The sequence below is a fragment of the Macrosteles quadrilineatus genome, unplaced genomic scaffold (assembly GCF_028750875.1).
Source record: "Macrosteles quadrilineatus isolate MER2022 unplaced genomic scaffold, UCM_ALF_1.0 Scaffold_61__1_contigs__length_717006, whole genome shotgun sequence".
In the NCBI taxonomy this organism is placed as follows: Eukaryota; Metazoa; Arthropoda; class Insecta; order Hemiptera; family Cicadellidae; genus Macrosteles; species Macrosteles quadrilineatus.
In genome coordinates, this window is record NW_026542654.1 from 37,888 (window position 1) to 326,245 (window position 288,358).

Sequence of the window (288,358 nt, forward strand, 5' to 3'; positions counted from 1 at the left end):
CAAGTGTGTACAAGCTTGTACAAGTGTGTACAAGGTTGTACAAGTGTGTACATGGTTGTTCAAGTGTGTACATGTTTGTACAAGTGTGTTTAAGTTTGTACAAGGTTGTACAAATGTGTACAAGGGTGTACAAAAGTGTACAAGGGTGCACAAGTTTGTACAAGGGTGTACAAGTGTGTACAAGCTTGTACAAGTGTGTACAATGGTGTACAGGTTTGTACTAGAGTGTACAAATGTGTACAAGGATGTACAAGTATGTACAAGAATGTACAATTTTGTACAAGTGTGTACAAGTTTGTAAAAGGTTGTACAAGTGTGTACAAGGGTGAACAAGTGTGAAAAGGTTGTACAAGTGTGTACAAGCTTGTACAAGTGTGTACAAGCTTGTACAAGTGTGTACAAGGGTGTACAAGTGTGTACAAGGTTGTACAAGTTTTTACAAGGTTGTACAAGTGTGTACAAGGTTGTACAAGTGTGTACAAGGTTGTACAAGTGTGTACAAGGTTGTACAAGGTTGTACAAGTGTGTACAAGGGTGTACAAGTTTGTACAAGTGTGTACAAGTTTGTACAATTGTGTACAAGTTTGTACAAGGTTGTACAAATGTATACAAGGGTGCACAAGTGTGTACAAGGGTGTACAATCGTGTACAAGCTTGTACAAGTGTGTACAAGGGTGTACAGGTTTGTACAAGGTTGTACAAGTGTGTACAAGGGTGTACAAATGTGTACAAGGATGTAAAAGTTTGTACAAGTGTGTACAAGTTTGTACAAGGTTGTACAAGTAAGTACAAGTTTGTACAAGAATGTACAAGTGTGTACAAGGTTTTACAATTGTGTAAAAGGTTGTACAAATGTGTACAAGGGTGTACAAAAGTGTACAAGGGTGCACAAGTTTGTACAAGGGTGTACAAGTGTGTACAAGCTTGTACAAGTGTGTACAAGCTTGTACAAGTGTGTACAAGCTTGTACAAGGGTTTACAGGTTTGTACAAGGTTGTACAAGTGTGTACAAGGGTGTACAAGTATGTACAAGAATGTACAAGTTTGTACAAGTGTGTACAAGGGTGTACAAGTATGTACAAGAATGTACAAGTTTGTACAAGTGTGTACAAGGATGTACAAATGTGTACAAGGATGTAAAAGTTTGTACAAGTGTGTACAAGTTTGTACAAGGTTGTACAAGGTTGTACAAGTGTTTACAAGGTTGTACAAGTGTGTACAAGGTTGTACAAGTGTGTACAAGGTTGTACAAGTGTGTACAAGGTTGTACAAGTGTGTACAAGGGTGCACAAGTGTGTACAAGGGTGTACAATCGTGTACAAGCTTGTACAATCGTGTACATGCTTGTTTCAAGTTTGTACAAGGGTTTACAGGTTTGTACAAGGTTGTACAAGTGTGTACAAGGGTGTACAAGTATGTACAAGAATGTACAAGTTTGTACAAGTGTGTACAAGGGTGTACAAATGTGTACAAGGATGTAAAAGTTTGTACAAGTGTGTACAAGTTTGTACAAGGTTGTACAAGGTTGTACAAGTGTGTACAAGGTTGTACAAGTGTGTACAAGGTTGTACAAGTGTGTACAAGTTTGTACAAGTGTGTACAAGTTTGTACAAGGTTGTAAAAATGTGTACAAGGGTGTACAAAAGTGTACAAGGGTGCACAAGTTCGTACAAGGGTGTACAAGTGTGTACAAGGGTGTACAGGTCTGTACAAGGTTGTACAAGTGTTTACAAGGTTGTACAAGTGTGTACAAGGTTGCACAAGTGTGTACAAGAGTGTACAATCGTGTACAAGCTTGTACAAGTGTGTACAAGGGTGTACAGGTTTGTACAAGGTTGTACAAGTGTGTACAAGGTTTTACAATTGTGTACAAGGTTGTACAAGTGTGTACAAGGTTGTACAAGTGTGTACAAGGTTGTACAAGTGTGTACAAGTTTGTACAAGTGTGTACAAGCTTGTACAAGTGTGTACAAGGTTGTACAAGTGTGTACATGGTTGTTCAAGTGTGTACATGTTTGTACAAGTGTGTTTAAGTTTGTACAAGGTTGTACAAATGTGTACAAGGGTGTACAAAAGTGTACAAGGGTGCACAAGTTTGTACAAGGGTGTACAAGTGTGTACAAGCTTGTACAAGTGTGTACAAGGGTGTACAGGTTTGTACAAGGTTGAACAAATGTGTACAAGGATGTACAAGTATGTACAAGAATGTACATACTTGTACAAGTGTGTACAAGTTTGTAAAAGGTTGTACAAGTGTGTACAAGGGTGAACAAGTGTGTACAAGGTTGTACAAGTGTGTACAAGCTTGTACAAGTGTGTACAAGCTTGTACAAGTGTGTACAAGGGTGTACAAGTGTGTACAAGGTTGTACAAGTTTTTACAAGGTTGTACAAGTGTGTACAAGGTTGTACAAGTGTGTACAAGGTTGTAAAAGTGTGTACAAGGTTGTACAAGTGTGTACAAGGTTGTATAAGTGTGTACAAGGTTGAAAAAGTGTGTACAAGGTTGTACAAGTGTGTACAAGGTTGTACAAGTGTGTACACACTTGTACAAACTTTTACATCCTTGTACACATTTGTACACCCTTGTACACACTTGTACAAACTTGTACATTCTTGTACATACTTGTACACCCTTGTACACACTTGTACAACCTTGTACAAACCTGTAAACCCTTGTACAAACTTGAAACAAGCATGTACACGATTGTACAAGCTTGTACACGATTGTACACCCTTGTACACACTTGTGCACCCTTGTACACACTTGTACAACCTTGTACACACTTGTACAACCTTGTACACACTTGTACAACCTTGTACACACTTGTACAACCTTGTACACACTTGTACAACCTTGTACAACCTTGTACAAACTTGTACACACTTGTACAAACTTTTACATCCTTGTACACATTTGTACATCCTTGTACACACTTGTACAAACTTGTACATTCTTGTACATACTTGTACACCCTTGTACACACTTGTACAAACTTGTACATTCTTGTACATACTTGTACACCCTTGTACACACTTGTACACCCTTGTACAAACTTGTGCACCCTTGTACACTTTTGTACACCCTTGTACACATTTGTACAACCTTGTACAAACTTGTACACACTTGAACAAACTTGTACACACTTGTACAACCTTGTACACACTTGTACAACCTTGTACACACTTGTACAACCTTGTACACGCTTGTACAACCTTGTACACACTTGTACAACCTTTTACACAATTGTAAAACCTTGTACACACTTGTACATTCTTGTACAAACTTGTACTTACTTGTACAACCTTGTACAAACTTGTACACACTTGTACAAACTTTTACATCCTTGTACACATTTGTACACCCTTGTACACACTTGTACAACCTTGTACAAACCTGTACACCCTTGTACACACTTGTACAAGCTTGTACACGATTGTACACCCTTGTACACACTTGTGCACCCTTGTATACATTTGTACAACCTTGTACAAACTTGTACACAATTGTACAAACTTGTACACACTTGTACAAACTTGTACACCCTTGTACACACTTGTACAACCTTGTACACACTTGTACAAACTTGTACACCCTTGTACACACTTGTACAACCTTGTACACACTTGTACAACCTTGTACACACTTGTACAACCTTGTACACAATTGTACAACCTTGTACAACCTTGTACACACTTGTAAAACCTTGTACACACTTGTACAACCTTGTACACACTTGTACAACCTTGTAAAAACTTGTACAACCTTGTACACACTTGTACACCCTTGTACACACTTGTACAAGCTTGTACACACTTGTACAAGCTTGTACACACTTGTACAACCTTGTACACACTTGTTCACCCTTGTACACACTTGTACAACCTTTTACAAACTTGTACACACTTGTACAAAATTGTACATTCTTGTACATACTTGTACATCCTTGTACACATTTGTACAACCTAGTACAAACCTGTACACCATTGTACACACTTGTACAAGCTTGTACACACTTGTACACCCTTGTACAAACTTGTGCACCCTTGTACACTTTTGTACACCCTTGTACACATTTGTACAACCTTGTACAAACTTAAACACACTTGTACAAACATGTACACACTTGAACAACCATGTACACACTTGTACAACCTTGTACACACTTGTACAACCTTGTACACACTTGTACAACCTTGTACACAATTGTAAAACCTTGTACACACTTGTACAACCTTGTACAAACCTGTACACCCTTGTACACACTTGTACAAGCTTGTAAACGATTGTACACTCTTGTACACACTTGTGCAACCTTGTACAAACTTGTGCAACCTTGTACACACTTGTACAACCTTGTAAACACTTGTACAACCTTGTACACACTTGTTCAAGCTTGTACACACTTGTACAACCTTGTACAAACCTGTACACCCTTGTACACACTTGTACACCCTTGTACAAACTTGTGCACCCTTGTACACTTTTGTACACCCTTGTACACATTTGTACAACCTTGTACAAACTTGTACACACTTGTACAAACTTGTACACACTTGTACAACCTTGTACACACTTGTACATCCTTGTACACACTTGTACAACCTTGTACACACTTGTACAACCTTGTACACAATTGTAAAACATTGTACACACTTAAACAACCTTGTACAAACTTGTACACACTTGTATAAACTTTTACATCCTTGTACACATTTGTACACCCTTGTACACACTTGTACAACCTTGTACAAACCTGTAAACCCTTGTACACACTTGTACAAGCTTGTACACGATTGTACAAGCTTGTACACGATTGTACACCCTTGTACACACTTGTGAACCCTTGTACACACTTGTACAACCTCGTACACACTTGAACAACCTTGTACACACTTGTACAACCTTGTACACACTTGTACAACCTTGTACACACTTGTACAACCTTGTACACACTTGTTTAACCTTGTACAACCTACTACAAACTTGTACACACTTGTACAAACTTTTACATCCTTGTACACATTTGTACACCCTTGTACACACTTGTACAAACTTGTACATTATTGTACATACTTGTACACCCTTGTACACACTTGTACAAACTTGTACATTCTTGTACATACTTGTACACCCTTGTACACACTTGTACAACCTTGTACAAACCTGTAAACCCTTGTACAAGCTTGTACACACTTGTACAAACTTGTACACACTTGTACACCCTTGTACAAACTTGTGCACCCTTGTACACTTTTGTACACCCTTGTACACATTTGTACAACCTTGTACAAACTTGTACACACTTGAACAAACTTGTACACACTTGTACAACCTTGTACACACTTGTACAACCTTGTACACACTTGTACAACCTTGTACACACTTGTACAAGCTTGTACACACTTGTACAACCTTGTACACACTTGTACAACCTTGTACACACTTGTACAACCTTTTACACAATTGTAAAACCTTGTACACACTTGTACATTCTTGTACAAACTTGTACTTACTTGTACAACCTTGTACAAACTTGTACACACTTGTACAAACTTTTACATCCTTGTACACATTTGTACACCCTTTTACACACTTGTACAACCTTGTACAAACCTGTACGACCTTGTACACACTTGTACAAGCTTGTACACGATTGTACACCCTTGTACACACTTGTGCACCCTTGTACACACTTGTACACCCTTGTACACACTTGTACAACCTTTTAAAAACTTGTACACACTTGTACAAACTTGAACATTCTTGTACATACTTGTACACCCTTGTAAACACTTGTACAACCTTGTACAAACTTGTACACACTTGTACACACTTGTACAAGCTTGTACACACTTGTACACCCTTGTACAAACTTGTGCACCCTTGTACACACTTGTACAACCTTGTACACAATTGTACAACCTTGTACAACCATGTACACACTTGTACAACTTTGTACACACTTGTACAACCTTGTACACACTTGTACACCTTTGTACACACTTGTACAACCTTGTACACTATGATACAACCTTGTACACACTTGTACAACCTTGTACATACTTGTACAACCTTTTACAAACTTGTACACACTTGTACAAACTTGTACATTCTTTTGTACACCCTTGTAAACACTTGTACAACCTTGTACAAACCTGTACACCCTTGTACACACTTGTACAAGCTTGTACACACTTGTACAAGCTTGTACACACTTGTACACCCTTGTACAAACTTGTGCACCCTTGTACACTTTTGTACACCCTTGTATACATTGGTACAACCTTGTACAAACTTGTACACACTTGTACAAACTTGTACACACTTGTACACCCTTGTACAAACTTGTGCACCCTTGTACACTTTTGTACACCCTTGTACACATTTGTACAACCTTGTACAAACTTGTACACACTTGAACAAACTTGTACACACTTGTACAACCTTGTACACACTTGTACAACCTTGTACACACTTGTACAACCTTGTACACACTTGTACAAGCTTGTACACACTTGTACAACCTTGTACACACTTGTACAACCTTGTACACACTTGTACAACCTTTTACACAATTGTAAAACCTTGTACACACTTGTACATTCTTGTACAAACTTGTACTTACTTGTACAACCTTGTACAAACTTGTACACACTTGTACAAACTTTTACATCCTTGTACACATTTGTACACCCTTGTACACACTTGTACAACCTTGTACAAACCTGTACGACCTTGTACACACTTGTACAAGCTTGTACACGATTGTACACCCTTGTACACACTTGTGCACCCTTGTACACACTTGTACACCCTTGTACACACTTGTACAACCTTTTAAAAACTTGTACACACTTGTACAAACTTGAACATTCTTGTACATACTTGTACACCCTTGTAAACACTTGTACAACCTTGTACAAACTTGTACACACTTGTACACACTTGTACAAACCTGAACACCCTTGTACACACTTGTACAACCTTGTACACACTTGTACAACCTTGTACACACTTGTACAACCTTGTACACAATTGTACAACCTTGTACAACCTTGTACACACTTGTAAAACCTTGTACACACTTGTAAAACCTTGTACACACTTGTACAACCTTGTACACACTTGTACAACTTTGTAAAAACTTGTACAACCTTGTACACACTTGTACACCCTTGTACACACTTGTACAAGCTTGTACACACTTGTACAAGCTTGTACACACTTGTACAAGCTTGTACACACTTGTACAACCTTGTACACACTTGTTCACCCTTGTACACACTTGTACAACCTTTTACAAACTTGTACACACTTGTACAAAATTGTACATTCTTGTACATACTTGTACATCCTTGTACACATTTGTACAACCTAGTACAAACCTGTACACCATTGTACACACTTGTACAAGCTTGTACACACTTGTACACCCTTGTACAAACTTGTGCACCCTTGTACACTTTTGTACACCCTTGTACACATTTGTACAACCTTGTACAAATTTAAACACACTTGTACAAACATGTACACACTTGAACAACCATGTACACACTTGTACAACCTTGTACACACTTGTACAAGCTTGTACACACTTGTACAACCTTGTACACACTTGTACAACCTTGTACACACTTGTACAACCTTGTACACACTTGTACAACCTTGTACACAATTGTAAAACCTTGTACACACTTGTACAACCTTGTACAAACCTGTACACCCTTGTACACACTTGTACAAGCTTGTAAACGATTGTACACTCTTGTACACACTTGTGCAACCTTGTACAAACTTGTGCAACCTTGTACACACTTGTACAACCTTGTAAACACTTGTACAACCTTGTACACACTTGTTCAAGCTTGTACACACTTGTACAACCTTGTACAAACCTGTACACCCTTGTACACACTTGTACACCCTTGTACAAACTTGTGCACCCTTGTACACTTTTGTACACCCTTGTACACATTTGTACAACCTTGTACAAACTTGTACACACTTGTACAAACTTGTACACACTTGTACAACCTTGTACACACTTGTACATCCTTGTACACACTTGTACAACCTTGTACACACTTGTACAACCTTGTACACAATTGTAAAACATTGTACACACTTAAACAACCTTGTACAAACTTGTACACACTTGTATAAACTTTTACATCCTTGTACACATTTGTACACCCTTGTACACACTTGTACAACCTTGTACAAACCTGTAAACCCTTGTACACACTTGTACAAGCTTGTACACGATTGTACAAGCTTGTACACGATTGTACACCCTTGTACACACTTGTGAACCCTTGTACACACTTGTACAACCTCGTACACACTTGAACAACCTTGTACACACTTGTACAACCTTGTACACACTTGTACAACCTTGTACACACTTGTACAACCTTGTACACACTTGTACAACCTTGTACACACTTGTACAACCTTGTACAACCTACTACAAACTTGTACACACTTGTACAAACTTTTACATCCTTGTACACATTTGTACACCCTTGTACACACTTGTACAAACTTGTACATTATTGTACATACTTGTACACCCTTGTACACACTTGTACAAACTTGTACATTCTTGTACATACTTGTACACCCTTGTACACACTTGTACAACCTTGTACAAACCTGTAAACCCTTGTACAAGCTTGTACACACTTGTACAAACTTGTACACACTTGTACACCCTTGTACAAACTTGTGCACCCTTGTACACTTTTGTACACACTTGTACACATTTGTACAACCTTGTACAAACTTGTACACACTTGAACAAACTTGTACACACTTGTACAACCTTGTACACACTTGTACAACCTTGTACACACTTGTACAACCTTGTACACACTTGTACAAGCTTGTACACACTTGTACAACCTTGTACACACTTGTACAACCTTGTACACACTTGTACAACCTTTTACACAATTGTAAAACCTTGTACACACTTGTACATTCTTGTACAAACTTGTACTTACTTGTACAACCTTGTACAAACTTGTACACACTTGTACAAACTTTTACATCCTTGTACACATTTGTACACCCTTGTACACACTTGTACAACCTTGTACAAACCTGTACGACCTTGTACACACTTGTACAAGCTTGTACACGATTGTACACCCTTGTACACACTTGTGCACCGTTGTACACACTTGTACACCCTTGTACACACTTGTACAACCTTTTAAAAACTTGTACACACTTGTACAAACTTGAACATTCTTGTACATACTTGTACACCCTTGTAAACACTTGTACAACCTTGTACAAACTTGTACACACTTGTACACACTTGTACAAGCTTGTACACACTTGTACACCCTTGTACAAACTTGTGCACCCTTGTACACACTTGTACAACCTTGTACACAATTGTACAACCTTGTACAACCATGTACACACTTGTACAACTTTGTACACACTTGTACAACCTTGTACACACTTGTACACCTTTGTACACACTTGTACAACCTTGTACACTATGATACAACCTTGTACACACTTGTACAACCTTGTACATACTTGTACAACCTTTTACAAACTTGTACACACTTGTACAAACTTGTACATTCTTTTGTACACCCTTGTAAACACTTGTACAACCTTGTACAAACCTGTACACCCTTGTACACACTTGTACAAGCTTGTACACACTTGTACAAGCTTGTACACACTTGTACACCCTTGTACAAACTTGTGCACCCTTGTACACTTTTGTACACCCTTGTATACATTGGTACAACCTTGTACAAACTTGTACACACTTGTACAAACTTGTACACACTTGTACACCCTTGTACAAACTTGTGCACCCTTGTACACTTTTGTACACCCTTTTACACATTTGTACAACCTTGTACAAACTTGTACACACTTGAACAAACTTGTACACACTTGTACAACCTTGTACACACTTGTACAACCTTGTACACACTTGTACAACCTTGTACACACTTGTACAAGCTTGTACACACTTGTACAACCTTGTACACACTTGTACAACCTTGTACACACTTGTACAACCTTTTACACAATTGTAAAACCTTGTACACACTTGTACATTCTTGTACAAACTTGTACTTACTTGTACAACCTTGTACAAACTTGTACACACTTGTACAAACTTTTACATCCTTGTACACATTTGTACACCCTTGTACACACTTGTACAACCTTGTACAAACCTGTACGACCTTGTACACACTTGTACAAGCTTGTACACGATTGTACACCCTTGTACACACTTGTGCACCCTTGTACACACTTGTACACCCTTGTACACACTTGTACAACCTTTTAAAAACTTGTACACACTTGTACAAACTTGAACATTCTTGTACATACTTGTACACCCTTGTAAACACTTGTACAACCTTGTACAAACTTGTACACACTTGTACACACTTGTACAAGCTTGTACACACTTGTACACCCTTGTACAAACTTGTGCACCCTTGTACACACTTGTACAACCTTGTACACAATTGTACAACCTTGTACAACCATGTACACACTTGTACAACTTTGTACACACTTGTACAACCTTGTACACACTTGTACACCTTTGTACACACTTGTACAATCTTGTACACTATGATACAACCTTGTACACACTTGTACAACCTTGTACACACTTGTACAACCTTTTACAAACTTGTACACACTTGTACAAACTTGTACATTCTTTTGTACACCCTTGTAAACACTTGTACAACCTTGTACAAACCTGTACACCCTTGTACACACTTGTACAAGCTTGTACACACTTGTACAAGCTTGTACACACTTGTACACCCTTGTACAAACTTGTGCACCCTTGTACACTTTTGTACACCCTTGTATACATTGGTACAACCTTGTACAAACTTGTACACACTTGTACAAACTTGTACACACTTGTACAAACTTGTACACCCTTGTACACACTTGTACAACCTTGTACACACTTGTACAACCTTGTACACAATTGTACAACCTTGTACAACCATGTACACACTTGTACAACCTTGTACACACTTGTACAACCTTGTACACACTTGTACACCTTTGTACACACTTATACAACCTTGTACACACTTGTACAACCTTGTACACACTTGTACAACCTTGTACACGCTTGTACAACCTTGTACACACTTGTACAACCTTGTACACACTTGTACAACCTTGTAAAAACTTGTACAAGCATGTACACGATTGTACACCCTTGTACACACTTGTGCACCCTTATACACACTTGTACAACCTTGTACACACTTGTACAACCTTGTACACACTTGTACAACCTTGTACACACTTGTACAACCTTGTACACACTTGTACAAACTTGTACACACTTGTACAACCTTGTACACACTTGTACAACCTTGTACACACTTGTACAACCTTGTACACACTTGTACAACCTTTTACACAATTGTAAAACCTTGTACACACTTGTACATTCTTGTACAAACTTGTACTTACTTGTACAACCTTGTACAAACTTGTACACACTTGTACAAACTTTTACATCCTTGTACACATTTGTACACCCTTGTACACACTTGTACAACCTTGTACAAACCTGTACACCCTTGTACACACTTGTACAAGCTTGTACAAGATTGTACACCCTTGTACACACTTGTGCACCCTTGTACACACTTGTACACCCTTGTATACACTTGTACAACCTTTTACAAACTTGTACACACTTGTACAAACTTGTACATTCTTGTGCATACTTGTACACCCTTGTAAACACTTGTACAACCTTGTACAAACCTGTACACCCTTGTACACACTTGTACAAGCTTGTACACACTTGTACACCCTTGTACAAACTTGTGCACCCTTGTACACTTTTGTACACCCTTGTATACATTTGTACAACCTTGTACAAACTTGTACACAATTGTACAAACTTGTACACACTTGTACAAACTTGTACACCCTTGTACACACTTGTACAACCTTGTACACACTTGTACAACCTTGTACACACTTGTACAACCTTGTACAAACCTGTACACCCTTGTACACACTTGTACAAGCTTGTCCACGATTGTACACCCTTGTACACACTTGCGCACCCTTGTACACACTTGTACACCCTTGTACACACTTGTACAACCTTTTACAAACTTGTACACACTTGTACAAACTTGTACATTCTTGTACATACTTGTACACCCTTGTAAACACTTGTACAACCTTGTACACAATTGTACAACCTTGTACAACCTTGTACACACTTGTACAACCTTGTACACACTTGTACAACCTTGTACACACTTGTACAACCTTGTACACACTTGTACACCTTTGTACACACTTGTTCAACCTTGTACACACTTGTACAACCTTGTACACACTTGTACAACCTTGTACACACTTGTACACACTTGTACAAACTTGTACATTCTTGTACATACTTGTACTCCCTTGTAAACACTTGTACAACCTTGTACAAACCTGTACACCCTTGTACACACTTGTACAAGCTTGTACACACTTCTACAAGCTTGTACACACTTGTACACCCTTGTACAAACTTGTGCACCCTTGTACACTTTTGTACACCCTTGTATACATTTGTACAACCTTGTACAAACTTGTACACACTTGTACAAACTTGTACACACTTGTACAAACTTGTACACCCTTGTACACACTTGTACAACCTTGTACACACTTGTACAACCTTGTACACACTTGTGTCTAAGATGTCTTTTTATTTAGAGGGATGTCTTGTTTTTTAGAGGGTTGTCTTGTTTTTTAGAGGGTTTTCTTGTAATTTAGATGGGATGTCTTGTTATTTAGAGGGATGTCTTAATATTTAGCGGAATGTCTTGTTTATTAGAGGGATGTCTTGTTATTTAGTGGGATGTCTTGTTATTTAGAGGGATGTCTTGTTATTTAGAGAGATGTCTTGTTATTTAAAGGGATGTCTTAATATTTAGAGGGATGTCTTGTTATTTAGAGGGATGTCTTAATATTTAGAGGGATGTCTTGTTATTTGAAGGGATGTCTTAATATTTAGAGGGATGTCTTGTTATTTAGAGGGATGTCTTGTTATTTAGAGGGATGTCTTGTTTTTTAAAGGGTTGTCTTGTTATTTGGAGGGATGTCTTAATATTTAGAGTGATGTCTTGTTATTTAGAGGGATGTCTTGTTATTTAGAGGGATGTCTTGTTTTTTAGAGGGTTGTCTTGTTATTTGGAGGGATGTCTTGTTTTTTAGAGGGTTGTCTTGTAATTTAGATGGGATGTCTTGTTATTTAGAGGGATGTCTTGTTATTTACAGGTATGTCTTGTTATTTAGAGGGATGTCTTAATATTTAGAGGAATGTCTTGTTATATAGATGGATGTCTTGTTATTTAGAGGGATGTCTTAATATTTAGAGGGATGTCTTGTTTTTTAGAGAGATGTCTTGTTATTTAAAGGGTCTTTTTGTTTTTTAGAGGGTTGTCTTGTTATTTGGAGGGATGTCTTGTTATTTAGATTGATGTCTTAATATTTAGAGGGATGTCTTGTTTTTTAGAGGGATGTCTTGTTATTTAGAGGGATGTCTTGTTATTTAGAGGGATGTCTTGTTATTTAAAAGGAATGTCTTGTTATTTAGAGGGATGTCTTGTTATTTGAAGGGATGTCTTAATATTTAGAGAGATGTCTTGTTATTTAGAGGGATGTCTTGTTATTTAGAGGGATGTCTTGTTATTTAGAGGGATGTCTTCATATTTGGAGGGATGTCTTGTTATTTAGAGGGATGTCTTGTTATTTGGAGGGATGCTTGTTATTAAGAGGGATGTCTTATAATTTAGAGGGATGTTTCGTTATTTGGAGGTATGTCTTGTTATTTAGAGGGATGTCTTGTTATTTAGAGGGATGTCTTGGTATTTGGAGGGATGTCTAGTTATTTAGAGGGATGTCTTTTTATTTAGAGGGATGTCTTGTTATTTAGAGGGATGTCTTGTTATTTAGAGGGATGTCTTGTTATTTGAAGGGATGTCTTAATATTTAGAGGGATGTCTTGCTTTTTTGAGGGATTTCTTGTTATTTGGAGGGATGTCTTGTTATTTAGAGGGATGTCTTGTTATTTAGAGGAATGTCTTGTTATTTAAAAGGGATGTCTTGTTATTTAGAGGGATGTCTTGTTTTTTAGTGAGATGTCTTGTTATTTAGAGGGATTTCTTGTTATTTAGAGAGATGTCTTGTTATTTAAAGGGATGTCTTAATATTTAGAGGGATGTCTTGTTATTTAGAGGGATGTCTTAATATTTAGAGGGATGTCTTGTTATTTGGAGGGATGTCTTAATATTTAGAGGGATGTCTTGTTATTTAGAGGGATGTCTTATTATTTAGAGAGATGTCTTGTTATTTAAAGGGATGTCTTAATATTTGGAGGGATGTCTTGTTATTTAGAGGGATGTCTTAATATTTAGAGGGATGTCTTGTTATTTGAAGGGATGTCTTAATATTTAGAGGGATGTCTTGTTATTTAGAGGGATGTCTTGTTATTTAGAGGGATGTCTTGTTTTTTAAAGGGTTGTCTTGTTATTTGGAGGGATGTCTTAATATTTAGAGGGATGTCTTGGTATTTAGAGGGATGTCTTGTTATTTAGAGGGATGTCTTGTTATTTAGAGGGATGTCTTCTTATTTGGAGGGAAGTCTTGTTATTTGGAGGAATGTCTTGTTATTTAGAGGGATATCTTGTTATTTGGAGGGATGTCTTGTTATTTAGAGGGATGTCTTGCTATTTAGAGGGATGTCTTTTTATTTGGAGGGATGTCTTGTTATTTAGAGGGATGTCTTGTTATTTAGAGGAATGTCTTGTTATTTAAAAGGGATGTCTTGTTATTTAGAGGGACGTCTTGTTATTTAGTGGGATGTCTTGTTATTTAGAGGGATGTCTTGTTATTTAGAGAGATGTCTTGTTATTTAAAGGGATGTCTTAATATTTAGAGGGATGTCTTGTTATTTAGAGGGATGTCTTAATATTTAGACGGATGTCTTGTTATTTGGAGGGATGTCTTAATATTTAGAGGGATGTCTTGTTATTTAGAGGGATGTCTTGTTATTTAGAGGGATGTCTTGTTTTTTAGAGGGTTGTCTTGTAATTTAGATGGGATGTCTTGTTATTTAGAGGGATGTCTTGTTATTTGGAGGGATGTCTTTTTATTTAGAGGGATGTCTTGTTTTTTAGAGGGTTGTCTTGTTATTTGGAGGGATGTCTTGTTTTTTAGAGGGTTGTCTTGTAATTTAGATGGGATGTCTTGTTATTTAGAGGGATGTCTTAATATTTAGCGGAATGTCTTGTTTATTAGAGGGATGTCTTGCTATTTAGAGGGATGTCTTTTAATTTGGAGGGATGTCTTGTTATTTAGAGGGATGTCTTGTTATTTAGAGGAATGTCTTGTTATTTAAAAGGGATGTCTTTTGTATTTAGAGGGATGTCTTGTTATTTAGTGGGATGTCTTGTTATTTAGAGGGATGTCTTGTTATTTAGAGAGATGTCTTGTTATTTAAAGGGATGTCTTAATATTTAGAGGGATGTCTTAATATTTAGCGGAATGTCTTGTTTATTAGAGGGATGTCTTGCTATTTAGAGGGATGTCTTTTTATTTGGAGGGATGTCTTGTTATTTAGAGGGATGTCTTGTTATTTAGAGGAATGTCTTGTTATTTAAAAGGGATGTCTTGTTATTTAGAGGGATGTCTTGTTATTTAGTGGGATGTCTTGTTATTTAGAGGGATGTCTTGTTATTTAGAGAGATGTCTTGTTATTTAAAGGGATGTCTTAATATTTAGAGGGTTGTCTTGTTATTTAGAGGGATGTCTTAATATTTAGAGGGATGTCTTGTTATTTGAAGGGATGTCTTAATATTTAGAGGGATGTCTTGTTATTTAGAGGGATGTCTTGTTATTTAGAGGGATGTCTTGTTATTTAGAGGGATGTCTTGTTTTTTAAAGGGTTGTCTTGTTATTTGGAGGGATGTCTTAATATTTAGAGGGATGTCTTGGTATTTAGAGGGATGTCTTGTTATTTAGAGGGATGTCTTAATATTTAGCGGAATGTCTTAAGGGATGTCTTGTTTTTTAGAGGGTTGTCTTGTAATTTAGATGGGATGTCTTGTTATTTAGAGGGATGTCTTGTTATTTACAGGTATGTCTTGTTATTTAGAGGGATGTCTTAATATTTAGAGGAATGTCTTGTTATATAGATGGATGTCTTGTTATTTAGAGGGATGTCTTGATATTTAGAGGGATGTCTTGTTTTTTAGAGAGATGTCTTGTTATTTAGAGGGTTTTTTTGTTTTTTAGAGGGTTGTCTTGTTATTTGGAGGGATGTCTTGTTATTTAGATTGATGTCTTAATATTTAGAGGGATGTCTTTTTATTTGGAGGGATGTCTTGTTATTTAGAGGGATGTCTTGTTATTTAGAGGAATGTCTTGTTATTTAAAAGGGATGTCTTGTTATTTAGAGGGATGTCTTGTTATTTAGAGGGATGTCTTGTTATTTAGAGGGATGTCTTGTTATTTAGAGGGATGTCTTGTTATTTAGAGGGATGTCTTGTTATTTGAAGGGATGTCTTAATATTTAGAGAGATGTCTTGTTATTTAGAGGGATGTCTTGTTATTTAGAGGGATGTCTTGTTATTTAGAGGGATGTCTTCATATTTGGAGGGATGTCTTCATATTTGGAGGGATGTCTTGTTATTTAGAGGGATGTCTTGTTATTTGGAGGGATGCTTGTTATTAAGAGGGATGTCTTATAATTTAGAGGGATGTCTTGTTATTTGGAGGTATGTCTTGTTATTTAGAGGGATGTCTTGTTATTTAGAGGGATGTCTTGGTATTTGGAGGGATGTCTAGTTATTTAGAGGGATGTCTTTTTATTTAGAGGGATGTCTTGTTATTTAGAGGGATGTCTTGGTATTTGGAGGGATGTCTAGTTATTTAGAGGGATGTCTTTTTATTTAGAGGGATGTCTTGTTATTTAGAGGGATGTCTTGTTATTTAGAGGGATGTCTTGTTATTTGAAGGGATGTCTTAATATTTAGAGGGATGTCTTGCTATTTTGAGGGATTTCTTGTTATTTGGAGGGATGTCTTGTTATTTAGAGGGATGTCTTGTTATTTAGAGGAATGTCTTGTTATTTAAAAGGGATGTCTTGTTATTTAGAGGGATGTCTTGTTATTTAGTGGGATGTCTTGTTATTTAGAGGGATGTCTTGTTATTAAGAGAGATGTCTTGTTATTTAAAGGGATGTCTTAATATTTAGAGGGATGTCTTGTTATTTAGAGGGATGTCTTAATATTTAGAGGGATGTCTTGTTATTTGGAGGGATGTCTTAATATTTAGAGGGATGTCTTGTTATTTAGAGGGATGTCTTGTTATTTAGAGAGATGTCTTGTTATTTAAAGGGATGTCTTAATATTTAGAGGGATGTCTTGTTATTTAGAGGGATGTCTTAATATTTAGAGGGATGTCTTGTTATTTGAAGGGATGTCTTAATATTTAGAGGGATGTCTTGTTATTTAGAGGGATGTCTTGTTATTTAGAGGGATGTCTTGTTTTTTAAAGGGTTGTCTTGTTATTTGGAGGGATGTCTTAATATTTAGAGGGATGTCTTGGTATTTAGAGGGATGTCTTGTTATTTAGAAGGATGTCTTGTTATTTAGAGGGATGTCTTATTATTTGGAGGGAAGTCTTGTTATTTGGAGGAATGTCTTGTTATTTAGAGGGATATCTTGTTATTTGGAGGGATGTCTTGTTATTTAGAGGGATGTCTTGCTATTTAGAGGGATGTCTTTTTATTTGGAGGGATGTCTTGTTATTTAGAGGGATGTCTTGTTATTTAGAGGAATGTCTTGTTATTTAAAAGGGATGTCTTGTTATTTAGAGGGACGTCTTGTTATTTAGTGGGATGTCTTGTTATTTAGAGGGATGTCTTGTTATTTAGAGAGATGTCTTGTTATTTAAAGGGATATCTTAATATTTAGAGGGATGTCTTGTTATTTAGAGGGATGTCTTAATATTTAAAGGGATGTCTTGTTATTTGGAGGGATGTCTTAATATTTAGAGGGATGTCTTGTTATTTAGAGGGATGTCTTGTTATTTAGAGGGATGTCTTGTTTTTTAAAGGGTTTTCTTGTTATTTGGAGGGATGTCTTAATATTTAGAGGGATGTCTTGGTATTTGGAGGGATGTCTTGTTATTTAGAGGGATGTCTTAATATTTAGCGGAATGTCTAGTTTATTAGAGGGATGTCTTGTTATTTAGAGGGATGTCTTGTTATTTAGAGGGATGTCTTAATATTTGGAGGGATGTCTTGTTATTTAGAGGGATGTCTTAATATTTAGAGGGATGTCTTGTTTTTTAGTGGGATGTCTTGTTATTTAGAGGGATGTCTTGTTATTTAGAGGGTTTTTTTGTTTTTTAGAGGGTTGTCTTGTTATTTGGAGGGATGTCTTGTTATTTAGATTGATGTCTTAATATTTAGAGGGATGTCTTGTTTTAGAGGGATGTCTTGTTATTTAGAGGGATGTCTTGTTATTTAGAGGGATGTCTTGTTATTTAGAGGGATGTCTTGTTATTTAGAGGGATGTCTTGTTATTTGAAGGGATGTCTTAATATTTAGAGAGATGTCTTGTTATTTAGAGGGATGTCTTGTTATTTAGAGGGATGTCTTCATATTTGGAGGGATGTCTTCATATTTGGAGGGATGTCTTGTTATTTAGAGGGATGTCTTGTTATTTGGAGGGATGCTTGTTATTAAGAGGAATGTCTTGTTATTTAGAGGGATGTCTTGTTATTTAGAGGGATGTCTTGTTATTTAGAGGGATGTCTTGTTATTTGAAGGGATGTCTTAATATTTAGAGAGATGTCTTGTTATTTAGAGGGATGTCTTGTTATTTAGAGGGATGTCTTGTTATTTAGAGGGATGTCTTCATATTTGGAGGGATGTCTTCATATTTGGAGGGATGTCTTGTTATTTAGAGGGATGTCTTGTTATTTGGAGGGATGCTTGTTATTAAGAGGGATGTCTTATAATTTAGAGGGATGTCTTGTTATTTGGAGGTATGTCTTGTTATTTAGAGGGATGTCTTGTTATTTAGAGGGATGTCTTGGTATTTGGAGGGATGTCTAGTTATTTAGAGGGATGTCTTTTTATTTAGAGGGATGTCTTGTTATTTAGAGGGATGTCTTGGTATTTGGAGGGATGTCTAGTTATTTAGAGGGATGTCTTTTTATTTAGAGGGATGTCTTGTTATTTAGAGGGATGTCTTGTTATTTAGAGGGATGTCTTGTTATTTGAAGGGATGTCTTAATATTTAGAGGGATGTCTTGCTATTTTGAGGGATTTCTTGTTATTTGGAGGGATGTCTTGTTATTTAGAGGGATGTCTTGTTATTTAGAGGAATGTCTTGTTATTTAAAAGGGATGTCTTGTTATTTAGAGGGATGTCTTGTTATTTAGTGGGATGTCTTGTTATTTAGAGGGATGTCTTGTTATTAAGAGAGATGTCTTGTTATTTAAAGGGATGTCTTAATATTTAGAGGGATGTCTTGTTATTTAGAGGGATGTCTTAATATTTAGAGGGATGTCTTGTTATTTGGAGGGATGTCTTAATATTTAGAGGGATGTCTTGTTATTTAGAGGGATGTCTTGTTATTTAGAGAGATGTCTTGTTATTTAAAGGGATGTCTTAATATTTAGAGGGATGTCTTGTTATTTAGAGGGATGTCTTAATATTTAGAGGGATGTCTTGTTATTTGAAGGGATGTCTTAATATTTAGAGGGATGTCTTGTTATTTAGAGGGATGTCTTGTTATTTAGAGGGATGTCTTGTTTTTTAAAGGGTTGTCTTGTTATTTGGAGGGATGTCTTAATATTTAGAGGGATGTCTTGGTATTTAGAGGGATGTCTTGTTATTTAGAAGGATGTCTTGTTATTTAGAGGGATGTCTTATTATTTGGAGGGAAGTCTTGTTATTTGGAGGAATGTCTTGTTATTTAGAGGGATATCTTGTTATTTGGAGGGATGTCTTGTTATTTAGAGGGATGTCTTGCTATTTAGAGGGATGTCTTTTTATTTGGAGGGATGTCTTGTTATTTAGAGGGATGTCTTGTTATTTAGAGGAATGTCTTGTTATTTAAAAGGGATGTCTTGTTATTTAGAGGGACGTCTTGTTATTTAGTGGGATGTCTTGTTATTTAGAGGGATGTCTTGTTATTTAGAGAGATGTCTTGTTATTTAAAGGGATATCTTAATATTTAGAGGGATGTCTTGTTATTTAGAGGGATGTCTTAATATTTAAAGGGATGTCTTGTTATTTGGAGGGATGTCTTAATATTTAGAGGGATGTCTTGTTATTTAGAGGGATGTCTTGTTATTTAGAGGGATGTCTTGTTTTTTAAAGGGTTTTCTTGTTATTTGGAGGGATGTCTTAATATTTAGAGGGATGTCTTGGTATTTGGAGGGATGTCTTGTTATTTAGAGGGATGTCTTAATATTTAGCGGAATGTCTAGTTTATTAGAGGGATGTCTTGTTATTTAGAGGGATGTCTTGTTATTTAGAGGGATGTCTTAATATTTGGAGGGATGTCTTGTTATTTAGAGGGATGTCTTAATATTTAGAGGGATGTCTTGTTTTTTAGTGGGATGTCTTGTTATTTAGAGGGATGTCTTGTTATTTAGAGGGTTTTTTTGTTTTTTAGAGGGTTGTCTTGTTATTTGGAGGGATGTCTTGTTATTTAGATTGATGTCTTAATATTTAGAGGGATGTCTTGTTTTAGAGGGATGTCTTGTTATTTAGAGGGATGTCTTGTTATTTAGAGGGATGTCTTGTTATTTAGAGGGATGTCTTGTTATTTAGAGGGATGTCTTGTTATTTGAAGGGATGTCTTAATATTTAGAGAGATGTCTTGTTATTTAGAGGGATGTCTTGTTATTTAGAGGGATGTCTTCATATTTGGAGGGATGTCTTCATATTTGGAGGGATGTCTTGTTATTTAGAGGGATGTCTTGTTATTTGGAGGGATGCTTGTTATTAAGAGGAATGTCTTATAATTTAGAGGGATGTCTTGTTATTTGGAGGTATGTCTTGTTATTTAGAGGGATGTCTTGTTATTTAGAGGGATGTCTTGGTATTTGGAGGGATGTCTAGTTATTTAGAGGGATGTCTTTTTATTTAGAGGGATGTCTTGTTATTTAGAGGGATGTCTTGGTATTTGGAGGGATGTCTAGTTATTTAGAGGGATGTCTTTTTATTTAGTGGGATGTCTTGTTATTTAGAGGGATGTCTTGTTATTTAGAGGGATGTCTTGTTATTTGAAGGGATGTCTTAATATTTAGAGGGATGTCTTGCTATTTTGAGGGATTTCTTGTTATTTGGAGGGATGTCTTGTTATTTAGAGGGATATCTTGTTATTTAGAGGAATGTCTTGTTATTTAAAAGGGATGTCTTGTTATTTAGAGGGATGTCTTGTTATTTAGTGGGATGTCTTGTTATTTAGAGGGATGTCTTGTTATTAAGAGAGATGTCTTGTTATTTAAAGGGATGTCTTAATATTTAGAGGGATGTCTTGTTATTTAGAGGGATGTCTTAATATTTAGAGGGATGTCTTGTTATTTGGAGGGATGTCTTAATATTTAGAGGGATGTCTTGTTATTTAGAGGGATGTCTTGTTATTTAGAGAGATGTCTTGTTATTTAAAGGGATGTCTTAATATTTAGAGGGATGTCTTGTTATTTAGAGGGATGTCTTAATATTTAGAGGGATGTCTTTTTATTTGAAGGGATGTCTTAATATTTAGAGGGATGTCTTGTTAATTAGAGGGATGTCTTGTTATTTAGAGGGATGTCTTGTTTTTTAAAGGGTTGTCTTGTTATTTGGAGGGATGTCTTAATATTTAGAGGGATGTCTTGGTATTTAGAGGGATGTCTTGTTATTTAGAGGGATGTCTTGTTATTTAGAGGGATGTCTTCTTATTTGGAGGGAAGTCTTGTTATTTGGAGGAATGTCTTGTTATTTAGAGGGATATCTTGTTATTTGGAGGGATGTCTTGTTATTTAGAGGGATGTCTTGCTATTTAGAGGGATGTCTTTTTATTTAGAGGGATGTCTTGTTATTTAGAGGGATGTCTTGTTATTTAGAGGAATGTCTTGTTATTTAAAAGGGATGTCTTGTTATTTAGAGGGACGTCTTGTTATTTAGTGGGATGTCTTGTTATTTAGAGGGATGTCTTGTTATTTAGAGAGATGTCTTGTTATTTAAAGGGATGTCTTAATATTTAGAGGGATGTCTTGTTATTTAGAGGGATGTCTTGTTATTTAGAGGGATGTCTTGTTATTTAGAGGGAAGTCTTGTTTTTTAAAGGGTTTTCTTGTTATTTGGAGGGATGTCTTAATATTTAGAGGGATGTCTTGGTATTTGGAGGGATGTCTTGTTATTTAGAGGGATGTCTTAATATTTAGCGGAATGTCTAGTTTATTAGAGGGATGTCTTGTTATTTAGAGGGATGTCTTGTTATTTAGAGGGATGTCTTAATATTTGGAGGGATGTCTTGTTATTTAGAGGGATGTCTTAATATTTAGAGGGATGTCTTGTATTTTAGTGGGATGTCTTGTTATTTAGAGGGATGTCTTGTTATTTAGAGGGTTTTTTTGTTTTTTAGAGGGTTGTCTTGTTATTTGGAGGGATGTCTTGTTATTTAGATTGATGTCTTAATATTTAGAGGAATGTCTTGTTTTAGAGGGATGTCTTGTTATTTAGAGGGATGTCTTGTTATTTAGAGGGATGTCTTGTTATTTAGAGGGATGTCTTGTTATTTAGAGGGATGTCTTGTTATTTGAAGGGATGTCTTAATATTTAGAGAGATGTCTTGTTATTTAGAGGGATGTCTTGTTATTTAGAGGGATGTCTTCATATTTGGAGGGATGTCTTCATATTTGGAGGGATGTCTTGTTATTAAGAGGGATGTCTTATAATTTAGAGGGATGTCTTGTTATTTGGAGGTATGTCTTGTTATTTAGAGGGATGTCTTGTTATTTAGAGGGATGTCTTGGTATTTGGAGGGATGTCTAGTTATTTAGAGGGATGTCTTTTTATTTAGAGGGATGTCTTGTTATTTAGAGGGATGTCTTGCTATTTGGAGGGATGTCTAGTTATTTAGAGGGATGTCTTTTTATTTAGTGGGATGTCTTGTTATTTAGAGGGATGTCTTGTTATTTAGAGGGATGTCTTGTTATTTGAAGGGATGTCTTAATATTTAGAGGGATGTCTTGCTATTTTGAGGGATGTCTTGTTATTTAGAGGAATGTCTTGTTATTTAAAAGGGATGTCTTGTTATTTAGAGGGACGTCTTGTTATTTAGTGGGATGTCTTGTTATTTAGAGGGATGTCTTGTTATTTAGAGGGATGTCTTGTTATTTAAAGGGATGTCTTAATATTTAGAGGGATGTCTTGTTATTTAGAGGGATGTCTTAATATTTAGAGGGATGTCTTGTTATTTAGAGGGATGTCTTGTTATTTAGAGGGATGTCTTGTTTTTTAAAGGGTTTTCTTGTTATTTGGAGGGATGTCTTAATATTTAGAGGGATGTCTTGGTATTTGGAGGGATGTCTTGTTATTTAGAGGGATGTCTTAATATTTAGCGGAATGTCTAGTTTATTAGAGGGATGTCTTGTTATTTAGAGGGATGTCTTGTTATTTAGAGGGATGTCTTAATATTTGGAGGGATGTCTTGTTATTTAGAGGGATGTCTTAATATTTAGAGGGATGTCTTGTTTTTTAGAGGGTTGTCTTGTTATTTGGAGGGATGTCTTGTTTTTTCGAGGGTTGTCTTGTAATTTAGATGGGATGTCTTGTTATTTAGAGGGATGTCTTAATATTTAGCGGAATGTCTTGTTTATTAGAGGGATGTCTTGCTATTTAGAGGGATGTCTTTTTATTTGGAGGGATGTCTTGTTATTTAGAGGGATGTCTTGTTATTTAGAGGAATGTCTTGTTATTTAAAAGGGATGTCTTGTTATTTAGAGGGATGTCTTGTTATTTAGTGGGATGTCTTGTTATTTAGAGGGATGTCTTGTTATTTAGAGAGATGTCTTGTTATTTAAAGGGATGTCTTAATATTTAGAGGGATGTCTTGTTATTTAGAGGGATGTCTTGTTATTAAGAGAGATGTCTTGTTATTTAAAGGGATGTCTTAATATTTAGAGGGATGTCTTGTTATTTAGAGGGATGTCTTAATATTTAGAGGGATGTCTTGTTATTTGGAGGGATGTCTTAATATTTAGAGGGATGTCTTGTTATTTAGAGGGATGTCTTGTTATTTAGAGAGATGTCTTGTTATTTAAAGGGATGTCTTAATATTTAGAGGGATGTCTTGTTATTTAGAGGGATGTCTTAATATTTAGAGGGATGTCTTTTTATTTGAAGGGATGTCTTAATATTTAGAGGGATGTCTTGTTAATTAGAGGGATGTCTTGTTATTTAGAGGGATGTCTTGTTTTTTAAAGGGTTGTCTTGTTATTTGGAGGGATGTCTTAATATTTAGAGGGATGTCTTGGTATTTAGAGGGATGTCTTGTTATTTAGAGGGATGTCTTGTTATTTAGAGGGATGTCTTCTTATTTGGAGGGAAGTCTTGTTATTTGGAGGAATGTCTTGTTATTTAGAGGGATATCTTGTTATTTGGAGGGATGTCTTGTTATTTAGAGGGATGTCTTGCTATTTAGAGGGATGTCTTTTTATTTAGAGGGATGTCTTGTTATTTAGAGGGATGTCTTGTTATTTAGAGGAATGTCTTGTTATTTAAAAGGGATGTCTTGTTATTTAGAGGGACGTCTTGTTATTTAGTGGGATGTCTTGTTATTTAGAGGGATGTCTTGTTATTTAGAGAGATGTCTTGTTATTTAAAGGGATGTCTTAATATTTAGAGGGATGTCTTGTTATTTAGAGGGATGTCTTGTTATTTAGAGGGATGTCTTGTTATTTAGAGGGAAGTCTTGTTTTTTAAAGGGTTTTCTTGTTATTTGGAGGGATGTCTTAATATTTAGAGGGATGTCTTGGTATTTGGAGGGATGTCTTGTTATTTAGAGGGATGTCTTAATATTTAGCGGAATGTCTAGTTTATTAGAGGGATGTCTTGTTATTTAGAGGGATGTCTTGTTATTTAGAGGGATGTCTTAATATTTGGAGGGATGTCTTGTTATTTAGAGGGATGTCTTAATATTTAGAGGGATGTCTTGTATTTTAGTGGGATGTCTTGTTATTTAGAGGGATGTCTTGTTATTTAGAGGGTTTTTTTGTTTTTTAGAGGGTTGTCTTGTTATTTGGAGGGATGTCTTGTTATTTAGATTGATGTCTTAATATTTAGAGGAATGTCTTGTTTTAGAGGGATGTCTTGTTATTTAGAGGGATGTCTTGTTATTTAGAGGGATGTCTTGTTATTTAGAGGGATGTCTTGTTATTTAGAGGGATGTCTTGTTATTTGAAGGGATGTCTTAATATTTAGAGAGATGTCTTGTTATTTAGAGGGATGTCTTGTTATTTAGAGGGATGTCTTCATATTTGGAGGGATGTCTTCATATTTGGAGGGATGTCTTGTTATTAAGAGGGATGTCTTATAATTTAGAGGGATGTCTTGTTATTTGGAGGTATGTCTTGTTATTTAGAGGGATGTCTTGTTATTTAGAGGGATGTCTTGGTATTTGGAGGGATGTCTAGTTATTTAGAGGGATGTCTTTTTATTTAGAGGGATGTCTTGTTATTTAGAGGGATGTCTTGCTATTTGGAGGGATGTCTAGTTATTTAGAGGGATGTCTTTTTATTTAGTGGGATGTCTTGTTATTTAGAGGGATGTCTTGTTATTTAGAGGGATGTCTTGTTATTTGAAGGGATGTCTTAATATTTAGAGGGATGTCTTGCTATTTTGAGGGATTTCTTGTTATTTGGAGGGATGTCTTGTTATTTAGAGGGATGTCTTGTTATTTAGAGGAATGTCTTGTTATTTAAAAGGGATGTCTTGTTATTTAGAGGGATGTCTTGTTATTTAGTGGGATGTCTTGTTATTTAGAGGGATGTCTTGTTATTTAGAGAGATGTCTTGTTATTTAAAGGGATGTCTTAATATTTAGAGGGATGTCTTGCTATTTAGAGGGATGTCTTAATATTTAGAGGGATGTCTTGTTATTTGGAGGGATGTCTTGATATTTAGAGGGATGTCTTGTTATTTAGAGGGATGTCTTGTTATATAGAGAGATGTCTTGTTATTTAAAGGGATGTCTTAATATTTAGAGGGATGTCTTGTTATTTAGAGGGATGTCTTAATATTTAGAGGGATGTCTTGTTATTTGAAGGGATGTCTTAATATTTAGAGGGATGTCTTGTTATTTAGAGGGATGTCTTGTTATTTAGAGGGATGTCTTGTTATTTAGAGGGATGTCTTGTTTTTTAAAGGGTTGTCTTGTTATTTGGAGGGATGTCTTGGTATTTAAAGGGATGTCTTGTTATTTAGAGGGATGTCTTGTTATTTAGAAGGATGTCTTCTTATTTGGAGGGAAGTCTTGTTATTTGGAGGAATGTCTTGTTATTTAGAGGAATATCTTGTTATTTGGAGGGATGTCTTGTTATTTAGAGGGATGTCTTGCTATTTAGAGGGATGTCTTTTTATTTGGAGGGATGTCTTGTTATTTAGAGGGATGTCTTGTTATTTAGAGGAATGTCTTGTTATTTAAAAGGGATGTCTTGTTATTTAGAGGGACGTCTTGTTATTTAGTGGGATGTCTTGTTATTTAGAGGGATGTCTTGTTATTTAGAGGGATGTCTTGTTATTTAAAGGGATGTCTTAATATTTAGAGGGATGTCTTGTTATTTAGAGGGATGTCTTAATATTTAGAGGGATGTCTTGTTATTTAGAGGGATGTCTTGTTATTTAGAGGGATGTCTTGTTTTTTAAAGGGTTTTCTTGTTATTTGGAGGGATGTCTTAATATTTAGAGGGATGTCTTGGTATTTGGAGGGATGTCTTGTTATTTAGAGGGATGTCTTAATATTTAGCGGAATGTCTAGTTTATTAGAGGGATGTCTTGTTATTTAGAGGGATGTCTTGTTATTTAGAGGGATGTCTTAATATTTGGAGGGATGTCTTGTTATTTAGAGGGATGTCTTAATATTTAGAGGGATGTCTTGTTTTTTAGAGGGTTGTCTTGTTATTTGGAGGGATGTCTTGTTTTTTCGAGGGTTGTCTTGTAATTTAGATGGGATGTCTTGTTATTTAGAGGGATGTCTTAATATTTAGCGGAATGTCTTGTTTATTAGAGGGATGTCTTGCTATTTAGAGGGATGTCTTTTTATTTGGAGGGATGTCTTGTTATTTAGAGGGATGTCTTGTTATTTAGAGGAATGTCTTGTTATTTAAAAGGGATGTCTTGTTATTTAGAGGGATGTCTTGTTATTTAGTAGGATGTCTTGTTATTTAGAGGGATGTCTTGTTATTTAGAGAGATGTCTTGTTATTTAAAGGGATGTCTTAATATTTAGAGGGATGTCTTGTTATTTAGAGGGATGTCTTAATATTTAGCGGAATGTCTTGTTTATTAGAGGGATGTCTTGCTATTTAGAGGGATGTCTTTTTATTTGGAGGGATGTCTTGTTATTTAGAGGGATGTCTTGTTATTTAGAGGAATGTCTTGTTATTTAAAAGGGATGTCTTGTTATTTAGAGGGATGTCTTGTTATTTAGTGGGATGTCTTGTTATTTAGAGGGATGTCTTGTTATTTAGAGAGATGTCTTGTTATTTAAAGGGATGTCTTAATATTTAGAGGGATGTCTTGTTATTTAGAGGGATGTCTTAATATTTAGAGGGATGTCTTGTTATTTGAAGGGATGTCTTAATATTTAGAGGGATGTCTTGTTATTTAGAGGGATGTCTTGTTATTTAGAGGGATGTCTTGTTTTTTAAAGGGTTGTCTTGTTATTTGGAGGGATGTCTTAATATTTAGAGGGATGTCTTGGTATTAAGAGGGATGTCTTGTTATTTAGAGGGATGTCTTAATATTTAGCGGAATGTCTAGTTTATTAGAGGGATGTCTTGTTATTTAGAGGGATGTCTTGTTATTTAGAGGGATGTCTTGTTTTTTAGAGGGTTGTCTTGTTATTTGGAGGGATGTCTTGTTTTTTAGAGGGTTGTGTTGTAATTTAGATGGGATGTCTTGTTATTTAGAGGGATGTCTTGTTATTTACAGGTATGTCTTGTTATTTAGAGGGATGTCTTAATATTTAGAGGAATGTCTTGTTATATAGATGGATGTCTTGTTATTTAGAGGGATGTCTTGATATTTAGAGGGATGTCTTGTTTTTTAGAGAGATGTCTTGTTATTTAGAGGGTTTTTTTGTTTTTTAGAGGGTGGTCTTGTTATTTGGAGGGATGTCTTGTTATTTAGATTGATGTCTTAATATTTAGAGGGATGTCTTGTTTTTTAGAGGGATGTCTTGTTATTTAGAGGGATGTCTTGTTATTTAGAGGGATGTCTTGTTATTTAGAGGGATGTCTTGTTATTTAGAGGGATGTCTTGTTATTTGAAGGGATGTCTTAATATTTAGAGAGATGTCTTGTTATTTAGAGGGATGTCTTGTTATTTAGAGGGATGTCTTGTTATTTAGAGGGATGTCTTCATATTTGGAGGGATGTCTTGTTATTTAGAGGGATGTCTTGTTATTTAGAGGGATGTCTTAATATTTAGCGGAATGTCTAGTTTATTAGAGGGATGTCTTGTTATTTAGAGGGATGTCTTGTTATTTTGAGGGATGTCTTAATATTTGGAGGGATGTCTTGTTATTTAGAGGGATGTCTTAATATTTAGAGGGATGTCTTGTTTTTTAGTGGGATGTCTTGTTATTTAGAGGGATGTCTTGTTATTTAGAGGGATGTCTTGTTATTTGGAGAGATGTCTTTTTATTTAGAGGGATGTCTTGTTTTTTAGAGGGTTGTCTTGTTATTTGGAGGGATGTCTTGTTTTTTAGAGGGTTGTCTTGGTATTTAGAGGGATGTCTTGTTATTTAGAGGGATGTCTTGTTATTTAGAGGGATGTCTTCTTATTTGGAGGGGAGTCTTGTTATTTGGAGGAATGTCTTGTTATTTAGAGGGATATCTTGTTATTTGGAGGGATGTCTTGTTATTTAGAGGGATGTCTTGCTATTTAGAGAAATGTCTTTTTATTTGGAGGGATGTCTTGTTATTTAGAGGGATGTCTTGTTATTTAGAGGAATGTCTTGTTATTTAAAAGAGATGTCTTGTTATTTAGAGGGACGTCTTGTTATTTAGTGGGATGTCTTGTTATTTAGAGGGATGTCTTGTTATTTAGAGAGATGTCTTGTTATTTAAAGGGATGTCTTAATATTTAGAGGGATGTCTTGTTATTTAGAGGGATGTCTTAATATTTAGAGGGATGTCTTGTTATTTGGAGGGATGTCTTAATATTTAGAGGGATGTCTTGTTATTTAGAGGGATGTCTTGTTATTTAGAGGGATGTCTTGTTTTTTAAAGGGTTGTCTTGTTATTTGGAGGGATGTCTTAATATTTAGAGGGATGTCTTGGTATTTGGAGGGATGTCTTGTTATTTAGAGGGATGTCTTAATATTTAGCGGAATGTCTAGTTTATTAGAGGGATGTCTTGTTATTTAGAGGGATGTTTTGTTATTTAGAGGGATGTCTTAATATTTGGAGGGATGTCTTGTTATTTAGAGGGATGTCTTATTTGTACAACCTTGTACAAACTTGTACACACTTGTACAAACTTGTACACACTTGTACAACCTTGTACACACTTGTACAACCTTGTACACAATTGTAAAACCTTGTACACACTTGTACAACCTTGTACACACTTGTACACCCTTGTACACACTTGTACAAAATTTTACATTCTTGTACATACTTGTACAACCTTGTACACACTTGTACAACCTTGTACAAACCTGTACACCCTTGTACACACTTGTACAAGCTTGTACACACTTGTACAAGCTTGTACACACTTGTACAAGCTTGTAGACACTTGTACAAGCTTGTACACACTTGTACACCCTTGTACACCCTTGTACACATTTGTACAACCTTGTACAAACTTAAACACACTTGTACAAACATGTACACACTTGAACAACCTTGTACACACTTGTACAACCTTGTACACACTTGTACAAGCTTGTATACACTTGTACAACCTTGTACACACTTGTACAACCTTGTACACACTTGTACAAGCTTGTACACACTTGTACAACCTTGTACACACTTGTACAACCTTTTACACAATTGTAAAACCTTGTACACACTTGTACATTCTTGTACAAACTTGTACTTACTTGTACAACCTTGTACAAACTTGTACACACTTGTACAAACTTTTACATCCTTGTATACATTTGTACACCCTTGTACACACTTGTACAACCTTGTACAAACCTGTACACCCTTGTACACACTTGTACAAGCTTGTACACGATTGTACACCCTTGTACACACTTGTGCACCCTTGTACACACTTGTACACCCTTGTACACACATGTACAACCTTTTACAAACTTGTACACACTTGTACAAACTTGTACATTCTTGTACATACTTGTACACCCTTGTAAACACTTGTACAAAATTGTACAAACCTGTACACCCTTGTACACACTTGTACAAGCTTGTACACACTTGTACAAGCTTGTACACACTTGTACAAACTTGTACACCCTTGTACACACTTGTACAACCTTGTACACACTTGTACAACCTTGTACAAACCTGTACACCCTTGTACACACTTGTACAAGCTTGTACACGATTGTACACTCTTGTACACACTTGTGCAACCTTGTACACACTTGTACAACCTTGTACACACTTGTACAAACTTGTACACACTTGTACAAACTTGTACACCCTTGTACACACTTGTACAACCTTGTACACACTTGTACAACCTTGTACAAACCTGTACACCCTTGTACACACTTGTACAAGCTTTTACACGATTGTACACTCTTGTACACACTTGTGCAACCTTGTACACACTTGTACAACCTTGTACACACTTGTACAACCTTGTACACACTTGTTCAAGCTTGTACACACTTGTACAACCTTGTACACACTTGTACACCCTTGTACACACTTGTACAACCTTTTACAAACTTGTACACACTTGTACAAAATTGTACATTCTTGTACATACTTGTACACCCTTGTACACACTTGTACAACCTTGTACAAACCTGTACACCCTTGTACACACTTGTACAAGCTTGTACACACTTGTACAAGCTTGTACACACTTGTACACCCTTGTACAAACTTGTGCACCCTTGTACACTTTTGTACACCCTTGTACACATTTGTACAACCTTGTACAAACTTGTACACACTTGTACAAACTTGTACACACTTGTACAAACTTGTGTACACTTGTAAAACCTTGTACACACTTGTACAACCTTGTACACACTTGTACAACCTTGTACACACTTGTACAACCTCGTACACACTTGTACAACCTTGTACACACTTGTACAACCTTGTACACAATTGTAAAACCTTGTACACACTTGTACAACCTTGTACACACTTGTACACCCTTGTACACACTTGTACAAAATTTTACATTCTTGTACATACTTGTACACCCTTGTACACACTTGTACAACCTTGTACAAACCTGTACACCCTTGTACACACTTGTACAAGCTTGTACACACTTGTACAAGCTTGTACACACTTGTACAAGCTTGTACACACTTGTGCACCCTTGTACAAACTTGTGCACCCTTGAACACTTTTGTACACCCTTGTACACATTTGTACAACCTTGTACAAACTTAAACACACTTGTACAAACATGTACACACTTGAACAACCTTGTACACACTTGTACAACCTTGTACACACTTGTACAAGCTTGTACACACTTGTACAACCTTGTACACACTTGTACACCCTTGTACACATTTGTACAACCTTGTACAAACTTGTACACACTTGTACAAACTTGTACACACTTGTACAAACTTGTGTACACTTGTACAACCTTGTACACACTTGTACAACCTTGTACACACTTGTACAACCTTGTACACACTTGTACAACCTCGTACACACTTGTACAACCTTGTACACACTTGTACAACCTTGTACACAATTGTAAAACCTTGTACACACTTGTACAACCTTGTACACACTTGTACACCCTTATACTTGTACAAAATTTTACATTCTTGTACATACTTGTACACCCTTGTACACACTTGTACAACCTTGTACAAACCTGTACACCCTTGTACACACTTGTACAAGCTTGTACACACTTGTACACCCTTGTACAAACTTGTGCACCCTTGAACACTTTTGTACACCCTTGTACACATTTGTACAACCTTGTACAAACTTAAACACACTTGTACAAACATGTACACACTTGAACAACCTTGTACACACTTGTACAACCTTGTACACACTTGTACAAGCTTGTACACACTTGTACAACCTTGTACACACTTGTACAACCTTGTACACACTTGTACAAGCTTGTACACACTTGTACAACCTTGTACACACTTGTACAACCTTTTACACAATTGTAAAACCTTGTACACACTTGTACATTCTTGTACAAACTTGTACTTACTTGTACAACCTTGTACAAACTTGTACACACTTGTACAAACTTTTACATCCTTGTATACATTTGTACACCCTTGTACACACTTGTACAACCTTGTACAAACCTGTACACCCTTGTACACACTTGTACAAGCTTGTACACGATTGTACACCCTTGTACACACTTGTGCACCCTTGTACACACTTGTACACCCTTGTACACACATGTACAACCTTTTACAAACTTGTACACACTTGTACAAACTTGTACATTGTTGTACATACTTGTACACCCTTGTAAACACTTGTACAAAATTGTACAAACCTGTACACCCTTGTACACACTTGTACAAGCTTGTACACACTTGTACAAGCTTGTACACACTTGTACACCCTTGTACAAACTTGTGCACCCTTGTACACTTTTGTACACCCTTGTATACATTTGTACAAACTTGTACAAACTTGTACACACTTGTACAAACTTGTACACACTTGTACAAACTTGTACACCCTTGTACACACTTGTACAACCTTGTACACACTTGTACAACCTTGTACAAACCTGTACACCCTTGTACACACTTGTACAAGCTTGTACACGATTGTACACTCTTGTACACACTTGTGCAACCTTGTACACACTTGTACAACATTGTACACACTTGTACAACCTTGTACACACTTGTTCAAGCTTGTACACACTTGTACAACCTTGTACACACTTGTACACCCTTGTACACACTTGTACAACCTTTTACAAACTTGTACACACTTGTACAAAATTGTACATTCTTGTACATACTTGTACACCCTTGTACACACTTGTACAACCTTGTACAAACCTGTACACCCTTGTACACACTTGTACAAGCTTGTACACACTTGTACAAGCTTGTACACACTTGTACAAGCTTGTACACACTTGTACAAGCTTGTACACACTTGTACACCCTTGTACAAACTTGTGCACCCTTGTACACTTTTGTACACCCTTGTACACATTTGTACAACCTTGTACAAACTTGTACACACTTGTACAAACTTGTACACACTTGTACAAACTTGTGTACACTTGTACAACCTTGTACACACTTGTACAACCTTGTACACACTTGTACAACCTTGTACACACTTGTACAACCTCGTACACACTTGTACAACCTTGTACACACTTGTACAACCTTGTACACAATTGTAAAACCTTGTACACACTTGTACAACCTTGTACACACTTGTACACCCTTGTACACACTTGTACAAAATTTTACATTCTTGTACATACTTGTACACCCTTGTACACACTTGTACAACCTTGTACAAACCTGTACACCCTTGTACACACTTGTACAAGCTTGTACACACTTGTACAAGCTTGTACACACTTGTACAAGCTTGTACACACTTGTACACCCTTGTACAAACTTGTGCACCCTTGAACACTTTTGTACACCCTTGTACACATTTGTACAACCTTGTACAAACTTAAACACACTTGTACAAACATGTACACACTTGAACAACCTTGTACACACTTGTACAACCTTGTACACACTTGTACAAGCTTGTACACACTTGTACAACCTTGTACACACTTGTACAACCTTGTACACACTTGTACAAGCTTGTACACACTTGTACAACCTTGTACACACTTGTACAACCTTTTACACAATTGTAAAACCTTGTACACACTTGTACACCCTTGTACACACTTGTACAAAATTTTACATTCTTGTACATACTTGTACACCCTTGTACACACTTGTACAACCTTGTACAAACCTGTACACCCTTGTACACACTTGTACAAGCTTGTACACACTTGTACAAGCTTGTAGACACTTGTACAAGCTTGTACACACTTGTACACCCTTGTACAAACTTGTGCACCCTTGAACACTTTTGTACACCCTTGTACACATTTGTACAACCTTGTACAAACTTAAACACACTTGTACAAACATGTACACACTTGAACAACCTTGTACACACTTGTACAACCTTGTACACACTTGTACAAGCTTGTATACACTTGTACAAGCTTGTATACACTTGTACAACCTTGTACACACTTGTACAACCTTGTACACACTTGTACAAGCTTGTACACACTTGTACAACCTTGTACACACTTGTACAACCTTTTACACAATTGTAAAACCTTGTACACACTTGTACATTCTTGTACAAACTTGTACTTACTTGTACAACCTTGTACAAACTTGTACACACTTGTACAAACTTTTACATCCTTGTATACATTTGTACACCCTTGTACACACTTGTACAACCTTGTACAAACCTGTACACCCTTGTACACACTTGTACAAGCTTGTACACGATTGTACACCCTTGTACACACTTGTGCACCCTTGTACACACTTGTACACCCTTGTACACACATGTACAACCTTTTACAAACTTGTACACACTTGTACAAACTTGTACATTCTTGTACATACTTGTACACCCTTGTAAACACTTGTACAAAATTGTACAAACCTGTACACCCTTGTACACACTTGTACAAGCTTGTACACACTTGTACAAGCTTGTACACACTTGTACAAACTTGTACACCCTTGTACACACTTGTACAACCTTGTACACACTTGTACAACCTTGTACAAACCTGTACACCCTTGTACACACTTGTACAAGCTTGTACACGATTGTACACTCTTGTACACACTTGTGCAACCTTGTACACACTTGTACAAGCTTGTACACACTTGTACACCCTTGTACAAACTTGTGCACCCTTGTACACTTTTGTACACCCTTGTACACATTTGTACAACCTTGTACAAACTTGTACACACTTGTACAAACTTGTACACACTTGTACAAACTTGTGTACACTTGTAAAACCTTGTACACACTTGTACAACCTTGTACACACTTGTACAACCTTGTACACACTTGTACAACCTCGTACACACTTGTACAACCTTGTACACACTTGTACAACCTTGTACACAATTGTAAAACCTTGTACACACTTGTACAACCTTGTACACACTTGTACACCCTTGTACACACTTGTACAAAATTTTACATTCTTGTACATACTTGTACACCCTTGTACACACTTGTACAACCTTGTACAAACCTGTACACCCTTGTACACACTTGTACAAGCTTGTACACACTTGTACAAGCTTGCACACACTTGTACAAGCTTGTACACACTTGTGCACCCTTGTACAAACTTGTGCACCCTTGAACACTTTTGTACACCCTTGTACACATTTGTACAACCTTGTACAAACTTAAACACACTTGTACAAACATGTACACACTTGAACAACCTTGTACACACTTGTACAACCTTGTACACACTTGTACAAGCTTGTACACACTTGTACAACCTTGTACACACTTGTACACCCTTGTACACATTTGTACAACCTTGTACAAACTTGTACACACTTGTACAAACTTGTACACACTTGTACAAACTTGTGTACACTTGTACAACCTTGTACACACTTGTACAACCTTGTACACACTTGTACAACCTTGTACACACTTGTACAACCTCGTACACACTTGTACAACCTTGTACACACTTGTACAACCTTGTACACAATTGTAAAACCTTGTACACACTTGTACAACCTTGTACACACTTGTACACCCTTATACTTGTACAAAATTTTACATTTTTGTACATACTTGTACACCCTTGTACACACTTGTACAACCTTGTACAAACCTGTACACCCTTGTACACACTTGTACAAGCTTGTACGCACTTGTACACCCTTGTACAAACTTGTGCACCCTTGAACACTTTTGTACACCCTTGTACACATTTGTACAACCTTGTACAAACTTAAACACACTTGTACAAACATGTACACACTTGAACAACCTTGTACACACTTGTACAACCTTGTACACACTTGTACAAGCTTGTACACACTTGTACAACCTTGTACACACTTGTACAACCTTGTACACACTTGTACAAGCTTGTACACACTTGTACAACCTTGTACACACTTGTACAACCTTTTACACAATTGTAAAATCTTGTACACACTTGTACATTCTTGTACAAACTTGTACTTACTTGTACAACCTTGTACAAACTTGTACACACTTGTACAAACTTTTACATCCTTGTATACATTTGTACACCCTTGTACACACTTGTACAACCTTGTACAAACCTGTACACCCTTGTACACACTTGTACAAGCTTGTACACGATTGTACACCCTTGTACACACTTGTGCACCCTTGTACACACTTGTACACCCTTGTACACACATGTACAACCTTTTACAACCTTGTACACACTTGTACAAGCTTGTACACACTTGTACAACCTTGTACACACTTGTACACCCTTGTACACATTTGTACAACCTTGTACAAACTTGTACACACTTGTACAAACTTGTACACACTTGTACAAACTTGTGTACACTTGTACAAGCTTGTAGACACTTGTACAAGCTTGTACACACTTGTACACCCTTGTACAAACTTGTGCACCCTTGAACACTTTTGTACACCCTTGTACACATTTGTACAACCTTGTACAAACTTAAACACACTTGTACAAACATGTACACACTTGAACAACCTTGTACACACTTGTACAACCTTGTACACACTTGTACAAGCTTGTATACACTTGAACAACCTTGTACACACTTGTACAACCTTGTACACACTTGTACAAGCTTGTACACACTTGTACAACCTTGTACACACTTGTACAACCTTTTACACAATTGTAAAACCTTGTACACACTTGTACATTCTTGTACAAACTTGTACTTACTTGTACAACCTTGTACAAACTTGTACACACTTGTACAAACTTTTACATCCTTGTATACATTTGTACACCCTTGTACACACTTGTACAACCTTGTACAAACCTGTACACCCTTGTACACACTTGTACAAGCTTGTACACGATTGTACACCCTTGTACACACTTGTGCACCCTTGTACACACTTGTACACCCTTGTACACACATGTACAACCTTTTACAAACTTGTACACACTTGTACAAACTTGTACATTATTGTACATACTTGTACACCCTTGTAAACACTTGTACAAAATTGTACAAACCTGTACACCCTTGTACACACTTGTACAAGCTTGTACACACTTGTACAAGCTTGTACACACTTGTACAAACTTGTACACCCTTGTACACACTTGTACAACCTTGTACACACTTGTACAATCTTGTACAAACCTGTACACCCTTGTACACACTTGTACAAGCTTGTACACGATTGTACACTCTTGTACACACTTGTGCAACCTTGTACACACTTGTACAACCTTGTACACACTTGTACAAACTTGTACACACTTGTACAAACTTGTACACCCTTGTACACACTTGTACAACCTTGTACACACTTGTACAACCTTGTACAAACCTGTACACCCTTGTACACACTTGTACAAGCTTTTACACGATTGTACACTCTTGTACACACTTGTGCAACCTTGTACACACTTGTACAACCTTGTACACACTTGTACAACCTTGTACACACTTGTTCAAGCTTGTACACACTTGTACAACCTTGTACACACTTGTACACCCTTGTACACACTTGTACAACCTTTTACAAATTTGTACACACTTGTACAAAATTGTACATTCTTGTACATACTTGTACACCCTTGTACACACTTGTACAACCTTGTACAAACCTGTACACCCTTGTACACACTTGTACAAGCTTGTACACACTTGTACACCCTTGTACAAACTTGTGCACCCTTGTACACTTTTGTACACCCTTGTACACATTTGTACAACCTTGTACAAACTTGTACACACTTGTACAAACTTGTACACACTTGTACAAACTTGTGTACACTTGTAAAACCTTGTACACACTTGTACAACCTTGTACACACTCGTACAACCTTGTACACACTTGTACAACCTCGTACACACTTGTACAACCTTGTACACACTTGTACAACCTTGTACACAATTGTAAAACCTTGTACACACTTGTACAACCTTGTACACACTTGTACACCCTTGTACACACTTGTACAAAATTTTACATTCTCGTACATACTTGTACACCCTTGTACACACTTGTACAACCTTGTACAAACCTGTACACCCTTGTACACACTTGTACAAGCTTGTACACACTTGTACAAGCTTGCACACACTTGTACAAGCTTGTACACACTTGTGCACCCTTGTACAAACTTGTGCACCCTTGAACACTTTTGTACACCCTTGTACACATTTGTACAAACTTGTACAAACTTAAACACACTTGTACAAACATGTACACACTTGAACAACCTTGTACACACTTGTACAACCTTGTACACACTTGTACAAGCTTGTACACACTTGTACAACCTTGTACACACTTGTACACCCTTGTACACATTTGTACAACCTTGTACAAACTTGTACACACTTGTACAAACTTGTACAGACTTGTACAAACTTGTGTACACTTGTACAACCTTGTACACACTTGTACAACCTTGTACACACTTGTACAACCTTGTACACACTTGTACAACCTTGTACACACTTGTACAACCTCGTACACACTTGTACAACCTTGTACACACTTGTAAAACCTTGTACACACTTGTACAACCTTGTACACACTTGTACACCCTTATACTTGTACAAAATTTTACATTCTTGTACATACTTGTACACCCTTGTACACACTTGTACAACCTTGTACAAACCTGTACACCCTTGTACACACTTGTACAAGCTTGTACGCACTTGTACACCCTTGTACAAACTTGTGCACCCTTGAACACTTTTGTACACCCTTGTACACATTTGTACAACCTTGTACAAACTTAAACACACTTGTACAAACATGTACACACTTGAACAACCTTGTACACACTTGTACAACCTTGTACACACTTGTACAAGCTTGTACACACTTGTACAACCTTGTACACACTTGTACAACCTTGTACACACTTGTACAAGCTTGTACACACTTGTACAACCTTGTACACACTTGTACAACCTTGTACACACTTGTACAAGCTTGTACACACTTGTACAACCTTGTACACACTTGTACAACCTTTTACACAATTGTAAAACCTTGTACACACTTGTACATTCTTGTACAAACTTGTACTTACTTGTACAACCTTGTACAAACTTGTACACACTTGTACAAACTTTTACATCCTTGTATACATTTGTACACCCTTGTACACACTTGTACAACCTTGTACAAACCTGTACACCCTTGTACACACTTGTACAAGCTTGTACACGATTGTACACCCTTGTACACACTTGTGCACCCTTGTACACACTTGTACACCCTTGTACACACATGTACAACCTTTTACAAACTTGTACACACTTGTACTAACTTGTACATTCTTGTACATACTTGTACACCCTTGTAAACACTTGTACAAAATTGTACAAACCTGTACACCCTTGTACACACTTGTACAAGCTTGTACACACTTGTACAAGCTTGTACACACTTGTACACCCTTGTACAAACTTGTGCACCCTTGTACACTTTTGTACACCCTTGTATACATTTGTACAAACTTGTACAAACTTGTACACACTTGTACAAACTTGTACACACTTGTACAAACTTGTACACCCTTGTACACACTTGTACAACCTTGTACACACTTGTACAACCTTGTACAAACCTGTACACCCTTGTACACACTTGTACAAGCTTGTACACGATTGTACACTCTTGTACACACTTGTGCAACCTTGTACACACTTGTACAACATTGTACACACTTGTACAACCTTGTACACACTTGTTCAAGCTTGTACACACTTGTACAACCTTGTACACACTTGTACACCCTTGTACACACTTGTACAACCTTTTACAAACTTGTACACACTTGTACAAAATTGTACATTCTTGTACATACTTGTACACCCTTGTACACACTTGTACAACCTTGTACAAACCTGTACACCCTTGTACACACTTGTACAAGCTTGTACACACTTGTACAAGCTTGTACACACTTGTACAAGCTTGTACACACTTGTACACCCTTGTACAAACTTGTGCACCCTTGTACACTTTTGTACACCCTTGTACACATTTGTACAACCTTGTACAAACTTGTACACACTTGTACAAACTTGTACACACTTGTACAAACTTGTGTACACTTGTACAACCTTGTACACACTTGTACAACCTTGTACACACTTGTACAACCTCGTACACACTTGTACAACCTCGTACACACTTGTACAACCTTGTACACACTTGTACAACCTTGTACACAATTGTAAAACCTTGTACACACTTGTACAACCTTGTACACACTTGTACACCCTTGTACACACTTGTACAAAATTTTACATTCTTGTACATACTTGTACACCCTTGTACACACTTGTACAACCTTGTACAAACCTGTACACCCTTGTACACACTTGTACAAGCTTGTACACACTTGTACAAGCTTGTACACACTTGTACAAGCTTGTACACACTTGTACACCCTTGTACAAACTTGTGCACCCTTGAACACTTTTGTACGCCCTTGTACACATTTGTACAACCTTGTACAAACTTAAACACACTTGTACAAACATGTACACACTTGAACAACCTTGTACACACTTGAACAACCTTGTACACACTTGTACAACCTTGTACACACTTGTACAAGCTTGTACACACTTGTACAACCTTGTACACACTTGTACAACCTTGTACACACTTGTACAAGCTTGTACACACTTGTACAACCTTGTACACACTTGTACAACCTTTTACACAATTGTAAAACCTTGTACACACTTGTACATTCTTGTACAAACTTGTACTTACTTGTACAACCTTGTACAAACTTGTACACACTTGTACAAACTTTTACATCCTTGTATACATTTGTACACCCTTGTACACACTTGTACAACCTTGTACAAACCTGTACACCCTTGTACACACTTGTACAAGCTTGTACACGATTGTAAACCCTTGTACACACTTGTGCACCCTTGTACACACTTGTACACCCTTGTACACACATGTACAACCTTTTACAAACTTGTACACACTTGTACAAACTTGTACATTCTTGTACATACTTGTACACCCTTGTAAACACTTGTACAAAATTGTACAAACCTGTACACCCTTGTACACACTTGTACAAACTTGTACACACTTGTACACACTTGTACACCCTTGTACAAACTTGTGCACCCTTGTACACTTTTGTACACCCTTGTACACATTTGTACAACCTTGTACAAACTTGTACACACTTGTACAAACTTGTACACACTTGTACAAACTTGTGTACACTTGTAAAACCTTGTACACACTTGTACAACCTTGTACACACTTGTACAACCTTGTACACACTTGTACAACCTCGTACACACTTGTACAACCTTGTACACACTTGTACAACCTTGTACACAATTGTAAAACCTTGTACACACTTGTACAACCTTGTACACACTTGTACACCCTTGTACACACTTGTACAAAATTTTACATTCTTGTACATACTTGTACACCCTTGTACACACTTGTACAACCTTGTACAAACCTGTACACCCTTGTACACACTTGTACAAGCTTGTACACACTTGTACAAGCTTGTACACACTTGTACAAGCTTGTACACACTTGTGCACCCTTGTACAAACTTGTGCACCCTTGAACACTTTTGTACACCCTTGTACACATTTGTACAACCTTGTACAAACTTAAACACACTTGTACAAACATGTACACACTTGAACAACCTTGTACACACTTGTACAACCTTGTACACACTTGTACAAGCTTGTACACACTTGTACAACCTTGTACACACTTGTACACCCTTGTACACATTTGTACAACCTTGTACAAACTTGTACACACTTGTACAAACTTGTACACACTTGTACAAACTTGTGTACACTTGTACAACCTTGTACACACTTGTACAACCTTGTACACACTTGTACAACCTTGTACACACTTGTACAACCTTGTACACACTTGTACAACCTCGTACACACTTGTACAACCTTGTACACACTTGTACAACCTCGTACACACTTGTACAACCTTGTACACACTTGTACAACCTTGTACACAATTGTAAAACCTTGTACACACTTGTACAACCTTGTACACACTTGTACACCCTTATACTTGTACAAAATTTTACATTCTTGTACATACTTGTACACCCTTGTACACACTTGTACAACCTTGTACAAACCTGTACACCCTTGTACACACTTGTACAAGCTTGTACACACTTGTACAAGCTTGTACACACTTGTACAAGCTTGTACACACTTGTACACCCTTGTACAAACTTTTGCACCCTTGAACACTTTTGTACACCCTTGTACACATTTGTACAACCTTGTACAAACTTAAACACACTTGTACAAACATGTACACACTTGAACAACCTTGTACACACTTGTACAACCTTGTACACACTTGTACAAGCTTGTACACACTTGTACAACCTTGTACACACTTGTACAACCTTGTACACACTTGTACAACCTTTTACACAATTGTAAAACCTTGTACACACTTGTACATTCCTGTACAAACTTGTACTTACTTGTACAACCTTGTACAAACTTGTACACACTTGTACAAACTTTTACATCCTTGTATACATTTGTACACCCTTGTACACACTTGTACAACCTTGTACAAACCTGTACACCCTTGTACACACTTGTACAAGCTTGTACACGATTGTACACACTTGTACACACTTGTGCACCCTTGTACACACTTGTGCACCCTTGTACACACTTGTACACCCTTGTACACACATGTACAACCTTTTACAAACTTGTACACACTTGTACAAACTTGTACATTCTTGTACATACTTGTACACCCTTGTAAACACTTGTACAAAATTGTACAAACCTGTACACCCTTGTACACACTTGTACAAGCTTGTACACACTTGTACAAGCTTGTACACACTTGTACACCCTTGTACAAACTTGTGCACCCTTGTACACTTTTGTACACCCTTGTATACATTTGTACAAACTTGTACAAACTTGTACACACTTGTACAAACTTGTACACACTTGTACAAACTTGTACACCCTTGTACACACTTGTACAACCTTGTACACACTTGTACAACCTTGTACAAACCTGTACACCCTTGTACACACTTGTACAAGCTTGTACACGATTGTACACTCTTGTACACACTTGTGCAACCTTGTACACACTTGTACAACCTTGTACACACTTGTACAACCTTGTACACACTTGTTCAAGCTTGTACACACTTGTACAACCTTGTACACACTTGTACACCCTTGTACACACTTGTACAACCTTTTACAAACTTGTACACACTTGTACAAAATTGTACATTCTTGTACATACTTGTACACCCTTGTACATACTTGTACAACCTTGTACAAACCTGTACACCCTTGTACACACTTGTACAAGCTTGTACACACTTGTACAAGCTTGTACACACTTGTACAAGCTTGTACACACTTGTACACCCTTGTACAAACTTGTGCACCCTTGTACACTTTTGTACACCCTTGTACACATTTGTACAACCTTGTACAAATTTGTACACACTTGTACAAACTTGTACACACTTGTACAAACTTGTGTACACTTGTACAACCTTGTACACACTTGTACAACCTTGTACACACTTGTACAACCTTGTACACACTTGTACAACCTCGTACACACTTGTACAACCTCGTACACACTTGTACAACCTTGTACACACTTGTACAACCTCGTACACACTTGTACAACCTTGTACACACTTGTACAACCTTGTACACAATTGTAAAACCTTGTACACACTTGTACAACCTTGTACACACTTGTACAACCTTGTACACACTTGTACAACCTTGTACACACTTGTACAACCTTGTACACACTTGTACAAAATTTTACATTCTTGTACATACTTGTACACCCTTGTACACACTTGTACAACCTTGTACAAACCTGTACACCCTTGTACACACTTGTACAAGCTTGTACACACTTGTACAAGCTTGTACACACTTGTACAACCTTGTACACACTTGTACAACCTTTTACACTATTGTAAAACCTTGTACACACTTGTACATTCTTGTACAAACTTGTACTTACTTGTACAACCTTGTACAAACTTGTACACACTTGTACAAACTTTTACATCCTTGTATACATTTGTACACCCTTGTACACACTTGTACAACCTTGTACAAACCTGTACACCCTTGTACACACTTGTACAAACTTGTACACGATTGTACACCCTTGTACACACTTGTGCACCCTTGTACACACTTGTACACCCTTGTACACACATGTACAACCTTTTACAAACTTGTACACACTTGTACAAACTTGTACATTCTTGTACATACTTGTACACCCTTGTAAACACTTGTACAAAATTGTACAAACCTGTACACCCTTGTACACACTTGTACAAGCTTGTACACACTTGTACAAGCTTGTACACACTTGTACACCCTTGTACAAACTTGTGCACCCTTGTACACTTTTGTACACCCTTGTATACATTTGTACAAACTTGTACAAACTTGTACACACTTGTACAAACTTGTACACACTTGTACAAACTTGTACACCCTTGTACACACTTGTACAACCTTGTACACACTTGTACAACCTTGTACAAACCTGTACACCCTTGTACACACTTGTACAAGCTTGTACACGATTGTACACTCTTGTACACACTTGTGCAACCTTGTACACACTTGTACAACATTGTACACACTTGTACAACCTTGTACACACTTGTTCAAGCTTGTACACACTTGTACAACCTTGTACACACTTGTACACCCTTGTACACACTTGTACAACCTTTTACAAACTTGTACACACTTGTACAAAATTGTACATTCTTGTACATACTTGTACACCCTTGTACACACTTGTACAACCTTGTACAAACCTGTACACCCTTGTACACACTTGTACAAGCTTGTACACACTTGTACAAGCTTGTACACACTTGTACAAGCTTGTACACACTTGTACACCCTTGTACAAACTTGTGCACCCTTGTACACTTTTGTACACCCTTGTACACATTTGTACAACCTTGTACAAACTTGTACACACTTGTACAAACTTGTACACACTTGTACAAACTTGTGTACACTTGTACAACCTTGTACACACTTGTACAACCTTGTACACACTTGTACAACCTTGTACACACTTGTACAACCTCGTACACACTTGTACAACCTTGTACACACTTGTACAACCTTGTACACAATTGTAAAACCTTGTACACACTTGTACAACCTTGTACACACTTGTACACCCTTGTACACACTTGTACAAAATTTTACATTCTTGTACATACTTGTACACCCTTGTACACACTTGTACAACCTTGTACAAACCTGTACACCCTTGTACACACTTGTACAAGCTTGTACACACTTGTACAAGCTTGTACACACTTGTACAAGCTTGTACACACTTGTACACCCTTGTACAAACTTGTGCACCCTTGAACACTTTTGTACACCCTTGTACACATTTGTACAACCTTGTACAAACTTAAACACACTTGTACAAACATGTACACACTTGAACAACCTTGTACACACTTGTACAACCTTGTACACACTTGTACAAGCTTGTACACACTTGTACAACCTTGTACACACTTGTAAACCTTGTACACACTTGTACAAGCTTGTACACACTTGTACAACCTTGTACACACTTGTACAACCTTTTACACAATTGTAAAACCTTGTACACACTTGTACATTCTTGTACAAACTTGTACTTACTTGTACAACCTTGTACAAACTTGTACACACTTGTACAAACTTTTACATCCTTGTATACATTTGTACACCCTTGTACACACTTGTACAACCTTGTACAAACCTGTACACCCTTGTACACACTTGTACAAGCTTGTACACGATTGTAAACCCTTGTACACACTTGTGCACCCTTGTACACACTTGTACACCCTTGTACACACATGTACAACCTTTTACAAACTTGTACACACTTGTACAAACTTGTACATTCTTGTACATACTTGTACACCCTTGTAAACACTTGTACAAAATTGTACAAACCTGTACACCCTTGTACACACTTGTACAAACTTGTACACACTTGTACACACTTGTACACACTTGTACACACTTGTACACCCTTGTACAAACTTGTGCACCCTTGTACACTTTTGTACACCCTTGTACACATTTGTACAACCTTGTACAAACTTGTACACACTTGTACAAACTTGTACACACTTGTACAAACTTGTGTACACTTGTAAAACCTTGTACACACTTGTACAACCTTGTACACACTTGTACAACCTTGTACACACTTGTACAACCTCGTACACACTTGTACAACCTTGTACACACTTGTACAACCTTGTACACAATTGTAAAACCTTGTACACACTTGTACAACCTTGTACACACTTGTACACCCTTGTACACACTTGTACAAAATTTTACATTCTTGTACATACTTGTACACCCTTGTACACACTTGTACACACTTGTACAACCTTGTACAAACCTGTACACCCTTGTACACACTTGTACAAGCTTGTACACACTTGTACAAGCTTGTACACACTTGTACAAGCTTGTACACACTTGTGCACCCTTGTACAAACTTGTGCACCCTTGAACACTTTTGTACACCCTTGTACACATTTGTACAACCTTGTACAAACTTAAACACACTTGTACAAACATGTACACACTTGAACAACCTTGTACACACTTGTACAAACTTGTACACACTTGTACAAACTTGTGTACACTTGTACAACCTTGTACACACTTGTACAACCTTGTACACACTTGTACAACCTTGTACACACTTGTACAACCTCGTACACACTTGTACAACCTTGTACACACTTGTACAACCTTGTACACAATTGTAAAACCTTGTACACACTTGTACAACCTTGTACACACTTGTACACCCTTATACTTGTACAAAATTTTACATTCTTGTACATACTTGTACACCCTTGTACACACTTGTACAACCTTGTACAAACCTGTACACCCTTGTACACACTTGTACAAGCTTGTACACACTTGTACAAGCTTGTACACACTTGTACAAGCTTGTACACACTTGTACACCCTTGTACAAACTTTTGCACCCTTGAACACTTTTGTACACCCTTGTACACATTTGTACAACCTTGTACAAACTTAAACACACTTGTACAAACATGTACACACTTGAACAACCTTGTACATACTTGTACAACCTTGTACACACTTGTACAACCTTGTACACACTTGTACAAGCTTGTACACACTTGTACAAGCTTGTACACACTTGTACAACCTTGTACAAACTTGTACACACTTGTACAAACTTGTACACACTTGTACAAACTTGTGTACACTTGTACAACCTTGTACACACTTGTACAACCTTGTACACACTTGTACAACCTTGTACACACTTGTACAACCTTGTACACACTTGTACAACCTCGTACACACTTGTACAACCTTGTACACACTTGTACAACCTTGTACACAATTGTAAAACCTTGTACACACTTGTACAACCTTGTACACACTTGTACACCCTTATACTTGTACAAAATTTTACATTCTTGTACATACTTGTACACCCTTGTACACACTTGTACAACCTTGTACAAACCTGTACACCCTTGTACACACTTGTACAAGCTTGTACACACTTGTACAAGCTTGTACACACTTGTACAAGCTTGTACACACTTGTACACCCTTGTACAAACTTTTGCACCCTTGAACACTTTTGTACACCCTTGTACACATTTGTACAACCTTGTACAAACTTAAACACACTTGTACAAACATGTACACACTTGAACAACCTTGTACACACTTGTACAACCTTGTACACACTTGTACAAGCTTGTACACACTTGTACAACCTTGTACACACTTGTACAACCTTGTACACACTTGTACAAGCTTGTACACACTTGTACAACCTTGTACAAACCTGTACACCCTTGTACACACTTGTACAAGCTTGTACACGATTGTACACTCTTGTACACACTTGTGCAACCTTGTACACACTTGTACAACCTTGTACACACTTGTACAAACTTGTACACACTTGTACAAACTTGTACACCCTTGTACACACTTGTACAACCTTGTACACACTTGTACAACCTTGTACAAACCTGTACACCCTTGTACACACTTGTACAAGCTTTTACACGATTGTACACTCTTGTACACACTTGTGCAACCTTGTACACACTTGTACAACCTTGTACACACTTGTACAACCTTGTACACACTTGTTCAAGCTTGTACACACTTGTACAACCTTGTACACACTTGTACACCCTTGTACACACTTGTACAACCTTTTACAAATTTGTACACACTTGTACAAAATTGTACATTCTTGTACATACTTGTACACCCTTGTACACACTTGTACAACCTTGTACAAACCTGTACACCCTTGTACACACTTGTACAAGCTTGTACACACTTGTACACCCTTGTACAAACTTGTGCACCCTTGTACACTTTTGTACACCCTTGTACACATTTGTACAACCTTGTACAAACTTGTACACACTTGTACAAACTTGTACACACTTGTACAAACTTGTGTACACTTGTAAAACCTTGTACACACTTGTACAACCTTGTACACACTCGTACAACCTTGTACACACTTGTACAACCTCGTACACACTTGTACAACCTTGTACACACTTGTACAACCTTGTACACAATTGTAAAACCTTGTACACACTTGTACAACCTTGTACACACTTGTACACCCTTGTACACACTTGTACAAAATTTTACATTCTCGTACATACTTGTACACCCTTGTACACACTTGTACAACCTTGTACAAACCTGTACACCCTTGTACACACTTGTACAAGCTTGTACACACTTGTACAAGCTTGCACACACTTGTACAAGCTTGTACACACTTGTGCACCCTTGTACAAACTTGTGCACCCTTGAACACTTTTGTACACCCTTGTACACATTTGTACAAACTTGTACAAACTTAAACACACTTGTACAAACATGTACACACTTGAACAACCTTGTACAAACTTGTACACACTTGTACAAACTTTTACATCCTTGTATACATTTGTACACCCTTGTACACACTTGTACAACCTTGTACAAACCTGTACACCCTTGTACACACTTGTACAAGCTTGTACACGATTGTAAACCCTTGTACACACTTGTGCACCCTTGTACACACTTGTACACCCTTGTACACACATGTACAACCTTTTACAAACTTGTACACACTTGTACAAACTTGTACATTCTTGTACATACTTGTACACCCTTGTAAACACTTGTACAAAATTGTACAAACCTGTACACCCTTGTACACACTTGTACAAACTTGTACACACTTGTACACACTTGTACACACTTGTACACACTTGTACACCCTTGTACAAACTTGTGCACCCTTGTACACTTTTGTACACCCTTGTACACATTTGTACAACCTTGTACAAACTTGTACACACTTGTACAAACTTGTACACACTTGTACAAACTTGTGTACACTTGTAAAACCTTGTACACACTTGTACAACCTTGTACACACTTGTACAACCTTGTACACACTTGTACAACCTCGTACACACTTGTACAACCTTGTACACACTTGTACAACCTTGTACACAATTGTAAAACCTTGTACACACTTGTACAACCTTGTACACACTTGTACACCCTTGTACACACTTGTACAAAATTTTACATTCTTGTACATACTTGTACACCCTTGTACACACTTGTACACACTTGTACAACCTTGTACAAACCTGTACACCCTTGTACACACTTGTACAAGCTTGTACACACTTGTACAAGCTTGTACACACTTGTACAAGCTTGTACACACTTGTGCACCCTTGTACAAACTTGTGCACCCTTGAACACTTTTGTACACCCTTGTACACATTTGTACAACCTTGTACAAACTTAAACACACTTGTACAAACATGTACACACTTGAACAACCTTGTACACACTTGTACAAACTTGTACACACTTGTACAAACTTGTGTACACTTGTACAACCTTGTACACACTTGTACAACCTTGTACACACTTGTACAACCTTGTACACACTTGTACAACCTCGTACACACTTGTACAACCTTGTACACACTTGTACAACCTTGTACACAATTGTAAAACCTTGTACACACTTGTACAACCTTGTACACACTTGTACACCCTTATACTTGTACAAAATTTTACATTCTTGTACATACTTGTACACCCTTGTACACACTTGTACAACCTTGTACAAACCTGTACACCCTTGTACACACTTGTACAAGCTTGTACACACTTGTACAAGCTTGTACACACTTGTACAAGCTTGTACACACTTGTACACCCTTGTACAAACTTTTGCACCCTTGAACACTTTTGTACACCCTTGTACACATTTGTACAACCTTGTACAAACTTAAACACACTTGTACAAACATGTACACACTTGAACAACCTTGTACATACTTGTACAACCTTGTACACACTTGTACAACCTTGTACACACTTGTACAAGCTTGTACACACTTGTACAAGCTTGTACACACTTGTACAACCTTGTACAAACTTGTACACACTTGTACAAACTTGTACACACTTGTACAAACTTGTGTACACTTGTACAACCTTGTACACACTTGTACAACCTTGTACACACTTGTACAACCTTGTACACACTTGTACAACCTTGTACACACTTGTACAACCTCGTACACACTTGTACAACCTTGTACACACTTGTACAACCTTGTACACAATTGTAAAACCTTGTACACACTTGTACAACCTTGTACACACTTGTACACCCTTATACTTGTACAAAATTTTACATTCTTGTACATACTTGTACACCCTTGTACACACTTGTACAACCTTGTACAAACCTGTACACCCTTGTACACACTTGTACAAGCTTGTACACACTTGTACAAGCTTGTACACACTTGTACAAGCTTGTACACACTTGTACACCCTTGTACAAACTTTTGCACCCTTGAACACTTTTGTACACCCTTGTACACATTTGTACAACCTTGTACAAACTTAAACACACTTGTACAAACATGTACACACTTGAACAACCTTGTACACACTTGTACAACCTTGTACACACTTGTACAAGCTTGTACACACTTGTACAACCTTGTACACACTTGTACAACCTTGTACACACTTGTACAAGCTTGTACACACTTGTACAACCTTGTACAAACCTGTACACCCTTGTACACACTTGTACAAGCTTGTACACGATTGTACACTCTTGTACACACTTGTGCAACCTTGTACACACTTGTACAACCTTGTACACACTTGTACAAACTTGTACACACTTGTACAAACTTGTACACCCTTGTACACACTTGTACAACCTTGTACACACTTGTACAACCTTGTACAAACCTGTACACCCTTGTACACACTTGTACAAGCTTTTACACGATTGTACACTCTTGTACACACTTGTGCAACCTTGTACACACTTGTACAACCTTGTACACACTTGTACAACCTTGTACACACTTGTTCAAGCTTGTACACACTTGTACAACCTTGTACACACTTGTACACCCTTGTACACACTTGTACAACCTTTTACAAATTTGTACACACTTGTACAAAATTGTACATTCTTGTACATACTTGTACACCCTTGTACACACTTGTACAACCTTGTACAAACCTGTACACCCTTGTACACACTTGTACAAGCTTGTACACACTTGTACACCCTTGTACAAACTTGTGCACCCTTGTACACTTTTGTACACCCTTGTACACATTTGTACAACCTTGTACAAACTTGTACACACTTGTACAAACTTGTACACACTTGTACAAACTTGTGTACACTTGTAAAACCTTGTACACACTTGTACAACCTTGTACACACTCGTACAACCTTGTACACACTTGTACAACCTCGTACACACTTGTACAACCTTGTACACACTTGTACAACCTTGTACACAATTGTAAAACCTTGTACACACTTGTACAACCTTGTACACACTTGTACACCCTTGTACACACTTGTACAAAATTTTACATTCTCGTACATACTTGTACACCCTTGTACACACTTGTACAACCTTGTACAAACCTGTACACCCTTGTACACACTTGTACAAGCTTGTACACACTTGTACAAGCTTGCACACACTTGTACAAGCTTGTACACACTTGTGCACCCTTGTACAAACTTGTGCACCCTTGAACACTTTTGTACACCCTTGTACACATTTGTACAAACTTGTACAAACTTAAACACACTTGTACAAACATGTACACACTTGAACAACCTTGTACACACTTGTACAACCTTGTACACACTTGTACAAGCTTGTACACACTTGTACAACCTTGTACACACTTGTACACCCTTGTACACATTTGTACAACCTTGTACAAACTTGTACACACTTGTACAAACTTGTACAGACTTGTACAAACTTGTGTACACTTGTACAACCTTGTACACACTTGTACAACCTTGTACACACTTGTACAACCTTGTACACACTTGTACAACCTTGTACACACTTGTACAACCTCGTACACACTTGTACAACCTTGTACACACTTGTAAAACCTTGTACACACTTGTACAACCTTGTACACACTTGTACACCCTTATACTTGTACAAAATTTTACATTCTTGTACATACTTGTACACCCTTGTACACACTTGTACAACCTTGTACAAACCTGTACACCCTTGTACACACTTGTACAAGCTTGTACGCACTTGTACACCCTTGTACAAACTTGTGCACCCTTGAACACTTTTGTACACCCTTGTACACATTTGTACAACCTTGTACAAACTTAAACACACTTGTACAAACATGTACACACTTGAACAACCTTGTACACACTTGTACAACCTTGTACACACTTGTACAAGCTTGTACACACTTGTACAACCTTGTACACACTTGTACAACCTTGTACACACTTGTACAAGCTTGTACACACTTGTACAACCTTGTACACACTTGTACAACCTTGTACACACTTGTACAAGCTTGTACACACTTGTACAACCTTGTACACACTTGTACAACCTTTTACACAATTGTAAAACCTTGTACACACTTGTACATTCTTGTACAAACTTGTACTTACTTGTACAACCTTGTACAAACTTGTACACACTTGTACAAACTTTTACATCCTTGTATACATTTGTACACCCTTGTACACACTTGTACAACCTTGTACAAACCTGTACACCCTTGTACACACTTGTACAAGCTTGTACACGATTGTACACCCTTGTACACACTTGTGCACCCTTGTACACACTTGTACACCCTTGTACACACATGTACAACCTTTTACAAACTTGTACACACTTGTACTAACTTGTACATTCTTGTACATACTTGTACACCCTTGTAAACACTTGTACAAAATTGTACAAACCTGTACACCCTTGTACACACTTGTACAAGCTTGTACACACTTGTACAAGCTTGTACACACTTGTACACCCTTGTACAAACTTGTGCACCCTTGTACACTTTTGTACACCCTTGTATACATTTGTACAAACTTGTACAAACTTGTACACACTTGTACAAACTTGTACACACTTGTACAAACTTGTACACCCTTGTACACACTTGTACAACCTTGTACACACTTGTACAACCTTGTACAAACCTGTACACCCTTGTACACACTTGTACAAGCTTGTACACGATTGTACACTCTTGTACACACTTGTGCAACCTTGTACACACTTGTACAACATTGTACACACTTGTACAACCTTGTACACACTTGTTCAAGCTTGTACACACTTGTACAACCTTGTACACACTTGTACACCCTTGTACACACTTGTACAACCTTTTACAAACTTGTACACACTTGTACAAAATTGTACATTCTTGTACATACTTGTACACCCTTGTACACACTTGTACAACCTTGTACAAACCTGTACACCCTTGTACACACTTGTACAAGCTTGTACACACTTGTACAAGCTTGTACACACTTGTACAAGCTTGTACACACTTGTACACCCTTGTACAAACTTGTGCACCCTTGTACACTTTTGTACACCCTTGTACACATTTGTACAACCTTGTACAAACTTGTACACACTTGTACAAACTTGTACACACTTGTACAAACTTGTGTACACTTGTACAACCTTGTACACACTTGTACAACCTTGTACACACTTGTACAACCTCGTACACACTTGTACAACCTCGTACACACTTGTACAACCTTGTACACACTTGTACAACCTTGTACACAATTGTAAAACCTTGTACACACTTGTACAACCTTGTACACACTTGTACACCCTTGTACACACTTGTACAAAATTTTACATTCTTGTACATACTTGTACACCCTTGTACACACTTGTACAACCTTGTACAAACCTGTACACCCTTGTACACACTTGTACAAGCTTGTACACACTTGTACAAGCTTGTACACACTTGTACAAGCTTGTACACACTTGTACACCCTTGTACAAACTTGTGCACCCTTGAACACTTTTGTACGCCCTTGTACACATTTGTACAACCTTGTACAAACTTAAACACACTTGTACAAACATGTACACACTTGAACAACCTTGTACACACTTGAACAACCTTGTACACACTTGTACAACCTTGTACACACTTGTACAAGCTTGTACACACTTGTACAACCTTGTACACACTTGTACAACCTTGTACACACTTGTACAAGCTTGTACACACTTGTACAACCTTGTACACACTTGTACAACCTTTTACACAATTGTAAAACCTTGTACACACTTGTACATTCTTGTACAAACTTGTACTTACTTGTACAACCTTGTACAAACTTGTACACACTTGTACAAACTTTTACATCCTTGTATACATTTGTACACCCTTGTACACACTTGTACAACCTTGTACAAACCTGTACACCCTTGTACACACTTGTACAAGCTTGTACACGATTGTAAACCCTTGTACACACTTGTGCACCCTTGTACACACTTGTACACCCTTGTACACACATGTACAACCTTTTACAAACTTGTACACACTTGTACAAACTTGTACATTCTTGTACATACTTGTACACCCTTGTAAACACTTGTACAAAATTGTACAAACCTGTACACCCTTGTACACACTTGTACAAACTTGTACACACTTGTACACACTTGTACACCCTTGTACAAACTTGTGCACCCTTGTACACTTTTGTACACCCTTGTACACATTTGTACAACCTTGTACAAACTTGTACACACTTGTACAAACTTGTACACACTTGTACAAACTTGTGTACACTTGTAAAACCTTGTACACACTTGTACAACCTTGTACACACTTGTACAACCTTGTACACACTTGTACAACCTCGTACACACTTGTACAACCTTGTACACACTTGTACAACCTTGTACACAATTGTAAAACCTTGTACACACTTGTACAACCTTGTACACACTTGTACACCCTTGTACACACTTGTACAAAATTTTACATTCTTGTACATACTTGTACACCCTTGTACACACTTGTACAACCTTGTACAAACCTGTACACCCTTGTACACACTTGTACAAGCTTGTACACACTTGTACAAGCTTGTACACACTTGTACAAGCTTGTACACACTTGTGCACCCTTGTACAAACTTGTGCACCCTTGAACACTTTTGTACACCCTTGTACACATTTGTACAACCTTGTACAAACTTAAACACACTTGTACAAACATGTACACACTTGAACAACCTTGTACACACTTGTACAACCTTGTACACACTTGTACAAGCTTGTACACACTTGTACAACCTTGTACACACTTGTACACCCTTGTACACATTTGTACAACCTTGTAAAAACTTGTACACACTTGTACAAACTTGTACACACTTGTACAAACTTGTGTACACTTGTACAACCTTGTACACACTTGTACAACCTTGTACACACTTGTACAACCTTGTACACACTTGTACAACCTTGTACACACTTGTACAACCTTGTACACACTTGTACAACCTCGTACACACTTGTACAACCTTGTACACACTTGTACAACCTCGTACACACTTGTACAACCTTGTACACACTTGTACAACCTTGTACACAATTGTAAAACCTTGTACACACTTGTACAACCTTGTACACACTTGTACACCCTTATACTTGTACAAAATTTTACATTCTTGTACATACTTGTACACCCTTGTACACACTTGTACAACCTTGTACAAACCTGTACACCCTTGTACACACTTGTACAAGCTTGTACACACTTGTACAAGCTTGTACACACTTGTACAAGCTTGTACACACTTGTACACCCTTGTACAAACTTTTGCACCCTTGAACACTTTTGTACACCCTTGTACACATTTGTACAACCTTGTACAAACTTAAACACACTTGTACAAACATGTACACACTTGAACAACCTTGTACACACTTGTACAACCTTGTACACACTTGTACAAGCTTGTACACACTTGTACAACCTTGTACACACTTGTACAACCTTGTACACACTTGTACAACCTTTTACACAATTGTAAAACCTTGTACACACTTGTACATTCCTGTACAAACTTGTACTTACTTGTACAACCTTGTACAAACTTGTACACACTTGTACAAACTTTTACATCCTTGTATACATTTGTACACCCTTGTACACACTTGTACAACCTTGTACAAACCTGTACACCCTTGTACACACTTGTACAAGCTTGTACACGATTGTACACACTTGTACACACTTGTGCACCCTTGTACACACTTGTGCACCCTTGTACACACTTGTACACCCTTGTACACACATGTACAACCTTTTACAAACTTGTACACACTTGTACAAACTTGTACATTCTTGTACATACTTGTACACCCTTGTAAACACTTGTACAAAATTGTACAAACCTGTACACCCTTGTACACACTTGTACAAGCTTGTACACACTTGTACAAGCTTGTACACACTTGTACACCCTTGTACAAACTTGTGCACCCTTGTACACTTTTGTACACCCTTGTATACATTTGTACAAACTTGTACAAACTTGTACACACTTGTACAAACTTGTACACACTTGTACAAACTTGTACACCCTTGTACACACTTGTACAACCTTGTACACACTTGTACAACCTTGTACAAACCTGTACACCCTTGTACACACTTGTACAAGCTTGTACACGATTGTACACTCTTGTACACACTTGTGCAACCTTGTACACACTTGTACAACCTTGTACACACTTGTACAACCTTGTACACACTTGTTCAAGCTTGTACACACTTGTACAACCTTGTACACACTTGTACACCCTTGTACACACTTGTACAACCTTTTACAAACTTGTACACACTTGTACAAAATTGTACATTCTTGTACATACTTGTACACCCTTGTACATACTTGTACAACCTTGTACAAACCTGTACACCCTTGTACACACTTGTACAAGCTTGTACACACTTGTACAAGCTTGTACACACTTGTACAAGCTTGTACACACTTGTACACCCTTGTACAAACTTGTGCACCCTTGTACACTTTTGTACACCCTTGTACACATTTGTACAACCTTGTACAAATTTGTACACACTTGTACAAACTTGTACACACTTGTACAAACTTGTGTACACTTGTACAACCTTGTACACACTTGTACAACCTTGTACACACTTGTACAACCTTGTACACACTTGTACAACCTCGTACACACTTGTACAACCTCGTACACACTTGTACAACCTTGTACACACTTGTACAACCTCGTACACACTTGTACAACCTTGTACACACTTGTACAACCTTGTACACAATTGTAAAACCTTGTACACACTTGTACAACCTTGTACACACTTGTACAACCTTGTACACACTTGTACAACCTTGTACACACTTGTACAACCTTGTACACACTTGTACAAAATTTTACATTCTTGTACATACTTGTACACCCTTGTACACACTTGTACAACCTTGTACAAACCTGTACACCCTTGTACACACTTGTACAAGCTTGTACACACTTGTACAAGCTTGTACACACTTGTACAACCTTGTACACACTTGTACGACCTTTTACACTATTGTAAAACCTTGTACACACTTGTACATTCTTGTACAAACTTGTACTTACTTGTACAACCTTGTACAAACTTGTACACACTTGTACAAACTTTTACATCCTTGTATACATTTGTACACCCTTGTACACACTTGTACAACCTTGTACAAACCTGTACACCCTTGTACACACTTGTACAAACTTGTACACGATTGTACACCCTTGTACACACTTGTGCACCCTTGTACACACTTGTACACCCTTGTACACACATGTACAACCTTTTACAAACTTGTACACACTTGTACAAACTTGTACATTCTTGTACATACTTGTACACCCTTGTAAACACTTGTACAAAATTGTACAAACCTGTACACCCTTGTACACACTTGTACAAGCTTGTACACACTTGTACAAGCTTGTACACACTTGTACACCCTTGTACAAACTTGTGCACCCTTGTACACTTTTGTACACCCTTGTATACATTTGTACAAACTTGTACAAACTTGTACACACTTGTACAAACTTGTACACACTTGTACAAACTTGTACACCCTTGTACACACTTGTACAACCTTGTACACACTTGTACAACCTTGTACAAACCTGTACACCCTTGTACACACTTGTACAAGCTTGTACACGATTGTACACTCTTGTACACACTTGTGCAACCTTGTACACACTTGTACAACATTGTACACACTTGTACAACCTTGTACACACTTGTTCAAGCTTGTACACACTTGTACAACCTTGTACACACTTGTACACCCTTGTACACACTTGTACAACCTTTTACAAACTTGTACACACTTGTACAAAATTGTACATTCTTGTACATACTTGTACACCCTTGTACACACTTGTACAACCTTGTACAAACCTGTACACCCTTGTACACACTTGTACAAGCTTGTACACACTTGTACAAGCTTGTACACACTTGTACAAGCTTGTACACACTTGTACAAGCTTGTACACACTTGTACACCCTTGTACAAACTTGTGCACCCTTGTACACTTTTGTACACCCTTGTACACATTTGTACAACCTTGTACAAACTTGTACACACTTGTACAAACTTGTACACACTTGTACAAACTTGTGTACACTTGTACAACCTTGTACACACTTGTACAACCTTGTACACACTTGTACAACCTTGTACACACTTGTACAACCTCGTACACACTTGTACAACCTTGTACACACTTGTACAACCTTGTACACAATTGTAAAACCTTGTACACACTTGTACAACCTTGTACACACTTGTACACCCTTGTACACACTTGTACAAAATTTTACATTCTTGTACATACTTGTACACCCTTGTACACACTTGTACAACCTTGTACAAACCTGTACACCCTTGTACACACTTGTACAAGCTTGTACACACTTGTACAAGCTTGTACACACTTGTACAAGCTTGTACACACTTGTACACCCTTGTACAAACTTGTGCACCCTTGAACACTTTTGTACACCCTTGTACACATTTGTACAACCTTGTACAAACTTAAACACACTTGTACAAACATGTACACACTTGAACAACCTTGTACACACTTGTACAACCTTGTACACACTTGTACAAGCTTGTACACACTTGTACAACCTTGTACACACTTGTAAACCTTGTACACACTTGTACAAGCTTGTACACACTTGTACAACCTTGTACACACTTGTACAACCTTTTACACAATTGTAAAACCTTGTACACACTTGTACATTCTTGTACAAACTTGTACTTACTTGTACAACCTTGTACAAACTTGTACACACTTGTACAAACTTTTACATCCTTGTATACATTTGTACACCCTTGTACACACTTGTACAACCTTGTACAAACCTGTACACCCTTGTACACACTTGTACAAGCTTGTACACGATTGTAAACCCTTGTACACACTTGTGCACCCTTGTACACACTTGTACACCCTTGTACACACATGTACAACCTTTTACAAACTTGTACACACTTGTACAAACTTGTACATTCTTGTACATACTTGTACACCCTTGTAAACACTTGTACAAAATTGTACAAACCTGTACACCCTTGTACACACTTGTACAAACTTGTACACACTTGTACACACTTGTACACACTTGTACACACTTGTACACCCTTGTACAAACTTGTGCACCCTTGTACACTTTTGTACACCCTTGTACACATTTGTACAACCTTGTACAAACTTGTACACACTTGTACAAACTTGTACACACTTGTACAAACTTGTGTACACTTGTAAAACCTTGTACACACTTGTACAACCTTGTACACACTTGTACAACCTTGTACACACTTGTACAACCTCGTACACACTTGTACAACCTTGTACACACTTGTACAACCTTGTACACAATTGTAAAACCTTGTACACACTTGTACAACCTTGTACACACTTGTACACCCTTGTACACACTTGTACAAAATTTTACATTCTTGTACATACTTGTACACCCTTGTACACACTTGTACACACTTGTACAACCTTGTACAAACCTGTACACCCTTGTACACACTTGTACAAGCTTGTACACACTTGTACAAGCTTGTACACACTTGTACAAGCTTGTACACACTTGTGCACCCTTGTACAAACTTGTGCACCCTTGAACACTTTTGTACACCCTTGTACACATTTGTACAACCTTGTACAAACTTAAACACACTTGTACAAACATGTACACACTTGAACAACCTTGTACACACTTGTACAAACTTGTACACACTTGTACAAACTTGTGTACACTTGTACAACCTTGTACACACTTGTACAACCTTGTACACACTTGTACAACCTTGTACACACTTGTACAACCTCGTACACACTTGTACAACCTTGTACACACTTGTACAACCTTGTACACAATTGTAAAACCTTGTACACACTTGTACAACCTTGTACACACTTGTACACCCTTATACTTGTACAAAATTTTACATTCTTGTACATACTTGTACACCCTTGTACACACTTGTACAACCTTGTACAAACCTGTACACCCTTGTACACACTTGTACAAGTTTGTACACACTTGTACAAGCTTGTACACACTTGTACAAGCTTGTACACACTTGTACACCCTTGTACAAACTTTTGCGCCCTTGAACACTTTTGTACACCCTTGTACACATTTGTACAACCTTGTACAAACTTAAACACACTTGTACAAACATGTACACACTTGAACAACCTTGTACATACTTGTACAACCTTGTACACACTTGTACAACCTTGTACACACTTGTACAAGCTTGTACACACTTGTACAAGCTTGTACACACTTGTACAACCTTGTACAAACTTGTACACACTTGTACAAACTTGTACACACTTGTACAAACTTGTGTACACTTGTACAACCTTGTACACACTTGTACAACCTTGTACACACTTGTACAACCTTGTACACACTTGTACAACCTTGTACACACTTGTACAACCTCGTACACACTTGTACAACCTTGTACACACTTGTACAACCTTGTACACAATTGTAAAACCTTGTACACACTTGTACAACCTTGTACACACTTGTACACCCTTATACTTGTACAAAATTTTACATTCTTGTACATACTTGTACACCCTTGTACACACTTGTACAACCTTGTACAAACCTGTACACCCTTGTACACACTTGTACAAGCTTGTACACACTTGTACAAGCTTGTACACACTTGTACAAGCTTGTACACACTTGTACACCCTTGTACAAACTTTTGCACCCTTGAACACTTTTGTACACCCTTGTACACATTTGTACAACCTTGTACAAACTTAAACACACTTGTACAAACATGTACACACTTGAACAACCTTGTACACACTTGTACAACCTTGTACACACTTGTACAAGCTTGTACACACTTGTACAACCTTGTACACACTTGTACAACCTTGTACACACTTGTACAAGCTTGTACACACTTGTACAACCTTGTACACACTTGTACAACCTTTTACACAATTGTAAAACCTTGTACACACTTGTACATTCCTGTACAAACTTGTACTTACTTGTACAACCTTGTACAAACTTGTACACACTTGTACAAACTTTTACATCCTTGTATACATTTGTACACCCTTGTACACACTTGTACAACCTTGTACAAACCTGTACACCCTTGTACACACTTGTACAAGCTTGTACACGATTGTACACACTTGTACACACTTGTGCACCCTTGTACACACTTGTACACCCTTGTACACACATGTACAACCTTTTACAAACTTGTACACACTTGTACAAACTTGTACATTCTTGTACATACTTGTACACCCTTGTAAACACTTGTACAAAATTGTACAAACCTGTACACCCTTGTACACACTTGTACAAGCTTGTACACACTTGTACAAGCTTGTACACACTTGTACACCCTTGTACAAACTTGTGCACCCTTGTACACTTTTGTACACCCTTGTATACATTTGTACAAACTTGTACAAACTTGTACACACTTGTACAAACTTGTACACACTTGTACAAACTTGTACACCCTTGTACACACTTGTACAACCTTGTACACACTTGTACAACCTTGTACAAACCTGTACACCCTTGTACACACTTGTACAAGCTTGTACACGATTGTACACTCTTGTACACACTTGTGCAACCTTGTACACACTTGTACAACCTTGTACACACTTGTACAACCTTGTACACACTTGTTCAAGCTTGTACACACTTGTACAACCTTGTACACACTTGTACACCCTTGTACACACTTGTACAACCTTTTACAAACTTGTACACACTTGTACAAAATTGTACATTCTTGTACATACTTGTACACCCTTGTACATACTTGTACAACCTTGTACAAACCTGTACACCCTTGTACACACTTGTACAAGCTTGTACACACTTGTACAAGCTTGTACACACTTGTACAAGCTTGTACACACTTGTACACCCTTGTACAAACTTGTGCACCCTTGTACACTTTTGTACACCCTTGTACACATTTGTACAACCTTGTACAAATTTGTACACACTTGTACAAACTTGTACACACTTGTACAAACTTGTGTACACTTGTACAACCTTGTACACACTTGTACAACCTTGTACACACTTGTACAACCTTGTACACACTTGTACAACCTCGTACACACTTGTACAACCTCGTACACACTTGTACAACCTTGTACACACTTGTACAACCTCGTACACACTTGTACAACCTTGTACACACTTGTACAACCTTGTACACAATTGTAAAACCTTGTACACACTTGTACAACCTTGTACACACTTGTACAACCTTGTACACACTTGTACAACCTTGTACACACTTGTACAACCTTGTACACACTTGTACAAAATTTTACATTCTTGTACATACTTGTACACCCTTGTACACACTTGTACAACCTTGTACAAACCTGTACACCCTTGTACACACTTGTACAAGCTTGTACACACTTGTACAAGCTTGTACACACTTGTACAACCTTGTACACACTTGTACAACCTTTTACACAATTGTAAAACCTTGTACACACTTGTACATTCTTGTACAAACTTGTACTTACTTGTACAACCTTGTACAAACTTGTACACACTTGTACAAACTTTTACATCCTTGTATACATTTGTACACCCTTGTACACACTTGTACAACCTTGTACAAACCTGTACACCCTTGTACACACTTGTACAAACTTGTACACGATTGTACACCCTTGTACACACTTGTGCACCCTTGTACACACTTGTACACCCTTGTACACACATGTACAACCTTTTACAAACATGTACACACTTGTACAAACTTGTACATTCTTGTACATACTTGTACACCCTTGTAAACACTTGTACAAAATTGTACAAACCTGTACACCCTTGTACACACTTGTACAAGCTTGTACACACTTGTACAAGCTTGTACACACTTGTACACCCTTGTACAAACTTGTGCACCCTTGTACACTTTTGTACACCCTTGTATACATTTGTACAAACTTGTACAAACTTGTACACACTTGTACAAACTTGTACACACTTGTACAAACTTGTACACCCTTGTACACACTTGTACAACCTTGTACACACTTGTACAACCTTGTACAAACCTGTACACCCTTGTACACACTTGTACAAGCTTGTACACGATTGTACACTCTTGTACACACTTGTGCAACCTTGTACACACTTGTACAACATTGTACACACTTGTACAACCTTGTACACACTTGTTCAAGCTTGTACACACTTGTACAACCTTGTACACACTTGTACACCCTTGTACACACTTGTACAACCTTTTACAAACTTGTACACACTTGTACAAAATTGTACATTCTTGTACATACTTGTACACCCTTGTACACACTTGTACAACCTTGTACAAACCTGTACACCCTTGTACACACTTGTACAAGCTTGTACACACTTGTACAAGCTTGTACACACTTGTACAAGCTTGTACACACTTGTACACCCTTGTACAAACTTGTGCACCCTTGTACACTTTTGTACACCCTTGTACACATTTGTACAACCTTGTACAAACTTGTACACACTTGTACAAACTTGTACACACTTGTACAAACTTGTGTACACTTGTACAACCTTGTACACACTTGTACAACCTTGTACACACTTGTACAACCTTGTACACACTTGTACAACCTCGTACACACTTGTACAACCTTGTACACACTTGTACAACCTTGTACACAATTGTAAAACCTTGTACACACTTGTACAACCTTGTACACACTTGTACACCCTTGTACACACTTGTACAAAATTTTACATTCTTGTACATACTTGTACACCCTTGTACACACTTGTACAACCTTGTACAAACCTGTACACCCTTGTACACACTTGTACAAGCTTGTACACACTTGTACAAGCTTGTACACACTTGTACAAGCTTGTACACACTTGTACACCCTTGTACAAACTTGTGCACCCTTGAACACTTTTGTACACCCTTGTACACATTTGTACAACCTTGTACAAACTTAAACACACTTGTACAAACATGTACACACTTGAACAACCTTGTACACACTTGTACAACCTTGTACACACTTGTACAAGCTTGTACACACTTGTACAACCTTGTACACACTTGTAAACCTTGTACACACTTGTACAAGCTTGTACACACTTGTACAACCTTGTACACACTTGTACAACCTTTTACACAATTGTAAAACCTTGTACACACTTGTACATTCTTGTACAAACTTGTACTTACTTGTACAACCTTGTACAAACTTGTACACACTTGTACAAACTTTTACATCCTTGTATACATTTGTACACCCTTGTACACACTTGTACAACCTTGTACAAACCTGTACACCCTTGTACACACTTGTACAAGCTTGTACACGATTGTAAACCCTTGTACACACTTGTGCACCCTTGTACACACTTGTACACCCTTGTACACACATGTACAACCTTTTACAAACTTGTACACACTTGTACAAACTTGTACATTCTTGTACATACTTGTACACCCTTGTAAACACTTGTACAAAATTGTACAAACCTGTACACCCTTGTACACACTTGTACAAACTTGTACACACTTGTACACACTTGTACACACTTGTACACACTTGTACACCCTTGTACAAACTTGTGCACCCTTGTACACTTTTGTACACCCTTGTACACATTTGTACAACCTTGTACAAACTTGTACACACTTTTACAAACTTGTACACACTTGTACAAACTTGTGTACACTTGTAAAACCTTGTACACACTTGTACAACCTTGTACACACTTGTACAACCTTGTACACACTTGTACAACCTCGTACACACTTGTACAACCTTGTACACACTTGTACAACCTTGTACACAATTGTAAAACCTTGTACACACTTGTACAACCTTGTACACACTTGTACACCCTTGTACACACTTGTACAAAATTTTACATTCTTGTACATACTTGTACACCCTTGTACACACTTGTACACACTTGTACAACCTTGTACAAACCTGTACACCCTTGTACACACTTGTACAAGCTTGTACACACTTGTACAAGCTTGTACACACTTGTACAAGCTTGTACACACTTGTGCACCCTTGTACAAACTTGTGCACCCTTGAACACTTTTGTACACCCTTGTACACATTTGTACAACCTTGTACAAACTTAAACACACTTGTACAAACATGTACACACTTGAACAACCTTGTACACACTTGTACAAACTTGTACACACTTGTACAAACTTGTGTACACTTGTACAACCTTGTACACACTTGTACAACCTTGTACACACTTGTACAACCTTGTACACACTTGTACAACCTCGTACACACTTGTACAACCTTGTACACACTTGTACAACCTTGTACACAATTGTAAAACCTTGTACACACTTGTACAACCTTGTACACACTTGTACACCCTTATACTTGTACAAAATTTTACATTCTTGTACATACTTGTACACCCTTGTACACACTTGTACAACCTTGTACAAACCTGTACACCCTTGTACACACTTGTACAAGCTTGTACACACTTGTACAAGCTTGTACACACTTGTACAAGCTTGTACACACTTGTACACTCTTGTACAAACTTTTGCACCCTTGAACACTTTTGTACACCCTTGTACACATTTGTACAACCTTGTACAAACTTAAACACACTTGTACAAACATGTACACACTTGAACAACCTTGTACACACTTGTACAACCTTGTACACACTTGTACAACCTTGTACACACTTGTACAAGCTTGTACACACTTGTACAAGCTTGTACACACTTGTACAACCTTGTACACACTTGTACAACCTTGTACACACTTGTACAAGCTTGTACACACTTGTACAACCTTGTACACACTTGTACAACCTTTTACACAATTGTAAAACCTTGTACACACTTGTACATTCCTGTACAAACTTGTACTTACTTGTACAACCTTGTACAAACTTGTACACACTTGTACAAACTTTTACATCCTTGTATACATTTGTACACCCTTGTACACACTTGTACAACCTTGTACAAACCTGTACACCCTTGTACACACTTGTACAAGCTTGTACACGATTGTACACACTTGTACACACTTGTGCACCCTTGTACACACTTGTACACCCTTGTACACACATGTACAACCTTTTACAAACTTGTACACACTTGTACAAACTTGTACATTCTTGTACATACTTGTACACCCTTGTAAACACTTGTACAAAATTGTACAAACCTGTACACCCTTGTACACACTTGTACAAGCTTGTACACACTTGTACAAGCTTGTACACACTTGTACACCCTTGTACAAACTTGTGCACCCTTGTACACTTTTGTACACCCTTGTATACATTTGTACAAACTTGTACAAACTTGTACACACTTGTACAAACTTGTACACACTTGTACAAACTTGTACACCCTTGTACACACTTGTACAACCTTGTACACACTTGTACAACCTTGTACAAACCTGTAAACCCTTGTACACACTTGTACAAGCTTGTACACGATTGTACACTCTTGTACACACTTGTGCAACCTTGTACACACTTGTACAACCTTGTACACACTTGTACAACCTTGTACACACTTGTTCAAGCTTGTACACACTTGTACAACCTTGTACACACTTGTACACCCTTGTACACACTTGTACAACCTTTTACAAACTTGTACACACTTGTACAAAATTGTACATTCTTGTACATACTTGTACACCCTTGTACACACTTGTACAACCTTGTACAAACCTGTACACCCTTGTACACACTTGTACAAGCTTGTACACACTTGTACAAGCTTGTACACACTTGTACAAGCTTGTACACACTTGTACACCCTTGTACAAACTTGTGCACCCTTGTACACTTTTGTACACCCTTGTACACATTTGTACAACCTTGTACAAATTTGTACACACTTGTACAAACTTGTACACACTTGTACAAACTTGTGTACACTTGTACAACCTTGTACACACTTGTACAACCTTGTACACACTTGTACAACCTTGTACACACTTGTACAACCTTGTACACACTTGTACAACCTTGTACACACTTGTACAACCTCGTACACACTTGTACAACCTTGTACACACTTGTACAACCTTGTACACAATTGTAAAACCTTGTACACACTTGTACAACCTTGTACACACTTGTACAACCTTGTACACACTTGTACAAAATTTTACATTCTTGTACATACTTGTACACCCTTGTACACACTTGTACAACCTTGTACAAACCTGTACACCCTTGTACACACTTGTACAAGCTTGTACACACTTGTACAAGCTTGTACACACTTGTACACCCTTGTACAAACTTGTGCACCCTTGAACACTTTTTTACACCCTTGTACACATTTGTACAACCTTGTACAAACTTAAACACACTTGTACAAACATGTACACACTTGAACAACCTTGTACACACTTGTACAACCTTGTACACACTTGTACAAGCTTGTACACACTTGTACAACCTTGTACACACTTGTACAACCTTGTACACACTTGTACAAGCTTGTACACACTTGTACAACCTTGAACACACTTGTACAACCTTTTACACAATTGTAAAACCTTGTACACACTTGTACATTCTTGTACAAACTTGTACTTACTTGTACAACCTTGTACAAACTTGTACACACTTGTACAAACTTTTACATCCTTGTATACATTTGTACACCCTTGTACACACTTGTACAACCTTGTACAAACCTGTACACCCTTGTACACACTTGTACAAGCTTGTACACGATTGTAAACCCTTGTACACACTTGTGCACCCTTGTACACACTTGTACACCCTTGTACACACATGTACAACCTTTTACAAACTTGTACACACTTGTACAAACTTGTACATTCTTGTACATACTTGTACACCCTTGTAAACACTTGTACAAAATTGTACAAACCTGTACACCCTTGTACACACTTGTACAAGCTTGTACACACTTGTACAAGCTTGTACACACTTGTACACCCTTGTACAAACTTGTGCACCCTTGTACACTTTTGTACACCCTTGTATACATTTGTACAAACTTGTACAAACTTGTACACACTTGTACAAACTTGTACACACTTGTACAAACTTGTACACCCTTGTACACACTTGTACAACCTTGTACACACTTGTACAACCTTGTACAAACCTGTACACCCTTGTACACACTTGTACAAGCTTGTACACGATTGTACACTCTTGTACACACTTCTGCAACCTTGTACACACTTGTACAACCTTGTACACACTTGTACAACCTTGTACACACTTGTTCAAGCTTGTACACACTTGTACAACCTTGTACACACTTGTACACCCTTGTACACACTTGTACAACCTTTTACAAACTTGTACACACTTGTACAAAATTGTACATTCTTGTACATACTTGTACACCCTTGTACACACTTGTACAACCTTGTACAAACCTGTACACCCTTGTACACACTTGTACAAACTTGTACACCCTTGTACAAACTTGTGCACCCTTGTACACTTTTGTACACCCTTGTACACATTTGTACAACCTTGTACAAACTTGTACACACTTGTACAAACTTGTACACACTTGTACAAACTTGTGTACACTTGTACAACCTTGTACACACTTGTACAACCTTGTACACACTTGTACAACCTTGTACACACTTGTACAACCTCGTACACACTTGTACAACCTTGTACACACTTGTACAACCTTGTACACAATTGTAAAACCTTGTACCCACTTTTACAATCTTGTACACACTTGTACACCCTTGTACACACTTGTACAAAATTTTACATTCTTGTACATACTTGTACACCCTTGTACACACTTGTACAACCTTGTACAAACCTGTACACCCTTGTACACACTTGTACAAGCTTGTACACACTTGTACAAGCTTGTACACACTTGTACAAGCTTGTACACACTTGTACACCCTTGTACAAACTTGTGCACCCTTGAACACTTTTGTACACCCTTGTACACATTTGTACAACCTTGTACAAACTTAAACACACTTGTACAAACATGTACACACTTGAACAACCTTGTACACACTTGTACAAACTTGTACACACTTGTACAAACTTGTGTACACTTGTACAACCTTGTACACACTTGTACAACCTTGTACACACTTGTACAACCTTGTACACACTTGTACAACCTCGTACACACTTGTACAACCTTGTACACACTTGTACAACCTTGTACACAATTGTAAAACCTTGTACACACTTGTACAACCTTGTACACACTTGTACACCCTTATACTTGTACAAAATTTTACATTCTTGTACATACTTGTACACCCTTGTACACACTTGTACAACCTTGTACAAACCTGTACACCCTTGTACACACTTGTACAAGCTTGTACACACTTGTACAAGCTTGTACACACTTGTACAAGCTTGTACACACTTGTACACCCTTGTACAAACTTTTGCACCCTTGAACACTTTTGTACACCCTTGTACACATTTGTACAACCTTGTACAAACTTAAACACACTTGTACAAACATGTACACACTTGAACAACCTTGTACACACTTGTACAACCTTGTACACACTTGTACAACCTTGTACACACTTGTACAAGCTTGTACACACTTGTACAAGCTTGTACACACTTGTACAACCTTGTACACACTTGTACAACCTTGTACACACTTGTACAAGCTTGTACACACTTGTACAACCTTGTACACACTTGTACAACCTTTTACACAATTGTAAAACCTTGTACACACTTGTACATTCCTGTACAAACTTGTACTTACTTGCACAACCTTGTACAAACTTGTACACACTTGTACAAACTTTTACATCCTTGTATACATTTGTACACCCTTGTACACACTTGTACAACCTTGTACAAACCTGTACACCCTTGTACACACTTGTACAAGCTTGTACACGATTGTACACACTTGTACACACTTGTGCACCCTTGTACACACTTGTACACCCTTGTACACACATGTACAACCTTTTACAAACTTGTACACACTTGTACAAACTTGTACATTCTTGTACATACTTGTACACCCTTGTAAACACTTGTACAAAATTGTACAAACCTGTACACCCTTGTACACACTTGTACAAGCTTGTACACACTTGTACAAGCTTGTACACACTTGTACACCCTTGTACAAACTTGTGCACCCTTGTACACTTTTGTACACCCTTGTATACATTTGTACAAACTTGTACAAACTTGTACACACTTGTACAAACTTGTACACACTTGTACAAACTTGTACACCCTTGTACACACTTGTACAACCTTGTACACACTTGTACAACCTTGTACAAACCTGTAAACCCTTGTACACACTTGTACAAGCTTGTACACGATTGTACACTCTTGTACACACTTGTGCAACCTTGTACACACTTGTACAACCTTGTACACACTTGTACAACCTTGTACACACTTGTTCAAGCTTGTACACACTTGTACAACCTTGTACACACTTGTACACCCTTGTACACACTTGTACAACCTTTTACAAACTTGTACACACTTGTACAAAATTGTACATTCTTGTACATACTTGTACACCCTTGTACACACTTGTACAACCTTGTACAAACCTGTACAAACTTGTACACACTTGTACAAGCTTGTACACACTTGTACAAGCTTGTACACACTTGTACAAGCTTGTACACACTTGTACACCCTTGTACAAACTTGTGCACCCTTGTACACTTTTGTACACCCTTGTACACATTTGTACAACCTTGTACAAATTTGTACACACTTGTACAAACTTGTACACACTTGTACAAACTTGTGTACACTTGTACAACCTTGTACACACTTGTACAACCTTGTACACACTTGTACAACCTTGTACACACTTGTACAACCTAGTACACACTTGTACAACCTTGTACACACTTGTACAACCTCGTACACACTTGTACAACCTTGTACACACTTGTACAACCTTGTACACAATTGTAAAACCTTGTACACACTTGTACAACCTTGTACACACTTGTACAACCTTGTACACACTTGTACAAAATTTTACATTCTTGTACATACTTGTACACCCTTGTACACACTTGTACAACCTTGTACAAACCTGTACACCCTTGTACACACTTGTACAAGCCTGTACACACTTGTACAAGCTTGTACACACTTGTACACCCTTGTACAAACTTGTGCACCCTTGAACACTTTTTTACACCCTTGTACACATTTGTACAACCTTGTACAAACTTAAACACACTTGTACAAACATGTACACACTTGTACAAACATGTACACACTTGAACAACCTTGTACACACTTGTACAACCTTGTACACACTTGTACAAGCTTGTACACACTTGTACAACCTTGTACACACTTGTACAACCTTGTACACACTTGTACAAGCTTGTACACACTTGTACAACCTTGAACACACTTGTACAACCTTTTACACAATTGTAAAACCTTGTACACACTTGTACATTCTTGTACAAACTTGTACTTACTTGTACAACCTTGTACAAACTTGTACACACTTGTACAAACTTTTACATCCTTGTATACATTTGTACACCCTTGTACACACTTGTACAACCTTGTACAAACCTGTACACCCTTGTACACACTTGTACAAGCTTGTACACGATTGTAAACCCTTGTACACACTTGTGCACCCTTGTACACACTTGTACACCCTTGTACACACATGTACAACCTTTTACAAACTTGTACACACTTGTACAAACTTGTACATTCTTGTACATACTTGTACACCCTTGTAAACACTTGTACAAAATTGTACAAACCTGTACACCCTTGTACACACTTGTACAAGCTTGTACACACTTGTACAAGCTTGTACACACTTGTACACCCTTGTACAACCTTGTACACACTTGTACAACCTTGTACACAATTGTAAAACCTTGTACCCACTTTTACAATCTTGTACACACTTGTACACCCTTGTACACACTTGTACAAAATTTTACATTCTTGTACATACTTGTACACCCTTGTACACACTTGTACAACCTTGTACAAACCTGTACACCCTTGTACACACTTGTACAAGCTTGTACACACTTGTACAAGCTTGTACACACTTGTACAAGCTTGTACACACTTGTACACCCTTGTACAAACTTGTGCACCCTTGAACACTTTTGTACACCCTTGTACACATTTGTACAACCTTGTACAAACTTAAACACACTTGTACAAACATGTACACACTTGAACAACCTTGTACACACTTGTACAAACTTGTACACACTTGTACAAACTTGTGTACACTTGTACAACCTTGTACACACTTGTACAACCTTGTACACACTTGTACAACCTTGTACACACTTGTACAACCTCGTACACACTTGTACAACCTTGTACACACTTGTACAACCTTGTACACAATTGTAAAACCTTGTACACACTTGTACAACCTTGTACACACTTGTACACCCTTATACTTGTACAAAATTTTACATTCTTGTACATACTTGTACACCCTTGTACACACTTGTACAACCTTGTACAAACCTGTACACCCTTGTACACACTTGTACAAGCTTGTACACACTTGTACAAGCTTGTACACACTTGTACAAGCTTGTACACACTTGTACACCCTTGTACAAACTTTTGCACCCTTGAACACTTTTGTACACCCTTGTACACATTTGTACAACCTTGTACAAACTTAAACACACTTGTACAAACATGTACACACTTGAACAACCTTGTACACACTTGTACAACCTTGTACACACTTGTACAACCTTGTACACACTTGTACAAGCTTGTACACACTTGTACAAGCTTGTACACACTTGTACAACCTTGTACACACTTGTACAACCTTGTACACACTTGTACAAGCTTGTACACACTTGTACAACCTTGTACACACTTGTACAACCTTTTACACAATTGTAAAACCTTGTACACACTTGTACATTCCTGTACAAACTTGTACTTACTTGCACAACCTTGTACAAACTTGTACACACTTGTACAAACTTTTACATCCTTGTATACATTTGTACACCCTTGTACACACTTGTACAACCTTGTACAAACCTGTACACCCTTGTACACACTTGTACAAGCTTGTACACGATTGTACACACTTGTACACACTTGTGCACCCTTGTACACACTTGTACACCCTTGTACACACATGTACAACCTTTTACAAACTTGTACACACTTGTACAAACTTGTACATTCTTGTACATACTTGTACACCCTTGTAAACACTTGTACAAAATTGTACAAACCTGTACACCCTTGTACACACTTGTACAAGCTTGTACACACTTGTACAAGCTTGTACACACTTGTACACCCTTGTACAAACTTGTGCACCCTTGTACACTTTTGTACACCCTTGTATACATTTGTACAAACTTGTACAAACTTGTACACACTTGTACAAACTTGTACACACTTGTACAAACTTGTACACCCTTGTACACACTTGTACAACCTTGTACACACTTGTACAACCTTGTACAAACCTGTAAACCCTTGTACACACTTGTACAAGCTTGTACACGATTGTACACTCTTGTACACACTTGTGCAACCTTGTACACACTTGTACAACCTTGTACACACTTGTACAACCTTGTACACACTTGTTCAAGCTTGTACACACTTGTACAACCTTGTACACACTTGTACACCCTTGTACACACTTGTACAACCTTTTACAAACTTGTACACACTTGTACAAAATTGTACATTCTTGTACATACTTGTACACCCTTGTACACACTTGTACAACCTTGTACAAACCTGTACAAACTTGTACACACTTGTACAAGCTTGTACACACTTGTACAAGCTTGTACACACTTGTACAAGCTTGTACACACTTGTACACCCTTGTACAAACTTGTGCACCCTTGTACACTTTTGTACACCCTTGTACACATTTGTACAACCTTGTACAAATTTGTACACACTTGTACAAACTTGTACACACTTGTACAAACTTGTGTACACTTGTACAACCTTGTACACACTTGTACAACCTTGTACACACTTGTACAACCTTGTACACACTTGTACAACCTTGTACACACTTGTACAACCTTGTACACACTTGTACAACCTCGTACACACTTGTACAACCTTGTACACACTTGTACAACCTTGTACACAATTGTAAAACCTTGTACACACTTGTACAACCTTGTACACACTTGTACAACCTTGTACACACTTGTACAAAATTTTACATTCTTGTACATACTTGTACACCCTTGTACACACTTGTACAACCTTGTACAAACCTGTACACCCTTGTACACACTTGTACAAGCCTGTACACACTTGTACAAGCTTGTACACACTTGTACACCCTTGTACAAACTTGTGCACCCTTGAACACTTTTTTACACCCTTGTACACATTTGTACAACCTTGTACAAACTTAAACACACTTGTACAAACATGTACACACTTGTACAAACATGTACACACTTGAACAACCTTGTACACACTTGTACAACCTTGTACACACTTGTACAAGCTTGTACACACTTGTACAACCTTGTACACACTTGTACAACCTTGTACACACTTGTACAAGCTTGTACACACTTGTACAACCTTGAACACACTTGTACAACCTTTTACACAATTGTAAAACCTTGTACACACTTGTACATTCTTGTACAAACTTGTACTTACTTGTACAACCTTGTACAAACTTGTACACACTTGTACAAACTTTTACATCCTTGTATACATTTGTACACCCTTGTACACACTTGTACAACCTTGTACAAACCTGTACACCCTTGTACACACTTGTACAAGCTTGTACACGATTGTAAACCCTTGTACACACTTGTGCACCCTTGTACACACTTGTACACCCTTGTACACACATGTACAACCTTTTACAAACTTGTACACACTTGTACAAACTTGTACATTCTTGTACATACTTGTACACCCTTGTAAACACTTGTACAAAATTGTACAAACCTGTACACCCTTGTACACACTTGTACAAGCTTGTACACACTTGTACAAGCTTGTACACACTTGTACACCCTTGTACAAACTTGTGCACCCTTGTACACTTTTGTACACCCTTGTATACATTTGTACAAACTTGTACAAACTTGTACACACTTGTACAAACTTGTACACACTTGTACAAACTTGTACACCCTTGTACACACTTGTACAACCTTGTACACACTTGTACAACCTTGTACAAACCTGTACACCCTTGTACACACTTGTACAAGCTTGTACACGATTGTACACTCTTGTACACACTTCTGCAACCTTGTACACACTTGTACAACCTTGTACACACTTGTACAACCTTGTACACACTTGTTCAAGCTTGTACACACTTGTACAACCTTGTACACACTTGTACACCCTTGTACACACTTGTACAACCTTTTACAAACTTGTACACACTTGTACAAAATTGTACATTCTTGTACATACTTGTACACCCTTGTACACACTTGTACAACCTTGTACAAACCTGTACACCCTTGTACACACTTGTACAAACTTGTACACCCTTGTACAAACTTGTGCACCCTTGTACACTTTTGTACACCCTTGTACACATTTGTACAACCTTGTACAAACTTGTACACACTTGTACAAACTTGTACACACTTGTACAAACTTGTGTACACTTGTACAACCTTGTACACACTTGTACAACCTTGTACACACTTGTACAACCTTGTACACACTTGTACAACCTCGTACACACTTGTACAACCTTGTACACACTTGTACAACCTTGTACACAATTGTAAAACCTTGTACCCACTTTTACAATCTTGTACACACTTGTACACCCTTGTACACACTTGTACAAAATTTTACATTCTTGTACATACTTGTACACCCTTGTACACACTTGTACAACCTTGTACAAACCTGTACACCCTTGTACACACTTGTACAAGCTTGTACACACTTGTACACCCTTGTACAAACTTGTGCACCCTTGAACACTTTTGTACACCCTTGTACACATTTGTACAACCTTGTACAAACTTAAACACACTTGTACAAACATGTACACACTTGAACAACCTTGTACACACTTGTACAACCTTGTACACACTTGTACAAGCTTGTACACACTTGTACAACCTTGTACACACTTGTACAACCTTGTACACACTTGTACAAGCTTGTACACACTTGTACAACCTTGTACACTCTTGTACAACCTTTTACACAATTGTAAAACCTTGTACACACTTGTACATTCTTGTACAAACTTGTACTTACTTGTACAACCTTGTACAAACTTGTACACACTTGTACAAACTTTTACATCCTTGTATACATTTGTACACCCTTGTACACACTTGTACAACCTTGTACAAACCTGTACACCCTTGTACACACTTGTACAAGCTTGTACACGATTGTACAAGCTTGTACACGATTGTACACCCTTGTACACACTTGTGCACCCTTGTACACACTTGTACACCCTTGTACACACATGTACAACCTTTTACAAACTTGTACACACTTGTACAAACTTGTACATTCTTGTACATACTTGTACACCCTTGTAAACACTTGTACAAAATTGTACAAACCTGTACACCCTTGTACACACTTGTACAAGCTTGTACACACTTGTACAAGCTTGTACACACTTGTACACCCTTGTACAAACTTGTGCACCCTTGTACACTTTTGTACACCCTTGTATACATTTGTACAAACTTGTACAAACTTGTACACACTTGTACAAACTTGTACACACTTGTACAAACTTGTACACCCTTGTACACACTTGTACAACCTTGTACACACTTGTACAACCTTGTACAAACCTGTACACCCTTGTACACACTTGTACAAGCTTGTACACGATTGTACACTCTTGTACACACTTGTGCAACCTTGTACACACTTGTACAACCTTGTACACACTTGTACAACCTTGTACACACTTGTTCAAGCTTGTACACACTTGTACAACCTTGTACACACTTGTACACCCTTGTACACACTTGTACAACCTTTTACAAACTTGTACACACTTGTACAAAATTGTACATTCTTGTACATACTTGTACACCCTTGTACACACTTGTACAACCTTGTACAAACCTGTACACCCTTGTACACACTTGTACAAGCTTGTACACACTTGTACAAGCTTGTACACACTTGTACACCCTTGTACAAACTTGTGCACCCTTGTACACTTTTGTACACCCTTGTACACATTTGTACAACCTTGTACAAACTTGTACACACTTGTACAAACTTGTACACACTGGTACAAACTTGTGTACACTTGTACAACCTTGTACACACTTGTACAACCTTGTACACACTTGTACAACCTTGTACACACTTGTACAACCTCGTACACACTTGTACAACCTTGTACACACTTGTACAACCTTGTACACAATTGTAAAATCTTGTACACACTTGTACAACCTTGTACACACTTGTACACCCTTGTACACACTTGTACAAAATTTTACATTCTTGTACATACTTGTACACCCTTTGTACACACTTGTACAACCTTGTACAAACCTGTACACCCTTGTACACACTTGTACAAGCTTGTACACACTTGTACAAGCTTGTACACACTTGTACAAGCTTGTACACACTTGTACAAGCTTGTACACACTTGTACAAGCTTGTACACACTTGTACACCCTTGTACAAACTTGTGCACCCTTGAACACTTTTGTACACCCTTGTACACATTTGTACAACCTTGTACAAACTTAAACACACTTGTACAAACATGTACACACTTGAACAACCTTGTACAAACTTGTACAACCTTGTACACACTTGTACAACCTTGTACACACTTGTACAACCTTGTACACACTTGTACAACCTTGTACAAACTTGTATAAGCTTGTACACACTTGTACAACCTTGTACACACTTGTACAACCTTTTACACAATTGTAAAACCTTGTACACACTTGTACATTCTTGTACAAACTTGTACTTACTTGTACAACCTTGTACAAACTTGTACACACTTGTACAAACTTTTACATCCTTGTATACATTTGTACACCCTTGTACACACTTGTACAACCTTGTACAAACCTGTACACCCTTGTACACACTTGTACAAGCTTGTACACGATTGTACACCCTTGTACACACTTGTGCACCCTTGTACACACTTGTACACCCTTGTACACACATGTACAACCTTTTACAAACTTGTACACACTTGTACAAACTTGTACATTCTTGTACATACTTGTACAACCTTGTAAACACTTGTACAAAATTGTACAAACCTGTACACCCTTGTACACACTTGTACAAGCTTGTACACACTTGTACAAGCTTGTACACACTTGTACACCCTTGTACAAACTTGTGCACCCTTGTACACTTTTGTACACCCTTGTACACATTTGTACAACCTTGTACAAACTTGTACACACTTGTACAAACTTGTACACACTTGTACAAACTTGTGTACACTTGTACAACCTTGTACACACTTGTACAACCTTGTACACACTTGTACAACCTTGTACACACTTGTACAACCTCGTACACACTTGTACAACCTTGTACACACTTGTACAACCTTGTACACAATTGTAAAACCTTGTACCCACTTTTACAACCTTGTACACACTTGTACACCCTTGTACACACTTGTACAAAATTTTACATTCTTGTACATACTTGTACACCCTTGTACACACTTGTACAACCTTGTACAAACCTGTACACCCTTGTACACACTTGTACAAGCTTGTACACACTTGTACAAGCTTGTACACACTTGTACAAGCTTGTACACACTTGTACACCCTTGTACAAACTTGTGCACCCTTGAACACTTTTGTACACCCTTGTACACATTTGTACAACCTTGTACAAACTTAAACACACTTGTACAAACATGTACACACTTGAACAACCTTGTACACACTTGTACAACCTTGTACACACTTGTACAAGCTTGTACACACTTGTACAACCTTGTACACACTTGTACAACCTTGTACAAACTTGTGCACCCTTGAACACTTTTGTACACCCTTGTACACATTTGTACAACCTTGTACAAACTTAAACACACTTGTACAAACATGTACACACTTGAACAACCTTGTACAAACTTGTACAACCTTGTACACACTTGTACAACCTTGTACACACTTGTACAACCTTGTACACACTTGTACAACCTTGTACAAACTTGTACAAGCTTGTACACACTTGTACAACCTTGTACACACTTGTACAACCTTTTACACAATTGTAAAACCTTGTACATACTTGTACAACCTTGTACACACTTGTACAAGCTTGTACACACTTGTACAACCTTGTACACTCTTGTACAACCTTTTACACAATTGTAAAACCTTGTACACACTTGTACATTCTTGTACAAACTTGTACTTACTAGTACAACCTTGTACAAACTTGTACACACTTGTACAAACTTTTACATCCTTGTATACATTTGTACACCCTTGTACACACTTGTACAACCTTGTACAAACCTGTACACCCTTGTACACACTTGTACAAGCTTGTACACGATTGTACACCCTTGTACACACTTGTGCACCCTTGTACACACTTGTACACCCTTGTACACACATGTACAACCTTTTACAAACTTGTACACACTTGTACAAACTTGTACATTCTTGTACATACTTGTACACCCTTGTAAACACTTGTACAAAATTGTACAAACCTGTACACCCTTGTACACACTTGTACAAGCTTGTACACACTTGTACAAGCTTGTACACACTTGTACACCCTTGTACAAACTTGTGCACCCTTGTACACTTTTGTACACCCTTGTATACATTTGTACAAACTTGTACAAACTTGTACACACTTGTACAAACTTGTACACACTTGTACAAACTTGTACACCCTTGTACACACTTGTACAACCTTGTACACACTTGTACAACCTTGTACAAACCTGTACACCCTTGTACACACTTGTACAAGCTTGTACACGATTGTACACTCTTGTACACACTTGTGCAACCTTGTACACACTTGTACAACCTTGTACACACTTGTACAACCTTGTACACACTTGTTCAAGCTTGTACACACTTGTACAACCTTGTACACACTTGTACACCCTTGTACACACTTGTACACCCTTGTACACACTTGTACAACCTTTTACAAACTTGTACACACTTGTACAAAATTGTACATTCTTGTACATACTTGTACACCCTTGTACACACTTGTACAACCTTGTACAAACCTGTACACCCTTGTACACACTTGTACAAGCTTGTACACACTTGTACAAGCTTTTACACACTTGTACAAGCTTGTACACACTTGTACACCCTTGTACAAACTTGTGCACCCTTGTACACTTTTGTACACCCTTGTACACATTTGTACAACCTTGTACAAACTTGTACACACTTGTACAAACTTGTACACACTTGTACAAACTTGTGTACACTTGTACAACCTTGTACACACTTGTACAACCTTGTACACACTTGTACAACCTTGTACACACTTGTACAACCTCGTACACACTTGTACAACCTTGTACACACTTGTACAACCTTGTACACAATTGTAAAATCTTGTACACACTTGTACAACCTTGTACACACTTGTACACCCTTGTACACACTTGTACAAAATTTTACATTCTTGTACATACTTGTACACCCTTGTACACACTTGTACAACCTTGTACAAACCTGTACACCCTTGTACACACTTGTACAAGCTTGTACACACTTGTACAAGCTTGTACACACTTGTACAAGCTTGTACACACTTGTACAAGCTTGTACACACTTGTACAAGCTTGTACACACTTGTACACCCTTGTACAAACTTGTGCACCCTTGAACACTTTTGTACACCCTTGTACACATTTGTACAACCTTGTACAAACTTAAACACACTTGTACAAACATGTACACACTTGAACAACCTTGTACAAACTTGTACAACCTTGTACACACTTGTACAAGCTTGTACACACTTTACAACCTTGTACACACTTGTACAACCTTGTACACACTTGTACAAGCTTGTACACACTTGTACAACCTTGTACACACTTGTACAACCTTTTACACAATTGTAAAAACCTTGTACACACTTGTACATTCTTGTACAAACTTGTATTTACTTGTACAACCTTGTACAAACTTGTACACACTTGTACAAACTTTTACATCCTTGTATACATTTGTACACCCTTGTACACAATTGTACAACCTTGTACAAACCTGTACACCCTTGTACACACTTGTACAAGCTTGTACACGATTGTACACCCTTGTACACACTTGTGCACCCTTGTACACACTTGTACACCCTTGTACACACATGTATAACCTTTTACAAACTTGTACACACTTGTACAAACTTGTACATTCTTGTACATACTTGTACACCCTTGTAAACACTTGTACAAAATTGTACAAACCTGTACACCCTTGTACACACTTGTACAAGCTTGTACACACTTGTACAAGCTTGTACACACTTGTACACCCTTGTACAAACTTGTGCACCCTTGTACACTTTTGTACACCCTTGTATACATTTGTACAAACTTGTACAAACTTGTACACACTTGTACAAACTTGTACACACTTGTACAAACTTGTACACCCTTGTACACACTTGTACAACCTTGTACACACTTGTACAACCTTGTACAAACCTGTACACCCTTGTACACACTTGTACAAGCTTGTACACGATTGTACACTCTTGTACACACTTGTGCAACCTTGTACACACTTGTACAACCTTGTACACACTTGTACAACCTTGTACACACTTGTTCAAGCTTGTACACACTTGTACAACCTTGTACACACTTGTACACCTTTGTACACACTTGTACAACCTTTTACAAACTTGTACACACTTGTACAAAATTGTACATTCTTGTACATACTTGTACACCCTTGTACACACTTGTACAACCTTGTACAAACCCGTACACCCTTGTACACACTTGTACAAGCTTGTACACACTTGTACAAGCTTGTACACACTTGTACACCCTTGTACAAACTTGTGCACCCTTGTACACTTTTGTACACCCTTGTACACATTTGTACAACCTTGTACAAACTTGTACACACTTGTACAAACTTGTACACACTTGTACAAACTTGTGTACACTTGTACAACCTTGTACACACTTGTACAACCTTGTACACACTTGTACAACCTGGTACACACTTGTAAAACCTCGTACACACTTGTACAACCTTGTACACACTTGTACAACCTTGTACACAATTGTAAAACCTTGTACACACTTTTACAACCTTGTACACACTTGTACACCCTTGTACACACTTGTACAAGCTTGTACACACTTGTACAAGCTTGTACACACTTGTACACCCTTGTACAAACTTGTGCACCCTTGAACACTTTTGTACACCCTTGTACACATTTGTACAACCTTGTACAAACTTAAAAACACTTGTACAAACATGTACACACTTGAACAACCTTGTACACACTTGTACAAACCTTGTACACACTTGTACAAGCTTGTACACACTTGTACAACCTTGTACACACTTGTTCAACCTTGTACACACTTGTACAACCTTGTACACACTTGTACAAGCTTGTACACACTTGTACAACCTTGTACACACTTGTACAACCTTGTACAAACCTGTACACCCTTGTACACACTTGTACAAGCTTGTACACGATTGTACACCCTTGTACACACTTGTGCACCCTTGTACACACTTGTACACCCTTGTACACACTTGTACAACCTTTTACAAACTTGTACACACTTGTACAAACTTGTACATTCTTGTACATACTTGTACACCCTTGTAAACACTTGTACAACCTTGTACAAACCTGTACACCCTTGTACACACTTGTACAAGCTTGTACACACTTGTACAAGCTTGTACACACTTGTAAACCCTTGTACAAACTTGTGCACCCTTGTACACTTTTGTACACCCTTGTATACATTTGTACAAACTTGTACAAACTTGTACACACTTGTACAAACTTGTACACACTTGTACAAACTTGTACACCCTTGTACACACTTGTACAACCTTGTACACACTTGTACAACCTTGTACACACTTGTACAACCTTGTACAAACCTGTACACCCTTGTACACACTTGTACAAGCTTGTACACGATTGTACACTCTTGTACACACTTGTGCAACCTTGTACACACTTGTACAACCTTGTACACACTTGTACAACCTTGTACACACTTGTTCAAGCTTGTACACACTTGTACAACCTTGTACACACTTGTACACCCTTGTACAAACTTGTACAACCTTTTACAAACTTGTACACACTTGTACAAAATTGTACATTCTTGTACATACTTGTACACCCTTGTACACACTTGTACACCCTTGTACAAACTTGTGCACCCTTGTACACTTTTGTACACCCTTGTACACATTTGTACAAACTTGTACAAACTTGTACACACTTGTACAAACTTGTACACACTTGTACAACCTTGTACAAACTTGTACACACTTGTACACACTTGTACAACCTTGTACAAACTTGTACACACTTGTACAACCTTGTACACACTTGTACAACCTTGTACACTATTGTAAAACCTTGTACACACGTGTACAACCTTGTACAAACTTGTACACACTTGTACAAACTTGTACACCCTTGTACACACTTGTACAACCTTGTACACTATTGTAAAACCTTGTACACACGTGTACAACCTTGTACAAACTTGTGTACACTTGTACAACCTTGTACACACTTGTACAACCTTGTACACACTTGTACACACTTGTACAACCTTGTACACACTTGTACAACCTTGTACACTATTGTAAAACCTTGTACACACGTGTACAACCTTGTACAAACTTGTACACACTTGTACAAACTTGTACACCCTTGTACACACTTGTACAACCTTGTACACACTTGTACAAATTTGTACAACCTTGTACAAACTTGTACACACTTGTACAACCTTGTACAAACTTGTACACACTTGTACACACTTGTACAACCTTGTACAAACTTGTACACACTTGTACACACTTTTACATCCTTGTACACATTTGTACACCCTTGTACACACTTGTACAACCTTTTACAAACTTGTACACACTTGTACAAACTTGTACATTCTTGTACATACTTGTACAACCTTGTACACACTTGTACAACCTTGTACAAACCTGTAAACCCTTGTACAAGCTTGTACACACTTGTACAAGCTTGTACACACTTGTACACCCTTGTACAAACTTGTGCACCCTTGTACACTTTTGTACACCCTTGTACACACTTGTTCAACCTTGTACAAACCTGTAAACCCTTGTACAAGCTTGTACACACTTGTACAAGCTTGTACACACTTGTACACCCTTGTACAAACTTGTGCACCCTTGTACACTTTTGTACACCCTTGTACACACTTGTACAACCTTTTACAAACTTGTACACACTTGTACAAACTTGTACATTCTTGTACATACTTGTACAACCTTGTACACACTTGTACAACCTTGTACAAACCTGTACACCCTTGTACACACTTGTACAAGCTTGTACACGATTGTACACCCTTTTACACACTTGTGCACCATTGTACACACTTGTACACCCTTGTACACACTTGTACAACCTTTTACAAACTTGTACACACTTGTACAAACTTGTACATTCTTTTGTACACCCTTGTAAACACTTGTACAACCTTGTACAATTCTGTACACCCTTGTACACACTTGTACAAGCTTGTACACACTTGTACAAGCTTGTACACACTTGTACACCCTTGTACAAACTTGTGCACCCTTGTACACTTTTGTTCACCCTTGTATTAATTTGTACAACCTTGTACAAACTTGTACACACTTGTACAAACTTGTACACACTTGTACAAACTTGTACACCCTTGTACACACTTGTACAACCTTGTACACACTTGTACAACCTTGTACACAATTGTACAACCTTGTACAACCATGTACACACTTGTACAACCTTGTACACACTTGTACAACCTTGTACACACTTGTACACCTTTGTACACACTTATACAACCTTGTACACACTTGTACAACCTTGTACACACTTGTACAACCTTGTACACACTTGTACAACCTTGTACACACTTGTACAACCTTGTACACACTTGTACAACCTTGTAAAAACTTGTACAAGCTTGTACACGATTGTACACCCTTGTACACACTTGTGCACCCTTGTACACACTTGTACAACCTTGTACACACTTGTACAACCTTGTACACACTTGTACAACCTTGTACACACTTGTACAACCTTGTACACACTTGTACAACCTTGTACACACTTGTACAACCTTGTACACACTTGTACAACCTTGTACACACGTGTACAACCTTGTACACACTTGTACAAGCTTGTACACACTTGTACAACCTTGTACACACTTGTACAACCTTTTACACAATTGTAAAACCTTGTACACACTTGTACATTCTTGTACAAACTTGTACTTACTTGTACAACCTTGTACAAACTTGTACACACTTGTACAAACTTTTACATCCTTGTACACATTTGTACACCCTTGTACACACTTGTACAACCTTGTACAAACCTGTACAACCTTGTACACACTTGTACAAGCTTGTACACGATTGTACACCCTTGTACACACTTGTGCACCCTTGTATACACTTGTACACTCTTGTACACACTTGTACAACCTTTTACAAACTTGTACACACTTGTACAATCTTGTACATTCTTGTACATACTTGTACACCCTTGTAAACACTTGTACAACCTTGTACACTTTTGTACACCCTTGTATACATTTGTACAACCTTGTACAAACTTGTACACACTTGTACAAACTTGTACACACTTGTACAAACTTGTACACACTTGTACAAACTTGTACACCCTTGTACACACTTGTACAACCTTGTACACACTTGTACAACCTTGTACAAACCTGTACACCCTTGTACACGATTGTACACCCTTGTACACGATTGTACACCCTTGTACACACTTGTGCACCCTTGTACACACTTGTACACCCTTGTACACACTTGTACAACCTTTTACAAACTTGTACACACTTGTACAAACTTGTACATTCTTGTACATACTTGTACACCCTTGTAAACACTTGTACAACCTTGTACAAACCTGTACACCCTTGTACACACTTGTACAAGCTTGTACACACTTGTACAAGCTTGTACACACTTGTACAAGCTTGTACACACTTGTACAAGCTTGTACACACTTGTACAACCTTGTACACACTTGTACAACCTTGTACACACTTTTTCAACCTTGTACACACTTATACAACCTTGTACACACTTGTACAACCTTGTACACACTTGTACAACCTTGTACACAATTGTACAACCTTGTACAACCTTGTACAAACCTGTACACCCTTGTACACACTTGTACAAGCTTGTACACACTTGTACAAGCTTGTACACACTTGTACAAGCTTGTACACACTTGTACACCCTTGTACAAACTTGTGCACCGTTGTACACTTTTGTACACCCTTGTATACATTTGTACAACCTTGTACAAACTTGTACACACTTGTACAAACTTGTACACACTTGTACAAACTTGTACACACTTGTACAAACTTGTACACCCTTGTACACACTTGTACAACCTTGTACACACTTGTTCAACCTTGTACACACTTGTACAACCTTGTACACAATTGTACAACCTTGTACAACCTAGTACACACTTGTACAACCTTGTACACACTTGTACACCCTTGTAAACACTTGTACAACCTTGTACAAACCTGTACACCCTTGTACACACTTGTACAAGCTTGTACACACTTGTACAAGCTTGTACACACTTGTACAAGCTTGTACACACTTGTACAAGCTTGTACACACTTGTACAAGCTTGTACACACTTGTACACCCTTGTACAAACTTGTGCACCCTTATACACTTTTGTACACCCTTGTACAAACTTGTACACACTTGTACAAACTTGTACACACTTGTACAAACTTGTACACCCTTGTACACACTTGTACAACCTTGTACACACTTGTACAACCTTGTACACACTTGTACAACCTTGTACACACTTGTACAACCTTGTACACAATTGTACAACCTTGTACAACCTTGTACACACTTGTACAACCTTGTACACACTTGTACAACCTTGTACACACTTGTACAACCTTGTACACACTTGTACAACCTTGTACACACTTGTACACCTTTGTACACACTTGTACAACCTTGTACACACTTGTACAACCTTGTACACACTTGTACAACCTTGTACACACTTTTTCAACCTTGTACACACTTATACAACCTTGTACACACTTGTACAACCTTGTACACACTTGTACAACCTTGTACACACTTGTACAACCTTGTACACACTTGTACAACCTTGTACACAATTGTACAACCTTGTACAACCTTGTACACACTTGTACAACCTTGTACACACTTGTACAACCTTGTACACACTTGTACACCTTTGTAGACACTTGTACAACCTTGTACACACTTGTACAACCTTGTACACACTTGTACAACCTTGTACACACTTGTAAAACCTTTTACAAACTTGTACACACTTGTACAAACTTGCACATTTTTGTACAAATGTATACAAGGTTGTACAAGTGTGTACAAGGGTGTACAAAAGTGTACAAGGGTGCACAAGTTTGTACAAGGGTGTACAAGTGTGTACAAGCTTGTACAAGTGTGTACAAGCTTGTACAAGTGTGTACAAGGGTGTACAGGTTTGTACAAGGTTGTACAAGTGTTTACAAGGGTGTACAAGTATGTACAAGAATGTACAAGTTTGTACAAGTGTGTACAAGTTTGTAAAAGGTTGTACAAGTGTGTACAAGGGTGTACAAGTGTGTACAAGGGTGCACAAGTGTGTACAAGGGTGTACAATCGTGTACAAGCTTGTACAAGTGTGTACAAGGGTGTACAGGTTTGTACAAGGTTGTACAAGTGTGTACAAGGTTGTACAAGTGTGTACAAGCTTGTACAAGTGTGTACAAGGTTGTACAAGTGTGTACAAGGTTGTACAAGTGTGTACAAGCTTGTACAAGTGTGTACAAGGTTTGTACAAGTGTGTACAAGGTTGTTCAAGTGTGTACATGTTTGTACAAGTGTGTTTAAGTTTGTACAAGGTTGTACAAATGTGTACAAGGGTGTACAAAAGTGTTCAAGGGTGCACAAGTTTGTACAAGGGTGTACAAGTGTGTACAAGGGTGTACAGGTTTGTACAAGGTTGTACAAGTGTGTACAAGGGTGTACAAGTATGTACAAGAATGTAAAATTTTGTACAAGTGTGTACAAGGGTGTACAAGTGTGTACAAGGTTGTAAAAGTGTGTACAAGGTTTTACAATTGTGTACAAGGTTGTACAAGTGTGTACGAGGTTGTACAAGTGTGTACAAGGTTGTACAAGTGTGTACAAGGTTGTACAAGTGTGTACAAGGTTGTACAAGTGTACACAAGTTTGTACAAGTGTGTACAAGTTTGTACAAGTGTGTACAAGTTTGTACAAGGTTGTACAAATGTGTACAAGGGTGTACAAAAGTGTACAAGGGTGCACAAGTTTGTACAAGGGTGTACAAGTGTGTACAAGCTTGTACAAGTGTGTACAAGCTTGTACAAGTGTGTACAAGGGTGTACAGGTTTGTACAAGGTTGTACAAGTGTGTACAAGGGTGTACAAGTATTTACAAGAATGTACAATTTTGTACAAGTGTGTACAAGTTTGTAAAAGGTTGTACAAGTGTGTACAAGGGTGTACAAGTGTGTACAAGGTTGTACAAGTGTGTACAAGCTTGAACAAGTGTGTACAAGGTTGTACAAGTGTGTACAAGGTTGTACAAGTGTGTACAAGGTTGCACAAGTGTGTACAAGAGTGTACAATCGTGTACAAGCTTGTACAAGTGTGTACAAGGGTGTACAGGTTTGTACAAGGTTGTACAAGTGTGTACAAGGTTGTACAAGTGTGTACAAGGTTGTACAAGTGTGTACAAGGGTGTACAAGTTTGTACAAGTGTGTACAAGTTTGTACAAGTTTGTACAAATGTATACAAGGGTGTACAAAAGTGTACAAGGGTGCACAAGTTTGTACAAGGGTGTACAAGTGTGTACAAGCTTGTACAAGTGTGTACAAGCTTGTACAAGTGTGTACAAGGGTGTACAGGTTTGTACAATTTTGTACAAGTGTTTACAAGGGTGTACAAGTATGTACAAGAATGTACAAGTTTGTACAAGTGTGTACAAGTTTGTAAAAGGTTGTACATGTGTGTACAAGGGTGTACAAGTGTGTACAAGGGTGCACAAGTGTGTACAAGGGTGTACAATCGTGTACAAGCTTGTACAAGTGTGTACAAGGGTGTACAGGTTTGTACAAGGTTGTACAAGTGTGTACAAGGGTGTACAAATGTATACAAGGATGTAAAAGTTTGTACAAGTGTGTACAAGTTTGTACAAGGTTGTACAAGTAAGTACAAGTTTGTACAAGAATGTACAAGTGTGTACAAGGTTTTACAATTGTGTAAATGGTTGTACAAGTGTGTACAAGGTTGTACAAGTGTGTACAAGCTTGTACAAGTGTGTACAAGGTTGTACAAGTGTGTACAAGGTTGTACAAGTGTGTACAAGCTTGTACAAGTGTGTACAAGCTTGTACAAGTGTGTACAAGGTTGTACAAGTGTGTACAAGGTTGTTCAAGTGTGTACATGTTTGTACAAGTGTGTTTAAGTTTGTACAAGGTTGTACAAATGTGTACAAGGGGGTACAAAAGTGTTCAAGGGTGCACAAGTTTGTACAAGGTTGTACAAGTGTGTACAAGCTTGTACAAGTGTGTACAAGCTTGTACAAGTGTGTACAAGCTTGTACAAGTGTGTACAAGGGTGTACAGGTTTGTACAAGGTTGTACAAGTGTGTACAAGGGTGTACAAGTATGTACAAGAATGTAAAATTTTGTACAAGTGTGTACAAGGGTGTACAAGTGTGTACAAGGTTGTACAAGTGTGTACAAGGTTTTACAATTGTGTACAAGGTTGTACAAGTGTGTACAAGGTTGTACAAGTGTGTACGAGGTTGTACAAGTGTGTACAAGGTTGTACAAGTGTGTACAAGGTTGTACAAGTGTGTACAAGGTTGTACAAGTGTACACAAGTTTGTACAAGTGTGTACAAGGTTGTTCAAGTGTGTACAAGGTTGTAAAAGGTTGTACAAGTGTGTACAAGTTTGTACAAGTGTGTACAAGTTTGTACAAGTTTGTACAAATGTATACAAGGGTGTACAAAAGTGTACAAGGGTGCACAAGTTTGTACAAGGGTGTACAAGTGTGTACAAGCTTGTACAAGTGTGTACAAGCTTGTACAAGTGTGTACAAGGGTGTACAGGTTTGTACAATTTTGTACAAGTGTTTACAAGGGTGTACAAGTATGTACAAGAATGTACAAGTTTGTACAAGTGTGTACAAGTTTGTAAAAGGTTGTACATGTGTGTACAAGGGTGTACAAGTGTGTACAAGGGTGCACAAGTGTGTACAAGGGTGTACAATCGTGTACAAGCTTGTACAAGTGTGTACAAGGGTGTACAGGTTTGTACAAGGTTGTACAAGTGTGTACAAGGGTGTACAAATGTATACAAGGATGTAAAAGTTTGTACAAGTGTGTACAAGTTTGTACAAGGTTGTACAAGTAAGTACAAGTTTGTACAAGAATGTACAAGTGTGTACAAGATTTTACAATTGTGTAAAAGGTTGTACAAGTGTGTACAAGGTTGTACAAGTGTGTACAAGCTTGTACAAGTGTGTACAAGGTTGTACAAGTGTGTACAAGGTTGTACAAGTGTGTACAAGCTTGTACAAGTGTGTACAAGGTTGTACAAGTGTGTACAAGGTTGTTCAAGTGTGTACATGTTTGTACAAGTGTGTTTAAGTTTGTACAAGGTTGTACAAATGTGTACAAGGGTGTACAAAAGTGTTCAAGGGTGCACAAGTTTGTACAAGGGTGTACAAGTGTGTACAAGCTTGTACAAGTGTGTACAAGGGTGTACAGGTTTGTACAAGGTTGTACAAGTGTGTACAAGGGTGTACAAGTATGTACAAGAATGTAAAATTTTGTACAAGTGTGTACAAGGGTGTACAAGTGTGTACAAGGTTGTACAAGTGTGTACAAGGTTTTACAATTGTGTACAAGGTTTTACAATTGTGTACAAGGTTGTACAAGTGTGTACAAGGTTGTACAAGTGTGTACGAGGTTGTACAAGTGTGTACAAGGTTGTACAAGTGTGTACAAGGTTGTACAAGTGTGTACAAGGTTGTACAAGTGTACACAAGTTTGTACAAGTGTGTACAAGTTTGTACAAGTGTGTACAAGTTTGTACAAGGTTGTACAAATGTGTACAAGGGTGTACAAAAGTGTACAAGGGTGCACAAGTTTGTACAAGGGTGTACAAGTGTGTACAAGCTTGTACAAGTGTGTACAAGGTTGTACAAGTGTGTACAAGGGTGTACAGGTTTGTACAAGAATGTACAATTTTGTACAAGTGTGTAGAAGTTTGTAAAAGGTTGTACAAGTGTGTACGAGGGTGTACAAGTGTGTACAAGGTTGTACAAGTGTGTACAAGCTTGAACAAGTGTGTACAAGGTTGTACAAGTGTGTACAAGGTTGTACAAGTGTACACAAGTTTGTACAAGTGTGTACAAGTTTGTACAAGTGTGTACAAGTTTGTACAAGGTTGTACAAATGTGTACAAGGGTGTACAAAAGTGTACAAGGGTGTACAAGTGTGTACAAGCTTGTACAAGTGTGTACAAGCTTGTACAAGTGTGTACAAGCTTGTACAATTGTGTACAAGGGTGTACAGGTTTGTACAAGGTTGTACAAGTGTGTACAAGGGTGTACAAGTATGTACAAGAATGTACAATTTTGTACAAGTGTGTACAAGTTTGTAAAAGGTTGTACAAGTGTGTACAAGGGTGTACAAGTGTGTACAAGGTTGTACAAGTGTGTACAAGCTTGAACAAGTGTGTACAAGGTTGTACAAGTGTGTACAAGGTTGTACAAGTGTGTACAAGGTTGCACAAGTGTGTACAAGAGTGTACAATCGTGTACAAGCTTGTACAAGTGTGTACAAGGGTGTACAGGTTTGTACAAGGTTGTACAAGTGTGTACAAGGTTGTACAAGTGTGTACAAGGGTGTACAAGTTGGTACAAGTGTGTACAAGTTTGTACAAGTGTGTACAAGTTTGTACAAGTTTGTACAAATGTATACAAGGGTGTACAAAAGTGTACAAGGGTGCACAAGTTTGTACAAGGGTGTACAAGTGTGTACAAGCTTGTACAAGTGTGTACAAGCTTGTACAAGTGTGTACAAGGGTGTACAGGTTTGTACAATTTTGTACAAGTGTTTACAAGGGTGTACAAGTATGTACAAGAATGTACAAGTTTGTACAAGTGTGTACAAGTTTGTAAAAGGTTGTACATGTGTGTACAAGGGTGTACAAGTGTGTACAAGGGTGCACAAGTGTGTACAAGGGTGTACAATCGTGTACAAGCTTGTACAAGTGTGTACAAGGGTGTACAGGTTTGTACAAGGTTGTACAAGTGTGTACAAGGGTGTACAAATGTATACAAGGATGTTAAAGTTTGTACAAGTGTGTACAAGTTTGTACAAGGTTGTACAAGTAAGTACAAGTTTGTACAAGAATGTACAAGTGTGTACAAGATTTTACAATTGTGTAAAAGGTTGTACAAGTGTGTACAAGGTTGTACAAGTGTGTACAAGCTTGTACAAGTGTGTACAAGGTTGTACAAGTGTGTACAAGGTTGTACAAGTGTGTACAAGAATGTAAAATTTTGTACAAGTGTGTACAAGGGTGTATAAGTGTGTACAAGGTTGTACAAGTGTGTACAAGGTTTTACAATTGTGTACAAGGTTGTACAAGTGTGTACAAGGTTGTACAAGTGTGTACGAGGTTGTACAAGTGTGTACAAGGTTGTACAAGTGTGTACAAGTTTGTACAAGTGTGTACAAGGTTGTACAAGTGTACACAAGTTTGTACAAGTGTGTACAAGTTTGTACAAGTGTGTACAAGTTTGTACAAGGTTGTACAAATGTGTACAAGGGTGTACAAAAGTGTACAAGGGTGCACAAGTTTGTACAAGGGTGTACAAGTGTGTACAAGCTTGTACAAGTGTGTACAAGGTTGTACAAGTGTGTACAAGGGTGTACAGGTTTGTACAAGAATGTACAATTTTGTACAAGTGTGTAGAAGTTTGTAAAAGGTTGTACAAGTGTGTACAAGGGTGTACAAGTGTGTACAAGGTTGTACAAGTGTGTACAAGCTTGAACAAGTGTGTACAAGGTTGTACAAGTGTGTACAAGGTTGTACAAGTGTACACAAGTTTGTACAAGTGTGTACAAGTTTGTACAAGTGTGTACAAGTTTGTACAAGGTTGTACAAATGTGTACAAGGGTGTACAAAAGTGTACAAGGGTGTACAAGTGTGTACAAGCTTGTACAAGTGTGTACAAGCTTGTACAAGTGTGTACAAACTTGTACAATTGTGTACAAGGGTGTACAGGTTTGTACAAGGTTGTACAAGTGTGTACAAGGGTGTACAAGTATGTACAAGAATGTACAATTTTGTACAAGTGTGTACAAGTTTGTAAAAGGTTGTACAAGTGTGTACAAGGGTGTACAAGTGTGTACAAGGTTGTACAAGTGTGTACAAGCTTGAACAAGTGTGTACAAGGTTGTACAAGTGTGTACAAGGTTGTACAAGTGTGTACAAGGTTGCACAAGTGTGTACAAGAGTGTACAATCGTGTACAAGCTTGTACAAGTGTGTACAAGGGTGTACAGGTTTGTACAAGGTTGTACAAGTGTGTACAAGGTTGTACAAGTGTGTACAAGGGTGTACAAGTTGGTACAAGTGTGTACAAGTTTGTACAAGTGTGTACAAGTTTGTACAAGTTTGTACAAATGTATACAAGGGTGTACAAAAGTGTACAAGGGTGCACAAGTTTGTACAAGGGTGTACAAGTGTGTACAAGCTTGTACAAGTGTGTACAAGCTTGTACAAGTGTGTACAAGGGTGTACAGGTTTGTACAATTTTGTACAAGTGTTTACAAGGGTGTACAAGTATGTACAAGAATGTACAAGTTTGTACAAGTGTGTACAAGTTTGTAAAAGGTTGTACATGTGTGTACAAGGGTGTACAAGTGTGTACAAGGGTGCACAAGTGTGTACAAGGGTGTACAATCGTGTACAAGCTTGTACAAGTGTGTACAAGGGTGTACAGGTTTGTACAAGGTTGTACAAGTGTGTACAAGGGTGTACAAATGTATACAAGGATGTAAAAGTTTGTACAAGTGTGTACAAGTTTGTACAAGTTTGTACAAGTAAGTACAAGTTTGTACAAGAATGTACAAGTGTGTACAAGATTTTACAATTGTGTAAAAGGTTGTACAAGTGTGTACAAGGTTGTACAAGTGTGTACAAGCTTGGACAAGTGTGTACAAGGTTGTACAAGTGTGTACAAGGTTGTACAAGTGTGTACAAGCTTGTACAAGTGTGTACAAGGTTGTACAAGTGTGTACAAGGTTGTTCAAGTGTGTACATGTTTGTAAAAGTGTGTTTAAGTTTGTACAAGGTTGTACAAATGTGTACAAGGGTGTACAAAAGTGTTCAAGGGTGCACAAGTTTGTACAAGGGTGTACAAGTGTGTACAAGCTTGTACAAGTGTGTACAAGCTTGTACAAGTGTGTACAAGCTTGTACAAGTGTGTACAAGGGTGTACAGGTTTGTACAAGGTTGTACAAGTGTGTACAAGGGTGTACAAGTATGTACAAGAATGTAAAATTTTGTACAAGTGTGTACAAGGGTGTACAAGTGTGTACAAGGTTTTACAAGTGTGTACAAGGTTTTACAATTGTGTACAAGGTTGTACAAGTGTGTACAATGTTGTACAAGGGTGTACGAGGTTGTACAAGTGTGTACAAGGTTGTACAAGTGTGTACAAGGTTGTACAAGTGTGTACAAGGTTGTACAAGTGTACACAAGTTTGTACAAGTGTGTACAAGTTTGTACAAGTGTGTTTAAGTTTGTACAAGGTTGTACAAATGTGTACAAGGGTGTACAAAAGTGTACAAGGGTGCACAAGTTTGTACAAGGGTGTACAAGTGTGTACAAGCTTGTACAAGTGTGTACAAGGTTGTACAAGTGTGTACAAGGGTGTACAGGTTTGTACAAGGTTGTACAAGTGTGTACAAGGGTGTACAAGTATGTACAAGAATGTACAATTTTGTACAAGTGTGTACAAGTTTGTAAAAGGTTGTACAAGTGTGTACAAGGGTGTACAAGTGTGTACAAGGTTGTACAAGTGTGTACAAGCTTGAACAAGTGTGTACAAGGTTGTACAAGTGTGTACAAGGTTGTACAAGTGTGTACAAGGTTGCACAAGTATGTACAAGAGTGTACAATCGTGTACAAGCTTGTACAAGTGTGTACAAGGGTGTACAGGTTTGTACAAGGTTGTACAAGTGTGTACAAGGTTGTACAAGTGTGTACAAGGGTGTACAAGTTTGTACAAGTGTGTACAAGTTTGTACAAGTGTGTACAAGTTTGTACAAGTTTGTACAAATGTATACAAGGGTGTACAAAAGTGTACAAGGGTGCACAAGTTTGTACAAGGGTGTACAAGTGTGTACAAGCTTGTACAAGTGTGTACAAGCTTGTACAAGTGTGTACAAGGGTGTACAGGTTTGTACAATTTTGTACAAGTGTTTACAAGGGTGTACAAGTATGTACAAGAATGTACAAGTTTGTACAAGTGTGTACAAGTTTGTAAAAGGTTGTGCATGTGTGTACAAGGGTGTACAAGTGTGTACAAGGGTGCACAAGTGTGTACAAGGGTGTACAATCGTGTACAAGCTTGTACAAGTGTGTACAAGGGTGTACAGGTTTGTACAAGGTTGTACAAGTGTGTACAAGGGTGTACAAATGTATACAAGGATGTAAAAGTTTGTACAAGTGTGTACAAGTTTGTACAAGGTTGTACAAGTAAGTACAAGTTTGTACAAGAATGTATAAGTGTGTACAAGGTTTTACAATTGTGTAAAAGGTTGTACAAGTGTGTACAAGGTTGTACAAGTGTGTACAAGCTTGTACAAGTGTGTAAAAGGTTGTACAAGTGTGTACAAGGTTGTACAAGTGTATACAAGCTTGTACAAGTGTGTACAAGGTTGTGCAAGTGTGTACAAGGTTGTTCAAGTGTGTACATGTTTGTACAAGTGTGTTTAAGTTTGTACAAGGTTGTACAAATGTGTACAAGGGTGTACAAATGTGTACAAGGGTGTACAAAAGTGTTCAAGGGTGCACAAGTTTGTACAAGGGTGTACAAGTGTGTACAAGCTTGTACAAGTGTGTACAAGCTTGTACAAGTGTGTACAAGCTTGTACAAGTGTGTACAAGGGTGTACAGGTTTGTACAAGGTTGTACAAGTGTGTACAAGGGTGTACAAGTATGTACAAGAATGTAAAATTTTGTACAAGTGTGTACAAGGGTGTACAAGTGTGTACAAGGTTGTACAAGTGTGTACAAGGTTTTACAATTGTGTACAAGGTTGTACAAGTGTGTACAAGGTTGTACAAGTGTGTACGAGGTTGTACAAGTGTGTACAAGGTTGTACAAGTGTGTACAAGGTTGTACAAGTGTGTACAAGTTTGTACAAGGTTGTACACGTGTGTACAAGGTTTTACAATTGTGTACAAGGTTGTACAAGTGTGTACAAGGTTGTACAAGTGTGTACAAGGTTGTACAAGTGTGTACAAGGTTGTACAAGTGTGTACAAGGTTGTACAAGTGTGTACAAGGTTGTACAAGTGTGTACAAGGTTGTACAAGTGTACACAAGTTTGTACAAGTGTGTACAAGTTGTACAAGTGTGTACAAGTTTGTACAAGTTTGTACAAATGTGTACAAGGGTGTACAAAAGTGTACAAGGGTGCACAAGTTTGTACAAGGGTGTACAAGTGTGTACAAGGGTGTACAAGTATGTACCAGAATGTACAATTTTGTACAAGTGTGTACAAGTTTGTAAAAGGTTGTACAAGTGTGTACAAGGGTGTACAAGTGTGTACAAGGTTGTACAAGTGTGTACAAGCTTGAACAAGTGTGTACAAGGTTGTACAAGTGTGTACAAGATTGTACAAGTGTGTACAAGGTTGCACAAGTGTGTACAAGAGTGTACAATCGTGTACAAGCTTGTACAAGTGTGTACAAGGGTGTACAGGTTTGTACAAGGTTGTACAAGTGTGTACAAGGTTGTACAAGTGTGTACAAGGTTGTACAAGTGTGTACAAGGGTGTACAAGTTTGTACAAGTGTGTACAAGTTTGTACAAGTGTGTACAAGTTTGTACAAGTTTGTACAAATGTATACAAGGGTGTACAAAAGTGTACAAGGGTGCACAAGTTTGTACAAGGGTGTACAAGTGTGTACAAGCTTGTACAAGTGTGTACAAGCTTGTACAAGTGTGTACAAGGGTGTACAGGTTTGTACAAGGTTGTACAAGTGTTTACAAGGGTGTACAAGTATGTACAAGAATGTACAAGTTTGTACAAGTGTGTACAAGTTTGTAAAAGGTTGTACAAGTGTGTACAAGGGTGTACAAGTGTGTACAAGGGTGCACAAGTGTGTACAAGGGTGTACAATCGTGTACAAGCTTGTACAAGTGTGTACAAGGGTGTACAGGTTTGTACAAGGTTGTACAAGTGTGTACAAGGTTGTACAAGTGTGTACAAGCTTGTACAAGTGTGTACAAGGTTGTACAAGTGTGTACAAGGTTGTACAAGTGTGTACAAGCTTGTACAAGTGTGTACAAGGTTTGTACAAGTGTGTACAAGGTTGTTCAAGTGTGTACAAGGTTGTACAAGTGTGTACAAGGTTGTACAAGTGTGTACAAGCTTGTACAAGTGTGTACAAGGTTGTACAAGTGTGTACAAGGTTGTACAAGTGTGTACAAGCTTGTACAAGTGTGTACAAGGTTTGTACAAGTGTGTACAAGGTTGTACAAATGTGTACAAGGGTGTACAAAAGTGTTCAAGGGTGCACAAGTTTGTACATGCTTGTACAAGTGTGTACAAGCTTGTACAAGTGTGTACAAGCTTGTACAAGTGTGTACAAGGGTGTACAGGTTTGTACAAGGTTGTACAAGTGTGTACAAGGGTGTACAAGTATGTACAAGAATGTAAAATTTTGTACAAGTGTGTACAAGGGTGTACAAGTGTGTACAAGGTTGTAAAAGTGTGTACAAGGTTTTACAGTTGTGTACAAGGTTGTACAAGTGTGTACAAGGTTGTACAAGTGTGTACGAGGTTGTACAAGTGTGTACAAGGTTGTACAAGTGTGTACAAGGTTGTACAAGTGTGTACAAGGTTGTACAAGTGTACACAAGTTTGTACAAGTGTGTACAAGTTTGTACAAGTGTGTACAAGTTTGTACAAGGTTGTACAAATGTGTACAAGGGTGTACAAAAGTGTACAAGGGTGCACAAGTTTGTACAAGGGTGTACAAGTGTGTACAAGCTTGTACAAGTGTGTACAAGGGTGTACAGGTTTGTACAAGGTTGTACAAGTGTGTACAAGGGTGTACAAGTATGTACAAGAATGTACAATTTTGTACAAGTGTGTACAAGTTTGTAAAAGGTTGTACAAGTGTGTACAAGGGTGTACAAGTGTGTACAAGGTTGTACAAGTGTGTACAAGCTTGAACAAGTGTGTACAAGGTTGTACAAGTGTGTACAAGGTTGTACAAGTGTGTACAAGGTTGCACAAGTGTGTACAAGAGTGTACAATCGTGTACAAGCTTGTACAAGTGTGTACAAGGGTGTACAGGTTTGTACAAGGTTGTACAAGTGTGTACAAGGTTGTACAAGTGTGTACAAGGGTGTACAAGTTTGTACAAGTGTGTACAAGTTTGTACAAGTGTGTACAAGTTTGTACAAGTTTGTACAAATGTATACAAGGGTGTACAAAAGTGTACAAGGGTGCACAAGTTTGTACAAGGGTGTACAAGTGTGTACAAGCTTGTACAAGTGTGTACAAGGGTGTACAGGTTTGTACAATTTTGTACAAGTGTTTACAAGGGTGTACAAGTATGTACAAGAATGTACAAGTTTGTACAAGTGTGTACAAGTTTGTAAAAGGTTGTACATGTGTGTACAAGGGTGTACAAGTGTGTACAAGGGTGCACAAGTGTGTACAAGGGTGTACAATCGTGTACAAGCTTGTACAAGTGTGTACAAGGGTGTACAGGTTTGTACAAGGTTGTACAAGTGTGTACAAGGGTGTACAAATGTATACAAGGATGTAAAAGTTTGTACAAGTGTGTACAAGTTTGTACAAGGTTGTACAAGTAAGTACAAGTTTGTACAAGAATGTACAAGTGTGTACAAGGTTTTACAATTGTGTAAAAGGTTGTACAAGTGTTTACAAGGTTGTACAAGTGTGTACAAGCTTGTACAAGTGTGTACAAGCTTGTACAAGTGTGTACAAGGTTGTACAAGTGTGTACAAGGTTGTTCAAGTGTGTACATGTTTGTACAAGTGTGTTTAAGTTTGTACAAGGTTGTACAAATGTGTACAAGGGTGTACAAAAGTGTTCAAGGGTGCACAAGTTTGTACAAGGGTGTACAAGTGTGTACAAGCTTGTACAAGTGTGTACAAGCTTGTACAAGTGTGTACAAGCTTGTACAAGTGTGTACAAGGGTGTACAGGTTTGTACAAGGTTGTACAAGTGTGTACAAGGGTGTACAAGTATGTACAAGAATGTAAAATTTTGTACAAGTGTGTACAAGGGTGTACAAGTGTGTACAAGGTTGTACAAGTGTGTACAAGGTTTTACAATTGTGTACAAGGGTGTACAAGTGTGTACAAGGTTGTACAAGTGTGTACGAGGTTGTACAAGTGTGTACAAGGTTGTACAAGTGTGTACAAGGTTGTACAAGTGTGTACAAGGTTGTACAAGTGTACACAAGTTTGTACAAGTGTGTACAAGTTTGTACAAGTGTGTACAAGTTTGTACAAGGGTGTACAAAAGTGTACAAGGGTGCACAAGTGTGTACAAGCTTGTACAAGTGTGCACAAGTGTGTACAAGCTTGTACAAGTGTGTACAAGGGTGTACAGGTTTGTACAAGGTTGTACAAGTGTGTACAAGGGTGTACAAGTATGTACAAGAATGTACAATTTTGTACAAGTGTGTACAAGTTTGTAAAAGGTTGTACAAGTGTGTACAAGTGTGTACAAGTGTGTACAAGGTTGTACAAGTGTGTACAAGCTTGAACAAGTGTGTACAAGGTTGTACAAGTGTGTACAAGGTTGTACAAGTGTGTACAAGGTTGCACAAGTGTGTACAAGAGTGTACAATCGTGTACAAGCTTGTACAAGTGTTTACAAGGGTGTACAGGTTTGTACAAGGTTGTACAAGTGTGTACAAGGTTGTACAAGTGTGTACAAGGGTGTACAAGTTTGTACAAGTGTGTACAAGTTTGTACAAGTGTGTACAAGTTTGTACAAGTTTGTACAAATGTATACAAGGGTGTACAAAAGTGTACAAGGGTGCACAAGTTTGTACAAGGGTGTACAAGTGTGTACAAGCTTGTACAAGTGTGTACAAGCTTGTACAAGTGTGTACAAGGGTGTACAGGTTTGTACAATTTTGTACAAGTGTTTACAAGGGTGTACAAGTAAGTTCAAGAATGTACAAGTTTGTACAAGTGTGTACAAGTTTGTAAAAGGTTGTACATGTGTGTACAAGGGTGTACAAGTGTGTACAAGGGTGCACAAGTGTGTACAAGGGTGTACAATCGTGTACAAGCTTGTACAAGTGTGTACAAGGGTGTACAGGTTTGTACAAGGTTGTACAAGTGTGTACAAGGGTGTACAAATGTATACAAGGATGTAAAAGTTTGTACAAGTGTGTACAAGTTTGTACAAGGTTGTACAAGTAAGTACAAGTTTGTACAAGAATGTACAAGTGTGTACAAGGTTTTACAATTGTGTAAAAGGTTGTACAAGTGTGTACAAGGTTGTACAAGTGTGTACAAGCTTGTACAAGTGTGTACAAGGTTGTACAAGTGTGTACAAGGTTGTACAAGTGTGTACAAGCTTGTACAAGTGTGTACAAGGTTGTACAAGTGTGTACAAGGTTGTTCAAGTGTGTACATGTTTGTACAAGTGTGTTTAAGTTTGTACAAGGTTGTACAAATGTGTACAAGGGTGTACAAAAGTGTTCAAATGTGCACAAGTTTGTACAAGGGTGTACAAGTGTGTACAAGCTTGTACAAGTGTGTACAAGCTTGTACAAGTGTGTACAAGCTTGTACAAGTGTGTACAAGGGTGTACAGGTTTGTACAAGGTTGTACAAGTGTGTACAAGGGTGTACAAGTATGTACAAGAATGTAAAATTTTGTACAAGTGTGTACAAGAGTGTACAAGTGTGTACAAGGTTGTAAAAGTGTGTACAAGGTTTTACAATTGTGTACAAGTTTGTACAAGTGTGTACAAGGTTGTACAAGTGTGTACGAGGTTGTACAAGTGTGTACAAGGTTGTACAAGTGTGTACAAGGTTGTACAAGTGTGTACAAGGTTGTACAAGTGTACACAAGTTTGTACAAGTGTGTACAAGTTTGTACAAGTGTGTACAATTTTGTACAAGGTTGTACAAATGTGTACAAGGGTGTACAAAAGTGTACAAGGGTGCACAAGTTTGTACAAGGGTGTACAAGTGTGTACAAGCTTGTACAAGTGTGTACAAGCTTGTACAAGTGTGTACAAGGGTGTACAGGTTTGTACAAGGTTGTACAAGTGTGTACAAGGGTGTACAAGTATGTACAAGAATGTACAATTTTGTACAAGTGTGTACAAGTTTGTAAAAGGTTGTACAAGTGTGTACAAGGGTGTACAAGTGTGTACAAGCTTGAACAAGTGTGTACAAGGTTGTACAAGTGTGTACAATTTTGTACAAGTGTGTACAAGGTTGCACAAGTGTGTACAAGGTTGCACAAGTGTGTACAAGAGTGTACAATCGTGTACAAGCTTGTACAAGTGTGTACAAGGGTGTACAGGTTTGTACAAGGTTGTACAAGTGTGTACAAGGTTGTACAAGTGTGTACAAGGGTGTACAAGTTTGTACAAGTGTGTACAAGTTTGTACAAGTGTGTACAAGTTTGTACAAGTTTGTACAAATGTATACAAGGGTGTACAAAAGTGTACAAGGGTGCACAAGTTTGTACAAGGGTGTACAAGTGTGTACAAGCTTGTACAAGTGTGTACAAGCTTGTACAAGTGTGTACAAGGGTGTACAGGTTTGTACAATTTTGTACAAGTGTTTACAAGGGTGTACAAGTATGTACAAGAATGTACAAGTTTGTACAAGTGTGTACAAGTTTGTAAAAGGTTGTACATGTGTGTACAAGGGTGTACAAGTGTGTACAAGGGTGCACAAGTGTGTACAAGGGTGTACAATCGTGTACAAGCTTGTACAAGTGTGTACAAGGGTGTACAGGTTTGTACAAGGTTGTACAAGTGTGTACAAGGGTGTACAAATGTATACAAGGATGTAAAAGTTTGTACAAGTGTGTACAAGTTTGTACAAGGTTGTACAAGTAAGTACAAGTTTGTACAAGAATGTACAAGTGTGTACAAGGTTTTACAATTGTGTAAAAGGTTGTACAAGTGTGTACAAGGTTGTACAAGTGTGTACAAGCTTGTACAAGTGTGTACAAGGTTGTACAAGTGTGTACAAGGTTGTACAAGTGTGTACAAGCTTGTACAAGTGTGTACAAGGTTGTACAAGTGTGTACAAGGTTGTTCAAGTGTGTACATGTTTGTACAAGTGTGTTTAAGTTTGTACAAGGTTGTACAAATGTGTACAAGGGTGTACAAAAGTGTTCAAGGGTGCACAAGTTTGTACAAGGGTGTACAAGTGTGTACAAGCTTGTACAAGTGTGTACAAGCTTGTACAAGTGTGTACAAGGGTGTACAGGTTTGTACAAGGTTGTACAAGTGTGTACAAGGGTGTACAAGTATGTACAAGAATGTAAAATTTTGTACAAGTGTGTACAAGGGTGTACAAGTGTGTACAAGGTTGTACAAGTGTGTACAAGGTTTTACAATTGTGTACAAGGTTGTACAAGTGTGTACAAGGTTGAACAAGTGTGTACGAGGTTGTACAAGTGTGTACAAGGTTGTACAAGTGTGTACAAGGTTGTACAAGTGTGTACAAGGTTGTACAAGTGTACACAAGTTTGTACAAGTGTGTACAAGTTTGTACAAGTGTGTACAAGTTTGTACAAGGTTGTACAAATGTGTACAAGGGTGTACAAAAGTGTACAAGGGTGCACAAGTTTGTACAAGGGTGTACAAGTGTGTACAAGCTTGTACAAGTGTGTACAAGCTTGTACAAGTGTGTACAAGCTTGTACAAGTGTGTACAAGGGTGTACAGGTTTGTACAAGGTTGTACAAGTGTGTACAAGGGTGTACAAGTATGTACAAGAATGTACAATTTTGTACAAGTGTGTACAAGTTTGTAAAAGGTTGTACAAGTGTGTACAAGGGTGTACAAGTGTGTACAAATAAATTGATAAATAGATAAATTGTTAGTCAAGCAAGAAGAAGTTCCATTAGTAAATATAGATAATTATCATCCAGCATTAATTGCTTCTTTCAACATTAATGAAAAAATTGTCCCCTTGGAGAAGAACTCAAGTGAGGCTAGTTATAATTTTTCTAGAGCTGATTTTATTTCCTTGTATAATCTTTTGAAGGATACTGATTGGAGTTTATTATTTATGGAGAAAAATACTGATGAGGCTGTTAGATTATTTTATGAGAAATTTTATTCAATTCTAGATTTGTGTGTTCCAAAAAAGAAAAGTTCTAATTTAAAATATCCTGCATGGTATTCAGATAAGTTAAAAAAATTAATAAAGAAAAAAGTTAAGATTAGGAAACAATTAATAACTTATAATATGCCTCACTTGTTGGACGATTTTAAGAGAATAAGAAAGGAGGTAAAAAAACAAATAACATTTGATTATAAGGCATATTTACACACTGCTGAAATGGAGTTAAATAGAAATCCTAAATCCTTTTGGTCTGTTATAAAAGATTTGAAGGGTACTAATGTAAAACCAGCAACTATGATATTTGAAGGTAAAGAGGTGGAGGGGGGAGCAGCAGTAGCTGATGCATTCTCAACATATTTCAACTCAGTTTACAGTACATGCACTCTCAACTCTTATCAGCTTTGGCAACAAGCCTTGGACTCGCCTGTCATGAGCAACGTGGAAACATTGTCTTTTAATCAGATAACTGAACAAGAAGTTCTTATCAGTCTCAATATACTAAAGCCTAAAAGAACACTTGGTCCTGACGGAATTCCTCCCTATATCTTTAAAGCTTGTGCTGAAATTTTAATTGAACCTTTACACTATTTATTTAATCTATCGTTGAAAAGTAATTATTTTCCTAGTTGTTGGAAACTAGCTAAGATTGTCCCCGTCCCTAAAAAAGGTGCAAGTAATGACATTTCAAATCATAGACCAATAGCTATTTTATCATCTCCAGCCAAGATATTTGAATCAATTATTTATAACAGACTTTTTTCTCATGTTAAAAAATATATTAGTAGATATCAACATGGATTTTTCCCCAAGAGATCAATTAATTCAAATTTGTTGAGTTTTTCACAGTTTTGTTGCACTAAAATTGACAATAACCAACAAGTTGATGTTATTTACACTGACTTTGAAAAGGCTTTTGATAAAGTTGATCATTTAACTCTGCTATCAAAGTTAAATTATTTTGGATTAACTCCATCACTTGTAGAGTTTTTTAGTTCATATCTGTGTAAAAGAAAGCAATATGTTTGTTGTGATGGATATATCTCAGAGGAACTTGTAGTCGGATCGGGTGTTCCTCAAGGCTCAAATTTAGGACCTTTGCTTTTCATAATATTTATTAATGACATACAAAATTATGTCAAAAATAGTCAAGTGTTATTATATGCAGATGATTTGAAATTATTTAAAACAATTGATGATGTACATGACTGTTATGAGTTGCAGCAAGACATAGATTCATTGATCATTTGGAGTAGGAAGCATTTAAAATTCAATGTTTCTAAGTGCTCAGTAGTTTCCTATACCAGAAAAACACCCAAATTCCAAATAATGTTTGATTATAAAATGGAAGACATAATATTGGACAGAAAGTCATCAATGAAAGATCTAGGTGTAATTTTTGATTCAAAGTTTTCATTTAATGATCATGTGATTTCATTATGTAAAGCTTCATACTCACTAATAGGATTTATCAAGAGGTCAAGTATATATTTTGAGAACCCCACATCTTTAAAGTTGTTATTCTTTTCTCTGGTTCGATCTAAACTTGAGTATGGAGCATTGATTTGGTATCCTCATGTAAATTATCTTTCAGATATGATTGAGAACATTCAGAAGAAGTTTTTAAAATTTTTATTTTATAAAGCTTTTGGATTTTATACTAATTTGATGCCATATTCTGAGTTATTAGATATTTTTGAAGTCCCTAGCCTAACAAAAAGAAGTAAATTAAATGCATTACTTTTCTTATATAAACTTTTGGATGGTAGCGTTGACAATAGTGATTTAGCTTCATGTATCAGCTTTGCTGTTCCTCGCCTCACCTCACGAAATGCAAATTTATTTTTTATACCATTTTCAAAAACTAATTTGGGCTTCTATTCACCTCTAAACAACATGTGTAGGTTATATAATTTGTCTTGCCGAGAAGTGGATATTTTTAATGATTCTTTTAGTATGTTTAGATTTAAATTAAATAGTAATATGAATAATTTTTAATGAAAAGTGCCAATTAGTCATGTTTGCTGGTTGCATGTTGTATATTATTGTTTATTTATGGTTCTTTGTTAGTGCATATAGATTTATTTATTTATCAGTAATTTATTTATTCATTTATCTATAAGTAATATAGGCCTAGTTATTTAAAACCAGTTTCAAACTATTTCTATTATTAATATTTTTTATGTGCATGTATCAAAGTTGTATGCTGTTTGCTGTAGGGTAGTTGTCGTGCATGTTATTTATGTTATTGTGTATTAGTGCCTTATGTAATTGGCTGTTAAGCTGTATAAGAGCACTTAATAAAGAAGTTTGAATTTTGAATTTTGACAAGGTTGTACAAGTGTGTACAAGCTTGAACAAGTGTGTACAAGGTTGTACAAGTGTGTACAAGGTTGTACAAGTGTGTACAAGGTTGCACAAGTGTGTACAAGAGTGTACAATCGTGTACAAGCTTGTACAAGTGTGTACAAGGGTGTACAAGTTTGTACAAGTGTGTACAAGTTTGTACAAGTTTGTACAAATGTATACAAGGGTGTACAAAAGTGTACAAGGGTGCACAAGTTTGTACAAGGGTGTACAAGTGTGTACAAGCTTGTACAAGTGTGTACAAGCTTGTACAAGTGTGTACAAGGGTGTACAGGTTTGTACAATTTTGTACAAGTGTTTACAAGGGTGTACAAGTAAGTTCAAGAATGTACAAGTTTGTACAAGTGTGTACAAGTTTGTAAAAGGTTGTACATGTGTGTACAAGGGTGTACAAGTGTGTAAAAGGGTGCACAAGTGTGTACAAGGGTGTACAATCGTGTACAAGCTTGTACAAGTGTGTACAAGGGTGTACAGGTTTGTACAAGGTTGTACAAGTGTGTACAAGGGTGTACAAATGTATACAAGGATGTAAAAGTTTGTACAAGTGTGTACAAGTTTGTACAAGGTTGTACAAGTAAGTACAAGTTTGTACAAGAATGTACAAGTGTGTACAAGGTTTTACAATTGTGTAAAAGGTTGTACAAGTGTGTACAAGGTTGTACAAGTGTGTACAAGCTTGTACAAGTGTGTACAAGGTTGTACAAGAATGTACAAGGTTGTACAAGTGTGTACAAGCTTGTACAAGTGTGTACAAGGTTGTACAAGTGTGTACAAGGTTGTTCAAGTGTGTACATGTTTGTACAAGTGTGTTTAAGTTTGTACAAGGTTGTACAAATGTGTACAAGGGTGTACAAAAGTGTTCAAATGTGCACAAGTTTGTACAAGGGTGTACAAGTGTGTACAAGCTTGTACAAGTGTGTACAAGCTTGTACAAGTGTGTACAAGCTTGTACAAGTGTGTACAAGGGTGTACAGGTTTGTACAAGGTTGTACAAGTGTGTACAAGGGTGTACAAGTATGTACAAGAATGTAAAATTTTGTACAAGTGTGTACAAGAGTGTACAAGTGTGTACAAGGTTGTAAAAGTGTGTACAAGGTTTTACAATTGTGTACAAGTTTGTACAAGTGTGTACAAGGTTGTACAAGTGTGTACGAGGTTGTACAAGTGTGTACAAGGTTGTACAAGTGTGTACAAGGTTGTACAAGTGTGTACAAGGTTGTACAAGTGTACACAAGTTTGTACAAGTGTGTACAAGTTTGTACAAGTGTGTACAATTTTGTACAAGGTTGTACAAATGTGTACAAGGGTGTACAAAAGTGTACAAGGGTGCACAAGTTTGTACAAGGGTGTACAAGTGTGTACAAGCTTGTACAAGTGTGTACAAGCTTGTACAAGTGGGTACAAGGGTGTACAGGTTTGTACAAGGTTGTACAAGTGTGTACAAGGGTGTACAAGTATGTACAAGAATGTACAATTTTGTACAAGTGTGTACAAGTTTGTAAAAGGTTGTACAAGTGTGTACAAGGGTGTACAAGTGTGTACAAGCTTGAACAAGTGTGTACAAGGTTGTACAAGTGTGTACAATTTTGTACAAGTGTGTACAAGGTTGCACAAGTGTGTACAAGGTTGCACAAGTGTGTACAAGAGTGTACAATCGTGTACAAGCTTGTACAAGTGTGTTCAAGGGTGTACAGGTTTGTACAAGGTTGTACAAGTGTGTACAAGGTTGTACAAGTGTGTACAAGGGTGTACAAGTTTGTACAAGTGTGTACAAGTTTGTACAAGTGTGTACAAGTTTGTACAAGTTTGTACAAATGTATACAAGGGTGTACAAAAGTGTACAAGGGTGCACAAGTTTGTACAAGGGTGTACAAGTGTGTACAAGCTTGTACAAGTGTGTACAAGCTTGTACAAGTGTGTACAAGGGTGTACAGGTTTGTACAATTTTGTACAAGTGTTTACAAGGGTGTACAAGTATGTACAAGAATGTACAAGTTTGTACAAGTGTGTACAAGTTTGTAAAAGGTTGTACATGTGTGTACAAGGGTGTACAAGTGTGTACAAGGGTGCACAAGTGTGTACAAGGGTGTACAATCGTGTACAAGCTTGTACAAGTGTGTACAAGGGTGTACAGGTTTGTACAAGGTTGTACAAGTGTGTACAAGGGTGTACAAATGTATACAAGGATGTAAAAGTTTGTACAAGTGTGTACAAGTTTGTACAAGGTTGTACAAGTAAGTACAAGTTTGTACAAGAATGTACAAGTGTGTACAAGGTTTTACAATTGTGTAAAAGGTTGTACAAGTGTGTACAAGGTTGTACAAGTGTGTACAAGCTTGTACAAGTGTGTACAAGGTTGTACAAGTGTGTACAAGGTTGTACAAGTGTGTACAAGGTTGTACAAGTGTGTACAAGCTTGTACAAGTGTGTACAAGGTTGTTCAAGTGTGTACATGTTTGTACAAGTGTGTTTAAGTTTGTACAAGGTTGTACAAATGTGTACAAGGGTGTACAAAAGTGTTCAAGGGTGCACAAGTTTGTACAAGGGTGTACAAGTGTGTACAAGCTTGTACAAGTGTGTACAAGCTTGTACAAGTGTGTACAAGGGTGTACAGGTTTGTACAAGGTTGTACAAGTGTGTACAAGGGTGTACAAGTATGTACAAGAATGTAAAATTTTGTACAAGTGTGTACAAGGGTGTACAAGTGTGTACAAGGTTGTACAAGTGTGTACAAGGTTTTACAATTGTGTACAAGGTTGTACAAGTGTGTACAAGGTTGAACAAGTGTGTACGAGGTTGTACAAGTGTGTACAAGGTTGTACAAGTGTGTACAAGGTTGTACAAGTGTGTACAAGGTTGTACAAGTGTACACAAGTTTGTACAAGTGTGTACAAGTTTGTACAAGTGTGTACAAGTTTGTACAAGGTTGTACAAATGTGTACAAGGGTGTACAAAAGTGTACAAGGGTGCACAAGTTTGTACAAGGGTGTACAAGTGTGTACAAGCTTGTACAAGTGTGTACAAGCTTGTACAAGTGTGTACAAGCTTGTACAAGTGTGTACAAGGGTGTACAGGTTTGTACAAGGTTGTACAAGTGTGTACAAGGGTGTACAAGTATGTACAAGAATGTACAATTTTGTACAAGTGTGTACAAGTTTGTAAAAGGTTGTACAAGTGTGTACAAGGGTGTACAAGTGTGTACAAATAAATTGATAAATAGATAAATTGTTAGTCAAGCAAGAAGAAGTTCCATTAGTAAATATAGATAATTATCATCCAGCATTAATTGCTTCTTTCAACATTAATGAAAAAATTGTCCCCTTGGAGAAGAACTCAAGTGAGGCTAGTTATAATTTTTCTAGAGCTGATTTTATTTCCTTGTATAATCTTTTGAAGGATACTGATTGGAGTTAATTATTTATGGAGAAAAATACTGATGAGGCTGTTAGATTATTTTATGAGAAATTTTATTCAATTCTAGATTTTTGTGTTCCAAAAAAGAAAAGTTCTAATTTAAAATATCCTGCATGGTATTCAGATAAGTTAAAAAAATTAATAAAGAAAAAAGTTAAGATTAGGAAACAATTAATAACTTATAATATGCCTCACTTGTTGGACGATTTTAAGAGAATAAGAAAGGAGGTAAAAAAACAAATAACATTTGATTATAAGGCATATTTACACACTGCTGAAATGGAGTTAAATAGAAATCCTAAATCCTTTTGGTCTGTTATAAAAGATTTGAAGGGTACTAATGTAAAACCAGCAACTATGATATTTGAAGGTAAAGAGGTGGAGGGGGGAGCAGCAGTAGCTGATGCATTCTCAACATATTTCAACTCAGTTTACAGTACATGCACTCTCAACTCTTATCAGCTTTGGCAACAAGCCTTGGACTCGCCTGTCATGAGCAACGTGGAAACATTGTCTTTTAATCAGATAACTGAACAAGAAGTTCTTATCAGTCTCAATATACTAAAGCCTAAAAGAACACTTGGTCCTGACGGAATTCCTCCCTATATCTTTAAAGCTTGTGCTGAAATTTTAATTGAACCTTTACACTATTTATTTAATCTATCGTTGAAAAGTAATTATTTTCCTAGTTGTTGGAAACTAGCTAAGATTGTCCCCGTCCCTAAAAAAGGTGCAAGTAATGACATTTCAAATCATAGACCAATAGCTATTTTATCATCTCCAGCCAAGATATTTGAATCAATTATTTATAACAGACTTTTTTCTCATGTTAAAAAATATATTAGTAGATATCAACATGGATTTTTCCCCAAGAGATCAATTAATTCAAATTTGTTGAGTTTTTCACAGTTTTGTTGCACTAAAATTGACAATAACCAACAAGTTGATGTTATTTACACTGACTTTGAAAAGGCTTTTGATAAAGTTGATCATTTAACTCTGCTATCAAAGTTAAATTATTTTGGATTAACTCCATCACTTGTAGAGTTTTTTAGTTCATATCTGTGTAAAAGAAAGCAATATGTTTGTTGTGATGGATATATCTCAGAGGAACTTGTAGTCGGATCGGGTGTTCCTCAAGGCTCAAATTTAGGACCTTTGCTTTTCATAATATTTATTAATGACATACAAAATTATGTCAAAAATAGTCAAGTGTTATTATATGCAGATGATTTGAAATTATTTAAAACAATTGATGATGTACATGACTGTTATGAGTTGCAGCAAGACATAGATTCATTGATCATTTGGAGTAGGAAGCATTTAAAATTCAATGTTTCTAAGTGCTCAGTAGTTTCCTATACCAGAAAAACACCCAAATTCCAAATAATGTTTGATTATAAAATGGAAGACATAATATTGGACAGAAAGTCATCAATGAAAGATCTAGGTGTAATTTTTGATTCAAAGTTTTCATTTAATGATCATGTGATTTCATTATGTAAAGCTTCATACTCACTAATAGGATTTATCAAGAGGTCAAGTATATATTTTGAGAACCCCACATCTTTAAAGTTGTTATTCTTTTCTCTGGTTCGATCTAAACTTGAGTATGGAGCATTGATTTGGTATCCTCATGTAAATTATCTTTCAGATATGATTGAGAACATTCAGAAGAAGTTTTTAAAATTTTTATTTTATAAAGCTTTTGGATTTTATACTAATTTGATGCCATATTCTGAGTTATTAGATATTTTTGAAGTCCCTAGCCTAACAAAAAGAAGTAAATTAAATGCATTACTTTTCTTATATAAACTTTTGGATGGTAGCGTTGACAATAGTGATTTAGCTTCATGTATCAGCTTTGCTGTTCCTCGCCTCACCTCACGAAATGCAAATTTATTTTTTATACCATTTTCAAAAACTAATTTGGGCTTCTATTCACCTCTAAACAACATGTGTAGGTTATATAATTTGTCTTGCCGAGAAGTGGATATTTTTAATGATTCTTTTAGTATGTTTAGATTTAAATTAAATAGTAATATGAATAATTTTTAATGAAAAGTGCCAATTAGTCATGTTTGCTGGTTGCATGTTGTATATTATTGTTTATTTATGGTTCTTTGTTAGTGCATATAGATTTATTTATTTATCAGTAATTTATTTATTCATTTATCTATAAGTAATATAGGCCTAGTTATTTAAAACCAGTTTCAAACTATTTCTATTATTAATATTTTTTATGTGCATGTATCAAAGTTGTATGCTGTTTGCTGTAGGGTAGTTGTCGTGCATGTTATTTATGTTATTGTGTATTAGTGCCTTATGTAATTGGCTGTTAAGCTGTATAAGAGCACTTAATAAAGAAGTTTGAATTTTGAATTTTGACAAGGTTGTACAAGTGTGTACAAGCTTGAACAAGTGTGTACAAGGTTGTACAAGTGTGTACAAGGTTGTACAAGTGTGTACAAGGTTGCACAAGTGTGTACAAGAGTGTACAATCGTGTACAAGCTTGTACAAGTGTGTACAAGGGTGTACAGGTTTGTACAAGGTTGTACAAGTGTGTACAAGGTTGTACAAGTGTGTACAAGGGTGTACAAGTTTGTACAAGTGTGTACAAGTTTGTACAAGTGTGTACAAGTTTGTACAAGTTTGTACAAATGTATACAAGGGTGTACAAAAGTGTACAAGGGTGCACAAGTTTGTACAAGGGTGTACAAGTGTGTACAAGCTTGTACAAGTGTGTACAAGCTTGTACAAGTGTGTACAAGGGTGTACAGGTTTGTACAATTTTGTACAAGTGTTTACAAGGGTGTACAAGTATGTACAAGAATGTACAAGTTTGTACAAGTGTGTACAAGTTTGTAAAAGGTTGTACATGTGTGCACAAGGGTGTACAAGTGTGTACAAGGGTGCACAAGTGTGTACAAGGGTGTACAATCGTGTACAAGCTTGTACAAGTGTGTACAAGGGTCTACAGGTTTGTACAAGGTTGTACAAGTGTGTACAAGGGTGTACAAATGTATACAAGGATGTAAAAGTTTGTACAAGTGTGTACAAGTTTGTACAAGGTTGTACAAGTAAGTACAAGTTTGTACAAAAATGTACAAGTGTGTACAAGGTTTTACAATTGTGTAAAAGGTTGTACAAGTGTGTACAAGGTTGTACAAGTGTGTACAAGCTGGTACAAGTGTGTACAAGGTTGTACAAGTGTGTACAAGGTTGTACAAGTGTGTACAAGCTTGTACAAGTGTGTACAAGGTTGTACAAGTGTGTACAAGGTTGTTCAAGTGTGTACATGTTTGTACAAGTGTGTTTAAGTTTGTACAAGGTTGTACAAATGTGTACAAGGGTGTACAAAAGTGTTCAAGGGTGCACAAGTTTGTACAAGGGTGTACAAGTGTGTACAAGCTTGTACAAGTGTGTACAAGCTTGTACAAGTGTGTACAAGCTTGTACAAGTGTGTACAAGGGTGTACAGGTTTGTACAAGGTTGTACAAGTGTATACAAGGGTGTACAAGTATGTACAAGAATGTAAAATTTTGTACAAGTGTGTACAAGGGTTTACAATTGTGTACGAGGTTGTACAAGTGTGTACAAGGTTGTACAAGTGTGTACGAGGTTGTACTAGGGTGTACAAGGTTGTACAAGTGTGTACGAGCTTGTACAAGTGTGTACAAGGGTGTACAGGTTTGTACGAGCTTGTACAAGTGTGTACAAGGGTGTACAGGTTTGTACAAGGTTGTACAAGTGTGTACAAGTTTGTACAAGTGTGTACAAGGGTGTACAAGTTTGTACAAGTGTGTACGAGGTTGTACAAGTGTGTACAAGGTTGTACAAGTGTGTACGAGCTTGTACAAGTGTGTACAAGGGTGTACAGGTTTGTACAAGGTTGTACAAGTGTGTACAAGGGTGTACAAGTGTGTACAAGGTTGTACAAGTGTGTACAAGGTTTTACAATTGTGTACAAGGTTGTACAAGTGTGTACAAGGTTGTACAAGTGTGTACAAGGTTGCACAAGTGTGTACAAGAGTGTACAATCGTGTACAAGCTTGTACAAGTGTGTACAAGGGTGTACAGGTTTGTACAAGGTTGTACAAGTGTGTACAAGGTTGTACAAGTGTGTACAAGGGTGTACAAGTTTGTACAAGTGTGTACAAGTTTGTACAAGTGTGTACAAGTTTGTACAAGTTTGTACAAATGTATACAAGGGTGTACAAAAGTGTACAAGGGTGCACAAGTTTGTACAAGGGTGTACAAGTGTGTACAAGCTTGTACAAGTGTGTACAAGCTTGTACAAGTGTGTACAAGGGTGTACATGTTTGTACAATTTTGTACAAGTGTTTACAAGGGTGTACAAGTATGTACAAGAATGTACAAGTTTGTACAAGTGTGTACAAGTTTGTAAAAGGTTGTACATGTGTGTACAAGAGTGTACAAGTGTGTACAAGGGTGCACAAGTGTGTACAAGGGTGTACAATCGTGTACAAGCTTGTACAAGTGTGTACAAGGGTGTACAGGTTTGTACAAGGTTGTACAAGTGTGTACAAGGGTGTACAAATGTATACAAGGATGTAAAAGTTTGTACAAGTGTGTACAAGTTTGTACAAGGTTGTACAAGTAAGTACAAGTTTGTACAAGAATGTACAAGTGTGTACAAGGTTTTACAATTGTGTAAAAGGTTGTACAAGTGTGTACAAGGTTGTACAAGTGTGTACAAGCTTGTACAAGTGTGTACAAGGTTGTACAAGTGTGTACAAGGTTGTACAAGTGTGTACAAGCTTGTACAAGTGTGTACAAGGTTGTACAAGTGTGTACAAGGTTGTTCAAGTGTTTACATGTTTGTACAAGTGTGTTTAAGTTTGTACAAGGTTGTACAAATGTGTACAAGGGTGTACAAAAGTGTTCAAGGGTGCACAAGTTTGTACAAGGGTGTACAAGTGTGTACAAGCTTGTACAAGTGTGTACAAGCTTGTACAAGTGTGTACAAGCTTGTACAAGTGTGTACAAGGGTGTACAGGTTTGTACAAGGTTGTACAAGTGTGTACAAGGGTGTACAAGTATGTACAAGAATGTAAAATTTTGTACAAGTGTGTACAAGGGTGTACAAGTGTGTACGAGGTTGTACAAGTGTGTACAAGGTTTTACAATTGTGTACAAGGTTGTACAAGTGTGTACAAGGTTGAACAAGTGTGTACGAGGCTGTACAAGTGTGTACAAGGTTGTACAAGTGTGTACAAGGTTGTACAAGTGTGTACAAGGTTGTACAAGTGTGTACAAGGTTGTACAAGTGTACACAAGTTTGTACAAGTGTGTACAAGTTTGTACAAGTGTGTACAAGTTTGTACAAGGTTGTACAAATGTGTACAAGGGTGTACAAAAGTGTACAAGGGTGCACAAGTTTGTACAAGGGTGTACAAGTGTGTACAAGCTTGTACAAGTGTGTACAAGCTTGTACAAGTGTGTACAAGCTTGTACAAGTGTGTACAAGGGTGTACAGGTTTGTACAAGGTTGTACAAGCTTGTACAAGTGTGTACAAGCTTGTACAAGTGTGTACAAGCTTGTACAAGTGTGTACAAGGGTGTACAGGTTTGTACAAGGTTGTACAAGTGTGTACAAGGTTGTACAAGTGTGTACAAGGTTGCACAAGTGTGTACAAGAGTGTACAATCGTGTACAAGATTGTACAAGTGTGTACAAGTGTGTACAAGTTTGTACAAGTTTGTACAAATCTATACAAGGGTGTACAAAAGTGTACAAGGGTGCACAAGTTTGTACAAGGGTGTACAAGTGTGTACAAGCTTGTACAAGTGTGTACAAGCTTGTACAAGTGTGTACAAGGGTGTACAGGTTTGTACAATTTTGTACAAGTGTTTACAAGGGTGTACAAGTATGTACAAGAATGTACAAGTTTGTACAAGTGTGTACAAGTTTGTAAAAGGTTGTACATGTGTGCACAAGGGTGTACAAGTGTGTACAAGGGTGCACAAGTGTGTACAAGGGTGTACAATCGTGTACAAGCTTGTACAAGTGTGTACAAGGGTCTACAGGTTTGTACAAGGTTGTACAAGTGTGTACAAGGGTGTACAAATGTATACAAGGATGTAAAAGTTTGTACAAGTGTGTACAAGGGTTTACAATTGTGTACGAGGTTGTACAAGTGTGTACAAGGTTGTACAAGTGTGTACGAGGTTGTACTAGGGTGTACAAGGTTGTACAAGTGTGTACAAGCTTGTACAAGTGTGTACAAGCTTGTACAAGTGTGTACAAGGGTGTACAGGTTTGTACAAGGTTGTACAAGTGTATACAAGGGTGTACAAGTATGTACAAGAATGTAAAATTTTGTACAAGTGTGTACAAGGGTTTACAATTGTGTACGAGGTTGTACAAGTGTGTACAAGGTTGTACAAGTGTGTACGAGGTTGTACTAGGGTGTACAAGGTTGTACAAGTGTGTACGAGCTTGTACAAGTGTGTACAAGGGTGTACAGGTTTGTACAAGGTTGTACAAGTGTGTACAAGTTTGTACAAGTGTGTACAAGGGTGTACAAGTTTGTACAAGTGTGTACAAGTTTGTACAAGTGTGTACAAGTTTGTACAAGTGTGTACGAGGTTGTACAAGTGTGTACAAGGTTGTACAAGTGTGTACAAGCTTGTACAAGTGTGTACAAGGGTGTACAGGTTTGTACAAGGTTGTACAAGTGTGTACAAGGGTGTACAAGTGTGTACAAGGTTGTACAAGTGTGTACAAGGTTTTACAATTGTGTACAAGGTTGTACAAGTGTGTACAAGGTTGTACAAGTGTGTACAAGGTTGCACAAGTGTGTACAAGAGTGTACAATCGTGTACAAGCTTGTACAAGTGTGTACAAGGGTGTACAGGTTTGTACAAGGTTGTACAAGTGTGTACAAGGTTGTACAAGTGTGTACAAGGGTGTACAAGTTTGTACAAGTGTGTACAAGTTTGTACAAGTGTGTACAAGTTTGTACAAGTTTGTACAAATGTATACAAGGGTGTACAAAAGTGTACAAGGGTGCACAAGTTTGTACAAGGGTGTACAAGTGTGTACAAGCTTGTACAAGTGTGTACAAGCTTGTACAAGTGTGTACAAGGGTGTACATGTTTGTACAATTTTGTACAAGTGTTTACAAGGGTGTACAAGTATGTACAAGAATGTACAAGTTTGTACAAGTGTGTACAAGTTTGTAAAAGGTTGTACATGTGTGTACAAGAGTGTACAAGTGTGTACAAGGGTGCACAAGTGTGTACAAGGGTGTACAATCGTGTACAAGCTTGTACAAGTGTGTACAAGGGTGTACAGGTTTGTACAAGGTTGTACAAGTGTGTACAAGGGTGTACAAATGTATACAAGGATGTAAAAGTTTGTACAAGTGTGTACAAGTTTGTACAAGGTTGTACAAGTAAGTACAAGTTTGTACAAGAATTTACAAGTGTGTACAAGGTTTTACAATTGTGTAAAAGGTTGTACAAGTGTGTACAAGGTTGTACAAGTGTGTACAAGCTTGTACAAGTGTGTACAAGGTTGTACAAGTGTGTACAAGGTTGTACAAGTGTGTACAAGCTTGTACAAGTGTGTACAAGGTTGTACAAGTGTGTACAAGGTTGTTCAAGTGTTTACATGTTTGTACAAGTGTGTTTAAGTTTGTACAAGGTTGTACAAATGTGTACAAGGGTGTACAAAAGTGTTCAAGGGTGCACAAGTTTGTACAAGGGTGTACAAGTGTGTACAAGCTTGTACAAGTGTGTACAAGCTTGTACAAGTGTGTACAAGCTTGTACAAGTGTGTACAAGGGTGTACAGGTTTGTACAAGGTTGTACAAGTGTGTACAAGGGTGTACAAGTATGTACAAGAATGTAAAATTTTGTACAAGTGTGTACAAGGGTGTACAAGTGTGTACGAGGTTGTACAAGTGTGTACAAGGTTTTACAATTGTGTACAAGGTTGTACAAGTGTGTACAAGGTTGAACAAGTGTGTACGAGGCTGTACAAGTGTGTACAAGGTTGTACAAGTGTGTACAAGGTTGTACAAGTGTGTACAAGGTTGTACAAGTGTACACAAGTTTGTACAAGTGTGTACAAGTTTGTACAAGTGTGTACAAGTTTGTACAAGGTTGTACAAATGTGTACAAGGGTGTACAAAAGTGTACAAGGGTGCACAAGTTTGTACAAGGGTGTACAAGTGTGTACAAGCTTGTACAAGTGTGTACAAGCTTGTACAAGTGTGTACAAGCTTGTACAAGTGTGTACAAGGGTGTACAGGTTTGTACAAGGTTGTACAAGCTTGTACAAGTGTGTACAAGCTTGTACAAGTGTGTACAAGCTTGTACAAGTGTGTACAAGGGTGTACAGGTTTGTACAAGGTTGTACAAGTGTGTACAAGGTTGTACAAGTGTGTACAAGGTTGCACAAGTGTGTACAAGAGTGTACAATCGTGTACAAGCTTGTACAAGTGTGTACAAGTGTGTACAAGTTTGTACAAGTTTGTACAAATCTATACAAGGGTGTACAAAAGTGTACAAGGGTGCACAAGTTTGTACAAGGGTGTACAAGTGTGTACAAGCTTGTACAAGTGTGTACAAGCTTGTACAAGTGTGTACAAGGGTGTACAGGTTTGTACAATTTTGTACAAGTGTTTACAAGGGTGTACAAGTATGTACAAGAATGTACAAGTTTGTACAAGTGTGTACAAGTTTGTAAAAGGTTGTACATGTGTGCACAAGGGTGTACAAGTGTGTACAAGGGTGCACAAGTGTGTACAAGGGTGTACAATCGTGTACAAGCTTGTACAAGTGTGTACAAGGGTCTACAGGTTTGTACAAGGTTGTACAAGTGTGTACAAGGGTGTACAAATGTATACAAGGATGTAAAAGTTTGTACAAGTGTGTACAAGTTTGTACAAGGTTGTACAAGTAAGTACAAGTTTGTACAAAAATGTACAAGTGTGTACAAGGTTTTACAATTGTGTAAAAGGTTGTACAAGTGTGTACAAGGTTGTACAAGTGTGTACAAGCTTGTACAAGTGTGTACAAGGTTGTACAAGTGTGTACAAGGTTGTACAAGTGTGTACAAGCTTGTACAAGTGTGTACAAGGTTGTACAAGTGTGTACAAGGTTGTTCAAGTGTGTACATGTTTGTACAAGTGTGTTTAAGTTTGTACAAGGTTGTACAAATGTGTACAAGGGTGTACAAGAGTGTTCAAGGGTGCACAAGTTTGTACAAGGGTGTACAAGTGTGTACAAGCTTGTACAAGTGTGTACAAGCTTGTACAAGTGTGTACAAGCTTGTACAAGTGTGTACAAGGGTGTACAGGTTTGTACAAGGTTGTACAAGTGTATACAAGGGTGTACAAGTATGTACAAGAATGTAAAATTTTGTACAAGTGTGTACAAGGGTGTACAAGTGTGTACAAGGTTGTACAAGTGTGTACAAGGTTGTACAAGTGTACACAAGTTTGTACAAGTGTGTACAAGTTTGTACAAGTGTGTACAAGTTTGTACAAGGTTGTACAAATGTGTACAAGGGTGTACAAAAGTGTACAAGGGTGCACAAGTTTGTACAAGGGTGTACAAGTGTGTACAAGCTTGTACAAGTGTGTACAAGCTTGTACAAGTGTGTACAAGCTTGTACAAGTGTGTACAAGGGTGTACAGGTTTGTACAAGGTTGTACAAGTGTGTACAAGGGTGTACAAGTATGTACAAGAATGTACAATTTTGTACAAGTGTGTACAAGTTTGTAAAAGGTTGTACAAGTGTGTACAAGGGTGTACAAGTGTGTACAAATAAATTGATAAATAGATAAATTGTTAGTCAAGCAAGAAGAAGTTCCATTAGTAAATATAGATAATTATCATCCAGCATTAATTGCTTCTTTCAACATTAATGAAAAAATTGTCCCCTTGGAGAAGAACTCAAGTGAGGCTAGTTATAATTTTTCTAGAGCTGATTTTATTTCCTTGTATAATCTTTTGAAGGATACTGATTGGAGTTTATTATTTATGGAGAAAAATACTGATGAGGCTGTTAGATTATTTTATGAGAAATTTTATTCAATTCTAGATTTGTGTGTTCCAAAAAAGAAAAGTTCTAATTTAAAATATCCTGCATGGTATTCAGATAAGTTAAAAAAATTAATAAAGAAAAAAGTTAAGATTAGGAAACAATTAATAACTTATAATATGCCTCACTTGTTGGACGATTTTAAGAGAATAAGAAAGGAGGTAAAAAAACAAATAACATTTGATTATAAGGCATATTTACACACTGCTGAAATGGAGTTAAATAGAAATCCTAAATCCTTTTGGTCTGTTATAAAAGATTTGAAGGGTACTAATGTAAAACCAGCAACTATGATATTTGAAGGTAAAGAGGTGGAGGGGGGAGCAGCAGTAGCTGATGCATTCTCAACATATTTCAACTCAGTTTACAGTACATGCACTCTCAACTCTTATCAGCTTTGGCAACAAGCCTTGGACTCGCCTGTCATGAGCAACGTGGAAACATTGTCTTTTAATCAGATAACTGAACAAGAAGTTCTTATCAGTCTCAATATACTAAAGCCTAAAAGAACACTTGGTCCTGACGGAATTCCTCCCTATATCTTTAAAGCTTGTGCTGAAATTTTAATTGAACCTTTACACTATTTATTTAATCTATCGTTGAAAAGTAATTATTTTCCTAGTTGTTGGAAACTAGCTAAGATTGTCCCCGTCCCTAAAAAAGGTGCAAGTAATGACATTTCAAATCATAGACCAATAGCTATTTTATCATCTCCAGCCAAGATATTTGAATCAATTATTTATAACAGACTTTTTTCTCATGTTAAAAAATATATTAGTAGATATCAACATGGATTTTTCCCCAAGAGATCAATTAATTCAAATTTGTTGAGTTTTTCACAGTTTTGTTGCACTAAAATTGACAATAACCAACAAGTTGATGTTATTTACACTGACTTTGAAAAGGCTTTTGATAAAGTTGATCATTTAACTCTGCTATCAAAGTTAAATTATTTTGGATTAACTCCATCACTTGTAGAGTTTTTTAGTTCATATCTGTGTAAAAGAAAGCAATATGTTTGTTGTGATGGATATATCTCAGAGGAACTTGTAGTCGGATCGGGTGTTCCTCAAGGCTCAAATTTAGGACCTTTGCTTTTCATAATATTTATTAATGACATACAAAATTATGTCAAAAATAGTCAAGTGTTATTATATGTAGATGATTTGAAATTATTTAAAACAATTGATGATGTACATGACTGTTATGAGTTGCAGCAAGACATAGATTCATTGATCATTTGGAGTAGGAAGCATTTAAAATTCAATGTTTCTAAGTGCTCAGTAGTTTCCTATACCAGAAAAACACCCAAATTCCAAATAATGTTTGATTATAAAATGGAAGACATAATATTGGACAGAAAGTCATCAATGAAAGATCTAGGTGTAATTTTTGATTCAAAGTTTTCATTTAATGATCATGTGATTTCATTATGTAAAGCTTCATACTCACTAATAGGATTTATCAAGAGGTCAAGTATATATTTTGAGAACCCCACATCTTTAAAGTTGTTATTCTTTTCTCTGGTTCGATCTAAACTTGAGTATGGAGCATTGATTTGGTATCCTCATGTAAATTATCTTTCAGATATGATTGAGAACATTCAGAAGAAGTTTTTAAAATTTTTATTTTATAAAGCTTTTGGATTTTATACTAATTTGATGCCATATTCTGAGTTATTAGATATTTTTGAAGTCCCTAGCCTAACAAAAAGAAGTAAATTAAATGCATTACTTTTCTTATATAAACTTTTGGATGGTAGCGTTGACAATAGTGATTTAGCTTCATGTATCAGCTTTGCTGTTCCTCGCCTCACCTCACGAAATGCAAATTTATTTTTTATACCATTTTCAAAAACTAATTTGGGCTTCTATTCACCTCTAAACAACATGTGTAGGTTATATAATTTGTCTTGCCGAGAAGTGGATATTTTTAATGATTCTTTTAGTATGTTTAGATTTAAATTAAATAGTAATATGAATAATTTTTAATGAAAAGTGCCAATTAGTCATGTTTGCTGGTTGCATGTTGTATATTATTGTTTATTTATGGTTCTTTGTTAGTGCATATAGATTTATTTATTTATCAGTAATTTATTTATTCATTTATCTATAAGTAATATAGGCCTAGTTATTTAAAACCAGTTTCAAACTATTTCTATTATTAATATTTTTTATGTGCATGTATCAAAGTTGTATGCTGTTTGCTGTAGGGTAGTTGTCGTGCATGTTATTTATGTTATTGTGTATTAGTGCCTTATGTAATTGGCTGTTAAGCTGTATAAGAGCACTTAATAAAGAAGTTTGAATTTTGAATTTTGACAAGGTTGTACAAGTGTGTACAAGCTTGAACAAGTGTGTACAAGGTTGTACAAGTGTGTACAAGGTTGTACAAGTGTGTACAAGGTTGCACAAGTGTGTACAAGAGTGTACAATCGTGTACAAGCTTGTACAAGTGTGTACAAGGGTGTACAGGTTTGTACAAGGTTGTACAAGTGTGTACAAGGTTGTACAAGTGTGTACAAGGGTGTACAAGTTTGTACAAGTGTGTACAAGTTTGTACAAGTGTGTACAAGTTTGTACAAGTTTGTACAAATGTATACAAGGGTGTACAAAAGTGTACAAGGGTGCACAAGTTTGTACAAGGGTGTACAAGTGTGTACAAGCTTGTACAAGTGTGTACAAGCTTGTACAAGTGTGTACAAGGGTGTACAGGTTTGTACAATTTTGTACAAGTGTTTACAAGGGTGTACAAGTATGTACAAGAATGTACAAGTTTGTACAAGTGTGTACAAGTTTGTAAAAGGTTGTACATGTGTGCACAAGGGTGTACAAGTGTGTACAAGGGTGCACAAGTGTGTACAAGGGTGTACAATCGTGTACAAGCTTGTACAAGTGTGTACAAGGGTCTACAGGTTTGTACAAGGTTGTACAAGTGTGTACAAGGGTGTACAAATGTATACAAGGATGTAAAAGTTTGTACAAGTGTGTACAAGTTTGTACAAGGTTGTACAAGTAAGTACAAGTTTGTACAAAAATGTACAAGTGTGTACAAGGTTTTACAATTGTGTAAAAGGTTGTACAAGTGTGTACAAGGTTGTACAAGTGTGTACAAGCTGGTACAAGTGTGTACAAGGTTGTACAAGTGTGTACAAGGTTGTACAAGTGTGTACAAGCTTGTACAAGTGTGTACAAGGTTGTACAAGTGTGTACAAGGTTGTTCAAGTGTGTACATGTTTGTACAAGTGTGTTTAAGTTTGTACAAGGTTGTACAAATGTGTACAAGGGTGTACAAAAGTGTTCAAGGGTGCACAAGTTTGTACAAGGGTGTACAAGTGTGTACAAGCTTGTACAAGTGTGTACAAGCTTGTACAAGTGTGTACAAGCTTGTACAAGTGTGTACAAGGGTGTACAGGTTTGTACAAGGTTGTACAAGTGTATACAAGGGTGTACAAGTATGTACAAGAATGTAAAATTTTGTACAAGTGTGTACAAGGGTTTACAATTGTGTAAGAGGTTGTACAAGTGTGTACAAGGTTGTACAAGTGTGTACGAGGTTGTACTAGGGTGTACAAGGTTGTACAAGTGTGTACGAGCTTGTACAAGTGTGTACAAGGGTGTACAGGTTTGTACAAGGTTGTACAAGTGTGTACAAGTTTGTACAAGTGTGTACAAGGGTGTACAAGTTTGTACAAGTGTGTACAAGTTTGTACAAGTGTGTACAAGTTTGTACAAGTGTGTACGAGGTTGTACAAGTGTGTACAAGGTTGTACAAGTGTGTACAAGCTTGTACAAGTGTGTACAAGGGTGTACAGGTTTGTACAAGGTTGTACAAGTGTGTACAAGGGTGTACAAGTGTGTACAAGGTTGTACAAGTGTGTACAAGGTTTTACAATTGTGTACAAGGTTGTACAAGTGTGTACAAGGTTGTACAAGTGTGTACAAGGTTGCACAAGTGTGTACAAGAGTGTACAATCGTGTACAAGCTTGTACAAGTGTGTACAAGGGTGTACAGGTTTGTACAAGGTTGTACAAGTGTGTACAAGGTTGTACAAGTGTGTACAAGGGTGTACAAGTTTGTACAAGTGTGTACAAGTTTGTACAAGTGTGTACAAGTTTGTACAAGTTTGTACAAATGTATACAAGGGTGTACAAAAGTGTACAAGGGTGCACAAGTTTGTACAAGGGTGTACAAGTGTGTACAAGCTTGTACAAGTGTGTACAAGCTTGTACAAGTGTGTACAAGGGTGTACATGTTTGTACAATTTTGTACAAGTGTTTACAAGGGTGTACAAGTATGTACAAGAATGTACAAGTTTGTACAAGTGTGTACAAGTTTGTAAAAGGTTGTACATGTGTGTACAAGAGTGTACAAGTGTGTACAAGGGTGCACAAGTGTGTACAAGGGTGTACAATCGTGTACAAGCTTGTACAAGTGTGTACAAGGGTGTACAGGTTTGTACAAGGTTGTACAAGTGTGTACAAGGGTGTACAAATGTATACAAGGATGTAAAAGTTTGTACAAGTGTGTACAAGTTTGTACAAGGTTGTACAAGTAAGTACAAGTTTGTACAAGAATGTACAAGTGTGTACAAGGTTTTACAATTGTGTAAAAGGTTGTACAAGTGTGTACAAGGTTGTACAAGTGTGTACAAGCTTGTACAAGTGTGTACAAGGTTGTACAAGTGTGTACAAGGTTGTACAAGTGTGTACAAGCTTGTACAAGTGTGTACAAGGTTGTACAAGTGTGTACAAGGTTGTTCAAGTGTTTACATGTTTGTACAAGTGTGTTTAAGTTTGTACAAGGTTGTACAAATGTGTACAAGGGTGTACAAAAGTGTTCAAGGGTGCACAAGTTTGTACAAGGGTGTACAAGTGTGTACAAGCTTGTACAAGTGTGTACAAGCTTGTACAAGTGTGTACAAGCTTGTACAAGTGTGTACAAGGGTGTACAGGTTTGTACAAGGTTGTACAAGTGTGTACAAGGGTGTACAAGTATGTACAAGAATGTAAAATTTTGTACAAGTGTGTACAAGGGTGTACAAGTGTGTACGAGGTTGTACAAGTGTGTACAAGGTTTTACAATTGTGTACAAGGTTGTACAAGTGTGTACAAGGTTGAACAAGTGTGTACGAGGCTGTACAAGTGTGTACAAGGTTGTACAAGTGTGTACAAGGTTGTACAAGTGTGTACAAGGTTGTACAAGTGTGTACAAGGTTGTACAAGTGTACACAAGTTTGTACAAGTGTGTACAAGTTTGTACAAGTGTGTACAAGTTTGTACAAGGTTGTACAAATGTGTACAAGGGTGTACAAAAGTGTACAAGGGTGCACAAGTTTGTACAAGGGTGTACAAGTGTGTACAAGCTTGTACAAGTGTGTACAAGCTTGTACAAGTGTGTACAAGCTTGTACAAGTGTGTACAAGGGTGTACAGGTTTGTACAAGGTTGTACAAGCTTGTACAAGTGTGTACAAGCTTGTACAAGTGTGTACAAGCTTGTACAAGTGTGTACAAGGGTGTACAGGTTTGTACAAGGTTGTACAAGTGTGTACAAGGTTGTACAAGTGTGTACAAGGTTGCACAAGTGTGTACAAGAGTGTACAATCGTGTACAAGCTTGTACAAGTGTGTACAAGTGTGTACAAGTTTGTACAAGTTTGTACAAATCTATACAAGGGTGTACAAAAGTGTACAAGGGTGCACAAGTTTGTACAAGGGTGTACAAGTGTGTACAAGCTTGTACAAGTGTGTACAAGCTTGTACAAGTGTGTACAAGGGTGTACAGGTTTGTACAATTTTGTACAAGTGTTTACAAGGGTGTACAAGTATGTACAAGAATGTACAAGTTTGTACAAGTGTGTACAAGTTTGTAAAAGGTTGTACATGTGTGCACAAGGGTGTACAAGTGTGTACAAGGGTGCACAAGTGTGTACAAGGGTGTACAATCGTGTACAAGCTTGTACAAGTGTGTACAAGGGTCTACAGGTTTGTACAAGGTTGTACAAGTGTGTACAAGGGTGTACAAATGTATACAAGGATGTAAAAGTTTGTACAAGTGTGTACAAGGGTTTACAATTGTGTACGAGGTTGTACAAGTGTGTACAAGGTTGTACAAGTGTGTACGAGGTTGTACTAGGGTGTACAAGGTTGTACAAGTGTGTACAAGCTTGTACAAGTGTGTACAAGCTTGTACAAGTGTGTACAAGGGTGTACAGGTTTGTACAAGGTTGTACAAGTGTATACAAGGGTGTACAAGTATGTACAAGAATGTAAAATTTTGTACAAGTGTGTACAAGGGTTTACAATTGTGTACGAGGTTGTACAAGTGTGTACAAGGTTGTACAAGTGTGTACGAGGTTGTACTAGGGTGTACAAGGTTGTACAAGTGTGTACGAGCTTGTACAAGTGTGTACAAGGGTGTACAGGTTTGTACAAGGTTGTACAAGTGTGTACAAGTTTGTACAAGTGTGTACAAGGGTGTACAAGTTTGTACAAGTGTGTACAAGTTTGTACAAGTGTGTACAAGTTTGTACAAGTGTGTACGAGGTTGTACAAGTGTGTACAAGGTTGTACAAGTGTGTACAAGCTTGTACAAGTGTGTACAAGGGTGTACAGGTTTGTACAAGGTTGTACAAGTGTGTACAAGGGTGTACAAGTGTGTACAAGGTTGTACAAGTGTGTACAAGGTTTTACAATTGTGTACAAGGTTGTACAAGTGTGTACAAGGTTGTACAAGTGTGTACAAGGTTGCACAAGTGTGTACAAGAGTGTACAATCGTGTACAAGCTTGTACAAGTGTGTACAAGGGTGTACAGGTTTGTACAAGGTTGTACAAGTGTGTACAAGGTTGTACAAGTGTGTACAAGGGTGTACAAGTTTGTACAAGTGTGTACAAGTTTGTACAAGTGTGTACAAGTTTGTACAAGTTTGTACAAATGTATACAAGGGTGTACAAAAGTGTACAAGGGTGCACAAGTTTGTACAAGGGTGTACAAGTGTGTACAAGCTTGTACAAGTGTGTACAAGCTTGTACAAGTGTGTACAAGGGTGTACATGTTTGTACAATTTTGTACAAGTGTTTACAAGGGTGTACAAGTATGTACAAGAATGTACAAGTTTGTACAAGTGTGTACAAGTTTGTAAAAGGTTGTACATGTGTGTACAAGAGTGTACAAGTGTGTACAAGGGTGCACAAGTGTGTACAAGGGTGTACAATCGTGTACAAGCTTGTACAAGTGTGTACAAGGGTGTACAGGTTTGTACAAGGTTGTACAAGTGTGTACAAGGGTGTACAAATGTATACAAGGATGTAAAAGTTTGTACAAGTGTGTACAAGTTTGTACAAGGTTGTACAAGTAAGTACAAGTTTGTACAAGAATGTACAAGTGTGTACAAGGTTTTACAATTGTGTAAAAGGTTGTACAAGTGTGTACAAGGTTGTACAAGTGTGTACAAGCTTGTACAAGTGTGTACAAGGTTGTACAAGTGTGTACAAGGTTGTACAAGTTTGTACAAGCTTGTACAAGTGTGTACAAGGTTGTACAAGTGTGTACAAGGTTGTTCAAGTGTTTACATGTTTGTACAAGTGTGTTTAAGTTTGTACAAGGTTGTACAAATGTGTACAAGGGTGTACAAAAGTGTTCAAGGGTGCACAAGTTTGTACAAGGGTGTACAAGTGTGTACAAGCTTGTACAAGTGTGTACAAGCTTGTACAAGTGTGTACAAGCTTGTACAAGTGTGTACAAGGGTGTACAGGTTTGTACAAGGTTGTACAAGTGTGTACAAGGGTGTACAAGTATGTACAAGAATGTAAAATTTTGTACAAGTGTGTACAAGGGTGTACAAGTGTGTACGAGGTTGTACAAGTGTGTACAAGGTTTTACAATTGTGTACAAGGTTGTACAAGTGTGTACAAGGTTGAACAAGTGTGTACGAGGCTGTACAAGTGTGTACAAGGTTGTACAAGTGTGTACAAGGTTGTACAAGTGTGTACAAGGTTGTACAAGTGTACACAAGTTTGTACAAGTGTGTACAAGTTTGTACAAGTGTGTACAAGTTTGTACAAGGTTGTACAAATGTGTACAAGGGTGTACAAAAGTGTACAAGGGTGCACAAGTTTGTACAAGGGTGTACAAGTGTGTACAAGCTTGTACAAGTGTGTACAAGCTTGTACAAGTGTGTACAAGCTTGTACAAGTGTGTACAAGGGTGTACAGGTTTGTACAAGGTTGTACAAGCTTGTACAAGTGTGTACAAGCTTGTACAAGTGTGTACAAGCTTGTACAAGTGTGTACAAGGGTGTACAGGTTTGTACAAGGTTGTACAAGTGTGTACAAGGTTGTACAAGTGTGTACAAGGTTGCACAAGTGTGTACAAGAGTGTACAATCGTGTACAAGCTTGTACAAGTGTGTACAAGTGTGTACAAGTTTGTACAAGTTTGTACAAATCTATACAAGGGTGTACAAAAGTGTACAAGGGTGCACAAGTTTGTACAAGGGTGTACAAGTGTGTACAAGCTTGTACAAGTGTGTACAAGCTTGTACAAGTGTGTACAAGGGTGTACAGGTTTGTACAATTTTGTACAAGTGTTTACAAGGGTGTACAAGTATGTACAAGAATGTACAAGTTTGTACAAGTGTGTACAAGTTTGTAAAAGGTTGTACATGTGTGCACAAGGGTGTACAAGTGTGTACAAGGGTGCACAAGTGTGTACAAGGGTGTACAATCGTGTACAAGCTTGTACAAGTGTGTACAAGGGTCTACAGGTTTGTACAAGGTTGTACAAGTGTGTACAAGGGTGTACAAATGTATACAAGGATGTAAAAGTTTGTACAAGTGTGTACAAGTTTGTACAAGGTTGTACAAGTAAGTACAAGTTTGTACAAAAATGTACAAGTGTGTACAAGGTTTTACAATTGTGTAAAAGGTTGTACAAGTGTGTACAAGGTTGTACAAGTGTGTACAAGCTTGTACAAGTGTGTACAAGGTTGTACAAGTGTGTACAAGGTTGTACAAGTGTGTACAAGCTTGTACAAGTGTGTACAAGGTTGTACAAGTGTGTACAAGGTTGTTCAAGTGTGTACATGTTTGTACAAGTGTGTTTAAGTTTGTACAAGGTTGTACAAATGTGTACAAGGGTGTACAAGAGTGTTCAAGGGTGCACAAGTTTGTACAAGGGTGTACAAGTGTGTACAAGCTTGTACAAGTGTGTACAAGCTTGTACAAGTGTGTACAAGCTTGTACAAGTGTGTACAAGGGTGTACAGGTTTGTACAAGGTTGTACAAGTGTATACAAGGGTGTACAAGTATGTACAAGAATGTAAAATTTTGTACAAGTGTGTACAAGGGTGTACAAGTGTGTACAAGGTTGTACAAGTGTGTACAAGGTTTTACAATTGTGTACGAGGTTGTACAAGTGTGTACAAGGTTGTACAAGTGTGTACGAGGTTGTACAAGTGTGTACAAGGTTGTACAAGTGTGTACGAGCTTGTACAAGTGTGTACAAGGGTGTACAGGTTTGTACAAGGTTGTACAAGTGTGTACAAGTTTGTACAAGTGTGTACAAGGGTGTACAAGTTTGTACAAGTGTGTACAAGTTTGTACAAGTGTGTACAAGTTTGTACAAGTGTGTACGAGGTTGTACAAGTGTGTACAAGGTTGTACAAGTGTGTACAAGCTTGTACAAGTGTGTACAAGGGTGTACAGGTTTGTACAAGGTTGTACAAGTGTGTACAAGGGTGTACAAGTGTGTACAAGGTTGTACAAGTGTGTACAAGGTTTTACAATTGTGTACAAGGTTGTACAAGTGTGTACAAGGTTGTACAAGTGTGTACAAGGTTGCACAAGTGTGTACAAGAGTGTACAATCGTGTACAAGCTTGTACAAGTGTGTACAAGGGTGTACAGGTTTGTACAAGGTTGTACAAGTGTGTACAAGGTTGTACAAGTGTGTACAAGGGTGTACAAGTTTGTACAAGTGTGTACAAGTTTGTACAAGTGTGTACAAGTTTGTACAAGTTTGTACAAATGTATACAAGGGTGTACAAAAGTGTACAAGGGTGCACAAGTTTGTACAAGGGTGTACAAGTGTGTACAAGCTTGTACAAGTGTGTACAAGCTTGTACAAGTGTGTACAAGGGTGTACAGGTTTGTACAATTTTGTACAAGTGTTTACAAGGGTGTACAAGTATGTACAAGAATGTACAAGTTTGTACAAGTGTGTACAAGTTTGTAAAAGGTTGTACATGTGTGTACAAGAGTGTACAAGTGTGTACAAGGGTGCACAAGTGTGTACAAGGGTGTACAATCGTGTACAAGCTTGTACAAGTGTGTACAAGGGTGTACAGGTTTGTACAAGGTTGTACAAGTGTGTACAAGGGTGTACAAATGTATACAAGGATGTAAAAGTTTGTACAAGTGTGTACAAGTTTGTACAAGGTTGTACAAGTAAGTACAAGTTTGTACAAGAATGTACAAGTGTGTACAAGGTTTTACAATTGTGTAAAAGGTTGTACAAGTGTGTACAAGGTTGTACAAGTGTGTACAAGCTTGTACAAGTGTGTACAAGGTTGTACAAGTGTGTACAAGGTTGTACAAGTGTGTACAAGCTTGTACAAGTGTGTACAAGCTTGTACAAGTGTGTACAAGGTTGTACAAGTGTGTACAAGGTTGTTCAAGTGTTTACATGTTTGTACAAGTGTGTTTAAGTTTGTACAAGGTTGTACAAATGTGTACAAGGGTGTACAAAAGTGTTCAAGGGTGCACAAGTTTGTACAAGGGTGTACAAGTGTGTACAAGCTTGTACAAGTGTGTACAAGCTTGTACAAGTGTGTACAAGCTTGTACAAGTGTGTACAAGCTTGTACAAGTGTGTACAAGGGTGTACAGGTTTGTACAAGGTTGTACAAGTGTGTACAAGGGTGTACAAGTATGTACAAGAATGTAAAATTTTGTACAAGTGTGTACAAGGGTGTACAAGTGTGTACGAGGTTGTACAAGTGTGTACAAGGTTTTACAATTGTGTACAAGGTTGTACAAGTGTGTACAAGGTTGAACAAGTGTGTACGAGGTTGTACAAGTGTGTACAAGGTTGTACAAGTGTGTACAAGGTTGTACAAGTGTGTACAAGGTTGTACAAGTGTACACAAGCTTGTACAAGTGTGTACAAGTTTGTACAAGTGTGTACAAGTTTGTACAAGGTTGTACAAATGTGTACAAGGGTGTACAAAAGTGTACAAGGGTGCACAAGTTTGTACAAGGGTGTACAAGTGTGTACAAGCTTGTACAAGTGTGTACAAGCTTGTACAAGTGTGTACAAGGGTGTACAGGTTTGTACAAGGTTGTACAAGTGTGTACAAGGGTGTACAAGTATGTACAAGAATGTACAATTTTGTACAAGTGTGTACAAGTTTGTAAAAGGTTGTACAAGTGTGTACAAGGGTGTACAAGTGTGTACAAGGTTGTACAAGTGTGTACAAGCTTGAACAAGTGTGTACAAGGTTGTACAAGTGTGTACAAGGTTGTACAAGTGTGTACAAGGTTGCACAAGTGTGTACAAGAGTGTACAATCGTGTACAAGCTTGTACAAGTGTGTACAAGGGTGTACAGGTTTGTACAAGGTTGTACAAGTGTGTACAAGGTTGTACAAGTGTGTACAAGGATGTACAAGTTTGTACAAGTGTGTACAAGGTTGTACAAGTGTGTACAAGCTTGTACAAGTGTGTACAAGGTTGTACAAGTGTGTACAAGGTTGTACAAGTGTGTACAAGCTTGTACAAGTGTGTACAAGGTTGTACAAGTGTGTACAAGGTTGTTCAAGTGTGTACATGTTTGTACAAGTGTGTTTAAGTTTGTACAAGGTTGTACAAATGTGTACAAGGGGGTACAAAAGTGTTCAAGGGTGCACAAGTTTGTACAAGGGTGTACAAGTGTGTACAAGCTTGTACAAGTGTGTACAAGCTTGTACAAGTGTGTACAAGGGTGTACAGGTTTGTACAAGGTTGTACAAGTGTGTACAAGGGTGTACAAGTATGTACAAGAATGTAAAATTTTGTACAAGTGTGTACAAGGGTGTACAAGTGTGTACAAGGTTGTACAAGTGTGTACAAGGTTTTACAATTGTCTACAAGGTTGTACAAGTGTGTACAAGGTTGTACAAGTGTGTACGAGGTTGTACAAGTGTGTACAAGGTTGTACAAGTGTGTACAAGGTTGTACAAGTGTGTACAAGGTTGTACAAGTGTACACAAGTTTGTACAAGTGTGTACAAGTTTGTACAAGTGTGTACAAGTTTGTACAAGGTTGTACAAATGTGTACAAGGGTGTACAAAAGTGTACAAGGGTGCACAAGTTTGTACAAGGGTGTACAAGTGTGTACAAGCTTGTACAAGTGTGTACAAGCTTGTACAAGTGTGTACAAGCTTGTACAATTGTGTACAAGGGTGTACAGGTTTGTACAAGGTTGTACAAGTGTGTACAAGGGTGTACAAGTATGTACAAGAATGTACAATTTTGTACAAGTGTGTACAAGTTTGTAAAAGGTTGTACAAGTGTGTACAAGGTTGTACAAGTGTGTACAAGCTTGAACAAGTGTGTACAAGGTTGTACAAGTGTGTACAAGGTTGTACAAGTGTGTACAAGGTTGCACAAGTGTGTACAAGAGTGTACAATCGTGTACAAGCTTGTACAAGTGTGTACAAGGGTGTACAGGTTTGTACAAGGTTGTACAAGTGTGTACAAGGTTGTACAAGTGTGTACAAGGGTGTACAAGTTTGTACAAGTGTGTACAAGCTTGTACAAGTGTGTACAAGGTTGTACAAGTGTGTACAAGGTTGTTCAAGTGTTTACATGTTTGTACAAGTGTGTTTAAGTTTGTACAAGGTTGTACAAATGTGTACAAGGGTGTACAAAAGTGTTCAAGGGTGCACAAGTTTGTACAAGGGTGTACAGGTTTGTACAATTTTGTACAAGTGTTTACAAGGGTGTACAAGTATGTACAAGAATTTACAAGTTTGTACAAGTGTGTACAAGTTTGTAAAAGGTTGTACATGTGTGTACAAGGGTGTACAAGTGTGTACAAGGGTGCACAAGTGTGTACAAGGGTGTACACTCGTGTACAAGCTTGTACAAGTGTGTACAAGGGTGTACAGGTTTGTACAAGGTTGTACAAGTGTGTACAAGGGTGTACAAATGTATACAAGGATGTAAAAGTTTGTACAAGTGTGTACAAGTTTGTACAAGGTTGTACAAGTAAGTACAAGTTTGTACAAGAATGTACAAGTGTGTACAAAGTTTTACAATTGTGTAAAAGGTTGTACAAGTGTGTACAAGGTTGTACAAGTGTGTACAAGCTTGTACAAGTGTGTACAAGCTTGTACAAGTGTGTACAAGGTTGTACAAGTGTGTACAAGGTTGTACAAGTGTGTACAAGCTTGTACAAGTGTGTACAAGGTTGTACAAGTGTGTACAAGGTTGTTCAAGTGTTTACATGTTTGTACAAGTGTGTTTAAGTTTGTACAAGGTTGTACAAATGTGTACAAGGGTGTACAAAAGTGTTCAAGGGTGCACAAGTTTGTACAAGGGTGTACAAGTGTGTACAAGCTTGTACAAGTGTGTACAAGCTTGTACAAGTGTGTACAAGCTTGTACAAGTGTGTACAAGGGTGTACAGGTTTGTACAAGGTTGTACAAGTGTGTACAAGGGTGTACAAGTATGTACAAGAATGTAAAATTTTGTACAAGTGTGTACAAGGGTGTACAAGTGTGTACAAGGTTGTACAAGTGTGTACACGGTTTTACAATTGTGTACAAGGTTGTACAAGTGTGTACAAGGTTGAACAAGTGTGTACGAGGTTGTACAAGTGTGTACAAGGTTGTACAAGTGTGTACAAGGTTGTACAAGTGTGTACAAGGTTGTACAAGTGTACACAAGTTTGTACAAGTGTGTACAAGTTTGTACAAGTGTGTACAAGTTTGTACAAGGTTGTACAAATGTGTACAAGGGTGTACAAAAGTGTACAAGGGTGCACAAGTTTGTACAAGGGTGTACAAGTGTGTACAAGCTTGTACAAGTGTGTACAAGCTTGTACAAGTGTGTACAAGCTTGTACAAGTGTGTACAAGGGTGTACAGGTTTGTACAAGGTTGTACAAGTGTGTACAAGGGTGTACAAGTATGTACAAGAATGTACAATTTTGTACAAGTGTGTACAAGTTTGTAAAAGGTTGTACAAGTGTGTACAAGGGTGTACAAGTGTGTACAAGGTTGTACACCCTTGTACACACTTGTACAACCTTTTACATCGTACCCTTGTACCCTTGTACAAGGGTGTTGTACCCTTGTACAACACCGTGTACAAGGGTGTGTACAAGGGTGTACAATCGTGTACAAGCTTGTACAAGTGTGTACAAGGGTGTACAGGTTTGTACAAGGTTGTACAAGTGTGTACAAGGGTGTACAAATGTATACAAGGATGTAAAAGTTTGTACAAGTGTGTACAAGTTTGTACAAGGTTGTACAAGTAAGTACAAGTTTGTACAAGAATGTACAAGTGTGTACAAGGTTTTACAATTGTGTAAATGGTTGTACAAGTGTGTACAAGGTTGTACAAGTGTGTACAAGCTTGTACAAGTGTGTACAAGGTTGTACAAGTGTGTACAAGGTTGTACAAGTGTGTACAAGCTTGTACAAGTGTGTACAAGGTTGTACAAGTGTGTACAAGGTTGTTCAAGTGTGTACATGTTTGTACAAGTGTGTTTAAGTTTGTACAAGGTTGTACAAATGTGTACAAGGGGGTACAAAAGTGTTCAAGGGTGCACAAGTTTGTACAAGGGTGTACAAGTGTGTACAAGCTTGTACAAGTGTGTACAAGCTTGTACAAGTGTGTACAAGCTTGTACAAGTGTGTACAAGGGTGTACAGGTTTGTACAAGGTTGTACAAGTGTGTACAAGGGTGTACAAGTATGTACAAGAATGTAAAATTTTGTACAAGTGTGTACAAGGGTGTACAAGTGTGTACAAGGTTGTACAAGTGTGTACAAGGTTTTACAATTGTGTACAAGGTTGTACAAGTGTGTACAAGGTTGTACAAGTGTGTACGAGGTTGTACAAGTGTGTACAAGGTTGTACAAGTGTGTACAAGGTTGTACAAGTGTGTACAAGGTTGTACAAGTGTACACAAGTTTGTACAAGTGTGTACAAGTTTGTACAAGTGTGTACAAGTTTGTACAAGGTTGTACAAATGTGTACAAGGGTGTACAAAAGTGTACAAGGGTGCACAAGTTTGTACAAGGGTGTACAAGTGTGTACAAGCTTGTACAAGTGTGTACAAGCTTGTACAAGTGTGTACAAGCTTGTACAATTGTGTACAAGGGTGTACAGGTTTGTACAAGGTTGTACAAGTGTGTACAAGGGTGTACAAGTATGTACAAGAATGTACAATTTTGTACAAGTGTGTACAAGTTTGTAAAAGGTTGTACAAGTGTGTACAAGGGTGTACAAGTGTGTACAAGGTTTTACAAGTGTGTACAAGCTTGAACAAGTGTGTACAAGGTTGTACAAGTGTGTACAAGGTTGTACAAGTGTGTACAAGGTTGCACAAGTGTGTACAAGAGTGTACAATCGTGTACAAGCTTGTACAAGTGTGTACAAGGGTGTACAGGTTTGTACAAGGTTGTACAAGTGTGTACAAGGTTGTACAAGTGTGTACAAGGGTGTACAAGTTTGTACAAGTGTGTACAAGTTTGTACAAGTGTGTACAAGTTTGTACAAGTTTGTACAAATGTATACAAGGGTGTACAAAAGTGTACAAGGGTGCACAAGTTTGTACAAGGGTGTACAAGTGTGTACAAGCTTGTACAAGTGTGTACAAGCTTGTACAAGTGTGTACAAGGGTGTACAGGTTTGTACAATTTTGTACAAGTGTTTACAAGGGTGTACAAGTATGTACAAGAATGTACAAGTTTGTACAAGTGTGTACAAGTTTGTAAAAGGTTGTACATGTGTGTACAAGGGTGTACAAGTGTGTACAAGGGTGCACAAGTGTGTACAAGGGTGTACAATCGTGTACAAGCTTGTACAAGTGTGTACAAGGGTGTACAGGTTTGTACAAGGTTGTACAAGTGTGTACAAGGGTGTACAAATGTATACAAGGATGTAAAAGTTTGTACAAGTGTGTACAAGTTTGTACAAGGTTGTACAAGTAAGTACAAGTTTGTACAAGAATGTACAAGTGTGTACAAGATTTTACAATTGTGTAAAAGGTTGTACAAGTGTGTACAAGGTTGTACAAGTGTGTACAAGGTTGTACAAGTGTGTACAAGCTTGTACAAGTGTGTACAAGGTTGTACAAGTGTGTACAAGGTTGTACAAGTGTGTACAAGCTTGTACAATTGTGTACAAGGTTGTACAAGTGTGTACAAGGTTGTTCAAGTGTGTACATGTTTGTACAAGTGTGTTTAAGTTTGTACAAGGTTGTACAAATGTGTACAAGGGTGTACAAAAGTGTTCAAGGGTGCACAAGTTTGTACAAGGGTGTACAAGTGTGTACAAGCTTGTACAAGTGTGTACAAGGGTGTACAGGTTTGTACAAGGTTGTACAAGTGTGTACAAGGGTGTACAAGTATGTACAAGAATGTAAAATTTTGTACAAGTGTGTACAAGGGTGTACAAGTGTGTACAAGGTTGTACAAGTGTGTACAAGGTTTTACAATTGTGTACAAGGTTGTACAAGTGTGTACAAGGTTGTACAAGTGTGTACGAGGTTGTACAAGTGTGTACAAGGTTGTACAAGTGTGTACGAGGTTGTACAAGTGTGTACAAGGTTGTACAAGTGTGTACAAGGTTGTACAAGTGTGTACAAGGTTGTACAAGTGTACACAAGTTTGTACAAGTGTGTACAAGTTTGTACAAGTGTGTACAAGTTTGTACAAGGTTGTACAAATGTGTACAAGGGTGTACAAAAGTGTACAAGGGTGCACAAGTTTGTACAAGGGTGTACAAGTGTGTACAAGCTTGTACAAGTGTGTACAAGGTTGTACAAGTGTGTACAAGGGTGTACAGGTTTGTACAAGGTTGTACAAGTGTGTACAAGGGTGTACAAGTATGTACAAGAATGTACAATTTTGTACAAGTGTGTACAAGTTTGTAAAAGGTTGTACAAGTGTGTACAAGGGTGTACAAGTGTGTACAAGGTTGTACAAGTGTGTACAAGCTTGAACAAGTGTGTACAAGGTTGTACAAGTGTGTACAAGGTTGTACAAGTGTACACAAGTTTGTACAAGTGTGTACAAGTTTGTACAAGTGTGTACAAGTTTGTACAAGGTTGTACAAATGTGTACAAGGGTGTACAAAAGTGTACAAGGGTGCACAAGTTTGTACAAGGGTGTACAAGTGTGTACAAGCTTGTACAAGTGTGTACAAGCTTGTACAAGTGTGTACAAGCTTGTACAAGTGTGTACAAGCTTGTACAATTGTGTACAAGGGTGTACAGGTTTGTACAAGGTTGTACAAGTGTGTACAAGGGTGTACAAGTATGTACAAGAATGTACAATTTTGTACAAGTGTGTACAAGTTTGTAAAAGGTTGTACAAGTGTGTACAAGGGTGTACAAGTGTGTACAAGGTTGTACAAGTGTGTACAAGCTTGAACAAGTGTGTACAAGGTTGTACAAGTGTGTACAAGGTTGTACAAGTGTGTACAAGGTTGCACAAGTGTGTACAAGAGTGTACAATCGTGTACAAGCTTGTACAAGTGTGTACAAGGGTGTACAGGTTTGTACAAGGTTGTACAAGTGTGTACAAGGTTGTACAAGTGTGTACAAGGGTGTACAAGTTTGTACAAGTGTGTACAAGTTTGTACAAGTGTGTACAAGTTTGTACAAGTTTGTACAAATGTATACAAGGGTGTACAAAAGTGTACAAGGGTGCACAAGTTTGTACAAGGGTGTACAAGTGTGTACAAGCTTGTACAAGTGTGTACAAGCTTGTACAAGTGTGTACAAGGGTGTACAGGTTTGTACAATTTTGTACAAGTGTTTACAAGGGTGTACAAGTATGTACAAGAATGTACAAGTTTGTACAAGTGTGTACAAGTTTGTAAAAGGTTGTACATGTGTGTACAAGGGTGTACAAGTGTGTACAAGGGTGCACAAGTGTGTACAAGGGTGTACAATCGTGTACAAGCTTGTACAAGTGTGTACAAGGGTGTACAGGTTTGTACAAGGTTGTACAAGTGTGTACAAGGGTGTACAAATGTATACAAGGATGTAAAAGTTTGTACAAGTGTGTACAAGTTTGTACAAGGTTGTACAAGTAAGTACAAGTTTGTACAAGAATGTACAAGTGTGTACAAGATTTTACAATTGTGTAAAAGGTTGTACAAGTGTGTACAAGGTTGTACAAGTGTGTACAAGCTTGTACAAGTGTGTACAAGGTTGTACAAGTGTGTACAAGGTTGTACAAGTGTGTACAAGCTTGTACAAGTGTGTACAAGGTTGTACAAGTGTGTACAAGGTTGTTCAAGTGTGTACATGTTTGTAAAAGTGTGTTTAAGTTTGTACAAGGTTGTACAAATGTGTACAAGGGTGTACAAAAGTGTTCAAGGGTGCACAAGTTTGTACAAGGGTGTACAAGTGTGTACAAGCTTGTACAAGTGTGTACAAGCTTGTACAAGTGTGTACAAGCTTGTACAAGTGTGTACAAGGGTGTACAGGTTTGTACAAGGTTGTACAAGTGTGTACAAGGGTGTACAAGTATGTACAAGAATGTAAAATTTTGTACAAGTGTGTACAAGGGTGTACAAGTGTGTACAAGGTTTTACAAGTGTGTACAAGGTTTTACAATTGTGTACAAGGTTGTACAAGTGTGTACAATGTTGTACAAGTGTGTACGAGGTTGTACAAGTGTGTACAAGGTTGTACAAGTGTGTACAAGGTTGTACAAGTGTGTACAAGGTTGTACAAGTGTACACAAGTTTGTACAAGTGTGTACAAGTTTGTACAAGTGTGTACAAGTTTGTACAAGGTTGTACAAATGTGTACAAGGGTGTACAAAAGTGTACAAGGGTGCACAAGTTTGTACAAGGGTGTACAAGTGTGTACAAGCTTGTACAAGTGTGTACAAGGTTGTACAAGTGTGTACAAGGGTGTACAGGTTTGTACAAGGTTGTACAAGTGTGTACAAGGGTGTACAAGTATGTACAAGAATGTACAATTTTGTACAAGTGTGTACAAGTTTGTAAAAGGTTGTACAAGTGTGTACAAGGGTGTACAAGTGTGTACAAGGTTGTACAAGTGTGTACAAGCTTGAACAAGTGTGTACAAGGTTGTACAAGTGTGTACAAGGTTGTACAAGTGTGTACAAGGTTGCACAAGTATGTACAAGAGTGTACAATCGTGTACAAGCTTGTACAAGTGTGTACAAGGGTGTACAGGTTTGTACAAGGTTGTACAAGTGTGTACAAGGTTGTACAAGTGTGTACAAGGGTGTACAAGTTTGTACAAGTGTGTACAAGTTTGTACAAGTGTGTACAAGTTTGTACAAATTTGTACAAATGTATACAAGGGTGTACAAAAGTGTACAAGGGTGCACAAGTTTGTACAAGGGTGTACAAGTGTGTACAAGCTTGTACAAGTGTGTACAAGCTTGTACAAGTGTGTACAAGGGTGTGCAGGTTTGTACAATTTTGTACAAATGTTTACAAGGGTGTACAAGTATGTACAAGAATGTACAAGTTTGTACAAGTGTGTACAAGTTTGTAAAAGGTTGTGCATGTGTGTACAAGGGTGTACAAGTGTGTACAAGGGTGCACAAGTGTGTACAAGGGTGTACAATCGTGTACAAGCTTGTACAAGTGTGTACAAGGGTGTACAGGTTTGTACAAGGTTGTACAAGTGTGTACAAGGGTGTACAAGTGTGTACAAGGGTGTACAAATGTATACAAGGATGTAAAAGTTTGTACAAGTGTGTACAAGTTTGTACAAGGTTGTACAAGTAAGTACAAGTTTGTACAAGAATGTATAAGTGTGTACAAGGTTTTACAATTGTGTAAAAGGTTGTACAAGTGTGTACAAGGTTGTACAAGTGTGTACAAGCTTGTACAAGTGTGTACAAGGTTGTACAAGTGTGTACAAGGTTTTACAATTGTGTACAAGGTTGTACAAGTGTGTACAAGGTTGTACAAGTGTGTACGAGGTTGTACAAGTGTGTACAAGGTTGTACAAGTGTGTACAAGGTTGTACAAGTGTGTACAAGGTTGTACAAGTGTGTACAAGTTTGTACAAGGTTGTACACGTGTGTACAAGGTTTTACAATTGTGTACAAGGTTGTACAAGTGTGTACAAGGTTGTACAAGTGTGTACAAGGTTGTACAAGTGTGTACAAGGTTGTACAAGTGTGTACAAGGTTGTACAAGTGTACACAAGTTTGTACAAGTGTGTACAAGTTTGTACAAGTGTGTACAAGTTTGTACAAGTTTGTACAAATGTGTACAAGGGTGTACAAAAGTGTACAAGGGTGCACAAGTTTGTACAAGGGTGTACAAGTGTGTACAAGGGTGTACAAGTATGTACCAGAATGTACAATTTTGTACAAGTGTGTACAAGTTTGTAAAAGGTTGTACAAGTGTGTACAAGGGTGTACAAGTGTGTACAAGGTTGTACAAGTGTGTACAAGCTTGAACAAGTGTGTACAAGGTTGTACAAGTGTGTACAAGATTGTACAAGTGTGTACAAGGTTGCACAAGTGTGTACAAGAGTGTACAATCGTGTACAAGCTTGTACAAGTGTGTACAAGGGTGTACAGGTTTGTACAAGGTTGTACAAGTGTGTACAAGGTTGTACAAGTGTGTACAAGGTTGTACAAGTGTGTACAAGGGTGTACAAGTTTGTACAAGTGTGTACAAGTTTGTACAAGTGTGTACAAGTTTGTACAAGTTTGTACAAATGTATACAAGGGTGTACAAAAGTGTACAAGGGTGCACAAGTTTGTACAAGGGTGTACAAGTGTGTACAAGCTTGTACAAGTGTGTACAAGCTTGTACAAGTGTGTACAAGGGTGTACAGGTTTGTACAAGGTTGTACAAGTGTTTACAAGGGTGTACAAGTATGTACAAGAATGTACAAGTTTGTACAAGTGTGTACAAGTTTGTAAAAGGTTGTACAAGTGTGTACAAGGGTGTACAAGTGTGTACAAGGGTGCACAAGTGTGTACAAGGGTGTACAATCGTGTACAAGCTTGTACAAGTGTGTACAAGGGTGTACAGGTTTGTACAAGGTTGTACAAGTGTGTACAAGGTTGTACAAGTGTGTACAAGCTTGTACAAGTGTGTACAAGGTTGTACAAGTGTGTACAAGGTTGTACAAGTGTGTACAAGCTTGTACAAGTGTGTACAAGGTTTGTACAAGTGTGTACAAGGTTGTTCAAGTGGGTACAAGGTTGTACAAGTGTGTACAAGGTTATACAAGTGTGTACAAGCTTGTACAAGTGTGTACAAGGTTGTACAAGTGTGTACAAGGTTGTACAAGTGTGTACAAGCTTGTACAAGTGTGTACAAGGTTTGTACAAGTGTGTACAAGGTTGTACAAATGTGTACAAGGGTGTACAAAAGTGTTCAAGGGTGCACAAGTTTGTACATGCTTGTACAAGTGTGTACAAGCTTGTACAAGTGTGTACAAGCTTGTACAAGTGTGTACAAGGGTGTACAGGTTTGTACAAGGTTGTACAAGTGTGTACAAGGGTGTACAAGTATGTACAAGAATGTAAAATTTTGTACAAGTGTGTACAAGGGTGTACAAGTGTGTACAAGGTTGTAAAAGTGTGTACAAGGTTTTACAATTGTGTACAAGGTTGTACAAGTGTGTACAAGGTTGTACAAGTGTGTACGAGGTTGTACAAGTGTGTACAAGGTTGTACAAGTGTGTACAAGGTTGTACAAGTGTGTACAAGGTTGTACAAGTGTACACAAGTTTGTACAAGTGTGTACAAGTTTGTACAAGTGTGTACAAGTTTGTACAAGGTTGTACAAATGTGTACAAGGGTGTACAAGTGTGTACAAGCTTGTACAAGTGTGTACAAGCTTGTACAAGTGTGTACAAGGGTGTACAGGTTTGTACAAGGTTGTACAAGTGTGTACAAGGGTGTACAAGTATGTACAAGAATGTACAATTTTGTACAAGTGTGTACAAGTTTGTAAAAGGTTGTACAAGTGTGTACAAGGGTGTACAAGTGTGTACAAGGTTGTACAAGTGTGTACAAGCTTGAACAAGTGTGTACAAGGTTGTACAAGTGTGTACAAGGTTGCACAAGTGTGTACAAGAGTGTACAATCGTGTACAAGCTTGTACAAGTGTGTACAAGGGTGTACAGGTTTGTACAAGGTTGTACAAGTGTGTACAAGGTTGTACAAGTGTGTACAAGGGTGTACAAGTTTGTACAAGTGTGTACAAGTTTGTACAAGTGTGTACAAGTTTGTACAAGTTTGTACAAATGTATACAAGGGTGTACAAAAGTGTACAAGGGTGCACAAGTTTGTACAAGGGTGTACAAGTGTGTACAAGCTTGTACAAGTGTGTACAAGCTTGTACAAGTGTGTACAAGGGTGTACAGGTTTGTACAATTTTTTACAAGTGTTTACAAGGGTGTACAAGTATGTACAAGAATGTACAAGTTTGAACAAGTGTGTACAAGTTTGTAAAAGGTTGTACATGTGTGTACAAGGGTGTACAAGTGTGTACAAGGGTGCACAAGTGTGTACAAGGGTGTACAATCGTGTACAAGCTTGTACAAGTGTGTACAAGGGTGTACAGGTTTGTACAAGGTTGTACAAGTGTGTACAAGGGTGTACAAATGTATACAAGGATGTAAAAGTTTGTACAAGTGTGTACAAGTTTGTACAAGGTTGTACAAGTAAGTACAAGTTTGTACAAGAATGTACAAGTGTGTACAAGGTTTTACAATTGTGTAAAAGGTTGTACAAGTGTGTACAAGGTTGTACAAGTGTGTACAAGCTTGTACAAGTGTGTACAAGGTTGTACAAGTGTGTACAAAGTTGTACAAGTGTGTACAAGCTTGTACAAGTGTGTACAAGGTTGTACAAGTGTGTACAAGGTTGTTCAAGTGTGTACATGTTTGTACAAGTGTGTTTAAGTTTGTACTAGGTTGTACAAATGTGTACAAGGGTGTACAAAAGTGTTCAAGGGTGCACAAGTTTGTACAAGCTTGTACAAGTGTGTACAAGCTTGTACAAGTGTGTACAAGCTTGTACAAGTGTGTACAAGCTTGTACAAGTGTGTACAAGGGTGTACAGGTTTGTAGAAGGTTGTACAAGTGTGTACAAGGGTGTACAAGTGTGTACAAGGGTGTACAAGTATGTACAAGAATGTAAAATTTTGTACAAGTGTGTACAAGGGTGTACAAGTGTGTACAAGGTTGTACAAGTGTGTACAAGGTTTTACAATTGTGTACAAGGGTGTACAAGTGTGTACAAGGTTGTACAAGTGTGTACGAGGTTGTACAAGTGTGTACAAGGTTGTACAAGTGTGTACAAGGTTGTACAAGTGTGTACAAGGTTGTACAAGTGTACACAAGTTTGTACAAGTGTGTACAAGTTTGTACAAGTGTGTACAAGTTTGTACAAGGGTGTACAAAAGTGTACAAGGGTGCACAAGTGTGTACAAGCTTGTACAAGTGTGTACAAGGGTGTACAGGTTTGTACAAGGTTGTACAAGTGTGTACAAGGGTGTACAAGTATGTACAAGAATGTACAATTTTGTACAAGTGTGTACAAGTTTGTAAAAGGTTGTACAAGTGTGTACAAGTGTGTACAAGTGTGTACAAGGTTGTACAAGTGTGTACAAGCTTGAACAAGTGTGTACAAGGTTGTACAAGTGTGTACAAGGTTGTACAAGTGTGTACAAGGTTGCACAAGTGTGTACAAGAGTGTACAATCGTGTACAAGCTTGTAAAAGTGTTTACAAGGTCGTACAGGTTTGTACAAGGTTGTACAAGTGTGTACAAGGTTGTACAAGTGTGTACAAGGGTGTACAAGTTTGTACAAGTGTGTACAAGTTTGTACAAGTGTGTACAAGTTTGTACAAGTGTGTACAAGTTTGTACAAGTGTGTACAAGTTTGTACAAGTGTGTACAAGCTTGTACAAGTGTGTACAAGGGTGTACAGGTTTGTACAATTTTGTACAAGTGTTTACAAGTGTGTACAAGTAAGTTCAAGAATGTACAAGTTTGTACAAGTGTGTACAAGTTTGTAAAAGGTTGTACATGTGTGTACAAGGGTGTACAAGTGTGTACAAGGGTGCACAAGTGTGTACAAGGGTGTACAATCGTGTACAAGCTTGTACAAGTGTGTACAAGGGTGTACAGGTTTGTACAAGGTTGTACAAGTGTGTACAAGGGTGTACAAATGTATACAAGGATGTAAAAGTTTGTACAAGTGTGTACAAGTTTGTACAAGGTTGTACAAGTAAGTACAAGTTTGTACAAGAATGTACAAGTGTGTACAAGGTTTTACAATTGTGTAAAAGGTTGTACAAGTGTGTACAAGGTTGTACAAGTGTGTACAAGCTTGTACAAGTGTGTACAAGGTTGTACAAGTGTGTACAAGGTTGTACAAGTGTGTACAAGCTTGTACAAGTGTGTACAAGGTTGTACAAGTGTGTACAAGGTTGTTCAAGTGTGTACATGTTTGTACAAGTGTGTTTAAGTTTGTACAAGGTTGTACAAATGTGTACAAGGGTGTACAAAAGTGTTCAAATGTGCACAAGTTTGTACAAGGGTGTACAAGTGTGTACAAGCTTGTACAAGTGTGTACAAGCTTGTACAAGTGTGTACAAGCTTGTACAAGTGTGTACAAGGGTGTACAGGTTTGTACAAGGTTGTACAAGTGTGTACAAGGGTGTACAAGTATGTACAAGAATGTAAAATTTTGTACAAGTGTGTACAAGAGTGTACAAGTGTGTACAAGGTTGTAAAAGTGTGTACAAGGTTTTACAATTGTGTACAAGGTTGTACAAGTGTGTACAAGGTTGTACAAGTGTGTACAAGGTTGTACAAGTGTGTACGAGGTTGTACAAGTGTGTACAAGGTTGTACAAGTGTGTACAAGGTTGTACAAGTGTGTACAAGGTTGTACAAGTGTGTACAAGGTTGTACAAGTGTGTACAAGGTTGTACAAGTGTACACAAGTTTGTACAAGTGTGTACAAGTTTGTACAAGTGTGTACAATTTTGTACAAGGTTGTACAAATGTGTACAAGGGTGTACAAAAGTGTACAAGGGTGCACAAGTTTGTACAAGGGTGTACAAGTGTGTACAAGCTTGTACAAGTGTGTACAAGCTTGTACGAGTGTGTACAAGGGTGTACAGGTTTGTACAAGGTTGTACAAGTGTGTACAAGGGTGTACAAGTATGTACAAGAATGTACAATTTTGTACAAGTGTGTACAAGTTTGTAAAAGGTTGTACAAGTGTGTACAAGGGTGTACAAGTGTGTACAAGCTTGAACAAGTGTGTACAAGGTTGTACAAGTGTGTACAATTTTGTACAAGTGTGTACAAGGTTGCACAAGTGTGTACAAGGTTGCACAAGTGTGTACAAGAGTGTACAATCGTGTACAAGCTTGTACAAGTGTGTACAAGGGTGTACAGGTTTGTACAAGGTTGTACAAGTGTGTACAAGGTTGTACAAGTGTGTACAAGGGTGTACAAGTGTGTACAAGGGTGTACAAGTTTGTACAAGTGTGTACAAGTTTGTACAAGTGTGTACAAGTTTGTACAAGTTTGTACAAATGTATACAAGGGTGTACAAAAGTGTACAAGGGTGCACAAGTTTGTACAAGGGTGTACAAGTGTGTACAAGCTTGTACAAGTGTGTACAAGCTTGTACAAGTGTGTACAAGCTTGTACAAGTGTGTACAAGGGTGTACAGGTTTGTACAATTTTGTACAAGTGTTTACAAGGGTGTACAAGTATGTACAAGAATGTACAAGTTTGTACAAGTGTGTACAAGTTTGTAAAAGGTTGTACATGTGTGTACAAGGGTGTACAAGTGTGTACAAGGGTGCACAAGTGTGTACAAGGGTGTACAATCGTGTACAAGCTTGTACAAGTGTGTACAAGGGTGTACAGGTTTGTACAAGGTTGTACAAGTGTGTACAAGGGTGTAAAAATGTATACAAGGATGTAAAAGTTTGTACAAGTGTGTACAAGTTTGTACAAGGTTGTACAAGTAAGTACAAGTTTGTACAAGAATGTACAAGTGTGTACAAGGTTTTACAATTGTGTAAAAGGTTGTACAAGTGTGTACAAGGTTGTATAAGTGTGTACAAGCTTGTACAAGTGTGTACAAGGTTGTACAAGTGTGTACAAGGTTGTACAAGTGTGTACAAGCTTGTACAAGTGTGTACAAGGTTGTACAAGTGTGTACAAGGTTGTTCAAGTGTGTACATGTTTGTACAAGTGTGTTTAAGTTTGTACAAGGTTGTACAAATGTGTACAAGGGTGTACAAAAGTGTTCAAGGGTGCACAAGTTTGTACAAGGGTGTACAAGTGTGTACAAGCTTGTACAAGTGTGTACAAGCTTGTACAAGTGTGTACAAGGGTGTACAGGTTTGTACAAGGTTGTACAAGTGTGTACAAGGGTGTACAAGTATGTACAAGAATGTAAAATTTTGTACAAGTGTGTACAAGGGTGTACAAGTGTGTACAAGGTTGTACAAGTGTGTACAAGGTTTTACAATTGTGTACAAGGTTGTACAAGTGTGTACAAGGTTGAACAAGTGTGTACGAGGTTGTACAAGTGTGTACAAGGTTGTACAAGTGTGTACAAGGTTGTACAAGTGTGTACAAGGTTGTACAAGTGTACACAAGTTTGTACAAGTGTGTACAAGTTTTTACAAGTGTGTACAAGTTTGTACAAGGTTGTACAAATGTGTACAAGGGTGTACAAAAGTGTACAAGGGTGCACAAGTTTGTACAAGGGTGTACAAGTGTGTACAAGCTTGTACAAGTGTGTACAAGCTTGTACAAGTGTGTACAAGCTTGTACAAGTTTGTACAAGGGTGTACAGGTTTGTACAAGGTTGTACAAGTGTGTACAAGGGTGTACAAGTATGTACAAGAATGTACAATTTTGTACAAGTGTGTACAAGTTTGTAAAAGGTTGTACAAGTGTGTACAAGGGTGTACAAGTGTGTACAAGGTTGTACAAGTGTGTACAAGCTTGAACAAGTGTGTACAAGGTTGTACAAGTGTGTACAAGGTTGTACAAGTGTGTACAAGGTTGCACAAGTGTGTACAAGAGTGTACAATCGTGTACAAGCTTGTACAAGTGTGTACAAGGGTGTACAGGTTTGTACAAGGTTGTACAAGTGTGTACAAGGTTGTACAAGTGTGTACAAGGGTGTACAAGTTTGTACAAGTGTGTACAAGTTTGTACAAGTGTGTACAAGTTTGTACAAGTTTGTACAAATGTATACAAGGGTGTACAAAAGTGTACAAGGGTGCACAAGTTTGTACAAGTGTGTACAAGTTTGTAAAAGGTTGTACATGTGTGCACAAGGGTGTACAAGTGTGTACAAGGGTGCACAAGTGTGTACAAGGGTGTACAATCGTGTACAAGCTTGTACAAGTGTGTACAAGGGTCTACAGGTTTGTACAAGGTTGTACAAGTGTGTACAAGGGTGTACAAATGTATACAAGGATGTAAAAGTTTGTACAAGTGTGTACAAGTTTGTACAAGGTTGTACAAGTAAGTACAAGTTTGTACAAAAATGTACAAGTGTGTACAAGGTTTTACAATTGTGTAAAAGGTTGTACAAGTGTGTACAAGGTTGTACAAGTGTGTACAAGCTTGTACAAGTGTGTACAAGGTTGTACAAGTGTGTACAAGGTTGTTCAAGTGTGTACATGTTTGTACAAGTGTGTTTAAGTTTGTACAAGGTTGTACAAATGTGTACAAGGGTGTACAAAAGTGTTCAAGGGTGCACAAGTTTGTACAAGGGTGTACAAGTGTGTACAAGCTTGTACAAGTGTGTACAAGCTTGTACAAGTGTGTACAAGCTTGTACAAGTGTGTACAAGGGTGTACAGGTTTGTACAAGGTTGTACAAGTGTATACAAGGGTGTACAAGTATGTACAAGAATGTAAAATTTTGTACAAGTGTGTACAAGGGTGTACAAGTGTGTACAAGGTTGTACAAGTGTTTACAAGGTTTTACAATTGTGTACAAGGTTGTACAAGTGTGTACAAGGTTGTACAAGTGTGTACGAGGTTGTACAAGTGTGTACAAGGTTGTACAAGTGTGTACAAGCTTGTACAAGTGTGTACAAGGGTGTACAGGTTTGTACAAGGTTTTACAAGTGTGTACAAGTTTGTACAAGTGTGTACAAGGGTGTACAAGTTTGTACAAGTGTGTACAAGTTTGTACAAGTGTGTACAAGTTTGTACAAGTGTGTACGAGGTTGTACAAGTGTGTACAAGGTTGTACAAGTGTGTACAAGCTTGTACAAGTGTGTACAAGGGTGTACAGGTTTGTACAAGGTTGTACAAGTGTGTACAAGGGTGTACAAGTGTGTACAAGGTTGTACAAGTGTGTACAAAGTTTTACAATTGTGTACAAGGTTGTACAAGTGTGTACAAGGTTGTACAAGTGTGTACAAGGTTGCACAAGTGTGTACAAGAGTGTACAATCGTGTACAAGCTTGTACAAGTGTGTACAAGGGTGTACAGGTTTGTACAAGGTTGTACAAGTGTGTACAAGGGTGTACAAGTGTGTACAAGGTTGTACAAGTGTGTACAAGCTTGAACAAGTGTGTACAAGGTTGTACAAGTGTGTACAAGGTTGTACAAGTGTGTACAAGGTTGCACAAGTGTGTACAAGAGTGTACAATCGTGTACAAGCTTGTACAAGTGTGTACAAGGGTGTACAGGTTTGTACAAGGTTGTACAAGTGTGTACAAGGTTGTACAAGTGTGTACAAGGGTGTACAAGTTTGTACAAGTGTGTACAAGTTTGTACAAGTGTGTACAAGTTTGTACAAGTTTGTACAAATGTATACAAGGGTGTACAAAAGTGTACAAGGGTGCACAAGTTTGTACAAGTGTGTACAAGTTTGTAAAAGGTTGTACATGTGTGCACAAGGGTGTACAAGTGTGTACAAGGGTGCACAAGTGTGTACAAGGGTGTACAATCGTGTACAAGCTTGTACAAGTGTGTACAAGGGTCTACAGGTTTGTACAAGGTTGTACAAGTGTGTACAAGGGTGTACAAATGTATACAAGGATGTAAAAGTTTGTACAAGTGTGTACAAGTTTGTACAAGGTTGTACAAGTAAGTACAAGTTTGTACAAAAATGTACAAGTGTGTACAAGGTTTTACAATTGTGTAAAAGGTTGTACAAGTGTGTACAAGGTTGTACAAGTGTGTACAAGCTTGTACAAGTGTGTACAAGGTTGTACAAGTGTGTACAAGGTTGTTCAAGTGTGTACATGTTTGTACAAGTGTGTTTAAGTTTGTACAAGGTTGTACAAATGTGTACAAGGGTGTACAAAAGTGTTCAAGGGTGCACAAGTTTGTACAAGGGTGTACAAGTGTGTACAAGCTTGTACAAGTGTGTACAAGCTTGTACAAGTGTGTACAAGCTTGTACAAGTGTGTACAAGGGTGTACAGGTTTGTACAAGGTTGTACAAGTGTATACAAGGGTGTACAAGTATGTACAAGAATGTAAAATTTTGTACAAGTGTGTACAAGGGTGTACAAGTGTGTACAAGGTTGTACAAGTGTTTACAAGGTTTTACAATTGTGTACAAGGTTGTACAAGTGTGTACAAGGTTGTACAAGTGTGTACGAGGTTGTACAAGTGTGTACAAGGTTGTACAAGTGTGTACAAGCTTGTACAAGTGTGTACAAGGGTGTACAGGTTTGTACAAGGTTTTACAAGTGTGTACAAGTTTGTACAAGTGTGTACAAGGGTGTACAAGTTTGTACAAGTGTGTACAAGTTTGTACAAGTGTGTACAAGTTTGTACAAGTGTGTACGAGGTTGTACAAGTGTGTACAAGGTTGTACAAGTGTGTACAAGCTTGTACAAGTGTGTACAAGGGTGTACAGGTTTGTACAAGGTTGTACAAGTGTGTACAAGGGTGTACAAGTGTGTACAAGGTTGTACAAGTGTGTACAAAGTTTTACAATTGTGTACAAGGTTGTACAAGTGTGTACAAGGTTGTACAAGTGTGTACAAGGTTGCACAAGTGTGTACAAGAGTGTACAATCGTGTACAAGCTTGTACAAGTGTGTACAAGGGTGTACAGGTTTGTACAAGGTTGTACAAGTGTGTACAAGGTTGTACAAGTGTGTACAAGGGTGTACAAGTTTGTACAAGTGTGTACAAGTTTGTACAAGTTTGTACAAGTTTGTACAAGTTTGTACAAATGTATACAAGGGTGTACAAAAGTGTACAAGGGTGCACAAGTTTGTACAAGGGTGTACAAGTGTGTACAAGCTTGTACAAGTGTGTACAAGCTTGTACAAGTGTGTACAAGGGTGTACAGGTTTGTACAATTTTGTACAAGTGTTTACAAGGGTGTACAAGTATGTACAAGAATGTACAAGTTTGTACAAGTGTGTACAAGTTTGTAAAAGGTTGTACATGTGTGTACAAGGGTGTACAAGTGTGTACAAGGGTGCACAAGTGTGTACAAGGGTGTACAATCGTGTACAAGCTTGTACAAGTGTGTACAAGGGTGTACAGGTTTGTACAAGGTTGTACAAGTGTGTACAAGGGTGTACAAATGTATACAAGGATGTAAAAGTTTGTACAAGTGTGTACAAGTTTGTACAAGGTTGTACAAGTAAGTACAAGTGTGTACAAGGTTGTACAAGTGTGTACAAGCTTGTACAAGTGTGTACAAGGTTGTACAAGTGTGTACAAGGTTGTACAAGTGTGTACAAGCTTGTACAAGTGTGTACAAGGTTGTACAAGTGTGTACAAGGTTGTTCAAGTGTTTACATGTTTGTACAAGTGTGTTTAAGTTTGTACAAGGTTGTACAAATGTGTACAAGGGTGTACAAAAGTGTTCAAGGGTGCACAAGTTTGTACAAGGGTGTACAAGTGTGTACAAGCTTGTACAAGTGTGTACAAGCTTGTACAAGTGTGTACAAGCTTGTACAAGTGTGTACAAGGGTGTACAGGTTTGTACAAGGTTGTACAAGTTTGTACAAGGGTGTACAAGTATGTACAAGAATGTAAAATTTTGTACAAGTGTGTACAAGGGTGTACAAGTGTGTACAAGGTTGTACAAGTGTGTACAAGGTTTTACAATTGTGTACAAGGTTGTACAAGTGTGTACAAGGTTGAACAAGTGTGTACGAGGTTGTACAAGTGTGTACAAGGTTGTACAAGTGTGTACAAGGTTGTACAAGTGTGTACAAGGTTGTACAAGTGTACACAAGTTTGTACAAGTGTGTACAAGTTTGTACAAGTGTGTACAAGGTTGCACAAGTGTGTACAAGAGTGTACAATCGTGTACAAGCTTGTAAAAGTGTTTACAAGGTCGTACAGGTTTGTACAAGGTTGTACAAGTGTGTACAAGGTTGTACAAGTGTGTACAAGGGTGTACAAGTTTGTACAAGTGTGTACAAGTTTGTACAAGTGTGTACAAGTTTGTACAAGTGTGTACAAGTTTGTACAAGTGTGTACAAGTTTGTACAAGTGTGTACAAGCTTGTACAAGTGTGTACAAGGGTGTACAGGTTTGTACAATTTTGTACAAGTGTTTACAAGGGTGTACAAGTAAGTTCAAGAATGTACAAGTTTGTACAAGTGTGTACAAGTTTGTAAAAGGTTGTACATGTGTGTACAAGGGTGTACAAGTGTGTACAAGGGTGCACAAGTGTGTACAAGGGTGTACAATCGTGTACAAGCTTGTACAAGTGTGTACAAGGGTGTACAGGTTTGTACAAGGTTGTACAAGTGTGTACAAGGGTGTACAAATGTATACAAGGATGTAAAAGTTTGTACAAGTGTGTACAAGTTTGTACAAGGTTGTACAAGTAAGTACAAGTTTGTACAAGAATGTACAAGTGTGTACAAGGTTTTACAATTGTGTAAAAGGTTGTACAAGTGTGTACAAGGTTGTACAAGTGTGTACAAGCTTGTACAAGTGTGTACAAGGTTGTACAAGTGTGTACAAGGTTGTACAAGTGTGTACAAGCTTGTACAAGTGTGTACAAGGTTGTACAAGTGTGTACAAGGTTGTTCAAGTGTGTACATGTTTGTACAAGTGTGTTTAAGTTTGTACAAGGTTGTACAAATGTGTACAAGGGTGTACAAAAGTGTTCAAATGTGCACAAGTTTGTACAAGGGTGTACAAGTGTGTACAAGCTTGTACAAGTGTGTACAAGCTTGTACAAGTGTGTACAAGCTTGTACAAGTGTGTACAAGGGTGTACAGGTTTGTACAAGGTTGTACAAGTGTGTACAAGGGTGTACAAGTATGTACAAGAATGTAAAATTTTGTACAAGTGTGTACAAGAGTGTACAAGTGTGTACAAGGTTGTAAAAGTGTGTACAAGGTTTTACAATTGTGTACAAGGTTGTACAAGTGTGTACAAGGTTGTACAAGTGTGTACAAGGTTGTACAAGTGTGTACGAGGTTGTACAAGTGTGTACCAGGTTGTACAAGTGTGTACAAGGTTGTACAAGTGTGTACAAGGTTGTACAAGTGTACACAAGTTTGTACAAGTGTGTACAAGTTTGTACAAGTGTGTACAATTTTGTACAAGGTTGTACAAATGTGTACAAGGGTGTACAAAAGTGTACAAGGGTGCACAAGTTTGTACAAGGGTGTACAAGTGTGTACAAGCTTGTACAAGTGTGTACAAGCTTGTACAAGTGTGTACAAGGGTGTACAGGTTTGTACAAGGTTGTACAAGTGTGTACAAGGGTGTACAAGTATGTACAAGAATGTACAATTTTGTACAAGTGTGTACAAGTTTGTAAAAGGTTGTACAAGTGTGTACAAGGGTGTACAAGTGTGTACAAGCTTGAACAAGTGTGTACAAGGTTGTACAAGTGTGTACAATTTTGTACAAGTGTGTACAAGGTTGCACAAGTGTGTACAAGGTTGCACAAGTGTGTACAAGAGTGTACAATCGTGTACAAGCTTGTACAAGTGTGTACAAGGGTGTACAGGTTTGTACAAGGTTGTACAAGTGTGTACAAGGTTGTACAAGTGTGTACAAGGGTGTACAAGTTTGTACAAGTGTGTACAAGTTTGTACAAGTGTGTACAAGTTTGTACAAGTTTGTACAAATGTATACAAGGGTGTACAAAAGTGTACAAGGGTGCACAAGTTTGTACAAGGGTGTACAAGTGTGTACAAGCTTGTACAAGTGTGTACAAGCTTGTACAAGTGTGTACAAGCTTGTACAAGTGTGTACAAGGGTGTACAGGTTTGTACAATTTTGTACAAGTGTTTACAAGGGTGTACAAGTATGTACAAGAATGTACAAGTTTGTACAAGTGTGTACAAGTTTGTAAAAGGTTGTACATGTGTGTACAAGGGTGTACAAGTGTGTACAAGGGTGCACAAGTGTGTACAAGGGTGTACAATCGTGTACAAGCTTGTACAAGTGTGTACAAGGGTGTACAGGTTTGTACAAGATTGTACAAGTGTGTACAAGGGTGTACAAATGTATACAAGGATGTAAAAGTTTGTACAAGTGTGTACAAGTTTGTACAAGGTTGTACAAGTAAGTACAAGTTTGTACAAGAATGTACAAGTGTGTACAAGGTTTTACAATTGTGTAAAAGGTTGTACAAGTGTGTACAAGGTTGTACAAGTGTGTACAAGCTTGTACAAGTGTGTACAAGGTTGTACAAGTGTGTACAAGGTTGTACAAGTGTGTACAAGCTTGTACAAGTGTGTACAAGGTTGTACAAGTGTGTACAAGGTTGTTAAAGTGTGTACATGTTTGTACAAGTGTGTTTAAGTTTGTACAAGGTTGTACAAATGTGTACAAGGGTGTACAAAAGTGTTCAAATGTGCACAAGTTTGTACAAGGGTGTACAAGTGTGTACAAGCTTGTACAAGTGTGTACAAGCTTGTACAAGTGTGTACAAGCTTGTACAAGTGTGTACAAGGGTGTACAGGTTTGTACAAGGTTGTACAAGTGTGTACAAGGGTGTACAAGTATGTACAAGAATGTAAAATTTTGTACAAGTGTGTACAAGAGTGTACAAGTGTGTACAAGGTTGTAAAAGTGTGTACAAGGTTTTACAATTGTGTACAAGGTTGTACAAGTGTGTACAAGGTTGTACAAGTGTGTACAAGGTTGTACAAGTGTGTACGAGGTTGTACAAGTGTGTACCAGGTTGTACAAGTGTGTACAAGGTTGTACAAGTGTGTACAAGGTTGTACAAGTGTACACAAGTTTGTACAAGTGTGTACAAGTTTGTTCAAGTGTGTACAATTTTGTACAAGGTTGTACAAATGTGTACAAGGGTGTACAAAAGTGTACAAGGGTGCACAAGTTTGTACAAGGGTGTACAAGTGTGTACAAGCTTGTACAAGTGTGTACAAGCTTGTACAAGTGTGTACAAGGGTGTACAGGTTTGTACAAGGTTTTACAAGTGTGTACAAGGGTGTACAAGTATGTACAAGAATGTACAATTTTGTACAAGTGTGTACAAGTTTGTAAAAGGTTGTACAAGTGTGTACAAGGGTGTACAAGTGTGTACAAGCTTGAACAAGTGTGTACAAGGTTGTACAAGTGTGTACAATTTTGTACAAGTGTGTACAAGGTTGCACAAGTGTGTACAAGGTTGCACAAGTGTGTACAAGAGTGTACAATCGTGTACAAGCTTGTACAAGTGTGTACAAGGGTGTACAGGTTTGTACAAGGTTGTACAAGTGTGTACAAGGTTGTACAAGTGTGTACAAGGGTGTACAAGTTTGTACAAGTGTGTACAAGTTTGTACAAGTGTGTACAAGTTTGTACAAGTTTGTACAAATGTATACAAGGGTGTACAAAAGTGTACAAGGGTGCACAAGTTTGTACAAGGGTGTACAAGTGTGTACAAGCTTGTACAAGTGTGTACAAGCTTGTACAAGTGTGTACAAGCTTGTACAAGTGTGTACAAGGGTGTACAGGTTTGTACAATTTTGTACAAGTGTTTACAAGGGTGTACAAGTATGTACAAGAATGTACAAGTTTGTACAAGTGTGTACAAGTTTGTAAAAGGTTGTACATGTGTGTACAAGGGTGTACAAGTGTGTACAAGGGTGCACAAGTGTGTACAAGGGTGTACAATCGTGTACAAGCTTGTACAAGTGTGTACAAGGGTGTACAGGTTTGTACAAGATTGTACAAGTGTGTACAAGGGTGTACAAATGTATACAAGGATGTAAAAGTTTGTACAAGTGTGTACAAGTTTGTACAAGGTTGTACAAGTAAGTACAAGTTTGTACAAGAATGTACAAGTGTGTACAAGGTTTTACAATTGTGTAAAAGGTTGTACAAGTGTGTACAAGGTTGTACAAGTGTGTACAAGCTTGTACAAGTGTGTACAAGGTTGTACAAGTGTGTACAAGGTTGTACAAGTGTGTACAAGCTTGTACAAGTGTGTACAAGGTTGTACAAGTGTGTACAAGGTTGTTCAAGTGTGTACATGTTTGTACAAGTGTGTTTAAGTTTGTACAAGGTTGTACAAATGTGTACAAGGGTGTACAAAAGTGTTCAAGGGTGCACAAGTTTGTACAAGGGTGTACAAGTGTGTACAAGCTTGTACAAGTGTGTACAAGCTTGTACAAGTGTGTACAAGGGTGTACAGGTTTGTACAAGGTTGTACAAGTGTGTACAAGGGTGTACAAGTATGTACAAGAATGTAAAATTTTGTACAAGTGTGTACAAGGGTGTACAAGTGTGTACAAGGTTGTACAAGTGTGTACAAGGTTTTACAATTGTGTACAAGGTTGTACAAGTGTGTACAAGGTTGAACAAGTGTGTACGAGGTTGTACAAGTGTGTACAAGGTTGTACAAGTGTGTACAAGGTTGTACAAGTGTGTACAAGGTTGTACAAGTGTACACAAGTTTGTACAAGTGTGTACAAGTTTTTACAAGTGTGTACAAGTTTGTACAAGGTTGTACAAATGTGTAAAAGGGTGTACAAAAGTGTACAAGGGTGCACAAGTTTGTACAAGGGTGTACAAGTGTGTACAAGCTTGTACAAGTGTGTACAAGCTTGTACAAGTGTGTACAAGCTTGTACAAGTGTGTACAAGGGTGTACAGGTTTGTACAAGGTTGTACAAGTGTGTACAAGGTTGTACAAGTGTGTACAAGGGTGTACAAGTTTGTACAAGTGTGTACAAGTTTGTACAAGTGTGTACAAGTTTGTACAAGTTTGTACAAATGTATACAAGGGTGTACAAAAGTGTACAAGGGTGCACAAGTTTGTACAAGGGTGTACAAGTGTGTACAAGCTTGTACAAGTGTGTACAAGCTTGTACAAGTGTGTACAAGCTTGTACAAGTGTGTACAAGGGTGTACAGGTTTGTACAATTTTGTACAAGTGTTTACAAGGGTGTACAAGTATGTACAAGAATGTACAAGTTTGTACAAGTGTGTACAAGTTTGTAAAAGGTTGTACATGTGTGTACAAGGGTGTACAAGTGTGTACAAGGGTGCACAAGTGTGTACAAGGGTGTACAATCGTGTACAAGCTTGTACAAGTGTGTACAAGGGTGTACAGGTTTGTACAAGATTGTACAAGTGTGTACAAGGGTGTACAAATGTATACAAGGATGTAAAAGTTTGTACAAGTGTGTACAAGTTTGTACAAGGTTGTACAAGTAAGTACAAGTTTGTACAAGAATGTACAAGTGTGTACAAGGTTTTACAATTGTGTAAAAGGTTGTACAAGTGTGTACAAGGTTGTACAAGTGTGTACAAGCTTGTACAAGTGTGTACAAGGTTGTACAAGTGTGTACAAGGTTGTACAAGTGTGTACAAGCTTGTACAAGTGTGTACAAGGTTGTACAAGTGTGTACAAGGTTGTTCAAGTGTGTACATGTTTGTACAAGTGTGTTTAAGTTTGTACAAGGTTGTACAAATGTGTACAAGGGTGTACAAAAGTGTTCAAATGTGCACAAGTTTGTACAAGGGTGTACAAGTGTGTACAAGCTTGTACAAGTGTGTACAAGCTTGTACAAGTGTGTACAAGCTTGTACAAGTGTGTACAAGGGTGTACAGGTTTGTACAAGGTTGTACAAGTGTGTACAAGGGTGTACAAGTATGTACAAGAATGTAAAATTTTGTACAAGTGTGTACAAGAGTGTACAAGTGTGTACAAGGTTGTAAAAGTGTGTACAAGGTTTTACAATTGTGTACAAGGTTGTACAAGTGTGTACAAGGTTGTACAAGTGTGTACAAGGTTGTACAAGTGTGTACGAGGTTGTACAAGTGTGTACCAGGTTGTACAAGTGTGTACAAGGTTGTACAAGTGTGTACAAGGTTGTACAAGTGTACACAAGTTTGTACAAGTGTGTACAAGTTTGTACAAGTGTGTACAATTTTGTACAAGGTTGTACAAATGTGTACAAGGGTGTACAAAAGTGTACAAGGGTGCACAAGTTTGTACAAGGGTGTACAAGTGTGTACAAGCTTGTACAAGTGTGTACAAGCTTGTACAAGTGTGTACAAGGGTGTACAGGTTTGTACAAGGTTGTACAAGTGTGTACAAGGGTGTACAAGTATGTACAAGAATGTACAATTTTGTACAAGTGTGTACAAGTTTGTAAAAGGTTGTACAAGTGTGTACAAGGGTGTACAAGTGTGTACAAGCTTGAACAAGTGTGTACAAGGTTGTACAAGTGTGTACAATTTTGTACAAGTGTGTACAAGGTTGCACAAGTGTGTACAAGGTTGCACAAGTGTGTACAAGAGTGTACAATCGTGTACAAGCTTGTACAAGTGTGTACAAGGGTGTACAGGTTTGTACAAGGTTGTACAAGTGTGTACAAGGTTGTACAAGTGTGTACAAGGGTGTACAAGTTTGTACAAGTGTGTACAAGTTTGTACAAGTGTGTACAAGTTTGTACAAGTTTGTACAAATGTATCCAAGGGTGTACAAAAGTGTACAAGGGTGCACAAGTTTGTACAAGGGTGTACAAGTGTGTACAAGCTTGTACAAGTGTGTACAAGCTTGTACAAGTGTGTACAAGCTTGTACAAGTGTGTACAAGGGTGTACAAGTATGTACAAGAATGTACAAGTTTGTACAAGTGTGTACAAGTTTGTAAAAGGTTGTACATGTGTGTACAAGGGTGTACAAGTGTGTACAAGGGTGCACAAGTGTGTACAAGGGTGTACAATCGTGTACAAGCTTGTACAAGTGTGTACAAGGGTGTACAGGTTTGTACAAGATTGTACAAGTGTGTACAAGGGTGTACAAATGTATACAAGGATGTAAAAGTTTGTACAAGTGTGTACAAGTTTGTACAAGGTTGTACAAGTAAGTACAAGTTTGTACAAGAATGTACAAGTGTGTACAAGGTTTTACAATTGTGTAAAAGGTTGTACAAGTGTGTACAAGGTTGTACAAGTGTGTACAAGCTTGTACAAGTGTGTACAAGGTTGTACAAGTGTGTACAAGGTTGTACAAGTGTGTACAAGCTTGTACAAGTGTGTACAAGGTTGTACAAGTGTGTACAAGGTTGTTCAAGTGTGTACATGTTTGTACAAGTGTGTTTAAGTTTGTACAAGGTTGTACAAATGTGTACAAGGGTGTACAAAAGTGTTCAAGGGTGCACAAGTTTGTACAAGGGTGTACAAGTGTGTACAAGCTTGTACAAGTGTGTACAAGCTTGTACAAGTGTGTACAAGGGTGTACAGGTTTGTACAAGGTTGTACAAGTGTGTACAAGGGTGTACAAGTATGTACAAGAATGTAAAATTTTGTACAAGTGTGTACAAGGGTGTACAAGTGTGTACAAGGTTGTACAAGTGTGTACAAGGTTTTACAATTGTGTACAAGGTTGTACAAGTGTGTACAAGGTTGAACAAGTGTGTACGAGGTTGTACAAGTGTGTACAAGGTTGTACAAGTGTGTACAAGGTTGTACAAGTGTGTACAAGGTTGTACAAGTGTACACAAGTTTGTACAAGTGTGTACAAGTTTTTACAAGTGTGTACAAGTTTGTACAAGGTTGTACAAATGTGTAAAAGGGTGTACAAAAGTGTACAAGGGTGCACAAGTTTGTACAAGGGTGTACAAGTGTGTACAAGCTTGTACAAGTGTGTACAAGCTTGTACAAGTGTGTACAAGCTTGTACAAGTGTGTACAAGGGTGTACAGGTTTGTACAAGGTTGTACAAGTGTGTACAAGGGTGTACAAGTATGTACAAGAATGTACAATTTTGTACAAGTGTGTACAAGTTTGTACAAGGTTGTACAAGTGTGTACAAGGGTGTACAAGTGTGTACAAGGTTGTACAAGTGTGTACAAAGTTTTACAATTGTGTACAAGGTTGTACAAGTGTGTACAAGGTTGTACAAGTGTGTACAAGGTTGCACAAGTGTGTACAAGAGTGTACAATCGTGTACAAGCTTGTACAAGTGTGTACAAGGGTGTACAGGTTTGTACAAGGTTGTACAAGTGTGTACAAGGTTGTACAAGTGTGTACAAGGGTGTACAAGTTTGTACAAGTGTGTACAAGTTTGTACAAATGTATACAAGGGTGTACAAAAGTGTACAAGGGTGCACAAGTTTGTACAAGGGTGTACAAGTGTGTACAAGCTTGTACAAGTGTGTACAAGCTTGTACAAGTGTGTACAAGGGTGTACAGGTTTGTACAATTTTGTACAAGTGTTTACAAGGGTGTACAAGTATGTACAAGAATGTACAAGTTTGTACAAGTGTGTACAAGTTTGTAAAAGGTTGTACATGTGTGTACAAGGGTGTACAAGTGTGTACAAGGGTGCACAAGTGTGTACAAGGGTGTACAATCGTGTACAAGCTTGTACAAGTGTGTACAAGGGTGTACAGGTTTGTACAAGGTTGTACAAGTGTGTACAAGGGTGTACAAATGTATACAAGGATGTAAAAGTTTGTACAAGTGTGTACAAGTTTGTACAAGGTTGTACAAGTAAGTACAAGTGTGTACAAGGTTGTACAAGTGTGTACAAGCTTGTACAAGTGTGTACAAGGTTGTACAAGTGTGTACAAGGTTGTACAAGTGTGTACAAGCTTGTACAAGTGTGTACAAGGTTGTACAAGTGTGTACAAGGTTGTTCAAGTGTTTACATGTTTGTACAAGTGTGTTTAAGTTTGTACAAGGTTGTACAAATGTGTACAAGGGTGTACAAAAGTGTTCAAGGGTGCACAAGTTTGTACAAGGGTGTACAAGTGTGTACAAGCTTGTACAAGTGTGTACAAGCTTGTACAAGTGTGTACAAGCTTGTACAAGTGTGTACAAGGGTGTACAGGTTTGTACAAGGTTGTACAAGTTTGTACAAGGGTGTACAAGTATGTACAAGAATGTAAAATTTTGTACAAGTGTGTACAAGGGTGTACAAGTGTGTACAAGGTTGTACAAGTGTGTACAAGGTTTTACAATTGTGTACAAGGTTGTACAAGTGTGTACAAGGTTGAACAAGTGTGTACGAGGTTGTACAAGTGTGTACAAGGTTGTACAAGTGTGTACAAGGTTGTACAAGTGTGTACAAGGTTGTACAAGTGTACACAAGTTTGTACAAGTGTGTACAAGTTTGTACAAGTGTGTACAAGTTTGTACAAGGTTGTACAAATGTGTACAAGGGTGTACAAAAGTGTACAAGGGTGCACAAGTTTGTACAAGGGTGTACAAGTGTGTACAAGCTTGTACAAGTGTGTACAAGGGTGTACAGGTTTGTACAAGGTTGTACAAGTGTGTACAAGGGTGTACAAGTATGTACAAGAATGTACAATTTTGTACAAGTGTGTACAAGTTTGTAAAAGGTTGTACAAGTGTGTACAAGGGTGTACAAGTGTGTACAAGGTTGTACAAGTGTGTACAAGCTTGAACAAGTGTGTACAAGGTTGTACAAGTGTGTACAAGGTTGTACAAGTGTGTACAAGGTTGCACAAGTGTGTACAAGAGTGTACAATCGTGTACAAGCTTGTACAAGTGTGTACAAGGGTGTACAGGTTTGTACAAGGTTGTACAAGTGTGTACAAGGTTGTACAAGTGTGTACAAGGATGTACAAGTTTGTACAAGTGTGTACAAGTTTGTACAAGTGTGTACAAGTTTGTACAAGTTTGTACAAATGTATACAAGGGTGTAAAAAAGTGTACAAGGGTGCACAAGTTTGTACAAGGGTGTACAAGTGTGTACAAGCTTGTACAAGTGTGTACAAGCTTGTACAAGTGTGTACAAGGGTGTACAGGTTTGTACAATTTTGTACAAGTGTTTACAAGGGTGTACAAGTATGTACAAGAATGTACAAGTTTGTACAAGTGTGTACAAGTTTGTAAAAGGTTGTACATGTGTGCACAAGGGTGTACAAGTGTGTACAAGGGTGCACAAGTGTGTACAAGGGTGTACAATCGTGTACAAGCTTGTACAAGTGTGTAAAAGGGTGTACAGGTTTGTACAAGGTTGTACAAGTGTGTACAAGGGTGTACAAATGTATACAAGGATGTAAAAGTTTGTACAAGTGTGTACAAGTTTGTACAAGGTTGTACAAGTAAGTACAAGTTTGTACAAAAATGTACAAGTTTGTACAAGGTTTTACAATTGTGTAAAAGGTTGTACAAGTGTGTACAAGGTTGTACAAGTGTGTACAAGCTTGTACAAGTGTGTACAAGGTTGTACAAGTGTGTACAAGGTTGTACAAGTGTGTACAAGCTTGTACAAGTGTGTACAAGGTTGTACAAGTGTGTACAAGGTTGTTCAAGTGTGTACATGTTTGTACAAGTGTGTTTAAGTTTGTACAAGGTTGTACAAATGTGTACAAGGGTGTACAAAAGTGTTCAAGGGTGCACAAGTTTGTACAAGGGTGTACAAGTGTGTACAAGCTTGTACAAGTGTGTACAAGCTTGTACAAGTGTGTACAAGCTTGTACAAGTGTGTACAAGGGTGTACAGGTTTGTACAAGGTTGTACAAGTGTATACAAGGGTGTACAAGTATGTACAAGAATGTAAAATTTTGTACAAGTGTGTACAAGGGTGTACAAGTGTGTACAAGGTTGTACAAGTGTGTACAAGGTTTTACAATTGTGTACAAGGTTGTACAAGTGTGTACAAGGTTGTACAAGTGTGTACGAGGTTGTACAAGTGTGTACAAGGTTGTACAAGTGTGTACAAGGTTGTACAAGTGTGTACAAGGTTGTACAAGTGTACACAAGTTTGTACAAGTGTGTACAAGTTTGTACAAGTGTGTACAAGTTTGTACAAGGTTGTACAAATGTGTACAAGGGTGTACAAAAGTGTACAAGGGTGCACAAGTTTGTACAAGGGTGTACAAGTGTGTACAAGCTTGTACAAGTGTGTACAAGCTTGTACAAGTGTGTACAAGGGTGTACAGGTTTGTACAAGTTTGTACAAGTGTGTACAAGGGTGTACAAGTATGTACAAGAATGTACAATTTTGTACAAGTGTGTACAAGTTTGTAAAAGGTTGTACAAGTGTGTACAAGGGTGTACAAGTGTGTACAAGGTTGTACAAGTGTGTACAAGCTTGAACAAGTGTGTACAAGGTTGTACAAGTGTGTACAAGGTTGTACAAGTGTGTACAAGGTTGCACAAGTGTGTACAAGAGTGTACAATCGTGTACAAGCTTGTACAAGTGTGTACAAGGGTGTACAGGTTTGTACAAGGTTGTACAAGTGTGTACAAGGTTGTACAAGTGTGTACAAGGGTGTACAAGTTTGTACAAGTGTGTACAAGTTTGTACAAGTGTGTACAAGTTTGTACAAGTGTGTACAAGTTTGTACAAGTGTGTACAAGCTTGTACAAGTGTGTACAAGCTTGTACAAGTGTGTACAAGGGTGTACAGGTTTGTACAATTTTGTACAAGTGTTTACAAGGGTGTACAAGTATGTACAAGAATGTACAAGTTTGTACAAGTGTGTACAAGTTTGTAAAAGGTTGTACATGTGTGTACAAGGGTGTACAAGTGTGTACAAGGGTGCACAAGTGTGTACAAGGGTGTACAATCGTGTACAAGCTTGTACAAGTGTGTACAAGGGTGTACAGGTTTGTACAAGGTTGTACAAGTGTGTACAAGGGTGTACAAATGTATACAAGGATGTACAAGTTTGTACAAGTGTGTACAAGTTTGTACAAGGTTGTACAAGTAAGTACAAGTTTGTTCAAGAATGTACAAGTGTGTACAAGGTTTTACAATTGTGTAAAAGGTTGTACAAGTGTGTACAAGGTTGTACAAGTGTGTACAAGCTTGTACAAGTGTGTACAAGGTTGTACAAGTGTGTACAAGGTTGTACAAGTGTGTACAAGCTTGTACAAGTGTGTACAAGGTTGTACAAGTGTGTACAAGGTTGTTCAAGTGTGTACATGTTTGTACAAGTGTGTTTAAGTTTGTACAAGGTTGTACAAATGTGTACAAGGGTGTACAAAAGTGTTCAAGGGTGCACAAGTTTGTACAAGGGTGTACAAGTGTGTACAAGCTTGTACAAGTGTGTACAAGCTTGTACAAGTGTGTACAAGGGTGTACAGGTTTGTACAAGGTTGTACAAGTGTGTACAAGGGTGTACAAGTATGTACAAGAATGTAAAATTTTGTACAAGTGTGTACAAGGGTGTACAAGTGTGTACAAGGTTGTACAAGTGTGTACAAGGTTTTACAATTGTGTACAAGGTTGTACAAGTGTGTACAAGGTTGAACAAGTGTGTACGAGGTTGTACAAGTGTGTACAAGGTTGTACAAGTGTGTACAAGGTTGTACAAGTGTGTACAAGGTTGTACAAGTGTACACAAGTTTGTACAAGTGTGTACAAGTTTTTACAAGTGTGTACAAGTTTGTACAAGGTTGTACAAATGTGTAAAAGGGTGTACAAAAGTGTACAAGGGTGCACAAGTTTGTACAAGGGTGTACAAGTGTGTACAAGCTTGTACAAGTGTGTACAAGCTTGTACAAGTGTGTACAAGCTTGTACAAGTGTGTACAAGGGTGTACAGGTTTGTACAAGGTTGTACAAGTGTGTACAAGGGTGTACAAGTATGTACAAGAATGTACAATTTTGTACAAGTGTGTACAAGTTTGTACAAGGTTGTACAAGTGTGTACAAGGGTGTACAAGTGTGTACAAGGTTGTACAAGTGTGTACAAAGTTTTACAATTGTGTACAAGGTTGTACAAGTGTGTACAAGGTTGTACAAGTGTGTACAAGGTTGCACAAGTGTGTACAAGAGTGTACAATCGTGTACAAGCTTGTACAAGTGTGTACAAGGGTGTACAGGTTTGTACAAGGTTGTACAAGTGTGTACAAGGTTGTACAAGTGTGTACAAGGGTGTACAAGTTTGTACAAGTGTGTACAAGTTTGTACAAATGTATACAAGGGTGTACAAAAGTGTACAAGGGTGCACAAGTTTGTACAAGGGTGTACAAGTGTGTACAAGCTTGTACAAGTGTGTACAAGCTTGTACAAGTGTGTACAAGGGTGTACAGGTTTGTACAATTTTGTACAAGTGTTTACAAGGGTGTACAAGTATGTACAAGAATGTACAAGTTTGTACAAGTGTGTACAAGTTTGTAAAAGGTTGTACATGTGTGTACAAGGGTGTACAAGTGTGTACAAGGGTGCACAAGTGTGTACAAGGGTGTACAATCGTGTACAAGCTTGTACAAGTGTGTACAAGGGTGTACAGGTTTGTACAAGGTTGTACAAGTGTGTACAAGGGTGTACAAATGTATACAAGGATGTAAAAGTTTGTACAAGTGTGTACAAGTTTGTACAAGGTTGTACAAGTAAGTACAAGTGTGTACAAGGTTGTACAAGTGTGTACAAGCTTGTACAAGTGTGTACAAGGTTGTACAAGTGTGTACAAGGTTGTACAAGTGTGTACAAGCTTGTACAAGTGTGTACAAGGTTGTACAAGTGTGTACAAGGTTGTTCAAGTGTTTACATGTTTGTACAAGTGTGTTTAAGTTTGTACAAGGTTGTACAAATGTGTACAAGGGTGTACAAAAGTGTTCAAGGGTGCACAAGTTTGTACAAGGGTGTACAAGTGTGTACAAGCTTGTACAAGTGTGTACAAGCTTGTACAAGTGTGTACAAGCTTGTACAAGTGTGTACAAGGGTGTACAGGTTTGTACAAGGTTGTACAAGTTTGTACAAGGGTGTACAAGTATGTACAAGAATGTAAAATTTTGTACAAGTGTGTACAAGGGTGTACAAGTGTGTACAAGGTTGTACAAGTGTGTACAAGGTTTTACAATTGTGTACAAGGTTGTTCAAGTGTGTACAAGGTTGAACAAGTGTGTACGAGGTTGTACAAGTGTGTACAAGGTTGTACAAGTGTGTACAAGGTTGTACAAGTGTGTACAAGGTTGTACAAGTGTACACAAGTTTGTACAAGTGTGTACAAGTTTGTACAAGTGTGTACAAGTTTGTACAAGGTTGTACAAATGTGTACAAGGGTGTACAAAAGTGTACAAGGGTGCACAAGTTTGTACAAGGGTGTACAAGTGTGTACAAGCTTGTACAAGTGTGTACAAGGGTGTACAGGTTTGTACAAGGTTGTACAAGTGTGTACAAGGGTGTACAAGTATGTACAAGAATGTACAATTTTGTACAAGTGTGTACAAGTTTGTAAAAGGTTGTACAAGTGTGTACAAGGGTGTACAAGTGTGTACAAGGTTGTACAAGTGTGTACAAGCTTGAACAAGTGTGTACAAGGTTGTACAAGTGTGTACAAGGTTGTACAAGTGTGTACAAGGTTGCACAAGTGTGTACAAGAGTGTACAATCGTGTACAAGCTTGTACAAGTGTGTACAAGGGTGTACAGGTTTGTACAAGGTTGTACAAGTGTGTACAAGGTTGTACAAGTGTGTACAAGGATGTACAAGTTTGTACAAGTGTGTACAAGTTTGTACAAGTGTGTACAAGTTTGTACAAGTTTGTACAAATGTATACAAGGGTGTAAAAAAGTGTACAAGGGTGCACAAGTTTGTACAAGGGTGTACAAGTGTGTACAAGCTTGTACAAGTGTGTACAAGCTTGTACAAGTGTGTACAAGGGTGTACAGGTTTGTACAATTTTGTACAAGTGTTTACAAGGGTGTACAAGTATGTACAAGAATGTACAAGTTTGTACAAGTGTGTACAAGTTTGTAAAAGGTTGTACATGTGTGCACAAGGGTGTACAAGTGTGTACAAGGGTGCACAAGTGTGTACAAGGGTGTACAATCGTGTACAAGCTTGTACAAGTGTGTAAAAGGGTGTACAGGTTTGTACAAGGTTGTACAAGTGTGTACAAGGGTGTACAAATGTATACAAGGATGTAAAAGTTTGTACAAGTGTGTACAAGTTTGTACAAGGTTGTACAAGTAAGTACAAGTTTGTACAAAAATGTACAAGTTTGTACAAGGTTTTACAATTGTGTAAAAGGTTGTACAAGTGTGTACAAGGTTGTACAAGTGTGTACAAGCTTGTACAAGTGTGTACAAGGTTGTACAAGTGTGTACAAGGTTGTACAAGTGTGTACAAGCTTGTACAAGTGTGTACAAGGTTGTACAAGTGTGTACAAGGTTGTTCAAGTGTGTACATGTTTGTACAAGTGTGTTTAAGTTTGTACAAGGTTGTACAAATGTGTACAAGGGTGTACAAAAGTGTTCAAGGGTGCACAAGTTTGTACAAGGGTGTACAAGTGTGTACAAGCTTGTACAAGTGTGTACAAGCTTGTACAAGTGTGTACAAGCTTGTACAAGTGTGTACAAGGGTGTACAGGTTTGTACAAGGTTGTACAAGTGTATACAAGGGTGTACAAGTATGTACAAGAATGTAAAATTTTGTACAAGTGTGTACAAGGGTGTACAAGTGTGTACAAGGTTGTACAAGTGTGTACAAGGTTTTACAATTGTGTACAAGGTTGTACAAGTGTGTACAAGGTTGTACAAGTGTGTACGAGGTTGTACAAGTGTGTACAAGGTTGTACAAGTGTGTACAAGGTTGTACAAGTGTGTACAAGGTTGTACAAGTGTACACAAGTTTGTACAAGTGTGTACAAGTTTGTACAAGTGTGTACAAGTTTGTACAAGGTTGTACAAATGTGTACAAGGGTGTACAAAAGTGTACAAGGGTGCACAAGTTTGTACAAGGGTGTACAAGTGTGTACAAGCTTGTACAAGTGTGTACAAGCTTGTACAAGTGTGTACAAGGGTGTACAGGTTTGTACAAGTTTGTACAAGTGTGTACAAGGGTGTACAAGTATGTACAAGAATGTACAATTTTGTACAAGTGTGTACAAGTTTGTAAAAGGTTGTACAAGTGTGTACAAGGGTGTACAAGTGTGTACAAGGTTGTACAAGTGTGTACAAGCTTGAACAAGTGTGTACAAGGTTGTACAAGTGTGTACAAGGTTGTACAAGTGTGTACAAGGTTGCACAAGTGTGTACAAGAGTGTACAATCGTGTACAAGCTTGTACAAGTGTGTACAAGGGTGTACAGGTTTGTACAAGGTTGTACAAGTGTGTACAAGGTTGTACAAGTGTGTACAAGGGTGTACAAGTTTGTACAAGTGTGTACAAGTTTGTACAAGTGTGTACAAGTTTGTACAAGTGTGTACAAGTTTGTACAAGTGTGTACAAGCTTGTACAAGTGTGTACAAGCTTGTACAAGTGTGTACAAGGGTGTACAGGTTTGTACAATTTTGTACAAGTGTTTACAAGGGTGTACAAGTATGTACAAGAATGTACAAGTTTGTACAAGTGTGTACAAGTTTGTAAAAGGTTGTACATGTGTGTACAAGGGTGTACAAGTGTGTACAAGGGTGCACAAGTGTGTACAAGGGTGTACAATCGTGTACAAGCTTGTACAAGTGTGTACAAGGGTGTACAGGTTTGTACAAGGTTGTACAAGTGTGTACAAGGGTGTACAAATGTATACAAGGATGTACAAGTTTGTACAAGTGTGTACAAGTTTGTACAAGGTTGTACAAGTAAGTACAAGTTTGTTCAAGAATGTACAAGTGTGTACAAGGTTTTACAATTGTGTAAAAGGTTGTACAAGTGTGTACAAGGTTGTACAAGTGTGTACAAGCTTGTACAAGTGTGTACAAGGTTGTACAAGTGTGTACAAGGTTGTACAAGTGTATACAAGCTTGTACAAGTGTGTACAAGGTTGTACAAGTGTGTACAAGGTTGTTCAAGTGTGTACATGTTTGTACAAGTGTGTTTAAGTTTGTACAAGGTTGTACAAATGTGTACAAGGGTGTACAAAAGTGTTCAAGGGTGCACAAGTTTGTACAAGGGTGTACAAGTGTGTACAAGCTTGTACAAGTGTGTACAAGCTTGTACAAGTGTGTACAAGCTTGTACAAGTGTGTACAAGGGTGTACAGGTTTGTACAAATTTGTACAAGTATGTACAAGAATGTAAAATTTTGTACAAGTGTGTACAAGGGTGTACAAGTGTGTACAAGGTTGTACAAGTGTGTACAAGGTTTTACAATTGTGTACAAGGTTGTACAAGTGTGTACAAGGTTGTACAAGTGTGTACGAGGTTGTACAAGTGTGTACAAGGTTGTACAAGTGTGTACAAGGTTGTACAAGTGTGTACAAGTTTGTACAAGTGTGTACAAGTTTGTACAAGGTTGTACAAATAAGACATCCCTCTAAATAACAAGACATCCCTCCAAATATTAAGACATCCCTCTAAATAACAAGACATCCCTCTAAATAACAAGACATCCCTCTAATAAACTAGACATTCCGCTAAATATTAAGACATCCCTCTAAATAACAAGACATCCCTCCAAATACCAAGACATCCCTCTAAATATTAAGACATCCCTCCAAATAACAAGACAACCCTTTAAAAAACAAGACATCCCTCTAAATAACAAGACATCCCTCTAAATAACAAGACATCCCTCTAAATATTAAGACATCCCTCCAAATAACAAGACATCCCTCTAAATATTAAGACATCCCTCTAAATAACAAGACATCCCTCTAAATATTAAGACATCCCTTTAAATAACAAGACATCTCTCTAAATAACAAGACATCCCTCTAAATAACAAGACATCCCACTAAATAACAAGACGTCCCTCTAAATAACAAGACATCCCTTTTAAATAACAAGACATTCCTCTAAATAACAAGACATCCCTCTAAATAACAAGACATCCCTCCAAATAAAAAGACATCCCTCTAAATAGCAAGACATCCCTCTAAATAACAAGACATCCCTCCAAATAACAAGATATCCCTCTAAATAACAAGACATTCCTCCAAATAACAAGACTTCCCTCCAAATAAGAAGACATCCCTCTAAATAACAAGACATCCCTCTAAATAACAAGACATCCCTCTAAATACCAAGACAACCCTCTAAAAAACAAGACATCCCTCCAAATAACAAGACAACCCTCTAAAAAACAAGACATCCCTCTAAATAAAAAGACATCTCTCCAAATAACAAGACATCCCTCTAAATAACAAGACATCCCACTAAAAAACAAGACATCCCTCTAAATATTAAGACATCCCTCTAAATAACAAGACATCCCTCCAAATATTAAGACATCCCTCTAAATAACAAGACATCCCTCTAAATAACAAGACATCCCTCTAATAAACTAGACATTCCGCTAAATATTAAGACATCCCTCTAAATAACAAGACATCCCTCTAAATAACAAGACATCCCTCCAAATATGAAGACATCCCTCTAAATAACAAGACATCCCTCTAAATAACAAGACATCCCTCTAAATAACAAGACATCTCTCTAAATATTAAGACATCCCTTCAAATAACAAAACATCCCTCTAAATAACAAGACATCCCTCTAAATAACAAGACATCCCTCTAAATAACAAGACATCCCTCTAAATAACAAGACATCCCTCTAAAAAACAAGACATCCCTCTAAATATTAAGACATCAATCTAAATAACAAGACATCCCTCTAAAAAACAAGACATCCCTCTAAATATTAAGACATCAATCTAAATAACAAGACATCCCTCTAAATAACAAGACATCCCACTAAAAAACAAGACATCCCTCTAAATATTAAGACATCCCTCTAAATAACAAGACATCCCTCCAAATATTAAGACATCCCTCTAAATAACAAGACATCCCTCTAAATAACAAGACATCCCTCTAATAAACTAGACATTCCGCTAAATATTAAGACATCCCTCTAAATAACAAGACATCCCTCTAAATAACAAGACATCCCTCCAAATATGAAGACATCCCTCTAAATAACAAGACATCCCTCTAAATAACAAGACATCCCTCTAAATAACAAGACATCTCTCTAAATATTAAGACATCCCTCTAAATAACAAGACATCCCTCTAAATAACAAGACATCTCTCTAAATATTAAGACATCCCTTCAAATAACAAGACATCCCTCTAAATAACAAGACATCCCTCTAAATAACAAGACATCCCTCTAAATAACAAGACATCCCTCTAAATAACAAGACATCCCTCTAAAAAACAAGACATCCCTCTAAATATTAAGACATCAATCTAAATAACAAGACATCCCTCTAAATAACAAGACATCTCTCTAAATATTAAGACATCCCTTCAAATAACAAGACATCCCTCTAAATAACAAGACAACCCTTTAAAAAACAAGACATCCCTCTAAATAACAAGACATCCCTCTAAATAACAAGACATCCCTCTAAATATTAAGACATCCCTTCAAATAACAAGACATCCCTCTAAATATTAAGACATCCCTCTAAATAACAAGACATCCCTCTAAATATTAAGACATCCCTTTAAATAACAAGACATCTCTCTAAATAACAAGACATCCCTCTAAATAACAAGACATCCCACTAAATAACAAGACATCCCTCTAAATAACAAGACATCCCTTTTAAATAACAAGACATTCCTCTAAATAACAAGACATCCCTCTAAATATTAAGACATCCCTCCAAATAACAAGACATCCCTCTAAATATTAAGACATCCCTCTAAATAACAAGACATCTCTCTAAATATTAAGACATCCCTTTAAATAACAAGACATCTCTCTAAATAACAAGACATCCCTCTAAATAACAAGACATCCCACTAAATAACAAGACGTCCCTCTAAATAACAAGACATCCCTTTTAAATAACAAGACATTCCTCTAAATAACAAGACATCCCTCTAAATAACAAGACATCCCTCCAAATAAAAAGACATCCCTCTAAATAGCAAGACTTCCCTCCAAATAAGAAGACATCCCTCTAAATAACAAGACATCCCTCTAAATAACAAGACATCCCTCTAAATACCAAGACAACCCTCTAAAAAACAAGACATCCCTCCAAATAACAAGACAACCCTCTAAAAAACAAGACATCCCTCTAAATAAAAAGACATCTCTCCAAATAACAAGACATCCCTCTAAATAACAAGACATCCCACTAAAAAACAAGACATCCCTCTAAATATTAAGACATCCCTCTAAATAACAAGACATCCCTCCAAATATTAAGACATCCCTCTAAATAACAAGACATCCCTCTAAATAACAAGACATCCCTCTAATAAACTAGACATTCCGCTAAATATTAAGACATCCCTCTAAATAACAAGACATCCCTCTAAATAACAAGACATCCCTCCAAATATGAAGACATCCCTCTAAATAACAAGACATCCCTCTAAATAACAAGACATCCCTCTAAATAACAAGACATCTCTCTAAATATTAAGACATCCCTCTAAATAACAAGACATCCCTCTAAATAACAAGACATCTCTCTAAATATTAAGACATCCCTTCAAATAACAAGACATCCCTCTAAATAACAAGACATCCCTCTAAATAACAAGACATCCCTCTAAATAACAAGACATCCCTCTAAATAACAAGACATCCCTCTAAAAAACAAGACATCCCTCTAAATATTAAGACATCAATCTAAATAACAAGACATCCCTCTAAATAACAAGACATCTCTCTAAATATTAAGACATCCCTTCAAATAACAAGACATCCCTCTAAATAACAAGACAACCCTTTAAAAAACAAGACATCCCTCTAAATAACAAGACATCCCTCTAAATAACAAGACATCCCTCTAAATATTAAGACATCCCTTCAAATAACAAGACATCCCTCTAAATATTAAGACATCCCTCTAAATAACAAGACGTCCCTCTAAATATTAAGACATCCCTTTAAATAACAAGACATCTCTCTAAATAACAAGACATCCCTCTAAATAACAAGACATCCCACTAAATAACAAGACATCCCTCTAAATAACAAGACATCCCTTTTAAATAACAAGACATTCCTCTAAATAACAAGACATCCCTCTAAATAACAAGACATCCCTCCAAATAAAAAGACATCCCTCTAAATAGCAAGACATCCCTCTAATAAACAAGACATTCTGCTAAATATTAAGACATCCCTCTAAATAACAAGACATCCCTCTAAATATTAAGACATCCCTTTAAATAACAAGACATCTCTCTAAATAACAAGACATCCCTCTAAATAACAAGACATCCCACTAAATAACAAGACATCCCTCTAAATAACAAGACATCCCTTTTAAATAACAAGACATTCCTCTAAATAACAAGACATCCCTCTAAATAACAAGACATCCCTCCAAATAAAAAGACATCCCTCTAAATAGCAAGACATCTCTCTAATAAACAAGACATTCCGCTAAATATTAAGACATCCCTCTAAATAACAAGACATCCCATCTAAATTACAAGACAACCCTCGAAAAAACAAGACATCCCTCCAAATAACAAGACAACCCTCTAAAAAACAAGACATCCCTCTAAATAAAAAGACATCTCTCCAAATAACAAGACATCCCTCTAAATAACAAGACATCCCACTAAAAAACAAGACATCCCTCTAAATATTAAGACATCCCTCTAAATAACAAGACATCCCTCCAAATATTAAGACATCCCTCTAAATAACAAGACATCCCTCTAAATAACAAGACATCCCTCTAATAAACTAGACATTCCGCTAAATATTAAGACATCCCTCTAAATAACAAGACATCCCTCCAAATACCAAGACATCCCTCTAAATATTAAGACATCCCTCCAAATAACAAGAAAACCATTTAAAAAACAAGACATCCCTCTAAATAACAAGACATCCCTCTAAATAACAAGACATCCCTCTAAATATTAAGACATCCCTCCAAATAACAAGACATCCCTCTAAATGTTAAGACATCCCTCTAAATAACAAGACATCCCTCTAAATATTAAGACATCCCTTTAAATAACAAGACATCCCTCTAAATAACAAGACATCCCTTTTAAATAACAAGACATTCCTCTAAATAACAAGACATCCCTCTAAATAACAAGACATCCCTCCAAATAAAAAGACATCCCTCTAAATAGCAAGACATCCCTCTAAATAACAAGACATCCCTCCAAATAACAAGATATCCCTCTAAATAACAAGACATTCCTCCAAATAACAAGACTTCCCTCCAAATAAGAAGACATCCTTCTAAATAACAAGACATCCCTCTAAATAACAAGACATCCCTCTAAATACCAAGACATCCCTCCAAATAACAAGACAACCCTTTAAAAAACAAGACATCCCTCTAAATAACAAGACATCCCTCTAAATAACAAGACATCCCTCTAAATATTAAGACATAACTTCAAATAACAAGACATCCCTCTAAATATTAAGACATCCCTCTAAATAAAAAGACATCCCTCTAAATATTAAGACATCCCTTTAAATAACAAGACATCTCTCTAAATAACAAGACATCCCTCTAAATAACAAGACATCCCTCTAAATATTAAGACATCCCTCCAAATAACAAGACATCCCTCTAAATATTAAGACATCCCTCTAAATAACAAGACATCCCTCTAAATATTAAGACATCCCTTTAAATAACAAGACATCTCTCTAAATAACAAGACATCCCTCTAAATAACAAGACATTTCACTAAATAACAAGACATCCCTCTAAATAACAAGACATCCCTTTTAAATAACAAGACATTCCTCTAAATAACAAGACATCCCTCTAAATAACAAGACATCCCTCCAAATAACAAGAAATCCCTCAAAATAGCAAGACATCCCTCTAAATATTAAGACATCCCTTCAAATAACAAGACATCCCTCCAAATAACAAGACATCCCTCTAAATAACAAGACATCCCTCTAAATAAAAAGACATCCCTCTAAATAACTAGACATCCCTCCAAATACCAAGACATCCCTCTAAATAACAAGACATCCCTCTAAATAAAAAGACATCCCTCTAAATAACTAGACATCCCTCCAAATACCAAGACATCCCTCTAAATAACAAGACATCCCTCTAAATAACTAGACATACCTCCAAATAACAAGACATCCCTCTAAATTATAAGACATCCCTCTTAATAACAAGCATCCCTCCAAATAACAAGACATCCCTCTAAATAACAAGACATCCCTCCAAATATGAAGACATCCCTCCAAATATGAAGACATCCCTCTAAATAACAAGACATCCCTCTAAATAACAAGACATCTCTCTAAATATTAAGACATCCCTTCAAATAACAAGACATCCCTCTAAATAACAAGACATCCCTCTAAATAACAAGACATCCCTCTAAATAACAAGACATCCCTCTAAATAACAAGACATCCCTCTAAAAAACAAGACATCCCTCTTAATATTAAGACATCAATCTAAATAATAAGACATCCCTCCAAATAACAAGACAACCCTCTAAAAAACAAAAAAAACCCTCTAAATAACAAGACATCCCACTAAAAATCAAGACATCCCTCTAAATATTAAGACATCCCTCTAAATAACAAGACATCCCTCTAAATATTAAGACATCCCTCTAAATAACAAGACATCCCTCTAAATAACAAGACATCCCTCAAATAAACTAGACATTCCGCTAAATATTAAGACATCCCTCTAAATAACAAGACATCCCTCCAAATACCAAGACATCCCTGTAAATATTAAGACATCCCTCCAAATAACAAGAAAACCCTTTAAAAAACAAGACATCCCTCTAAATAACAAGACATCCCTCTAAATAACAAGACATCCCTCTAAATATTAAGACATCCCTCCAAATAACAAGACATCCCGCTAAATATTAAGACATCCCTCTAAATAACAAGACATCCCTCTAAATATTAAGACATCCCTTTAAATAACAAGACATCTCTCTAAATAACAAGACATCCCTCTAAATAACAAGACATCCCACTAAATAACAAGACGTCCCTCTAAATAACAAGACATCCCTTTTAAATAACAAGACATTCCTCTAAATAACAAGACATCCCTCTGAATAACAAGACATCCCTCCAAATAAAAAGACATCCCTCTAAATAGCAAGACATCCCTCTAAATAACAAGACATCCCTCCAAATAACAAGATATCCCTCTAAATAACAAGACATTCCTCCAAATAACAAGACTTCCCTCCAAATAAGAAGACATCCCTCTAAATAACAAGACATCCCTCTAAATAACAAGACATCCCTCTAAATACCAAGACATCCCTCTAAATATTAAGACATCCCTCCAAATAACAAGACAACCCTTTAAAAAACAAGACATCCCTCTAAATAACAAGACATCCCTCTAAATAACAAGACATCCCTTCAAATAACAAGACATCCCTCTAAATATTAAGACATCCCTCTAAATAACAAGACATCCCTCTAAATATTAAGACATCCCTTTAAATTACAAGACATCTCTCTAAATAACAAGACATCCCTCTAAATAACAAGACATCCCTCTAAATATTAAGACATCCCTCCAAATAACAAGACATCCCTCTAAATATTAAGACATCCCTCTAAATAACAAGACATCCCTCTAAATATTAAGACATCCCTTTAAATAACAAGACTTCTCTCTAAATAACAAGACATCCCTCTAAATAACAAGACATCCCACTAAATAACAAGACATCCCTCTAAATAACAAGACATCCCTTTTAAATAACAAGACATTCCTCTAAATAACAAGACATCCCTCTAAATAACAAGACATCCCTCCAAATAACAAGAAATCCCTCCAAATACCAAGACATCCCTCTAAATATTAAGACATCCCTCCAAATAACAAGAAAACCCTTTAAAAAACAAGACATCCCTCTAAATAACAAGACATCCCTCTAAATAACAAGACATCCCTCTAAATATTAAGACATCCCTCCAAATAACAAGACATCCCTCTAAATATTAAGACATCCCTCTAAATAACAAGACATCCCTCTAAATATTAAGACATCCCTTTAAATAACAAGACATCTCTCTAAATAACAAGACATCCCTCTAAATAACAAGACATCCCACTAAATAACAAGACGTCCCTCTAAATAACAAGACATCCCTTTTAAATAACAAGACATTCCTCTAAATAACAAGACATCCCTCTAAATAACAAGACATCCCTCCAAATAAAAAGACATCCCTTTAAATAGCAAGACATCCCTCTAAATAACAAGACATCCCTCCAAATAACAAGATATCCCTCTAAATAACAAGACATTCCTCCAAATAACAAGACTTCCCTTCAAATAAGAAGACATCCCTCTAAATAACAAGACATCCCTCTAAATAACAAGACATCCCTCTAAATACCAAGACATCCCTCTAAATATTAAGACATCCCTCCAAATAACAATACAACCCTTTAAAAAACAAGACATCCCTCTAAATAACAAGACATCCCTCTAAATAACAAGACATCCCTCTAAATATTAAGACATCCCTTCAAATAACAAGACATCCCTCTAAATATTAAGACATCCCTCTAAATAACAAGACATCCCTCTAAATATTAAGACATCCCTTTAAATAACAAGACATCTCTCTAAATAACAAGACATCCCTCTAAATAACAAGACATCCCTCTAAATATTAAGACATCCCTCCAAATAACAAGACATCCCTCTAAATATTAAGACATCCCTCTAAATAACAAGACATCCCTCTAAATATTAAGACATCCCTTTAAATAACAAGACATCTCTCTAAATTACAAGACATCCCTCTAAATAACAAGACATCCCACTAAATAACAAGACATCCCTCTAAATAACAAGACATCCCTTTTAAATAACAAGACATTCCTCTAAATAACAAGACATCCCTCTAAATAACAAGACATCCCTCCAAATAACAAGAAATCCCTCAAAATAGCAAGACATCCCTCTAAATATTAAGACATCCCTTCAAATAACAAGACATCCCTCTAAATAACAAGACATCCCTCTAAATAACAAGACATCCCTCTAAATAAAAAGACATCCCTCTAAATAACTAGACATCCCTCCAAATACCAAGACATCCCTCTAAATAACAAGACATCCCTCTAAATAAAAAGACATCCCTCTAAATAACTAGACATCCCTCCAAATACCAAGACATCCCTCTAAATAACAAGACATCCCTCTAAATAACAAGACATACCTCCAAATAACAAGACATCCCTCTAAATTATAAGACATCCCTCTTAATAACAAGCATCCCTCCAAATAACAAGACATCCCTCTTAATAACAAGACATCCCTCCAAATATGAAGACATCCCTCCAAATATGAAGACATCCCTCTAAATAACAAGACATCCCTCTAAATAACAAGACATCCCTCTAAATAACAAGACATCTCTCTAAATATTAAGACATCCCTTCAAATAACAAGACATCCCTCTAAATAACAAGACATCCCTCTAAATAACAAGACATCCCTCTAAATAACAAGACATCCCTCTAAATAACAAGACATCCCTCTAAATAACAAGACATCCCTTTTAAATAACAAGACATTCCTCTAAATAACAAGACATCCCTCTAAATAACAAGACATCCCTCCAAATAAAAAGACATCCCTCTAAATATTAAGACATCAATCTAAATAACAAGACATCCCTCCAAATAACAAGACAACCCTCTAAAAAACAAAAAAACCCTCTAAATAACAAGACATCTCTCTAAAAAACAAGACATCCCTCTAAATATCAAAACATCCCTCTAAATAACAAGACATCCATCTATATAACAAGACATTCCTCTAAATATTAGGACATCCCTCTAAATAACAAGACATACCTGTAAATAACAAGACATCCCTCTAAATAACAAGACATCCCATCTAAATTACAAGACAACCCTCTAAAAAACAAGACATCCCTTAAGACACTCCGCTAAATATTAAGAGATCCCTCTAAATAACAAGACATCCCTCTAAATACCAAGACATCCCTCTAAATATTAAGACATCCCTCCAAATAACAAGACAACCCTTTAAAAAACAAGACATCCCTCTAAATAACAAGACATCCCTCTAAATAACAAGACATCCCTCTAAATAACAAGACATCCCTCTAAATATTAAGACATCCCTTCAAATAACAAGACATCCCTCTAAATATTAAGACATCCCTCTAAATAACAAGACATCCCTCTAAATATTAAGACATCCCTTTAAATAACAAGACATCTCTCTAAGTAACAAGACATCCCTCTAAATAACAAGACATCCCACTAAATAACAAGACATCCCTCTAAATAACAAGACATCCCTTTTAAATAACAAGACATTTCTCTAAATAACAAGACATCCCTCTAAATAACAAGACATCCCTCCAAATAAAAAGACATCCCTCTAAATAGCAAGACATCCCTCTAATAAACAAGACATTCCGCTAAATATTAAGACATCCCTCTAAATATTAAGACATCCCTTTAAATAACAAGACATCTCTCTAAATAACAAGACATCCCTCTAAATAACAAGACATCCCACTAAATAACAAGACATCCCTCTAAATAACAAGACATCCCTTTTAAATAACAAGACATTCCTCTAAATAACAAGACATCCCTCTAAATAACAAGACATCCCTCCAAATAAAAAGACATCCCTCTAAATAGCAAGACATCCCTCTAATAAACAAGACATTCCGCTAAATATTAAGACATCCCTCTAAATAACAAGACATCCCACTAAATAACAAGACGTCCCTCTAAATAACAAGACATCCCTTTTAAATAACAAGACATTCCTCTAAATAACAAGACATCCCTCTAAATAACAAGACATCCCTCCAAATAAAAAGACATCCCTCTAAATAGCAAGACATCCCTCTAAATAACAAGACATCCCTCTAAATAACAAGATATCCCTCTAAATAACAAGACATTCCTCCAAATAACAAGACTTCCCTTCAAATAAGAAGACATCCCTCTAAATAACAAGACATCCCTCTAAATAACAAGACATCCCTCTAAATACCAAGACATCCCTCTAAATATTAAGACATCCCTCCAAATAACAATACAACCCTTTAAAAAACAAGACATCCCTCTAAATAACAAGACATCCCTCTAAATAACAAGACATCCCTCTAAATATTAAGACATCCCTTCAAATAACAAGACATCCCTCTAAATATTAAGACATCCCTCTAAATAACAAGACATCCCTCTAAATATTAAGACATCCCTTTAAATAACAAGACATCTCTCTAAATAACAAGACATCCCTCTAAATAACAAGACATCCCTCTAAATATTAAGACATCCCTCCAAATAACAAGACATCCCTCTAAATATTAAGACATCCCTCTAAATAACAAGACATCCCTCTAAATATTAAGACATCCCTTTAAATAACAAGACATCTCTCTAAATTACAAGACATCCCTCTAAATAACAAGACATCCCACTAAATAACAAGACATCCCTCTAAATAACAAGACATCCCTTTTAAATAACAAGACATTCCTCTAAATAACAAGACATCCCTCTAAATAACAAGACATCCCTCCAAATAACAAGAAATCCCTCAAAATAGCAAGACATCCCTCTAAATATTAAGACATCCCTTCAAATAACAAGACATCCCTCTAAATAACAAGACATCCCTCTAAATAACAAGACATCCCTCTAAATAAAAAGACATCCCTCTAAATAACTAGACATCCCTCCAAATACCAAGACATCCCTCTAAATAACAAGACATCCCTCTAAATAAAAAGACATCCCTCTAAATAACTAGACATCCCTCCAAATACCAAGACATCCCTCTAAATAACAAGACATCCCTCTAAATAACAAGACATACCTCCAAATAACAAGACATCCCTCTAAATTATAAGACATCCCTCTTAATAACAAGCATCCCTCCAAATAACAAGACATCCCTCTTAATAACAAGACATCCCTCCAAATATGAAGACATCCCTCCAAATATGAAGACATCCCTCTAAATAACAAGACATCCCTCTAAATAACAAGACATCCCTCTAAATAACAAGACATCTCTCTAAATATTAAGACATCCCTTCAAATAACAAGACATCCCTCTAAATAACAAGACATCCCTCTAAATAACAAGACATCCCTCTAAATAACAAGACATCCCTCTAAATAACAAGACATCCCTCTAAATAACAAGACATCCCTTTTAAATAACAAGACATTCCTCTAAATAACAAGACATCCCTCTAAATAACAAGACATCCCTCCAAATAAAAAGACATCCCTCTAAATATTAAGACATCAATCTAAATAACAAGACATCCCTCCAAATAACAAGACAACCCTCTAAAAAACCAAAAAACCCTCTAAATAACAAGACATCTCTCTAAAAAACAAGACATCCCTCTAAATATCAAAACATCCCTCTAAATAACAAGACATCCATCTATATAACAAGACATTCCTCTAAATATTAGGACATCCCTCTAAATAACAAGACATACCTGTAAATAACAAGACATCCCTCTAAATAACAAGACATCCCATCTAAATTACAAGACAACCCTCTAAAAAACAAGACATCCCTTAAGACACTCCGCTAAATATTAAGACATCCCTCTAAATAACAAGACATCCCTCTAAATACCAAGACATCCCTCTAAATATTAAGACATCCCTCCAAATAACAAGACAACCCTTTAAAAAACAAGACATCCCTCTAAATAACAAGACATCCCTCTAAATAACAAGACATCCCTCTAAATAACAAGACATCCCTCTAAATATTAAGACATCCCTTCAAATAACAAGACATCCCTCTAAATATTAAGACATCCCTCTAAATAACAAGACATCCCTCTAAATATTAAGACATCCCTTTAAATAACAAGACATCTCTCTAAGTAACAAGACATCCCTCTAAATAACAAGACATCCCACTAAATAACAAGACATCCCTCTAAATAACAAGACATCCCTTTTAAATAACAAGACATTTCTCTAAATAACAAGACATCCCTCTAAATAACAAGACATCCCTCCAAATAAAAAGACATCCCTCTAAATAGCAAGACATCCCTCTAATAAACAAGACATTCCGCTAAATATTAAGACATCCCTCTAAATATTAAGACATCCCTTTAAATAACAAGACATCTCTCTAAATAACAAGACATCCCTCTAAATAACAAGACATCCCACTAAATAACAAGACATCCCTCTAAATAACAAGACATCCCTTTTAAATAACAAGACATTCCTCTAAATAACAAGACATCCCTCTAAATAACAAGACATCCCTCCAAATAAAAAGACATCCCTCTAAATAGCAAGACATCCCTCTAATAAACAAGACATTCCGCTAAATATTAAGACATCCCTCTAAATAACAAGACATCCCATCTAAATTACAAGACAACCCTCTAAAAAACAAGACATCCCTCCAAATAACAAGACAACCCTCTAAAAAACAAGACATCCCTCTAAATAAAAAGACATCTCTCCAAATAACAAGACATCCCTCTAAATAACAAGACATCCCATCTAAATTACAAGACAACCCTCTAAAAAACAAGACATCCCTCTAAATAACAAGACATCCCTCTAAATAACAAGACATCCCTCTAAATATTAAGACATCCCTCCAAATAACAAGACATCCCTCTAAATATTAAGACATCCCTCTAAATAACAAGACATCCCTCTAAATATTAAAACATCCCTTTAAATAACAAGACATCTCTCTAAATAACAAGACATCCCTCTAAATAACAAGACATCCCACTAAATAACAAGACGTCCCTCTAAATAACAAGACATCCCTTTTAAATAACAAGACATTCCTCTAAATAACAAGACATCCCTCTAAATAACAAGACATCCCTCCAAATAAAAAGACATCCCTCTAAATAGCAAGACATCCCTCTAAATAACAAGACATCCCTCCAAATAACAAGATATCCCTCTAAATAACAAGACATTCCTCCAAATAACAAGACTTCCCTCCAAATAAGAAGACATCCCTCTAAATAACAAGACATCCCTCTAAATAACAAGACATCCCTCTAAATACCAAGACATCCCTCTAAATATTAAGACATCCCTCCAAATAACAAGACAACCCTTTAAAAAACAAGACATCCCACTAAATAACAAGACATCCCTCTAAATAACAAGACATCCCTCTAAATAACAAGACATCCCTCTAAATATTAAGACATCCCTTCAAATAACAAGACATCCCTCTAAATATTAAGACATCCCTCTAAATAACAAGACATCCCTCTAAATATTAAGACATCCCTTTAAATAACAAGACATCTCTCTAAATAACAAGACATCCCTCTAAATAACAAGACATCCCACTAAATAACAAGACATCCCTCTAAATAACAAGACATCCCTTTTAAATAACAAGACATTCCTCTAAATAACAAGACATCCCTCTAAATAACAAGACATCCCTCCAAATAACAAGAAATCCCTCAAAAAAGCAAGACATCCCTCTAAATATTAAGACATCCCTTCAAATAACAAGACATCCCTCTAAATAACAAGACATCCCTCTAAATAACAAGACATCCCTCTAAATAAAAAGACATCCCTCTAAATAACTAGACATCCCTCCAAATACCAAGACATCCCTCTAAATAACAAGACATCCCTCTAAATAACAAGACATACCTCCAAATAACGAAACATCCCTCTAAATTATAAGACATCCCTCTTAATAACAAGCATCCCTCCAAATAACAAGACATCCCTCTAAATAACAAGACATCCCTCCAAATATGAAGACATCCCTCTAAATAACAAGACATCCCTCTAAATAACAAGACATCCCTCTAAATAACAAGACATCTCTCTAAATATTAAGACATCCCTTCAAATAACAAGACATCCCTCTAAATAACAAGACATCCCTCTAAATAACAAGACATCCCTCTAAATAACAAGACATCCCTCTAAATAACAAGACATCCCTCTAAAAAACAAGACATCCCTCTAAATATTAAGACATCAATCTAAATAACAAGACATCCCTCCAAATAACAAGACAACCCTCTAAAAAACAAAAAAACCCTTTAAATAACAAGACATCTCTCTAAAAAACAAGACATCCCTCTAAATATCAAGACATCCCTCTAAATAACAAGACATCCATCTATATAACAAGACATTCCTCTAAATATTAAGACATCCCTCTAAATAACAAGACATACCTGTAAATAACAAGACATCCCTCTAAATAACAAGACATCCCTCTAAATAACAAGACATCTCTCTAAATATTAAGACATCCCTTCAAATAACAAGACATCCCTCTAAATAACAAGACATCCCTCTAAATAACAAGACATCCCTCTAAATAACAAGACATCCCTCTAAATAACAAGACATCCCTCTAAAAAACAAGACATCCCTCTAAATATTAAGACATCAATCTAAATAACAAGACATCCCTCCAAATAACAAGACAACCCTCTAAAAAACAAAAAAACCCTTTAAATAACAAGACATCTCTCTAAAAAACAAGACATCCCTCTAAATATCAAGACATCCCTCTAAATAACAAGACATCCATCTATATAACAAGACATTCCTCTAAATATTAAGACATCCCTCTAAATAACAAGACATACCTGTAAATAACAAGACATCCCTCTAAATAACAAGACATCCCTTTTAAATAACAAGACATTCCTCTAAATAACAAGACATCCCTCTAAATATTAAGACATCCCTCTAAATAACAAGACATCCCTCCAAATAAAAAGACATCCCTCTAAATAGCAAGACATCCCTCTAATAAACAAGACATTCCGCTAAATATTAAGACATCCCTCTAAATAACAAGACATAACATCTAAATTACAAGAAAACCCTCTAAAAAACAAGACAACCCTCTAAAAAACAAGACATCCCTCTAAATAAAAAGACAAGTGTGTACAAGGTTGTACAAGTGTGTACAAGGTTGTACAAGTGTGTACAAGGGTGTACAAGTTTGTACAAGTGTGTACAAGTTTGTACAAGTGTGTACAAGTTTGTACAAGGTTGTACAAATGTATACAAGGGTGTACAAAAGTGTACAAGGGTGCACAAGTTTGTACAAGGGTGTACAAGTGTGTACAAGCTTGTAGAAGTGTGTACAAGCTTGTACAAGTGTGTACAAGGTTGTACAAACGTGTACAAGGTTGTACAAGTGTGTACAAGGTTGTACAAGTGTGTACAAGGTTGTATAAGTGTGTACAAAGGTGTACAAGTGTGTACAAGGTTGTACAAGTGTGTACAAGGTTGTACAAGTGTGTACATGGTTGTACAAGGTTGTACAATTGTGTACAAGGTTGTACAAGTGTGTACAAGGTTGTACAAGTGTGTACAAGGGTGTACAAGTTTGTACAAGTGTGTACAAGTTTGTACAAGTGTGTTCAAGTTTGTACAAGGTTGTACCAATGTATACAAGGGTGTACAAAAGTGTACAAGGGTGCACAAGTTTGTACAAGGGTGTACAAGTGTGTACAAGCTTGTACAAGTGTGTACAAGCTTGTACAAGTGTGTACAAGGGTGTACAGGTTTGTACAAGTTTGTACAAGTGTTTACAAGGGTGTACAAAAGAATGTACAAGTTTGTACAAGTGTGTACAAGTTTGTAAAAGGTTGTACAAGTGTGTACAAGGTTGTACAAGTGTGTACAAGGTTTTATCATAGTGTACAAGGTTGTACAAGTGTGTACAAAGGTGTACAAGTGTGTACAAGGTTGTACAAGTGTGTACAAAGTTGTACAAGTGTGTACATGGTTGTACAAGGTTGTACAATTGTGTACACACTTGTACAAGTGTGTACAAGGGTGCACAAGTTTGTACAAGGGTGTACAAGTGTGTACAAGCTTGTACAAGTGTGTACAAGCTTGTACAAGTGTGTACAAGTGTGTACAAGTGTGTACAAGTTTGTACAAGGTTGTACAAGTGTTTACAAGGGTGTACAAGTATGTACAAGAATGTTCAAGTTTGTACAAGTGTGTACAAGTTTGTAAAAGGTTGTACAAGTGTGTACAAGGGTGTACAAGTGTGTACAAGGGTGCACAAGTGTGTACAAGGGTGTACAATCGTGTACAAGCTTGTACAAGTGTGTACAAGGGTGTACAGGTTTGTACAAGGTTGTACAAGTGTGTACAAGGGTGTACAAATGTGTACAAGGATGTAAAAGTTTGTACAAGTGTGTACAAGGGTGCACAAGTTTGTACAAGGGTGTACAAGTGTGTACAAGCTTGTACAAGTGTGTACAAGCTTGTACAAGTGTGTACAAGTGTGTACAAGTTTGTACAAGGTTGTACAAGTGTTTACAAGGGTGTACAAGTATGTACAAGAATGTTCAAGTTTGTACAAGTGTGTACAAGTTTGTAAAAGGTTGTACAAGTGTGTACAAGGGTGTACAAGTGTGTACAAGGGTGCACAAGTGTGTACAAGGGTGTACAATCGTGTACAAGCTTGTACAAGTGTGTACAAGGGTGTACAGGTTTGTACAAGGTTGTACAAGTGTGTACAAGGGTGTACAAATGTGTACAAGGATGTAAAAGTTTGTACAAGTGTGTACAAGTTTGTACAAGGTTGTACAAGTAAGTACAAGTTTGTACAAGAATGTACAAGTGTGTACAAGGTTTTACAATTGTGTAAAAGGTTGTACAAGTGTGTACAAGGTTTTACAATTGTGTAAAAGGTTGTACAAGTGTGTACAAGGTTGTACAAGTGTGTTCAAGGTTGTACAAGTGTGTACAAGCTTGTACAAGTGTGTACAAGGTTGTACAAGTGTGTACAAGGTTGTACAAGTGTGTACAAGGTTGTACAAGTGTGTACAAGTTTGTTCAAGTGTGTACAAGTTTGTACAAGGTTGTACAAATGTGTACAAGGGTGTACAAAAGTGTACAAGGGTGCACAAGTTTGTACAAGGGTGTACAAGTGTGTACAAGTTTGTACAAGTGTGTACAAGCTTGTACAAGGGTTTACAGGTTTGTACAAGGTTGTACAAGTGTGTACAAGGGTGTACAAGTATGTACAAGAATGTACAAGTTTGTACAAGTGTGTACAAGGGTGTACAAGTATGTACAAGAATGTACAAGTTTGTACAAGTGTGTACAAGGGTGTACAAATGTGTACAAGGATGTAAAAGTTTGTACAAGTGTGTACAAGCTTGTACAAGGGTTTACAGGTTTGTACAAGGTTGTACAAGTGTGTACAAGGGTATACAATCGTGTACAAGCTTGTACAATCGTGTACAAGCTTGTACAAGTGTGTACAAGGGTTTACAGGTTTGTACAAGGTTGTACAAGTGTGTACAAGGGTGTACAAATGTGTACAAGGATGTAAAAGTTTATACAAGTGTGTACAAGTTTGTACAAGGTTGTTTAAGTGTGTACAATGTTTTACAATTGTGTACAAGGTTGTACAAGTGTGTACAAGGTTGTACAAGTGTGTACAAGTTTGTACAAGTGTGTACAAGTTTGTACAAGGTTGTACAAATGTGTACAAGGGTGTACAAAAGTGTACAAGGGTGCACAAGTTTGTACTAGGGTGTACAAGTGTGTACAAGGGTGTACAGGTTTGTACAAGGTTGTACAAGTGTGTACAAGCTTGAACAAGTGTGTACAAGGTTGTACAAGTGTTTACAAGGTTGTACAAGTGTGTACAAGGTTGCACAAGTGTGTACAAGGTTGTACAAGTGTGTACAAGGGTGTACAAGTTTGTACAAGTGTGTACAAGTTTGTACAAGTGTGTACAAGTTTGTACAAGGTTGTACCAATGTATACAAGGGTGTACAAAAGTGTACAAGGGTGCACAAGTTTGTACAAGGGTGTACAAGTGTGTACAAGCTTGTACAAGTGTGTACAAGGGTGTACAGGTTTGTACAAGTTTGTACAAGTGTTTACAAGGGTGTACAAAAGAATGTACAAGTTTGTACAAGTGTGTACAAGTTTGTAAAAGGTTGTACAAGTGTGTACAAGGTTGTACAAGTGTGTACAAGGTTGTATCATAGTGTACAAGGTTGTACAAGTGTGTACAAAGGTGTACAAGTGTGTACAAGGTTGTACAAGTGTGTACAAAGTTGTACAAGTGTGTACATGGTTGTACAAGGTTGTACAATTGTGTACAAGGTTGTACAAGTGTGTACAAGGGTGCACAAGTTTGTACAAGGGTGTACAAGTGTGTACAAGCTTGTACAAGTGTGTACAAGCTTGTACAAGTGTGTACAAGTGTGTACAAGTTTGTACAAGGTTGTACAAGTGTTTACAAGGGTGTACAAGTATGTACAAGAATGTTCAAGTTTGTACAAGTGTGTACAAGTTTGTAAAAGGTTGTACAAGTGTGTACAAGGGTGCACAAGTGTGTACAAGGGTGTACAATCGTGTACAAGCTTGTACAAGTGTGTACAAGGGTGTACAGGTTTGTACAAGGTTGTACAAGTGTGTACAAGGGTGTACAAATGTGTACAAGGATGTAAAAGTTTGTACAAGTGTGTACAAGTTTGTACAAGGTTGTACAAGTAAGTACAAGTTTGTACAAGAATGTACAAGTGTGTACAAGGTTTTACAATTGTGTAAAAGGTTGTACAAGTGTGTACAAGGTTGTACAAGTGTGTTCAAGGTTGTACAAGTGTGTACAAGCTTGTACAAGTGTGTACAAGGTTGTACAAGTGTGTACAAGGTTGTACAAGTGTGTACAAGGTTGTACAAGTGTGTACAAGTTTGTTCAAGTGTGTACAAGTTTGTACAAGGTTGTACAAATGTGTACAAGGGTGTACAAAAGTGTACAAGGGTGCACAAGTTTGTACAAGGGTGTACAAGTGTGTACAAGTTTGTACAAGTGTGTACAAGCTTGTACAAGGGTTTACAGGTTTGTACAAGGTTGTACAAGTGTGTACAAGGGTGTACAAGTATGTACAAGAATGTACAAGTTTGTACAAGTGTGTACAAGGGTGTACAAGTATGTACAAGAATGTACAAGTTTGTACAAGTGTGTACAAGGGTGTACAAATGTGTACAAGGATGTAAAAGTTTGTACAAGTGTGTACAAGTTTGTAGTAGGTTGTACAAGGTTGTACAAGTGTGTACAAGGTTGTACAAGTGTGTACAAGGTTGTACAAGTGTGTACAAGGTTGTACAAGTGTGTACAAGGTTGTACAAGTGTGTACAAGGTTGTACAAGTGTGTACAAGGGTTCACAAGTGTGTACAAGGGTGTACAATCGTGTACAAGCTTGTACAATCGTGTACAAGCTTGTACAAGTGTGTACAAGGGTTTACAGGTTTGTACAAGGTTGTACAAGTGTGTACAAGGGTGTACAAATGTGTACAAGGATGTAAAAGTTTATACAAGTGTGTACAAGTTTGTACAAGGTTGTTTAAGTGTGTACAATGTTTTACAATTGTGTACAAGGTTGTACAAGTGTGTACAAGGTTGTACAAGTGTGTACAAGGATGTACAAGTGTGTACAAGGTTGTACAATTGTGTACAAGTTTGTACAAGTGTGTACAAGTTTGTACAAGGTTGTACAAATGTGTACAAGGGTGTACAAGTTTGTACAAGGGTGTACAAGTGTGTACAAGGGTGTACAGGTTTGTACAATGTTGTACAAGTGTGTACAAGCTTGAACAAGTGTGTACAAGGTTGTACAAGTGTTTACAAGGGTGTACATCCCTCTAAATAACAAGACATCCCTCCAAATAAAAAGACATCCCTCTAAATAGCAAGACATCCTTCTAATAAACAAGACATTCCGCTAAATATTAAGACATCCCTCTAAATAACAAGACATCCCATCTAAATTACAAGAAAACCCTCTAAAAAACAAGACAACCCTCTAAAAAACAAGACATCCCTCTAAATAAAAAGACAAGTGTGTACAAGGTTGTACAAGTGTGTACAAGGTTGTACAAGTGTGTACAAGGGTGTACAAGTTTGTACAAGTGTGTACAAGTTTGTACAAGTGTGTACAAGTTTGTACAAGTGTGTACAAGTTTGTACAAGTGTGTACAAGTTTGTACAAGGTTGTACAAATGTATACAAGGGTGTACAAAAGTGTACAAGGGTGCACAAGTTTGTACAAGGGTGTACAAGTGTGTACAAGCTTGTAGAAGTGTGTACAAGCTTGTACAAGTGTGTACAAGGTTGTACAAACGTGTACAAGGTTGTACAAGTGTGTACAAGGTTGTACAAGTGTGTACAAGGTTGTATAAGTGTGTACAAAGGTGTACAAGTGTGTACAAGGTTGTACAAGTGTGTACAAGGTTGTACAAGTGTGTACATGGTTGTACAAGGTTGTACAATTGTGTACAAGGTTGTACAAGTGTGTACAAGGTTGTACAAGTGTGTACAAGGGTGTACAAGTTTGTACAAGTGTGTACAAGTTTGTACAAGTGTGTTCAAGTTTGTACAAGGTTGTACCAATGTATACAAGGGTGTACAAAAGTGTACAAGGGTGCACAAGTTTGTACAAGGGTGTACAAGTGTGTACAAGCTTGTACAAGTGTGTACAAGCTTGTACAAGTGTGTACAAGGGTGTACAGGTTTGTACAAGTTTGTACAAGTGTTTACAAGGGTGTACAAAAGAATGTACAAGTTTGTACAAGTGTGTACAAGTTTGTAAAAGGTTGTACAAGTGTGTACAAGGTTGTACAAGTGTGTACAAGGTTTTATCATAGTGTACAAGGTTGTACAAGTGTGTACAAAGGTGTACAAGTGTGTACAAGGTTGTACAAGTGTGTACAAAGTTGTACAAGTGTGTACATGGTTGTACAAGGTTGTACAATTGTGTACACACTTGTACAAGTGTGTACAAGGGTGCACAAGTTTGTACAAGGGTGTACAAGTGTGTACAAGCTTGTACAAGTGTGTACAAGCTTGTACAAGTGTGTACAAGTGTGTACAAGTTTGTACAAGGTTGTACAAGTGTTTACAAGGGTGTACAAGTATGTACAAGAATGTTCAAGTTTGTACAAGTGTGTACAAGTTTGTAAAAGGTTGTACAAGTGTGTACAAGTTTGTAGTAGGTTGTACAAGGTTGTACAAGTGTGTACAAGGTTGTACAAGTGTGTACAAGGTTGTACAAGTGTGTACAAGGTTGTACAAGTGTGTACAAGGTTGTACAAGTGTGTACAAGGTTGTACAAGTGTGTACAAGGGTTCACAAGTGTGTACAAGGGTGTACAATCGTGTACAAGCTTGTACAATCGTGTACAAGCTTGTACAAGTGTGTACAAGGGTTTACAGGTTTGTACAAGGTTGTACAAGTGTGTACAAGGGTGTACAAATGTGTACAAGGATGTAAAAGTTTATACAAGTGTGTACAAGTTTGTACAAGGTTGTTTAAGTGTGTACAATGTTTTACAATTGTGTACAAGGTTGTACAAGTGTGTACAAGGTTGTACAAGTGTGTACAAGGATGTACAAGTGTGTACAAGGTTGTACAATTGTGTACAAGTTTGTACAAGTGTGTACAAGTTTGTACAAGGTTGTACAAATGTGTACAAGGGTGTACAAAAGTGTACAAGGGTGCACAAGTTTGTACAAGGGTGTACAAGTGTGTACAAGGGTGTACAGGTTTGTACAAGGTTGTACAAGTGTGTACAAGCTTGAACAAGTGTGTACAAGGTTGTACAAGTGTTTACAAGGTTGTACAAGTGTGTACAAGGTTGCACAAGTGTGTACAAGGTTGCACAAGTGTGTACAAGAGTGTACAATCGTGTACAAGCTTGTACAAGTGTGTACAAAGGTGTACAGGTTTGTACAAGGTTGTACAAGTGTGTATAAGGTTTTACAATTGTGTACAAGGTTGTACAAGTGTGTACAAGGTTGTACAAGTGTGTACAAGGTTGTACAAGTGTGTACAAGCTTGTACAAGTGTGTACAAGGTTGTACAAGTGTGTACATGGTTGTTCAAGTGTGTACAAGGTTGTACAAGTTTTTACAAGGTTGTACAAGTGTGTACAAGGTTGTACAAGTGTGTACATGTTTGTACAAGTGTGTTTAAGTTTGTACAAGGTTGTACAAATGTGTACAAGGGTGTACAAAAGTGTACAAGGGTGCACAAGTTTGTACAAGGGTGTACAAGTGTGTACAAGCTTGTACAAGTGTGTACAATGGTGTACAGGTTTGTACTAGGTTGTACAAATGTGTACAAGGATGTACAAGTATGTACAAGAATGTACAATTTTGTACAAGTGTGTACAAGTTTGTAAAAGGTTGTACAAGTGTGTACAAGGGTGAACAAGTGTGTACAAGGTTGTACAACTGTGTACAAGCATTTACAAGTGTGTACAAGCTTGTACAAGTGTGTACAAGGGTGTACAAGTGTGTACAAGGTTGTACAAGTTTGTACAAGGTTGTACAAATGTGTACAAGGGTGTACAAAAGTGTACAAGGGTGCACAAGTTTGTACAAGGGTGTACAAGTGTGTACAAGCTTGTACAAGTGTGTACAAGCTTGTACAAGGGTTTACAGGTTTGTACAAGGTTGTACAAGTGTGTACAAGGGTGTACAAGTATGTACAAGAATGTACAAGTTTGTACAAGTGTGTACAAGGTTGTACAAGTGTGTACAAGGGTGCACAAGTTTGTAAAAGGGTGTACAATCGTGTACAAGCTTGTACAATCGTGTACATGCTTGTTTCAAGTTTGTACAAGGGTTTACAGGTTTGTACAAGGTTGTACAAGTGTGTACAAGGGTGTACAAGTATGTACAAAAATGTACAAGTTTGTACAAGTGTGTACAAGGGTGTACAAATGTGTACAAGGATGTAAAAGTTTGTACAAGTGTGTACAAGTTTGTACAAGGTTGTACAAGGTTGTACAAGTGTGTACAAGGGTGTACAGGTTTGTACAAGTGTGTACAAGTTTGTACAAGGTTGTACAAATGTGTACAAGGGTGTACAAAAGTGTACAAGGGTGCACAAGTTTGTACAAGGGTGCACAAGTTTGTACAAGGGTGTACAAGTGTGTACAAGGGTGTACAGGTTTGTACAAGGTTGTACAAGTGTGTACAAGGTTTTACAATTGTGTACAAGGTTGTACAAGTGTGTACAAGGTTGTACAAGTGTGTACAAGTTTGTACAAGTGTGTACAAGCTTGTACAAGTGTGTACAAGGTTGTACAAGTGTGTACATGGTTGTTCAAGTGTGTACATGTTTGTACAAGTGTGTTTAAGTTTGTACAAGGTTGTACAAATGTGTACAATGGTTTACAAAAGTGTACAAGGGTGAACAAGTTTGTACAAGGGTGTACAAGTGTGTACAAGCTTGTACAAGTGTGTACAAGGGTGTACAGGTTTGTACAAGGTTGTAAGAATGTGTACAAGGATGTACAAGTATGTACAAGAATGTACAATTTTGTACAAGTGTGTACAAGTTTGTAAAAGGTTGTACAAGTGTGTACAAGGGTGAACAAGTGTGTACAAGGTTGTACAAGTGTGTACAAGCTTGTACAAGTGTGTACAAGGGTGTACAAGTGTGTACAAGGTTGTACAAGTGTGTACAAGGTTGTACAAGTGTGTACAAGGTTGTACAAGTGTGAACAAGGTTGTACAAGTTTGTACAAGGTTGTACAAGTGTGTACAAGGTTGTACAAGTGTGTACAAGGTTGTACAAGTGTGTACAAGGTTGTACAAGTGTGTACAAGGTTGTACAAGTGTGTACAAGGTTGTACAAGTGTGTACAAGGTTGTATAAGTGTGTACAAAGGTGTACAAGTGTGTACAAGGTTGTACAAGTGTGTACAAGGTTGTACAAGTGTGTACATGGTTGTACAAGGTTGTACAATTGTGTACAAGGTTGTACAAGTGTGTACAAGGTTGTACAATGTGTACAAGGGTGTACAAGTTTGTACAAGTGTGTACAAGTTTGTACAAAAGTGTACAAGTTTGTACAAGGTTGTACAAATGTATACAAGGGTGTACAAAAGTGTACAAGGGTGCACAAGTTTGTACTAGGGTGTACAAGTGTGTACAAGCTTGTACAAGTGTGGACAAGGGTGTACAGGTTTGTACAAGGTTGTACAAGTGTTTACAAGGGTGTACAAAAGAATGTACAAGTTTGTACAAGTGTGTACAAGTTTGTAAAAGGTTGTACAAGTGTGTACAAGGTTGTACAAGTGTGTACAAGGTTGTACCATAGTGTACAAGGTTGTACAAGTGTGTACAAAGGTGTACAAGTGTGTACAAGGTTGTACAAGTGTGTACAAAGTTGTACAAGTGTGTACATGGTTGTACAAGGTTTTACAATTGTGTACAAGGTTGTACAAGTGTGTACAAGGTTGTACAAGTGTGTACAAGGGTGTACAAGTTTGTAAAGGTTGTACAAATGTACACAAGGGTGTACAAAAGTGTACAAGGGTGCACAAGTTTGTACAAGGTTGTACAAGGTTGTACAAGTGTGTACAAGTTTGTACAAGGTTGTACAAACGTGTTCAATTGTGTACAAGGTTGTACAAGTGTGTACAAGGTTGTACAAGTGTGTACAAGGTTGTACAAGTGTGTACAAGGTTGTACAAGTGTGTACAAGGTTGTACAAGTGTGTACAAGGTTGTACAAGTGTGTACAAGGGTGCACAAGTGTGTACAAGGGTGTACAATCGTGTACAAGCTTGTACAATCGTGTACAAGCTTGTACAATCGTGTACAAGCTTGTACAAGTGTGTACAAGGGTTTACAGGTTTGTACAAGGTTGTACAAGTGTGTACAAGGGTGTACAAATGTGTACAAGGATGTAAAAGTTTGTAAAGTGTGTACAAGTTTGTACAAGGTTGTACAAGTGTGTACAATGTTTTACAATTGTGTACAAGGTTGTACAAGTGTGTACAAGGTTGTACAGGTTTGTACAAGGTTGTACAAGCATTTACAAGTGTGTACAAGCTTGTACAAGTGTGTACAAGGGTGTACAAGTGTGTACAAGGTTGTACAAGTTTGTACAAGGTTGTACAAATGTGTACAAGGGTGTACAAAAGTGTACAAGGGTGCACAAGTTTGTACAAGGGTGTACAAGTGTGTACAAGCTTGTACAAGTGTGTACAAGCTTGTACAAGGGTTTACAGGTTTGTACAAGGTTGTACAAGTGTGTACAAGGGTGTACAAGTATGTACAAGAATGTACAAGTTTGTACAAGTGTGTACAAGGTTGTACAAGTGTGTACAAGGGTGCACAAGTTTGTAAAAGGGTGTACAATCGTGTACAAGCTTGTACAATCGTGTACATGCTTGTTTCAAGTTTGTACAAGGGTTTACAGGTTTGTACAAGGTTGTACAAGTGTGTACAAGGGTGTACAAGTATGTACAAAAATGTACAAGTTTGTACAAGTGTGTACAAGGGTGTACAAATGTGTACAAGGATGTAAAAGTTTGTACAAGTGTGTACAAGTTTGTACAAGGTTGTACAAGGTTGTACAAGTGTGTACAAGGGTGTACAGGTTTGTACAAGTGTGTACAAGTTTGTACAAGGTTGTACAAATGTGTACAAGGGTGTACAAAAGTGTACAAGGGTGCACAAGTTTGTACAAGGGTGTACAAGTGTGTACAAGGGTGTACAGGTTTGTACAAGGTTGTACAAGTGTGTACAAGGTTTTACAATTGTGTACAAGGTTGTACAAGTGTGTACAAGGTTGTACAAGTGTGTACAAGTTTGTACAAGTGTGTACAAGCTTGTACAAGTGTGTACAAGGTTGTACAAGTGTGTACATGGTTGTTCAAGTGTGTACATGTTTGTACAAGTGTGTTTAAGTTTGTACAAGGTTGTACAAATGTGTACAATGGTGTACAAAAGTGTACAATGGTGAACAAGTTTGTACAAGGGTGTACAAGTGTGTACAAGCTTGTACAAGTGTGTACAAGGGTGTACAGGTTTGTACAAGGTTGTAAGAATGTGTACAAGGATGTACAAGTATGTACAAGAATGTACAATTTTGTACAAGTGTGTACAAGTTTGTAAAAGGTTGTACAAGTGTGTACAAGGGTGAACAAGTGTGTACAAGGTTGTACAAGTGTGTACAAGCTTGTACAAGTGTGTACAAGGGTGTACAAGTGTGTACAAGGTTGTACAAGTGTGTACAAGGTTGTACAAGTGTGTACAAGGTTGTACAAGTGTGAACAAGGTTGTACAAGTTTGTACAAGGTTGTACAAGTGTGTACAAGGTTGTACAAGTGTGTACAAGGTTGTACAAGTGTGTACAAGGTTGTACAAGTGTGTACAAGGTTGTACAAGTGTGTACAAGGTTGTACAAGTGTGTACAAGGTTGTATAAGTGTGTACAAAGGTGTACAAGTGTGTACAAGGTTGTACAAGTGTGTACAAGGTTGTACAAGTGTGTACATGGTTGTACAAGGTTGTACAATTGTGTACAAGGTTGTACAAGTGTGTACAAGGTTGTACAATGTGTACAAGGGTGTACAAGTTTGTACAAGTGTGTACAAGTTTGTACAAAAGTGTACAAGTTTGTACAAGGTTGTACAAATGTATACAAGGGTGTACAAAAGTGTACAAGGGTGCACAAGTTTGTACAAGGGTGTACAAGTGTGTACAAGCTTGTACAAGTGTGGACAAGGGTGTACAGGTTTGTACAAGGTTGTACAAGTGTTTACAAGGGTGTACAAAAGAATGTACAAGTTTGTACAAGTGTGTACAAGTTTGTAAAAGGTTGTACAAGTGTGTACAAGGTTGTACAAGTGTGTACAAGGTTGTACCATAGTGTACAAGGTTGTACAAGTGTGTACAAAGGTGTACAAGTGTGTACAAGGTTGTACAAGTGTGTACAAAGTTGTACAAGTGTGTACATGGTTGTATAAGGTTTTACAATTGTGTACAAGGTTGTACAAGTGTGTACAAGGTTGTACAAGTGTGTACAAGGGTGTACAAGTTTGTAAAGGTTGTACAAATGTACACAAGGGTGTACAAAAGTGTACAAGGGTGCACAAGTTTGTACAAGGTTGTACAAGGTTGTACAAGTGTGTACAAGTTTGTACAAGGTTGTACAAACGTGTTCAATTGTGTACAAGGTTGTACAAGTGTGTACAAGGTTGTACAAGTGTGTACAAGGTTGTACAAGTGTGTACAAGGTTGTACAAGTGTGTACAAGGTTGTACAAGTGTGTACAAGGTTGTACAAGTGTGTACAAGGGTGCACAAGTGTGTACAAGGGTGTACAATCGTGTACAAGCTTGTACAATCGTGTACAAGCTTGTACAATCGTGTACAAGCTTGTACAAGTGTGTACAAGGGTTTACAGGTTTGTACAAGGTTGTACAAGTGTGTACAAGGGTGTACAAATGTGTACAAGGATGTAAAAGTTTGTAAAGTGTGTACAAGTTTGTACAAGGTTGTAAAAGTGTGTACAATGTTTTACAATTGTGTACAAGGTTGTACAAGTGTGTACAAGGTTGTACAGGTTTGTACAAGGTTGTACAAGTGTTTACAAGGGAGTACAAGTATGTACAAGAATGTACAAGTTTGTACAAGTGTGTACAAGTGTGTACAAGGTTGTACAAGTGTGTACAAGGTTGTACAAGTGTGTACAAGGTTGTTCAAGTGTGTACAAGGTTGAACAAGTGTGTACAAAGGTGTACAAGTGTGTACAAGGTTGTACAAGTGTGTACAAGGTTGTACAAGTGTGTACAAGGTTGTACAAGGTTGTACAATTGTGTACAAGGTTGTACAAGTGTGTACAAGGTTGTACAAGTGTGTACAAGGGTGTACAAGTTTGTACAAGTGTGTACAAGTTTGTACAAGTGTGCACAAGTTTGTACAAGGTTGTACAAATGTATACAAGGGTGTACAAAAGTGTACAAGGGTGCACAAGTTTGTACAAGGGTGTACAAGTGTGTACAAGCTTGTACAAGTGTGTACAAGGGTGTACAGGTTTGTACAAGGTTGTACAAGTGTTTACAAGGGTGTACAAGTATGTACAAGAATGTACAAGTTTGTACAAGTGTGTACAAGTTTGTAAAAGGTTGTACAAGTGTGTACAAGGGTGTACAAGTGTGTACAACGGTGCACAAGTTTGAACAAGGGTGTACAAGTGTGTACAAGCTTGTACAAGTGTGTACAAGCTTGTACAAGTGTTTACAAGGGTGTACAAGTATGCACAAGAATGTACAAGTTTGTACAAGTGTGTACAAGTTTGTAAAAGGTTGTACAAGTGTGTACAAGGGTGTACAAGTGTGTACAAGGGTGCACAAGTGTGTACAAGGGTGTACAATCTTGTACAAGCTTGTACAATCGTGTACAAGGGTGTACAGGTTTGTACAAGGTTGTACAAGTGTGTACAAGGGTGTACAAATGTGTACAAGGATGTAAAAGTTTGTACAAGTGTGTAAAGGTTTGTACAAGGTTGTACAAGTAAGTACAAGTTTGTACAAGAATGTACAAGTGTGTACAAGGTTTTACAATTGTGTAAAAGGTTGTACAAGTGTGTACAAGGTTGTACAAGTGTGTAAAAGGTTGTACAAGTGTGTACAAGGTTGTACAATTTTGTACAAGGTTGTACAAGTGTGTACAAGGTTGTACAAGTGTGTACAAGGGTGTACAGGTTTGTACAAGGTTGTACAAGTGTGTACAAGGTTGTACGAGTGTGTACAAGGGTGTACAAGTTTGTACAAGTGTGTACAAGTTTGTACAATTGTGTACAAGTTTGTACAAGGTTGTACAAATGTATACAAGGGTGTACAAAAGTGTACAAGGGTGCACAAGTTTGAACAAGGGTGTTCAAGTGTGTACAAGCTTGTACAAGTGTGTACAAGCTTGTACAAGTGTGTACAAGCTTGTACAAGTGTTTACAAGGGTGTACAAGTATGCACAAGAATGTACAAGTTTGTACAAGTGTGTACAAGTTTGTAAAAGGTTGTACAAGTGTGTACAAGGGTGTACAAGTGTGTACAAGGGTGCACAAGTGTGTACAAGGGTGTACAATCTTGTACAAGCTTGTACAATCCTGTACAAGGGTGTACAGGTTTGTACAAGGTTGTACAAGTGTGTAGAAGGGTGTACAAATGTGTACAAGGATGTAAAAGTTTGTACAAGTTTGTACAAGGTTGTACAAGTAAGTACAAGTTTGTACAAGAATGTACAAGTGTGTACAAGGTTTTACAATTGTGTAAAAGGTTGTACAAGTGTGTACAAGGTTGTACAAGTGTGTACAAGCTTGTACAAGTGTGTACAAGGTTGTACAAGTGTGTACAAGGTTGTACAAGTGTCAGTCGTCCACCCGCTACCGAACCGTCAGTACGTTTGCTGTTTGGAGACAATCCAACAGTCTATAACCTCCTAAATTCTGGTCGATTAAAGATTTCCCCTGTTCCTGGTAGAATCATAAGTCATCAGGTTAGTGTGCTACCGAATTTATTTTGTTTAATCTCATTTTTAGAGAAGTTGTATTATTTTTATTTTACTGTGCCGCAGTCGCGCGCACCCCGCACGCTTTTTCACGTACGAGCACACTACCTTTTGTCTTAAACCAGCTTCGGAAATCAGTCAAGTTGCCGGAACGGTTTACGTACGACTTACCCCGTTACCCCGGACCGTCCTACGTAAATTTGGTTTAAGAAACCCCGTACCGACTCTGGTGATCGACCGAGTCTAATTTTCCCGACACGTTTACTTTGGTTATTACCAAGTATAACGACCGAATCACGTTTTAGTTCAGTTTCTAATTAATTAGGCTTATTCGCATTTTGATAGGTTATTCAAAATTCTAAATTTAACTTTACATATTTTTCGAGTGGCTATGATGAGCACTTGTTGAAGGTAAGCTTAACATTGTAAGCATTATTGTTGTAATTAATATTCTGAGCCAATAAACTCGAAACGATCATTAATTAACGAACACGTTAGAGTCCTGGACTATCTCATTGTAGGCTAAGCTATCTGGACAAATTTAAGGTGTGACAGAATTTCAGGTGAGACGACAATTACGTACTATAAAATCTTAATTTTGTCTCTCAACCCGAAATTTCGTCATATCAAATGGCGTACTTGTACACCCTTGTACACACTTGTACAACCTTGTACACACTTGTACAAGTGTGTACAAGGTTGTACAAGTGTGTACAAGGTTGTACAAGTGTGTACAAGGTTGTACAAGTGTGTACAAGGTTGTACAAGTGTGTACAAGGTTGTATAAGTGTGTACAAAGGTGTACAAGTGTGTACAAGGTTGTACAAGTGTGTACAAGGTTGTACAAGTGTGTACATGGTTGTACAAGGTTGTACAATTGTGTACAAGGTTGTACAAGTGTGTACAAGGTTGTACAATGTGTACAAGGTTGTACAAGTGTGTACAAGGTTGTACAATGTGTACAAGGGTGTACAAGTTTGTACAAGTGTGTACAAGTTTGTACAAGTGTGTACAAGTTTGTACAAGGTTGTACAAATGTATACAAGGGTGTACAAAAGTGTACAAGGATGCACAAGTTTGTACAAGGGTGTACAAGTGTACAACTTGTACACACTTGTACAAACTTGTACACCCTTGTACACACTCGTACAACCTTGTACACACTTGTACAACCTTGTACAAACCTGTACACCCTTGTACACACTTGTACAACCTTGTACACACTTGTACAACCTTGTACAAAATTGTACAACCTTGTACACACTTGTACAACCTTTTACACACTTGTACAACCTTGTACACACTTGTACAACCTTTTACACAATTGTAAAACCTTGTACACACTTGTACATTCTTGTACAAACTTGTACTTACTTGTACAACCTTGTACAAACCTTTACACACTTGTACAAACTTTTACATCCTTGTACACATTTGTACACCCTTGTACACACTTGTACAACCTTGTACAAACCTGTACACCCTTGTACACGATTGTACAAGCTTGTACAAGATTGTACACCCTTGTACACACTTGTGCACCCTTGTACACACTTGTACACCCTTGTACACACTTGTACAACCTTTTACAAACTTGTACACACTTGTACAAACTTGTACATTCTTGTGCATACTTGTACACCCTTGTAAACACTTGTACAAGCTTGTACACACTTGTACAAGCTTGTACACACTTGTACACCCTTGTTCAAACTTGTGCACCGTTGTACACACTTGTACACCCTTGTACACACTTGTACAACCTTTTACAAACTTGTACACACTTGTACAAACTTGTACATTCTTGTACATACTTGTACACCCTTGTAAACACTTGTACAACCTTGTACAAACCTGTACACCCTTGTACACACTTGTACAAGCTTGTACACACTTGTACACCCTTGTACAAACTTGTGCACCCTTGTACACTTTTGTACACCCTTGTATACATTTGTACAACCTTGTACAAACTTGTGCACACTTGTACAAACTTGTACACACTTGTACAACCTTGTACAAACTTGTACACACTTGTACAACCTTGTACAAACTTGTGCACCCTTGTACACTTTTGTACACCCTTGTGTACATTTGTACAACCTTGTACAAACTTGTACACACTTGTACAAACTTGTACACACTTGTACAAACTTGTACACCCTTGTACACACTTGTACAACCTTGTACAAACTTGTACAACCTTGTACACAATTGTAAAACCTTGTACAACCATGTACACACTTGTACAACTTTGTACACACTTGTACAACCTTGTACACACTTGTACACCTTTGTACATACTTGTACAACCTTGTACACTATGGTACAACCTTGTACACACTTGTACAACCTTGTACACACTTGTACAACCTTTTACAAACTTGTAAACACTTGTACAACCTTGTACAAACCTGTACACCCTTGTACACACTTGTACAAGCTTGTACACACTTGTACAAGCTTGTACGGACTTGTACACCCTTGTACAAACTTGTGCATCCTTGTACACTTTTGTACACCCTTGTATACATTTGTACAACCTTGTACAAACTTGTACACACTTGTACAAACTTGTACACACTTGTACAAACTTGTACACCCTTGTACACATTGTACAACCTTGTACACACTTGTACAACCTTGTACACATTGTACAACCTTGTACACACTTGTACAACCTTGTACACAATTGTACAACCTTGTACAACCATGTACACACTTGTACAACCTTGTACACACTTGTACAACCTTGTACACACTTGTACACCTTTGTACACACTTATACAACCTTGTACACACTTGTACAACCTTGTACACACTTGTACAACCTTGTACACACTTGTACAACCTTGTACACACTTGTACAACCTTGTACACACTTGTACAACCTTGTAAAAACTTGTACAAGCTTGTACACGATTGTACACCCTTGTACACACTTGTGCACCCTTGTACACACTTGTACAACCTTGTACACACTTGTACAACCTTGTACACACTTGTACAACCATGTACACACTTGTACAACCTTGTACACACTTGTACAACCTTGTACACACTTGTACAACATTGTACATACTTGTACAACCTTGTACACACTTGTACAACCTTGTACACACTTGTACAACCTTGTACACACTTGTACAACCTTGTACACACTTGTACAAGCTTGTACACACTTGTACAAGCTTGTACACACTTGTACAACCTTGTACACACTTGTGCACCCTTGTACAAACTTGTACTTACTTGTACAACCTTGTACAAACTTGTACACACTTGTACAAACTTTTACATCCTTGTACACATTTGTACACCCTTGTACACACTTGTACAACCTTGTACAAACCTGTACACCCTTGAACACACTTGTACAAGCTTGTACACGATTGTACACCCTTGTACACACTTGTGCACCCTTGTACACACTTGTACACCCTTGTACACACTTGTACAACCTTTTACAAACTTGTACACACTTGTACAAACTTGTACATTCTTTTACATACTTGTACACCCTTGTAAACACTTGTACAAACTTGTACAAACCTGTACACCCTTGTACACACTTGTACAAGCTTGTACACACTTGTACAAGCTTGTACACACTTGTACACCCTTGTACAAACTTGTGCACCCTTGTTTACTTTTGTACACCCTTGTATACATTTGTACAACCTTGTACAAACTTGTACACAATTGTACAAACTTGTACACACTTGTACAAACTTGTACACCCTTGTACACACTTGTACAACCTTGTACACACTTGTACAACCTTGTACAAACCTGTACACCCTTGTACACACTTGTACAAGATTGTACACGATTGTACACCCTTGTACACGATTGTGCACCCTTGTACACACTTGTACACCCTTGTACACACTTGTACAACCTTTTACAAACTTGTACACACTTGTACAAACTTTTACATTCTTGTACATACTTGTACACCCTTGTAAACACTTGTACAACCTTGTACAAACCTGTACACCCTTGTACACACTTGTACAAGCTTGTACACACTTGTACACCCTTGTACAAACTTGTGCACCCTTGTACACTTTTGTACACCCTTGTATACATTTGTACAACCTTGTACAAACTTGTACACACTTGTACAAACTTGTACACACTTGTACAAACTTGTACACCCTTGTACACACTTGTACAACCTTGTACACACTTGTACAACCTTGTACACAATTGTACAACCTTGTACAACCTTGTACACACTTGTTCAACCTTGTACACACTTGTACAACCTTGTACACACTTGTACACCTTTGTACACAGTTGTACAACCTTGTACACACTTGTACAACCTTGTACACACTTGTACAACCTTGTACACACTTGTACAACCTTGTACACACTTGTACACACTTGTACAAACTTGTACATTCTTGTACATACTTGTACACCCTTGTAAACACTTGTACAACCTTGTACAAACCTGTACACCCTTGTACACACTTGTACAAGCTTGTACACACTTGTACAAGCTTGTACACACTTGTACAAGCTTGTACACACTTGTACACCCTTGTACAAACTTGTGCACCCTTGTACATTTTTGTACACCCTTGTATACATTTGTACAACCTTGTACAAACTTGTACACACTTGGACAAACTTGTACACACTTGTACAAACTTGTACACCCTTGTACTCACTTGTACAACCTTGTACACACTTGTACAACCTTGTACACACTTGTACAACCTTGTACACAATTGTACAACCTTGTACAACCTTGTACACACTTGTACAACCTTGTACACACTTGTACAACCTTGTACACACTTGTACAACCTTGTACACAATTGTACACCTTTGTACACACTTTTACAACCTTGTCCACACTTGTACAACCTTGTACACACTTGTACAACCTTGTACACACTTTTTCAACCTTGTACACACTTATACAACCTTGTACACACTTGTACAACCTTGTACACACTTGTACAACCTTGTACACACTTGTACAAACTTGTACACCCTTGTACTCACTTGTACAACCTTGTACACACTTGTACAACCTTGTACACACTTGTACAACCTTGTACACACTTGTACAACCTTGTACACAATTGTACAACCTTGTACAACCTTGTACACACTTGTACAACCTTGTACACACTTGTACAACCTTGTACACACTTGTACAACCTTGTACACAATTGTACACCTTTGTACACACTTTTACAACCTTGTCCACACTTGTACAACCTTGTACACACTTGTACAACCTTGTACACACTTTTTCAACCTTGTACACACTTATACAACCTTGTACACACTTGTACAACCTTGTACACACTTGTACAACCTTGTACACACTTGTACAACCTTGTACACACTTGTACAACCTTGTAAAAACTTGTACAACCTTGTACACACTTGTACACCCTTGTACACACTTGTACAACCTTGTACACACTTGTACACCCTTGTACACACTTGTACAACCTTTTACAAACTTGTACACACTTGTACAAAATTGTACATTCTTGTACATACTTGTACATCCTTGTACACACTTGTACAACCTTGTACAAACCTGTACACCCTTGTACACACTTGTACAAGCTTGTACACACTTGTGCACCCTTGTACACACTTGTACACCCTTGTACACACTTGTACAACCTTTTACAAACTTGTACACACTTGTACAAACTTGTACATTCTTGTACATACTTGTACACCCTTGTAAACACTTGTACAACCTTGTACAAACCTGTACACCCTTGTACACACTTGTACAAGCTTGTACACACTTGTACAAGCTTGTACACACTTGTACACCCTTGTACAAACTTGTGCACCCTTGTACACTTTTTTACACCCTTGTATACATTTGTACAACCTTGTACAAACTTGTACACAATTGTACAAACTTGTACACACTTGTACAAACTTGTACACCCTTGTACACACTTGTACAACCTTGTACACACTTGTACAAGCTTGTACACACTTGTACAACCTTGTACACACTTGTACACCCTTGTACACACTTGTACAACCTTTTACAAACTTGTACACACTTGTACAAAATTGTACATTCTTGTACATACTTGTACATCCTTGTACACACTTGTACAACCTTGTACAAACCTGTACACCCTTGTACACACTTGTACAAGCTTGTACACACTTGTGCACCCTTGTACACACTTGTACACCCTTGTACACACTTGTACAACCTTTTAAAAACTTGTACACACTTGTACAAACTTGTACATTCTTGTACATACTTGTACACCCTTGTAAACACTTGTACAACCTTGTACAAACCTGTACACCCTTGTACACACTTGTACAAGCTTGTCCACACTTGTACAAGCTTGTACACACTTGTACACCCTTGTACAAACTTGTGCACCCTTGTACACTTTTGTACACCCTTGTATACATTTGTACAACCTTGTACAAACTTGTACACAATTGTACAAACTTGTACACACTTGTACAAACTTGTACACCCTTGTACACACTTGTACAACCTTGTACACACTTGTACAACCTTGTACACACATGTATAACCTTGTACACAATTGTACAACCTTGTACAACCTTGTACACACTTGTACAACCTTGTACACACTTGTACAACCTTGTACACACTTGTACAACCTTGTACACACTTGTACACCTTTGTACACACTTGTACAACCTTGTACACACTTGTACAACCTTGTACACACTTGTACAACCTTGTACACACTTGTACAACCTTGTACACACTTTTTCAACCTTGTACACACTTATACAACCTTGTACACACTTGTACAACCTTGTACACACTTGTACAACCTTGTACACACTTGTACAACCTTGTACACACTTGTACAACCTTGTAAAAACTTGTACAACCTTGTACACACTTGTACACGATGGTACACACTTGTACAAGCTTGTACACACTTGTACAACCTTGTACACACTTGTTCACCCTTGTACACACTTGTACAACCTTTTACAAACTTGTACACACTTGTACAAAATTGTACATTCTTGTACATACTTGTACATCCTTGTACACATTTGTACAACCTTGTACAAACCTGTACACCCTTGTACACACTTGTACAAGCTTGTACACACTTGTACACCCTTGTACAAACTTGTGCACCCTTGTACACTTTTGTACACCCTTGTACACATTTGTACAACCTTGTACAAACTTAAACACACTTGTACAAACATGTACACACTTGAACAACCATGTACACACTTGTACAACCTTGTACACACTTGTACAAGCTTGTACACACTTGTACAAACTTGTACACACTTGTACAACCTTGTACACACTTGTACAACCTTGTACACAATTGTAAAACCTTGTACACACTTGTACAACCTTGTACAAACCTGTACACCCTTGTACACACTTGTACAAGCTTGTACACGATTGTACACTCTTGTACACACTTGTGCAACCTTGTACACACTTGTACAACCTTGTAAACACTTGTACAACCTTGTACAAACCTGTACACCCTTGTACACACTTGTACACCCTACACCCTTGTACAAACTTGTGCACCCTTGTACACTTTTGTACACCCTTGTACACATTTGTACAACCTTGTACAAACTTGTACACACTTGTACAAACTTGTACACACTTGTACAACCTTGTACACACTTGTACAACCTTGTACACACTTGTACAACCTTGTACAACCTTGTACAAACTTGTACACACTTGTACAAACTTTTACATCCTTGTACACATTTGTACACCCTTGTACACACTTGTACAAACTTGTACATTCTTGTACATACTTGTACACCCTTGTACACACTTGTACAACCTTGTACAAACCTGTAAACCCTTGTACAAACTTGAAACAAGCATGTACACGATTGTACAAGCTTGTACACGATTGTACACCCTTGTACACACTTGTGCACCCTTGTACACACTTGTACAACCTTGTACACACTTGTACAACCTTGTACACACTTGTACAACCTTGTACACACTTGTACAACCTTGTACACACTTGTACAACCTTGTACAACCTTGTACAAACTTGTACACACTTGTACAAACTTTTACATCCTTGTACACATTTGTACATCCTTGTACACACTTGTACAAACTTGTACATTCTTGTACATACTTGTACACCCTTGTACACACTTGTACAAACTTGTACATTCTTGTACATACTTGTACACCCTTGTACACACTTGTACAACCTTGTACAAACCTGTAAACCCTTGTACAAGCTTGTACACACTTGTACAAGCTTGTACACACTTGTACACCCTTGTACAAACTTGTGCACCCTTGTACACTTTTGTACACCCTTGTACACATTTGTACAACCTTGTACAAACTTGTACACACTTGAACAAACTTGTACACACTTGTACAACCTTGTACACACTTGTACAACCTTGTACACACTTGTACAACCTTGTACACGCTTGTACAACCTTGTACACACTTGTACAACCTTTTACACAATTGTAAAACCTTGTACACACTTTTACATTCTTGTACAAACTTGTACTTACTTGTACAACCTTGTACAAACTTGTACACACTTGTACAAACTTTTACATCCTTGTACACATTTGTACACCCTTGTACACACTTGTACAACCTTGTACAAACCTGTACACCCTTGTACACACTTGTACAAGCTTGTACACGATTGTACACCCTTGTACACACTTGTGCAGCCTTGTATACATTTGTACAACCTTGTACAAACTTGTACACAATTGTACAAACTTGTACACACTTGTACAAACTTGTACACCCTTGTACACACTTGTACAACCTTGTACACACTTGTACAAACTTGTACACCCTTGTACACACTTGTACAACCTTGTACACACTTGTACAACCTTGTACACACTTGTACAACCTTGTACACACTTGTACAACCTTGTACAAACTTGTACAACCTTGTACACACTTGTACAACCTTGTAAAAACTTGTACAAGCTTGTACACGATTGTACACCCTTGTACACACTTGTGCACCCTTGTACACACTTGTACAACCTTGTACACACTTGTACAACCTTGTACACACTTGTACAACCATGTACACACTTGTACAACCTTGTACACACTTGTACAACCTTGTACACACTTGTACAACATTGTACATACTTGTACAACCTTGTACACACTTGTACAACCTTGTACACACTTGTACAACCTTGTACACACTTGTACAAGCTTGTACACACTTGTACAAGCTTGTACACACTTGTACAACCTTGTACAAACTTGTGCACCCTTGTACAAACTTGTACTTACTTGTACAACCTTGTACAAACTTGTACACACTTGTACAAACTTTTACATCCTTGTACACATTTGTACACCCTTGTACACACTTGTACAACCTTGTACAAACCTGTACACCCTTGAACACACTTGTACAAGCTTGTACACGATTGTACACCCTTGTACACACTTGTGCACCCTTGTACACACTTGTACAACCTTGTACAAACCTGTACACCCTTGTACACACTTGTACAACCTTTTACAAACTTGTACACACTTGTACAAACTTGTACATTCTTGTACATACTTGTACACCCTTGTAAACACTTGTACAAACTTGTACAAACCTGTACACCCTTGTACACACTTGTACAAGCTTGTACACACTTGTACAAGCTTGTACACACTTGTACACCCTTGTACAAACTTGTGCACCCTTGTTTACTTTTGTACACCCTTGTATACATTTGTACAACCTTGTACAAACTTGTACACAATTGTACAAACTTGTACACACTTGTACAAACTTGTACACCCTTGTACACACTTGTACAACCTTGTACACACTTGTACAACCTTGTACAAACCTGTACACCCTTGTACACACTTGTACAAGATTGTACACGATTGTACACCCTTGTACACGATTGTGCACCCTTGTACACACTTGTACACCCTTGTACACACTTGTACAACCTTTTACAAACTTGTACACACTTGTACAAACTTTTACATTCTTGTACATACTTGTACACCCTTGTAAACACTTGTACAACCTTGTACAAACCTGTACACCCTTGTACACACTTGTACAAGCTTGTACACACTTGTACACCCTTGTACAAACTTGTGCACCCTTGTACACTTTTGTACACCCTTGTACACACTTGTACAAACTTGTACACCCTTGTACACACTTGTACAACCTTGTACACACTTGTACAACCTTGTACACAATTGTACAACCTTGTACAACCTTGTACACACTTGTTCAACCTTGTACACACTTGTACAACCTTGTACACACTTGTACACCTTTGTACACAGTTGTACAACCTTGTACACACTTGTACAACCTTGTACACACTTGTACAACCTTGTACACACTTGTACAACCTTGTACACACTTGTACACACTTGTACAAACTTGTACATTCTTGTACATACTTGTACACCCTTGTAAACACTTGTACAACCTTGTACAAACCTGTACACCCTTTTACACACTTGTACAAGCTTGTACACACTTGTACAAGCTTGTATACACTTGTACAAGCTTGTACACACTTGTACACCCTTGTACAAACTTGTGCACCCTTGTACATTTTTGTACACCCTTGTATACATTTGTACAACCTTGTACAAACTTGTACACACTTGTACAAACTTGTACACACTTGTACAAACTTGTACACCCTTGTACTCACTTGTACAACCTTGTACACACTTGTACAACCTTGTACACACTTGTACAACCTTGTACACACTTGTACAACCTTGTACACAATTGTACAACCTTGTACAACCTTGTACACACTTGTACAACCTTGTACACACTTGTACAACCTTGTACACACTTGTACAACCTTGTACACACTTGTACAACCTTGTACACAATTGTACACCTTTGTACACACTTTTACAACCTTGTCCACACTTGTACAACCTTGTACACACTTGTACAACCTTGTACACACTTTTTCAACCTTGTACACACTTATACAACCTTGTACACACTTGTACAACCTTGTACACACTTGTACAACCTTGTACACACTTGTACAACCTTGTACACACTTGTACAACCTTGTAAAAACTTGTACAACCTTGTACACACTTGTACACCCTTGTACACACTTGTACAAGCTTGTACACACTTGTACACCCTTGTACACACTTGTACAAGCTTGTACACACTTGTACAAGCTTGTACACACTTGTACAACCTTGTACACACTTGTACACCCTTGTACACACTTGTACAACCTTTTACAAACTTGTACACACTTGTACAAAATTGTACATTCTTGTACATACTTGTACATCCTTGTACACACTTGTACAACCTTGTACAAACCTGTACACCCTTGTACACACTTGTACAAGCTTGTACACACTTGTGCACCCTTGTACACACTTGTACACCCTTGTACACACTTGTACAACCTTTTACAAACTTGTACACACTTGTACAAACTTGTACATTCTTGTACATACTTGTACACCCTTGTAAACACTTGTACAACCTTGTACAAACCTGTACACCCTTGTACACACTTGTACAAGCTTGTACACACTTGTACAAGCTTGTACACACTTGTACACCCTTGTACAAACTTGTGCACCCTTGTACACTTTTTTACACCCTTGTATACATTTGTACAACCTTGTACAAACTTGTACACAATTGTACAAACTTGTACACACTTGTACAAACTTGTACACCCTTGTACACACTTGTACAACCTTGTACACACTTGTACACCCTTGTACACACTTGTACAACCTTTTACAAACTTGTACACACTTGTACAAAATTGTACATTCTTGTACATACTTGTACATCCTTGTACACACTTGTACAACCTTGTACAAACCTGTACACCCTTGTACACACTTGTACAAGCTTGTACACACTTGTGCACCCTTGTACACACTTGTACACCCTTGTACACACTTGTACAACCTTTTAAAAACTTGTACACACTTGTACAAACTTGTACATTCTTGTACATACTTGTACACCCTTGTAAACACTTGTACAACCTTGTACAAACCTGTACACCCTTGTACACACTTGTACAAGCTTGTCCACACTTGTACAAGCTTGTACACACTTGTACACCCTTGTACAAACTTGTGCACCCTTGTACACTTTTGTACACCCTTGTATACATTTGTACAACCTTGTACAAACTTGTACACAATTGTACAAACTTGTACACACTTGTACAAACTTGTACACCCTTGTACACACTTGTACAACCTTGTACACACTTGTACAACCTTGTACACACATGTACAACCTTGTACACAATTGTACAACCTTGTACAACCTTGTACACACTTGTACAACCTTGTACACACTTGTACAACCTTGTACACACTTGTACAACCTTGTACACACTTGTACACCTTTGTACACACTTGTACAACCTTGTACACACTTGTACAATCTTGTACACACTTGTACAACCTTGTACACACTTTTTCAACCTTGTACACACTTATACAACCTTGTACACACTTGTACAACCTTGTACACACTTGTACAACCTTGTACACACTTGTACAACCTTGTACACACTTGTACAACCTTGTAAAAACTTGTACAACCTTGTACACACTTGTACACGATGGTACACACTTGTACAAGCTTGTACACACTTGTACAACCTTGTACACACTTGTACAACCTTGTACACACTTGTACAACCTTGTAAAAACTTGTACAACCTTGTACACACTTGTACACGATGGTACACACTTGTACAACCTTGTACACACTTGTACACCTTTGTACACAGTTGTACAACCTTGTACACACTTGTACAACCTTGTACACACTTGTACAACCTTGTACACACTTGTACAACCTTGTACACACTTGTACACACTTGTACAAACTTGTACATTCTTGTACATACTTGTACACCCTTGTAAACACTTGTACAACCTTGTACAAACCTGTACACCCTTTTACACACTTGTACAAGCTTGTACACACTTGTACAAGCTTGTACACACTTGTACAAGCTTGTACACACTTGTACACCCTTGTACAAACTTGTGCACCCTTGTACATTTTTGTACACCCTTGTATACATTTGTACAACCTTGTACAAACTTGTACACACTTGTACAAACTTGTACACACTTGTACAAACTTGTACACCCTTGTACTCACTTGTACAACCTTGTACACACTTGTACAACCTTGTACACACTTGTACAACCTTGTACACACTTGTACAACCTTGTACACAATTGTACAACCTTGTACAACCTTGTACACACTTGTACAACCTTGTACACACTTGTACAACCTTGTACACACTTGTACAACCTTGTACACAATTGTACACCTTTGTACACACTTTTACAACCTTGTCCACACTTGTACAACCTTGTACACACTTGTACAACCTTGTACACACTTTTTCAACCTTGTACACACTTATACAACCTTGTACACACTTGTACAACCTTGTACACACTTGTACAACCTTGTACACACTTGTACAACCTTGTACACACTTGTACAACCTTGTAAAAACTTGTACAACCTTGTACACACTTGTACACCCTTGTACACACTTGTACAAGCTTGTACACACTTGTACACCCTTGTACACACTTGTACAAGCTTGTACACACTTGTACAAGCTTGTACACACTTGTACAACCTTGTACACACTTGTATACCCTTGTACACACTTGTACAACCTTTTACAAACTTGTACACACTTGTACAAAATTGTACATTCTTGTACATACTTGTACATCCTTGTACACACTTGTACAACCTTGTACAAACCTGTACACCCTTGTACACACTTGTACAAGCTTGTACACACTTGTGCACCCTTGTACACACTTGTACACCCTTGTACACACTTGTACAACCTTTTACAAACTTGTACACACTTGTACAAACTTGTACATTCTTGTACATACTTGTACACCCTTGTAAACACTTGTACAACCTTGTACAAACCTGTACACCCTTGTACACACTTGTACAAGCTTGTACACACTTGTACAAGCTTGTACACACTTGTACACCCTTGTACAAACTTGTGCACCCTTGTACACTTTTTTACACCCTTGTATACATTTGTACAACCTTGTACAAACTTGTACACAATTGTACAAACTTGTACACACTTGTACAAACTTGTACACCCTTGTACACACTTGTACAACCTTGTACACACTTGTACACCCTTGTACACACTTGTACAACCTTTTACAAACTTGTACACACTTGTACAAAATTGTACATTCTTGTACATACTTGTACATCCTTGTACACACTTGTACAACCTTGTACAAACCTGTAAACCCTTGTACACACTTGTACAAGCTTGTACACACTTGTGCACCCTTGTACACACTTGTACACCCTTGTACACACTTGTACAACCTTTTAAAAACTTGTACACACTTGTACAAACTTGTACATTCTTGTACATACTTGTACACCCTTGTAAACACTTGTACAACCTTGTACAAACCTGTACACCCTTGTACACACTTGTACAAGCTTGTCCACACTTGTACAAGCTTGTACACACTTGTACACCCTTGTACAAACTTGTGCACCCTTGTACACTTTTGTACACCCTTGTATACATTTGTACAACCTTGTACAAACTTGTACACAATTGTACAAACTTGTACACACTTGTACAAACTTGTACACCCTTGTACACACTTGTACAACCTTGTACACACTTGTACAACCTTGTACACACATGTACAACCTTGTACACAATTGTACAACCTTGTACAACCTTGTACACACTTGTACAACCTTGTACACACTTGTACAACCTTGTACACACTTGTACAACCTTGTACACACTTGTACACCTTTGTACACACTTGTACAACCTTGTACACACTTGTACAACCTTGTACACACTTGTACAACCTTGTACACACTTTTTCAACCTTGTACACACTTATACAACCTTGTACACACTTGTACAACCTTGTACACACTTGTACAACCTTGTACACACTTGTACAACCTTGTACACACTTGTACAACCTTGTAAAAACTTGTACAACCTTGTACACACTTGTACACGATGGTACACACTTGTACAAGCTTGTACACACTTGTACAACCTTGTACACACTTGTTCACCCTTGTACACACTTGTACAACCTTTTACAAACTTGTACACACTTGTACAAAATTGTACATTCTTGTACATACTTGTACATCCTTGTACATACTTGTACATCCTTGTACACATTTGTACAACCTTGTACAAACCTGTACACCCTTGTACACACTTGTACAAGCTTGTACACACTTGTACACCCTTGTACAAACTTGTGCACCCTTGTACACTTTTGTACACCCTTGTACACATTTGTACAACCTTGTACAAACTTAAACACACTTGTACAAACATGTACACACTTGAACAACCATGTACACACTTGTACAACCTTGTACACACTTGTACAAGCTTGTACACACTTGTACAAACTTGTACACACTTGTACAACCTTGTACACACTTGTAAAACCTTGTACACAATTGTAAAACCTTGTACACACTTGTACAACCTTGTACAAACCTGTACACCCTTGTACACACTTGTACAAGCTTGTACACGATTGTACACTCTTGTACACACTTGTGCAACCTTGTACACACTTGTACAACCTTGTAAACACTTGTACAACCTTGTACAAACCTGTACACCCTTGTACACACTTGTACACCCTTGTACAAACTTGTGCACCCTTGTACACTTTTGTACACCCTTGTACACATTTGTACAACCTTGTACAAACTTGTACACACTTGTACAAACTTGTACACACTTGTACAACCTTGTACACACTTGTACAACCTTGTACACACTTGTACAACCTTGTACACACTTGTACAACCTTGTACACACTTGTACAACCTTGTACAACCTTGTACAAACTTGTACACACTTGTACAAACTTTTACATCCTTGTACACATTTGTACACCCTTGTACACACTTGTACAAACTTGTACATTCTTGTACATACTTGTACACCCTTGTACACACTTGTACAACCTTGTACAAACCTGTAAACCCTTGTACAAACTTGAAACAAGCATGCACACGATTGTACAAGCTTGTACACGATTGTACACCCTTGTACACACTTGTACAACCTTGTACACACTTGTACAACCTTGTACACACTTGTACAACCTTGTACAACCTTGTACAAACTTGTACACACTTGTACAAACTTTTACATCCTTGTACACATTTGTACATCCTTGTACACACTTGTACAAACTTGTACATTCTTGTACATACTTGTACACCCTTGTACACACTTGTACAAACTTGTACATTCTTGTACATACTTGTACACCCTTGTACACACTTGTACAACCTTGTACAAACCTGTAAACCCTTGTACAAGCTTGTACACACTTGTACAAGCTTGTACACACTTGTACACCCTTGTACAAACTTGTGCACCCTTGTACACTTTTGTACACCCTTGTACACATTTGTACAACCTTGTACAAACTTGTACACACTTGAACAAACTTGTACACACTTGTACAACCTTGTACACACTTGTACAACCTTGTACACACTTGTACAACCTTGTACACACTTGTACAACCTTGTACACGCTTGTACAACCTTGTACACACTTGTACAACCTTTTACACAATTGTAAAACCTTGTACACACTTTTACATTCTTGTACAAACTTGTACTTACTTGTACAACCTTGTACAAACTTGTACACACTTGTACAAACTTTTACATCCTTGTACACATTTGTACACCCTTGTACACACTTGTACAACCTTGTACAAACCTGTACACCCTTGTACACACTTGTACAAGCTTGTACACGATTGTACACCCTTGTACACACTTGTGCAGCCTTGTATACATTTGTACAACCTTGTACAAACTTGTACACAATTGTACAAACTTGTACACACTTGTACAAACTTGTACACCCTTGTACACACTTGTACAACCTTGTACACACTTGTACAAACTTGTACACCCTTGTACACACTTGTACAACCTTGTACACACTTGTACAACCTTGTACACACTTGTACAACCTTGTACACAATTGTACAACCTTGTACAACCTTGTACACACTTGTACAACCTTGTACACACTTGTACAAACTTGTAAAAACTTGTACAACCTTGTACACACTTGTACACCCTTGTACACACTTGTACAAGCTTGTACACACTTGTACAAGCTTGTACACACTTGTACAACCTTGTACACACTTGTTCACCCTTGTACACACTTGTACAACCTTTTACAAACTTGTACACACTTGTACAAAATTGTACATTCTTGTACATACTTGTACATCCTTGTACACATTTGTACAACCTAGTACAAACCTGTACACCATTGTACACACTTGTACAAGCTTGTACACACTTGTACACCCTTGTACAAACTTGTGCACCCTTGTACACTTTTGTACACCATTGTACACATTTGTACAACCTTGTACAAACTTAAACACACTTGTACAAACATGTACACACTTGAACAACCATGTACACACTTGTACAACCTTGTACACACTTGTACAAGCTTGTACACACTTGTACAACCTTGTACACACTTGTACAACCTTGTACACACTTGTACAACCTTGTACACAATTGTAAAACCTTGTACACACTTGTACAACCTTGTACAAACCTGTACACCCTTGTACACACTTGTACAAGCTTGTACACGATTGTACACTCTTGTACACACTTGTGCAACCTTGTACACACTTGTGCAACCTTGTACACACTTGTACAACCTTGTAAACACTTGTACAACCTTGTACACACTTGTACACCTTTGTACACAGTTGTACAACCTTGTACACACTTGTACAACCTTGTACACACTTGTACAACCTTGTACACAATTGTACAACCTTGTACAACCTTGTACACACTTGTACAACCTTGTACACACTTGTACAACCTTGTACACACTTGTACACCTTTGTACACAGTTGTACAACCTTGTACACACTTGTACAACCTTGTACACACTTGTACAACCTTGTACACACTTGTACAACCTTGTACACACTTGTACACACTTGTACAAACTTGTACATTCTTGTACATACTTGTACACCCTTGTAAACACTTGTACAACCTTGTACAAACCTGTACACCCTTGTACACACTTGTACAAGCTTGTACACACTTGTACAAGCTTGTACACACTTGTACAAGCTTGTACACACTTGTACACCCTTGTACAAACTTGTGCACCCTTGTACATTTTTGTACACCCTTGTATACATTTGTACAACCTTGTACAAACTTGTACACACTTGTACAAACTTGTACACACTTGTACAAACTTGTACACCCTTGTACTCACTTGTACAACCTTGTACACACTTGTACAACCTTGTACACACTTGTACAACCTTGTACACACTTGTACAACCTTGTACACAATTGTACAACCTTGTACAACCTTGTACACACTTGTACAACCTTGTACACAATTGTACAACCTTGTACACACTTGTACAACCTTGTACACAATTGTACACCTTTGTACACACTTTTACAACCTTGTCCACACTTGTACAACCTTGTACACACTTGTACAACCTTGTACACACTTTTTCAACCTTGTACACACTTATACAACCTTGTACACACTTGTACAACCTTGTACACACTTGTACAACCTTGTACACACTTGTACAACCTTGTACACACTTGTACAACCTTGTACACACTTGTACAACCTTGTACACACTTGTACAACCTTGTAAAAACTTGTACAACCTTGTACACACTTGTACACCCTTGTACACACTTGTACAAGCTTGTACACACTTGTACACCCTTGTACACACTTGTACAAGCTTGTACACACTTGTACAAGCTTGTACACACTTGTACAACCTTGTACACACTTGTACACCCTTGTACACACTTGTACAACCTTTTACAAACTTGTACACACTTGTACAAAATTGTACATTCTTGTACATACTTTTACATCCTTGTACACACTTGTACAACCTTGTACAAACCTGTACACCCTTGTACACACTTGTACAAGCTTGTACACACTTGTGCACCCTTGTACACACTTGTACACCCTTGTACACACTTGTACAACCTTTTACAAACTTGTACACACTTGTACAAACTTGTACATTCTTGTACATACTTGTACACCCTTGTAAACACTTGTACAACCTTGTACAAACCTGTACACCCTTGTACACACTTGTACAAGCTTGTACACACTTGTACAAGCTTGTACACACTTGTACACCCTTGTACAAACTTGTGCACCCTTGTACACTTTTTTACACCCTTGTATACATTTGTACAACCTTGTACAAACTTGTACACAATTGTACAAACTTGTACACACTTGTACAAACTTGTACACCCTTGTACACACTTGTACAACCTTGTACAGTCTTGTACAAGCTTGTACACACTTGTACAACCTTGTACACACTTGTACACCCTTGTACACACTTGTACAACCTTTTACAAACTTGTACACACTTGTACAAAATTGTACAGTCTTGTACATACTTGTACATCCTTGTACACACTTGTACAACCTTGTACAAACCTGTACACCCTTGTACACACTTGTACAAGCTTGTACACACTTGTGCACCCTTGTACACACTTGTACACCCTTGTACACACTTGTACAACCTTTTAAAAACTTGTACACACTTGTACAAACTTGTACATTCTTGTACACACTTGTACACCCTTGTAAACACTTGTACAACCTTGTACAAACCTGTACACCCTTGTACACACTTGTACAAGCTTGTACACACTTGTACACCCTTGTACAAACTTGTGCACCCTTGTACACTTTTGTACACCCTTGTATACATTTGTACAACCTTGTACAAACTTGTACACAATTGTACAAACTTGTACACACTTGTACAAACTTGTACACCCTTGTACACACTTGTACAACCTTGTACACACTTGTACAACCTTGTACACACATGTACAACTTTGTACACAATTGTACAACCTTGTACAACCTTGTACACACTTGTACAACCTTGTACACACTTGTACAACCTTGTACACACTTGTACAACCTTGTACACACTTGTACACCTTTGTACACACTTGTACAACCTTGTACACACTTGTACAACCTTGTACACACTTGTACAACCTTGTACACACTTTTTCAACCTTGTACACACTTATACAACCTTGTACACACTTGTACAACCTTGTACACACTTGTACAACCTTGTACACACTTGTACAACCTTGTACACACTTGTACAACCTTGTAAAAACTTGTACAACCTTGTACACACTTGTACACCCTTGTACACACTTGTACAAGCTTGTACACACTTGTACAACCTTGTACACACTTGGTCACCCTTGTACACACTTGTACAACCTTTTACAAACTTGTACACACTTGTACAAAATTGTACATTCTTGTACATACTTGTACATCCTTGTACACATTTGTACAACCTTGTACAAACCTGTACACCCTTGTACACACTTGTACAAGCTTGTACACACTTGTACACCCTTGTACAAACTTGTGCACCCTTGTACACTTTTGTACACCCTTGTACACATTTGTACAACCTTGTACAAACTTAAACACACTTGTACAAACATGTACACACTTGAACAACCATGTACACACTTGTACAAGCTTGTACACACTTGTACAAACTTGTACACACTTGTACAACCTTGTACACACTTGTACAACCTTGTACACAATTGTAAAACCTTGTACACAGTTGTACAACCTTGTACAAACCTGTACACCCTTGTACACACTTGTACAAGCTTGTACACGATTGTACACTCTTGTACACACTTGTGCAACCTTGTACACACTTGTACAACCTTGTAAACACTTGTACAACCATGTACAAACCTGTACACCCTTGTACACACTTGTACACCCTTGTACAAACTTGTGCACCCTTGTACACTTTTGTACACCCTTGTACACATTTGTACAACCTTGTACAAACTTGTACACACTTGTACAAACTTGTACACACTTGTACAACCTTGTACACACTTGTACAACCTTGTACACACTTGTACAACCTTGTACAACCTTGTACAAACTTGTACACACTTGTACAAACTTTTACATCCTTGTACACATTTGTACACCCTTGTACACACTTGTACAAACTTGTACATTCTTGTACATACTTGTACACCCTTGTACACACTTGTACAACCTTGTACAAACCTGTAAACCCTTGTACAAACTTGAAACAAGCATGTACACGATTGTACAAGCTTGTACACGATTGTACACCCTTGTACACACTTGTGCACCCTTGTACACACTTGTACAACCTTGTACACACTTGTACAACCTTGTACACACTTGTACAACCTTGTACACACTTGTACAACCTTGTACACACTTGTACAACCTTGTGCAACCTTGTACAAACTTGTACACACTTGTACAAACTTTTACATCCTTGTACACATTTGTACATCCTTGTACACACTTGTACAAACTTGTACATTCTTGTACATACTTGTACACCCTTGTACACACTTGTACAAACTTGTACATTCTTGTACATACTTGTACACCCTTGTACACACTTGTACAACCTTGTACAAACCTGTAAACCCTTGTACAAGCTTGTACACACTTGTACAAGCTTGTACACACTTGTACACCCTTGTACAAACTTGTGCACCCTTGTACACTTTTGTACACCCTTGTACACATTTGTACAACCTTGTACAAACTTGTACACACTTGAACAAACTTGTACACACTTGTACAACCTTGTACACACTTGTACAACCTTGTACACACTTGTACAACCTTGTACACGCTTGTACAACCTTGTACACACTTGTACAACCTTTTACACAATTGTAAAACCTTGTACACACTTTTACATTCTTGTACAAACTTGTACTTACTTGTACAACCTTGTACAAACTTGTACACACTTGTACAAACTTTTACATCCTTATACACATTTGTACACCCTTGTACACAGTTGTACAACCTTGTACAAACCTGTACACCCTTGTACACACTTGTACAAGCTTGTACACGATTGTACACCCTTGTACACACTTGTGCAGCCTTGTATACATTTGTACAACCTTGTACAAACTTGTACACAATTGTACAAACTTGTACACACTTGTACAAACTTGTACACCCTTGTACACACTTGTACAACCTTGTACACACTTGTACAAACTTGTACACCCTTGTACACACTTGTACAACCTTGTACACACTTGTACAACCTTGTACACACTTGTACAACCTTGTACACAATTGTACAACCTTGTACAACCTTGTACACACTTGTACACACTTGTACACACTTGTACAACCTTGTACACACTTGTACAAACTTGTAAAAACTTGTACAACCTTGTACACACTTGTACACCCTTGTACACACTTGTACAAGCTTGTACACACTTGTACAAGCTTGTACACACTTGTACAACCTTGTACACACTTGTTCACCCTTGTACACACTTGTACAACCTTTTACAAACTTGTACACACTTGTACAAAATTGTACATTCTTGTACATACTTGTACATCCTTGTACACATTTGTACAACCTAGTACAAACCTGTACACCATTGTACACACTTGTACAAGCTTGTACACACTTGTACACCCTTGTACAAACTTGTGCACCCTTGTACACTTTTGTACACCCTTGTACACATTTGTACAACCTTGTACAAACTTAAACACACTTGTACAAACATGTACACACTTGAACAACCATGTACACACTTGTACAACCTTGTACACACTTGTACAAGCTTGTACACACTTGTACAACCTTGTACACACTTGTACAACCTTGTACACACTTGTACAACCTTGTACACAATTGTAAAACCTTGTACACACTTGTACAACCTTGTACAAACCTGTACACCCTTGTACACACTTGTACAAGCTTGTACACGATTGTACACTCTTGTACACACTTGTGCAACCTTGTACACACTTGTGCAACCTTGTACACACTTGTACAACCTTGTAAACACTTGTACAACCTTGTACACACTTGTTCAAGCTTGTACACACTTGTACAACCTTGTACAAACCTGTACACCCTTGTACACACTTGTACACCCTTGTACAAACTTGTGCACCCTTGTACACTTTTGTACACCCTTGTACACATTTGTACAACCTTGTACAAACTTGTACACACTTGTACAAACTTGTACACACTTGTACAACCTTGTACACACTTGTACATCCTTGTACACATTTGTACATCCTTGTACACACTTGTACAAACTTGTACATTCTTGTACATACTTGTACACCCTTGTACACACTTGTACAAACTTGTACATTCTTGTACATACTTGTACACCCTTGTACACACTTGTACAACCTTGTACAAACCTGTAAACCCTTGTACAAGCTTGTACACACTTGTACAAGCTTGTACACACTTGTACACCCTTGTACAAACTTGTGCACCCTTGTACACTTTTGTACACCCTTGTACACATTTGTACAACCTTGTACAAACTTGTACACACTTGAACAAACTTGTACACACTTGTACAACCTTGTACACACTTGTACAACCTTGTACACACTTGTACAACCTTGTACACGCTTGTACAACCTTGTACACACTTGTACAACCTTTTACACAATTGTAAAACCTTGTACACACTTTTACATTCTTGTACAAACTTGTACTTACTTGTACAACCTTGTACAAACTTGTACACACTTGTACAAACTTTTACATCCTTGTACACATTTGTACACCCTTGTACACACTTGTACAACCTTGTACAAACCTGTACACCCTTGTACACACTTGTACAAGCTTGTACACGATTGTACACCCTTGTACACACTTGTGCAGCCTTGTATACATTTGTACAACCTTGTACAAACTTGTACACAATTGTACAAACTTGTACAAACTTGTACAAACTTGTACACCCTTGTACACACTTGTACAACCTTGTACACACTTGTACAAACTTGTACACCCTTGTACACACTTGTACAACCTTGTACACACTTGTACAACCTTGTACACAATTGTACAACCTTGTACACAATTGTACAACCTTGTACAACCTTGTACACACTTGTACAACCTTGTACACACTTGTACAACCTTGTACACACTTGTACAAACTTGTAAAAACTTGTACAACCTTGTACACACTTGTACACCCTTGTACACACTTGTACAAGCTTGTACACACTTGTACAAGCTTGTACACACTTGTACAACCTTGTACACACTTGTTCACCCTTGTACACACTTGTACTACCTTTTACAAACTTGTACACACTTGTACAAAATTGTACATTCTTGTACATACTTGTACATCCTTGTACACATTTGTACAACCTAGTACAAACCTGTACACCATTGTACACACTTGTACAAGCTTGTACACACTTGTACACCCTTGTACAAACTTGTGCACCCTTGTACACTTTTGTACACCCTTGTACACATTTGTACAACCTTGTACAAACTTAAACACACTTGTACAAACATGTACACACTTGAACAACCATGTACACACTTGTACAACCTTGTACACACTTGTACAAGCTTGTACACACTTGTACAACCTTGTACACACTTGTACAACCTTGTACACACTTGTACAACCTTGTACACAATTGTAAAACCTTGTACACACTTGTACAACCTTGTACAAACCTGTACACCCTTGTACACACTTGTACAAGCTTGTACACGATTGTACACTCTTGTACACACTTGTGCAACCTTGTACACACTTGTGCAAACTTGTACACACTTGTACAACCTTGTAAACACTTGTACAACCTTGTACACACTTGTTCAAGCTTGTACACACTTGTACAACATTGTACAAACCTGTACACCCTTGTACACACTTGTACACCCTTGTACAAACTTGTGCACCCTTGTACACTTTTGTACACCCTTGTACACATTTGTACAACCTTGTACAAACTTGTACACACTTGTACAAACTTGTACACACTTGTACAACCTTGTACACACTTGTACATCCTTGTACACACTTGTACAACCTTGTACACACTTGTACAACCTTGTACACAATTGTAAAACATTGTACACACTTAAACAAACTTGTACAAACTTGTACACACTTGTATAAACTTTTACATCCTTGTACACATTTGTACACCCTTGTACACACTTGTACAACCTTGTACACACTTGTACAACCTTGTACACACTTGTACAACCTTGTACACACTTGTACAACCTTGTACACACTTGTACAACCTTGTACACACTTGTACAACCTTGTACAACCTACTACAAACTTGTACACACTTGTACAAACTTTTACATCCTTGTACACATTTGTACACCCTTGTACACACTTGTACAAACTTGTACATTCTTGTACATACTTGTACACCCTTGTACACACTTGTACAAACTTGTACATTCTTGTACATACTTGTACACCCTTGTACACACTTGTACAACCTTGTACAAACCTGTAAACCCTTGTACAAGCTTGTACACACTTGTACAAACTTGTACACACTTGTACACCCTTGTACAAACTTGTGCACCCTTGTACACTTTTGTACACCCTTGTACACATTTGTACAACCTTGTACAAACTTGTACACACTTGAACAAACTTGTACACACTTGTACAACCTTGTACACACTTGTACAACCTTGTACACACTTGTACAACCTTGTACACACTTGTACAAGCTTGTACACACTTGTACAACCTTGTACACACTTGTACAACCTTGTACACACTTGTACAACCTTTTACACAATTGTAAAACCTTGTACACACTTGTACATTCTTGTACAAACTTGTACTTACTTGTACAACCTTGTACAAACTTGTACACACTTGTACAAACTTTTACATCCTTGTACACATTTGTACACCCTTGTACACACTTGTACAACCTTGTACAAACCTGTACACCCTTGTACACACTTGTAAAAGCTTGTACACGATTGTACACCCTTGTACACACTTGTTAACCCTTGTACACACTTGTACACCCTTGTACACACTTGTACAACCTTTTATAAACTTGTACACACTTGTACAAACTTGAACATTCTTGTACATACTTGTACACCCTTGTAAACACTTGTACAACCTTGTACAAACTTGTACACACTTGTACACACTTGTACAAGCTTGTACACACTTGTACAAGCTTGTACACACTTGTACACCCTTGTACAAACTTGTGCACCCTTGTACACACTTGTACAACCTTGTACACACTTGTACAACCTTGTACACAATTGTACAACCTTGTACAACCTTGTACACACTTGTACACACTTGTACACACTTGTACAACCTTGTACACACTTGTACAAACTTGTAAAAACTTGTACAACCTTGTACACACTTGTACACCCTTGTACACACTTGTACAAGCTTGTACACACTTGTACAAGCTTGTACACACTTGTACAACCTTGTACACACTTGTTCACCCTTGTACACACTTGTACAACCTTTTACAAACTTGTACACACTTGTACAAAATTGTACATTCTTGTACATACTTGTACATCCTTGTACAATTTTGTACAACCTAGTACAAACCTGTACACCATTGTACACACTTGTACAAGCTTGTACACACTTGTACAAGCTTGTACACACTTGTACAACCTTGTACACACTTGTTCACCCTTGTACACACTTGTACAACCTTTTACAAACTTGTACACACTTGTACAAAATTGTACACCCTTGTACACACTTGTACAACCTTGTACACACTTGTACAAACTTGTACACCCTTGTACACACTTGTACAACCTTGTACACACTTGTACAACCTTGTACACACTTGTACAACCTTGTACACAATTGTACAACCTTGTACAACCTTGTACACACTTGTACACACTTGTACACACTTGTACAACCTTGTACACACTTGTACAAACTTGTAAAAACTTGTACAACCTTGTACACACTTGTACACCCTTGTACACACTTGTACAAGCTTGTACACACTTGTACAAGCTTGTACACACTTGTACAACCTTGTACACACTTGTTCACCCTTGTACACACTTGTACAACCTTTTACAAACTTGTACACACTTGTACAAAATTGTACATTCTTGTACATACTTGTACATCTTTGTACACATTTGTACAACCTAGTACAAACCTGTACACCATTGTACACACTTGTACAAGCTTGTACACACTTGTACACCCTTGTACAAACTTGTGCACCCTTGTACACTTTTGTACACCCTTGTACACATTTGTACAACCTTGTACAAACTTAAACACACTTGTACAAACATGTACACACTTGAACAACCATGTACACACTTGTACAACCTTGTACACACTTGTACAAGCTTGTACACACTTGTACAACCTTGTACACACTTGTACAACCTTGTACACACTTGTACAACCTTGTACACAATTGTAAAACCTTGTACACACTTGTACAACCTTGTACAAACCTGTACACCCTTGTACACACTTGTACAAGCTTGTACACGATTGTACACTCTTGTACACACTTGTGCAACCTTGTACACACTTGTGCAACCTTGTACACACTTGTACAACCTTGTAAACACTTGTACAACCTTGTACACACTTGTTCAAGCTTGTACACACTTGTACAACCTTGTACAAACCTGTACACCCTTGTACACACTTGTACACCCTTGTACAAACTTGTGCACCCTTGTACACTTTTGTACACCCTTGTACACATTTGTACAACCTTGTACAAACTTGTACACACTTGTACAAACTTGTACACACTTGTACAACCTTGTACACACTTGTACATCCTTGTACACATTTGTACATCCTTGTACACACTTGTACAAACTTGTACATTCTTGTACATACTTGTACACCCTTGTACACACTTGTACAAACTTGTACATTCTTGTACATACTTGTACACCCTTGTACACACTTGTACAACCTTGTACAAACCTGTAAACCCTTGTACAAGCTTGTACACACTTGTACAAGCTTGTACACACTTGTACACCCTTGTACAAACTTGTGCACCCTTGTACACTTTTGTACACCCTTGTACACATTTGTACAACCTTGTACAAACTTGTACACACTTGAACAAACTTGTACACACTTGTACAACCTTGTACACACTTGTACAACCTTGTACACACTTGTACAACCTTGTACACGCTTGTACAACCTTGTACACACTTGTACAACCTTTTACACAATTGTAAAACCTTGTACACACTTTTACATTCTTGTACAAACTTGTACTTACTTGTACAACCTTGTACAAACTTGTACACACTTGTACAAACTTTTACATCCTTGTACACATTTGTACACCCTTGTACACACTTGTACAACCTTGTACAAACCTGTACACCCTTGTACACACTTGTACAAGCTTGTACACGATTGTACACCCTTGTACACACTTGTGCAGCCTTGTATACATTTGTACAACCTTGTACAAACTTGTACACAATTGTACAAACTTGTACACACTTGTACAAACTTGTACACCCTTGTACACACTTGTACAACCTTGTACACACTTGTACAAACTTGTACACCCTTGTACACACTTGTACAACCTTGTACACACTTGTACAACCTTGTACACAATTGTACAACCATGTACACAATTGTACAACCTTGTACAACCTTGTACACACTTGTACAACCTTGTACACACTTGTACAACCTTGTACACACTTGTACAAACTTGTAAAAACTTGTACAACCTTGTACACACTTGTACACCCTTGTACACACTTGTACAAGCTTGTACACACTTGTACAAGCTTGTACACACTTGTACAACCTTGTACACACTTGTTCACCCTTGTACACACTTGTACAACCTTTTACAAACTTGTACACACTTGTACAAAATTGTACATTCTTGTACATACTTGTACATCCTTGTACACATTTGTACAACCTAGTACAAACCTGTACACCATTGTACACACTTGTACAAGCTTGTACACACTTGTACACCCTTGTACAAATTTGTGCACCCTTGTACACTTTTGTACACCCTTGTACACATTTGTACAACCTTGTACAAACTTAAACACACTTGTACAAACATGTACACACTTGAACAACCATGTACACACTTGTACAACCTTGTACACACTTGTACAAGCTTGTACACACTTGTACAACCTTGTACACACTTGTACAACCTTGTACACACTTGTACAACCTTGTACACAATTGTAAAACCTTGTACACACTTGTACAACCTTGTACAAACCTGTACACCCTTGTACACACTTGTACAAGCTTGTACACGATTGTACACTCTTGTACACACTTGTGCAACCTTGTACACACTTGTGCAACCTTGTACACACTTGTACAACCTTGTAAACACTTGTACAACCTTGTACACACTTGTTCAAGCTTGTACACACTTGTACAACATTGTACAAACCTGTACACCCTTGTACACACTTGTACACCCTTGTACAAACTTGTGCACCCTTGTACACTTTTGTACACCCTTGTACACATTTGTACAACCTTGTACAAACTTGTACACACTTGTACAAACTTGTACACACTTGTACAACCTTGTACACACTTGTACATCCTTGTACACACTTGTACAACCTTGTACACACTTGTACAACCTTGTACACAATTGTAAAACATTGTACACACTTAAACAAACTTGTACAAACTTGTACACACTTGTATAAACTTTTACATCCTTGTACACATTTGTACACCCTTGTACACACTTGTACAACCTTGTACAAACCTGTAAACCCTTGTACACACTTGTACAAGCTTGTACACGATTGTACAAGGTTGTACACGATTGTACACCCTTGTACACACTTGTGAACCCTTGTACACACTTGTACAACCTTGTACACACTTGTACAACCTTGTACACACTTGTACAACCTTGTACACACTTGTACAACCTTGTACACACTTGTACAACCTTGTACACACTTGTACAACCTTGTACACACTTGTACAACCTTGTACAACCTACTACAAACTTGTACACACTTGTACAAACTTTTACATCCTTGTACACATTTGTACACCCTTGTACACACTTGTACAAACTTGTACATTCTTGTACATACTTGTACACCCTTGTACACACTTGTACAAACTTGTACATTCTTGTACATACTTGTACACCCTTGTACACACTTGTACAACCTTGTACAAACCTGTAAACCCTTGTACAAGCTTGTACACACTTGTACAAACTTGTACACACTTGTACACCCTTGTACAAACTTGTGCACCCTTGTACACTTTTGTACACCCTTGTACACATTTGTACAACCTTGTACAAACTTGTACACACTTGAACAAACTTGTACACACTTGTACAACCTTGTACACACTTGTACAACCTTGTACACACTTGTACAACCTTATACACACTTGTACAAGCTTGTACACACTTGTACAACCTTGTACACACTTGTACAACCTTGTACACACTTGTACAACCTTTTACACAATTGTAAAACCTTGTACACACTTGTACATTCTTGTACAAACTTGTACTTACTTGTACAACCTTGTACAAACTTGTACACACTTGTACAAACTTTTACATCCTTGTACACATTTGTACACCCTTGTACACACTTGTACAACCTTGTACAAACCTGTACACCCTTGTACACACTTGTACAAGCTTGTACACGATTGTACACCCTTGTACACACTTGTTAACCCTTGTACACACTTGTACACCCTTGTACACACTTGTACAACCTTTTATAAACTTGTACACACTTGTACAAACTTGAACATTCTTGTACATACTTGTACACCCTTGTAAACACTTGTACAACCTTGTACAAACTTGTACACACTTGTACACACTTGTACAAGCTTGTACACACTTGTACAAGCTTGTACACACTTGTACACCCTTGTACAAACTTGTGCACCCTTGTACACACTTGTACAACCTTGTACACAATTGTACAACCTTGTACAACCATGTACACACTTGTACAACTTTGTACACACTTATACAACCTTGTACACACTTGTACACCTTTGTACACACTTGTACAACCTTGTACACTATGATACAACCTTGTACACACTTGTACAACCTTGTACACACTTGTACAACCTTTTACAAACTTGTACACACTTGTACAAACTTCTACATTCTTTTGTACACCCTTTTAAACACTTGTACAACCTTGTACAAACCTGTACACCCTTGTACACACTTGTACAAGCTTGTATACACTTGTACAAGCTTGTACACACTTGTACACCCTTGTACAAACTTGTGCACCCTTGTACACTTTTGTACACCCTTGTATACATTAGTACAACCTTGTACAAACTTGTACACACTTGTACAAACTTGTACACACTTGTACAAACTTGTACACCCTTGTACACACTTGTACAACCTTGTACACACTTGTACAACCTTGTACACAATTGTACAACCTTGTACAACCATGTACACACTTGTACAACCTTGTACACACTTGTACAACCTTGTACACACTTGTACACCTTTGTACACACTTATACAACCTTGTACACACTTGTACAACCTTGTACACACTTGTACAACCTTGTACACGTTTGTACAACCTTGTACACACTTGTACACCCTTGTACACACTTGTACAACCTTGTAAAAACTTGTGCAATCATGTACACGATTGTACACCCTTGTACACACTTGTGCACCCTTGTACACACTTGTACAACCTTGTACACACTTGTACAACCTTGTACACACTTGTACAACCTTGTACACACTTGTACAACCTTGTACACACTTGTACAACCTTGTACACACTTGTACAAACTTGTACACACTTGTACAAACTTGTACACACTTGTACAACCTTGTACACACTTGTACAACCTTGTACACACTTGTACAACCTTGTACACACTTGTACAACCTTTTACACAATTGTAAAACCTTGTACACACTAGTACATTCTTGTACAAACTTGTACTTACTTGTACAACCTTGTACAAACTTGTACACACTTGTACAAACTTTTACATCCTTGTACACATTTGTACACCCTTGTACACACTTGTACAACCTTGTACAAACCTGTACACCCTTGTACACACTTGTACAAGCTTGTACAAGATTGTACACCCTTGTACACACTTGTGCACCCTTGTACACACTTGTACACCCTTGTATACACTTGTACAACCTTTTACAAACTTGTACACACTTGTACAAACTTGTACATTCTTGTGCATACTTGTACACCCTTGTAAACACTTGTACAACCTTGTACAAACCTGTACACCCTTGTACACACTTGTACAAGCTTGTACACACTTGTACAAGCTTGTACACACTTGTACACCCTTGTACAAACTTGTGCACCCTTGTACACTTTTGTACACCCTTGTATACATTTGTACAACCTTGTACAAACTTGTACACAATTGTACAAACTTGTACACACTTGTACAAACTTGTACACCCTTGTACACACTTGTACAACCTTGTACACACTTGTACAACCTTGTACAAACCTGTACACCCTTGTACACACTTGTACAAGCTTGTACACGATTGTACACCCTTGTACACACTTGTGCACCCTTGTACACACTTGTACACCCTTGTACACACTTGTACAACCTTTTACAAACTTGTACACACTTGTACAAACTTGTACATTCTTGTACATACTTGTACACCCTTGTAAACACTTGTACAACCTTGTACAAACCTGTACACCCTTGTACACACTTGTACAAGCTTGTACACACTTGTACACCCTTGTACACACTTGTACAACCTTGTACACACTTGTACAACCTTGTACACAATTGTACAACCTTGTACAACCTTGTACACACTTTTACAACCTTGTACACACTTGTACAACCTTGTACACACTTGTACAACCTTGTACACACTTGTACACCTTTGTACACACTTGTTCAACCTTGTACACACTTGTACAACCTTGTACACACTTGTACAACCTTGTACACACTTGTACAACCTTGTACACATTTGTACACACTTGTACAAACTTGTACATTCTTGTACATACTTGTACTCCCTTGTAAACACTTGTACAACATTGTACAAACCTGTACACCCTTGTACACACTTGTACAAGCTTGTACACAATTCTACAAGCTTGTACACATTTGTACACCCTTGTACAAACTTGTGCACCCTTGTACACTTTTGTACACCCTTGTATACATTTGTACAACCTTGTACAAACTTGTACACACTTGTACAAACTTGTACACACTTGTACAAACTTGTACACCCTTGTACACACTTGTACAACCTTGTACACACTTGTACAACCTTGTACACACTTGTGTCTAAGATGTCTTTTTATTTAGAGGGATGTCTTGTTTTTTAGAGGGTTGTCTTGTTTTTTAGAGGGTTTTCTTGTAATTTAGATGGGATGTCTTGTTATTTAGAGGGATGTCTTAATATTTAGCGGAATGTCTTGTTTATTAGAGGGATGTCTTGCTATTTAGAGGGATGTCTTTTTATTTGGAGGGATGTCTTGTTATTTAGAGGGATGTCTTAATATTTAGAGGGATGTCTTGTTATTTAGAGGAATGTCTTGTTATTTAAAAGGGATGTCTTGTTATTTAGAGGGATGTCTTGTTATTTAGTGGGATGTCTTGTTATTTAGAGGGATGTCTTGTTATTTAGAGAGATGTCTTGTTATTTAAAGGGATGTCTTAATATTTAGAGGGATGTCTTGTTATTTAGAGGGATGTCTTGTTATTTGAAGGGATGTCTTAATATTTAGAGGGATGTCTTGTTATTTAGAGGGATGTCTTGTTATTTAGAGGGATGTCTTGTTTTTTAAAGGGTTGTCTTGTTATTTGGAGGGATGTCTTAATATTTAGAGTGATGTCTTGTTATTTAGAGGGATGTCTTGTTATTTAGAGGGATGTCTTGTTTTTTAGAGGGTTGTCTTGTTATTTGGAGGGATGTCTTGTTTTTTAGAGGGTTGTCTTGTAATTTAGATGGGATGTCTTGTTATTTAGAGGGATGTCTTAATATTTAGAGGAATGTCTTGTTATATAGATGGATGTCTTGTTATTTAGAGGGATGTCTTGATATTTAGAGGGATGTCTTGTTTTTTAGAGAGATGTCTTGTTATTTAAAGGGTTTTTTTGTTTTTTAGAGGGTTGTCTTGTTATTTGGAGGGATGTCTTGTTATTTAGATTGATGTCTTAATATTTAGAGGGATGTCTTGTTTTTTAAAGGGATGTCTTGTTATTTAGAGGGATGTCTTGTTATTTAGAGGGATGTCTTGTTATTTAGAGGGATGTCTTGTTATTTAGAGGGATGTCTTGTTATTTAGAGGGATGTCTTGTTATTTGAAGGGATGTCTTAATATTTAGAGAGATGTCTTGTTATTTAGAGGGATGTCTTGTTATTTAGAGGGATGTCTTGTTATTTAGAGGGATGTCTTCATATTTGGAGGGATGTCTTGTTATTTAGAGGGATGTCTTGTTATTTGGAGGGATGCTTGTTATTAAGAGGGATGTCTTATAATTTAGAGGGATGTTTCGTTATTTGGAGGTATGTCTTGTTATTTAGAGGGATGTCTTGTTATTTAGAGGGATGTCTTGGTATTTGGAGGGATGTCTAGTTATTTAGAGGGATGTCTTTTTATTTAGAGGGATGTCTTGTTATTTAGAGGGATGTCTTGTTATTTAGAGGGATGTCTTGTTATTTGAAGGGATGTCTTAATATTTAGAGGGATGTCTTGCTTTTTTGAGGGATTTCTTGTTATTTGGAGGGATGTCTTGTTATTTAGAGGGATGTCTTGTTATTTAGAGGAATGTCTTGTTATTTAAAAGGGATGTCTTGTTATTTAGAGGGATGTCTTGTTTTTTAGTGAGATGTCTTGTTATTTAGAGGGATGTCTTGTTATTTAGAGAGATGTCTTGTTATTTAAAGGGATGTCTTAATATTTAGAGGGATGTCTTGTTATTTAGAGGGATGTCTTAATATTTAGAGGGATGTCTTGTTATTTGGAGGGATGTCTTAATATTTAGAGGGATGTCTTGTTATTTAGAGGGATGTCTTGTTATTTAGAGATATGTCTTGTTATTTAAAGGGATGTTTTAATATTTAGAGGGATGTCTTGTTATTTAGAGGGATGTCTTAATATTTAGAGGGATGTCTTGTTATTTGAAGGGATGTCTTAATATTTAGAGGGATGTCTTGTTATTTAGAGGGATGTCTTGTTATTTAGAGGGATGTCTTGTTTTTTAAAGGGTTGTCTTGTTATTTGGAGGGATGTCTTAATATTTAGAGGGATGTCTTGGTATTTAGAGGGATGTCTTGTTATTTAGAGGGATGTCTTGTTATTTAGAGGGATGTCTTCTTATTTAGAGGGAAGTCTTGTTATTTGGAGGAATGTCTTGTTATTTAGAGGGATATCTTGTTATTTGGAGGGATGTCTTGTTATTTAGAGGGATGTCTTGCTATTTAGAGGGATGTCTTTTTATTTGGAGGGATGTCTTGTTATTTAGAGGGATGTCTTGTTATTTAGAGGAATGTCTTGTTATTTAGAGGGATGTCTTGTTTTTTAGAGGGTTGTCTTGTAATTTAGATGGGATGTCTTGTTATTTAGAGGGATGTCTTGTTATTTAGAGGAATGTCTTGTTATTTAAAAGGGATGTCTTGTTATTTAGAGGGACGTCTTGTTATTTAGTGGGATGTCTTGTTATTTAGAGGGATGTCTTGTTATTTAGAGAGATGTCTTGTTATTTAAAGGGATGTCTTAATATTTAGAGGGATGTCTTGTTATTTAGAGGGATGTCTTAATATTTAGAGGGATGTCTTGTTATTTGGAGGGATGTCTTAATATTTAGAGGGATGTCTTGTTATTTAGAGGGATGTCTTGTTATTTAGAGGGATGTCTTGTTTTTTAGAGGGTTGTCTTGTAATTTAGATGGGATGTCTTGTTATTTAGAGGGATGTCTTGTTATTTGGAGAGATGTCTTTTTATTTAGAGGGATGTCTTGTTTTTTAGAGGGTTGTCTTGTTATTTGGAGGGATGTCTTGTTTTTTAGAGGGTTGTCTTGTAATTTAGATGGGATGTCTTGTTATTTAGAGGGATGTCTTAATATTTAGCGGAATGTCTTGTTTATTAGAGGGATGTCTAGCTATTTAGAGGGATGTCTTTTTATTTGGAGGGATGTCTTGTTATTTAGAGGAATGTCTTGTTATTTAGAGGAATGTCTTGTTATTTAAAAGGGATGTCTTGTTATTTAGAGGGATGTCTTGTTAATTAGTGGGATGTCTTGTTATTTAGAGGGATGTCTTGTTATTTAGAGAGATGTCTTGATATTTAAAGGGATGTCTTAATATTTAGAGGGATGTCTTAATATTTAGCGGAATGTCTTGTTTATTAGAGGGATGTCTTGCTATTTAGAGGGATGTCTTTTTATTTGGAGGGATGTCTTGTTATTTAGAGGGATGTCTTGTTATTTAGAGGAATGTCTTGTTATTTAAAAGGGATGTCTTGTTATTTAGAGGGATGTCTTGTTATTTAGTGGGATGTCTTGTTATTTAGAGGGATGTCTTGTTATTTAGATAGATGTCTTGTTATTTAAAGGGATGTCTTAATATTTAGAGGGATGTCTTGTTATTTAGAGGGATGTCTTAATATTTAGAGGGATGTCTTGTTATTTGAAGGGATGTCTTAATATTTAGAGGGATGTCTTGTTATTTAGAGGGATGTCTTGTTATTTAGAGGGATGTCTTGTTATTTAGAGGGATGTCTTGTTTTTTAAAGGGTTGTCTTGTTATTTGGAGGGATGTCTTAATATTTAGAGGGATGTCTTGGTATTTAGAGGGATGTCTTGTTATTTAGAGGGATGTCTTAATATTTAGCGGAATGTCTTAAGGGATGTCTTGTTTTTTAGAGGGTTGTCTTGTAATTTAAATGGGATGTCTTGTTATTTAGAGGGATGTCTTGTTATTTACAGGTATGTCTTGTTATTTAGAGGGATGTCTTAATATTTAGAGGAATGTCTTGTTATATAGATGGATGTCTTGTTATTTAGAGGGATGTCTTGATATTTAGAGGGATGTCTTGTTTTTTAGAGAGATGTCTTGTTATTTAGAGGGTTTTTTTGTTTTTTAGAGGGTTGTCTTGTTATTTGGAGGGATGTCTTGTTATTTAGATTGATGTCTTAATATTTAGAGGGATGTCTTTTTATTTGGAGGGATGTCTTGTTATTTAGAGGGATGTCTTGTTATTTAGAGGAATGTCTTGTTATTTAAAAGGGATGTCTTGTTATTTAGAGGGATGTCTTGTTATTTAGAGGGATGTCTTGTTATTTAGAGGGATGTCTTGTTATTTAGAGGGATGTCTTGTTATTTAGAGGGATGTCTTGTTATTTGAAGGGATGTCTTAATATTTAGAGAGATGTCTTGTTATTTAGAGGGATGTCTTGTTATTTAGAGGGATGTCTTGTTATTTAGAGGGATGTCTTCATATTTGGAGGGATGTCTTCATATTTGGAGGGATGTCTTGTTATTTAGAGGGATGTCTTGTTATTTGGAGGGATGCTTGTTATTAAGAGGGATGTCTTATAATTTAGAGGGATGTCTTGTTATTTGGAGGTATGTCTTGTTATTTAGAGGGATGTCTTGTTATTTAGAGGGATGTCTTGGTATTTGGAGGGATGTCTAGTTATTTAGAGGGATGTCTTTTTATTTAGAGGGATGTCTTGTTATTTAGAGGGATGTCTTGGTATTTGGAGGGATGTCTAGTTATTTAGAGGGATGTCTTGTTATTTAGAGGGATGTCTTGTTATTTGAAGGGATGTCTTAATATTTAGAGAGATGTCTTGTTATTTAGAGGGATGTCTTGTTATTTAGAGGGATGTCTTGTTATTTAGAGGGATGTCTTCATATTTGGAGGGATGTCTTCATATTTGGAGGGATGTCTTGTTATTTAGAGGGATGTCTTGTTATTTGGAGGGATGCTTGTTATTAAGAGGGATGTCTTATAATTTAGAGGGATGTCTTGTTATTTGGAGGTATGTCTTGTTATTTAGAGGGATGTCTTGTTATTTAGAGGGATGTCTTGGTATTTGGAGGGATGTCTAGTTATTTAGAGGGATGTCTTTTTATTTAGAGGGTTGTCTTGTTATTTAGAGGGATGTCTTGGTATTTGGAGGGATGTCTAGTTATTTAGAGGGATGTCTTTTTATTTAGAGGGATGTCTTGTTATTTAGAGGGATGTCTTGTTATTTAGAGGGATGTCTTGTTATTTGAAGGGATGTCTTAATATTTAGAGGGATGTCTTGCTATTTTGAGGGATTTCTTGTTATTTGGAGGAATGTCTTGTTATTTAGAGGGATGTCTTGTTATTTAGAGGAATGTCTTGTTATTTAAAAGGGATGTCTTGTTATTTAGAGGGATGTCTTGTTATTTAGTGGGATGTCTTGTTTTTTAGAGGGATGTCTTGTTATTTAGAGAGATGTCTTGTTATTTAAAGGGATGTCTTAATATTTAGAGGGATGTCTTGTTATTTAGAGGGATGTCTTAATATTTAAAAGGGATGTTTTGTTATTTGGAGGGATGTCTTAATATTTAGAGGGATGTCTTGTTATTTAGAGAGATGTCTTGTTATTTAGAGAGATGTCTTGTTATTTAAAGGGATGTCTTAATATTTAGAGGGATGTCTTGTTATTTAGAGGGATGTCTTAATATTTAGAGGGATGTCTTGTTATTTAGAGGGATGTCTTAATATTTAGAGGGATGTCTTGTTATTTGGAGGGATGTCTTAATATTTAGAGGGATGTCTTGTTATTTAGAGGGATGTCTTGTTATTTAGAGGGATGTCTTGTTTTTTAGAGGGTTGTCTTGTAATTTAGATGGGATGTCTTGTTATTTAGAGGGATGTCTTGTTTTTTGGAGAGATGTCTTTTTATTTAGAGGGATGTCTTGTTTTTTAGAGGGTTGTCTTGTTATTTGGAGGGATGTCTTGTTTTTTAGAGGGTTGTCTTGTAATTTAGATGGGATGTCTTGTTATTTAGAGGGATGTCTTAATATTTAGCGGAATGTCTTGTTTATTAGAGGGATGTCTTGCTATTTAGAGGGATGTCTTGTTATTTGGAGGGATGTCTTGTTATTTAGAGGGATGTCTTGTTATTTAGAGGGATGTCTTGGTATTTGGAGGGATGTCTAGTTATTTAGAGGGATGTCTTTTTATTTAGAGGGATGTCTTGTTATTTACAGGGATGTCTTGGTATTTGGAGGGATGTCTAGTTATTTAGAGGGATGTCTTTTTATTTAGAGGGATGTCTTGTTGTTTAGAGGGACGTCTTGTTATTTAGAGGGATGTCTTGTTATTTGAAGGGATGTCTTAATATTTAGAGGGATGTCTTGCTATTTTGAGGGATTTCTTGTTATTTGGAGGGATGTCTTGTTATTTAGAGGGATGTCTTGTTATTTAGAGGAATGTCTTGTTATTTAAAAGGGATGTCTTGTTATTTAGAGGGATGTCTTGTTATTTAGTGGGATGTCTTGTTATTTAGAGGGATGTCTTGTTATTTAGAGAGATGTCTTGTTATTTAAAGGGATGTCTTAATATTTAGAGGGATGTCTTGTTTTTTAGAGGGATGTCTTAATATTTAGAGGGATGTCTTGTTATTTGGAGGGATGTCTTAATATTTAGAGGGATGTCTTGTTATTTAGAGGGATGTCTTGTTATTTAGAGAGATGTCTTGTTATTTAAAGGGATGTCTTAATATTTAGAGGGATGTCTTGTTATTTAGAGGGATGTCTTAATATTTAGAGGGATGTCTTGTTATTTGAAGGGATGTCTTAATATTTAGAGGGATGTCTTGTTATTTAGAGGGATGTCTTGTTATTTAGAGGGATGTCAGTTTTTTAAAGGGTTGTCTTGTTATTTGGAGGGATGTCTTAATATTTAGAGGGATGTCTTGGTATTTAGAGGGATGTCTTGTTATTTAGAGGGATGTCTTGTTATTTAGAGGGATGTCTTCTTATTTGGAGGGAAGTCTTGTTATTTGGAGGAATGTCTTGTTATTTAGAGGGATATCTTGTTATTTGGAGGGATGTCTTGTTATTTAGAGGGATGTCTTGCTATTTAGAGGGATGTCTTTTTATTTGGAGGGATGTCTTGTTATTTAGAGGGATGTCTTGTTATTTAGAGGAATGTCTTGTTATTTAAAAGGGATGTCTTGTTATTTAGAGGGACGTCTTGTTATTTAGTGGGATGTCTTGTTATTTAGAGGGATGTCTTGTTATTTAGAGAGATGTCTTGTTATTTAAAGGGATGTCTTAATATTTAGAGGGATGTCTTGTTATTTAGAGGGATGTCTTAATATTTAGAGGGATGTCTTGTTATTTGGAGGGATGTCTTAATATTTAGAGGGATGTCTTGTTATTTAGAGGGATGTCTTGTTATTTAGAGGGATGTCTTGTTTTTTAAAGGATTTTCTTGTTATTTGGAGGGATGTCTTAATATTTAGAGGGATGTCTTGGTATTTGGAGGGATGTCTTGTTATTTAGAGGGATGTCTTAATATTTAGCGGAATGTCTAGTTTATTAGAGGGATGTCTTGTTATTTAGAGGGATGTCTTGTTATTTAGAGGGATGTCTTAATATTTGGAGGGATGTCTTGTTATTTAGAGGGATGTCTTAATATTTAGAGGGATGTCTTGTTTTTTAGGTGGATGTCTTGTTATTTAGAAAGATGTCTTGTTATTTAGAGGGATGTCTTGTTTTTTAGAGGGATGTCTTGTTATTTAGAGGGATGTCTTGTTATTTAGAGGGATGTCTTGTTATTTAGAGGGATGTCTTGTTATTTAGAGGGATGTCTTGTTATTTGAAGGGATGTCTTAATATTTAGAGAGATGTCTTGTTATTTAGAGGGATGTCTTGTTATTTAGAGGGATGTCTTAATATTTGGAGGGATGTCTTCATATTTGGAGGGATGTCTTGTTATTTAGAGGGATGTCTTGTTATTTAGAGGAATGTCTTGTTATTTAGAGGGATGTCTTGGTATTTGGAGGGATGTCTAGTTATTTAGAGGGATGTCTTTTTATTTAGAGGGATGTCTTGTTATTTAGAGGGATGTCTTGTTATTTAGAGGGATGTCTTGTTATTTAGAGGGATGTCTTGGTATTTGGAGGGATGTCTAGTTATTTAGAGGGATGTCTTTTTATTTAGAGGGATGTCTTGTTATTTAAAGGGATGTCTTGTTATTTAGAGGGATGTCTTGTTATTTGAAGGGATGTCTTAATATTTAGAGGGATGTCTTGCTATTTTGAGGGATTTCTTGTTATTTGGAGGGATGTCTTGTTATTTAGAGGGATGTCTTGTTATTTAGAGGAATGTCTTGTTATTTAAAAGGGATGTCTTGTTATTTAGAGGGATGTCTTGTTATTTAGTGGGATGTCTTGTTATTTAGAGGGATGTCTTGTTTTTTAGAGAGATGTCTTGTTATTTAAAGGGATGTCTTAATATTTAGAGGGATGTCTTGTTTTTTAGAGGGATGTCTTAATATTTAGAGGGATGTCTTGTTATTTGGAGGGATGTCTTAATATTTAGAGGGATGTCTTGTTATTTAGAGGGATGTCTTGTTATTTAGAGAGATGTCTTGTTATTTAAAGGGATGTCTTAATATTTAGAGGGATGTCTTGTTATTTAGAGGGATGTCTTAATATTTAGAGGGATGTCTTGTTATTTGAAGGGATGTCTTAATATTTAGAGGGATGTCTTGTTATTTAGAGGGATGTCTTGTTATTTAGAGGGATGTCAGTTTTTTAAAGGGTTGTCTTGTTATTTGGAGGGATGTCTTAATATTTAGAGGGATGTCTTGGTATTTAGAGGGATGTCTTGTTATTTAGAGGGATGTCTTGTTATTTAGAGGGATGTCTTCTTATTTGGAGGGAAGTCTTGTTATTTGGAGGAATGTCTTGTTATTTAGAGGGATATCTTGTTATTTGGAGGGATGTCTTGTTATTTAGAGGGATGTCTTGCTATTTAGAGGGATGTCTTTTTATTTGGAGGGATGTCTTGTTATTTAGAGGGATGTCTTGTTATTTAGAGGAATGTCTTGTTATTTAAAAGGGATGTCTTGTTATTTAGAGGGACGTCTTGTTATTTAGTGGGATGTCTTGTTATTTAGAGGGATGTCTTGTTATTTAGAGAGATGTCTTGTTATTTAAAGGGATGTCTTAATATTTAGAGGGATGTCTTGTTATTTAGAGGGATGTCTTAATATTTAGAGGGATGTCTTGTTATTTGGAGGGATGTCTTAATATTTAGAGGGATGTCTTGTTATTTAGAGGGATGTCTTGTTATTTAGAGGGATGTCTTGTTTTTTAAAGGATTTTCTTGTTATTTGGAGGGATGTCTTAATATTTAGAGGGATGTCTTGGTATTTGGAGGGATGTCTTGTTATTTAGAGGGATGTCTTAATATTTAGCGGAATGTCTAGTTTATTAGAGGGATGTCTTGTTATTTAGAGGGATGTCTTGTTATTTAGAGGGATGTCTTAATATTTGGAGGGATGTCTTGTTATTTAGAGGGATGTCTTAATATTTAGAGGGATGTCTTGTTTTTTAGTGGGATGTCTTGTTATTTAGAAAGATGTCTTGTTATTTAGAGGGATGTCTTGTTTTTTAGAGGGATGTCTTGTTATTTAGAGGGATGTCTTGTTATTTAGAGGGATGTCTTGTTATTTAGAGGGATGTCTTGTTATTTAGAGGGATGTCTTGTTATTTGAAGGGATGTCTTAATATTTAGAGAGATGTCTTGTTATTTAGAGGGATGTCTTGTTATTTAGAGGGATGTCTTAATATTTGGAGGGATGTCTTCATATTTGGAGGGATGTCTTGTTATTTAGAGGGATGTCTTGTTATTTAGAGGAATGTCTTGTTATTTAGAGGGATGTCTTGGTATTTGGAGGGATGTCTAGTTATTTAGAGGGATGTCTTTTTATTTAGAGGGATGTCTTGTTATTTAGAGGGATGTCTTGTTATTTAGAGGGATGTCTTGTTATTTAGAGGGATGTCTTGGTATTTGGAGGGATGTCTAGTTATTTAGAGGGATGTCTTTTTATTTAGAGGGATGTCTTGTTATTTAAAGGGATGTCTTGTTATTTAGAGGGATGTCTTGTTATTTGAAGGGATGTCTTAATATTTAGAGGGATGTCTTGCTATTTTGAGGGATTTCTTGTTATTTGGAGGGATGTCTTGTTATTTAGAGGGATGTCTTGTTATTTAGAGGAATGTCTTGTTATTTAAAAGGGATGTCTTGTTATTTAGAGGGATGTCTTGTTATTTAGAGAGATGTCTTGTTATTTAAAGGGATGTCTTAATATTTAGAGGGATGTCTTGTTATTTAGAGGGATGTCTTAATATTTAGAGGGATGTCTTGTTATTTGGAGGGATGTCTTAATATTTAGAGGGATGTCTTGTTATTTAGAGGGATGTCTTGTTATTTAGAGAGATGTCTTGTTATTTAAAGGGATGTCTTAATATTTAGAGGGATGTCTTGTTATTTAGAGGGATGTCTTAATATTTAGAGGGATGTCTTGTTATTTGAAGGGATGTCTTAATATTTAGAGGGATGTCTTGTTATTTAGAGGGATGTCTTGTTATTTAGAGGGATGTCTTGTTATTTAGAGGGATGTCTTGTTTTTTAAAGGGTTGTCTTGTAATTTAAATGGGATGTCTTGTTATTTAGAGGGATGTCTTGTTATTTACAGGTATGTCTTGTTATTTAGAGGTATACAAGGGTGTACAAAAGTGTACAAGGGTGCACAAGTTTGTACAAGGGTGTACAAGTGTGTACAAGCTTGTACAAGTGTGTACAAGGTTGTACAAGTGTGTAAAAGGTTGTACAAGTGTGTACAAGGTTGTACAAGTGTGTAAAAGGTTGTACAAGTGTGTACAAGGTTGTACAAGTGTGTACAAGGTTGTACAAGTGTATACAAGCTTGTACAAGTGTGTACAAGGTTGTACAAGTGTGTACAAGGTTGTTCAAGTGTGTACATGTTTGTACAAGTGTGTTTAAGTTTGTACAAGGTTGTACAAATGTGTACAAGGGTGTACAAAAGTGTTCAAGGGTGCACAAGTTTGTACAAGGGTGTACAAGTGTGTACAAGCTTGTACAAGTGTGTACAAGCTTGTACAAGTGTGTACAAGCTTGTACAAGTGTGTACAAGGGTGTACAGGTTTGTACAAGGTTGTACAAGTGTGTACAAGGGTGTACAAGTATGTACAAGAATGTAAAATTTTGTACAAGTGTGTACAAGGGTGTACAAGTGTGTACAAGGTTGTACAAGTGTGTACAAGGTTTTACAATTGTGTACAAGGTTGTACAAGTGTGTACAAGGTTGAACAAGTGTGTACGAGGTTGTACAAGTGTGTACAAGGTTGTACAAGTGTGTACAAGGTTGTACAAGTGTACACAAGTTTGTACAAGTGTGTACAAGTTTGTACAAGTGTGTACAAGTTTGTACAAGGTTGTACAAATGTGTACAAGGGTGTACAAATGTGTACAAGGATGTAAAAGTGTGTACAAGTGTGTACAAGTTTGTACAAGGTTGTACAAGTGTGTACAAGTTTGTACAAGGTTGTACAAATTTGTACAAGTGTGTACAAGGTTGTACAAGTGTGTACAAGGGTGTACAAGTTTGTACAAGTGTGTACAAGTTTGTACAAGGTTGTACACGTGTGTACAAGGTTTTACAATTGTGTACAAGGTTGTACAAGTGTGTACAAGGTTGTACAAGTGTGTACAAGGTTGTACAAGTGTACACAAGTTTGTACAAGTGTGTACAAGTTTGTACAAGTGTGTACAAGTTTGTACAAGTTTGTACAAATGTGTACAAGGGTGTAAAAAAGTGTACAAGGGTGCACAAGTTTGTACAAGGGTGTACAAGTGTGTACAAGGGTGTACAAGTATGTACAAGAATGTACAGTTTTGTACAAGTGTGTACAAGTTTGTAAAAGGTTGTACAAGTGTGTACAAGGGTGTACAAGTGTGTACAAGGTTGTACAAGTGTGTACAAGCTTGAACAAGTGTGTACAAGGTTGTACAAGTGTGTACAAGGTTGTACAAGTGTGTACAAGGTTGCATAAGTGTGTACAAGAGTGTACAATCGTGTACAAGCTTGTACAAGTGTGTACAAGGGTGTACAGGTTTGTACAATGTTGTACAAGTGTGTACAAGGTTGTACAAGTGTGTACAAGGTTCTACAAGTGTGTACAAGGGTGTACAAGTTTGTACAATTGTGTACAAGTTTGTACAAGTGTGTACAAGTTTGTACAAGTTTGTACAAATGTATACAAGGGTGTACAAAAGTGTACAAGGGTGCACAAGTTTGTACAAGGGTGTACAAGTGTGTACAAGGGTGTACAGGTTTGTACAAGGTTGTACAAGTGTTTACAAGGGTGTACAAGTATGTACAAGAATGTACAAGTTTGTACAAGTGTGTACAAGTTTGTAAAAGGTTGTACAAGTGTGTACAAGGGTGTACAAGTGTGTACAAGGGTGCACAAGTGTGTACAAGGGTGTACAATCGTGTACAAGCTTGTACAAGTGTGTACAAGGGTGTACAGGTTTGTACAAGGTTGTACAAGTGTGTACAAGGTTGTACAAGTGTGTACAAGCTTGTACAAGTGTGTACAAGCTTGTACAAGTGTGTACAAGGTTGTACAAGTGTGTACAAGGTTGTACAAGTGTGTACAAGCTTGTACAAGTGTGTACAAGGTTTGTACAAGTGTGTACAAGGTTGTTCAAGTGTGTACATGTTTGTACAAGTGTGTTTAAGTTTGTACAAGGTTGTACAAATGTGTACAAGGGTGTACAAAAGTGTTCAAGGGTGCACAAGTTTGTACAAGGGTGTACAAGTGTGTACAAGCTTGTACAAGTGTGTACAAGCTTGTACAAGTGTGTACAAGCTTGTACAAGTGTGTACAAGGGTGTACAGGTTTGTACAAGCTTGTACAAGTGTGTACAAGGGTGTACAGGTTTGTACAAGGTTGTACAAGTGTGTACAAGGGTGTACAAGTATGTACAAGAATGTAAAATTTTGTACAAGTGTGTACAAGGGTGTACAAGTGTGTACAAGGTTGTAAAAGTGTGTACAAGGTTTTACAATTGTGTACAAGGTTGTACAAGTGTGTACAAGGTTGTACAAGTGTGTACGAGGTTGTACAAGTGTGTACAAGGTTGTACAAGTGTGTACGAGGTTGTACAAGTGTGTACAAGGTTGTACAAGTGTGTACAAGGTTGTACAAGTGTGTACAAGGTTGTACAAGTGTGTACAAGGTTGTACAAGTGTACACAAGTTTGTACAAGTGTGTACAAGATTGTACAAGTGTGTACAAGTTTGTACAAGGTTGTACAAATGTGTACAAGGGTGTACAAAAGTGTACAAGTGTGCACAAGTTTGTACAAGGGTGTACAAGTGTGTACAAGCTTGTACAAGTGTGTACAAGCTTGTACAAGTGTGTACGAGGGTGTACAGGTTTGTACAAGGTTGTACAAGTGTGTACAAGGTTGCACAAGTGTGTACAAGAGTGTACAATTTTGTACAAGTGTGTACAAGTTTGTAAAAGGTTGTACAAGTGTGTACAAGGGTGTACAAGTGTGTACAAGGTTGTACAAGTGTGTACAAGCTTGAACAAGTGTGTACAAGGTTGTACAAGTGTGTACAAGGTTGTACAAGTGTGTACAAGGTTGCACAAGTGTGTACAAGAGTGTACAATCGTGTACAAGCTTGTACAAGTGTGTACAAGGGTGTACAGGTTTGTACAAGGTTGTACAAGTGTGTACAAGGTTGTACAAGTGTGTACAAGGGTGTACAAGTTTGTACAAGTGTGTACAAGTTTGTACAAGTGTGTACAAGTTTGTACAAGTTTGTACAAATGTATACAAGGGTGTACAAAAGTGTACAAGGGTGCACAAGTTTGTACAAGGGTGTACAAGTGTGTACAAGCTTGTACAAGTGTGTACAAGCTTGTACAAGTGTGTACAAGGGTGTACAGGTTTGTACAATTTTGTACAAGTGTTTACAAGGGTGTACAAGTATGTACAAGAATGTACAAGTTTGTACAAGTGTGTACAAGTTTGTAAAAGGTTGTACATGTGTGTACAAGGGTGTACATGTGTGTACAAGGGTGCACAAGTGTGTACAAGGGTGTACAATCGTGTACAAGCTTGTACAAGTGTGTACAAGGGTGTACAGGTTTGTACAAGGTTGTACAAGTGTGTACAAGGGTGTACAAATGTATACAAGGATGTAAAAGTTTGTACAAGTGTGTACAAGTTTGTACAAGGTTGTACAAGTAAGTACAAGTTTGTACAAGAATGTACAAGTGTGTACAAGGTTTTACAATTGTGTAAAAGGTTGTACAAGTGTGTACAAGGTTGTACAAGTGTGTACAAGCTTGTACAAGTGTGTACAAGGTTGTACAAGTGTGTACAAGGTTGTACAAGTGTGTACAAGCTTGTACAAGTGTGTACAAGGTTGTACAAGTGTGTACAAGGTTGTTCAAGTGTGTACATGTTTGTACAAGTGTGTTTAAGTTTGTACAAGGTTGTACAAATGTGTACAAGGGTGTACAAAAGTGTTCAAGGGTGCACAAGTTTGTACAAGGGTGTACAAGTGTGTACAAGGTTTTACAATTGTGTAAAAGGTTGTACAAGTGTGTACAAGGGTGTACAGGTTTGTACAAGGTTGTACAAGTGTGTACAAGGGTGTACAAGTATGTACAAGAATGTAAAATTTTGTACAAGTGTGTACAAGGGTGTACAAGTGTGTACAAGGTTGTACAAGTGTGTACAAGGTTTTACAATTGTCTACAAGGTTGTACAAGTGTGTACAAGGTTGTACAAGTGTGTACGAGGTTGTACAAGTGTGTACAAGGTTGTACAAGTGTGTACAAGGTTGTACAAGTGTGTACAAGGTTGTACAAGTGTACACAAGTTTGTGCAAGTGTGTACAAGTTTGTACAAGTGTGTACAAGTTTGTACAAGGTTGTACAAATGTGTACAAGGGTTTACAAAAGTGTACAAGGGTGCACAAGTTTGTACAAGGGTGTACAAGTGTGTACAAGCTTGTACAAGTGTGTACAAGCTTGTACAAGTGTGTACAAGCTTGTACAAGTGTGTACAAGCTTGTACAAGTGTGTACAAGCTTGTACAAGTGTGTACAAGGGTGTACAGGTTTGTACAAGGTTGTACAAGTGTGTACAAGGGTGTACAAGTATGTACAAGAATGTACAATTTTGTACAAGTGTGTACAAGTTTGTAAAAGGTTGTACAAGTGTGTACAAGGGTGTACAAGTGTGTACAAGGTTGTACAAGTGTGTACAAGCTTGAACAAGTGTGTACAAGGTTGTACAAGTGTGTACAAGGTTGTACAAGTGTGTACAAGGTTGCACAAGTGTGTACAAGAGTGTACAATCGTGTACAAGCTTGTACAAGTGTGTACAAGGGTGTACAGGTTTGTACAAGGTTGTACAAGTGTGTACAAGGTTGTACAAGTGTGTACAAGGGTGTACAAGTTTGTACAAGTGTGTACAAGTTTGTACAAGTGTGTACAAGTTTGTACAAGTCTGTACAAATGTATACAAGGGTGTACAAAAGTGTACAAGGGTGCACAAGTTTGTACAAGGGTGTACAAGTGTGTACAAGCTTGTACAAGTGTGTACAAGCTTGTACAAGTGTGTACAAGGGTGTACAGGTTTGTACAATTTTGTACAAGTGTTTACAAGGGTGTACAAGTATGTACAAGAATGTACAAGTTTGTAAAAGTGTGTACAAGTTTGTAAAAGGTTGTACATGTGTGTACAAGGGTGTACAAGTGTGTACAAGGGTGCACAAGTGTGTACAAGGGTGTACAATCGTGTACAAGCTTGTACAAGTGTGTACAAGGGTGTACAGGTTTGTACAAGGTTGTACAAGTGTGTACAAGGGTGTACAAATGTATACAAGGATGTTAAAATTTGTACAAGTGTGTACAACTTTGTACAAGGTTGTACAAGTAAGTACAAGTTTGTACAAGAATGTACAGGTGTGTACAAGGTTTTACAATTGTGTAAAAGGTTGTACAAGTGTGTACAAGGTTGTACAAGTGTGTACAAGCTTGTACAAGTGTGTACAAGGTTGTACAAGTGTGTACAAGGTTGTACAAGTGTGTACAAGCTTGTACAAGTGTGTACAAGGTTGTACAAGTGTGTACAAGGTTGTTCAAGTGTGTACATGTTTGTACAAGTGTGTTTAAGTTTGTACAAGGTTGTACAAATGTGTACAAGGGTGTACAAAAGTGTTCAAGGGTGCACAAGTTTGTACAAGGGTGTACAAGTGTGTACAAGCTTGTACAAGTGTGTACAAGCTTGTACAAGTGTGTACAAGCTTGTACAAGTGTGTACAAGGGTGTACAGGTTTGTACAAGGTTGTACAAGTGTGTACAAGGGTGTACAAGTATGTACAAGAATGTAAAATTTTGTACAAGTGTGTACAAGGGTGTACAAGTGTGTACAAGGTTGTACAAGTGTGTACAAGGTTTTACAATTGTGTACAAGGTTGTACAAGTGTGTACAAGGTTGTACAAGTGTGTACGAGGTTGTACAAGTGTGTACAAGGTTGAACAAGTGTGTACAAGGTTGTACAAGTGTACACAAGTTTGTACAAGTGTGTACAAGTTTGTACAAGTGTGTACAAGTTTGTACAAGGTTGTACAAATGTGTACAAGGGTGTACAAAAGTGTACAAGGGTGCACAAGTTTGTACAAGGGTGTACAAGTGTGTACAAGCTTGTACAAGTGTGTACAAGCTTGTACAAGTGTGTACAAGGGTGTACAGGTTTGTACAAGGTTGTACAAGTGTGTACAAGGGTGTACAAGTATGTACAAGAATGTACAATTTTGTACAAGTGTGTACAAGTTTGTAAAAGGTTGTACAAGTTTGTACAAGGGTGTACAAGTGTGTACAAGGTTGTACAAGTGTGTACAAGCTTGAACAAGTGTGTACAAGGTTGTACAAGTGTGTACAAGGTTGTACAAGTGTGTACAAGGTTGCACAAGTGTGTACAAGAGTGTACAATCGTGTACAAGCTTGTACAAGTGTGTACAAGGGTGTACAGGTTTGTACAAGGTTGTACAAGTGTGTACAAGGTTGTACAAGTGTGTACAAGGGTGTACAAGTTTGTACAAGGGTGTACAAGTTTGTACAAGTGTGTACAAGTTTGTACAAGTGTGTACAAGTTTGTACAAGTGTGTACAAGTTTGTACAAGTTTGTACAAATGTATACAAGGGTGTACAAAAGTGTACAAGGGTGCACAAGTTTGTACAAGGGTGTACAAGTGTGTACAAGCTTGTACAAGTGTGTACAAGCTTGTACAAGTGTGTACAAGGGTGTACAGGTTTGTACAAGGTTGTACAAGTGTGTACAAGGGTGTACAAGTATGTACAAGAATGTACAATTTTGTACAAGTGTGTACAAGTTTGTAAAAGGTTGTACAAGTTTGTAAAAGGTTGTACAAGTGTGTACAAGGGTGTACAAGTGTGTAAAAGGTTGTACAAGTGTGTACAAGCTTGAACAAGTGTGTACAAGGTTGTACAAGTGTGTACAAGGTTGTACAAGTGTGTACAAGGTTGCACAAGTGTGTACAAGAGTGTACAATCGTGTACAAGCTTGTACAAGTGTGTACAAGGGTGTACAGGTTTGTACAAGGTTGTACAAGTGTGTACAAGGTTGTACAAGTGTGTACAAGGGTGTACAAGTTTGTACAAGTGTGTACAAGTTTGTACAAGTGTGTACAAGTTTGTACAAATGTATACAAGGGTGTACAAAAGTGTACAAGGGTGCACAAGTTTGTACAAGGGTGTACAAGTGTGTACAAGCTTGTACAAGTGTGTACAAGCTTGTACAAGTGTGTACAAGGGTGTACAGGTTTGTACAATTTTGTACAAGTGTTTACAAGGGTGTACAAGTATGTACAAGAATGTACAAGTTTGTACAAGTGTGTACAAGTTTGTAAAAGGTTGTACATGTGTGTACAAGGGTGTACAAGTGTGTACAAGGGTGCACAAGTGTGTACAAGGGTGTACAATCGTGTACAAGCTTGTACAAGTGTGTACAAGGGTGTACAGGTTTGTACAAGGTTGTACAAGTGTGTACAAGGGTGTACAAATGTATACAAGGATGTTAAAATTTGTACAAGTGTGTACAAGTTTGTACAAGAATGTACAAGTGTGTACAAGGTTTTACAATTGTGTAAAAGGTTGTACAATCGTGTACAAGGTTGTACAAGTGTGTACAAGCTTGTACAAGTGTGTACAAGGTTGTACAAGTGTGTACAAGGTTGTTCAAGTGTGTACATGTTTGTACAAGTGTGTTTAAGTTTGTACAAGGTTGTACAAATGTGTACAAGGGTGTACAAAAGTGTTCAAGGGTGCACAAGTTTGTACAAGGGTGTACAAGTGTGTACAAGCTTGTACAAGTGTGTACAAGCTTGTACAAGAGTGTACAAGCTTGTACAAGTGTGTACAAGGGTGTACAGGTTTGTACAAGGTTGTACAAGTGTGTACAAGGGTGTACAAGTATGTACAAGAATGTAAAATTTTGTACAAGTGTGTACAAGGGTGTACAAGTGTGTACAAGGTTGTACAAGTGTTTACAAGGTTTTACAATTGTGTACAAGGTTGTACAAGTGTGTACAAGGTTGTACAAGTGTTTACGAGGTTGTACAAGTGTGTACAAGGTTGTACAAGTGTGTACAAGGTTGTACAAGTGTGTACAAGGTTGTACAAGTGTACACAAGTTTGTACAAGTGTGTACAAGTTTTTACAAGTGTGTACAAGTTTGTACAAGGTTGTACAAATGTGTACAAGGGTGTACAAAAGTGTACAAGGGTGCACAAGTTTGTACAAGGGTGTACAAGTGTGTACAAGCTTGTACAAGTGTGTACAAGCTTGTACAAGTGTGTACAAGGGTGTACGGGTTTGTACAAGGTTGTACAAGTGTGTACAAGGGTGTACAAGTATGTACAAGAATGTACAATTTTGTACAAGTGTGTACAAGTTTGTAAAAGGTTGTACAAGTGTGTACAAGGGTGTACAAGTGTGTACAAGGTTGTACAAGTGTGTACAAGCTTGAACAAGTGTGTACAAGGTTGTACAAGTGTGTACAAGGTTGTACAAGTGTGTACAATGTTGCACAAGTGTGTACAAGAGTGTACAATCGTGTAAAAGCTTGTACAAGTGTGTACAAGGGTGTACAGGTTTGTACAAGGTTGTACAAGTGTGTACAAGGTTGTACAAGTGTGTACAAGGGTGTACAAGTTTGTACAAGTGTGTACAAGTTTGTACAAGTGTGTACAAGTTTGTACAAGTTTGTACAAATGTATACAAGGGTGTACAAGTTTGTACAAGTGTGTACAAGTTTGTACAAGTGTGTACAAGTTTGTACAAGTGTGTACAAGCTTGTACAAGTGTGTACAAGGTTGTACAAGTGTGTACAAGGTTGTACAAGTGTGTACAAGGTTGTACAAAGTTGTACAATTGTGTACAAGGTTGTACAAGTGTGTACAAGGTTGTACAAGTGTGTACAAGGTTGTACAAGTGTGTACAAGCTTGTACAAGTGTGTACAAGGGTGTACAGGTTTGTACAAGGTTGTACAAGTGTGTACAAGGGTGTACAAGTATGTACAAGAATGTACAATTTTGTACAAGTGTGTACAAGTTTGTAAAAGGTTGTACAAGTGTGTACAAGGGTGTACAAGTGTGTACAAGGTTGCACAAGTGTGTACAAGAGTGTACAATCGTGTACAAGCTTGTACAAGTGTGTACAAGGGTGTACAGGTTTGTACAAGGTTGTACAAGTGTGTACAAGGTTGTACAAGTGTGTACAAGGGTGTACAAGTTTGTACAAGTGTGTACAAGTTTGTACAAGTGTGTACAAGTTTGTACAAGTTTGTACAAATGTATACAAGGGTGTACAAAAGTGTACAAGGGTGCACAAGTTTGTACAAGGGTGTACAAGTGTGTACAAGCTTGTACAAGTGTGTACAAGCTTGTACAAGTGTGTACAAGGGTGTACAGGTTTGTACAATTTTGTACAAGTGTTTACAAGGGTGTACAAGTATGTACAAGAATGTACAAGTTTGTACAAGTGTGTACAAGTTTGTAAAAGGTTGTACATGTGTGTACAAGGGTGTACAAGTGTGTACAAGGGTGCACAAGTGTGTACAAGGGTGTACAATCGTGTACAAGCTTGTACAAGTGTGTACAAGGGTGTACAGGTTTGTACAAGGTTGTACAAGTGTGTACAAGGGTGTACAAATGTATACAAGGATGTAAAAGTTTGTACAAGTGTGTACAAGTTTGTACAAGGTTGTACAAGTAAGTACAAGTTTGTACAAGAATGTACAAGTGTGTACAAGGTTTTACAATTGTGTAAAAGGTTGTACAAGTGTGTACAAGGTTGTACAAGTGTGTACAAGCTTGTACAAGTGTGTACAAGGTTGTACAAGTGTGTACAAGGTTGTACAAGTGTATACAAGCTTGTACAAGTGTGTACAAGGTTGTACAAGTGTGTACAAGGTTGTTCAAGTGTGTACATGTTTGTACAAGTGTGTTTAAGTTTGTACAAGGTTGTACACACTTGTACAACCTTGTACACACTTGTACAAGCTTGTACACACTTGTACAACCTTGTACACACTTGTACAACCTTTTACACAATTGTAAAACCTTGTACACACTTGTACATTCTTGTACAAACTTGTACTTACTTGTACAACCTTGTACAAACTTGTACACACTTGTACAAACTTTTACATCCTTGTATACATTTGTACACCCTTGTACACACTTGTACAACCTTGTACAAACCTGTACACCCTTGTACACACTTGTACAAGGTTGTACAAGTTTGTACAAGGGTGTACAGGTTTGTACAAGGTTGTACAAGTGTGTACAAGGGTGTACAAATGTATACAAGGATGTAAAAGTTTGTACAAGTGTGTACAAGTTTGTACAAGGTTGTACAAGTAAGTACAAGTTTGTACAAGAATGTACAAGTGTGTACAAGGTTGTACAAGTGTGTACAAGGGTGTACAAGTGTGTACAAGGTTGTACAAGTGTGTACAAGCTTGTACAAGTGTGTACAAGGTTGTACAAGTGTGTACAAGGTTGTACAAGTGTGTACAAGGTTGTACAAGTGTATACAAGCTTGTACAAGTGTGTACAAGGTTGTACAAGTGTGTACAAGGTTGTTCAAGTGTGTACATGTTTGTACAAGTGTGTTTAAGTTTGTACAAGGTTGTACAAATGTGTACAAGGGTGTACAAAAGTGTTCAAGGGTGCACAAGTTTGTATAAGGGTGTACAAGTGTGTACAAGCTTGTACAAGTGTGTACAAGCTTGTACAAGTGTGTACAAGCTTGTACAAGTGTGTACAAGGGTGTACAGGTTTGTACAAGGTTGTACAAGTGTGTACAAGGGTGTACAAGTATGTACAAGAATGTAAAATTTTGTACAAGTGTGTACAAGGGTGTACAAGTGTGTACAAGGTTGTACAAGTGTGTACAAGGTTTTACAATTGTGTACAAGGTTGTACAAGTGTGTACAAGGGTGTACAAGTGTGTACAAGGTTGTACAAGTGTGTACAAGCTTGAACAAGTGTGTACAAGGTTGTACAAGTGTGTACAAGGTTGCACAAGTGTGTACAAGAGTGTACAATCGTGTACAAGCTTGTACAAGTGTGCACAAGGGTGTACAGGTTTGTACAAGGTTGTACAAGTGTGTACAAGGTTGTACAAGTGTGTACAAGGGTGTACAAGTTTGTACAAGTGTGTACAAGTTTGTACAAGTGTGTACAAGTTTGTACAAGTTTGTACAAATGTATACAAGGGTGTACAAAAGTGTACAAGGGTGCACAAGTTTGTACAAGGGTGTACAAGTGTGTACAAGCTTGTACAAGTGTGTACAAGCTTGTACAAGTGTGTACAAGGGTGTACAGGTTTGTACAATTTTGTACAAGTGTTTACAAGGGTGTACAAGTATGTACAAGAATGTACAAGTTTGTACAAGTGTGTACAAGTTTGTAAAAGGTTGTACATGTGTGTACAAGGGTGTACAAGTGTGTACAAGGGTGCACAAGTGTGTACAAGGGTGTACAATCGTGTACAAGCTTGTACAAGTGTGTACAAGGGTGTACAGGTTTGTACAAGGTTGTACAAGTGTGTACAAGGGTGTACAAATGTATACAAGGATGTTAAAATTTGTACAAGTGTGTACAAGTTTGTACAAGGTTGTACAAGTAAGTACAAGTTTGTACAAGAATGTACAAGTGTGTACAAGGTTTTACAATTGTGTAAAAGGTTGTACAAGTGTGTACAAGGTTGTACAAGTGTGTACAAGCTTGTACAATTTTGTACAAGTGTGTACAAGTTTGTAAAAGGTTGTACAAGTGTGTACAAGGGTGTACAAGTGTGTACAAGGTTGCACAAGTGTGTACAAGAGTGTACAATCGTGTACAAGCTTGTACAAGTGTGTACAAGGGTGTACAAGTGTGTACAAGGTTGTTCAAGTGTGTACATGTTTGTACAAGTGTGTTTAAGTTTGTACAAGGTTGTACAAATGTGTACAAGGGTGTACAAAAGTGTTCAAGGGTGCACAAGTTTGTACAAGGGTGTACAAGTGTGTACAAGCTTGTACAAGTGTGTACAAGGGTGTACAGGTTTGTACAAGGTTGTACAAGTGTGTACAAGGGTGTACAGGTTTGTACAAGGTTGTACAAGTGTGTACAAGGTTGTACAAGTGTGTACAAGGGTGTACAAGTTTGTACAAGTGTGTAAAAGTTTGTACAAGTGTGTACAAGTTTGTACAAGTTTGTACAAATGTATACAAGGGTGTACAAAAGTGTACAAGGGTGCACAAGTTTGTACAAGGGTGTACAAGTGTGTACAAGCTTGTACAAGTGTGTACAAGCTTGTACAAGTGTGTACAAGGGTGTACAGGTTTGTACAATTTTGTACAAGTGTTTACAAGGGTGTACAAGTATGTACAAGAATGTACAAGTTTGTACAAGTGTGTACAAGTTTGTAAAAGGTTGTACATGTGTGTACAAGGGTGTACAAGTGTGTACAAGGGTGCACAAGTGTGTACAAGGGTGTACAATCGTGTACAAGCTTGTACAAGTGTGTACAAGGGTGTACAGGTTTGTACAAGGTTGTACAAGTGTGTACAAGGGTGTACAAATGTATACAAGGATGTAAAAGTTTGTACAAGTGTGTACAAGTTTGTACAAGGTTGTACAAGTAAGTACAAGTTTGTACAAGAATGTACAAGTGTGTACAAGGTTTTACAATTGTGTAAAAGGTTGTACAAGTGTGTACAAGGTTGTACAAGTGTGTACAAGCTTGTACAAGTGTGTACAAGGTTGTACAAGTGTGTACAAGGTTGTACAAGTGTATACAAGCTTGTACAAGTGTGTACAAGGTTGTACAAGTGTGTACAAGGTTGTTCAAGTGTGTACATGTTTGTACAAGTGTGTTTAAGTTTGTACAAGGTTGTACAAATGTGTACAAGGGTGTACAAGTGTGTACAAGCTTGTACAAGTGTGTACAAGCTTGTACAAGTGTGTACAAGCTTGTACAAGTGTGTACAAGGGTGTACAGGTTTGTACAAGGTTGTACAAGTGTGTACAAGGGTGTGCAAGTATGTACAAGAATGTAAAATTTTGTACAAGTGTGTACAAGGGTGTACAAGTGTGTACAAGGTTGTACAAGTGTGTACAAGGTTTTACAATTGTGTACAAGGTTGTACAAGTGTGTACAAGGTTGTACAAGTGTGTACGAGGTTGTACAAGTGTGTACAAGGTTGTACAAGTGTGTACAAGGTTGTACAAGTGTGTACAAGTTTGTACAAGTGTGTACAAGTTTGTACAAGGTTGTACAAATAAGACATCCCTCTAAATAACAAGACATCCCTCCAAATATTAAGACATCCCTCTAAATAACAAGACATCCCTCTAAATAACAAGACATCCCTCTAATAAACTAGACATTCCGCTAAATATTAAGACATCCCTCTAAATAACAAGACATCCCTCCAAATACCAAGACATCCCTCTAAATATTAAGACATCCCTCCAAATAACAAGACAACCCTTTAAAAAACAAGACATCCCTCTAAATAACAAGACATCCCTCTAAATAACAAGACATCCCTCTAAATATTAAGACATCCCTCCAAATAACAAGACATCCCTCTAAATATTAAGACATCCCTCTAAATAACAAGACATCCCTCTAAATATTAAGACATCCCTTTAAATAACAAGACATCTCTCTAAATAACAAGACATCCCTCTAAATAACAAGACATCCCACTAAATAACAAGACGTCCCTCTAAATAACAAGACATCCCTTTTAAATAACAAGACATTCCTCTAAATAACAAGACATCCCTCTAAATAACAAGACATCCCTCCAAATAAAAAGACATCCCTCTAAATAGCAAGACATCCCTCTAAATAACAAGACATCCCTCCAAATAACAAGATATCCCTCTAAATAACAAGACATTCCTCCAAATAACAAGACTTCCCTCCAAATAAGAAGACATCCCTCTAAATAACAAGACATCCCTCTAAATAACAAGACATCCCTCTAAATACCAAGACAACCCTCTAAAAAACAAGACATCCCTCCAAATAACAAGACAACCCTCTAAAAAATAAGACATCCCTCTAAATAAAAAGACATCTCTCCAAATAATAAGACATCCCTCTAAATAACAAGACATCCCACTAAAAAACAAGACATCCCTCTAAATATTAAGACATCCCTCTAAATAACAAGACATCCCTCCAAATATTAAGACATCCCTCTAAATAACAAGACATCCCTCTAAATAACAAGACATCCCTCTAATAAACTAGACATTCCGCTAAATATTAAGACATCCCTCTAAATAACAAGACATCCCTCTAAATAACAAGACATCCCTCCAAATATGAAGACATCCCTCTAAATAACACGACATCCCTCTAAATAACAAGACATCCCTCTAAATAACAAGACATCTCTCTAAATATTAAGACATCCCTTCAAATAACAAGACATCCCTCTAAATAACAAGACATCCCTCTAAATAACAAGACATCCCTCTAAATAACAAGACATCCCTCTAAATAACAAGACATCCCTCTAAAAAACAAGACATCCCTCTAAATATTAAGACATCAATCTAAATAACAAGACATCCTTCCAAATAACAAGACAACCCTCTAAAAAACAAAAAAACCCTCTAAATAACAAGACATCTCTCTAAAAAACAAGACATCCCTCTAAATATCAAGACATCCCTCTAAATAACAAGACATCCATCTATATAACAAGACATTCCTCTAAATATTAAGACATCCCTCTAAATAACAAGACATACCTGTAAGTAACAAGACATCCCTCTAAATAACAAGACATCCCATCTAAATTACAACACAACCCTCTAAAAAACAAGACATCCCTCCAAATAACAAGACAACCCTCTAAAAAAAAAAGACATCCCTCTAAATAACAAGACATCCCTCTAAATAACAAGACATCCCTCTAATAAACTAGACATTCCGCTAAATATTAAGACATCCCTCTAAATATCAAGACATCCCTCTAAATACCAAGACATCCCTCTAAATATTAAGACATCCCTCCAAATAACAAGACAACCCTTTAAAAAACAAGACATCCCTCTAAATAACAAGACATCCCTCTAAATAACAAGACATCCCTCTAAATATTAAGACATCCCTTCAAATAACAAGACATCCCTCTAAATATTAAGACATCCCTCTAAATAACAAGACATCCCTCTAAATATTAAGACATCCCTTTAAATAACAAGACATCTCTCTAAATAACAAGACATCCCTCTAAATAACAAGACATCCCACTAAATAACAAGACATCCCTCTAAATAACAAGACATCCCTTTTAAATAACAAGACATTCCTCTAAATAACAAGACATCCCTCTAAATAACAAGACATCCCTCCAAATAAAAAGACATCCCTCTAAATAGCAAGACATCCCTCTAATAAACAAGACATTCCGCTCTAAATAACATACAATAACAATAACAAATAATAAGTGTTTACAAGGGTGTACAAGTATGTACAAGAATGTACAAGTTTGTACAAGTGTGTACAAGTTTGTAAAAGGTTGTACATGTGTGTACAAGGGTGTACAAGTGTGTACAAGGGTGCACAAGTGTGTACAAGGGTGTACAATCGTGTACAAGCTTGTACAAGTGTGTACAAGGGTGTACAGGTTTGTACAAGGTTGTACAAGTGTGTACAAGGGTGTACAAATGTATACAAGGATGTAAAAGTTTGTACAAGTGTGTACAAGTTTGTACAAGGTTGTACAAGTAAGTACAAGTTTGTACAAGAATGTACAAGTGTGTACAAGGTTTTACAATTGTGTAAAAGGTTGTACAAGTGTGTACAAGGTTGTACAAGTGTGTACAAGCTTGTACAAGTGTGTACAAGGTTGTACAAGTGTGTACAAGGTTGTACAAGTGTATACAAGCTTGTACAAGTGTGTACAAGGTTGTACAAGTGTGTACAAGGGTGCACAAGTGTGTACAAGGGTGTACAATAGTGTACAAGCTTGTACAAGTGTGTACAAGGGTGTACAGGTTTGTACAAGGTTGTACAAGTGTGTACAAGGGTGTACAAATGTATACAAGGATGTAAAAGTTTGTACAAGTGTGTACAAGTTTGTACAAGGTTGTACAAGTAAGTACAAGTTTGTACAAGAATGTACAAGTGTGTACAAGGTTTTACAATTGTGTAAAAGGTTGTACAAGTGTGTACAAGGTTGTACAAGTGTGTACAAGGTTGTACAAGTGTGTACAAGCTTGTACAAGTGTGTACAAGGTTGTACAAGTGTGTACAAGGTTGTACAAGTGTATACAAGCTTGTACAAGTGTGTACAAGGTTGTACAAGTGTGTACAAGGTTGTTCAAGTGTGTACATGTTTGTACAAGTGTGTTTAAGTTTGTACAAGGTTGTACACACTTGTACAACCTTGTACATACTTGTACAAGCTTGTACACACTTGTACAACCTTGTACACACTTGTACAACCTTTTACACAATTGTAAAACCTTGTACACACTTGTACATTCTTGTACAAACTTGTACTTACTTGTACAACCTTGTACAAACTTGTACACACTTGTACAAACTTTTACATCCTTGTATACATTTGTACACCCTTGTACACACTTGTACAACCTTGTACAAACCTGTACACCCTTGTACACACTTGTACAAGGTTGTACAAGTGTGTACAAGGGTGTACAGGTTTGTACAAGGTTGTACAAGTGTGTACAAGGGTGTACAAATGTATACAAGGATGTAAAAGTTTGTACAAGTGTGTACAAGTTTGTACAAGGTTGTACAAGTAAGTACAAGTTTGTACAAGAATGTACAAGTGTGTACAAGGTTGTACAAGTGTGTACAAGGGTGTACAAGTGTGTACAAGGTTGTACAAGTGTGTACAAGCTTGTACAAGTGTGTACAAGGTTGTACAAGTGTGTACAAGGTTGTACAAGTGTATACAAGCTTGTACAAGTGTGTACAAGGTTGTACAAGTGTGTACAAGGTTGTTCAAGTGTGTACATGTTTGTACAAGTGTGTTTAAGTTTGTACAAGGTTGTACAAATGTGTACAAGGGTGTACAAAAGTGTTCAAGGGTGCACAAGTTTGTATAAGGGTGTACAAGTGTGTACAAGCTTGTACAAGTGTGTACAAGCTTGTACAAGTGTGTACAAGCTTGTACAAGTGTGTACAAGGGTGTACAGGTTTGTACAAGGTTGTACAAGTGTGTACAAGGGTGTACAAGTATGTACAAGAATGTAAAATTTTGTACAAGTGTGTACAAGGGTGTACAAGTGTGTACAAGGTTGTACAAGTGTGTACAAGGTTTTACAATTGTGTACAAGGATGTACAAGGGTGTACAAGGGTGTACAAGTGTGTACAAGGTTGTACAAGTGTGTACAAGCTTGAACAAGTGTGTACAAGGTTGTACAAGTGTGTACAAGGTTGCACAAGTGTGTACAAGAGTGTACAATCGTGTACAAGCTTGTACAAGTGTGTACAAGGGTGTACAGGTTTGTACAAGGTTGTACAAGTGTGTACAAGGTTGTACAAGTGTGTACAAGGGTGTACAATATTGTACAAGTGTGTACAAGTTTGTACAAGTGTGTACAAGTTTGTACAAGTTTGTACAAATGTATACAAGGGTGTACAAAAGTGTACAAGGGTGCACAAGTTTGTACAAGGGTGTACAAGTGTGTACAAGCTTGTACAAGTGTGTACAAGCTTGTACAAGTGTGTACAAGGGTGTACAGTTTTGTACAATTTTGTACAAGTGTTTACAAGGGTGTACAAGTATGTACAAGAATGTACAAGTTTGTACAAGTGTATACAAGTTTGTAAAAGGTTGTACATGTGTGTACAAGAGTGTACAAGTGTGTACAAGGGTGCACAAGTGTGTACAAGGGTGTACAATCGTGTACAAGCTTGTACAAGTGTGTACAAGGGTGTACAGGTTTGTACAAGGTTGTACAAGTGTGTACAAGGGTGTACAAATGTATACAAGGATGTTAAAATTTGTACAAGTGTGTACAAGTTTGTACAAGGTTGTACAAGTAAGTACAAGTTTGTACAAGAATGTACAAGTGTGTACAAGGTTTTACAATTGTGTAAAAGGTTGTACAAGTGTGTACAAGGTTGTACAAGTGTGTACAAGCTTGTACAATTTTGTAAAAGGTTGTACAAGTGTGTACAAGAGTGTACAAGTGTATACAAGGGTGCACAAGTGTGTACAAGGGTGTACAATCGTGTACAAGCTTGTACAAGTGTGTACAAGGTTGTACAGGTTTGTACAAGAATGTACAAGTGTGTACAAGGTTTTACAATTGTGTAAAAGGTTGTACAAGTGTGTACAAGGTTGTACAAGTGTGTACAAGCTTGTACAATTTTGTACAAGTGTGTACAAGTTTGTAAAAGGTTGTACAAGTGTGTACAAGGGTGTACAAGTGTGTACAAGGTTGCACAAGTGTGTACAAGAGTGTACAATCGTGTACAAGCTTGTACAAGTGTGTACAAGGGTGTACAAGTGTGTACAAGGTTGTTCAAGTGTGTACATGTTTGTACAAGTGTGTTTAAGTTTGTACAAGGTTGTACAAATGTGTACAAGGGTGTACAAAAGTGTTCAAGGGTGCACAAGTTTGTACAAGGGTGTACAAGTAAGTACAAGTTTGTACAAGAATGTACAAGTGTGTACAAGGTTTTACAATTGTGTAAAAGGTTGTACAAGTGTGTACAAGGTTGTACAAGTGTGTACAAGCTTGTACAATTTTGTACAAGTGTGTACAAGTTTGTAAAAGGTTGTACAAGTGTGTACAAGGGTGTACAAGTGTGTACAAGGTTGCACAAGTGTGTACAAGAGTTTACAATCGTGTACAAGCTTGTACAAGTGTGTACAAGGGTGTACAAGTGTGTACAAGGTTGTTCAAGTGTGTACATGTTTGTACAAGTGTGTTTAAGTTTGTACAAGGTTGTACAAATGTGTACAAGGGTGTACAAAAGTGTTCAAGGGTGCACAAGTTTGTACAAGGGTGTACAAGTGTGTACAAGCTTGTACAAGTGTGTACAAGGGTGTACAGGTTTGTACAAGGTTGTACAAGTGTGTACAAGGGTGTACAGGTTTGTACAAGGTTGTACAAGTGTGTACAAGGTTGTACAAGTGTGTACAAGGGTGTACAAGTTTGTACAAGTGTGTAAAAGTTTGTACAAGTGTGTACAAGTTTGTACAAGTTTGTACAAATGTATACAAGGGTGTACAAAAGTGTACAAGGGTGCACAAGTTTGTACAAGGGTGTACAAGTGTGTACAAGCTTGTACAAGTGTGTACAAGCTTGTACAAGTGTGTACAAGGGTGTACAGGTTTGTACAATTTTGTACAAGTGTTTACAAGGGTGTACAAGTATGTACAAGAATGTACAAGTTTGTACAAGTGTGTACAAGTTTGTAAAAGGTTGTACATGTGTGTACAAGGGTGTACAAGTGTGTACAAGGGTGCACAAGTGTGTACAAGGGTGTACAATCGTGTACAAGCTTGTACAAGTGTGTACAAGGGTGTACAGGTTTGTACAAGGTTGTACAAGTGTGTACAAGGGTGTACAAATGTATACAAGGATGTAAAAGTTTGTACAAGTGTGTACAAGTTTGTACAAGGTTGTACAAGTAAGTACAAGTTTGTACAAGAATGTACAAGTGTGTACAAGGTTTTACAATTGTGTAAAAGGTTGTACAAGTGTGTACAAGGTTGTACAAGTGTGTACAAGCTTGTACAAGTGTGTACAAGGTTGTACAAGTGTGTACAAGGTTGTACAAGTGTATACAAGCTTGTACAAGTGTGTACAAGGTTGTACAAGTGTGTACAAGGTTGTTCAAGTGTGTACATGTTTGTACAAGTGTGTTTAAGTTTGTACAAGGTTGTACAAATGTGTACAAGGGTGTACAAGTGTGTACAAGCTTGTACAAGTGTGTACAAGCTTGTACAAGTGTGTACAAGCTTGTACAAGTGTGTACAAGGGTGTACAGGTTTGTACAAGGTTGTACAAGTGTGTACAAGGGTGTACAAGTATGTACAAGAATGTAAAATTTTGTACAAGTGTGTACAAGGGTGTACAAGTGTGTACAAGGTTGTACAAGTGTGTACAAGGTTTTACAATTGTGTACAAGGTTGTACAAGTGTGTACAAGGTTGTACAAGTGTGTACGAGGTTGTACAAGTGTGTACAAGGTTGTACAAGTGTGTACAAGGTTGTACAAGTGTGTACAAGTTTGTACAAGTGTGTACAAGTTTGTACAAGGTTGTACAAATAAGACATCCCTCTAAATAACAAGACATCCCTCCAAATATTAAGACATCCCTCTAAATAACAAGACATCCCTCTAAATAACAAGACATCCCTCTAATAAACTAGACATTCCGCTAAATATTAAGACATCCCTCTAAATAACAAGACATCCCTCCAAATACCAAGACATCCCTCTAAATATTAAGACATCCCTCCAAATAACAAGACAACCCTTTAAAAAACAAGACATCCCTCTAAATAACAAGACATCCCTCTAAATAACAAGACATCCCTCTAAATATTAAGACATCCCTCCAAATAACAAGACATCCCTCTAAATATTAAGACATCCCTCTAAATAACAAGACATCCCTCTAAATATTAAGACATCCCTTTAAATAACAAGACATCTCTCTAAATAACAAGACATCCCTCTAAATAACAAGACATCCCACTAAATAACAAGACGTCCCTCTAAATAACAAGACATCCCTTTTAAATAACAAGACATTCCTCTAAATAACAAGACATCCCTCTAAATAACAAGACATCCCTCCAAATAAAAAGACATCCCTCTAAATAGCAAGACATCCCTCTAAATAACAAGACATCCCTCCAAATAACAAGATATCCCTCTAAATAACAAGACATTCCTCCAAATAACAAGACTTCCCTCCAAATAAGAAGACATCCCTCTAAATAACAAGACATCCCTCTAAATAACAAGACATCCCTCTAAATACCAAGACAACCCTCTAAAAAACAAGACATCCCTCCAAATAACAAGACAACCCTCTAAAAAATAAGACATCCCTCTAAATAAAAAGACATCTCTCCAAATAATAAGACATCCCTCTAAATAACAAGACATCCCACTAAAAAACAAGACATCCCTCTAAATATTAAGACATCCCTCTAAATAACAAGACATCCCTCCAAATATTAAGACATCCCTCTAAATAACAAGACATCCCTCTAAATAACAAGACATCCCTCTAATAAACTAGACATTCCGCTAAATATTAAGACATCCCTCTAAATAACAAGACATCCCTCTAAATAACAAGACATCCCTCCAAATATGAAGACATCCCTCTAAATAACACGACATCCCTCTAAATAACAAGACATCCCTCTAAATAACAAGACATCCCTCTAAATAACAAGACATCCCTCTAAAAAACAAGACATCCCTCTAAATATTAAGACATCAATCTAAATAACAAGACATCCTTCCAAATAACAAGACAACCCTCTAAAAAACAAAAAAACCCTCTAAATAACAAGACATCTCTCTAAAAAACAAGACATCCCTCTAAATATCAAGACATCCCTCTAAATAACAAGACATCCATCTATATAACAAGACATTCCTCTAAATATTAAGACATCCCTCTAAATAACAAGACATACCTGTAAGTAACAAGACATCCCTCTAAATAACAAGACATCCCATCTAAATTACAACACAACCCTCTAAAAAACAAGACATCCCTCCAAATAACAAGACAACCCTCTAAAAAAAAAGACATCCCTCTAAATAACAAGACATCCCTCTAAATAACAAGACATCCCTCTAATAAACTAGACATTCCGCTAAATATTAAGACATCCCTCTAAATATCAAGACATCCCTCTAAATACCAAGACATCCCTCTAAATATTAAGACATCCCTCCAAATAACAAGACAACCCTTTAAAAAACAAGACATCCCTCTAAATAACAAGACATCCCTCTAAATAACAAGACATCCCTCTAAATATTAAGACATCCCTTCAAATAACAAGACATCCCTCTAAATATTAAGACATCCCTCTAAATAACAAGACATCCCTCTAAATATTAAGACATCCCTTTAAATAACAAGACATCTCTCTAAATAACAAGACATCCCTCTAAATAACAAGACATCCCACTAAATAACAAGACATCCCTCTAAATAACAAGACATCCCTTTTAAATAACAAGACATTCCTCTAAATAACAAGACATCCCTCTAAATAACAAGACATCCCTCCAAATAAAAAGACATCCCTCTAAATAGCAAGACATCCCTCTAATAAACAAGACATTCCGCTCTAAATAACATACAATAACAATAACAAATAATAAGTGTATACAAGGGTGTACAAGTATGTACAAGAATGTACAAGTTTGTACAAGTGTGTACAAGTTTGTAAAAGGTTGTACATGTGTGTACAAGGGTGTACAAGTGTGTACAAGGGTGCACAAGTGTGTACAAGGGTGTACAATCGTGTACAAGCTTGTACAAGTGTGTACAAGGGTGTACAGGTTTGTACAAGGTTGTACAAGTGTGTACAAGGGTGTACAAATGTATACAAGGATGTAAAAGTTTGTACAAGTGTGTACAAGTTTGTACAAGGTTGTACAAGTAAGTACAAGTTTGTACAAGAATGTACAAGTGTGTACAAGGTTTTACAATTGTGTAAAAGGTTGTACAAGTGTGTACAAGGTTGTACAAGTGTGTACAAGCTTGTACAAGTGTGTACAAGGTTGTACAAGTGTGTACAAGGTTGTACAAGTGTATACAAGCTTGTACAAGTGTGTACAAGGTTGTACAAGTGTGTACAAGGGTGCACAAGTGTGTACAAGGGTGTACAATAGTGTACAAGCTTGTACAAGTGTGTACAAGGGTGTACAGGTTTGTACAAGGTTGTACAAGTGTGTACAAGGGTGTACAAATGTATACAAGGATGTAAAAGTTTGTACAAGTGTGTACAAGTTTGTACAAGGTTGTACAAGTAAGTACAAGTTTGTACAAGAATGTACAAGTGTGTACAAGGTTTTACAATTGTGTAAAAGGTTGTACAAGTGTGTACAAGGTTGTACAAGTGTGTACAAGGTTGTACAAGTGTGTACAAGCTTGTACAAGTGTGTACAAGGTTGTACAAGTGTGTACAAGGTTGTACAAGTGTATACAAGCTTGTACAAGTGTGTACAAGGTTGTACAAGTGTGTACAAGGTTGTTCAAGTGTGTACATGTTTGTACAAGTGTGTTTAAGTTTGTACAAGGTTGTACACACTTGTACAACCTTGTACATACTTGTACAAGCTTGTACACACTTGTACAACCTTGTACACACTTGTACAACCTTTTACACAATTGTAAAACCTTGTACACACTTGTACATTCTTGTACAAACTTGTACTTACTTGTACAACCTTGTACAAACTTGTACACACTTGTACAAACTTTTACATCCTTGTATACATTTGTACACCCTTGTACACACTTGTACAACCTTGTACAAACCTGTACACCCTTGTACACACTTGTACAAGGTTGTACAAGTGTGTACAAGGGTGTACAGGTTTGTACAAGGTTGTACAAGTGTGTACAAGGGTGTACAAATGTATACAAGGATGTAAAAGTTTGTACAAGTGTGTACAAGTTTGTACAAGGTTGTACAAGTAAGTACAAGTTTGTACAAGAATGTACAAGTGTGTACAAGGTTGTACAAGTGTGTACAAGGGTGTACAAGTGTGTACAAGGTTGTACAAGTGTGTACAAGCTTGTACAAGTGTGTACAAGGTTGTACAAGTGTGTACAAGGTTGTACAAGTGTATACAAGCTTGTACAAGTGTGTACAAGGTTGTACAAGTGTGTACAAGGTTGTTCAAGTGTGTACATGTTTGTACAAGTGTGTTTAAGTTTGTACAAGGTTGTACAAATGTGTACAAGGGTGTACAAAAGTGTTCAAGGGTGCACAAGTTTGTATAAGGGTGTACAAGTGTGTACAAGCTTGTACAAGTGTGTACAAGCTTGTACAAGTGTGTACAAGCTTGTACAAGTGTGTACAAGGGTGTACAGGTTTGTACAAGGTTGTACAAGTGTGTACAAGGGTGTACAAGTATGTACAAGAATGTAAAATTTTGTACAAGTGTGTACAAGGGTGTACAAGTGTGTACAAGGTTGTACAAGTGTGTACAATGCTTTACAATTGTGTACAAGGATGTACAAGGGTGTACAAGGGTGTACAAGTGTGTACAAGGTTGTACAAGTGTGTACAAGCTTGAACAAGTGTGTACAAGGTTGTACAAGTGTGTACAAGGTTGCACAAGTGTGTACAAGAGTGTACAATCGTGTACAAGCTTGTACAAGTGTGTACAAGGGTGTACAGGTTTGTACAAGGTTGTACAAGTGTGTACAAGGTTGTACAAGTGTGTACAAGGGTGTACAAGTTTGTACAAGTGTGTACAAGTTTGTACAAGTGTGTACAAGTTTGTACAAGTTTGTACAAATGTATACAAGGGTGTACAAAAGTGTACAAGGGTGCACAAGTTTGTACAAGGGTGTACAAGTGTGTACAAGCTTGTACAAGTGTGTACAAGCTTGTACAAGTGTGTACAAGGGTGTACAGGTTTGTACAATTTTGTACAAGTGTTTACAAGGGTGTACAAGTATGTACAAGAATGTACAAGTTTGTACAAGTGTATACAAGTTTGTAAAAGGTTGTACATGTGTGTACAAGGGTGTACAAGTGTGTACAAGGGTGCACAAGTGTGTACAAGGGTGTACAATCGTGTACAAGCTTGTACAAGTGTGTACAAGGGTGTACAGGTTTGTACAAGGTTGTACAAGTGTGTACAAGGGTGTACAAATGTATACAAGGATGTTAAAATTTGTACAAGTGTGTACAAGTTTGTACAAGGTTGTACAAGTAAGTACAAGTTTGTACAAGAATGTACAAGTGTGTACAAGGTTTTACAATTGTGTAAAAGGTTGTACAAGTGTGTACAAGGTTGTACAAGTGTGTACAAGCTTGTACAATTTTGTAAAAGGTTGTACAAGTGTGTACAAGAGTGTACAAGTGTATACAAGGGTGCACAAGTGTGTACAAGGGTGTACAATCGTGTACAAGCTTGTACAAGTGTGTACAAGGTTGTACAGGTTTGTACAAGAATGTACAAGTGTGTACAAGGTTTTACAATTGTGTAAAAGGTTGTACAAGTGTGTACAAGGTTGTACAAGTGTGTACAAGCTTGTACAATTTTGTACAAGTGTGTACAAGTTTGTAAAAGGTTGTACAAGTGTGTACAAGGGTGTACAAGTGTGTACAAGGTTGCACAAGTGTGTACAAGAGTGTACAATCGTGTACAAGCTTGTACAAGTGTGTACAAGGGTGTACAAGTGTGTACAAGGTTGTTCAAGTGTGTACATGTTTGTACAAGTGTGTTTAAGTTTGTACAAGGTTGTACAAATGTGTACAAGGGTGTACAAAAGTGTTCAAGGGTGCACAAGTTTGTACAAGGGTGTACTAGTGTGTACAAGCTTGTACAAGTGTGTACAAGCTTGTACAAGTGTGTACAAGCTTGTACAAGTGTGTACAAGGGTGTACAGGTTTGTACAAGGTTGTACAAGTGTGTACAAGGGTGTACAGGTTTGTACAAGGTTGTACAAGTGTGTACAAGGTTGTACAAGTGTGTACAAGGGTGTACAAGTTTGTACAAGTGTGTAAAAGTTTGTACAAGTGTGTACAAGTTTGTACAAGTTTGTACAAATGTATACAAGGGTGTACAAAAGTGTACAAGGGTGCACAAGTTTGTACAAGGGTGTACAAGTGTGTACAAGCTTGTACAAGTGTGTACAAGCTTGTACAAGTGTGTACAAGGGTGTACAGGTTTGTACAATTTTGTACAAGTGTTTACAAGGGTGTACAAGTATGTACAAGAATGTACAAGTTTGTACAAGTGTGTACAAGTTTGTAAAAGGTTGTACATGTGTGTACAAGGGTGTACAAGTGTGTACAAGGGTGCACAAGTGTGTACAAGGGTGTACAATCGTGTACAAGCTTGTACAAGTGTGTACAAGGGTGTACAGGTTTGTACAAGGTTGTACAAGTGTGTACAAGGGTGTACAAATGTATACAAGGATGTAAAAGTTTGTACAAGTGTGTACAAGTTTGTACAAGGTTGTACAAGTAAGTACAAGTTTGTACAAGAATGTACAAGTGTGTACAAGGTTTTACAATTGTGTAAAAGGTTGTACAAGTGTGTACAAGGTTGTACAAGTGTGTACAAGCTTGTACAAGTGTGTACAAGGTTGTACTAGTGTGTACAAGGTTGTACAAGTGTATACAAGCTTTTACAAGTGTGTACAAGGTTGTACAAGTGTGTACAAGGTTGTTCAAGTGTGTACATGTTTGTACAAGTGTGTTTAAGTTTGTACAAGGTTTTACAAATGTGTACAAGGGTGTACAAAAGTGTTCAAGGGTGCACAAGTTTGTACAAGGGTGTACAAGTGTGTACAAGCTTGTACAAGTGTGTACAAGGGTGTACAGGTTTGTACAAGGTTGTACAAGTGTGTACAAGGGTGTACAAGTATTTACAAGAATGTAAAATTTTGTACAAGTGTGTACAAGGGTGTACAAGTGTGTACAAGGTTGTACAAGTGTGTACAAGGTTTTACAATTGTGTACAAGGTTGTACAAGTGTGTACAAGGTTGTACAAGTGTGTACGAGGTTGTACAAGTGTGTACAAGGTTGTACAAGTGTGTACAAGGTTGTACAAGTGTGTACAAGTTTGTACAAGTGTGTACAAGTTTGTACAAGGTTGTACAAATAAGACATCCCTCTAAATAACAAGACATCCCTCCAAATATTAAGACATCCCTCTAAATAACAAGACATCCCTCTAAATAACAAGACATCCCTCTAATAAACTAGACATTCCGCTAAATATTAAGACATCCCTCTAAATAACAAGACATCCCTCCAAATACCAAGACATCCCTCTAAATATTAAGACATCCCTCCAAATAACAAGACAACCCTTTAAAAAACAAGACATCCCTCTAAATAACAAGACATCCCTCTAAATAACAAGACATCCCTCTAAATATTAAGACATCCCTCCAAATAACAAGACATCCCTCTAAATATTAAGACATCCCTCTAAATAACAAGACATCCCTCTAAATATTAAGACATCCCTTTAAATAACAAGACATCTCTCTAAATAACAAGACATCCCTCTAAATAACAAGACATCCCACTAAATAACAAGACGTCCCTCTAAATAACAAGACATCCCTTTTAAATAACAAGACATTCCTCTAAATAACAAGACATCCCTCTAAATAACAAGACATCCCTCCAAATAAAAAGACATCCCTCTAAATAGCAAGACATCCCTCTAAATAACAAGACATCCCTCCAAATAACAAGATATCCCTCTAAATAACAAGACATTCCTCCAAATAACAAGACTTCCCTCCAAATAAGAAGACATCCCTCTAAATAACAAGACATCCCTCTAAATAACAAGACATCCCTCTAAATACCAAGACAACCCTCTAAAAAACAAGACATCCCTCCAAATAACAAGACAACCCTCTAAAAAATAAGACATCCCTCTAAATAAAAAGACATCTCTCCAAATAACAAGACATCCCTCTAAATAACAAGACATCCCACTAAAAAACAAGACATCCCTCTAAATATTAAGACATCCCTCTAAATAACAAGACATCCCTCCAAATATTAAGACATCCCTCTAAATAACAAGACATCCCTCTAAATAACAAGACATCCCTCTAATAAACTAGACATTCCGCTAAATATTAAGACATCCCTCTAAATAACAAGACATCCCTCTAAATAACAAGACATCCCTCCAAATATGAAGACATCCCTCTAAATAACACGACATCCCTCTAAATAACAAGACATCCCTCTAAATAACAAGACATCTCTCTAAATATTAAGACATCCCTTCAAATAACAAGACATCCCTCTAAATAACAAGACATCCCTCTAAATAACAAGACATCCCTCTAAATAACAAGACATCCCTCTAAATAACAAGACATCCCTCTAAAAAACAAGACATCCCTCTAAATATTAAGACATCAATCTAATAACAAGACATCCCTCCAAATAACAAGACAACCCTCTAAAAAACAAAAAAACCCTCTAAATAACAAGACATCTCTCTAAAAAACAAGACATCCCTCTAAATATCAAGACATCCCTCTAAATAACAAGACATCCATCTATATAACAAGACATTTCTCTAAATATTAAGACATCCCTCTAAATAACAAGACATACCTGTAAGTAACAAGACATCCCTCTAAATAACAAGACATCCCATCTAAATTACAACACAACCCTCTAAAAAACAAGACATCCCTCCAAATAACAAGACAACCCTCTAAAAAAAAAGACATCCCTCTAAATAACAAGACATCCCTCTAAATAACAAGACATCCCTCTAATAAACTAGACATTCCGCTAAATATTAAGACATCCCTCTAAATATCAAGACATCCCTCTAAATACCAAGACATCCCTCTAAATATTAAGACATCCCTCCAAATAACAAGACAACCCTTTAAAAAACAAGACATCCCTCTAAATAACAAGACATCCCTCTAAATAACAAGACATCCCTCTAAATATTAAGACATCCCTTCAAATAACAAGACATCCCTCTAAATATTAAGACATCCCTCTAAATAACAAGACATCCCTCTAAATATTAAGACATCCCTTTAAATAACAAGACATCTCTCTAAATAACAAGACATCCCTCTAAATAACAAGACATCCCACTAAATAACAAGACATCCCTCTAAATAAACAGACATCCCTTTTAAATAACAAGACATTCCTCTAAATAACAAGACATCCCTCTAAATAACAAGACATCCCTCCAAATAAAAAGACATCCCTCTAAATAGCAAGACATCCCTCTAATAAACAAGACATTCCGCTCTAAATAACATACAATAACAATAACAAATAATAAGTGTTTACAAGGGTGTACAAGTATGTACAAGAATGTACAAGTTTGTACAAGTGTGTACAAGTTTGTAAAAGGTTGTACATGTGTGTACAAGGGTGTACAAGTGTGTACAAGGGTGCACAAGTGTGTACAAGGGTGTACAATCGTGTACAAGCTTGTACAAGTGTGTACAAGGGTGTACAGGTTTGTACAAGGTTGTACAAGTGTGTACAAGGGTGTACAAATGTATACAAGGATGTAAAAGTTTGTACAAGTGTGTACAAGTTTGTACAAGGTTGTACAAGTAAGTACAAGTTTGTACAAGAATGTACAAGTGTGTACAAGGTTTTACAATTGTGTAAAAGGTTGTACAAGTGTGTACAAGGTTGTACAAGTGTGTACAAGCTTGTACAAGTGTGTACAAGGTTGTACAAGTGTGTACAAGGTTGTACAAGTGTATACAAGCTTGTACAAGTGTGTACAAGGTTGTACAAGTGTGTACAAGGTTGTTCAAGTGTGTACATGTTTGTACAAGTGTGTTTAAGTTTGTACAAGGTTGTACAAATGTGTACAAGGGTGTACAAAAGTGTTCAAGGGTGCACAAGTTTGTACAAGGGTGTACAAGTGTGTACAAGCTTGTACAAGTGTGTACAAGCTTGTACAAGTGTGTACAAGCTTGTACAAGTGTGTAAAAGGGTGTACAGGTTTGTACAAGGTTGTACAAGTGTGTACATGGGTGTACAAGTATGTACAAGAATGTAAAATTTTGTACAAGTGTGTACAAGGGTGTACAAGTGTGTACAAGGTTGTACAAGTGTGTACAAGGTTTTACAATTGTGTACAAGGTTGTACAAGTGTGTACAAGGTTGTACAAGTGTGTACGAGGTTGTACAAGTGTGTACAAGGTTGTACAAGTGTGTACAAGGTTGTACAAGTGTGAACAAGTTTGTACAAGTGTGTACAAGTTTGTACAAGGTTGTACAAATAAGACATCCCTCTAAATAACAAGACATCCCTCCAAATATAAAGACATCCCTCTAAATAACAAGACATCCCTCTAAATAACAAGACATCCCTCTAATAAACTAGACATTCCGCTAAATATTAAGACATCCCTCTAAATAACAAGACATCCCTCCAAATACCAAGACATCCCTCTAAATATTAAGACATCCCTCCAAATAACAAGACAACCCTTTAAAAAACAAGACATCCCTCTAAATAACAAGACATACCTCTAAATAACAAGACATCCCTCTAAATATTAAGACATCCCTCCAAAAAACAAGACATCCCTCTAAATATTAAGACATCCCTCTAAATAACAAGACATCCCTCTAAATATTAAGACATCCCTTTAAATAACAAGACATCTCTCTAAATAACAAGACATCCCTCTAAATAACAAGACATCCCACTAAATAACAAGACGTCCCTCTAAATAACAAGACATCCCTTTTAAATAACAAGACATTCCTCTAAATAACAAGACATCCCTCTAAATAACAAGACATCCCTCCAAATAAAAAGACATCCCTCTAAATAGCAGGACATCCCTCTAAATAACAAGACATCCCTCCAAATAACAAGATATCCCTCTAAATAACAAGACATTCCTCCAAATAACAAGACTTCCCTCCAAATAAGAAGACATCCCTCTAAATAACAAGACATCCCTCTAAATAACAAGACATCCCTCTAAATAACAAGACAACCCTCTAAAAAACAAGACATCCCTCCAAATAACAAGACAACCCTCTAAAAAACAAGACATCCCTCTAAATAAAAAGACATCTCTCCAAATAACAAGACATCCCTCTAAATAACAAGACATCCCACTAAAAAAGAAGACATCCCTCTAAATATTAAGACATCCCTCTAAATAACAAGACATCCCTCCAAATATTAAGACATCCCTCTAAATAACAAGACATCCCTCTAAATAACAAGACATCCCTCTAATAAACTAGACATTCCGCTAAATATTAAGACATCCCTCTAAATAACAAGACATCCCTCTAAATAACAAGACATCCCTCCAAATATGAAGACATCCCTCTAAATAACAAGACATCCCTCTAAATAACAAGACATCCCTCTAAATAACAAGACATCTCTCTAAATATTAAGACATCCCTTCAAATAACAAGACATCCCTCTAAATAACAAGACATCCCTCAAAATAACAAGACATCCCTCTAAATAACAAGACATCCCTCTAAATAACAAGACATCCCTCTAAAAAACAAGACATCCCTCTAAATATTAAGACATCAATCTAAATAACAAGACATCCCTCCAAATAACAAGACAACCCTCTAAAAAAACAAAAAAACCCTCCAAATAACAAGACATCTCTCTAAAAAACAAGACATCCCTCTAAATATCAAGACATCCCTCTAAATAACAAGACATCCATCTATATAACAAGACATTCCTCTAAATATTAAGACATCCCTCTAAATAACAAGACATACCTGTCAATAACAAGACATCCCTCTAAATAACAAGACATCCCATCTAAATTACAACACAACCCTCTAAAAAACAAGACATCCCTCCAAATAACAAGACAACCCTCTAAAAAACAAGACATCCCTCTAAATAACAAGACATCCCTCTAAATAACAAGACATCCCTCTAATAAACTAGACATTCCGCTAAATATTAAGACATCCCTCTAAATAACAAGACATCCCTCTAAATACCAAGACATCCCTCTAAATATTAAGACATCCCTCCAAATAACAAGACAACCCTTTAAAAATCAAGACATCCCTCTAAATAACAAGACATCCCTCTAAATAACAAGACATCCCTCTAAATATTAAGACATCCCTTCAAATAACAAGACATCCCTCTAAATATTAAGACATCCCTCTAAATAACAAGACATCCCTCTAAATATTAAGACATCCCTTTAAATAACAAGACATCTCTCTAAATAACAAGACATCCCTCTAAATAACAAGACATCCCACTAAATAACAAGACATCCCTCTAAATAACAAGACATCCCTTTTAAATAACAAGACATTCCTCTAAATAACAAGACATCCCTCTAAATAACAAGACATCCCTCCAAATAAAAAGACATCCCTCTAAATAGCAAGACATCCCTCTAATAAACAAGACATTCCGCTAAATATTAAGACATCCCTCTAAATAACAAGACATCCCTCTAAATATTAAGACATCCCTTTAAATAACAAGACATCTCTCTAAATAACAAGACATCCCTCTAAATAACAAGACATCCCACTAAATAACAAGACATCCCTCTAAATAACAAGACATCCCTTTTAAATAACAAGACATTCCTCTAAATAACAAGACATCCCTCTAAATAACAAGACATCCCTCCAAATAAAAAGACATCCCTCTAAATAGCAAGACATCCCTCTAATAAACAAGACATTCCGCTAAATATTAAGACATCCCTCTAAATAACAAGACATCCCATCTAAATTACAAGACAACCCTCGAAAAAACAAGACATCCCTCCAAATAACAAGACAACCCTCTAAAAAACAAGACATCCCTCTAAATAAAAAGACATCTCTCCAAATAACATGACATCCCTCTAAATAACAAGACATCCCACTAAAAAACAAGACATCCCTCTAAATATTAAGACATCCCTCTAAATTACAAGACATCCCTCCAAATATTAAGACATCCCTCTAAATAACAAGACATCCCTCTAAATAACAAGACATCCCTCTAATAAACTAGACATTCCGCTAAATATTAAGACATCCCTCTAAATAACAAGACATCCCTCCAAATACCAAGACATCCCTCTAAATATTAAGACATCCCTCCAAATAACAAGAAAACCCTTTAAAAAACAAGACATCCCTCTAAATAACAAGACATCCCTCTAAGTAACAAGACATCCCTCTAAATATTAAGACATCCCTTCAAATAACAAGACATCCCTCTAAATAACAAGACATCCCTCAAAATAACAAGACATCCCTCTAAATAACAAGACATCCCTCTGAATAACAAGACATCCCTCTAAAAAACAAGACATCCCTCTAAATATTAAGACATCAATCTAAATAACAAGACATCCCTCCAAATAACAAGACAACCCTCTAAAAAAAACAAAAAAACCCTCCAAATAACAAGACATCTCTCTAAAAAACAAGACATCCCTCTAAATATCAAGACATCCCTCTAAATAACAAGACATCCATCTATATAACAAGACATTCCTCTAAATATTAAGACATCCCTCTAAATAACAAGACATACCTGTAAATAACAAGACATCCCTCTAAATAACAAGACATCCCATCTAAATTACAACACAACCCTCTAAAAAACAAGACATCCCTCCAAATAACAAGACAACCCTCTAAAAAACAAGACATCCCTCTAAATAACAAGACATCCCTCTAAATAACAAGACATCCCTCTAATAAACTAGACATTCCGCTAAATATTAAGACATCCCTCTAAATAACAAGACATCCCTCTAAATACCAAGACATCCCTCTAAATATTAAGACATCCCTCCAAATAACAAGACAACCCTTTAAAAATCAAGACATCCCTCTAAATAACAAGACATCCCTCTAAATAACAAGACATCCCTCTAAATATTAAGACATCCCTTCAAATAACAAGACATCCCTCTAAATATTAAGACATCCCTCTAAATAACAAGACATCCCTCTAAATATTAAGACATCCCTTTAAATAACAAGACATCTCTCTAAATAACAAGACATCCCTCTAAATAACAAGACATCCCACTAAATAACAAGACATCCCTCTAAATAACAAGACATCCCTTTTAAATAACAAGACATTCCTCTAAATAACAAGACATCCCTCTAAATAACAAGACATCCCTCCAAATAAAAAGACATCCCTCTAAATAGCAAGACATCCCTCTAATAAACAAGACATTCCGCTAAATATTAAGACATCCCTCTAAATAACAAGACATCCCTCTAAATATTAAGACATCCCTTTAAATAACAAGACATCTCTCTAAATAACAAGACATCCCTCTAAATAACAAGACATCCCACTAAATAACAAGACATCCCTCTAAATAACAAGACATCCCTTTTAAATAACAAGACATTCCTCTAAATAACAAGACATCCCTCTAAATAACAAGACATCCCTCCAAATAAAAAGACATCCCTCTAAATAGCAAGACATCCCTCTAATAAACAAGACATTCCGCTAAATATTAAGACATCCCTCTAAATAACAAGACATCCCATCTAAATTACAAGACAACCCTCGAAAAAACAAGACATCCCTCCAAATAACAAGACAACCCTCTAAAAAACAAGACATCCCTCTAAATAAAAAGACATCTCTCCAAATAACATGACATCCCTCTAAATAACAAGACATCCCACTAAAAAACAAGACATCCCTCTAAATATTAAGACATCCCTCTAAATTACAAGACATCCCTCCAAATATTAAGACATCCCTCTAAATAACAAGACATCCCTCTAAATAACAAGACATCCCTCTAATAAACTAGACATTCCGCTAAATATTAAGACATCCCTCTAAATAACAAGACATCCCTCCAAATACCAAGACATCCCTCTAAATATTAAGACATCCCTCCAAATAACAAGAAAACCCTTTAAAAAACAAGACATCCCTCTAAATAACAAGACATCCCTCTAAGTAACAAGACATCCCTCTAAATATTAAGACATCCCTTCAAATAACAAGACATCCCTCTAAATAACAAGACATCCCTCAAAATAACAAGACATCCCTCTAAATAACAAGACATCCCTCTGAATAACAAGACATCCCTCTAAAAAACAAGACATCCCTCTAAATATTAAGACATCAATCTAAATAACAAGACATCCCTCCAAATAACAAGACAACCCTCTAAAAAAAACAAAAAAACCCTCCAAATAACAAGACATCTCTCTAAAAAACAAGACATCCCTCTAAATATCAAGACATCCCTCTAAATAACAAGACATCCATCTATATAACAAGACATTCCTCTAAATATTAAGACATCCCTCTAAATAACAAGACATACCTGTAAATAACAAGACATCCCTCTAAATAACAAGACATCCCATCTAAATTACAACACAACCCTCTAAAAAACAAGACATCCCTCCAAATAACAAGACAACCCTCTAAAAAACAAGACATCCCTCTAAATAACAAGACATCCCTCTAAATAACAAGACATCCCTCTAATAAACTAGACATTCCGCTAAATATTAAGACATCCCTCTAAATAACAAGACATCCCTCTAAATACCAAGACATCCCTCTAAATATTAAGACATCCCTCCAAATAACAAGACAACCCTTTAAAAATCAAGACATCCCTCTAAATAACAAGACATCCCTCTAAATAACAAGACATCCCTCTAAATATTAAGACATCCCTTCAAATAACAAGACATCCCTCTAAATATTAAGACATCCCTCTAAATAACAAGACATCCCTCTAAATATTAAGACATCCCTTTAAATAACAAGACATCTCTCTAAATAACAAGACATCCCTCTAAATAACAAGACATCCCACTAAATAACAAGACATCCCTCTAAATAACAAGACATCCCTTTTAAATAACAAGACATTCCTCTAAATAACAAGACATCCCTCTAAATAACAAGACATCCCTCCAAATAAAAAGACATCCCTCTAAATAGCAAGACATCCCTCTAATAAACAAGACATTCCGCTAAATATTAAGACATCCCTCTAAATAACAAGACATCCCTCTAAATATTAAGACATCCCTTTAAATAACAAGACATCTCTCTAAATAACAAGACATCCCTCTAAATAACAAGACATCCCACTAAATAACAAGACATCCCTCTAAATAACAAGACATCCCTTTTAAATAACAAGACATTCCTCTAAATAACAAGACATCCCTCTAAATAACAAGACATCCCTCCAAATAAAAAGACATCCCTCTAAATAGCAAGACATCCCTCTAATAAACAAGACATTCCGCTAAATATTAAGACATCCCTCTAAATAACAAGACATCCCATCTAAATTACAAGACAACCCTCGAAAAAACAAGACATCCCTCCAAATAACAAGACAACCCTCTAAAAAACAAGACATCCCTCTAAATAAAAAGACATCTCTCCAAATAACATGACATCCCTCTAAATAACAAGACATCCCACTAAAAAACAAGACATCCCTCTAAATATTAAGACATCCCTCTAAATTACAAGACATCCCTCCAAATATTAAGACATCCCTCTAAATAACAAGACATCCCTCTAAATAACAAGACATCCCTCTAATAAACTAGACATTCCGCTAAATATTAAGACATCCCTCTAAATAACAAGACATCCCTCCAAATACCAAGACATCCCTCTAAATATTAAGACATCCCTCCAAATAACAAGAAAACCCTTTAAAAAACAAGACATCCCTCTAAATAACAAGACATCCCTCTAAGTAACAAGACATCCCTCTAAATATTAAGACATCCCTCCAAATAACAAGACATCCCTCTAAATATTAAGACATCCCTCTAAATAACAAGACATCCCTCTAAATATTAAGACATCCCTTTAAATAACAAGACATCCTTCTAAATAACAAGACATCCCTCTAAATAACAAGACATCCCACTAAATAACAAGACGTCCCTCTAAATAACAAGACATCCCTTTTAAATAACAAGACATTCCTCTAAATAACAAGACATCCCTCTAAATAACAAGACATCCCTCCAAATAAAAAGACATCCCTCTAAATAGCAAGACATCCCTCTAAATAACAAGACATCCCTCCAAATAACAAGATATCCCTCTAAATAACAAGACATTCCTCCAAATAACAAGACTTCCCACCAAATAAGAAGACATCCTTCTAAATAACAAGACATCCCTCTAAATAACAAGACATCCCTCTAAATACCAATACATCCCTCCAAATAACAAGACAACCCTTTAAAAAACAAGACATCCCTCTAAATAACAAGACATCCCTCTAAATAACAAGACATCCCTCTAAATATTAAGACATCCCTTCAAATAACAAGACATCCCTCTAAATATTAAGACATCCCTCTAAATAACAAGACATCCCTCTAAATATTAAGACATCCCTTTAAATAACAAGACATCTCTCTAAATAACAAGACATCCCTCTAAATAACAAGACATCCCTCTAAATATTAAGACATCCCTCCAAATAACAAGACATCCCTCTAAATATTAAGACATCCCTCTAAATAACAAGACATCCCTCTAAATATTAAGACATCCCTTTAAATAACAAGACATCTCTCTAAATAACAAGACATCTCTCTAAATAACAAGACATCCCACTAAATAAAATAACAAGACATCCCTCTAAATAACAAGACATACCTCCAAATAACAAGACATCCCTCTAAATTATAAGACATCCCTCTTAATAACAAGCATCCCTCCAAATAACAAGACATCCCTCTAAATAACAAGACATCCCTCCAAATATGAAGACATCCCTCCAAATATAAAGACATCCCTCTAAATAACAAGACATCCCTCTAAATAACAAGACATCTCTCTAAATATTAAGACATCCCTTCAAATAACAAGACATCCCTCTAAATAACAAGACATCCCTCTAAATAACAAGACATCCCTCTAAATAACAAGACATCCCTCTAAATAACAAGACATCCCTCTAAAAAACAAGACATCCCTCTAAATATTAAGACATCAATCTAAATAACAAGACATCCCTCCAAATAACAAGACAACCCTCTAAAAAACAAAAAAACCCTCTAAATAACAAGACATCCCTCTAAATAACAAGACATCCCACTAAAAAACAAGACATCCCTCTAAATATTAAGACATCCCTCTAAATAACAAGACATCCCTCCAAATATTAAGACATCCCTCTAAATAACAAGACATCCCTCTAAATAACAAGACATCCCTCTAATAAACTAGACATTCCGCTAAATATTAAGACATCCCTCTAAATAACAAGACATCCCTCCAAATACCAAGACATCCCTCTAAATATTAAGACATCCCTCCAAATAACAAGAAAACCCTTTAAAAAAACAAGACATCCCTCTAAATAACAAGACATCCCTCTAAATAACAAGACATCCCTCTAAATATTAAGACATCCCTCCAAATAACAAGACATCCCTCTAAATATTAAGACATCCCTCTAAATAACAAGACATCCCTCTAAATATTAAGACATCCCTTTAAATAACAAGACATCTCTCTAAATAACAAGACATCCCTCTAAATAACAAGACATCCCACTAAATAACAAGACGTCCCTCTAAATAACAAGACATCCCTTTTAAATAACAAGACATTCCTCTAAATAACAAGACATCCCTCTAAATAACAAGACATCCCTCCAAATAAAAAGACATCCCTCTAAATAGCAAGACATCCCTCTAAATAACAAGACATCCCTCCAAATAACAAGATATCCCTCTAAATAACAAGACATTCCTAAAAATAACAAGACTTCCCTCCAAATAAGAAGACATCCCTCTAAATAACAAGACATCCCTCTAAATAACAAGACATCCCTCTAAATACCAAGACATCCCTCTAAATATTAAGACATCCCTCCAAATAACAAGACAACCCTTTAAAAAACAAGACATCCCTCTAAATAACAAGACATCCCTCTAAATAACAAGACATCCCTCTAAATATTAAGACATCCCTTCAAATAACAAGACATCCCTCTAAATATTAAGACATCCCTCTAAATAACAAGACATCCCTCTAAATATTAAGACATCCCTTTAAATAACAAGACATCTCTCTAAATAACAAGACATCCCTCTAAATAACAAGACATCCCTCTAAATATTAAGACATCCCTCCAAATAACAAGACATCCCTCTAAATATTAAGACATCCCTCTAAATAACAAGACATCCCTCTAAATATTAAGACATCCCTTTAAATAACAAGACATCTCTCTAAATAACAAGACATCCCTCTAAATAACAAGACATCCCACTAAATAACAAGACATCCCTCTAAATAAGAAGACATCCCTTTTAAATAACAAGACATTCCTCTAAATAACAAGACATCCCTCTAAATAACAAGACATCCCTCCAAATAACAAGAAATCCCTCAAAATAGCAAGACATCCCTCTAAATATTAAGACATTCCTTCAAATAACAAGACATCCCTCTAAATAACAAGACATCCCTCTAAATAACAAGACATCCCTCTAAATAAAAAGACATCCCTCTAAATAACTAGACATCCCTCCAAATACCAAGACATCCCTCTAAATAACAAGACATCCCTCTAAATAAAAAGACATCCCTCTAAATAACTAGACATCCCTCCAAATACCAAGACATCCCTCTAAATAACAAGACATCCCTCTAAATAACAAGACATACCTCCAAATAACAAGGCATCCCTCTAAATTATAAGACATCCCTCTTAATAACAAGCATCCCTCCAAATAACAAGACATCCCTCTAAATAACAAGACATCCCTCCAAATATGAAGACATCCCTCCAAATATGAAGACATCCCTATAAATAACAAGACATCCCTCTAAATAACAAGACATCCCTCTAAATAACAAGACATCTCTCTAAATATTAAGACATCCCTTCAAATAACAAGACATCCCTCTAAATAACAAGACATCCCTCTAAATAACAAGACATCCCTCTAAATAACAAGACATCCCTCTAAATAACAAGACATCCCTCTAAATAACAAGACATCAATTTTAAATAACAAGACATTCCTCTAAATAACAAGACATCCCTCTAAATAACAAGACATCCCTCCAAATAAAAAGACATCCCTCTAAATATTAAGACATCAATCTAAATAACAAGACATCCCTCCAAATAACAAGACAACCCTCTAAAAAACAAGACATCCCTCTAAATAAAAAGACATCTCTCCAAATAACATGACATCCCTCTAAATAACAAGACATCCCACTAAAAAACAAGACATCCCTCTAAATATTAAGACATCCCTCTAAATTACAAGACATCCCTCCAAATATTAAGACATCCCTCTAAATAACAAGACATCCCTCTAAATAACAAGACATCCCTCTAATAAACTAGACATTCCGCTAAATATTAAGACATCCCTCTAAATAACAAGACATCCCTCCAAATACCAAGACATCCCTCTAAATATTAAGACATCCCTCCAAATAACAAGAAAACCCTTTAAAAAACAAGACATCCCTCTAAATAACAAGACATCCCTCTAAGTAACAAGACATCCCTCTAAATATTAAGACATCCCTCCAAATAACAAGACATCCCTCTAAATATTAAGACATCCCTCTAAATAACAAGACATCCCTCTAAATATTAAGACATCCCTTTAAATAACAAGACATCCTTCTAAATAACAAGACATCCCTCTAAATAACAAGACATCCCACTAAATAACAAGACGTCCCTCTAAATAACAAGACATCCCTTTTAAATAACAAGACATTCCTCTAAATAACAAGACATCCCTCTAAATAACAAGACATCCCTCCAAATAAAAAGACATCCCTCTAAATAGCAAGACATCCCTCTAAATAACAAGACATCCCTCCAAATAACAAGATATCCCTCTAAATAACAAGACATTCCTCCAAATAACAAGACTTCCCACCAAATAAGAAGACATCCTTCTAAATAACAAGACATCCCTCTAAATAACAAGACATCCCTCTAAATACCAATACATCCCTCCAAATAACAAGACAACCCTTTAAAAAACAAGACATCCCTCTAAATAACAAGACATCCCTCTAAATAACAAGACATCCCTCTAAATATTAAGACATCCCTTCAAATAACAAGACATCCCTCTAAATATTAAGACATCCCTCTAAATAACAAGACATCCCTCTAAATATTAAGACATCCCTTTAAATAACAAGACATCTCTCTAAATAACAAGACATCCCTCTAAATAACAAGACATCCCTCTAAATATTAAGACATCCCTCCAAATAACAAGACATCCCTCTAAATATTAAGACATCCCTCTAAATAACAAGACATCCCTCTAAATATTAAGACATCCCTTTAAATAACAAGACATCTCTCTAAATAACAAGACATCCCTCTAAATAACAAGACATCCTACTAAATAACAAGACATCCCTCTAAATAACAAGACATCCCTTTTAAATAACAAGACATTCCTCTAAATAACAAGACATCCCTCTAAATAACAAGACATCCCTCCAAATAACAAGAAATCCCTCAAAATAGCAAGACATCCCTCTAAATATTAAGACATCCCTTCAAATAACAAGACATCCCTCTAAATAACAAGACATCCCTCTAAATAACAAGACATCCCTCTAAATAAAAAGACATCCCTCTAAATAACTAGACATCCCTCCAAATACCAAGACATCCCTCTAAATAACAAGACATCCCTCTAAATAAAAAGACATCCCTCTAAATAACTAGACATCCCTCCAAATACCAAGACATCCCTCTAAATAACAAGACATCCCTCTAAATAACAAGACATACCTCCAAATAACAAGACATCCCTCTAAATTATAAGACATCCCTCTTAATAACAAGCATCCCTCCAAATAACAAGACATCCCTCTAAATAACAAGACATCCCTCCAAATATGAAGACATCCCTCCAAATATAAAGACATCCCTCTAAATAACAAGACATCCCTCTAAATAACAAGACATCTCTCTAAATATTAAGACATCCCTTCAAATAACAAGACATCCCTCTAAATAACAAGACATCCCTCTAAATAACAAGACATCCCTCTAAATAACAAGACATCCCTCTAAATAACAAGACATCCCTCTAAAAAACAAGACATCCCTCTAAATATTAAGACATCAATCTAAATAACAAGACATCCCTCCAAATAACAAGACAACCCTCTAAAAAACAAAAAAACCCTCTAAATAACAAGACATCCCTCTAAATAACAAGACATCCCACTAAAAAACAAGACATCCCTCTAAATATTAAGACATCCCTCTAAATAACAAGACATCCCTCCAAATATTAAGACATCCCTCTAAATAACAAGACATCCCTCTAAATAACAAGACATCCCTCTAATAAACTAGACATTCCGCTAAATATTAAGACATCCCTCTAAATAACAAGACATCCCTCCAAATACCAAGACATCCCTCTAAATATTAAGATATCCCTCCAAATAACAAGAAAACCCTTTAAAAAAACAAGACATCCCTCTAAATAACAAGACATCCCTCTAAATAACAAGACATCCCTCTAAATATTAAGACATCCCTCCAAATAACAAGACATCCCTCTAAATATTAAGACATCCCTCTAAATAACAAGACATCCCTCTAAATATTAAGACATCCCTTTAAATAACAAGACATCTCTCTAAATAACAAGACATCCCTCTAAATAACAAAACATCCCACTAAATAACAAGACGTCCCTCTAAATAACAAGACATCCCTTTTAAATAACAAGACATTCCTCTAAATAACAAGACATCCCTCTAAATAACAAGACATCCCTCCAAATAAAAAGACATCCCTCTAAATAGCAAGACATCCCTCTAAATAAAAAGACATCCCTCCAAATAACAAGATATCCCTCTAAATAACAAGACATTCCTAAAAATAACAAGACTTCCCTCCAAATAAGAAGACATCCCTCTAAATAACAAGACATCCCTCTAAATAACAAGACATCCCTCTAAATACCAAGACATCCCTCTAAATATTAAGACATCCCTCCAAATAACAAGACAACCCTTTAAAAAACAAGACATCCCTCTAAATAACAAGACATCCCTCTAAATAACAAGACATCCCTCTAAATATTAAGACATCCCTTCAAATAACAAGACATCCCTCTAAATATTAAGACATCCCTCTAAATAACAAGACATCCCTCTAAATATTAAGACATCCCTTTAAATAACAAGACATCTCTTTAAATAACAAGACATCCCTCTAAATAACAAGACATCCCTCTAAATATTAAGACATCCCTCCAAATAACAAGACATCCCTCTAAATATTAAGACATCCCTCTAAATAACAAGACATCCCTCTAAATATTAAGACATCCCTTTAAATAACAAGACATCTCTCTAAATAACAAGACATCCCTCTAAATAACAAGACATCCCTCCAAATAACAAGAAATCCCTCAAAATAGCAAGACATCCCTCTAAATATTAAGACATTCCTTCAAATAACAAGACATCCCTCTAAATAACAAGACATCCCTCTAAATAACAAGACATCCCTCTAAATAAAAAGACATCCCTCTAAATAACTAGACATCCCTCCAAATACCAAGACATCCCTCTAAATAACAAGACATCCCTCTAAATAAAAAGACATCCCTCTAAATAACTAGACATCCCTCCAAATACCAAGACATCCCTCTAAATAACAAGACATCCCTCTAAATAACAAGACATACCTCCAAAAAAACAAGGCATCCCTCTAAATTATAAGACATCCCTCTTAATAACAAGCATCCCTCCAAATAACAAGACATCCCTCTAAATAACAAGACATCCCTCCAAATATGAAGACATCCCTCCAAATATGAAGACATCCCTATAAATAACAAGACATCCCTCTAAATAACAAGACATCCCTCTAAATAACAAGACATCTCTCTAAATATTAAGACATCCCTTCAAATAACAAGACATCCCTCTAAATAACAAGACATCCCTCTAAATAACAAGACATCCCTCTAAATAACAAGACATCCCTCTAAATAACAAGACATCCCTCTAAATAACAAGACATCAATTTTAAATAACAAGACATTCCTCTAAATAACAAGACATCCCTCTAAATAACAAGACATCCCTCCAAATAAAAAGACATCCCTCTAAATATTAAGACATCAATCTAAATAACAAGACATCCCTCCAAATAACAAGACAACCCTCTAAAAAACAAAAAAAACCCTCTAAATAACAAGACATCTCTCTAAAAAACAAGACATCCCTCTAAATATCAAGACATCCCTCTAAA